This window comes from Mustela lutreola, chromosome 7, assembly GCF_030435805.1.
Source record: "Mustela lutreola isolate mMusLut2 chromosome 7, mMusLut2.pri, whole genome shotgun sequence".
NCBI lineage: Eukaryota > Metazoa > Chordata > Mammalia > Carnivora > Mustelidae > Mustela > Mustela lutreola.
Genome location: NC_081296.1, coordinates 38,097,127 through 38,385,484, shown reverse-complemented (window position 1 = coordinate 38,385,484; position 288,358 = coordinate 38,097,127). Strand labels below are relative to the sequence as shown.

Genomic DNA, 288,358 nt, shown 5'->3' with positions numbered 1-288,358 from the left:
CAGCCAACAAACACCAATGTATAGACAATTAAGTTCTTTGAATTCTTTTACTTTTTTATTGGATAATACATTCTCATGGTTAAAAGTAAAAGCAACATTAAATGTCACAGGGTGGGGCGCCTGGGTGGCTCAGTGGGTTGAATCCTCGGCCTTTGGCTCAGGTCATGATCCCGGAGGGTCCTGGGATCAAGGCCCCGGGTCAGACTCTCTGCTCAGCAGGGAGCCTGCTTCCTCCTCTCTCTCTCTGCCTGCCTCTCTGCCTACTTGTGATCTCTGTCTGTCAAATAAATAAGCAAAATCCTTTAAAAAAAAAAAAAAGTCATAGGGTGAACGTTTTCTTTCCCATCTTCCATTCACTGTTTTCCATTCCTCTGCCACAAGAGATACTTCACTGTTTTATATTTCCCTCCAGTTTTCTTTAGGTCAATGTGAATATATATTTTTATTTTCTCCCTTTCTTACACAAAAGGCAATGAACCTTGCTTCTGTGTCTTGCTTTTTTCATTCGTCAATACGCTCTGTATATTTTAACAAATCAATATGGAGACAGGTCCCTATGTGTTTTTCCTCTCGACTTACAAATGCACAATATTTCATTGTGTGTAGTTACCCGAGTTTGATCAGATTTCAAACGATGGGCTCTTGGATTGTTCCCAATCTGCCAAGACAAACATTGCTGCAATGACTTACCTTAGGCATCTTTTTTTGTGGTTGTTGTTTGTTTGTTTGTTTGTTTTTGTATGTGCGCAGGTAGAGCTGTAAGGTGAATTCCCAGGAGTGGACTTGTGGGTTAGAAAGTCAGTGCATCTGTATTTTAGTAAATACTGTCAAATTGTCCTCCACAGGGTTGTGACCTCCCACCGGTGGCATATGGGGAGAATGCCTGTTTTCCCAGAGCCTCGCCACAGACTGTGTTGTCAAATGTTTGGGGTTTTGCCTATCCGGTTTGTGATAAATGGCATCTCCGTCATTCCAAATAGCATCTCATCGCATTTCTCTTATTGGGAGTTAGGATGAGAATCTTTTCACATATTTAAGAATCATTTGTGGGACGCCTGGGTGGTTCAGTCCATTAAGCATCCAACTCTTGATTTCGGCTCAGGTCACGATCCCGCGGTTCAGAGATCAAGCCCCGCATCAGGAGGCTCCATGCTGGGTGAGACGCCTGCTTAGGATTCTCTCTCTCTTCCTCTCCCTCTGCCCCTCCCCCACCTTAAAGTATCATATGTATTTTTTTTTTTTCCTTTTAAATTCAGGTTTTGCAGTTTTATTTTTATTTTTATTTTTTTTTATAATTTTTTTATTTTTTATAAACATATATTTTTATCCCCAGGGGTACAGGTCTGTGAATCACCAGGTTTACACACTTCACAGCACTCACCAAATCACATGCCCTCCCCAATGTCCATAATCCCAACCCCTTCTCCCAAACCCCCTCCCCTCGGCAACCCTCAGTTTGTTTTGTGAGATTAAGAGTCACTTATGGTTTCTCTCCCTCCCAATGGAATACTATGCAGCCATCAAAAGAAATGAAATCTTGCCATTTGCAACAACATGGATGGAACTAGAGCGTATCATGCTTAGCGAAATAAGTCAAGCAGAGAAAGACAACTATCATATGATCTCCCTGATATGAGGAAGTGGTGAGAATAAATGTATCATATGTATTTTTTCTCTGTCAACAGTCCATGTCCTTTGCCTAACTTTTTAGTGAATCATTGGTCTTTATCTTATCAATTTTTAGGCCCATTTATATAATCAGAGATTAGTCCTTTTCTGATAGGTGTTTATTTTTTTTCCATTTTTGTATTTTGTCTTTTGGCTTTTTTAAATAATCGAACTTATAATAGTTTTCATTTATGACTTTTGAGTCACTGAGTAGGCTTTTCCTACTGCAATGTTATAAGGGAATTTGCCCGTGTTTTCATCTAGTATAAGTATGCTTTTATGTTTTTATTGAAACATATAGTTGATTCATATAATGTTTGTCCTAGTGTGCAGTGTGAGGTAGGGCTCCAACTCTACCATTCTCTGGATGGCTGCACACTTCTCCCAATACCATTTGTTTATAAACACATTTTTACCTGCCCTTTTAAAAGATATACACTTTATCATATATTAAATAGTCATATGTATTTGGATCAATTTCTGGACTTCCTATTCTGTTTCATAAAACCCTGGAGATATATCAAGGAGTGAGGAAGAGCGAGAGGTTTGGAATCCAACTGCCTAGATTAAATTCAAATACATCACACGCTATGTGTGTGACCTAGGCAATTTCCTATCTCAACCTGTAAGATAGGATTAAATGTACCTTGCACTGTGCCTGGCATATGGGCATACTCAATGTCAACAGTGAGGATAATTATGCTGGTGTGGTTCCCACCCATTACAGCGGGCGATGTGTATTATCTCTGTGTATGGGGGTGGGGAGCCAAGGGCCTTATCCTTCCCCTGCTTTGCCCCCTTTGCTGGGTCCTCTGTGAGAATGCTGCTGCCTTTAACACAAGGCTTCTCCCCTCGTGTTCCTGAAGTTGCCAAAGTAGGCCCCTACCATCAGAGTTCTTTCTGTGTCAGAGCCACCCAGTGATCTCTGGGTGTTCCAAACCATGTGGATATGAGTCCTTCTTCCAGTTCCTCTCTTCACACACCTCAGGCCTGAGTCCTCCTCAGGAAGAGTCTGTAAGCAAGTTTCCAGGCTGACACCAGGCTCTCCCTTTATAAGCTCAAACAAATGCCTTACTTTTTTCAAACTACTAAAACTGCATCTAGGGGCGCCTGGGTGGCTCAGTGGGTTAAACCGCTGCCTTCGGCTCAGGTCATGATCTCAGCGTCCTGGGATCGAGTCCCGCATCGGGCTCTCTGCTCGGCAGGGAGCCTGCTTCCCTCTCTCTCTCTCTCTGCCTGCCTCTCCATCTACTTGTGATTTCTCTCTGTCAAATAAATAAATAAAATCTTAAAAAAAAAAAAAAAACAACTGCATCTAAATCAATTCCTTCTTGAAGATCTGTCCCTTTGTTCATCAGACATTTCTGGATAGGTTGGGATCCTAGCTAAGGCCCAAGACAGGTCACTCCCTCTTCATGTGTGTGCATGTACGCACGTGTGTGCGCGCACGCACACACACACACACAAACGCATATTAACCAGAGACCTGTGGATCTAAGAATATAAACAAATGAGTCCCCAGGAATTAAAGAGAAAGTCCATTTGCAATTCCAAAAAGCTCTGAGATACCAGAATACGAATATTAGTCAGGAACTCACTCTTCAGGCTTTCAACCTGTATTCCTGTATGGACCACAAGTAGATTCTGTGGAGGGGAGTAAACAAAGGCAAAACCTCATTTTGTTTCGTTTATCTCTAAGTGTTTCCAGTTTGACGGGTGTGCAAAAACCACACAGACTTACATCAGGCAGGGGAGACAAGCGTCCCATAGCAGAGAGGCTGTGATGCGCACCAACACGGTCTGGTCCCGGTTCCTTCGGCGGGGACCACCCAACTGGAAATCCGTACTGAGAAGGGCACATTACTTTTCAGTTGATAATAACAGTCAAGAATGATCTAAAAGTCCAAAAACACCAAAGCAGTTAAAAGGCAAACAGCTAAATCAACTTTATATACAGAAGTACATGATTAAGGTCTCCTGTGAATCACTGATCCATTTGGGCCAAGTCAATAAAAACAGTGCTATTTCACAGACCAAGCACATAAAATGCAAGTAAACATTTACTTTGTTTCTTAATCCCTCGAGATCTCTCTCAGAGACTCTCCCCAGTTCTAGCCCCTCAGCAACTTCAAGGACAGCACATAGTCCTTGAAAAGTCAGAGTCCAAATGGTCCATAGAAAGCATTGGGGGCAGGATGAAAGTTAAGTGATTTTCCTCTGATGGGGGATCTCTCGTGGTATTATTATACCATAATTATTATATAATTATGTGGAGATACCAACCAGTGTAATCGCAGGGACTAGTACTAGCTGAGTCCTTGCTTTGGGCCAAGCACTGTGCTGAGGTGCTAAATGTTTGACTAGAGTTTTCATTTAACACTATCAGCAGCTCTCTGAAGCAAATATTAATATCATTAATTAATTATTAATATCAACTGTATCATATATAATAACCTATATTATATTAATATAATATGTTAATATACTTTATTAATATGATATAATCATACATTGCCAATTATATAATATCATTCTATTATATATAATTGTATAGTATATTAATATTATATTATTATATATTTACAGATACAATGGTATATGATATAGTATAATGTATATCATTAATATTGATAATAAATTAACATTATTTTATTAATACAATAATATTGCTATTATTTCCATTTCATGAATGAGGAAATTGGGGCCTAGATAGTTTAGATGACTTTCCCAAGGTCTCTGAGCTATTAAATGGCAGGGCTTGAACTCAGGTCTGTCAAAGTGCAAATGCTTAACCTCTGTATGCATTGACCAATTGCTTTTGGCCTTGAATTAGGAGGAGTGATTGAGTCCAGCCCACTAACAGCACGTGGAGGCATCAGTTATACAATAGGAGCCCGGGCAGGTGGTTTGACCCTATTCTCTTCCAGTTCATAGGGGTGAGCTCATTGCTAAACACTCTCTTTGCCTAAAAATATCAGACAGTCCACACCCTAGAGCCCCACAGCTGCTCACAGCAGATGCTTAGAGCTAGAAAGTGCTTCCTAAAGCCTTTGGAAGGGCTTCTTGAGCATGGTGCCGGAGCCAGTAGTGAAAGCAAAGGCAGGGAAGTGGAAGCAAGAAGGCCTGAGCCACAGTGAGATCATGGAAACAAGGCACGGACCCGCAACAACTGCTTCCCTAATGAGATGGGCTGCTAAGTGCCGAAGTCCCTCCTAGAGGGTCAGAAGTCCCTCCTAGAGGGTCAGTCTAGGCCAGCAAGACCAACCACCTTCCCTCCCTGCTTTCATGGATTCTTTCTGAGTCCCAAGGGAGAGCTAAGGGTGGCCCAACCATCCAACAAATATCTATTAAACTTCTACCATATGCCAGGTGTTATGGATTCTGGAACGACAGCAACAAACAGCCAACACCTCCCCTCGCCCCCCAAAAAAGAAACCAAATCCCAGGCAAATTGCATTCTGGAGGAGAATGAGGAAATCCAACAGACAATAATAATTTGTAAAAAGTACGTATCATAGGTCAGATGTGATAAGGTCTATGTAGAGAAAAAGAGCAGGTAGGGAGGATGGGAAGTGAGGCAGGGGGCAGCGAGGAGAAGGAGCAAATTGCTATTTCAGTGAGGGTGGGGCAGGCAGGGCCTCCTGTGACAGGCAGCCCTTGTGCAGAAACCCAAGGTGGTGAGGAAGTGGCGTACTGCTTCCTAAGAGTGTTTGGTGGGAGGGAGCGGAGAAGGCGGAGGCCCCAAGGCAGGGACACACCTAGCTTATATTAGGAGTAGCAGTAGGTCAGTGGGTCTAAAGCGAAGTGAGGAAGAGAAAATGAGAGGACATAAGTAAGTGAAGTAAGTGAAAGCCCAGTTAGGTAGCACCTTGCAGGCCGAGACTCTGGCTTTTGTTCTGAGCAGGTGGAAGGCTATTGAAGGCTCTGGGCAGAGAGGTGACACAGTCTTGGGCTTTAAAGCGACCACTCTGGCTCTTCTACCAAGGGCAAGAGAGACCAGCAGTAAAGGCATTATAATTGTTCAGATGGAAGATGACGGCTTGTGACCAGGGTGACAATGGCAGACGTCACACAGAGTGATGAGATTTGGGCTGTAGCTGGGAGGCAGGGCAGAATTTGCTGAAAGAAAAGCTGTGGGTGTGGAAGAATGAAAGGAGTTAAGAAAAACTCCAAGGTTTTTGGCTTGAGCAATCGGAAGAACAGAGTTGTCATTTGTAGCAGCTGGAGATTGCCAGAACTATTTGAGAATGAAAGAGGAATTTGGTTTTGAAAATCCAAGTTTAAGATGTCTAATTATTAGATATCCAGTGAAGACCTGCAGTAGGTAGCTTGGCATTCAGTGAAGCCTGGGTCCAAGAGCGTTACAACTGCACCCTGTGTGTGAGTTTGCCCAGAAAGATACCTATTTTCATTCATTCTCACTAGCACAGCTATTGATTAATTTTGTTGCTAGGTGTGTTGGTATAAAAAGATTCATTATTGTTGTATTTCACCACAGAAGAAATATTTCCCGTTTAGCCTTTATTTTTTTGCTTGAGTTCAACTTTATCTGATAATAGTATCTCAATCTCTGCTTCTTTTGTTTGTCCACATTCTGAGCACATCTTTTCCCATCTTTGCATTTCCCATTTTTCAGAGTCATTATGCTGTAAAAGTGTCTCAAATAGATAGCCTGTCTGATATTGTTTAAAAAATAAAAACTCTGGGGCACTGGCTGTCTCAGTTGGTAGAGCATGTGACTCTTGATCTCGGGATTGTGAACTTGAGCCCCACTTTTAGTGTAGAGATCACTTCAAACAAATAAATCTAAGGGGCACCTGTGTGGCTCAGTCAGTTAAGTGTCTGCCTTCAGCTCAGGTCATGATCTCAAGGTCCTGGGATGGAGCCCCACATCAGGCTCCCTGCTCAGCAGGAAGGATACTTCTCTCCATCTCTCTCTACGCCCCCACCGCCACTCATGCTCTCTCTCTCTCTCTCTCAAATAAATAAATAAGATCTTTTTAAAAAGCATAAATAATGAATCTTGGAACAATGAAAAAATAAAATTAAATTAAAAAAAAGAAAGAAACACTTTTAAAATCTTTTAAAAAATGAAAATATCAATAAAATAAAAAAAAATAAAACCCAGTCTGTGAGTCCTTTACTTTTACTAGGCTATTTTACCTCATTTACATTAATTGCAGTTAAATCAGAACAGATTCTGGCTAAGATTTCCACTAGTTCATTTGTGATAAGGAACAAGAATTTAACTTCAAACCCTACCAAATATATTTAGGCCTAAAAGAAATAAGATTATATAGTCTCATTTCAGAATACATTAATAATTATCAACCCCTTTGTTTCTTTATAATATCTGGCCTTCCAGATATTACAATACATACATCTGTGGGTAGGAGGTCACCACGCTGGCCATTGCAGTAAAGGTCCTGGGTCCCAGCACTGGCAAAACCTGGTAAGTAGTAGAATGCTTAGCTGAGCTCATTTTCATCTGGGCACAATACATTCCAGGAGTCATCAGTTAAATCTAACTGGTTGGGAGGGATTTAAGAAGGTTTTCCAAAGGAAAGGGCATTTGAACCAGGGCATGGAAGATGTTGAGACTATGCATATGGAAAAGTGAAGGGGACACCATGAATGAAGGCATACTGCTGGGATCTATTTGGAGAGTTCAGGGTGGCTGGAAAGTGGGGTAATTAGCAAAGTGTTGTGGGGCTACAGCAGGACAAAAGGTTAGATAGGGAAAGCCAGAGTGTGATGGCTCTGAACTTCATGCTAAGGTCAGACTTCTTAAGTAAGAACCAAGGAGCCATTAGATGTGTATAAGGGGGGAAAGCAAATATTCCTAACTATTTTAGGAAGACAATATTATGCAGGCAAGAGACTAAAAGTAAGGAGATAGTGGAGAGGTTGTTAAAATACCTCGGAAACGCATGGTACATGCGTGTACCATGTTGACATACTGGTCCTCCCCCCTTCTCTACAGGAGACCTCATCAAACAATCTTAACCTTCTTTCCCTGGGTACCAGCTCAATAACCTCAGAATCCTTTCCAAAGCAGTTCATTTGAACTGGCACTGGAATTAAATTTGTGTTCTATTCCTGGCTTAGACAAGAGGTATAGAGAGTCTGAGCTGGGCAGATCTAAGATATAACGTGTTGGTAAAATAAAAAAGAATTGCAAGAAGTGGATGAGGAAGGAAATGGTGCCCAGGGTGAGTGGAATGATATTTGCCTTGCAGAAATTCTACTATAAAGCGTACCGTGAAGACATTCTCTCCAGGGCTCTCATTCTGTGTTGTGAACGTATCGGGCTGCACTGGGGCAAAGAGAATTGTGTTCAAGAGGAAACCAGCAACTCATTTTGAAATTAATTGGTATGAAAATGCAATGTGAAAAAAAATTTTAAATTATTTTTATGTCTCTGCCAGTCTGTAATTGATTCTTTCATTGAGTGTTTTATGTTAAGTGCTTTATGACAGGGGGTATTAAGGATATTGCGTAAAAATAAAATGGACTACACTGGGTAGCCTCATATACATAACCCAAACCCAACTCCATTTGTCATTGATTTAAATTAGCTTCAGCTAGTACAAATTTTCTTTCTTTCTTCTGTAGCTCTTCATTGATTTTTTTTTCTTCCATCTCCTCTCAGTGACCTTTATTACACAGTCCTTTCTGATGCTAGTCCCTCCTACTCCATTTCATCTTTTCAATTTCTCCCTGATGAGATAACTTATCTTGCTGGTCCTGTTTCAGACAAGGACTGAATTATATAGATTCCCCAGAGAGCCTGCATCGAACCAAGGAAGTGACTGATATTTCTACAGTAATATACCTGCATTTGTAAAAATAGTCCTCCACTTCCACCCTATTACTGAAAATTGGCTATCAATTAATTTATTAACTTAGCAAATAATTATTTGGCACATTCTGTGTGCCAGTCACCACCCTTGGCAATGGAAATACACATGTCTGTCCACAAGCTCCACATCACAATTTTTGTGCTATTGACATTCGTAATGGACTCAAAAATCTATTTGTGTTCCAGATCAGATGTGCAAAGGGAATGTTGCTTCGTGGTGTTCTCCATAACAGATCTTCTTCCTGAGATCCAACCCGCTGGGAAGCCAGAAAAACTCCTACATTTTCTGGTCTTTGGATTAAATCTGGTGTGTCAGTACAATCTTGTAAACAGTATCTTTAAGAAAATGCTTAATTCCTTTAAAACATGTTCTGCCTCTCAGATTTCCAGCTGTCCCCCCCACTTCTCTACAAGATGGTGTCCATGCTTATGAGGAAGGAGTATGGCTCAGTCACCTGGGCAGCAGGAAAGAAGATCCTAGGTCCAGATCTATGTGTATATATGGCTCTCTGAGTCACAGCTGGCCTCTGTGGTAATAAGGTCTCTTTCTGGTTCATCTCCATGTGATCCATGAGCCTCCTCTGCTATTGTCTGTGATGGGGTCTTCAGCCAGACCAAGCCATAGTGGTCCTCCTGGATGACTGGCTCCTCACCTCTTATAGGCATTGCAGATCCTGCCTGAGGTTCTGCCTCATTTTCCACCCAAGCCCCAGACAATCTCTTTATCCCTTACCATCACAGGCCCCCCTGCAGACCCACAAGCTCGCAGCTCAGTGATGTTCCAGACATGCTCCCACTGAGTTATGTGGGATCTTCTAGGTCTTACCTGTGGCTCACCAAAAGCAGCAGTTATTCGGGAGAACCAAACTCCAGTTCTCACCCTGTTCATCACTCTGCCCAACCACGTGTCTTCTAATGGGACCCCAGAGGCTAGGGCAGAGCAACCTTGGAGGTGAGCTTCTTCCAGAACTTGCCTCCTTCCAGACAGGAAGCAAACCAAGATCTCATCTGCCTCCCCCTCTTATTCCCTGTAACCCATCTAACGCTCCTCATCGCTCTTGAGCTGAGCCCTCCGTAGAGATTTCTGGGCACACTCTCTATTCTCTCGTCGTTCTCCCCCTTCTTCTTTCTAGACTCCTATGCCAGTGGAGGAGGTGTTTCTTTTACTCCCTCTTCTTGTTTGCACAGGACTCCCATCTCGGGAACTTGGGCCACCTGGATACCCCCTTCCACTTCCTCCATATAATTCTTCCTCTTTAACCCAGCCTCATGGCTAAGCCTTAACTGTAAGTGGGGAAGGTGGGGAGAGAGGAAGACATAATAGTGAAGTAACCTAAATTGAGAAGCGTTTTGAGAATACTGTTTTGAACTGCCAAGAGATTGGGTCACAAAAATTTTGCTCTGAAATTCTGGAACAAAGACTATGCCTCTGAGATTTCCGTGTGATTCAGATCCTCCATGATATATATTTCTAAGGCAGCATGGTCTGATTACATATAAAAGCATTATCTGAATTTGAATACTAGAATGTTCCAGTTATAAAATTCCATCCTATAAAAAGGAAAGTGGAACAGAAACCATGAAGTTAGAAGGAACATTAGAGATCATGTCATTACTTGTTCCCTCCAAATAGGAATCCTGACCTTTATCTCTGGAGTCTCTGATAGCACAGAAACTCTAAGAACTAAGACTCATCGGGCATTCTCCCTCACAGCTAAACAACCCCTATGGTGAGAAAATCCTGCCTCAGGTTGAGTCAGATTTGTCCCCTTGAGACTTCCAGGCGTTATTGCCGATCCTGCCCCTGGAAGCTACAGAGGCGAATTGTAACATCTTTTCTCCATCGTGCCACTTAAAATATTCTAAATCTAAAATATTCTGCCTCTTTCTCAATCTGGCCTCCAATTCATGGTGTGGGTGTGTTTTCGTTCTTTTTAATTTCTGCCACCTGGATACTCTTCCCCCAGATGCAATTCATTCTCTCGCTGCAGCGTCTCTCTTAAAATGAGGTGCCCGGATGGGAGCTTGATGCCTCCGTTGTGGTCACACACATCTGGATCACAGATTTCTGATGTCAGAGTCTATTAATGGAGATTAATAAAGTTTCTTTCCCCCTCTCCACCCTCAAGACCCGGTGCTTCACCAAAACTCCCAGCTTGGGCCCTCAGATGCACCTGCTGTCTCCAACTCTTTTCTCCCGCCCGCCCCCCCATCCTGCCTCACTCTACAGTTTATGAAACTCAGGTGCAGGACCCATCCAGGCTGGTCTGGTTAGTAGAGGCAGAGTTATAAAAACAAATACTGAAACAACAAAGCTTAGGACTGCTGCACTTTGTGGCAAAGAAATAATAATGTGAGGTGCGGTGGGGAAAGGTTAAGAAAAGAACTACAATTTTATTTTTTCCTTTTTTTTTTTTTTTTTTTGGTCTTTTGTCTCAGTATCTTAGCATCAAAATCTCTTTTCACGTTTGTAGGCACTATGCCAAGACTCCTTAAAAAAACTAAGTTCCTGATGTCCCACTAGGAGAAGTATACCGATAGGGTACTACATTTCCTTAAAATGAGACATCATTATGGCTAGTATGAACCATTTTGAAATGGAGGTCAGCTCCCCATACCAGGGCAATATTAAGGTGGCCACCGTTAGTAGGCACATCTGTAAATACTTAATTCAAGCCTAAGGAAATATTAACCTACGACTACTGCATTAATACATGTAAAGTAGAAAGAAAGCATCTTAGATTACTACTCTGCCTTTCATGTGACATACCTTAAGTGAATGCAGAGATGGTGATGCGGTATTTCCCCAAGAGCTGCAAAGTTTGCATTTCCTGAATGGGATAGGTTTCTAGTTACATCATTTACTCTGAAAAAAAAAATATAGAGATAGTTTCTGGGTTAGCATGGCAGCAGAATGCTGTTAAAATGCCATGAGCAAAATGCAAAACTAGCAACCATTAGAAACGATAAATAAGACAATGTCGTCGGCCTGCAGTGGGGCAGACAAAAAGGAGGATTAGGAAGCATATGATTTGATTTGCTTCCTACATGCTCCATCCTCTGAAGGCAAACAGGGCAGATGGCCCTAGAGAAGGAAGGAATTATTTAGAATCTCCCTTTATTATCTATACATAATTCAGGCACAGATCAGACAATCTAGACAAACGAATTGCCATTTCCTAACTGTGCTGGAGTCAGGGACTGGTTGAGCTGGGCTCAGCCCCCTACAGCTTAGTCAGCATTGCTCCCCAGTTCCCTGGGGACCATCACCCCCCAGTACGCAATAAGACAGGAAGTGGTAGAAAGAAGCTGAGAAGCACCACATTCTAGACGGAGCCACCCCTACCTTGTGAGCGGGAGTGGCAACTAGGAAGACTGTAGGAGGAGTGTGGCCTTTAAGTCGGACACTATTTAAAGAAAAGCCACCCAGGCATTTGCCCTCTTGTTGGCATGGGTTGCAGCTTGATTGGCGTGTATCTTTGGGCCCCGCAGAAATACACCAACAGATGTCTGGTACAGGCTCTTCTATCAGCCCAGTCTTTGGGTTTTGAGCTGAACGAGCAAAATAAACTTGTAAACAAGTGAAGATATCTTGTCTGTTGGCAACCCCTGAGTTGAATCTATTTACTTCACTCACTTTACCACAAGGTTTATGTTCTTGCCATTGATAAAGAAAAAAGGATTTAAGGATTACTTTTCTCAGCCTAAAGACATTAGTAAAATAGTTAAAAATAGAATTTCTGAATTCTAAGTTACCATAGAGAATTCAAGCACATAAAACATTTCTATTATTTTAATAGGACATAGAATATAGAATAAAATGTAGAAAACAAAGGAAATACCTAGATAACACAAAAAGCAGAAAACATAAAATAAGTTGATAGAAACTATCTCTTTGACAAAAGTGTAAATAAATATTTATGTATTTAATTTCTGTGAAGAAAACAACAAACTTAGAGGTCATGGGAAAACACTTGCCTAATGAAGAGTCTTGCTATCTTGCTGATGAGAGAAATTGACTTTAGGAGATACTAAACATTTTTCAAAGTCACGGAAATTAAAATTGTCTGGTTGTGGTATAAAGACAGATAAATAGAAACAGAATTGCAACAAATGATGTTGAGATAGCTTGCTGGCCAGCAAAAAAAAAAGAGAGAAAAAAAAGACTGGATCCACACTGAACTTCTTTATATCAAAGTAAATGTGTGAGAGATTACAAATTAAGAATGTAAAAGCTTGAACTGTAAAGATACCTAAAGAGCAAATGGAAATGTTCTTTCTGATGCTTGTTACTAAAGGTAGGAACCATAAAGAAAGGTAGATATCCTAAAATTAAAAATTTGTAGGATGGGAAAAACACTCCATAATTGAAGTTAAAACACAAATATGTGTTTTATATAATATATGTAACAAGGAACTAATACCTTTAATATACAGTGTTCTTATCAATTGATAAGAAAAAATGAGCACCCAAACATAAATACAAGCAAGGGACATTAACAAACAATTCACAAAATACAAGGGACCATTAACCATACAAAATGATGTTCAGCCTTAATAGTAATCAGATATACCGATTGAATAAGCAGTGAGGAAATATTTTTCTAGCATGTTGGCAAAGACGAAAAAGACTAATATTCCTCAGTAATGTCAAGGATGTGGGAAAATCAAATATAGTTCCGTTGCCATCTCTGCCAACATGACACCATGCCCCCCCCCCCCCCGCTACCAGATGCCACTTTTGACCTTAATGTCTCTGGAAACAGAATGCTATTTCTGCTGAAGGAGCTGACCGATGAGACCCCAATATTGTCGAGTGATAGTTACAGTGGGAGTCATCAGAGGAGCAAGATGGAAGGGTGAGAGGTTGTGTCTGGATAGCAGGATATTGAAATTAGTGGCAGGTCAGTGGTGCAATTTCTTAAAAATGACAGGATCCAAACTGAGACCGTGAGAGGAGATGGTGGGGTGGTATGGGAGGGAAGGCCTTTGGTGATGAGGGAGTCAGTGACAGAGAAAGCAAGATTCTGGATGGTTGTTCATGTGGACTTTGAAGTCCCCCAGGATGCTGGCATGAGTTGGGATGCAGAGTCTGGGGTAAATGTCACCTGCGAATGACAGGGAGATACTAGGAGGACAGAATCAAGATGAGGAGAGGGGAGTAGGGCCCCAAAGTGGGGCTTTTAGTTTCACAACAGAGCAAGGAGATAATGATCTAGAAGCAGCATTTTGGAACAAGGAGAACTAGATGTCAATTTCTGACCCTGAATTACGTGAAACGTATGTAAATGAATAGCCACCACTTAAGATAGAAGCAGAAGAAGTGATGTTCCTGGGACAAAGTTTGGTTCCAGTCAAGACTGCAGATGGAGAAAATAAATGCTCAATGAAAACACTGAAGACACAGAGAAATTTGGTAATTAAGGAATGGGAGCTTCAGAGGTAATATAGAGCTTGAGTATGAGTAAGCTGTGCAGGGGTGAGGGGCAGGCAGAGAACTTATCCTGGGAAGGAACCACAAACTTACCCCCAGCCCATGTCTTTGGTCAGTGGCGATGGTGAGTGATGGCTCAGTGTGGTGGCATTCACCTGGGTTTATCTCCTAGCACGGCCCACCATGAACTCAGGTATGAAGAGAGGTGGGAGTAAACACTGAAAGAGAGGTGTCACAGTGTGGTAGGTATACTTGGCTTACAGGTGACGGGAACCCAAATTAAATTAGCTTAAGCAAGTTTGACTCACATAACCAAATCATTGGAAGGGTGTAGGTGGGTTAAAATCCAGGTCTCGGCTTCTCTCTGCCTGTTGCTTCTCTCTGCATGTTGCTGCATCTTGTCTCAAACCTGTTCTAGAAATTTCAATGCCAGCAGCTCTCAAGTTCACATTAGATTTACCACTCTAGACGCCAGAGCTCTCCAAGTTCAAGAATTTCAGGGAAGAGCTTTGATTGGTTCAGTTTGGACCAACTGCCCCGTTTCTGAAAACACGACAAAGTGGGGGAGGCCAGCAAGGAAGAGTTTTTCCCCTAGTTTGGAGTAGAACACGGGGGTAACCATGCACGAGCCAGCGGAAACAGCCTCATGCCCAGCTAAATGCCAGTGCTGGGGAGACTGGAGCACCTCAATGGAAGGATATACAGTGGACCTAACCTATTCAGAAGGCATGAGAGACACCCCAGGTAAACCCAGAAACACTTGCCAATTGAGAGGCAACTTTACACTTGGGTCCAGAGGTTACCATTGGAACCAGTTAGCAAAGCACAGGTTATGGTCAAAGCAATCTCCTATGTAACCACAAGTGGGGACGATATCAGGAAACCTATGCTACAAAGAGATGAATTAACATATGAATGGTTGTTAACACACTTTTCTTATAATGAAAAAGACAAGTTATAGGTAAATAAGGAACATTTTCACTTAAACTAAACACCTCCCTCTTGTCCTTTCCCAGAAATGTTTTTCAGATCCAAGCCTTTTTGTAGGTGTAAAAGGGTGCCTGAAAATCAGCCCATTTATTTAAGAGCAGGGTCTATCAGAGAGATGAGCTGTGTATTCTGAATCTCTCAGCTGGTTGTCCTTTTTCTTAAATGAGAAACACACCCCACATCTTACTGAATCTAAAATACCATTGTTTGTATGACACACTATTGTTTCGTGTTCTGCTAAGAAATAATGAAGGCTGCCAATTAAATTCTGATCTCATGCTGTTTTCACTTGAATTCTTTATACTTATTGAAAGAACTCTTTAAACTTATTTAGACACAGATTCTTACCCTGCATTACTCTTGTGTGTATATTTTTAAAAAGGGGGGGGAGAGGGAAAAAAAAAAAAGGAACAACCTGAGCAAAACAAACTGGTTACAGTATTTTTTTAAAAGATATTATTTGTTTATTTGACACAGAGAGAGATCACAAGCAGGCAGAGAGGCAGACAGAGGGAGGTGGGGGAAGCAGGCTCCCCGCTGAGCAGAGAGCCTGATGTGGGGCTCAATTCCAGGACCCTGAGATCATGACCTGAGCCCAAGACAGAGGCTTAACCCTCTGAGTCACCCAGGCACCCCAAGGTTACAATATTCTTAAAACTTTTTCACATTTAGGGGCTTCTGGGTGGCTCAGTCGGTTAAGCCTCTGACTCTTGGTTTCCACTCAGGTCATGATCTCAGGGTCCTGGGATCAACCCTCATGTCGGGCTCAGTAAGTCCACAGGAGATTCTCTCTTTCCCTCTCCCTCTCCCTCTGTCTCTCACCCCACCCTCACGAGCTCTCTCTCTCTCAAATAAATAAGTAAATCTTAAAAAAAAAAACAAAAACTTTTCACATTTAAAATTTCCCTCTCCTAAATCATTTTTGGAATTAGAGTTGAAGGCTGCTTCTTTCCCCTCCTTACACACACACACGCACACACACAATCATCTTTGGTGTTATAACATTTTTTGCTGTTGTTGTTGCAACTTTTTTTTTCTTAAAGAGTTCTTTAGTAGTGTCTCCTGGATTTTCTTCCAAGCCCCTGACCAAATTTTGTCGTGCATGTGCATGCAACGACATCCCCCTCACCAACTGCTACCTGGCCCACACATCCTGATTTCCGAGCTGTTAAAATGTGACCGCCAACAAGAAAGAGTGTTTCAGAAGTGCTGAGGCATACAGCATTTCTAACAGGGTATGCCGGGATGCCACAAGTTATAGTGGGAAGTGCCATGTTAATGTCAAGGGCAAAATTTCTAGTGACATTGAAGATTCCAGACAATGCTGTAGTAACATAGCTTGAGTAGGGACAATGTTCTCCAGCACATTGTTGCGGAGTCTGTGACTTCTCCACAGGCATCTTCTGCGAACACTAACCCTTCCCATGATATTGGGGCAATAATTCTTGAAAGAAGCTCTTGTGCCCTGAATCAGGAAGCATACCTTGCTTTTTCTCATTTAGTAATATACTCTGCAGACCTTCCCATTTAAGCCCTTATAAAATGAATTCATTTTTGTAATGTCTATATAGCCTCCCATTGTAAGAATGTGATTTCTTTTACTATTGCACTATCAAAGGGCACTTCACTAACTTCCAGCTTTTTGTTATTACTAATGCTCCAGTAGGCATCTCTGGAAACATTAGAAACCATTAATGGAGGTTGTCTTTCAAAAAATGGGCCCAGAGATTTGGAACAAGAAGGAGAGTTCTTTCTCAATGTGTATCCTTTTGACTATATTTATTTTTTGCAATATATTGTTTTGATTTATTTTTTAAAGATTTTTGTTTATTTATTTGACAGAGAGCGAGATCACAAGTAGACAGAGAGGCAGGCGGGGTTGGGGGGGGAGCAGGCTCCCTGCTGAGCAGAGGACCCAATGTGGGGCTCGATCCCAGGACTCCAAGACCACGACCTGAGGCGAAGGCAGAGGCCCAACCCACTGAGCCACCCAGGCGCCCCTATTGTTTTTATTTTTAAATTAAAAGTAAACACTAAAAAAAATGTGTGTTTTGGGGGTGAGTGTTTTTTCTGGTTGTTGTTCTTTTTGCTTTGGTTTTAGAACGAATGTTGGTCTTAGCCTCCCCACTGATCCTGCTCTGATCTGGGAAGCCACTGGTTCCCTGCTGCTTGGTTCTTTGCCTTGTCGGACTTTTCCAAAGAACAACTGGTTTCTGCAAATCCAGCTGAGTGCCCTCTTCCAACCTGAAGTGGCAAGAGGCACTTTTCTTTAAGAGAACCTCCAGGATGCTTATGGTATCAAATGCTGCATTTTTTTCCTATATTTCCAGACAGTAGAAGGGTTATCTCTGGCCTGCAATAGCTTCTTGATTCTGCAGTCAGTTTTGTGTAGGACTTTATACCTTTCTTTTTCTTTTCTGTTTAACCCTGAGAATTAGTGTTCATACTACATAAGAAACAGTATCGTTTTTGCCCTGAAAGTGACCCTCTGCAACCTTAATTCAGAAGTAATCCCCAGTCCTTAGCAAGGTTCGCTGCGATGGACATCTTGGGTTCAATATCCTTTCTAATAATGAGGACATATTAAAAAGCAGTTCAGGAATCTGTTCTGTTGGTACAGTGCATTTTGATGCATTTTTTAAAAAGTCTCCATTATAAATTTCAAAATGCTGTGATTTTCTAAATTTTTTCTTTAGATGAGTACTCAGCATCTTTCCCTCTCTTTTGATACTCTTATCTGAGAGTACTTGACTTTATTTCAGACCAGAATCATTGAATTTACAGACTGTGTAATCATGATTTTTTAAGTGCATGTCTCATAAATAAATAGGGGAGAAGAGACAAGTCTTTCCAAATAATATATGTAGATACTCTCGCCTCTCATCCCCCACCACCCAGGATGAGCTGGGCTTAGTGACCCATTTCCAAAGAAAGAAGTATGAGAAAGGAAACATAGTAGCCTTCCAGTGAAGAAACCTGGCAGGCATCACCTTAACCACTTGACCAAGGCTCCCATCACCGGTGATGTCATGTGGCTATGGAATGATGAGAAGGGCACATGACCTCAGCAGTATTCTCTCCAAAAAAAACCAAAACAAAAAAACACAAAACAAAACAGAAAGCCTCCATAACCCCAGTTTTTTCATAAGAAAATACAACAGACAAACCCAGATGGAGAGACATTCTACAGGATACCTAACCACTATTTTTCAAAAAATATCAAGGGTATGAAAGACAGGGAAAAGCTAAGGAATTGCAACAGATTAGAAGACCCTAAGGAGATGACAGTTAAGTGTTTTGGATCCTGGGATGGAAAAAGGATATTAGCAGAAAACCTGGCAAAATCTGAATAAAGTGAGAGTTTGGCTAATAATAAAGTACCAATTTGTTAATTTGACAAGCATACCTTAGTAACATGAGGTAACACTAGGGAACGTTGTAACCAGCCAAGGGGTTCGCAGAATTCCCTGCGCTATCTTTGCAATTTTTCTGTACATCTAAAATTATTCCAAGATTAAAAGTTTATTTAAAAATCTTTATGTTTGATTTCCCCCTCTCCCTCTGCCTGCTGCTCTCCCTGCTTGTGCTCTGTGTCAAATAAATAAATAAAATCTTTAAAATAAAAATGTTTGTATTTTTCCTTTTTTTCTTTAAAAATTTTTTAATTCTTGGGCGCCTGGGTGGCTCAGTAGGTTAAGCCGCTGCCTTTGGCTCAGGTCATGATCTCAGGGTCCTGGGATCGAGTCCCGCATGGGGCTCTCTGCTCAGCGGGGAGCCTGCTTCCTCCTTTCTCTCTGCCTGCCTCTCTGCCTACTTGTGATCTCTCTCTGTCAAATTAAAAAAAAATTTTTTTTAATTCTAGTATAGTTAACATATGGTGTTGTATTAGGGTATTATAGGTGTACGATATAGCAATTCAACAGTTCCATATGTCGCCCCGTGCTCACACCGTCCTTCACCCCCATCACCTGTGTCACCCATCCCCCATCCCTCCCCTCTGGTGACCCTCAGTTTGTTCTCTAGAGTTAGGAGTCTGTTTCTTGGTTTGCCTCACTCCCTCCCCTCCGTGTCTTTTTTCCCTTTCTCATTTGTTTTGTTTCTTAAATTCCACATATGAGTGAAATCATATGGTATTTGTCTGTCTGTGACTGACTTATTTTGCATAGCCTGATACCCTCTAGCTCCGTCCACGTCACCACAAAAGTACCATATTGTTTTGATCACCACAGCTTTATAAAATAACCTAAAGTCTAGAACTGTGACGCCTCCAGCTTTGCTCTTCTTTTTCAAGATCTCTTTGGCTATTCGGGGTCTTTCGTGGTTCCATATAAACATCAGGATTGTTTGTTCTAGCTCTGTGAAGAATCCCTTTGGCATTTTAATAGGGATTGCATGAAATCGGTATATTGCTTTTTAATTACGGACTTTTTAAAGAGATTTTACTTGCTTATTTGAGAGAGAAAAGGAGGTGCACTCGGGTGCATATGCACGAATGGGGGAGGGGGAGCAGTAGAGGGAGGGGGAGCCCAACATGAGGCCTTGATCCCAGGACACCAGGATGGTGACCTGAACTGATAGCAGATACTTAACCAACTGAGCCACCCAGGCACCCCCAGAAGTACAGACTTTTTAACAGTCTTTGTTCTCCCAATCTAAGAGTATGGATTGTCTTTCCATTTGTTTGTGTCATCTTCAATTTCTTTCATTGGTGTTTTCTAGTTTTCAGGGTACAGGTCTTTCACCTCCTCAGTTAGGTTTATTGCTGGGTATCTTGTCTCTTTTCAAGATCACAAGCCTGTGAAGCTCGGACTTTGTGTAGCTGCCTATGTTTATCCGTAGCCTTGCACTGTAGCATGGAAAGCTATTAACAGCTACAAAACCGAAACATCGTCTCTCCCCTCAGCCTGATGACAAGGACATAGCCAGAAGATGACATTAAAGCCAGGGCAAGAGTGAGGGAGTGTGTGTGTTCTGGAAGACCCCATGTCTGGGCTTCCTGGATGCTGGGGTGCTTGGGTACCAAGTCAGCAGCAGCTTCTGCCCCCTGTGGTGCTGGATTGTCTGCTAATAAAGGGGGTTCACTTCCAAGTCTCCAGCTTTTGCCTTGCTCCCCAGGAGCACAGGCTGCTGGTAACTGTGTTGCCACACAAGGCAGAAGCAACTTCCTCAAGGGCATTTTTAGGCTCATCTTTACTGTCTTTCAGAACAATCATGCTCCTTGTTTGAAGACCATTAAAATGACAAAGATGCTATAAACCACAGAGTATCAGTGACTTCTTTCAAAGGATTCCAATCCACAAATGAGAGAGGGAAACACAAACAGATTTTTATCACTGGGCCACATTTCCAGCCCCACAGCTTAAAGACTGACTTCCCTCTGCAGCTAAGGGGAACGGTGCAGGGTTTCTGAGGGAGAAGATTTTGCTTCTCTTCCCTCCATCCTGCAGGAGAATGAAGGAAGTTGTGATGGACCCAACATTCATATGTTGAATTGAACATACGAATGGTCATATGTGCATACGTTCCTATGGCCTCCCAATTCATATGTTGAAGCCCTAACCCTCTGTGGGATGGGACTGTTTGTTAAGTGAGGCCAAGAGAATGGGGCTCTGATTGGGTAGAACTCATGCCCTTGTAAGAGGAAGAGACACCAGAACTTTCTCTCCCCCATGTGAGGACACAGTCAGAAGGTGGCTGCAAGGCAGAAGAAAGCCCTCACCAGAACCTGTGCCAGCCAGACCTCGATCTGGGACTTCCTGGCCTTCAGAACTGGGAGCAATAAATTCCATTGGTTAAATTACCAAGTATGTGACATTTTCTTTTGGAAGCCTGAGCAGACTGACATAGTATACTATGAATAATTTCTCTCTTGACCAGAAGGAAAAAATGTTATAGGCAAAACTCAGAATGAAGTTGTTAGAAACAAAGAGAATTACATCAATTTTAATCCCAATAGGGGCCATTCGGGAAGGAACAAGAATGATAAGAGAGCAGGAGGGAGAAAGAGAACCCATCACCTTTTCTGGGTTCCACTCAAACTCTCAGGCACAAAGGTAGAGGTCAGCTGGCCAAAACCCTCACTCCTGACTTATTGATAGTAATAATAATAATATGAAAGACTGGTGTTTGGAATTTTCCCACTTTTAAAAAATTTTTATTTTTTTAATCATACTAAGTCAATGACTTGGAGTTTCTTCTTGGGATCTTTAAAAGCATCTCAAAAAGAACTCATAGAATTTCCCTATCTTTTTCCCACTAAAGAGGTCTCCCAAGGCTCTGCTGGGGAATAGCATGAGGTAATGGATGCAAAAGTGTTTTGTAAAATACAAAGAATTCCACCCATGCAAGCTATTATTGGAAGGAAGCAGAAGGATGAATTTAAATCCCAAGATTCCCCTGAAAAATGTGTGAAAGGTGGCCCCATTTAGATTGTCGCCCTCACTGTGAATTTACAGACCATTTAGCAATTTCTCCAAGTGCTCACACCCGTTCCCCCAGTGACATCCTTACCCTGTGCTCGCAAGAGTAGGGAGAGACTGGGCTCTCCCCAGCCCGGCCTGGTGGGCAGCAGCCCAGCAGCAGAGCCTGCGGAGGAAGGGGCTCGGTTGCTAGGAGACCAGCCAAAGTGGGCAGCCATCTCCCAAGCAGGTTAGAATCCGGCAAGGAAGGATTTCAAAAGCCTATTTCCGTCTGCTTCTGGGAGAATTGAAATTCTCTTCAGGGTCCAGCCACCAGTGATACAATCTGCTTTTATTACTGGTATTGAGAAGCTCTTGAAAGAGATCTCTCTGGCCATTTCTCGGGTCTCCTCCCTCCCACAGTGCCTAGAAAGACAGGCATTAAAAAGGGGGGGGTAGGGTAGGGGTAATAGGGTGGGAGTTGGTGGAGTCCACAGCAGAAGCTGAGAAGTGACAGGAAGAATTAACCCAAGCACATCTGATCACGACCCTTACACCCTAAAGAGGAAAAGATTGTGTTCAAGCCATGCGCCATTGCGGCGCACCTTTCCCAGCTTCCACGAGCATCAAGGTAGGCGGCCGCGGGCCACTGGAAATGGTTTTCGAGTCCACAAGAGGTGGGTCAAGCAGGTCTTTTCTTCTGGAGTTTATCTTCCCAGAAAGGGCCTGACAGTGCGCTTCTGGACTAATTAGATGAAGTGGGCCCTGCCGCTAAGTCTTACCTTTGAGGATTCTGAACAGATGATGGTTCTCAAATAAGAATTGTTTGGTGTGCACGCAGCACACCCAAGAAATGAAATGCTTTTTCAAAGCCCGGGAGCCTTCAGCAAGATATACTGATGCGCACAGCCTCCAAGAACAGAGTATTGAGCTCAGGAGAATCAGCTGGAAAAACAGTGGAATAATAGGTGCATTTAGAGTCATTTATGGGCTGAAGCTTGACAGTCTTTGTGCCTTGTTACTGCCGGAGCATTGAGAGCAAAGAGGCAGTGCTGATTCATCAGGAAGAAAGAAGCTCGCCGGCGTATGAAAATAAACCATCTCTGAAGACGTTCCAGTGCCCTCAGCAGACACGCTTTATTTGGTTAAAGCGTAATGTCTAATGACAAAATGCAACAGCGATTTCAGTATTTCCCGAGACGCTCTGGCTTCCAGCCTGCTTTTATAGGCAGGTGGGGGTGGGGTGGGGGTGGGGGACTTCCAGGGGCCACAGTAATTGGCTGAGGAAAGAGAAACTCAGGAAAATCGAAGACATGCACCAGGCAGTGCCTTTTTAATGGGGGTGAAGATGAGGGCAGCCCTGAAATCTGAGAATAGTGTGTATCTAGAAAGACCGAAGACCCTTCGTCGGCTAATTGTAGGATGTGTGAGAAGCATGATGAGGATCTACTGCAGGGAATTCCAGCAAGGTGGGGAGATGCATGTCATGATTCTATGCATATAAATGAGAAAGCGCTGAATCTCGTCTGTGCGTCTGCGTCTAACACCCTGAATGAAGTGGGCAGGCGCTGGAGCCATTTCCCCCTAATTTCTCCATTGTATAAAGTGGAGAGAAGTGCTTTGTAAATGGAGACTCTTTTGATGAGCGGAACAGTCATGGGCTTTGGGACCACACAGACCCGGGGTCAGATCCCGCCTCTGCCATTTATTAGTGTGGGACCTCAGAAAAGATGTTTAATTTTCTGAGTCTGTTTTCTCATCGGGAACACAAGGGAGCTGCTGCTCCCCTCCTATGCGACAGTATTTTGGGACAGCTCAGTTCCATCTCTCTCTTGACTCCGTGTTCTGGCTTTAAACTCAAACACCGGCGGGAAAGGGTCTGAGTGGGGACTGTGGTGCATGGGGCAGGGCCTCGTGGTTTGTAGCTTTCTACAGAATCACATAGTGTGAGAAAGGGGCATTTTCCCAAAGGAAGATGCCTGGCCGACAAAAGTGTAATTCAAACAAAACGAGCTAGAAGGAATTTTTGGACATCTTAGACTGAAGACCAGGCATGACTGTACTTCTTCAGAAGGACGTAATATGGTGGGGCAGCTTTGCGATTTCAAAGAAACCGCTCTAGGATTTGGGTCACCCCAACAGTATTGGCTACATCTCCTGGGAGGAGAGCCAGGAACCCGCCATCAGGTTCCCCGGGTTGTTTCACAACCAGCCCAAACACCAAGATGCCCTCCCTACCCCTGGGCTCCAAAGGGCAAACTTAATGCCTTCTGCTGAGCAGTGGAACCCATAGATCCAAGTTTCTCTGAGGGCTGCCTTCTCCTCCTTCTTCCATGAATGGACATGGCCCTACATGCGCCTGGCTGCTCCCCTTACAGATTCAGCTTTGGGAGCCGTGGGCACCTTGGCCAGATGGGTGAGTAGGAGCAGATACAGCTCTCAGCAAATGCTGCACTTGGGCCTAGTTAGCAGGTGGGACCTCGGCTCACTTGTTTTTTCCTTTTCAAACAGTCCAGGACCCTCAGGGAAGCAGCTGAGTCCAGGCCAGAAGGCCCCCCAGTGCTGAGCCTGGGGCAAGGCTCTAACTGAAAAAGGAGGAAGGGGGCAGCTCCCCAGCTTTCTGGAGATAGCCACAGGTCAGGTCTTTCTGGCTCCAGCTTCTTGACCTTGCCACCTGACCAGTGGCTGGGGTTGCTTCTGGAAAGAGTCTCACTTGACTATCTCTCCCTGCCCAGCATGAACCTGGTGACCTCTTGCCATGTCTAAGGGAGCAGGTTGCCAAATCAATCCTACATGTCTAGGTGCTCGTGAGGATGAGGAAACCCAGGAAGGCCACTGGGATGGTTAATATGTGACAACCTGGCTGGCCATGGGGTGCCCAGCTTAAACATTTCTGAGTGTTGTCTGAGAGAGTATTTCCGGATGAGGTTAGCATGTGTGTTTGGTGGAGTCAGACCAGGTGAGACGAGATGTAGAACTGGTTCAAGGCTGGAGAGGGCTGAGGTGAGGCTGGGTGGGGAGGACGGGGCACAGGCTTCAGCTCCCAGAGGCTGAGCCCTGGGCAGGTGTGGGGGTGGGGGAGGGGGCACCTGACAGACTGCCAGCAGTGGGGCAGCTGCAGGGCTTCTCAGGCTGGGCTACCAGAGTCAAAGAACACCTGCCACGCCTGAAGTTACCTTTTAAGGAAAGCGGCCCAAACCGGTTCTTTCCTGTGTCCATGGCTATTGCTTATGACATGTTTTGAGTGAAACAGACTCAGTGCCCTCACCATAACTGGCTTTACCAGACACCGATGCCAAGCTAAAGGCAGCCCGTCCCCCGTGAGCTGGCCACAGCAACTGCCTCAGAGGCAGCCTGGCATGAAATCCAGCCAGGGAGAGCACTTCAAGTTGCGGGCTGAACCGCGTCTTCCCCAGATTCCTGGGTGGAAGCCTTAACCCCTGCTACCTCAGAATGTGATTGTATTTGGAGAGAGAGCCTATAACGAGGGATTACACTAAAATGAGTTCGTCTGAGGGGGCCCTAAGCCGACTGACTGGTATTCTTACAAGAAGAGGTATTTGGACACGCAAAGAGAGACACACCAGGGGTGTGTGCAAAGAGAAGGGACCATGTGAGGACACAGCAGGAGGTGGCTGTCCACAAGCCAAGGAGACTGGCTTCAGGAGGAATGGAACCTGATGTCACCTTGATCTTGGACTTCCAGCCTTCAGAATTGTGAGGAAATACATCTCTCACACACTAATATTCAGTTCTCCCTTTAGTGGAAACTAAGTGCAGGGTTAGGATCCTCATGGTCCATTTGGAAGTACTGGAGTCTAGACAGGGCCCTGCTGAGAAGACATGTCCCTTATGACCTTGCATTCTTAACTCTGTGGCCCACCAGTCCTCATCACCAAAGATCAGCTGTGCTGGTCTTCTGCTTGAAACATGATGGAGATGGGTTAATACACAGGAAGCTCTTGAGGGGGAAGACCGAGAATGCAGGTAATGGGCTCCATGTGGTCGACCAGACTAGGCCAGGCTGGGGCAGGCAGAAGCTGACCAAATCCCAGGCCCTGGCCAGGAAGAGGAGGCACTCTCAGAAAGAGAAACAAGAGAAGTAAAAGACTGAAAATGTATCCTTCTATTTATAAGAACCACTAGGATGTTAATGGGGCTCTTGCTAGACTTCCAGACTTAGGAGCAAGCGAGTGTGTCCCGAATCAGCCCTGAGCCAGGGGCCAAGGTCCACAGAGTGTGGACATTTGAGCCTTGGGGTTGCTGAGGTTCTGGGCTGGTTCCTGGAGGTAGAATTTCTGCATCAGATGGGAGGTGAATAGGTCCTGGCGAGGACAGAGCTTGCCCAGGGGCAGTGTGGATTCCAACCCTTCAGGCTGAATATCACCTATTTGCTTCCCCACTCTTCTGCAGAAAGAATGAAATTAGACTGCTTTTTTCTATAATCAGTTCACACAACAGTGAAGCAGTCCTTCGAGCAGACTTGTTTTTCTCTTTCTTACAGTATTGTTTATATGTTAAAACTCTCTGTGGGGAGTATTGATATTTTGTTACTCCACAACAGGTTTTCTTCTGGACAGGGGAGGATCCAGGGAAAGGGAGCCAAACTCCAGTTACCCTTCCCAGTGAATTCTGGCTACTGCGTAAAGGAATTTAAGAGCATGCGGAGCGTGCGAGCGGACGGTCAGGCAGGGTGTGGAAGAGCGTCCTCGCGTTCTCCAGGCTCCCACATGTGGTCGGCAGTTTTGCTTTGTCTGCTTTGCTTTGGCTTTTCTCAGTTTGCTCAACGTGAGGAGGGACCAGCAGGAGGACTGGAAGAGGGCCCGGGGAGGGGCCTGCTGGGCTGACCGTGCAGGGTCAAGAGGACCGTCTCCATCACTCCCTGTGCAGTCTGTCCTTCCCCTTCTCCTCTCTCATTCCTTGAGGAATGGGCCAGTGCCCTGGGCCAGTGCTCTGGGGGCCCTATATCTGGGGTGGGAGGATGGGCGGGGAATGAATAAAGTGTAAGAGTTCATCTGGTTTGCAATAGACTATGAGTGTCTCAGTTCCAATTGGGGGCCCAGAAGAGCATAGAACTCTTGCCAACAGCTGAATTTATTTTTGTTCTGCCCTCCCAGAAAACTAAGATCTCTGGAAATGGCCAATGGTCCCATGGACAAGAGGCATCAGGTAGATAATCAGCCTTGCACCTTGCACAGCTGGGCTGTGGTCGGCAAGCACCTGAGGACCCTTGAGGGCAGGGGGAAATGGGCCTGGAGGAAATAGAGTTGGCCCCATGGACTCAAGGAGGGTTTGACAGAGTTTCTGGTCAAGTTTTCTTTTTTCTTTTTTTAAGATTTTATTTATCTGAGAGAGAGGGTGAGGAAGTGACAGAGAGCGAGAGAGCAAGCATGACCAGGGGAAGAGGGAGAAGACTCCACACTGAATAGGAGGCCTGATGCCGGTGTGGATGCTGGGCTGGATGCAAGGCTCAATCCCAGGGCCCTGGGATCATGACCTGAGCTAAATTCAGATGCTTAACAGACTGAGCCACCCAGACGCCCCATCTTGACAAGTCTGCTAAGATCATATGCCTAGTGCCTACCCTGGGAAGGAAAACAAATATGATCCTCCTTATTTGTGGGAATTCCCAAGGAGCTGTTTGTTTGGTGGTTGAAAAAACAACTTTAGATATGTAAATAAGCTTCATGGCAGAATAGAGATCTTCAATAAGGGAACATCAACTCTTAATTCTCATAAGTTTAGACATTTCCTCCGCTTTCAGATAGATAGGTACATTGACAAGATGGATCTCTTGAGAATTCTCTCAGATCTATGGTATCATATTTTCTCTGGATTGAGTAATAGTCCAGTGATCCTGCTTGAATTTATGATAAAGGAAATGAGTGACAAGTATCTTTTTTATTATGTGTTCTGTGTATATACATGTGCTATGTAGGCGTACTGTATTGTAAATCTGCTTGCCTACACATTTACTTTTCACTCCGGAGGGAACACTGTGACCATGCATTTCAAATGACCTAAATAAAGATAGTTTGGAGGACGTGTATGCATTTCTGTATCAGCATGTGGAAGAATGACCTCTTTAAAAGCACCAGTTCCTCTGGAAGCCATTTATTTCAGGGGCTCCCCGTGGGCTGCACCAGTTCCATGTGTTACAAGGGACGTGAAAGGCTGAGTGTAGGGCTGTTTAAATCAGAGTTTGTTAGAGGAATGTTGGGGAAGCAGCAACGCCAGGGGAGCGGTAATCAAAATCCAGAAGGCAGCCAGTAGCACGTCACACTTGAGCACCAGAAGCCAGGGGACTAGGAGCCCATCTGCCCGGATGTCACCACAGCTGCCCTGTCTCCTCCAGGAGAACCAGATTTCACGGTCCACGGACACAGCTGAGTTAAGGACATTTGTCCTGAACTTCCAAAGAGCATATAAAACACAGCGGAAACTAGCCAGAGGCAGTATGCGCAGAAACCAGCAGGAACACAGCCATGCAAAGGGGCAGACACAGCAAAACAGAACGCCCAGCGGGAAGAAAAAGGGAGCTGAGGAGTTTGCACTACAAAGAAATCGGTAGGTGTGTACACACCGAAAGTGCAGGGAAGGAGGAAGTTACTCTGAGCGGGATGGGAGGATGGGAGCGCACAATGAGCCCTAGAACTGCCGTTCTAGGGCTCGGCCTCAGTTCGCAACCACTGGCTCTTTGATCTTGGGAAAATTGCTTTACCTCTTGTCACCACTGCTTCGTCAGCAATAAAACAAGAGAGGGAAAGAGGAAAGGCAACCAATCCTGAGCACCTTCCGTGAGCAAACGCTTTACACACACTTTAGTTCAACCTCATGTAGGGGATATTATCATCCCCATTTTACAGATGAGGACTCGGGAGGCTTAAAAGCGGCTTGCTTAGGAAGGTCAAAGGGGTTAAGTGATCTCCCCAAGTTCACATGGCTCGTATGTCACCGAATGGAAATTTGCACGCAGATCTACCTGGCCGAGGTCCGGGCTCTTGCCACTGTAAGATGCCGCCCTTCCCTACCTTATAGAAATGAGAATTTTGGCAACTGTGAAAAGCTTAGAGATGTAAAGAATTTTTATTACTTAAAGTTAAATCTCTCCAGACAAGCCCGTGATGAGATAGTGGAAAACTGTGGTTCAGAGAAAGGTTCTCACTTGCCAAGTCAATGACACTCCTTCCCAGATCACCAACAGTAATAAAGTGAGTTAATGACTGAATAAAGCTTTTAATGGTGGGTTGGGCTAGATGACCTCTAAGGTCCTGCCAAGTCAGTATTTCTGAGAATCAGGAATTTTATCAAAGCAGTAACAATGTAGCCCTGTGCTGAATCTGACCTCAGAGAAAACTGGAAAGTCAGCAAAATGTTTCTTTTTCGTCTCTCATTTCATTGCTCTGTTTTTATCCCTTCCATTTCAACCCTCTTGCCAAGCAGGCATCACTCTCAAGGCTATCCTTACTTAGGTTTTGTGTGCCACAGAGGAAAGGAATTTGATAAATGAATTCAGACTAAGGGAGAGAAAGATCACTTTTGACTACTGGCTCCAGCGTTGAAGGCTGTGTGATCTGGGAGTTTGTCATTTAACCTCTCTGGACCCTAGATTCGTCATCAGCAACATGAGAAAGCCTACTCTTAGAGATCAGTGTAGGAAGTAACCAATGTGGCATGTAAAGTGCCTCGCCCATAGTTCAAACCCTTTCAGTGTTAGTTCCAACAATCTAACGGATGCCCTGGCTGTTAGCAGAGTGTGACAATCTTCCAAGAGATGTCTGCATATTTTAAAAGTGATACCTAAAGAAGGCAATTCAGTACGGGGTAATAACCAATCCAATGATGATTTTTTTTTTTTTTTTCCTGCAACGTGACATCCGGGTAGGAGAGAGAGACTAGGGGCAGTAGGGAGAGGAGAATATGGGTAGATGGTACTTCCCTGGCCTCTCCCAGTTACTCCATAACTCGTGCCATTCTCCAGCATTGTACTTCCAGGAACCATGCAGGTGCTACAACGTGAGAAGATCTCCTTACTTCACTTGATTAAGTTTCAGTTACTGAAACTTCCTTTTTGTATGCCAGAGATGTTTAAAGAAGTGTTGTTGCATGAGGACAATCAGACAAACCTGAAAAATTGTTATTTCTATAAAGAAATCATTCCAAGGATACGGATGTTCTTTGTCCAGGAAGGGACCATCTGTGGTTACAACAAATTACTGATGGGTTTAACAAACACCAGCCTGGGAAGAGGTGGAGTTAGGAGATGAATGCCTCTCAGTCCTTCCTCCAGGAGGTACCAAAGGAAAGAAATTTACAGTCTGGCTGGGGAAGCCTGGATTTCTTTGGATTCTGGCAATCTTTTATGTTCTGTACTTCCTTTTAATAAATGGGTACTGTTAAAGAACCGAGAGTTTCTTCTCACAGCTGTCAAGTGCAGGGATTTTTCTCTATTCTGTTTAATCCTATATGTCCAGTGTCTAAAACAGTGCCAGGCAATAAACATTTGAGGAAACAGGTGAATTGTGAAGGTGATACTTATAAGAAACATTTCTTCAGATTGATGGTCAAGAAGCTTTTTCCCAGGCACTTAGTTAACAAATTCTTAGATATATAGTTAATGTGGCATAATTTCTTTGATTTCCTTTTTTCTACTAGGCTTAGGGATACTTAAATGCTTTTGCTAAGAACTCATGTATGTGAAAGAGAGCCTTCTATCACAATCTTTGCCTTTTTTCTTGAGAAACAGTAAGTAATTCCTTGGAAACATCTGCCCTTTATGGGTAATTGGAGAGATGTTTACTTTGGTGAGAGGATGAGAAAGATGCGAACTTGTAACTTTTTTTACATTGGTAAGTGAAGAAAAAAAGGAAAAGAATCATAAACTGAAGAAGATAAATATTCTGACAAGCTTTCAAAAAATGAAAAACCAGGATATACGGTCCCCAAACTTTGTAGGTTCCAGCTCTTTTTGGCAAAAAAAATTTTTAGGTCAAAACAGAGGAAATTGCTAAAAGAATTCACGAGGCTCTCTTAGATATCAAATAGCATTTTAAAATGACCTTATTAAGTGAAAAGAGATGATAATCATGATTGAATGTCCTTTGAAGCCCAAGATTAGGAGACAAATTTTAGGAAGACCACAGTTTGCATTCTGTTGAAAACCAAACATTTGAAAATAGTTCTAAATGGTTGAATACATAGCTTTGCCATTGATATGGCTCCTTAACATACATATATTGTTTTGCAAAGCAACACAGCAGTTACTGCAGATTTTTAAATTAAAAGGGGAGGGGGGGGTGCCTGGGTGGCTCAGTTGGTTAAGCAACTGCCTTCGCCTCAGGTCCTGATTCTCAAGTCCCGGGATCGAGTCCCACATCAGGCTCCCTGCTCCTCAGGGAGTCTGCTCTTCCTCTGACCTCTCCACTCTCACACACACACTCTCTCTCTCAAATAAATAAATAAAGTTTAAAAAAATAAAATAAAATAAAAGGGGAGGAGGCTTCACATTCAACAATAATTTAGGTTTCTAGGTTTTTCCTATAAAAGTACCAAAGCTGCTTTTGGGGTGGGACTCAGGGAGTGATATAAAAATTGACTTAAGTAATTTATCTGCCTATTTCAATAAATATATATTAGATATAGTTCTTTAGCTTTATAACTACTCAGAAATATGTGCTTCCTTAAAAAAAATTTTTTTTGTTGTTTTAATGAGACAGGAAGGTAAAATGTCAGATTGTCTGGTTTAATACCAGACACCTGGTAAGCCTATTATAAGAACTTTTATACGAACTTTGCCAGTTCTTATAATTCTTTCCCTGGAAACTGTGAATTTGTTCTGTGCCACCTTAGCCGGCGGGGGGGGGAGGGGGGGCGGAGAGATGAGTTGAGGAAAAGCAAGGCCACCAAAGCCAAGAGACCCCTGAAATAGTGGCAAACTTGACAGCAAGTTGCAGAAGCTAGGCCCTAATTCTGAGGGTCAGTATTCCAAAGGCAGAACCAGGTCCAAATGGACCGCTGTCAAACCGGCAAGTGTTAAACTCGCCAAGGAGCAGACAGAGCGCAGACCAGGAAGAACTCCAGAGCTGAGCTGCGTGTGATTGGCCATCTCCCTCTTATGGTCAATCTCCAAGGCCACGATGGCGCTAAAAGCATTGGTGATGTATGGACACGTTTGAGAATTCCTTATGCATTGTGTGAGGACCCCATTTAAGGACAGTGATTTGATGACATGGGACCCACCACGCTTGGAGAGCAGTCCAGGCAGGATGGAAGCAGCGGGGTCTCCCCTAAGGAGGACGGGAGCATGGGTCCCGTCCTAGGGAGATGGGCAGGGCCTGGCTTCAAGAAGTGCATCCAAAACAGGTCACCAAATCTAGGAAGGGCTAAGGTGAGTCTGGCTCGTTTGCTGAGGGGCTGAGAAAACAGGAGGTTGATGAAACAGGAGACAAGAGTATGGAGTATCAGGCTAAATGGGCGAAGTAGGAAGAGGCCTCGGTGAATTCTGAAGATTGGGCCAGACCTGAGGAAGAAGATCGTACTGACAAGATTACCTATCAGGGACAAAATTAGATGCTGTTCGGTGACTCTTGGGGTGGGAATAAGAATCCCAGAGAGTGGGCTTCCATACTAACTGGTGGTTACTAACTTGCCTTCAAAAAGGGGTGAGGGGGGACACCTGGGTGGCTCACTGGGTTAAAACCTCTGCCATCCCAGGGTCCTGGGATCGAGCCCCGCATCGGGCTCTCTGCTCAGCGGGGAGCCTGCTTCCCCCTCCTCTCTCTCTGCCTGCCTCTCTGCCTATGTGTGATCTCTGACAAATAAATAAATAAAGTCTTAAAAAAAAAAAGAGTGCGATAGGCCCACTAACTGCCAAGCTTTTTCTGAGGGGGACGGTGCCACTTGGGGGCAGAGCTGAATTTAGGGGGGCATGGGATGAAGGGTGGAAGAAAACTGGTAAAGAGAGAAACACAATGCTCAGATAACATGAGAAATGATGACTGGTTGGGGGCACTTCTGGGGCTTATAGATTCCTTCTCTCTCCCTAATGAAATCTTCAGCAAAGTGTATATTACTCACTGGGGTTTTTGTGCCAGGGGATGAAAAGGAGGGGGCTGGGAGCACAAAGAAGTTGCTGTAGCTGCACCAAAATCATATGTGGGGGACCAGAGCACATGCATGCTGACAGCAGGCAGAGCAGACAGCCCTCTTAGCCCAAGAGCCCTTTTCCTTGGATGAGGTTGGACTAGGGTTCCACCTAGAAACACAGGTGTTTCCAAATGTTCCCCAGGACAAGGGTCTCACCACCACTATTCTGGCCCACGTTCCCCCAGCAGTCCAGATAGAGAGCTGGCGGAGGGTCCCTGGGGAGTTAGCAACTTTTCCATGACAGTCATCAGGCTCCTTATCTCAGTTCACTGGGGGACATCTTTGGTTATTGGTGAGCTGAATGCAGAAATGAATGAAAATGAGATGAACGTGCCTGGAGGGGGCAACTGGTATTTTAAAATGTGGGACTTTCCTTACCTCAAAGGGTCTATAGTAGGCTCCTTCAAGTATTAGTTTAGGCAGACCGAATATGCTGTGGCTTTTGTTTTGTTTTGTTTTGGGGTTTTGTTTGGGGGTCTTTCTGCTGTAATGAGAATATAATCTCTTCTGGATAAAGAGAACAACCTGGTGATAATAGCTTCCAGACTGGAGTGCAGTAAGTGAAGAGCCAGTCCCTGTTAAGTAGACGATCCAATGCTAGGGAAGTGGGTTGTTTGTGCCAATGAGTTGTGTTCAGCCATCAAGGACAGAACACATTTATCCCCTCCCCCACAGCCTCCTCCTCAGTCCATGCAAAACAAATTGGAGTGAAACAACACCATCTGCTCATTTCACACTCAGTGAAGAAGCACGTCAACTCCTTCTCAAGGTTAGGAAGTCCAAACTCAAAAAGACACTTCTAGTTATGCAGTAAAAATGCCTCCTGAAAGCAGGAATGCTGCAATCTTGGAAGAGTCCACTGTTTCCCCAAACACAACATGGAAAGGGCTGAGCTGATCAGGGCTAAGAAGCTTTCTTACAGGAGTGTCACATGGAGCTTTACTTAGTGGCACAAAGTTCTGTTTCGCTGGCCAATTGATTTCCATAATTTGCAGCCTCTGATTTCGATGAGAATAGCAGTAGACAAGACCATCGTAATCACCCTGGTTCTAGCATCCTGTGGCAGGAGGAAGAGGAGGAAGTAGAAAGATAAGTCTTGCTCAATCCGAGATCCTATTTTGTTCTGATATTTCCCTTTGGTGTAGCAACTCCCCCCACCTTTTTTCCCCTTTTTTTCTGCAATCACTTAAAAAAAAAAAATCTAAATCCCTAATTAAACTGTTATTCAACCCAGACATGATGCTTGCAATTAGAGAAGAAATTTACTCGTTTGATTTTACCCCTATTTCCTTTACGCAATTAAACTCTGGGTTCAGAAATAAAGATAAGGGAGGGCTCTTGGGTATACGAATGCCTTCAGAGATTAGAAGGAGGGCAGCCCTTCAGCTTTTGCAACAAATATTAAATTCCATACAGTTCTAACTGACCACCAGTAAATAATGTTTCTCCCAAGAGAACCCCTGGGACAGTAAGTGACTGGACTTGTCTTAGAGATCAGACACTCACAACACAAAGTCTGAAAGACTCAAGTCTCACGTTACATACAGCACGCCTCACTGGGATGTGTGTCGGCAATTTACAATCTCCTGGGAGAAACAGGAAATTAATATAAAAGGATCAATTGTGACATGCCAAGTACCAAATAAGTGTACATTATGTAAAATTATAGCTTTTTATTCATAAAACTTTTGTACCAGACTTTTGAAATTTGGTGAGCAAGACTGCATTAACCTGAATTCATTCATCCATTCAACCATCTGTTGGTGTGTCCATCTCTCCAACAAACATTACCCTAGTGCCTACAGTGCCAGCCCTCCAAGTTACCAAGACAAATAAGGCATGGTCCCTGCCCTTGTTGGGGCTCAGACCTGCAAATCATAATACAGCAATAAGTGCAATCACACAAGTGTGTTCAAGGTGTAAGGTAACCAAAAAGGAGGAAACAGTTGGCTATATGAGGGCATGGGGTTCCAGGCAAGAGAAACTTCTCAGAAGAGTTGAAACATAAAAGAGGAATTGGAATTTACCAGGCATATTCTAATCAGAGAGCATAGCTTGAGCAAAGGCATGGAGACACGTGAAAGCCTGGAGTATCCAAGGAGCTAGAAGCCATGTAATATGGTGGCAGGGTTTTGTGTGGCTGTGACAGATGAGCCTGGAGAAGTAGACACAGGCTAGAAATAAGACAAACCCTACAGGTCATGTTCAGACATTTCCCTGCCGACAATGGGCTTCGCGGTGGGATTTCAGAAGGACATGTCTTTAGAATAAACTTTATGATGGCTAGAGGGAAAATAGAAGAGAGTGAGAACAGGACAAGAAACCCAAGAAAGGCAAGTTGTGACTGTGTTCACACCATGCTTTTTTAAGAGCTTTGTTCCTTAAAAAAAAAAAAAAAAATAGATTTTCTTTTTTAGAGCAGTTTTTGAGCAGTTTGCAGTGAAATTGAGGGGAAGGTCCATGGGTTCCCCACATACGTCCTGCCCCAGACATGCACAGTCTACTCCCTTACTGACACCCACACCAGAGTGATACAGTTATTACACTCAACAAAGCTACACTGACTCAACAAAGCCCAGAGACCTTGTCTATCTAGACTGAGAAATGCCACTGTTAGTGAACCCAGTATTTTTTAATATCATGGATCTTGTAGAAGCTGGTCTTATTTTTACCATGTCTGGTGTTTTTGCCACAAGCGTTTTCTCTGCAAACATTTTCACTGCATAACTAATTGGCCATAAGGCAATTCTGCCATAAAAAATTTAAAAAAAAATAACTGGTTAACAGTTTGGTTTGACAGTTTGTTGGTTTCATCAACTGGTTGACAGTTGGTTTCATGTCTTCATTGACATAGGACTCCCGTTTTTATAGTACAAACATCTGAGTCCTCATAACGGTCTGAAGGACAGTGCGGAGTTTTGAACCCACATTTCCCATAGAACTCGGGAACGTCTGTCAGCAGACTTGTGACAATATGCCAAGAACAAACAACAACGTAAAAGGCTTTCACAACACAATGCAAGGCTCAGTTACAAATATGCATTCTAGAAGGATGAAATTTTAGTGAAAAAGGAAAAAGTGTAACGTTGAACGAGCAAAAAAAAAAAAAGAAAAAAGAAAGAAAGAAAAAGTGTATAGTACTAAGAATGAAAGACTTTGAAGATACGTGATTAGGTACCACCCATAAAAGAAAATCGGCTATCAGTGCACTATTGCCATGACTCTAAACTACACATTTTAAATATATTCAAATATTTGGTATTTCAACAATCAAGTCTTTAAATTTGCTCATTTTTATGATTCATTATATCCCTTTGAATGAATGTCCTTTTTTAAAAAAAGATTTTATTTATTTGACAGAAAGACATCACAAAGAGGCAGAGAGGCAGGCAAAGAGAGGAGGAAGCAGGCTCCCTGCTGAGCAGAGAGCCTGACATGGGGCTCGATCCCAGAACCCCAGGATCATGACCTGTGCCAAAGGCAGAGGTTTTAAACCACTGAGCAACCCAGGTACCCCTCTTTTATTTTTTTATGATTTTATCTCTTATGGTACAATGCCTTGTAGCTGATTATTCATGCAGCAAAAATGTGACAAAAATGCTTGTGGCAAAGATGCTTATGGCAAACTTATGTAGAACCATGTTCACTGCATACTGGGGTTGAGCATGCTAACTGAGCTGGCTTGTGGCCACTCGGCCAGTCCAAAGGCTGAGGGAATCAGCAACAGGACCCTGGTATCATGACCTGAGCCGGAGGCAGACACTTAACCAACTGAGCCACCCAGGCACCCTGATGCCTTTCTATATTGATTAGACCCACACTATTGTTCATAGTTGAAGTATCCCTGGGAACTGGCACATGTAGACAGAGGGATTTTGGATACTCTATGAGGAACTAAAATACTGAGTAGTAAAGCTAGGAACAAAAAAATGTCCAATTCTTTCAAGTTACAGCTGAAGTACCCTATTTGCCATGGTTACCCTTTCTTTCTCTTTATTTAGAATTTTTGTGTTGGCAAAAAAAAAGGATCATGCGATAATGTTATTTTTAAGTTGCTACTGGGTCTATGAATAATTCATTTAAAGTAAAATCTCAATATCTTGTGAGCTTATTTTTGGGGTCCTAAACATTGATTAACATATCAGCCTGTTTAACATAACAGCGTGGCATGGTGCATGGCAATCTTTAGGAACACGTCTTCCCTCTCAGTGCTGTTACACACTTCTGGTGGATTCCTTCTGCATTATATCCCATTGCATTTTATTACAAAAGTTTCTTCTTGCCATTATCTTTACAATCCAAATATGAAAGGAATTTTCTAACTTCTTGCCTTAATGTTTGTTTCATTGGGATTAAAAGAGTTAAATAAACTGTGGTTTTTTTAAAAGATTTTATTTATTTGACAGAGAGAGAGAGAGAGAGAGAGAGAGATCACAAGTAGGCAGAGAGGCAGACAGAGAGAGAAGGGGAAGCAGACTCGCTGTTGAGCTGAAAGTCCGATGCAGGGTGATCTCAGGACCCTGAGACCATGACCTGAGCTGAAGGCAGAGACTTAACCCACTGAGCCACCCAGGCGCCCAAATGTAATGTCTTTAAGGTAACTGTCAAGTTGACAGAAATCATAAAAGTTATTCGTCCTCACCTCATTTTTTGTCTTCAAATCAACAGATCGAGCTAGGAGAGTAAGGAAGGAGTGTACGCTATTGGTAACATTATACCTAGTTGTCCTGCTGACTGCCAATACAGTAGCCAAACAACTGTAATAATTTCTGGAAGGCATTTGTGACACTGACACTCGGCCCGTTATGAACTGCACCAAACCCCTGGAATCACTGCATGTGGGTCTGAAAGCTGCTGTCAGGCTATAAGAGCTCTCAATTGTTACTGACTTGTACTAGATTTGCGTTCTATTTACAAACTTCTTTTTGGTGTGTCTGTGTTTGAATCAGGGCAGAGTACATTTGGACCCTTAAAATTTATTCCGTATTTCTTTTAATCAATACAAATCAAAAGCAGTCTCAGAAATGCCTCGTTGTCAATTACATCAGCCACGTCAGAAGTAAATGTCATGTTTTCTGAGGGTTGCATTTTCTCAAGGAAGCAGTGTTCAGGCATATTTGTTACCTCAATTAGTCTGATTTAGTGGCTCAGTCAGTGAGCTAGTTACTCTGGCAGTCAGCAGAGTAATTCGATTTCTAAGCGGCTGGTAAGGGACTAAAAACCATCCAAAACGCTAACTCCACGTCCTGAAAGCAGATGTACAGATCCTGACGTTCTTGGTGGCACAGCTGTCAGGGAAATGTGCTGGTCCCTGATACAATCTCCATCCAGGGCTAGAGCCCCTTGATGTCACATGCCTGGAGATTCTGCCAGGAGGTAACAGGAAGGGTGTTCCTTTTGGAAACCTAGTGCCTGAAGTGATTCTTTTTCTTCTCCACTGTCTTTAGCTGGCAAAAGGTGGAGGCTGACAGCCCTGAAGATAGTACTGGAGGGTCTATTTTAGAAAGGGAGCATGTTATGCTCTAAGTCTATCAATCTCGTCTCTTTCCCCCTCACTCCAGAGGCCATGAAACTAATCTTCTATTGCTCAGATAGGTGTTTTGGAGAAGTGGTCACATTGTGACTGGGACTCCTTAGGACCTCAACCCAGTGGCAGAAACGGTGGCCTGCATTATCTAGATAAGAGATGAGGGGCGTGGCTACCAAGATAACCTTACCCAATGTATTGTATTTTCCCCTCTCTAAATTCCCTGCCGAAGTGATCCAGCCAATGTAACATCAAAAATAATTATTTATCACCGCTAGAACTTAGAATGCTATCTGGCCTGCATTCCTGCCTCAAGAGTAAATCTCAGCTGTTTACAGAAACATATATTATATTCTGGGAATCTTTTGGTTGCAAGTGACAGAAAACCAATGCAAATTCCCCTGAGCTAAAGAGGAGGGTTTATGGGATCAAGGCTGAAGCATTTCACCAAACCCAAGGTATAGCTGAACAGCTGTGGGTGCAGAGAGGCGGCTGGGTCTCAGGAACACTAGAAACTGAGGACTTGGGTGATGTTCAAATACTGTCTCATTCACTGCGGCTGGGATTCTGGGCGTGGCTTCCTCCTCCTGTTGGTTGCTAGTTTTTTCTACGGATGGGAAAGCAAGACCTTGTACACTTTCTGGTTTGAACAGTTTAGACTTTAAACCACCAGAAAGAAGAGGCTCTCTCTCTCTCTCCGCGTATTCTCCAAGTCGAAAAGTCTTCCAGGCTCAGCTTGCAGCCGGCATTCCTGACCCAAAGGAGGGTGGCCGGAGTGATTAGGGTAGCGTGATTGGCCAGTCTCAGTCCGGTGCCCACACCAAGCCCAGTCAACTGTGGCCAGGAGGTGAGATGGCCCCGCAGGAACAGGCTAGCTGCAGTGGGAACCAAGGCGTGGCTGACAGCCATTCCCACAGGTGTCCACCAACAACAGCTAAAACAAAAAGGATGAAGTTGAAAAATAAAAGCAACACGAAGGTAGATTAAACACAAACCAAATAAACATAAAGAAAGTAAAATTTAAGACCAAAGCCTTTTAGCAAAGAGCATTTTATTTTGATAAGAGGTGTATTTCAGAATAAAAACACAACAGTAATAAATCCTAAACTGTCATGTAACATGCAGTAAAACCTGTTAGAAATCGTGTATGAGGGAAAAGAAATGATACATCTCTTCAAATACATGATACGTCTCTAAAACCAAAGAGATGCCATTAAAAAGCTATTTGAATTGATAAAAAGTTCAATAAAATGGTAGAATGAGATAAATACACAAAAATCAATAGCTAGCCTGTATAATGGCAATAACATATTAAAAATGTGATGAAAAGGGAAATCTCATTCCCAACAGCATCAAAAATACAAAAACGGTGGGCAGCAGACTGGAATGAAAATTTGATGAAATTAGCATAAAATTTATTTAGAAGAATAAATCATTAAGGATAACAAAAAGAATATATGTTAAAGGTAAGCATAATGAGGGAGAATTAGCCCCAACAGGTATTAGAGTGTCTCATACTTAAGTAATTACATAGTGCGGTATTGATGCAAAGTAGACAAATGAATGAACCAGATAAATAACTTTGACACAGATTCTGATATACTTTAAAATGTTAATACATAATAAATGTAGCTGCACAAACCGTGTGTGAGGAAAAACTCATTCAGCAAAGAGTATTGGGACAACTGGTAGTTATGCAAAGAGAGGGGCATACCACCAAAGATAGGAGTCAATCAAGAATCTGGAAAAGTGATTTGTAGCAAATAGGATAAAAGTTAAATTTTTCCTCTTTTATTTTTTATTTTTTTAAAAGATTTTATTTATCTATTTATCTTCGAGGGGAGAGGGGCAGAGGGACAAGCAGACTCCCCACTGAGCATGGAACTCCGCCTGGGTTTCCTGGAGAGGCTAGATAAGAGGCTCCTGGGAGGTTGGAACTCCTTGTGGGGCTCCATTTCACAACCCCGAGATCATGACGTGAGCTGAAAAACCAAGAGTCAGAATCTCAACTCACTGAGCCACCCAGGTATCTCTAACTTTTCCTTTACTAAAAACTCATTCAAATCAATAAGAAATTCAAACCAGTCAAGATTACAAAATAATGTAAATACCCCTGAAACTAATAACAAAAACCCTGAAACTGATAATACATTATATGTCTAAATTTAAGTAAAAAAATCTTAAAAATAGTATAAATACCCAGTGATCCTATCTCAAAGGTGGGAATGCAAATTGGTCCAACTCTTTGGAATGTCATTAACAATATGTATCAGTGAATATATTCATACTCCTTGATTTCATAGTTCTTTCTCCAGTGAAGTATCTTGGCAAAACAATTTGAAAAACTTAAAAGATTATGAATCAATGTACTCATTGCAGTATTATTTGTGTTAACCACACTATATAAAATAGCAGCCCCATCATACTTTATCCCTTCCCTGCCTTTTTTTTTGGGCCGGGGGAGAGGGAGCATTTATTATCACCTGATATTTATTTACTGTTAGTCTCCCTTTCACTAGAATGTAAGTCCTGAGAGAATTTGCCTACTTTCTTCATGACTGTATTTCTAGACCTGAGAGCCCTGTCCAGCACATAGTAGAAAACTGATAAATATTTGCAGATGGGGGCACTTGGGTGGCTCAGTGGGTTAAAGCCTCTGCCTTTGGCTCAGGTTATGACCCCAGGATCCTGGGGTTGAGCCCCACATGGGGCTCTCTACTGAGTAGAGAGTCCGCTTCCCTCTCTCTGCCTGCCTCTCTGCCTACTTGTGATCTCTCTCTGTCAAATAAAAAAAAAATTAAAAAAATTGCAGTATGAATGAACAACATCAAACATCCAAAAATAAGAAAATGACTTAGGCAATTATGATTTATCTACTCAACCTAATATTGCAAGTAGTGCGTATATTTTTAAGAATAATAATTTATAACATAAGGAAGTATTTATGATAAGTTCAAGAAAGCAGGTAATAAGTTTAAGAAAGTAGAATATATATTTACACATATACTATGATTGTAAATTTTCTTACAAGCAGTTTCTTACAAAGTTACAAAGTTAAAAACTAGTATAAGAAACTATATATAGAGAAAATGACAACTTTTTTTTCTTTTATAAAACTGCAAATACAGAAAAAAGCTTGGTGGAGAGGAATAAAAATGGAAGGAGATACAGCCAAACATTAAGAATGGTGTGGGAAGAGAGAATACAGGTAATTTTACTCTTCTATTTACTTTTGGGCATTTTCCACAGGTCCCATAACATGCATTCCTTTAATATTGGGAAATTTGATAAATGCAACATCGAAAGGGATGGTTTTCAAAATCACCAATGACAAGAGGGTATGATTTCAAACACAAATAATGACAAGAAGGAAAAAGAGAGGAGGAAAAGCCAAAGTGTTAAATATAGTGAGTTACAAGGTAATGTTTTGGTTTATTTTAATGTAATTAGAGAAGTTTAGGTTTAAGAATATGAAAATCTGTAAAGCTGATTATACTTTGAGTCACTGCTTACTTCTGTTAACCAACTCCATTACCACCCTTAAGTACCTTAAGTTAGATAGAAACTCCGAAGCCATCTAGCGATTTCTCAAAAACACGTATCCCTGGGGCCACCCCTGGGAGTTTCTAGTTCAGGAGGATTGGGGTGGAGTCTAGGAATCTTTCATGTGTTCAGCATATTCACTGGGTGATTCTATATTTGGGAATCCCTGCACTAAGCATCAGGGAAGCTTTCTGTCTTGAGAGCCCTTGAACTTCTTCAGGAAACTCTCTCTTACCTGCCCTTGGGTCATTACTGTTCCCGAAGTGTTGCTCTAGCTGCTGTGGTTGTGGCGGTCCCCTGGAGGGTTGGAGGGTTTGTGCGCAGAATCTAGAACCTTCAGAATCTAGAACCCAACAGACTGGCCCTTCTCCTCCCTTAGGCTTCCACGGACTTACTAGAACACCACAAGCTGTGCCACGCTGAGCTGGGCTCCTCACAGGCCACAGTCTTCACCGTGATACATTGGCTTAGTGTCACCACTGATTCAGAGCCTCTCATCCTGTGGTCATTGTCATTCAGCCTCTTTTTATAATGTTCTGCACTTGCTCCCCGTTGATGCAAGCTCTCAGAGCTTAACCTCTGTTCTGAGCATTTCCTCCTATTCCCCTGGAAGTCCCACCAGGTGGTAAACAAATGCCTCTATGTACCCTTCTCTGCATAGGCATCTCTTCTCTCTCCTCTTTTGTTTTGTTTTTTAAATCTGACTCTCTCCTGAGGCTACTTCTGTGGACCTCATTTGTTCAGATCTCAAGTGACCAGTAGGTGGTGTTAATATTCATCTGGAATCCCACCATCATTTCCCATCAGATCACTTACATTTTGGAGCAGGAAAAAAAAAAAACAAACAACCTAAGGAGAATGAGAACTCTGATTTTGGGAATCATGGCATCTAACTCAGTGTCTTTTTTGTTGTTGTTGTCATATAATGATTGACTTATAAGATATTTCTCAGATATCTTAAGTGTCAAGTGGCTTATATTCTTTCTCTCCATTCCAACATCTCCATGCCTGCCATCCTGGGTGACTTCCTTGGCTTTGTGGATGACCCATCTCTTAGCTACACTGATCCTGCCCTCCTCCTTCTCCATCATCCTACGGTTCCTATTCCAAGCTACAACCCTCCTACCCACCTTACCACCATCACACACAGCCAGTCTGCTCTCCAACACTAGGGAGCTGAATTTGATAACATAAAAACTTCAAGAAGCTCATTTATTCCTTTAGCTTAAGTCTAATATAAGAGCTACCCATATTTTGGCCCCTTTCTATTAGCCCTGAGAAACTCCCAAGCAGGAGATACCCTCAACCTCAAATGCACCAAAAGATAATGCACCAAACATGTTCCAGTATGTCAATACTCTCATTTTACCCTAGCCATTCTAACCATTCTGGATTTATTTCCTTCCCTAGCTAGACTAGAGCACATGGTTTACCAGTTTAATAATTCACTTCTCGGCATGAGTGCCTCCATCCCTTGTCTTTTACTTCTTCACCCCCTCTTAGAAATTTCCACCTCTGGGTCAGTCCAACCATCCACATTCTCTCCTCTTAACTATGTATTGCCTTAGAAATACTAGATCAACAAAAATCACAAGTGTGTCATTAAGAATTTCAGCTGGACCCATGTCCACTTCCCTCTCTTAACCCTCTCTGGCTCTTCCACATATATGCTGCTCTCCTTACCAGAGCCCTTCCCTTCATACAGGAGAACGTCTTGCTCCTACTTCGTGGAGAAGATCAAGACCCTCAAGAATGAATTTGGTATCCTCTTGCCTATGAACATATCTGCACAGTTGTATCTTTCCTTTCTTCTTTTCTGGCTCTTCTCCCCCAAGCAAATACCTTGACCTATATGTAAACTTCCTTCTGTAATTTGAAAAATCTTCACATCAACATCAAATACATTAGATCAGATATTTATTAAATACCAGGTACCAGGTGGGGCAATTGGGATATAGTGATAAATGGAATCCAGCTGCAGTTGATGCCTCTTTTCCCGTGAATTACACATTCCTCTTTTACTTACTTAATTACAGTGGGAGCTGCCACGTTACTGCCTGAATGGGTTAGAGTGGGCTAACCCAAGACTGACTCTCGGTCCTTTCACTGGGAAGTTCATAACTAAGACTGACAGTCAGAAGCAGACTGTAACAGGGTAACTGGGAAGTTTCTGGCAGTGGCCACTTTCTGCCATGTGGACTAGGACACAGAGCCATTGTGCAACAGATGTGAAATGGAGGCAGATTCAGAAAGATGGGCACAGACACGAGACTCTCCAAAAGATGATTTTCTGGGTTCTATAAAGCATTCCAGTTTCTAGTTCCATTCCTGAGGTCTGACTGCACCCTCGTCCTGAGATTCCAGGGTCCTTTCCATAAAATTTCTTTCTGCTTCAGACAGTATTTTGTGTTGGGTTTCTGTTGCTGGCAACCAAAAAGAAAGATCCTGTCATTCTTGCTGGAAAGCTGGACTGCTTCGTTTGGTGACTGCTTCTGGTGGGACCCAGCCATGTGTCCTTTGAGAAGAGAGAACTGGATAGCCATTGTCAGGATGTGGCTTCTTATTTCCAGTCTTCATTAAGGTGTTACAAGAACGACACATGCTCAAATATAGCGGAAAGCTGCCTGAAAACCACAGGGCCAGGGTGTAACTCTATTCTGTGAAGTCCTTTTTGCATATTGCTGGTTGCTTGAGACTACTGAGGTCAGATAATCATGGGCCTTGCTGAATGACAGCTGCCAAATTATCTACTACAGTGTTTCAAAGCTATCAATTATCCCCTTGCTCTCTTGAATCTTCAACACTTCCCTCTCTATTGGCTCCTTGGATCAGCAGTTAACTTCACTCCACTCTTAACAAAATCCATTCTAGACTTCCCAACTCTTTCTTCCTATTATAAGTAAACACCTTGGGGAAGTTGTTCATACTCAGTGACAAGCCATAGCAATCAGGTGGCCTTACTCCCTGCTGCAACTGCTCTTGTTAAGGTTGTCCATGACCACCTTAGCAGGAAATGTAACAGATGTTTTTCAGGTCTTACCTTACTTGACCTCTCCATCACTACGGACCACTCCTGCATTCCTGAAGCACTTTCTTCCCTTGGGTTCTGTGACACTACATGCTTCTGCTTTCCTTTTTATACGTCTGTTTCTTTGCAAGTTCTTTTTCTTTTCTGTACCTTAAATGTTTTGGTGTTCCCGGGTTTAATCCTAGTCCTAAATCTTCCTCTCTGGTCTGAAACTTTCCCGGGGCAATCTCAACCACTTCTTGGTGTTACTGTATATATTGGGGTATAATCCCAGCCCTCTCCCCACTATAATTAGAAGAGACAGAGTCATCTTATACTCTGACCTTTAAAAAAAAGTCCTTTGTATTACTGGATGTTCTCTCAATTATTTTGAACATCAGAATGCTCTTTGGGGGAACATGCAGCAGCATGAAATAAATCCATTTTGTGTTCATATAGAAGCCACCTGACAGAATTGGTAAGAAACAAAGAAATTTTACACAGATTTAGAAATAAGTTCCAAGGAGATATCTACCTTCAAATTTTCAAGTGTTGGATGTGCTCGAAAACAAGCCGTTAAGAGTCATCATAGAAAAAAAAATATAGATGAATATGGGTATAGGATAGATGATGTAGTGTCATTAGATACTGTAACCTGGAATAAAATTCTCAGTGACAATGTCACATATCAAGTCAAAAATTGAGGTGGAAGTAAAGATAATCTGTCTTGGGAAACCGTGTCAGAGACTCAAAATGTGACTCTGGTGATGATAAAAAGCCTGTGAAGAGTTTCTAGAAAATCATTTTTTAAAATTATATTTCATTAATAGTTTAAAGTATATAAGTGTAATTAAGTTAATGCATTAAATATTATCAGTAGATCTCTGATTATTTCATCTACATCTCCTAAAGTTCATAAATTTAAGCTGGCTACAAAGTTTTATTGCAGGTGGATTTTAATTGGGAAAATGGGGCACGCTCTGTACTCAAAGGCGTCTTATATTTAGGCATAGATAGGATATGCTGATGACTCACCTCCTGTCCAGTTCTCCCTGCTAAACCCCAGACCCAAATAACAGTTTACTGACACTTCTACTTAAATGTCCCTTAGGCACTTTAAATTAAACTTGTCCAAAGTTAAACTCACATTTCCTTGCATCTGCTCTTCTTCCTAATTCCCCTCTCAGTGAATGTCACCACCTTCATTCCGATGCCTAAGCTGAAATCTGAGTCACCCTCGCCTCCGGTCTCCCACACACACCTCTGTCGCTTCTATCTATCTCCTAAATCTCTCTCTTATCTGCTCACTCCTCTTAACTCCCTCTGCTTTACTCCAGGCCCCCACCATCTCCTCCCCAGACTACTCTGAACAAAACCGGAACTGGTTTCGTAGGTCTTGTCTCCTTCCAATCTACACTTCATGAAGCAGCCTGCGTGATTCTTCTAAAATGCAAATCCGATGTCAGTTCTCACTGCAGGATAGCTAACTCATCTTTGGATCAGTTTAGAGACTGATGTTTCTTCTCTAATTCCCCAACCCCACCCTCCCTCTGCCCCCACAAACAATTTAGTCAGGTTAGATGCTCTTACTGTTTCCCACACTCCTTATCTTTCCTTACCATAACATTCTTCACGCTTCTTTGTTACAACTCTTTCCTGCTAGACTGGGAACCTTGTCTATCTGGCTCACCATTGCGTTCCTTGAACACAGGGCAGAACATGAGACACGGTGTTTTATAAATATTAAAAGAACGAATGAATAATTTTATCTCAGCACCCAGCACAATATCTGGCAAAAAAAAAAAAATCTTCAATAATATTTGGTGCATTAAGAGGTTGTTGTGGAACTACAGATATATGATTAATTAAGCAACATGTAATGAGCAAAATTAATATTGTGTAGGCTTTGTCCTTAAGGAGCACATAGCCTTCTTAATTAGGCTTAATTCAGAGACGGCTCTCTAGAACAGGTGGCTTTGGGAGGAGAAAGGGAGAAATAAAAGTTCTTACCTAGGGAAATGTAAAGGGTGAGTGTAAAAATGTCAACACTTGGGTAGGAGAAAATCTTGTGCCTACCACATGGCTAACTCCTAGTTAAAATTTTCTGTGTCTAGGAAGTGTTCTATATTCGGACCTACTAGTCAGGGGGCTAGCTTTCTTCTTCGCTACCTTGGATACTGGTATTTGGCCAGGGAATCAGCTGCAGAATCTAATTACTGCCAGCAATTAAACACTGAAATATATTGCCTCTCTAAAGTTGGAAAATAATCCTTTTACTACAGAGAATAAGATTCTTACCAAGTTTTATCTTCATTGGCTTTATTAATTTTTCATTTAATTTTTATATCAAAGTATGCTTAGAATAAATTTCACAAGAATATTTGGTCTAGTTATTTTTGGCCTGCACTTTGATAACTTACTTATACCAACATACAAAGGCCAGTCTGTTTTCTTTGCTCTAAAACTTTCTTTGTGCTCTATTCCTTGAACATGGGCCTCAGGCTCTAACTTAGATGAAAAAAGTGTTAATTTCACAAACGGCTTAATATATCTCTGTAGATTAATAGTTTAGACTACATAAAATATGTTGATTAGCAGTATAAATGTGAATTGAAGTATTAGTTGAAAATCTTGTTGGGAGGATGAAAATGATAAATAAGAGTCCTAAGGAAAACTCTCAGAGATGCCTTATTAGAGAGAAGAGAGGTTAACGAATACAAATGTTGATTTTTTAGAGGGACTATCTACAATGTCAGTTACATTGCAATAAGAGGAGGAATCTGAATTCAAGTGTGTGCCTGGGGTTACTTTTCTTGAACTGATATAGGATCTATAACTTTTCATTTGGGCTTCCATCTATTAGTGGTTTATTAAAGTGAGCTTAATTAAAATTGCGGTTTAGTCACAAGTCAGAAGTACATGATTTAGTCACCCTATTTTACAGAAAGTGCTTTAAACTTTTTGACTTAACTCCAGTGTACATGATGGGCTGAGAAGTTAGTGGCACAGTTCACAAAAATGAAACATGAAAATCAGTCTGATATTTTATTAGCCACAACTCATAGTTCTTCTTTAAACTTCATTTTAGAAGTCACATACATTTTACAATTTTACCAACGAAAAATTTTCAGACTTAAAAAAGATATCTGAAAATTAACATTTGCAAGGCAATTTATGGTTTCCAAAGGGTTTTTCTCATTAATTATCTCAGAAAACTGAATAATCACATTATTCATGATGTGATTATTAAAGGTTAATTAAGCAAATACTTGTGAAGTAATTGGGAGGTAATCTATTTCTAATTTAACAGGTCAATCAGGGGTATTTAGGAAATATTTTTTCTGGTTAACAACTCTAACCAAAACAAAAAGATATTTAAACGGTTTCTCTGGTGGAAAACAATAAGCATGTTTGTTCTTTTAGGAGTCGATTGTTTCAAAGAACTGGGATGAGGGTTCCTAATTCTACCGTTTGGATGATCTAAGAGGTTTTATGAGGAGTCTGAGCTCTTCCCTCCTAATGTTAACGCAAACCTTATATTGCTTATTTTGGCGCTTCCCAATAAAAGAAAACATTTGAAGAAAATAATTACGAGAAGGCACGCAGGGATGTGGAAATCAGAGAAATAGCCATCTTCTCGTGGGAAGCAACACATTTTGGTTATTGACTATGCAGAGCAGTGAACAAAAATCCAACTCATGTGAACAAGGCAGGCTTGACTCTTGGAGCATTAACCACACAAAGGGATTTTCTTAAGTCTTCCATGGGTGCAGTTTATAAAATTAGCAGTGTTCCCATCAGCAGTGTAACTACAAACTGCTTTCCCCTAACTCTGGGAAGCCTGGGTGCTGCCTCACGATGACCAAGGGTTCAAAATCACATTCCTCTCGCTCCCGGTTTACCGGCGAACCGCGTCGTCTTCAGATTCGACAGAGCGAAGTGCCCCGCAGAGGCATAGGTAAAAGGTCTGCTACAGCTAGAGGATCAGCACCGGGACGCCCTCGGGCTCAGGCTCGGCCCCCGTTCGGGCTGGAGGGGTGGACGCCGGGCACCTTTGTCTGCGCCCTGCTTCCCTGGACCGGGGCCGAGCGACGCCGGTGGGCGCGCGGGCCCGGCAGTCCGGGCGGGCCCCGGCCCTTCCCGGGGAAGCGCGCGGCGAGGGCGGCCCGGCCTGGAAGCCGGAGGTCAGAGGCGGCGCGGTGGGCCCCCTCCCACGGGAGCCGCGCCAGGTCCCAGCAAGAGCCGGGCGGGATCGCTATTGTTTTTGGCGAGCACATAAATCCCGGCGCCGACCCTCTGCGCACCCAGGTTTCCTCCCGGAGGCCATTCGGTTTCCTCTGAGGCCCTATATAGAGGCCCTGGGCCCAGGCTGAGGAGAGGTGCGATCCCGCTCCGGCCTCCTGGACAAGCCCGAGCTTCGAGCGCCTCTCGCCCCCAGTCTCCGCAGCCCGAGGTGTCAGGGGAGGTGAGAAAGGGGTCGATTTCTCCCTGGGGCGCGGAGCCCGCGGCTGGGGCGCGCATGGACTAGGGGCTGCGGCGAGCGGGCGGCCGCGGCGAGGAGGAGGAGGATCCGCTTCTCCGGGGTTTCCCTGACGCCAGCAGCAGCGCCCGGCGCGCGCGCCCCGCTCCCGTCCGCGGCTCCGGGGGGAGGGGGAGGGGAGCGCCGCCGCGGCCGGCTAGGCGGCAGCCGGGATTGGAGCGGGGGCGGGCCGCGCACGGAGCCGAGGGGGTGCGGGCGAGGGAGGCGCGCGCTTGCGCGTGCGCGGGTGTGCGCGCCCCGGGCCCCCGCCCCCCACCCCCGCCGCCTGCGGTCTCCGCCCCCCTCGCGCTGGTGTGTGGAGCCGGAGTCGGCGGCGGGTGGCGGCGCCTGGAACCTGGAGACCGACCGCCCCCCACCCGCCCCGACTCAACCCGGGCCCGGAATGTACTGACTCTCCCCCCTCTCTGCCCTCCTCCCCTCTCCGCCCCCCTGCAGGAGGGAGGCGCCCCCGAGTCTCCCCTCCCGCGAGAGGGGCCGCGCGGGCCGGGCCGGGCGGAACAGTGGCGGCGGCGGCCGCGGGAGCCGAGCCTGCAGCGAGGGACCGGCTGAGGCGCGCGGGAGGGAAGGAGGCGAGGGCTCCGCGGCGCTGCCGCTGCCGCCGCCGCTGCCGCCGCTCGCGGGGCAGAGATGGCGGCGGAGCGGGGAGCCCGGCGACTCCTCAGCACCTCCTCCTTCTGGCTCTGCTGCTTGCTGCTGCTCGGGCGTCCGGCGCCCACCGCGGCCGCCAGGAGCGGCTCCCCGCCGCAGTCCCCAGGTAAGCGGGGCGCGGGCCCCGGAGGCGCGGGGTGGGGGCGGGGGCGCGGCACCCGCACCGCATCGGTGGCTGCGGTGTTTTTGTTTAGGATCCTGGAGGAAACGTGCAGGAACTTCTCTGCCTCGGCTCGGGTTGCCAAAGAGAAAGGGGGTAGCGCGGGGTGGAGAGTGAAGTAGGCGGGCGAGGGTGCCGCCGGGGGAGGGGCGGCCGCGGGGGCGCGTCGGGGGCTCCCGGGTCTAGTTCTGCGCTTTGTACCCGGAGGCAGGTTCACCCCTCGCCTCCCTCCCCTCCCTCCCCTCCCCCAGGCTCATCCCACTTGTAAGAGTGGGACATTCTTGTGCTCACACAAGCACCAGTAGAGGCCACTACACACCTCATTAAATAAACAATCGCAAGCCAATTCATTAATTTTCAGGAAAGGAAGGGGGAGGGGGGGCTCGAACTCCGCATTCCCTGGCTAGGGATTTCCCTGCCGAGGTCCCAGGGAAGCGCTGGCAGATCTCGAGGGACACCTCGTGAGGGGATGGTAGCCCCGAGGCTGCGGAAGAGAGAGGGTGTCTGAGGGGCACAATTGCCCCCTCACAACCGCTAGTGTTGACTTAACGATGAGGGCGCCTTGGAGAACCGCTCCAACTGATTATATCTGTTAGTGTTTCCGTTATAAAATGCTGCTTCTTTCCTGGGGATTACAACTCTATTTACAGCCTGGTAACTGCTCTTAACCTAGGGAATTGTCTGAGCACCGGATTTTAAGTACTCTATGTTTCCGAGTGGCAATGTATGTATTCAGCCCGAAAAGCGCTTTTCAGGTGTTATTTTTAAATATCATAGATTATTGAAATTACCTGCGTCCCTGTTTAAGGAGGCCAATGAACAGACGCCGAGCCTGCCTGTTAGAAGACCTTACAGGGTAGTTGAGGAGCGGGACACACTCAGCAGTTGAAGGGCAAATTAGCATGTAATCTGACTAAATTGTTTGACCAAGGTGGTGTATTGTAAAACTTGACAAAACTCTCACCTACTAGTATGAGATCTGAAATTTTTGCACTTGAACGTTGTCTGTTCAGGCACAGTGGCAGCTTTTAACCCCCAAGCCTTTACTTGTTTTTCGGATTCATACTGAATAGTACTTAAAATCACACTGCAAATGTAACTTGACTGATTAACTTTCTTTTGATTTTCTTGCAGAGTGTTATTAGCTCAAAAGAAAAGCTTTAAACCTGAACACCAGCGGGCTTTATCTAAACAGCCATATATAAACAATAGCGTTTTAGTATCAAACCTGCCCTTGCACATTCAGCCTATACCTGGGTTAGAATACACATTTTGGGCCTGAAATGTAGGTTTACTGATCCACCCTTTCTAGTTTTGTGGATGGTCAAGAGAAATGTAACTATTTTGGAAGACGGATTCCTTCATACTCTTAATTTTATATGTCGTTCCTATTATGTTTGTTTTAAGTAATTGGTGGAGATTCTTTAGAATTTTGTCAGGAATTCTGTAAGTAAATAAAATGCTAATAATTTTATTAGGTTAATAAAAGTCATGTAAGCAGTCTCTTAGAAGTGGTTGAAACATGTATTTCAACACTGATTCAATTGATGGCTTTTATTTTGTGACGGTGAGGTGCAGACATTGCTTAAATGTGTGTCCTGCTTTCATGGAGCTTCCAGTCTGGTGAATGGGTAGAAAAGATCTGTTAAACTACCAATTATGTAATTAAGCACTAGAAAGGAAAAGAATGGGTTTTGAGAAAGGGTATACTGCCAGGACCCAATCTAGTCTGGGTGTCAGGGTGTTGGAAAAGTGAGATCTGAAGGGGGAGGAGGTCTGGAGGTGGGGAGGCTCACAGCTAAGTCTGGAGGCTTAGTGGTATAAGTAGAGACTAGAGCACATATCTTGATTCCTGGTTCAGAGTATTTTGCATATGCCATCCTGCTTTATTTCTCATTTCTGCAATAAGAAGGGGCTGGTCAGTTCTGTTATAAGCTGCAGGGAGATGGAGGAAACGGAGAACTGAGTTAAGTGGCAACTGAAACAAGGGGTCGGTAGATCCCGTGTCATTTGTCAGTGGTTTTAATTTTTTATTTTTGTGAAGGGGTAGACGCAAACCTTTCTGTGGAGGATTACAGTGAGTAGGTGGTAGGGTGATGGAGGTATTTGGTAGAAAAGGGAGAAAATTAGGGTGTGGGACAGTGGGATAAATGTAGTGGTTTTCCAGTTTAGGGTAGACTTTGAGGAGGACAAAGGAGGGAGATGAACTAGTGATGAAAAATGGTCAGCTGTAGGGGCACCTGGGTGGCTCAGTGGGTCAAGCCTCTGCCTTCAGCTCGGGTCATGATCCCAGAGTCCCGGGATCGAGCCCCACATCGGGCTCTCTGCTCGGCAGGGAGCCTGCTTCCTCTCTCTCTCTGCCTGCTTCTCTGCCTACTTGTGATCTCTGTCTGTCAAATAAATAAATAAAAAAAATCTTTAAAAAAAATGGTCAGCTGTAGAGGGTTGGAAATGATTAGGCACACTGGCTGGTTTTAGGAAGGAAGGAGGGGAAGATTTCTGAGAATGAGTAGGGACATCGGGAAAGAAGTCAGGACAGAGCAGCCTGCCTGTGCTGTGCAAGGCTTCTCTAATCAGAGTGAGGGCTAAGGAATGGTGATGCGGTAGAATTGAGATGCAAGAATGGGAAAAGTAGGGAAGTCAGTATTGAGAGGTCAGATGAAATCAGTTTGAATTTAAAGCAGACCAGATGGCACCTGGGTGGCTCAGTTGGTTAAGCTACTGCCTTCTATTCAGTCCCAGGGTCAAGTCCTGCATCAGGCTCCCTAACATTACCCCTCTCATGCTCTCTCTCCCTCATTCTCTCTCTCAAATAAATATATAAATAAAATCTTAAAAAAAAAAAATGAAGTAGACTAGATGAGCTATTTCCAGTTTCTTCAGCAACTTTCTATATGCCAAGAGCAGAATTAGTGAAGTTTTAATCTTGTGTTGGTTTTTTTATGAGTTACATGAAATATGTAGAAACCTTTTAAAAAACTTTACTAGAGTAATTGAATATTCTATTCCTTGGTCAGAATGCAAAAAAGTGTTGGGGCAATGTCGTAATGATGGTGAGGCTAACCTTATTCTAGTCTTCAGGGGTGTACTGTAGCTACATTTCTCCTTTATGGGAACAATCCTGGTCAACATCCCACATGGATGTCACTATCTGTCTGAATCATTGACTTGATGATGTGATTTGTTACCTCACAGGGTGGTCTGTTCCTGTTTTGAATAACTTTTGCCAGTAAACACCACTTTATGCTGCACTTTTAACTTTAATTTTCAACCTTCCCACTCTTCTTGATTTTTTTTTCCCCTTTTCTCACCTTTTTCGGCATCACTCTATTAATTCATCTTTTGTGATCAGTTCATTATTTGTTATTCAGGTTTTTCTTTCACTCCCTTATTAAATGTTGGCATCAAAGATGATCTCCTGTCTTGTCTTTATTGCTGCCTGTAAGCTAATGACTGTCCTGTCCACTCTTCTTTATGTGCCATTCAGTAGCTTCTCTGAATAGGCACCTTACGTTACACAAGAACAAAGGTAAACTTATTTTTGCTCCCCTCCCCTCCTCCTTCACTCATCCCCTTTCTGTAGACAATAACAAACCAATTCCTGGCCCTGGGCTCTCACATTTTTGAATGATTGCATAGACTTGTCTTCCTGCATTACCTGTTTTGGGCATCTCTGTGCGCCATTCAGCCAAGCTGAGATCTAGAAGTCATCCTGGATCCTCCCCTTTCTCTCATTCTTATAGCCCATACTTCTATTTGATTTTTACCTCCTAGATATTTCTTGAATCTGAATCTTTTCATCATCATCCCCACCTAGACTAACAATAGTAGCTTTGTAATTCATCTCTTTATCTCTGCTCTTACCCTGCAGACATCTGTCTTCCCCCCGCCGGAATGTCCTTTTCTGAGTATGCCATACTTCTACTTAAAATATCTTATTCGTGTTCCACAGCTTCAGTGTCAGAGTCCTTGGCATGAGGATCGTGAGGCCTTTTGTGTTCTTTACCACTGGCCTCTCCCATCCTGAATTTAAAGCCTCATCTCTTGGCACCTCTAATGTGTATACCTGGTGTTCCACCGCTTTGGGTTTATTGCAGAGCTTCATGTCCCCATGCCTTTGACATGCTGTCCTCCTCCTTTTCCTCCTCTTCCTCCTCCTCCTGCTGCTGCTTCTTCCCCCTCCTTCCCTCCCCCTCTCCTTTCTCTTCTTCTTTGTCCTTTCTTCCTGTTAATGCCACTTCTCACCTTGTCTACTTCTGAGATTCCTGTTCATCATTCAGTGAGTTTTTCTCTGCTATTCCCCTGCCCAAAGAGAGTTAGAGTTGTTATTAGCTGTGTTCTCATAGCTTTCCAAGTACTTGTCACTTTGAAGTCTCATGTCACTTACTTTCTTGACTCCTCAACTTGTCTGGACCTCTTGACGATTGGGACTTCTCTTATTTACCTTTTGTGTACCTGGTGTAGCAGAAGCATCTGGAGCAGAGTGGATAACTGGTAAATGCTGATTGAATGTTGAATTGGCTTTGTTTTTATCCTTTAGGGCCATATATATGCACAAGTCTGATTTCTTTGTGTGATGGCCTTTCACACATTTAATGACAACATTTGTGTATGTGCAAGTATGCCACTTTCCCTTCCTTATCTAAGTGAGTTACCCTTTGTTCCTTCAGCCACTCTTCACATTACTTACTTTTCTGACCCTTTGTGAACTTGGCCATCCTCACCTGGATATGCTGCAGTTTTAATGTTTATTAGTTTTGTCGCCTTTGGAAAGATGAGTGATTTTACTGAGTCTTCTGTAGACAGAGACTGATACCCTGCTCTGCTTGCCTAACAGGATGAGATATAAAAGAATTTGTAGATTTCCAGGCAGAATGTTCAAAGGACATAAGAAATGTGGCTATTCTTACCTAGCACGCTGTATGAAAATTAGTATGTGATGTGGGATAGTGAAAAAAGACCTAGGATATGTGGCAGAGGATTTGGGATTCACTCATGGTCCATAGCTCCTCTTGTATCTGTTGAGGGCTGTAGGTAACCTTGCTTACCTAAATGGATTGTCAGCAAAATGAAATATAAAACTGCTTATAAACTGTAAAGTGCTGTATCTTTGTGGGATGGTTTTATTATTTCTTTTTGAAACTTCAAAAAATACTATAATTCTATTAAACTTTTTGGAAGTGTAGATTTTTTTTCTGTTGGCTTAATTGATCATTGTTGGTTTATGGTTTTTCTCTACACTAATAAATGTTGGGATAACATTAATCTCATTATATATGGTGCTCTAGGCCCTATTTAATAGTCATTTCCCTGGGGTGCTTGGGTGGCTCAGCCATCAACATCTGCCTTGACCTCAGGTCAAGATCCCAGAGTCCTGGGATCGAGCCCCACGTCAGCCCCACATTGGGTTCCCTGCTCAGGGGAAGCCTGCTTCTCCTTCTCCCACTCCCTCTGCTTGTGTTCCCTCACTGTCTCTCTCTGTCAAGTAAATAAATAAAATCTTAAAATAATAGTCATTTCCCAAACACTTTACTTTATTAATGACTTCTGCGTGATTGGGAGGTATTTATCATGTCATTGGTAGGGGTTTTGGCTTCTAGGTAAAATTGTATGACTAATAGGAGAACAGAAGATATGACCATAGGTAAGATCAAGTTGACCAGATAGCTACCTGAGGTAATGAAAAGTCTAGTGTTGATGATTTTACAAAATTGAATTTGTCATGGAACATAAGCCAGTGAAAGATATTAAAATATAACCCCAATTTTGGATTCATTAAAATGAGTTTGATTAAGAAATTTTGGAAATAGAGACTAAAGTCATTTAGACCCACTAGTGTAATTTTGTCATATTTCTTTCTAATCTCTCTTAATGTAACACATCAGTGTTACATTATAATCATAATGTATATACGACTTTAAATGTAGATGTTCTGTCTTAACATTATGCCAGCTTTTGGTTGCTTTATTATCTTTAAATTATTTTTAAAATTTATTTTAAAATATGTAAATATATGTTTGAAGTAAAACGACATGGAAGTAAAGTATCACTTCTACCTTTTTACCCTTGTATGTATAATTGTATTTTTTACATATAAACAGGAACATACTATTTACTGCTTTTCAACTTGATCTTTGTTTTAAACAGTGTGTTGGAGATCTTTCCAGGATGTATAGACTTTTCTATAACCATTATTGAAAATGTCTGTATAATACTGCAGTGAATGAACATGGGGTTAACAGCGACAAATTAGAGTAGTATTTATCGAACATTCACTGAACTCAAGGTACTGTGCCAACCTTTTCTACATGCATTAATTCTTTCACCTTGTGAGGGAGATAGTAACATCCCCCCATTCTACAGATGAGGTAACTGAGTCTCACTTATTAAGTGACCAAAGGTCCCACAGCTCTCTTGTGGAGAAATTGTCATTTGAATCCAGGTCTTTTCAGCTCCAAAGCTTATGCTCTTTATTTTACTGCATGCTGCTTCTAATTATTTATTTTCCTGTTATGGGTGGATGTTGAAGTTGTTTTTGGTATTTTGCTATCATAAAAAATGCTATCATGAATATCTTTCTGCATATGGTGTTTCCCTTCTATTTTTTGGATCCCCACATAGGGAATTACTGGTGAAAGATCATTTTTGTGTGCATATGAGAGTCAAGTATCCATTTATTATACACGAGTAATGATACCATTAAGAGTAATACCATTTGCTAGTACTTCTACAACTTTTTCAAGGTATATTCACCTTTAATTGTGAACTTTGAATACTTCAGTCCATTTTTAAAATGGAGGTCCTTAGCTTCTCTGCTTCGTCTATTAACTGCAGAGGTTAATTACCTAATTAATAGGTAATCTCAAAGGTCCCTTCTCCCTCCAAGTTTCTATAACTCTGAAGTCTATAATCTTGAGCCGTGGCTATCTAAATGGCCTTGGTTCAGTTCTTGTGTTTGAACACTGCTCCTTTCTATTCTTGGATGCGAGAATTAACCTTTTGTCATTCTCTGGAGCTCCAGTTATGGCACATCTTCTTTTTCTGACATGAAGTTGAACGTGATTAGGGAAATCTTTTAAGTTGCTTGTAAACAGGATTGTGTATGATTTTATATAAAAATAACTTTGTGGCCGATTTCAAGAAATAAAGATTTAAGTGTTGCGAAATTGTGAGATATTTTAAGTTGTAGGGTTCCTGGAAATAGTAGATGCTTACTCTCAGGCTTTGTGAGTGATATATGTAAATTGCCCAGGTTATAGATGCTGGAATGAGCAGGTTGTGATTCCTTCTTTTGATACCCTCATGTAAAGAAAGGAGAGAGAGAGGTAGTAGTTATATATGTTTAACTTTATGGAAATCAGTGCTTGAATTCTCCTTGAAAGGAGTTAGCATTTGGGCAGTCCGAAAGTCAAATGTGTGTTTTTTTTTTTTGCTTTTCCTCTTAGAAATAACCATGAAAATACCTTCTTTAAAATGATTTCATAGCAAGATTTTTTTTTAATAGCGAGAATTTTTAAATTTAATTTTCCAGTCAGTTTATCTATAGCCAAAACTAAAAATTTAGGTAATTTTGGCTAGTTGCAAACATTTTATCAATGGTTAATTGTGCACAAAGCTATAAACTGTGGAGATACTAAGATGAATTGGACATGGTTACTATCCTTAGTATGCCTTGGTCTAATAGCAGAGATAAGACATCCCCACAGGTAATAGATACCTTGATTTGGAGGGAGAAACGGTCATTACTGCCGTGGGTGGAAAAACAGATTCTGGAATCACTGCGTTCCTGTTAATAGAGTAATAGTTCTGCTTTCTTTCATAATTTTGGTTCGTAGCTTTTGAGTATTCTAGTTTTACCAAGTCAGTAGACTAGAAGTCTCAGAGGAAGTTGTTTTTCATTTCTTCTAAGTGAAATGGTTACTGGAATGTTTGAATATATGAGAATTCTAATAATGGCGCCATCTGAGGGGGCAGCTACTTCTATGTCCGTGGGAAATGTGGAGATTGATTATACTGGTTTTCAGAATTTATTATTGGTCAGTAATAGCCAATAAAACTTGGTGATGAGTCCTGAGCAGAGTGAATTTTTAACATGATACTACATGGAAACTGGATACAGAATATTGTTTTTTAGCTGTAGAGGAAGTGAAAAAAAAAATCACCTGGGGGCGCCTTCGTGGCTCAGTCAGGTAAGCATCTGCCTTTGCTCAGGTTGTGATTCCAGGGTCCAAGATCAAGCCTTGCATTGGGCTTCCTGCTTATCCAGGAGCCTGCTTCTCCCTCTCCCTCTGCCCCTCTTTCTGCTCATGCACGCTTTTTCAACACTCTCTCTTTCTCTCAAATAAATAACTAACTAAATAAATAAAATATTAAAAAAAAAACCCAACTAGACTTATTTTGTTATATAAGGTCTAGTTAAGATAATAACATTATAATTTATAAATTTAGGGACAGAATCACAAATTATGTTCTATTGATAACGTTTTATTCATAGCATAACTTTTAATGCAGCAACTAAAATTTAAGGGATTTTTTGTTAATTCTTCAAAACATTTGAAATTTGAGGTGGCTTTTCATAAACTATGTGTAGTATTAATATCTAAGGGATTGTTACACTTCTTATGGCAATAACCCCCTTATTAATAGCCTCCTCACCTACATAGAATTCACCCATATGCACCCTTACCTTTAGAATACAACTGAAGACTAGGGAATGAGAGAAATTAGTTTTCAAAGTCCGTGCACCAAAGTTTCTCGGAGTCCCAAAGGTTCTGTTTAGAGCCTATTTCTCTTTAATTCATGTGGATTTCTAACAGATTGTACTATCTGATTTCTAAGCCCGTTGCTGATCAAAAGTGGGTAGAGGCTATCTTGGGAATGTCCCCTAACAACAGCAAGTTGTGACCTTTGTAAGGAAGGAGATTTAAAATAAACATAAGAATGCGCAGATCTTCCCTTAAGCAGAAATAATTGTCTCAGCCATGTTGAAGAAAGTTTCTTTCCCTCTCTGTCACTGCTAATGGATTTTGCCTGCCCTTTGCCCTTTCTTTGCCCGTTATACTATAGATACAGTTGCTGTTTGGGAGATCTGTCCAACCTTCCAAATATCTGGAGTCTCATCTCACCTCAAAACAGTATGGGCCAGGTTGACACCTGAGGTGGAGAATAGGAAATGTGAATAGGAAGAGAGGTGAGGTGGCAGGACATGAAAATGAAAACGAAAACAGTATAAAACTTCAAACAATATGTAAAATAAAAAGTGAAATCATACATTTCAACCTTCTCCCCAGGGATAATTACTTTTAATATCTATGGACTTCTTTCTTTTTTTCTTTCTTTCTTTTAAATATTTTATTTAATTATTTGAGAGTTGAGGACGGGCAGTAGGAGAGGGACAAGCAGACTCCCAGGTGAGCAGGGGCAACACAGGGCTCTATCCGAGCACTCTGGGATTATGACCTGAGGTGAAGGCAGACACTTAACCAACTGAGTCATCCAGGTGCCTTGGAATTTCTGTTTTATATGTACAGTTAAATATTTTAAACATATAATACATATATAACAACTAATGCATATATAAACTGAAAGTTGGGTTATACTGTCTTCAAGCTTGTTTTAAAGACATCTTTCCATGTAAGTACATACAAATTTATCACAGCTATTTTGATAGCCGTATGGTATTTTATAAGACATATAATACTTAATATAACCGGTTCCAATTTGCTCCTAATTTTTTTATTGCAGACATATGCAGTCAACCCATTTTTACAAATATCTTTGTGTACATGTTCAAATATACTATAGAATGAGTTTGTAGATCTAGAATTGTAGGGTAAAAGAGCATGTGTATTAAAATATTTGATAGTTATTTCCAGATTGTTCTCCAAAAGGCTGATTTACTCCTTTCAACAGCGAGTGAGAGAGTACCTGTTTCCCCACATATTTGCCAAATAGTAGTTACTTTCAGACTTCTTAGTCTTGACAGTTTGATAGACAAAAAAAGCGTATCTCTTTGAATTTTATATTTTAAAATTGTTAATGGAATTGAGCATCTTTTCAGATTTTTATTGGTGGTTTGTTTCTGAAAACTGTTCAGGTCTTTTGTTCATATTCTTATATTCATTCTTGAATCTTAGGTTCATTTATAAATATAAATTAAACAATACATAATTAAGAATAGGAACAGTTTTAAATTTTATAATTTTCAAAACACTCATTGTTTGCGATTTTTAACTTAATGAGAAGCGAACTGAGTAGTTAAGTCAGTCTGCTTATCTGACTTCTGCTAACCCCTGCTCGTGTTCACTTGATATGGATTCATAAGCTTTCAAGCTGTTCTATTTTATTCACTGATTTGAGTGAAAATGGGAATTGAAACAGGTCCAATACCTCTTTTAAGACAGGATGAGAAACTTCGGCTTAGAGTAAGTTCAGTTAATCAAATACTTGAATGCCAGTTTGGCTCAAGGTACTGAAGTGGTTTCAAGTGGAAAATGGATGAAGAATGTAGCAGAAGAAACAAGTTCAAGGGACAGGATATTACTTCCATTCTGGACACCTTGAGTCTGAGATGCTAGCAGAACATCTCTGTAAAGGCCTCGCAGAATTAGGCTCAGGTGAGAAGTCTGACTAGGTGTCTTGGCTAGAAATATAGGTTCAGGAATTATCTGGATAGATGTTCGTCATGAGGGTAGATCATATCACTAAGGAAAAAGGAAACAGAGGGCAAAGACTGGAGCATACACCCATAGTAGGGTGTCCTAAGGAAGGGAAATATTACCTTGTCTACAGAAGAAAAGTACCTAGAGTCAACATAATAAAGCTGACTCCACTTACGGATATCTTATTCACAAATCTCGATATGAATAAATGGGATAGTGCCAAAGTAATACTGATTCTTTTCCTTACCCCCATGTGCATGGTGTGGCCTTAGGTTAGAGTGCTAGAGAAGGAAAGGGGAAGCTTACAAGGACAATTCTGAACAACTTTAAGTTAAAAAAAACACAAACACGCATATTCATTTACCATCCTTTTGGACTGAGGTACGAGATGAATGAGTAGATACGTGTTCATCTTAGAGCCTGGTTTATCTGAATCACTTATTAAATGTAAACCATTGTTATTGTTTTTTGTATTTTATAAACGATGAAGAGCCTTGCTAAAAATATATGAAAGTTAACTTGTGCTTATATAATTTGTTTTATATTTTTACTTGATGGATGTGTATAAATGTTAAATTGTTAGATTGTTAAATGAGGGTGCATATGTTGAGGATGATGGAAGATTTTAGTTTTGAGCAGTTGGTTAAATTTCTTAGAGGAGGTAGGACTTGACCTGGTTTTAAAGGCACAGAGAGGCTTTTTAGATGGGTCGGGGTTTTTTTGACAAGAAGGTTGAAGTGAAGAGCAGTAAGAGTTGAGGCTCAGTAAAGGCAAATTCAGTTGAAATGTTCTTGATCAGTGACCCATTTCTTGAAAGGTTCATTTTTTTATTCTGAAATTTATCACTTGTTATGAAGTGGAGGGGTGATTATTAGATGATGAAGTCATAGGCCAGATCATCTTTTAAAGATTGCAGTGCTGAGAAAGAAGCTGGAGACGGTGCTTGTTGCAATTTTTAATGCCTGAAAATTAACCTTATCATTCCATGTCTCCTTCTTAAGATTTTGTTTATTTTCTGCAAGATGTTGTGGGCATCTTTTGTGAAACATTGATTTCTCTGGAGTTCGTTCAAAGTCATAGAAAGAAGTTTTGGAATAATGGGTCTTATGGCGTTCTGAGGAGTTAATTTTTGCCACTTTTTGAAGAAATCTTTGCTTTTTAAAAAATTTTGTGGCAGTTTTGCGGAAGAGTGAATATGTCTTACTTCAGAGTAGCTGTAGTCAAGTAGAGGTTTTGCAGCTTCAGAATCAGTCGTTAACATTTGTGGGAGGACATATCAGATGACTTGTGCTACTAACACAATTGTGCTGCTAACTTGGTAGTTCCATTTTGTTCACACTTAAGTTTTAAAATTTGCCTTTGCATATGCATATTAACTTGACCTTGACATAAATTCCTGTATCACAGTCTTTTTCTTTCAGAACTCAGCGGATAGTTCTCCCTGTATCCCCCACATTCAATATTGTACATAGTAATAATATCTACATCTTTTTAATTTTTAAATCTGTATAATTGTAGAATTTTTATTATTATTATTATTTTTAGTGTTGTGGACTTTGAGATACATAATTTTCACCAGGGTGAGACAAGGTGGGAGTTTATTAATTTATGTTTTTTTCCAACCTGGTACAGTGGAGCTGCATTTTAGTTAGGCATTAGATTTAAAGTCAGCAAATAATATGAAAACCACATATTATCATATTTCCCTTCAACATACGTTAGGAAAGTCCCACATTGGACTTTTGATAAGCACTGAATGAAGGGGAGCACTTGCATTTATATTGTTCAGAAACATTTTTTTAAAACTCTGGAATTGTGGTTTGATGAGATGGTCATACTAAGGCACACCAGAGCTGAGCTCAAGTGGGAGAACAGGTTCATGTCTCAGATTGCGCGCTCCTACTGAATGGCAGGGAGAAGAGCTTGTTCTACCTAAATTGTTTCACATTTTCTCCTCATATATGGTTGAATTCTACTAACTTAAAATGTCTGTATGATGTGACTTCTCTGTTTAGTGAGTCTTTTCTTTTGAATGTACACGTCTCTATTAGGGTAGGACAATTTTCTTTTATTTCTTTATTACCTATACTCTGTTTTCTTTTCTTGGATTTCCAGAGATACTTGCTCTCTTGTCTCTTTCCTCTGTGACACTCTGTTTCTCCTTTTTTTTTGCATACACATTGAGAATTTTATTTTTCTGGTGAATGGACTCATCATTATCTCTAGTCATGCTATTTACCTTAAATCTACTTTTTCTGATACTAATATAGCTCTATCTGCTGACCTTTGGTTTGTGTTTGTTTCCATCCTTTTATTTTCAGCCTTTTATAATCTTATATTTATGTTGCTTATGTAGCATATCGTTGGGTTCTCTTTTTTATTTATTCTGACAGTTTTTGTCCTTTAATTAGAATGTTCAGTCTATTTATATTTAATGATATATTAATGATATATTCAGTTGTTATATATGGCTTTAAATCTTCTGTTTTATTATTTACTATTTGTTTTGCCTGTTCTGTGTTCTCCTTTCTCTCCTTTCTTGCCTTCTTTTGATTATTTTCAGTTGTGCAGTTTTTTCCTGCTTTTTAGCTTACGGTGTATATTCTTTTGCTATTCATTTAATGGTTCCTAAATTCATCTTTGACTTCTTTTACTTTTTATTGGACAATGCAGAACCTTTTAGAATACCTTAATTCTATTTGTCCTTCTCCTCTGGTTTTTGTTATTCTCGTTAATGTATTTTAGTTCTCTTTATACTTAAGATTTATAAGATATTATTATTTTATAAGTCATTCATTTAGATCTACACATATATTTACTTTCTTAGTGCTTTTCATTTCCTTCTGCATCTCTGAACTTCTCTCTGGGATCACTTCTTAGGCCTGGAGTATTTAGTATTTAGTTAGGAGTTAGGTTTGTTGGAGGTGAATTCATTCATATTTTATCTGTTTGAAAACATCTTTATTTCACCTTCAATTTTTTTGGCAGGGGAGGCACTGGGTGTAGAATTCTAGTGTATAGAATTCCGCCCTTTAAATATGCTATTCCATTGTGTGCTGTGCTCCCATCATTTCTAATGAGAAGTCAGCTATAGTCTTAATTTCCTCTTTTTTAGATAATGTGCTTCTCTCCCTCCTTCCCTCTTTGATCACTTTTAAGATTTGCTCTTTCTCTGTGGTTTTCAGAAATGTGACTGTGATGTGCTTAGTTGTGTTTCTTTGTATTTATCCTGCTTGTTGAGCTTCTTGTATCTGTGGGATGATCACTGTTGTCTGTTTTGAAAAGTTCTTGGGCATTATCTTTTCAAATATTTCTTCTTTCCCATTGGAGAAGTTCACTTAGGTCTTTGAATCCTCATCACACTGAAGGGATCAGAAGGCCTATGGGTTTTTGTAGCTTCTCTGCCCTGTTTGGGTTGTTAGGTTAAGAGCAACAGTCTCTTGTGACTTTGTACATTTTAAACAGTCAGGACTCTTTTTATTGATTTTATTATATTATTAGTTATAGAATTTCCATTCCATTTTCTTATATAGTATCTAGGTTCCTGCTGAAATTCTCCATCTTGCGTCTTTATTCTTTTGATCCATTCTGTCATAAATGTTTCCATGAAGGTTTGCTTTTATGTCCTATTTCTCCTGATTGGGGAGTTGCTTTGTCTTTTTTTTTTTTTTTTTTTTTAAAGGCTTTATATATTTATTTGACAGAGAGAGATCACAAGTAGGCAGAGAGGCAGGCAGAGAGAGAGAGAGGAGGAAGCAGGTTCCCCGCTGAGCAGAGAGCCCAATGCGGGACTTGATCCCAGGACCCTGAGATCATGACCTGAGCCGAAGGCAGTGGCTTAAACCACTGAGCCACTCAGGCGCCCCTGCTTTGTCTTTTTATGTACCTGTTTGTGATTGAGGGCCAGGAATTATGTATGAAAAGTTTTAGAAGTAATCTGAATGATGCTCTTTTCTTCCAGAAAAGATTTACCATTGCTTCTCTTCTGGTAATGGGGTTATACTAGAGGCATAACAGTCTCTGTTCACTTTAACCCATTCAGGGATGGATTTGAGATTATTTAAAATTGGGCTTCAGACCCTATGAGTTGAAACATTTTAGGTTTACCTTTACTTCATGGATGTAGCCCTTTGAGGTCCTGATCCACAGCTTAAGGAGTTTACCCGCCCTCCTCCTTGGCAGGCCCTCATTTCATTTTTGTACCCTCAGGGCCTGAGTTTGTCAAGCTAAGCTCATCTTCTCAGGCTCTCCAACAGTAGTAGCTTTCAGAGTCCGCAGACAGCTATAGACAAGAAGCCTCTTCGAATACCAGATCTTCTCTTTGGATTTTCTCATGTTCCTGGTATTGGTCCCTTAATTCCTCATCACTTTGGTTGCCTTTACACAGATATTTTGTACTTGGTCTAGTTCTTTTTTTCAGTCCCAGTGGAAGATTTGGTCCGAACCACCTAATCTGTCCTGGGAACTGAACTCTTACAATGCCTCTTTCATCTTTTCTCTTATTTGTGTTTTGTGAGAAATATTCAAGATTGTTTCTTTTTTATCATGTTCACTCTCCAGTTTATTGCTCCATTGTATTTTTAAAAATGATTTAGTTGTTTTGTTAAGTATTCTCTTAAATTTGGGGGGGGGGGTGCAGATTTCTACAGTTGAGATTTCTCAGTTGGGAATTCTAATGATATCTCTCTCAGTGAGTGTTCCAGGGAAAAAATTTGCTCCAGTTAATAGAACAATCACTCCTTTAGCTTTTGGGTCTTTTCAGGTATCCATTGGAGCATTATTGTGATGATGGGATGGTGTCTATATGTGCTCAGTATTGCTGGTAGAGCTGGATTCTTTTGAACTCGTGTGGGTTTCTGTTCTAACATTTCAGATCCAGGTGAAAAAATGGAAAATTTTGGATTTGCAATAATTTTACATTGCTAGATCATGGTTTGCTGGTTTTCAGAGATTAGAGGCAAAGAATAGTCAGACAGCTATGAAACAGGGAGATTTACTGAGAAAGCATTTGTTTCAATGCCGAAATAAAAAATTTTACAATTCAGCATTGGCGGTTCGTTGTGGAGTTAGCAGTAGTGCCTCTCCTCTTTTTGCCTCATCCCTAAACTTTACCCAGCACATTATCTGCAACACGAATGCTTTGTTAGCCTTTTTTCTTGGAGGCTTTCTACTCCATTTATGGTTGGTACACTACTGTGATTTTCTGTGGGCCTCAGATTTTTTCCCCCAGATGTTTTGTTCTTTAAAAAAAAATTATTCCTTTGGTTATTTCAGTGGACATTGGAGTGGAATGTCAGGTGGAGATTGGTTACATTTAAGAGCTTAGTTTTGCCATCTTGAATTGACAATCTATGCTGTGTATTGTTTTGTCTTTTTCACTTGGATTAGTTTGGTGTCTGACCCAATTAAAAAAAAGAATAGTTTTATTATTTTCTTTTTACTTTTATGTACATATAGGTTATTATTATGCAATTCCTGAAGGACTCTAATAGACTAGCTCTTATCTGATAGGAATTTTTTTGATAGACTTTTATATTGCCCATTTTTGCAGATGCTGACTTTGTTCCCAGGACTGTGCCAGGTTTTGGGATTACAGACATGGGCAGGTGTCTTAATCTTACATACCTATTCTTGAGACAGAGATACTTTTTTCTGAGGGCGAGAGACTTTTTTGGGCAGGGGTGGAGAATGAATGCACCAATGTTTAGTTAAAATTTTGATTTTTTTTAACCCCTTAGTTACATTGTTGAATATAAATGAGTATTTATAAAGATGCTGATAATTTTTATGTATGTAGGAAGTGTTCTGGTAAAATCTTATTTACAATTCCAGCTTTGTTACCTGTTTTATATATATACAGTAAATTTCAGTTTATTCTGTGACCAGGTGATCAAAAAGCAAGGCCTTATGCTATATATGTGATTGAGTTTACTCATTTGTTACACATATATGGGAAATAGGATGGCATGGCTTTTTTTTTTTCTTTAAATAAGGAATCTAATTCAGAATTCAGTAAGGTAGAACATAAAACAGAGAAAAGTAGAAGCATTATATATTCATTATGCAACTTTTTATGGAAAAAATTAGGAATTCACTTTAGCTTAAATCTAGAGTTTGCTAGTCTGGAAACCATGCTTTGGGAGTAGTTTGATAGATTGGATATAGAAGGAATTAGGAAAAGCAGGCAGTTGGGGCCAAAAGGTGGGCTGGAAAAGGAAATAGCTAGGTTTGTTGTACTGTTCCAAGAGGAATAATGTTAGTTCCATTGTAGATATAAAATACATTGTAAGGCAAGTTGGCTGTCTTCTTTTTACTCTTTTAATTGTACTCTAAGAATAGTACAATTTGGTCTTCCTGACTAATGCTTTGTCATGATATGAGTTCATTTTCTTTATATGTTCATATTAAGTAAAATACATTTATTTACATTTTATTTATGTAATCTTAGAAACTTGATATGACAAAGTACACTTGCTGGTCAGATTTTCAGTTTTTAATGCAGTAGCTTTCATACTTGTACAAATGTTGGAACATCTGGAAGTAGGGGAATGCTTTATGAGATGTTGTAAACTATTATTACCTTTAATTACATTAAGAAAATGAAATATAATTTTATAAGTTGTAAATATGACTTATGTGAATGCAGTCCATCTCAGTAGTTCAGTTCAGGAAACACTTAGTGAACATTTGTTGTGTACCATAACAAAGGATAATTTCATGATGAAAATGAATCATGGAAGAGGTAGAAGAAAAGAGAAGTGAGGATCCCCCTCACCCCCAAACATCATTGAGTTACAGTGTCTTTTAAGATTAGTTTGAGATCTTCACAGGGGCAGCTAATGGTGGCTGACAGAGTGATTCTTAAAGTGTAGTCCTATTTTCAGAGCGTCATTATCTACTGAGATAAAATTTGTGGTTTGAGACCTGGGAAATCTGCATTTTAAGAAGCATCTGAGTGGTTTCTTATTCACAAAGCTTGAGAAATATTTTCTAAATTTGACTGAGGAAAAGCTCAGAATGTTGCTTCTGAATTTAAAAGTAATAGAACCTTAAGATGAACTTTCTCTCCAAGGAAAAACACAATGCATATGATGGGGTAGTTGCTATTTATTCATTTGTATTTAAGAAATGCCTTTTTATAGATAGGAGCATTTGGAATATTGAAAAAGAATTCAATTTCTCAGGAAGTCTTTTAGTTGTTTTTCCATGGAAATAATCACATTATCTTCAGTGACTTTCAATGGTTTTTCAACTACAAAATGTCATTAGAATTTGATTCCATTAACATAATATCTGGAAGATTCAGAATTATAGTCATTTTTTTTTTTTTTTTTTGAGAGGGGTGGGGATAAAAGAGGGTGAGAATCTTAAACACACTCCTAGCTAAGCACAGAGCCTGATGCGGGCTTGATCTGGTGACCCTGAAATCATGACATGAGTTGAAATCAAGAGTTAATTAGATGCTTAACTGACTGAGCCACCCAGGCGTCCCTGAATTGTAATACATTTTTTAAAGTTTTAGTTTTGCTTTATTGACTGCTTCAGCTTTTGGTAGCAGGAACACAAATGAAAAGTTAAACTGTAAGTCTTAGGTATATAAACTTTAAAACATTCTTTTTCCAAAACAATGAAATTCAGACTAATTAACTCAGTAAAGTTTTATCAGTACATGCTGCATGCCAAGCTCTGTACTGGGGCCATCAGGATGATTAAAACTTAAACCCTGTCCTGGTAGAGTTCACACTATAGTGGGAATACAATGGGAAAGGACCATATATGAACAGGTGATTTGTGCTTTGCTTAACTGTAAGGAATTTGAAACTCCAGTAAAAGGTAATTAAATAACCTAATCATTATAATACATGCAAGGAAAAAAAAGTATGTTTATGTGTATAGAGATGGTGATGGTCATGGTGGTGTTTCACACTTAGGCTGTTATAGTAATCTAGGTAGTGTACAAAGATAACTTGGGTTAGGATGATGGAGGTGGAGAAAAGTTTATGGAGTGGGGAGATATTTAGGTGATAAAATAGAATTTGGTGATGGGTTATATATTGTGGTAAGAGATGTACCCAGGATGGTTCCTAAGGTTCTTTAGGGTTTTTGTAGTGGTATGGATAGTGGTATTTTGGGAAAAAAAATTGGGGGGGCAAAAAGAGCATGAGTTTAATTTTGGACTTAATGAATTTAATATGTGTTTGAGTTATCCAGGGGACTCTTGGTTCCAATCTGGAACCAAGCAGGAGATGTGGACTATAGATTTGTGTCATCTGCTTAGAGTGTGGTTGAGTTGAGGGGATGGGCTGTTAGGCAGTGAAAGGAATGGAGAAATAGGAAAACCAGGGGAGCATTGTATCTTAGAAGTCAAGAAAGGAGTCTCAAATTTGCTGGAAGAGGAGAAAACCTTTGCATTTAGCTATGCGCAAGTCATTACTAAGAGCTTTAAGTAGAATTTGGAAGCAGTTTGAGGGATAAGTGGGAAGGGAAGAAATGAAGATTATGGAAAGTTCTAGAAATTTAGCTGTGAAGGACAACTACATGTAGTGGTTGAGGTCTAATGAGAATGGGGTGTGTGTTTCATGCGCAGGATTCTTGAACATATTTAAAGGGCAATGGAAGACTGTGGAGAGTAGTTTGAATATACAAGGAAAATGATGAAAAAAATTAATAGTGTAAGTTTCCTGGGGAACATGGGGTTTGTTCTGAGCACATGTAGAAAGACTTGGGATTAGATCCAGAGAGGAGTGATAAGGCCACTCTTTAACTGGAGGAAAGGAGCATGAGAATAGGTGAATATTCGTAAGAGAGCAAGGCTTTCTGCTGTGCGTGAAAAAGGATTGGTAACTAAGAAATAGTTTCCAGGAGAGTTGGAGAGTTAGTTGATCAGAGAGGTAGGCTTATCAATACTTTTAAAAGTATATAAGAATACACCAGACAGGAAGATTTAACAAGATCTTGAGTTTTGTGGGGATAGCATTGTTTTTTCTTTTCTTCTTCTTTCTTCTCTTTTTTAAAGATTTTTTGTTTATTTGACAGAGACTTCGGGAGGGAAACACAAGGAGGGGGAGTGGGAGAGAGAGAAGCAGGCTTCCCACCCAGCAGGGAGCCCCATGCTGGGCTTAATCTCAGGACCTCCTGGGGTCACAAGCTCACAAGCCAAAGGCAGATGCTTAATGACTGAGCCACTCAGGTGTCCCTAGGTAGCATTGTTTTCTATGCCCCCGCCCCCATCTGCTGGGGGTCCATGAGCATCTTGGCAATAGTAGGTTCTCAGTAAATATTTACCCTAAACTAGAATCTTAAATGAAAAATGCATAAACAGTAACTACTCTTGACTGACAATGATAGAATTAATAAGTGAAAAAAGCCTCTTCCTATAACAGTGTTTAATACACCATTTCAACAAACCTCTCCCTGTAGCCTACTAAGCTTTTCTCTTTAATTAAGTACCTGATTTACACAACAGATTTTGCTCATTTGAGGACTCAATCCTTGTCTAAACAGATAAAGGTAACAGCTCAGGCATAGTTAAGATACATTGTAAATGCAATCCGAATTTCACCTCAGGGCAATTCACTTCAGACACCCATCTCTAAAACCTGTTGTGTCTAAAAGTGGGGACTTTTATAACCAATTCCCAGTTATTCAGGGGCTAATTAGCTGTTTTATTTGTCTCAAGATTAGGCAATCCCTTTGCTTCTAGCTCTCTTTTAACCTAGCCTTCTCTTTGGCCATTTTGTTATTCTAAACTCATGAGTAAGATAGGGAGAAGTAAAACAGAAAATGCAGATAAACTAATGGCTAAAATGCTCTAAAGTGCTCTTTGGCTTGTTAGTTTTCCTTGTGCCTTATTTCTGTGGTTCTTTGGAAGCTGTCAGAAATGACTGTAATATTCAGTGTAATAAAATGGGTTTTCAATGTGTCAGGAAACCCTTATGTTATTTAGATTATAAAGACAGTTAACGGTTCCAGGCAGATATAATTATTTTCTTATGTTTGAAGCAGTACAGGCATATGGCCCTTTCTGGGAGGGGGGAGTAGCCCTTTTCTCTATGTCACTTTCATACCACTCCCATTGTGACTGTCCCCTTTCTGTCATTCTTTTCCATGGCCCCAGGCACCCTCAGCCTCCTTTTTCTTGTCCTGTTTATACTCGTTGTTTTGCAAGCATGTGAAATGCTGGCATCTGGTGACCTGGGCAAGCTACAGCCAAGCTCAGGCAAGGTGGCCAGGCTAGATGGAGGGATGCAAATTAGGATCACTAGACTATAGCCCTGTAGGTAATGGCCATAAGTTTGACCTCTGTATCCGCCGGACCTAATACAACAATACTTGGCATGTAATTTCTCCAGAAATATTTATTGTTGAAGGAAGAACTTTGGAAATTATAGAGTCACAGGAGGAATCATTTATCTTGCTGCTTTTATAGGTGAGAAAAGTGAGGCTTAGATTCAATAGCAGTTATTTACATTCCTGTGACGTGGCTAATTATACTTTAGACCATACATAGGGATAAGTGAATGTGATACACAGCCCCAGCCTTCTAGGAATCCCAAGTTAAGTAGAAAGTCAAGCAGCCATTTATCTTAGCAGAGTTTTTTGGTTTTGGCGTTTTTTTTCTTTCTTTCTTTCTTTTTTTTTTGCTCATGAGAATGGTTTGTGGTGGTTGTGGTGTTTTGTTTTTGATGCCTGTATTTGCTGGCTACTGTTATGCCCGGTGCAGAGTTGCTTAAGATACAGCTTTGCCGTAAAGGAACTTGTCTAATGTAACATGAGATAACATAAGAATCCATATTTCTCAAAGCTGTATATGATTAAATATCAAATGAGTCATCCACTTACATATGCCAACTTCATAAGAGGAAAAAAAAAAAGCTAATGATCCATCATCAGGTTAATGGGCATCTTTAGTTACTTTTCTAGAAGTGGGCACAGATTTGAGTTGGGAGAACTCTGTATCTGGAAGTACCTATTGGTGAATATTGCCCACTTGACAGAGATGAGGGGAAGGTGTTTCTTAGTGTAACTGTCAATCAGGAGAGAGAGCCAGTTGATGGCTGCTCTTGTGCCGTCTGATGCCTTGTTGGCAGCTAAGGAATTCAATTAGCCCATTCAGGTAGGTTGAATAGTGCTGACAGTTGTAAAATTCTTTCATCCCCGTGTATGTGCATTTGTGAGAACTCATAGATCCTAGAATTTTTTTTTTTTTTTTAACTGGAAGGGGACCTTTAAGATCCTCTTCCCTCTTCTCTGGTCCAGAGAGGTTGCATCACTTGATTAGGTCACACATTAACTTGAGTTGTAAATGGCCCAGTGGCATGTCCTCTTGTTAAGTGGTAGCTTATTTTTCTGTTGAATTTCCTTTCTTGCTGTATTTAGCAAGACGTTCTCCAGGTATAAAATGAGTATCTCGTATTTGCACAAATTTGGGGAAGAGTTGAGTGTGGGGAGGTGAAATGTTGCTTCCAGTAAATTTTGCAGAAGTACAGAGAACCAAGAGTACTGGTACAGTTCCTGCCTCCCTTTTGGCTGCTTTGGTCTGTGATGGTTTGTTTGCCTGCAGATAGCCTTGGTTATATTTTCCTTTTTATCAGTGGCAACATGGAGGTATGAATAGATCTTGTTACAGATCTAGATAAAAGAAGCTGTGAAGATAATGACACTTAGTTTATATTATTTACCCTGCTTTAAAGGTATTTGTAACTTAGTTGAGAGCTACTTCTTCCAGAAGGTTTGCAGTCAGATGAGGTGCTAGAACACCTGAAGAAGTTATGTAACAATTGTGTATCTTTGTGCCAAATGAATGCTCATTACACTTTTCCTAGTGCCTAAAACAGCGCCCAGACACATAACTTACTATCAGCATGTATTGGTTGGATGGGTAGACAGAGGCACTGACAGTAAACATAGGGGAGCTTCTGAGGGCTATGGCAGTTGGAGAAGGCCTGGGATATTGTGCAACTTTGCGGCAAGGGTAAGTAGTACACCATTCAGTCTGATCTTGTGTTTCTAACTTCTCCTCACCTTAGCACTTCCCTCTTACCTCTTCAGAACCTGAAGCAGTCCCTTCTTTTTGATAGCTGATTTTTTTCTTTAGAGACAAGGCTGACTTCTCTCACTTTTATTTTGCCACTGCATTGACCACCTCCTTAAGTCTTTCTTTTCTTCTCAGGTCTGCTTATCTCCTAAGGTTTAGAAGGATCATGTCTTGGTTTCTAAGTCTGATTGTGTTTTCTTTGGTTCTAGTTCCTTGTTCCCCTGAAGAAGTGCCGTACTGTCTGGGAAAGATCTGAGTTATCAGAAAAAGTTCAGGAGCATCTTCTATGATTATTAAGAGGGAAATTTTGTAGGATAGGTGATATCTTATAATAACATAGTATTTTCTTCGAGCCACGTTTTCAGGCTGTCATAACTAGATTCTAATTGGCTGCATTAAAAAAAACAAACTAGTTATGTTCTCCACCCTCCCCAGTTTTGGCAGTATAAAGGCCTGTTTCACCAGGAACACATAAACAAGTAAGTACAAGGAAGCTTGTGTGAATGAAGTTCTGCTGTATAGTGTAGCGACTTTCTCTGATTTAAGCTGTAGCTCTTGGCAACTTCAAATAATTTGTGTTCTCTGAGGGAGAAGTCCAATCTATTTAGCTGTGTTTAAGGAAAACTGATTATGATTCTCCAATGGGAAATAGACTCTCAGACCCATTTATTCTCTCAATATGCATTTATGGAATTGCTACTGTGCTAGGCAGCTTGGGAGATGGGAGAAAAGAGAGTTACCAGTCTGAGGAAGGGCTTATCATGTATAAAAATGATAATGCTATGTAGAAAGTCATGTATTCTGTGAAAGGGGTACAGAGAGCTCTGGGAGTTCTGAAGATGGAGAAGGTGCTTCCAGACGCAGTCACTCAGGGAGAACTTGATGTGGGTGGTGGAATTTGAGGTGGACCTTGAAGGCTGAGTACGTGGTCCTGCATTGGCAGTTGGGGCAGAATGCTGCCCTGGCTGGGTAGGGAATGTGGACCTGCGGAGATGGGAAGGAAGAGAGGAAATGAAATGAGCAAACATCTGTGAACAGGAAAGCATTGGTGATACAGACAACAGAAAGTAGTGTGCTTTGAGGTGTGGCATATTAATGTGAAGTGGCATAAGATAGGGATGGAAAGTTGGGTTCTTGATCTGGCAATTGAGTATATTAGAAATTGGAGGAGTGGGTTGAGTCTGGGCTGTTGACCAAAAATTAGTGTTTTGTGGACTATTCATTGCTCTATGGATTTTATGAGTTGAAATTTGTTGTAAGGATGATGGAAGAACAGCAGTGTCAGTGATTGGGCTAATCTCATTCTTCTCTTCTCACCTCACTGAGGGCTGTGGTAGATTGTGGCAGTGCTTCCTACCTTTCTGCTAAATAAGAAGTACGGTACATAGTGAAAGGGTCTTACATGGTTTTAGGGACACTATGATGTAGGGTGTGCCCTAGGCAGCTGTTGGTTACACAGGTACAATAGGTGCCTTGTTTTCCTGCTGTGTTAAGATCTAGGTGGCTCTATTTTTCTTATGTCTTTCCGCAGATCTCTACCTCATGCCCAACTCACTAGCATTGTTCGGTGTTTCCAAGGTTCTGGGGACCTGAGGCAAGTTAGTTAACTTGTCTATGTCTCAGTTTTCTCATGTGGAAAGCACAACATATTGTAAGTCATTTAAACTGGGGTTCTGTACCTACTAAGTGACAAGCAGGAATTTGAACCCAAACCAGGCTATTAACCAGTTGGCTTTACTACAGGATCCTAAACAGTGTGGTTTTCTCTCCTGGATTGCTGGCTCTTTCCCTCTCTAATGTGTACTTATTCCCCTCCCCTTTGTTTAGTCAAACCTACTTCCACTGTTAAAATGAGAAAGGAATGCAGATGTTTTTACTTTATTTTTTATTGTAGTGCCCACACAATGTTACTTCAGTTTCAGTGTATGACATAGTGTGCTTAGACTACTCTGTGTTAATATGCTGTGCTTACCACAAATGTAGCTACCATCTGTCACCAGATAACTATTACAGTACTACTGACCGCATTCTCTGTTCCGTGTCTTTTATCTCCGTGACTTAATTCATTCAGTAACTGGAAGTCTGTGTCTCCCCCTTCACCCACTTTGCCCATTCCCTCTACCTCCATGCCTCTGTTCTATTTATGGGTCTGTTTCTGCTTTTTGTTTGTTTTGCTTCTTAAATTCCACAGATGAGGGAAATCCTATGGTATTTGTCCTTCTCTGCCTGACCTATCTCACTTAGCTTTATGCTGTCTAGAACCTTCTATGTTTTTACACATGGCAAGATCTCATTTTTTTTTTTTATGGTTGAGTAATATTCCATTGTGTATATACCATGTCTTCTTCCATATCTTGGCCATTGTAAATGATGCTGCAATAAACATAGGGGTGTATATCTTTTTGAATTAGTGGGGTTTTTTTTTCCTTTGGGTAAATGCCCAGTCGTGCAATTACTGATTTGTATGATATTTCCATTTTAAGGAACCTCTGTACTGTTTTCATTCAGTGACTGCATCAGTTTACGCTCCCACCATCAGTGCATGAACATTCTTTTTACTCCACATCCTCACCAGTTCTTTTTTTTTTTTCTTTTTGAGACTAGCCTAGACATTCTGACAGGTGTAAATGGTATCACTACGTGGTTTTGATTGGCATAAGAAACTCTTTTAAAATTGTTCAGAAGCACTTATGACAAAGAGAATGACGAAATAGATTTTGTTCTGTAGTTTTGTTATGAGTTATTTAATTCCCCAAAGCCTTTGCTCCAAAGAGCGGAAGTTATACTCGAAAATTTGGCGTGTATTATATGTTGTTCAGCCATACAGTATGCCCATAATTGTGACTCTAGGAATACAAATGATGTATTAAAAAATCCTGAAGTTAAAACATACAAGGTAATTTCTATAAATACCTTCCCCAGAAGCCAGAGGTAGAAAAGAGTACCAATGATTTTTCTTGTTAGTGGGGCAAATTACCTAATCTTATTCTTGGAGTTTCTTTTTAATTTTATTTTTTTAATTCAGGTATAATTGAAATATAAATATAGTTGAAATGAAGATGTAGACCTCAGGTGTACTATTCAGTCAATTTTTGATGATTATGCCTTTTATTAATTTTTTGCATATTTTAATTGGTATGTGAAAATAGAAATAAGTTTAAATATTTAAATTATTTGTTTCAATAGTTGTTTTCCTTTGCTTTGTTTCTGTGTATTAATAAAATCCGCATGTATTTTCAACCCATATCTTTTTTACTCAGATATGTTCTCAAACAATAACCTAGTAGTGGAGGTAATCTTTTATATGAGCTTCTGGTGTCCTTGAATAATTTCCCTTCAGAAATGGACTGTTAGTGTTGGAGCTACATGGAGTGAATAAATTTCCTGGGAGGAAACGATAATAAAATATTCAGGAAGTTATTAGGAAATGAGAACTTGTGTTCTTGTTCATTCAGATAAGCTACCGAGACCTTTTGTGTATATCAAACAGTTTATATTAGAGCAAGGATTGAGGGGCTTGGCAACTTTTTTCTAATAGTGTTAGGGACTTTGGACAATAGAATGATGGAATGTATAATGCATAATTGAAAGAAAAATTTCCCCAAAGCTAAGTTGTTTGAGAATTGTTTTTTCTGTATTTAAGTGTTTCTGTCAGGAAGAAAAGTGAGAGCTTTCTGGAGCTGGGTTATGTGAGTAAGAACCCATTGGGGAACAGTGTTCCTGGGGGAGCCTGATGGCAGCATGCTTTTTAAGAGTATATATAGGAAGTGGATGAGTATACATTCCCCCCATTAACAGTTTTCTTCCCTATGTTCCCCTCTCATGTCATCATTAGACAGTTGGCTCTGTCCTTAATTTTAGCCACTTTGTGCTAAAGTAACTGGGATCACTATAACTCTCTAGACAGTATTTTTCCTTTTACTGACTGGAATTGGTGAACCATTTGTTTTGTTTTATTTAACAAACCATGTTTAGAGGTTTGTTTTTTTCCTCCGCATGTGTTCATGGCAGGAAGGATTTATCCTTAAGTTGATGAGTCTGGATCCCCTCACTTGGAGAGACCCCCTTCTAGGGCCTGGGAGATGCTCTAGCAATGTGTGCCATATTTATGTATTCTGCAAAGTCTGTAAAATTGAATTTTTTTCTTGTATTCTTTTTCCTTAAAAAGGATCCCTGAGTGATATATTCTTTAAACATCACAGAACTCACTTCAGCCCTGGTTCATGAAACAGGTTGAGTGTTAATTTCTAGTTGTGGCTGAGGTTGATTTGAAGGATACCAGGAAGGAAATATTACTGAGGAAGTGGAGCTATTGTCTGGTGTTTGTAGTAGTCAGGGGTCTTTCTGGAGGCAGAAGTAGGAATAGGAATGGTGGAGTGAGAAGTGAGAGTGAGACGATCAAGTGGTCTCCTTAGATTGAAAGGATGTGTTTGCAACTAATTTTCCAGTGACATTTCTGATAAAATAATGAAGAGTCATCCCAGGATAGTATATTTCATCTTAAATTTAATAACACATTTTTAGGATTTTAGAATAATTTTATTGAAAAATCTGAAAAGTCAATTTCTTAATTAACTTGTTGACTTGAGATTAAGGTCTTTATTGATTTGAAAACTACTTTGCTGGAAACATAAAAATGTCACTGGTTCTTTTGGGTTGCTCTTAACTCGGTTTACAGCTTCTAAGTTTGAGAAGTGCTTCTTCTTTCCTTTGTCCTTTTTTCTTTTCCCACTGTGTCTTTTTCCATACTTCCTTTTTATTTCTTTTCTTTTCTTTCTTTTTTTTTTTTTTAACTTTTGTATTCGAAACTCGCTTTTACACTTCTGAGGATTTTGAATAACTGGACTGTGGATAACCACATTTTAAAATTGCATTTTAGTGTTTTTTATTTAAAGATAATTGTGTGCTCTACGTGGCCTGGAGACAGATTAAATAAATGTGTCATGTCGTGAGAAGTAATATGTAATATGTTTACAATTATCTCCCTTTTTCTAAATTTCTTTCTAATTGGATTTCTCAGGACTGATGAGAGCATCTCTTGAAAATTGTATGGATCTGCCACCTGGTGGTGAAATTACAGCAAGTACTGGATGTGTGAGGAGTTCAGTAATAGACTCTCACCTTTGTGGGCATCATACTTAGATTAGAGTCTGCTTAGACTCTTTAGACATATAATGTTTTCCTCTCCTAAGTTTTTAAAATTAAGAACATGTTACTTAACTGTGATAGAATAGGGAAATTTTGGCTAATGTGTTTCTGTCTACTGTATTGTATAGGAGGTGTGTTTATTACTGAGTTGAAATAAACTGTGAGCATTTTGAGAATGTACTTTCTTAAATTCAAAAGCTTTTGAGAAGATTGTTGTCAATTATAAATCTTTTATAGGGATGGTCATTGATTTATAAGAAAAACAAAGAACATAGGACAAAGGCAGTTTTTTGGAGAGAGAAATAAAGCATTTGTTTATTCCCTTTAAAGACCAGCAGCAGGCATTTTAAAGCTTTATTTTTTAGTGAATAGAAAGATTAACGGTGTATTATAACCCTCAATTGGAGTATTAATACAAGTAAGTAGTATATACTGAGCATTCTGTTAGGTATAGAGGAGAAAGTAGCAACACTGAATGTATTTTATCCTTGTGGAGTTTATGATCCTAGCTAGAGGCAGATTTTAAGTAAGTACTTACAGAAGTAATTGATTATAGTGTTGATAAGTGCTATCAAGGACAGGTCCATCACAGAGAGACCTGTCTCTAGCTAGCATGTCAGGGAGAGCTTCTATAAGAAGGTGACATTTCAGCTGAGACCTGACAGATGCTGATCCAGTCAAATGTGGGTACGTATCCCCTGAAGTGGGAAGGAAGTTGGTAAGTAGGAGGAGTTGAAAGAAGATAAAGACGGCTGGAGTAGTGAGAGAGAGGGATTGTGGTGTGAAAGAAAACAGGAAATGTAGGATGGAGTAGACCAGGGCCTTGCGGGTGTGCCTGGGGCTTTGGATTTCGTCATCAGAGTAATGAGAAGCTGTTGAAGTGTGTAGGCAAGGAATGTTAGAATCAGATTAATGCTGAATGAATTGGATAGGCAAGACTGAGGGGAGGGTCATTGGTTAGAAAGACATTATGGTAGTTCTGGCTTGGACCAGAGAGTATTACTGATGTGGTGAGAGGCATTTAGGATGCAAGTGAAGTAGAAAAAATAAGACTTGGTGAATGATTGGATGTGGTGGTCAATTTTTGTGTCTTAGTTTCCTCATCTGTAAAATGAGGATGAGGATAATAATATTACTTGGATTATAGGGTTGCTGGGAGGATTAAAGGAGTGAACTTGGGTAATATGTTCTATTTTGAACTTTTCCCCTTCTATTCAACATGGTGTTTTCAGGATGTATCTGTGCTGTTACATGTGTGCCTAGTTAGTTGCTTCTGATTGCCATGTAGTTTTCATAGTATGTATCTATTACATTTTACTTACCTATTTTGCAAATTGTAATTCCTAGCTTTGCCCCAGCTTCCACTGCCACAAATACAGCCATGTTCAGGTTTTATATGTGAATCCTTGCTGACCTTTGCATATGTTTTTCTGAGAAATCCAGGAGTGGGATTGTTACATCAAATGACATATGTTATAATTTAATTTCACTAAATGCAGCCTGTTTTCTAGAATGTTTGCAGTAATTTATACCATCAACAATACATGTGAGTTCCTGTCTTCTCCATCCTAGCCAGTGTCAAATAGGACTTACCTTCTAAACTTTGCCATTTTGACTTGGGTATAAAGAGTTATTTCACTATCAGTTGAATTTGCATTTTTCTGATTATTAATGAGGCTTGCAGTGATTGTAGCCATTTAGCCGTTTGCTTCTCATGGCTTTCCTATTTATATCCTGTATTCATTTTTGTGTCATGTTTCTAGTCTTCCTTGTTGATTTCCAGGTCTTTGTATGATCCTGATACCATTCCTGTTGGTTCTAGTTATTGCAAATCATTTTCACTGTCATTTGTCTACTTTGCCTGTTGTGTTCTTTGAACAGAGAGCCTTAGTTTTAATGTGGCTAAATCCATTGATTTTTTTTTTTTAAAATTTCACCATACTTTTTTTTTTTCAAAGATTTTATTTATTTATTTGACCGAGATCACAAGTAGGCAGAGAGACAGGCAGAAAGAGGGGGAAAGCAGGCTCCCTGCTCAGCAGCGAGCCCAATGCGGGTCCCAGGACCCTGGGATCATGACCTGAGCTGAAGGCAGAGGCTTTAACCCACTGAGCCACCCAGGCGCCCCTCACCTTACTTTTTTATGCTTCTTTGTGCTAGTGACCCTTTGTTTTCTTCTTTCTTAATGTAGTTTTAGATTTCACATTTAGCTAACAAAAACAAGAGCAAAAGCTTTAAGTTTGTTGAGGCTCCATTTATCAGTTTTGTCTCTTTATGAATTATGCTTTTAGTGTCATGTCTAAGAACTCGGTCTGATCCAGATTTACAGAAACTTTTCTCCCTGATTTTTTGTAAGGAACTTTATAGTTTACATTTGTTATTAGATTTATGATCCATTTTGAATTAACTTCTCTTTCAAGTCAAGGTGCTTTTTCTCTTTCTTCATCCCTCCCACCCTGTCTCTGTCTCTCTCTTTTTAAAAATTTTTTTGGCATATGAATGTCCCAGTTATTTCAAACCTTATTTGTTGAAAAGACTCTCCTTTCTTCATTGAATTCTATTTGCACTATGTCAAAAATCAATTACCATAATTGTGTGGGTCTGTCTCTGAATTTTCGGTTTGATTACAGGGATCTTTGTGTCTGTCCTTTTGCCAATCCAACATTATCTTAACTCCTGTAACTTTGTAAGTCTTAAAATAGGGTAGTTTGAATCCTCCAACATTGGTTTTCTTTTTTGAAATTCTTTATTCTGCTTCATTTGCTTTTTCATAAAACTTTTGGTTTTTTTGTCTTTATCTACAAAACTTCTGGTCAGTATTATGATTGGAATTGTATTAAATCCATAAAACAATTTGGGAAGAATTGGCATTTCACCTATATGAGACTTTAAATCCAGGTACATAATGTCTTTTCATTTATTTACATAGCCTTTATCAGAATTTTGTAGTTCTTAGATACCTAAGTATTTCATGTTTTTGGAGCTTTTGTAAATTTTTTCCCCCTAATTTTGATTTCCAATTGTTGATTGCCAGCATAGGAAAATATGACTGATTTTTTGTGTGTTAACATTTTGCCCTATGACCTTGCCTAACTCACTTGAAAATTCTAAAAGCTTTTTTGTAGACTCGTGACTTTCAAAGTAGGCAATCATGTTGTCTGCATTTGTAATGGTTTTCTTTCTTTCTTTTTGATCTGTATGCCTTTATTGAATTTCCTTGCCTTATTATTTTGGCTAGAATTTCCAGTACAGGTCTGAATAGTGGTGGTGAGTGTGGATATCCTTGCCTTGTTCCTGATGTTAGGGGAAAAGCCATTAATTTTTTCATTATGAAGTATGATGTAAACTTAAGGTTGTGGTTATTTTTTGTTTTGTTTTGTTTTTTAGAAGGCCTTTATCAAGTTAAGAAGTTTCTTTCTGAGGTGCTTGGGTGGGTCAGTCATTAAGCATCTGCCTTTGGCTCAGGTCATGATCCCAGCGGCCTGGGATGGAGCCCCACATTGGGCTCCCTGCTCTGTAAGAAGCCTGCTTCTCCCTCTCCCATTTCCCCTGCTTGCATTCCCTCTCTCACTGTCTCTTTCTGTCAAATAAATAAATAAAATCTTTAAAGACTTAAAAAAAGAAAGGTCTCTTAGGGTTTGTCTCCCTCCCTGGTATCATTCAAGCAGACTTCTTGCTAAGCACAGAGCCCAATGCTGGGCTCCATCTCAGGACCCTGAGATCATGATCTGAGCCAAAATCAAGAGTTGGACATTTAACTCACTGAGCCACCCAGGAGCCCAAATGGGTCTTTTTTTTTTTTTTTTTAAATTAACATATAATGTATTATTAGCCCCAGGAGTACAGGTCTGGGAATCATTAGGCTTACACAATTCACAGCACTCACTATAGCACATACCCTCCCCAGTGTCCATAACCAAACCATCCTCTCCCTAGCTCCCTCTCCCTCGCAACCCTCTGTTTTGTGAGATTAAGAGTCTCTTATGGTTTGCCTCCCTCCTGATCCCATCTTGTTTCATTTTTTCCTTCCCTACCCTCCATCCCCCCCACGTTGCCTCTCAGATTCCTCATATCAGGGAGATCATATGATAATTGTCTTTCTCTGATTGACTTATTTCACTCAGCATAATACCAAATGGGTTTTTAAAATGTAAAAACATTCATTATAAGAATAGTAACATGTCTATTGTAGAAAACTTAGAAAATATTGTTAAACAGTTAGTAACTATAGAAACAAAGAGAATAAAAATCACATATCTCGCAATTCAGATGATTTTGTTAAAATTTTGGTATTTTTTTTCTAGTTTTCCTCCTCTGCATATATACTTATACATCTTTAAACTGCATGTGTGTGTGTGTGTGTGTGTGTGTGTGTTTAAAACACAATGAGGGATTATATTACAAATACTGTTTTATACCTGCATCCAGTATGGCTACCTGTGTGCCATAATTTCACATGAACATTACTCTAATATTAAAAATTTAAGTGTCTATGTTCTTTTTTTTTTTTTTTTAATTTATTTATTTGACAGAGCAATCACAAGTAGGCAGAGAGGCAGTCAGAGAGAGAGAGGAGGAAATAGGCTCCCTGCTGAGCAGAGAGCCCAATGTGGGCCTCGATCCCAGGACCCTGGGATCATGACCTGAGCTGAAGGCAGAGGCTTTAACTCACTGAGCCACCCAGGCGCCCTCTATGTTCTTTTTTATTTAAGATTTTTTCCTGAAAATTTACTTGAGACATATTTCTGGAACTAGAAAGGATTTGACATATTGAAGTCTCTTTATACATATTGTCAAATTGCTTTCTAGGAAGGATATATACATTTTTACTCACTAATGGATACTTTAAAAACTGTGCATGTATTTATATTTTGTACATTTATATATAAATGCATGTAAAATATATTAATATATATCTATCTCTGTATGTATGTACATGGTTTATTTTAAGAAATGTTAAGGAGTGGAGTATATTATTCTTAAAAATTTAGTTTTCCAAATGAGTATGACTATATGACTATACACACTTGCAGAGTCAGTTTTGATATAGAGTTGAAAGCTTTTGAATTATGAGTGTGCAAAAATACTGGTAAGAGGTTATTCTTATCAAAATAACAATGTGACCTGTGTGATTCAGTCTGTAAATTTATTCTCTGTTGATTTTTTATCATCAAATATAGTTTGCACAAAATAATTTTAATGAAATCATGCTTGAAATTATGTGCTTTAAGTTTTTCACAGGAAATATTTATATAATTTGTGTCAGAGAGACATTTTGATTTACAAGGTTAGCGAAATAGAATTTTTTGGTGAAGAAGTATGCAAGATTCCCAAAATAGAAGTAGCCAGGAATTTTTAGGTGTATTTCATTAAGGTCACATATATGTAGAGCTACCATGGGTCCTGGTTTGCTTGTTGTTCCTGGTATAATTATTTTTAGCACGCTCTCTTGCCCTCAGAAATGTCCCGATTTGGATAATAAAGTATAAGTTAACCCTGTGTTAATGATCGATTGGGCCTTTCCAGAGTATAAACTTGTCAGAATCCTTGAACGAAGTTTAACTAACCAAGGACTTTAAAATTAGTGTTTAGGAAATTATGTGTGCTCAAGAAAAATAATATTTTTGGACTTCAGGTAATACTTTATCAACTTTTAGTGGGAGTTCTGAAAAAAAATCTGGTTTTGTATTTGTATACATTTTAAAATTTGCTGTCTCAAAGTATGTTCAGTTCTATTTTTTTCCCTTTAACAAAGTATCAGGACAGCAATTACCACTTCGTCCCACTCACCGTAGACTGTGTTTTCAGGTCTTTGAGGTAGTTCAAAGAGCAGAGATTTTATTTCCATGACAATCTTGGTATATGTACAGATAGACTCCTGGACTCAGTAAATGAACTTAAACTATGCTGAATTTGTGACAGGCATTTTGCCAATATTTGGAAAATGAAAGAAGAGTCCAAATACAAAAAATGCTCTATTTCAGGACAGTAAGAAAAGAAAGATAGTCTGTATAACAAAATTATGGGACATTTAACAAATTTACTTTATGCATACTATGTTCTAGGTCTAGGCTCTGGGATAAGCACTGAATAAGACAGACAGTCTTTGCCCTAATGGGGCATGAAATCTAGTGGGTAAGTCTGAACATTTGAACACAAATTTTTTTTATTAACATACAGTATTTTATTTGTTTCAGGGGTACAGTTCTGTGATTTATCAGTCTTACACAATTCACAGCACTCACCACAACACATACCCTCCCCAATGTCCATTCCCTTCCCACCCTTCTCCACTCCACTTCTCCAGCAACCCTTAGTTTGTTTCCTGAGATTAAGAGTCTCTTATGGTTTGTCTCCCTCTCTGGTTTCATCTTGTTTCTGTCCCTTCCCCTATGATCCTCTGTCTTGTTTCTTAAATTCCTCATATCCATGAGATCAAATGATAATTATCTTTATCTGATAGACTTATTTTGCTTAGCATAATACACTCTAGTTCCATCCAGGCTGTTGCAAATGGAAGATTTCGTTTTTTGATAGCTGCATAGTATTCCATTATATATATATATTTTTTCACACACACCCACCCCACATCTTCTTTATCCATTCATCTGTTGATGGACATCTAGATTCTTTCCATAGTTTGGCTATTGTGGACATTGCTGCTATAAACATTGGTGTGCCCGTATCCCTTTGGATCACTACATTTGTATCTTTGGGGTAAATACCCAGTAGTATGATTGCTGGGTCATAGGGTAGCTCTATTTTCAACTTTTTTGGGGAACCTCCATACTGCTTTCCAAAGTGGCTGCACCAGCTTGCATTTCCAACAGTGTAGGAGGGTTCCCCTTTCTCTGCATCCTTGCCAACATCTGTCATTACCTGAATTGTTAATTTTAGCCATTCTGACTGGTGTGAGGTAGTATCTCATTGAGGTTTTGATTTGTATTTTCCTGATCCCCAGTGATGTTCAATGTTCAGCACCTTTTCATGTGTCTGTTGGCCATCTGGATGTCTTCTTTGCAGAAATATCTATTCATGTCCTCTGCCCATTTCTTGATTGGATTATTTGTTGTTTGGGCATTGAGTTTGATAAGTTCTTTATAGATCTTGGATACTAGCCCTTTATCTGATATGTCCTTTGCAATTGCCTTCTCTCATTCTGTTAGGTGTCTTTTGGTTTTGTTGACTATTTCCTTTGCTGTGCAAAAGCTTTTGATCTTGATGAAGTCCCAATAGTTCATTTTTGCCATTGCTTCCCTTGCCTTTAGTGATGTTTCTAGGAAGAAGTTTCTGTGGCTGAGGTCAAAGAGGTTGCTGCCTGTGTTCTCAGGGATTTTGATGGCCTGTCTTATGCTGAGGTCTTCCATCCATTTTGAGTCTATTTTTTTGGTGTGTGGTGTAAGGAAATGGTCCAGTTTCATTCTTCTGCATGCATCTGTCCAATTTTCCCAACATCATTTTTTGAAGAGACTGTCTTTTTTCATTGGACCTTCTTTTCTGCTTTGTCAAAGATTAGTTGACCATGGAGTTGAGGGTCCTTTTCTGGGCTCTCTGTTCTGTTCCACTGATCTATGTGTCTGTTTTTGTGCCAATACCATACAGTCTTGATGATTACAGCTTTGTTATAGAACTTAAAGTCTGGAATTATGATGCCACCAACTTTGGTTTTCTTTTTCAACATTCCTCTGGCTATTTGGGGTTGTTTATGGTTCCATACAAATTTTAGGATTATTTGTTCCATTCCTTTGAAAAAAGTTGATGATATTTTGATAGGGATTGCATTAAATGTGTAGATTGCTCTTGGTAGCATAGACATTTTCACAATATTTGTTTTCTAATCCATGAGCGTTGAATGTTTTTTCATTTCTTTGTGTATTCCTCAGTTTCTTTCATGAGTATTCTATAGTTTTCTGAGTACAGATTCTTTGCCTCTTTGGTTAGGTTTATTTTGAGGTATCTTCTGGTTTTGAATGCAATTGTAAATGGGATGAACTCCTTAATTTTGTTTTCTTCTGTCTTGGTGGTGCTGTATAGAAATACAGCTGATTTCTGTGTATTAATTTTATATCATGACACTTCACTGAATTCCTATATGGGTTTTAGCAGTTTTGGAATAGAGTCTTTTGGGTTTTCCACATAAAGTATCATATTATCTGCAGAGGGTGAGAGTTTGACTACTTCTTTGCTGATTCGAATGCCTTTTCTTTCTTTTTGTTGTCTAATTACTGAGGCTAGTACTATGTTGAATAGCAGTGGTGTTAGTAGACATCCCTGTTTTATTCTTGATCTTGGGGGAAAAAGTTCTTAATTTTTCCCCATTGAGAATGATATTTGCTGTGGGTTTTTCATAGATGGCTTTGATGTTATTGAGGTATGTACCTTCTATCCCTACAGTGTGAATAGTTTTGACCAAGAAAGGATGTTGTACTTTGTCACATGCTTTTTCTGCATCTATTGAGACTATCATACAGTTCTTGTTCTTTCTTTTATTAACGTATTGTATCACATTGATTGATCTGTGGATGTTGAACCAACCTTGAAGCGCAGGAATAAATCCCACTTGGTGGTGGTGAATAATCCTTTTAATGTACTGTTGGATCGTATTGACTAGTATTTTGGTGAGAATTTTTGCATCCAGGTTCATCAGGGATATTGTTCTGTAATTCTCCTTTTTGATGGGGTCTTTATCTGGTTTTGGGATCAAGGTAATGCTGGCCTCATAAAATGAGTTTGGAAGTTTTCCTTCCATCTGTTTTTTGGAACAGCTTAGGAGAATAGGTATTAATTCTTCTTTAAATGTTTGGTAGAATTCCCCTGGTAAGCTTTCCGGCCCTGGGCTCATGTTTGTTGGCAGATTTTTGATGACTGCTTCAATTTACTTACTGGCTATGGGTCTGTTCAGGTTTTTTGTTTCTTCCTGGTGTAGTTTTGGTAGTTTATACCTCTCTAGGAATGCATCCATTTCTTCCAGATTGTCTAATTTGCTGGAATATAGTTGGTCATAATATGTTCTTATAATTGTTTGTATTTCTTTGGTGTTGGTTGTGATCTCTCCTCTTTCCTTTTTGATAAGTCTGGCCAGGGGTTTATCAATCTTATTGATTCTTTCAGAGAATCAGTTCCTAGTTTTGTGGATCTGTTCTACTGTTCTTTTGGTTTCTATTTCATTGATTGCTGCTCTGATCTTTATTCTTTCTCTTCTCCTGCTGGGCTTAGGCTTTATTTGCTGTTCTTTCTCCAGCTCTTTTAGGTGTAGGGTTAGGTTGTGCATTTGAGACCTTTCTAGTTTCTTGAAAAAGGCTGTATTGCTATATACTTTCCTCTTAGGACTGCCTTTGCTACATCCCAAAGATTTCTTTTCATTTTTATTTGTTTCCGTGAGTTTTTAAAATTCTTCTTTAATTTCCTGGTTGACCCATTCATTCTTTAGTGGGATGCTCTTTAACCTCCATGTATTTGAGTTCTTTCCAACTTTCCTCTTGGGACTGAATTCTAGTTTCAAAGCATTGTGGTCTGAAAATATGCAGGGAATGATCCCAACTTTTTGGTACCGGTTGAGACCTGATTTGTAACCCAGGATGTGATCTATGCTGGAGAATGTTCCATGTGCACTTGAGAAAAATGTGTATTTTGTTGCTTTGTGATGGAGTGTTCTGAATATATCTGTGCTGTCCATCCGGTCCAGTGTGTCATTTAAAGCCTTTATTTCCTTGTTGATCTTTTGTTTAGACGATCTGTCCATTTCAGTAAGGGGGTGTTAAAGTCCCTTACTGTCATTGTATTATTATTGATGTGTTTCTTTCTTTGATTTTATTAATTGATTTATATAATTTGCTGCTCCCATGTTAATGGCATAGATATTTTAAATTGTTAGATCTTCTTGTTGAAGAGACCCTTTAAGTATGATATAGTGTCCTTCCTCATCTCCTATTCTAGCCTTTGGTTTAAAATCTAATTTGATAAAAGGATTGCCATCCCAGCTTTCTTTTGCTGTCTGTTAGCGTAGTAGATGGTTTTCTAACCCCTCACTTTAAATCTGGAGGTGTATTTGGGTGTAAAATGAGTTTCTGGCAGACAGCATATTGATAAATCTTGTATTTTTATCCAGTGTGATTTCCTCTGTCTTTTGATTGGGGCATTTAGCCCATTTACATTCAGGGTAACTATTGAAAGATACGAATTTAGTGCCATTGTATTTCTGGTAAGGTGCCTGTTACTGTATATTGTCTCTGTTCCTTTCTGGTCTTTGTTACATTTAGGCTCTCTCTTTGCTTAGAGGACCCCCTTCAATACTTCTTGTAGGGCTTTTGGTCTTTGCATATTATTTTAGTTTTTGTTGTCCTAGAAGCCTTTTATTTCTCCTTCTATTTTTTTTTAACATTTTATTTATTTATTTGACAGAGATTACAAGTAGGCAGAGAGACAGGCAGAGAGAGAAAGGGGGGAGCAGGCTCTCTGCTAAGCAGAGAGCCTGATGTGGGGCTTGATCCCAGGACCCTGGGATCATGACCTGAGCCGAAGGTGGAGGCTTTAACTCACTGAGCCACCCAGGCTCCCCGTCTCCTTCTACTTTCAATGACAGCCTAGTTGGCCATAGTATTCTTGGCTGCATATTTTTCTTGTTTAGTGCTCTGAATATATCCTGTCAGTCTTTTCTGGCCTGCCAGGTCTCAGTAGATAGGTTTGTGGCCAATCTAATATTTCTACCATTGTAGGTTACAGACCTCTTGTCCCAAGCTGCTTTCAGGATTTTCTCTAGTAAAATTTGTAAACTTTACTATTAGATGATGGGATATTGACCCATTTTTATTGATTTTTGAGGAAGGTTCTCTGTGCCTCCTGGAGTTTGATGGTTGTTTTCTTCCCAAATTAGGGAAGTTCTCCCACTATGATTTGCTGTGAGATGCCTTCTGCCTGTCTCTTTCTTCTGGGGTCCCAATTATTCTAATGTTGTTTACTGTTATGATATCATTTGTCTCTCGAATTCTCTTCTTCTGATCCAGTAGTTGTTTATGTCTCTTTTACTCAGTTTCTTTATTCTTCATCATTTGGTCTTCTGTATCACTAATACTCTCTTCTGCCTCATTTATCCTAGCAGTTAGAGCTTCCATTTTTTTTTTTTTTTTAGAGCTTCCATTTTTGATTCCACTAATTAGTAGCCTTTTTTATTTCAACTTGTTTATATTCCTCCAGAAAGGGATTCTCTAGTATTTTCTGTGCTTTTTTCAAGTCCAGCTAATATCTTCATAGTCATCATTCTGAACTCTAATTCTGACATCTTACCAGTATCTGTATTGATTAGGTCCCTGGCAGTTGGTACTGCCTCTTGTTCTTTTTTTTTTTTTTTTTTTTTTTTTTTGAGGTGAGTTTTTCTGTTTTATCATTTTTTCCAGAGAAGAATAGATGAATGAGAGAACAAAATGCTGAAAGGCAACAATGACCCCAGAAAAATATACACTAAACAGTTCAGAAGAGACTTGAAACTGGTGGGGGGTGGGGGCAGAAAGGAAAAAAAAGAAAAAGGAGTACGATCAGGCTGGTGAACAGAACAGAGCCACATAGTAGATTCTGGGTATATTGTGGTCTGTTAGAAGACATTGCTTCCCGTAATTTTAAAGAAAGAAAAATATTTTATACAAAAATCAGGGTAAATATGTTGAAGGGATGAAATATGACTGTAAAAATAAAAAATTTTTAGAAATGGAATTGATATGTTGATCGAAAAAAGAAAGAAAATTTTTTTTTTAAAAAAGGGAGAGAATGTGATCAGGCAGGAGACTAGAACAAAGCCACACACTGGATTTAGGGTATATTTTGGTCTCTTAGAAGAAACTGTATCCCAAAATTTTAAAGAAAGAAAAACTTATATGTATACGAAAAATAAGGTTAAATACAATGAAGAGATAGAATATGACTGTAAAAATGAAAATTAAAAAAGATCTAAAAAAGGAATTGATAAGATGTTGGTTGAAAAAGGAAAGAAAAAAATTTTTTTAAATATTAAGAAAATTTAAAAATTACCTTTAAAGCTATGAATTTTATGTGCTGCATTCCCCTAGTGCTTGGATTTTTACAGTTCTTATTGATTGGTAAATTTGGTCTTGGCTGGATGTTCTTGCTGATCTTCTGGGGGAGAGGCCTATTGCAGTGATTCTCAGATGTCTTTGCCCAAGGTGGCATTGCACCATCCTTGCCAGGGGCCAGGCTAAGTAATCTTCTCGGGTTTGCTCTTGGTAGCTTTTGTTCCCTGAATGCTTTCTGTACCGCTTTGGAGGGTGGGAATGAAAATGGTGGCCTCTCAGTTGCTGGCCCCATAGTAGCCGAGAGCTCAGGGCCCCACTCCTAAGTGCACCCTCAGAGAAAAGCAGTCAGTCCCTTCAGTCTCCCTGGTATTCACCCATGTTCCGTGCTTAGCCGGTCTGTGACCAGCATTTCTATCTCTAGCATATGGCCCCAATTGGAGTCTCCAAACCCAGCAGATTCCTGCGGTGCGCTATTGCACCATCCTCCTGGGGCAGAAAGGGTAGTCTTCCCAGATCTGCCGCTTTTTGGGGTCTCTGCTTGAAGACTGGTGGCCTGACTGTGCAGCAGATAACAGTTTTTGGCAGCCCCCAACTGAGAGCCCAGTCCTTGCCTCCGTCTTTGCAGCCAGCTTCCCCACTCTGATACTTGGGAGCGCTGCCACATTCAGGCACCACTGGTCTTCCTGTGACTCTGAGGGTCCTGAGGCAACACTGTCCCCGTGAGGGTTTTACCCCCAGCTTAGCCACTGGAGTGATGTCCCACTACAGAGCAGACTTCTAATAGTTCTGATTTTTGTGCTCTGCTGCTCTACCACCTGCCAGGAGCTGGCTGACAGAGGCTCCCTCCCTTCTGATATATCTTCCCAGAGATCTCCTCGGATTTGCTTCTCTGCAGGTCCTACCTTCCAGAAAGTGATTGCTTTTCATAGAATTGTTGTTACTCTTTATTGTGATCTCCTGTTGAGTTTGTAGGTGTTCAGAATGGTTTGATAACTATCTAGCTGAATTCCTGGAACCAGATGAAATTTAGGTCTCCTCCTCCTTCTCTGCATCTTGCCAAAAAGTCAACACGTAATCTTTTTAAAGGATTTTATTTATTTATTTATTTATTTGAGAGAAAGAGGAGAAAAATAGAGCCGAGTGTGGGGCCTGATGTTGGGCTCGATCCCATGACCCTGAGATCATGACCTGAGGTGAAATCAAGAGACCCTTAACCAACTGAGCCACTCAGGTGCTTGTCCTAAACACATAATTGTCGTGAAATTGTAGATATTTACGATGATGGTAAAGAGATACTCAAAATGCCCAAACACTAATCATATACTTTACTAAAATTAGGCATTAAGTACCCAGAACTTAAGTCCTAAAACCCTAATATCATGGTGTGAGGTGTTACACATTCACTCATTCTTATATAATTTAAGTGAAGCTATACAGAATAGAAGTGCCTAAGTCCTGGAATTTAATCATACTAGATAACATTTTTATGGTTGTTCTTGCTTACGCATTTTATGTAAATTGTTATATAGGTTTAAATGTAATCAAAATCCTGGTATTAACAACTTTTCTTATCAATGACAAATTTATAGTGTTCAGTTGTAAGTCCAGTTACAGAGAAGTTTTATTCTGGATCTACTTAAAAGCAAGTTAATCTGCATGCACAAAGCAGTGCATTTGTCATTTAAAGATTTTTTTTTTTTTTTACTGTGACATTTTAATGTGCTTATAGTTTGTTGCAGTATACATTTTATATTTAAAGATTACTGAATATTTTAAGAATTCTTGAGGCTGTGTTTAGTATAGTAGTCACTATCTGCTTATAGCTTTTGAACACTTGAAATGAGTCTAGTTCAATTTGTGATTTACTGTGAGTGTAAAGTATACACCAGATTTCAAAGACTTAATATAACAAATGTAAAATACCCCACTAATACTCTTTATTGATCACATGTTTAAGTGATTTTTAGATACAGTTGAGTAAATATTATACTAACTAATTTCATCTGTTTTTTAATGTGACAACTAGAACATTTAAAGGTATATATGTGGCTTTCATTTTATTTCTGTTGGACAGCACTATCCTGAAGTATCTCCTCAGGGTCTCACATTCTTTAGAATATAATGTTTTTGGGCCGTACCCTCTCAGTTTACATTTCGTCTCATGAACTGTCACGTAGGAAGTGCAGTTGGGTTTCACATCAGATTGGAACAGAAATATGGTACTGTGAGACTACCTCTGTAATTTTATTTAAAAGTTTTTGTCTTAAACAAAACAGAGGATCATAGGAAACGAGAGGAAAAAATGAAACAAGATGAAACCAGAGAGAGAGAGAGAGAGAGAGAGATAGAGATACAAACCGTAAGAGACACTTATTCATAGGAAACAAACTGAGGGTTGCTGGAGGGTCGGGGTGTGGGAGGGATGGGTTAACTGGGTGGTGGACATTAAGGGGGGCACATGATGTAATGAGCACTGGGTATTATGTAAGACTGATGAGTTATAGGCCTGTACCTCTGAAACCAATAATAGTTAATTGAATTTAAATATTTAAAAATTTTTTTTTTCTTAAGTGAATTTGCATGCAATTCTGTTTTTGTAATCAAAAGTGCCTTTTGCTCCATCACATAAGTGTAAGACTTACTTGTCAAACCGCGTTGTAAACTTGAGGACAAAGATGGTCTTGTATTTTTTGCAAACAGCCAATTGCCTTATAAAAGCGGTAAGTTATTGTTGAGCTGAAGAAGTGCCGACATACTACCACCGTCTGAAGCAGTGATTTTCAGAGTTAGAGGAGATAGAGAACATTTGTGGCTATATGGTGATCTGTGAAAGTGACATGGAAAAGGTAGAGTTTGAGCTTTGACCTGTAACTGTCATAAAATTACCTAGCATTGCAACAGCTGACACTTTCAGAAGGCTTGAATGGGGCCATGATACATTTGCCATCACAGTGAAGATGGACGAAGCTGCCCAAAAGTCTCTTTCAAATAAAAGCGACACAAAGAGGATCGACTGCCCCTGAACTAAAAAACTGAAAAGCCAGCACATGAAGTTCACCAGACTTGTGATTCACCAGCATCTATGAAGAGAATTTCATCTTAGAACATAGTTTTTTGTTTATGTGAGGCCAGAGTTGTCTCAATATCATTTAAAGTCTTTGCTCATGAAGTTAAAATAACAGTTCAGGAGAAGGGCAAGAAGCAATAAGGAGGGCATAAGCCCTGTATCAGTTAGGATCCAAGCAGATACAGAAGCCATACCAGTAATTTGAACAGGGAAATTTAGTAAGTATTGTTATTCACGTTAAAGGCAATTAACTACTAAAAGGAGTAAAAGAGAACTCTAAGGCGTATAGAGAGGTATGTACATCCCTTTAGCACCTTTGTCTTGGCTAAGCCTGATAACAAGTCAACTGTGAGGAAGCACAGAGTCTAAAGAATTCAGTTCTAGTAGAAAAAAGCAGGCCGAATAAGGATAGATTTGAAACTTAGAGGTAGGGGCACCTGGGTGGCTAAGTCCATTAAGCTTCTACCTTAGGCTTGGGTCATGATTCCAGGGTCCTGGGAGCCAGTGCCACATCGGACTCCTTTTTCAGCAGGGAGCCTGCTTCTCTCTCTGCCTATAGCTCCCCCTGCTTGTGCTCTTGCTTTGTCGCTCTCTGACAGATAAATAAGTAAAAATCCTTGAAAGAAAGAAATGAAACTTAGAAGTAATAAATTAATAACTGGTACAAGCCTTGAAGGAGAAGGAGTGTTTATACAAATTTGGAATAATGTTTTGGAAGTATCAGAAGGTTAGGAGAGTGCTGAGCTCACTTTCTGTTCTTTGGTTTCAGGATATAGAGAAACGGCCCTTGGGTTTCGGGACAGGTTTCAGGAGAGGAGAACTATGAACATTTCAGGGTGGATAGGATATTTGTTTACAGAGAGGTGAATTTAGTAGGATACTACAGCATCTTCTCAGAAATTATTTCGGTAGTTGAGGCCAGAAAATGTGCACAAATTACCATGGGAAAAGAGTATAGAAAAAGAAAAAGGGAAACTAAGGGATGGTCTTTGTGAAATAGTTTCGTTTAGAGAATGATAGAAGGGTCGGGAGGTAGAGATAAAGGAGAGATTTAAAGTGCACTGTGACAGGACAGGAGGGTGAGGGGAAGGTCAGCATGAAACACTCAAAGACTTCAGAAGTTAAAGGCTTTGATTTTTGGTAAAATGTTGATTGTTGGTAGCTCCAGAAAAAAGTTTCAGTAGAGTGGATGAGTGGATAAGCCAGGTTATTGTTAAGGAATGGGAAATAAGGAAGTGGAGGCCAGAGTGCAGACAATTTCAGAAAGTTTGACAGAGAAGGGAAGGCGTGAAAGAAGTGTAGCAAGGATAGGGGAAAGGTTTAAAAAGGTTTTTTTTTTTTTTTTTTTTTCTCGTTTGATAAGTGGAGATCAAAATCAAGGCAGAGAGACAGTAGGAAGAAAGAAATTGAACAGGAGCAATGGTGCAGGAGTTGTTTCAAATGATAAAGTAGGGTCTAGGTGAAAATGTAAGGGGGAAAGTGATACCAAGGAGAGAAATGGAGAGATCAAAGGAATTGGACCTCTTTTAGGGTTGAACCATGTGAAACTGCTGGTACTGACCAGTTTTTACCTAACTTTTGTATTTGAAATGGTTTAACCTGATGTTTGTGACACTAAATAGGAAGGATGGAAATAAAATTTGAAGTGTGAAGACAAGTCCAACTTATATAAAAGGGATTGCATTTTATCTTCATAGAATGGGCTCAGGGCAAAAAGAGTGAACAGTTTTGGTGTATATACTTTAGAGAATGTGAAACTAGAGAGAGACAAAGATGAGTTAAGAGGCAGTAGTCTAGGTCTAATGAAGACTAGGGTTAGTGGAGAGACTCTAGGAATAGGATGGGCTCATTCACAAGAGGTCACTTCAGTTAATTTGGTAAATTCAGTGGGTCTGAGAGTGGGTGATGTAGAAAATAATGATGTTTTGAGACTAGAGGAGTAGCAAAACAGTGATGCTTTGAAAGAAGATCTAGACAATAAGGAGAGAGAGATGTTAGGTTTTAATTGGTTGAGCTTGAGTTGATATGAAGGAAGAAATTCAGATTTATGCATCATTGTTGCAGCTAATAATTGGGAGTCTGGACGAGGAGTAAATGGTTTGAGGAAATAAGTACAGATAAAGGGTAATTGTATTTTTATTGGCTAATAAATCAACAGTGCCTGATATTTTCAGACTACTTATCTTGCTATGCTTTTCTTTTTTTATTGAGATTTAATTGACATATAACATTTCTTACATGTTCAGCATAATGGTTTGAGATATATACCCATATATTTTTTATTTTGCAGAATGATTACCAGAATAATGTCCATCAACATATAGTTAGGTTTTTTTTTTTTCTTGTGATGAGAACTTTTAAGATCTCTTTTAGCAACTTTCAAGTATACAATATAGTATATACTGTAGTCCTCATCTTGTACATTACATCCCAAGGACTTACTTGTAACTGGAAGATTGTACCTTTGACTACCTCTATCAACTTAACCTACCCGTGTTCAATCTCCTGCATCAGTCTCTTTCCTGTATCTCTGAGTTCAGTATTTAATTTTAGAGTCCATATATAAGTGAAGTTGTATAGTACTTGTTTTTCTCTGGCTTATTTCACTTAGCATAATGCCTTCAAGTTTCACCTATCTTGTCTCAAATGTCAGGATTTCCTTCTTTTTATGGCTGGGTAATATTGCATTGTATGGATTCCACATTTTCTTAATTCATTCATCCGTTGATGGACACCAAGTAGGATACTACAGCATCTTCTCAGAAATTATTTCGGTAGTTGAGGCCAGAAAATGTGCACAAATTACCATGGGAAAAGAGTATAGAAAAAGAAAAGGGGAAACTAAGGGATGGTCTTTGTGAAATAGTTCCATATAGAATAGAATGCTCCTTGCTAAATAATATAATTTTATTTATTTATTTATTTATTTATTTTAAAAAAGATTTTATTTATTTATCTGACAGACTGAGATCACAAGTAGACAGAGAGGCAGGCAGAGAGAGAGAGGCGGAAGCAGGCTCCCTGCTGAGCAGAGAGCCCAATGTGGGACTTGATCCCAAGACCCTGAGATCATGACCTGAGCCGAAGGCAGAGGCTTAACCCTCAGTGAGCCACCCAGGCACCCTGAAAATTAATTTTAATCTGTACTCCAACTCCTACAATTACGCTCAGTCTTTTAAAAATGCAAAATTCCCCACTTCTGAAAAGAGCATGAGGGGACAAAAGAAATTATTTTTAATCATATATAAAATCTAGTGTCCACTCATAACCAAGAAACAGAGACAACAAAAGCAAACAACTAAAAAGCCCCTGCACAGCAAAGGAAACAATCAGCAAAATGAAAAGGCAACCTACCAAACAGCAGAAAATATATGCAAAGCACATGCATAGTAAGGGGTTAATATCCAAAATATATAAAGAACTCACACAACTCAACAACAAAAAAAATGAGTAACAATCGACTAAAAGCAGAGGACCGAAAAGACATTTTTCCAAAGAGAACACAGACTGCCAACAGATACATGAAAAGGTGTTCAACATCACTAATTATCAGGCAAATGCAAATCAAACCACTATGAGATTATCATCTCACACCTGTCAGAATGGCTATTATCAAAAAGAAAAGAAATAAGTGTGGGAGAGAGGATGTAGAGAAAAGGGAACCCTTGTGTACTGTTGGTGGGAATGCAAACTGGTACAGCCTCTATGGAAAATGGTATAAAGTTACCTCAAAAATTTAAAAACAAACTATTTGATGCAGCAATTCTACTTCTAGACAGTTATCCTGAGGAAATAAAAGCACGATTTCAAAAAGATATCTCAATCCCCATGTTCAATGCAGCATTATTTACAATACCAAAACATTGGAAAAAAATACCTCAAAAAGTAAATGCTTTGGGGCACCTGGGTGGCTCAGTGGGTTAAAGCCTCTGCCTTCAGCTCAGGTCATGATCCCAGGGTCCTGGGATTGAGCCCTGCAAATAAAAATATACAATGCATGGAAAATGACAAACATGGTAAAAAGATAATTGACTTTACCCATGTTGAGGGAGCTGCAAAGTAAAACAATTTGATATCATTTTTTGCCCATTATCTTGGTAAACATTTAAAAGCTACCCAGTTTTGACAAAGAAAAAGGGGAAAGTCTATCTTATATTCTACTAAAGGGAATATAAATTGACACAGCCTTTTTGTAGGTGGTGGTATTTATCAAATAACATTTGTGTTAGAAAGTCTTTCATAAAAATCAGCAGTGAAATCAGCACTGTATTTGGTGCCTTCAAAAATTCTGCTTCTGTTGATAGTGAGCTATGTTCTTTCATATGACCTCTGTAAGAAAAGCAATTTAAGTGAACACTTAAGATGATTTGTGAATACTCAATCAAATTGCATGAAGTTGAACTTTATGTTCAAATGGAGAAATGTGTGTGGATAATCCCCAAGTTCCCTTGTTTGCCTTTGGCATATGCATTTATGCTTGTATTGAAATAGAGTAAAATTACAGGTTCATAGAGAGAAGTCACATTAGTAATTTAGGAAATGTTAGATTGCTTTCTTTTTGGACCAGTATTAGTTACTGCTCTTTTATCTTTGGGAGATGGAGTTTCAATTTAATAGATGAACCTAAGTACTAGACTAGAGTCAGCTATTAAACAGTTGTGTTGAGGGAGGCAATTAAGAGCTTTATTTTAGAGCTCACTTGCTGGATTTGATGTCTGTTAAAATAAGAGCAAAACATATGGTTATTTAACAACTTAGAATGCTCCTTGCTAAATAAAATCATTTATTTTTTGAGGTACTTTTGATCTTTCTACAAAATTTTGCATTACATATAGCATTTATTTGGTGAGTTTCATTGTAAATGTTCATTATTCCATTGATCTTGAACATAGTTGGTGTTTGTTTACTCAGGGTAATTCTGTATCTGTTCTTTTTTATTGTTTATATTTTGTAATTGTTTCAAGTTTTTCTTTAAATTCTAGTTAACATATATAGTACAGATGGTTTCAGGTATAGAATTTAGTGACTCATCACTTACATAGACACCCAGTGCTCATCACAAAAAGTGCTCTTCTTTACATTTTATGTCAGTCACAAAGATTTTCACACATTAAAAAATGACAAATGAAAATAATTACTGTATCACAAAATACCCAGTTAGTGTTTATATTTTCAATTGTTTTAAAGATGTCATAACTACTTTTTAACAAACTTTAATTTTTATTCATTTATTTTTAAAGATTTTATTTATTTATCCGACAGACAGAGATCACAAGTAGGCAGAAAGGCAGGCAGAGAGAGAGGAGGAAGCAGGCTCCTTGCTCAGCAGAGAGCCTGATGCGGGGTTGGATCCCAGGACCCTGGGACTATGACCTGAGCCGAAGGCAGAGGCTTTAACCCACTGAGCCACCCAGACACCCAAACTTTAATTTTTAGATCCGTTTTAGGTTTATAGAAAAATTGCAAAGATAGTACAGTCTTTTCATATACTCTACACCTGCTTCTTTTATTATTAACATCTTACATTAGAGTGATACATTTGTTGCAATTAGTACACTTATATTGATACATTATTATTAACTAAAGTCTGTACTTTATTCAGATTTCCAGTTTTTACTTAATGCCCCCCCCTTGTTCCCCCATGTTTTAGAATCCTATCCAGCATACCCTATTACATTTAGTTGTCATCTCTCCTTAGGCCCTCTGGACCTAAAGTGGTTTCTCAGACATTCCTTGTTTTTAATTTTATTTATTTATTTATTTAGTGTTCCAGAATTCATTGTTTATGCATCTCACCCAGTACTCCATACAGTACATGCCCTCCTTAATACCCACCACCAGGAGATATTGCTACTTTTTGATGACCCTGACAGTTTGGAGGAGTATTGGTTGGGTGTTTTATAGTGTCCTTCTGTTGTGATTTGTCTGATGTTTTTCTCAGATGGGGTTTATGGCTTTAGGTGAAAGACTACAGAGGAAAGATGCCAGTTCTAATTATCAAATCATTCATTTCCAGGGTGTCTAATATTAACATAACTTTTCACTATCAATGTTGATCTTGATCAACTTGGCTGAGTTAGTGTTTGCTGAGTTTCTCCACTGTAAAGTTAGCATGCTCTTTTCCCTCTTGGAAGGAAGTCACTGTGCACCGCCTACACGTTAAGACACCCACCTTGAGGGTGGGTGTCTATGCAAATTCTTCTACATGGGAGAGTTCTCTGTTTTTAAATTTATTCAATCATTTCTTTCTGTATGAACTCATGGATATTTATTTTATACCCTGGACTATAATATAATACTTTTATTTTGTTGCTCAAATTGTTCCTAGCTTTGGCCGTTGGAAGTTTTTGGCTCATTTGTCCCTTTGGCATAGCTCCATCTAATTTTTTTGTTTTGTTTTTGTTTTTAAGCTCTTCCTTACTTTCTGGCATCACAATATACTCCAGACTTACCTATTATATTTCGTGCCCCAATCCTAGAATTAGGCATTTTTCCGTGGAGTCGTGTTCTTTTCATAACTATTATTTTTAAATACCATCTTTATTGAGATATAATTTATGTATTGTATAATTCACCTATTTAAAATGTACAATTTAATTTTAGTATATTCACAGAATTGAGTAGGTATACCACAATTAACTTTAGAACATTTTCATCATCCTGAAAGAAACCCTGTGCCCATTAGCAGTCACTTCCCATTCCTGTGTTCTCTCCCCTGCCACTGCCCATCTGCCCTATAGAACACTTGTTGTCTCTGGATTTACCTGGTCCAGACATTTCATATAAATGAAATCATACAGTATGTAGTCTTTGGCACCAAGTTTCTTTTACTTAAGAATGCTTTTAAGGTGCACCTGGGTGGCTCAGTGGGTTAAACCTCTGCCTTAGGCTCAGGTCATGATCCCAGTGTCCTGGGATCGAGCCCCGGATTAGGCTCTGCTCAGGGGAGACTACTCCCCCACCCCTCTCTGCCTACTTGTGATCTCTGTCAAATAAATAAATAAATCTTTTAAAAAATGCTTTTAAGTTTCACCCATGTTATAGCTTGTATCAGTACATTATTCCTTTTTAAGGCTGAGTAATACTCTGTTACAGAAGAAGGCACGTCATATGCAATTGGATCTGTTTTGCTGTTGCTCTTAGTCATCAGTGTTCAGCAAACTATAGCCTATGGGTTGTATCTGGTCTGTGGCCTGTTTTTGTACATCCCATGAGCTACTGATAGGTTTTACATTTTTAAAGTATTGTTAAAAAAAGAGAGAGAGAAGAGTTAAAACAAAAGAGAGTATGGGATGGAAACTGTATGTAGCCTGCAAAGTCCAACATATTCACTATCTGGCCCTTTTAAGAGAAAGTTTGCTGATTCCTGGCCATTGATATTTATTACCCAGAGCTGTCAGTTCATTAGGGGCTGCAAAATGGTGATATTGTATTGCTCCCTTATTATTAGGTGGAATATTTCTATAAATAGAAACTATTATCAACCATTTAACTGCCATAGAAACAATTTGATTATGAAAAATACTTATTTTACTCTTATATGCCATTTTTCAAAATAATGATCTGGTTTTGTAATATTCTCCAGAAGTGATCAGTTTGTTTTGTTTTGTGTTTATTTGTTTTTTGGTTATTTGTTTGTTTTGTTTTGTTTTTGAGGTTATTATAAAGTAATGGAATTCAACATATTCAGATGTTTCAATTTATTACTGTCATTGTTAATGCTTAGCTTTTCTATATATGGCCAGTAAAAACCTCTTGAGTCATCTGTGATGACCCTAATAGTCATTTTGTTAGCTTTTTTGCAGTTTCATCTTCTATTCCAATTGCAGGCCTGGAATTAACCAGTTTTTTTATCCTGTTTTTTTTTTTTTTTTTTAAGATTTTATTTATTTATTTATTTATTTGACAGAGATCACAAGTAGGCAGAGAGGCAGTCAGAGAGGGGCGGGGGAAGCAGGCTCCCCGCTGAGCAGAGAGCCGGATGTGGGGCTCGATCCCAGGACCCTGGGATCATGACCGGAGCAGAAGGCAGAGGCTTTAACCCACCCAGGCGCCCCTAGCCAGTTTTTTTAAAGGTTCTTTTGTGTGGAAAGTGAAATTTAGAGCCAAAGTCTTATTGTGGAGAATACTTAATCGCACTGGTTTGGTCATTGCTACTAGGCCTTTTTAGTCAAGTGAGCTAGGAAATACATATTTTTTAGAGAAGTGAAATACAAATTCATATTGGTACTTAAGATTAAAACTGAGGGAGGGAGGAGTCAAGATGGCGGAGAAGTAGCAGGCTCGGACTACTTCAGGTAGCAGGAGATCAGCTAGATAGCTTATCTAAAGATTGCAAACACTTACAAATCCAACGGGAGATCCGGAGATCGAAGAGAAGAAGAACAGCAATTCTAGAAGCAGAAAATCAGCCACTCTCTGAAAGGTAGGACTGGCAGAGAAGTGAATCCAAAGTGATGGGAAGATAGACTGAGGTGGGAGGGGCCGGCTCCCAGCAAGCGTCAGAGCAACAGAACACAAAATCAGGACTTTTAAAAGTCTGTTCCAATAAGGGACATCGCTCCCGAGGCTAAACCGGGGTGAAGCCCATGCAGGGTCAGCGTGGCCTCAGGTCCCGAGGGTCACAGAAGTATCGGGGGTGTCTGAGTGTTGCAGAGCTTACAGGTATTAGAACGGGGAAGCCGGCTACAGAGACAGAGCCGAGGAGTGAGCTCCCTTCTTGGGTTTACCTTGAACCGGTCGCAGGCTCAGTGAGCTCGGAGCACGGCCAGAGGCCAGGGAGACTAGTAATTGGGCGCTATTCTCTGAGGGCGCACTGAGGAGTGGGGCCCCGAGCTCTCGGCTCCTCAAGGCAGGAGACTGGGAGGCCATTTTCATTCCCGTCCTCCAGAACTCTATGGAAAGCGCTCAGGGAACAAAAGCTCCTGAAAGCAAACCCGAGCGGATTACTCAGCCTGGCTCCTGGTAAGGGTGGTGCAATTCCGCCTGGGGCAAAGACACCTGAGAATCACCACAACAGGCCCTTCCCCCAGATCAACAAGAAATCCAGCCAGGACCAAGTTCACCTACCAAGGAGTGCAGGTTCAATACCAAGGAGAGCAGTGGAATTCCAGAGGAGGAGAAAGCAAAGCACGGAACTCATGGCTTTCTCCCTATGATTCTTTAGTCTTGCAGTTAATTTAATTTAATTTTTTTTTTATTTTTCAATTTTTTTCTCCTAATTTTTTAACTTTTACCCTTTTCTTTTTTAACGTTTTTAACTAGTTTATCTAATATATATATTTGTTCTTTTTTATAGTTTTTCTTTATTCATTTTCTTTTTTGTAATTGTTTTTTTTTTTTTTTTTCCTGAACCTCTTTTTATCCCCTTTCTCCCGCCCACGATTTGGGATCTCTTCTGATTTGGTTAAAGCATATTTTCCTGGGGTCTTTGCCACTCTTTTAGTATTTTACTTGCTCCTTCATACACTCTTATCTGGACAAAATGACAAGGCAGAAAAATTCACCGCAGAAAAAAGAACAAGAGGCAGTACCGAAGGCTAGGGACCTAATCAATACAGACATTGGTAATATGTCAGATCTAGAGTTCAGAATGATGATTCTCAGGGTTCTAGCTGGGCTCAAAAAAAGTATGGAAGATATTAGAGAAACCCTCTTGGGAGATATAAAAGCCCTTTCTGGAGAAATAAAAGAACTAAAATCTAACCAAGTTGAAATAAAAAAAAAGCTATTAATGAGATGCAATAAAAAATGGAGGCTCTCACTGCTAGGATAAATGAGGCAGAAGAAAGAATTAGCGATATAGAAGACCAAATGACAGAGAATAAAGAAGCTGAGCAAAAGAGGGACAAACAGCTACTGGACCACGAGGGGAGAATTCAAGAGATAAGTGACAACATAAGCCGAAACAACATTAGAATAATTGGGATTCCAGAAGAAGAAGAAAGAGAGAAGGGAGCAGAAGGTATATTGGAGAGAATTATTGGAGAAAATTTCCCTAATATGGCAAAGGGAACAAGCATCAAAATCCAGGAGATGCAAAGAACCCCCCTCAAAACGAATTAAGAATAGGTCCACACCCCGTCACCTAATAGTAAAATTTCAAGTCTTAGTGACAAAGAGAAAATGCTGAAAGCAGCCAGGAAAAGAAGTCTGTAACATACAATGGTAAAAATATTAGATTGGCAGCCGATTTATCCACAGAGACCTGGCAGGCCAGAAAGAGCTGGCATGATATATTCAGAGCACTAAATGAGAAAAACATGCAGCCAAGAATAGTATATCCAGCTAGGCTATCACCGAAAATAGAAGGAGAGATAAAAAGCTTCCAGGACAAACAAAAACTGAAAGAATTTGCAAACACCAAACCTGCTCTACAGGAAATATTGAAAGGGGTCCTCTAAGCAAAGAGAGAGCCTAAAAGTAGTAGTAGATCAGAAAGAACAGAGACAATATACAGTAACAGTCACCTTACAGGCCATACAATGGCACCAAATTCATATCTCTCAATAGTTACCCTGAATGTTAATGGGCTGAATGCCCCAATCAAAAGCCACAGGGTATCAGAATGGATAAAAAAACAAAACCCATCTATATGTTGCCTACAAGAAACTCATTTTAAACCTGAAGACACCTCCAGATTTAAAGTGAGGGGGTGGAAAACAAATTACCATGCTAATGGACATCAGAAGAAAGCAGGAGTGGCAATCCTTATATCAGATCAATTATTTTAAGCCAAAGAGTATAATAAGAGATGAGGAAGGACACTATATCATACTCAAAGGAACTGTCCAACAAGAAGATCTAACAATTTTAAATATCTATGCCCCTAACGTGGGAGCAGCCAACTATATAAACCAATTAATAACAAAATCAAAGAAACACATCAACAATAATAGTAGGGGACTGTAACACTCCCCTCACTGAAATGGACAGATCAAGCAAAAGATCAACAAGGAAATAAAGGCCTTAAATGACACACTGGACCAGATGGACATCACAGATATATTCAGAACATTTCATCCCAAAGCAACAGAATACACATTCTTCTCTAGTGCACATGGAACATTCTCCAGAATAGATCACATCCTTGGTCCTAAATAAGGTCTCAACCGGCATTAAAAGATTGGGATCATTCCCTGCATATGTTCAGACCACAATGCTCTGAAGCTAGAACTCCGTCACAAGAGGAAATTTGGAAAGAACCCCAATACATGGAGACTAAACAGCGTTCTTCTAAAGAATGAATGGGTCAACCGGGAAATTAAAGAAGAATTGAAAAAATTCATGAAAGCAAATGATAATGAAAACACAATGGTTCAGAATCTGTGGGACACAACAAAGGCAGTCCTGAGAGGAAAATATATAGCGGTACAAGCCTTTCTCAAGAAACAAGAAAGCTCTCAAGTACACAACCTAACCCTACACCTAAAGGAGCTGGAGAAAGAACAAGAAAGAAACCCTAAACCCAGCAGGAGAAGAGAAATCATAAAGATCAGAGCAGAAATCAATGAAATAGAAACCAAAAAAACAATAGAACAAATCAATGAAAGTAGGAGCTGGTTCCTTGAAAGATTTAATAAGATTGATAAACCCCTGGCCAGACTTATCAAAAAGAAAAGAGAAAGGACCCAAATAAATAAAATCATGAATGAAAGAGGAGAGATCACAACTAACACGAAAGAAATACAGACAATTATAAGAACATACTATGAGCAACTCTACGCCAACATATTTGACAATATGGAAGAAATGGATGCATTCCTAAAGACATATAAACTACCACAACTGAACCAGGAAGAAATAGAAAACCTGAACAGACCCATACCAGTAAGGAGATTGAAACAGTCATCAAAAATCTCCAAACAAACAAAAGCCCAGGGCCAGACGTCTTCCCAGGGGAATTCTACCAAACATTTAAAGAAGCACTAATTCCTATTCTCCTGAAACTGTTCCAAAAAATAGAAATGGAAGGAAAACTTCCAAACTCATTTTATGAGGCCAGCATCACCTTGATCCCAAAGCCAGACAAGGATCCCATCAAAAAAGAGAATTACAGACCAATATCCTTGATGAACACAGATGCGAAAATTCTCACCAAAATACTAGCCAATAGGATTCAACACTACATTAAAAGGATTATTCACCACGACCAATTGGGATTTATTCCAGGTCAGCAAGGTTGGTTCAGCATCTGCAAATCAATCAATGTGATACAACACATTAATAAAAGAAAGAACAAGAACCATATGATATGCTCAATAGATGCCGAAAAAGCATTTGACAAAGTACAGCATCCCTTCCTGATCAAAACTCTTCAAAGTGTAGGGTTAGAGGGCACATACCTCAATATCATCAAAGCCATCTATGAGAAACCCACCGCAAATATCATTCTCAATGGAGAAAAACTGAAAGCTTTTCTGCTAAGGTCAGGAACACAGCAGGGATGTCCATTATCACCACTGCTATTCAACATAGTACTAGAAGTTCTAGCCTCAGCAATCAGACAACAAAAGGAAATTAAAGGCATCCAAATTGGCAAAGAAGAAGTCAAACTATCACTCTTCGCAGATGATATGATACTATATGTGGAAAACCCAAAGACTCCAAAACTTCTAGAACTTGTGCAGGAATTGAGCAAAGTGTCATGATATAAAATCAGTGAACAGAAATCAGTTGCATTTCTCTACATCAACAACAAGACAGAAGAAAGAGAAATTAAGGAGTCAATCCCATTTACAATTGCACCCAAAACTATAAGATACCTAGGAATAAACCTAACCAAAGAGGCTAAGAATTTATACTCAGAAAACTATAAAGTACTCATGAAAGAAATTGAGGAAGACACAAAGAAATGGAAAAATGTTCCATGCTCCTGGATTGGAAGAATAAATACTGTGAAAATGTCTATGCTACCTAAAGCAATCTACACATTTAATGCAATTCCTATCAAAATACCATCCATTTTTTTCAAAGAAATGGAACAAATAATCCTAAAATTTATATGGAACCAGAAAAGACCTCGAATAGCCAAAGGGATATTGAAAAAGGAAGCCAAAGTTGGTGGCATCACAATTCCGGACTTCACGCTCTATTACAAAGCTGTTATTATCAAGACAGCATGGTACTGGCACAAAAACAGACACATAGATCAATGGAACAGAATAGAGAGCCCAGAAATAGACCTGCAACTCTATGGTCAACTAATCTTCGACAAAGCAGGAAAGAATGTCCAATGGAAAAAAGCCTCTTCAATAAATGGTGTTGGGAAAATTGGACAGCCACATGCAGAAAAATGAAATTGGACCATTTCCTTATACCACACACGAAAATAGACTCCAAATGGATGAAGGACCTCAATGTGAGAAAGGAATCCATCAAAATCCTTGAGGAGAACACAGGCAGCAACCTCTTTGACCTCAGCCGCAGCAATATCTTCCTAGGAACGTCGCCAAAGGCAAGGGAAGCAAGGGCAAAAATGAACTATTGGGATTTTATCAAGATCAAAAGCTTTTGCACAGCAAAGGAAACAGTTAACAAAACCAAAAGACAACTGACAGAATGGGAGACGATATTTGCAAACGACATATCAGATAAAGGGCTAGTGTCCAAAATCTATAAAGAACTTAGCAAACTCAATACCCAAAGAACAAATAATCCAATCCAGAAATGGGCAGAAGACATGAACAGATATTTCTGCAAAGAAGACATCCAGATGGCCAACAGACACATGAAACAATGCTCCATATCACTCGGCATCAGGGAAATACAAATCAAAACCACAATGAGGTATCACCACACACCAGTCAGAATGGCTGTAATTAACAAGTCATGAAATGACAGATGCTGGCGAGGATGTGGAGAAAGGGGAACCCTCCTACCCTGTTGGTGGGAATGCAGGTTGGTGCAACCACTCTGGAACACAGCATGGAGGTTTCTCAAAATGTTGAAAATAGAACTACCCTATGACCCAGCAATTGCACTACTGGGTATTTACCCTAAAGATACAAGCGTAGTGATTCGAAGGGGCACGTGCACCCGAATGTTTATAGCAGCAATGTCCACAATAGCCAAACTATGGAAAGAACCTAGATGTCCATCAACAGATGAATGAATAAAGAAGATGTGGTATATATACACAATGGAATACTATGCAGCCATCAAAAGAAATGAAATCTTGCCATTTACGACGACGTGGATGGAACTAGAGGGTATCATGCTTAGCGAAATAAGTCAATCGGAGAAGGACAACTATCATATGATCTCCCTGATATGAGGAAGTGAAGATGCAACTTGGGGGGTGAAGGGGGTAGGAGAAGAATAAATGAAACAAGATGGGATTGGGAGGGAGACAAACCATAAGTGACTCTTAATCTCACAAAACAAACTGAGGGTTGCTGGGGGGAGGGGGTTTGGAGAAGAGGGGTGGAGTTATGGACATTGGGGATGGTGTGTGCTATGGTGAGTGCTGTGAAGTGTGTAAACCTGGTGATTCACAGACCTGTACCCCTGGGGATAAAACTTATATTACATATTTATAAAAAATTTTTAAAAAGATTAAAACTGAGGGATAGATGGTTTTTACTTTAGCTCATTGATTTTTTTTTTAAAATAGTGATTCAGAACTTTCATATAACACCTGTTGCTCGTCACAAGTGCAATCCTTTATCCCCATCACCTGTGTTACCCATCCCCCACCTACCTTCCCTCTGATAACCACCAATTTGTTCTCTGTAGTTAAGAGTGATTTTTGGTATGTCTCCCTCACTTTGTTCTCCTTTGCTCATTTTTTTTTTTTTTAAATTTTGACTGACTGACTTTGCTTAGCATTATATTCTGTAGCTCCATCCATGTTGTTGCAAATGGCTAGATCTCATTGTTTTAATAGAGCTGAATATATATACGACTTATTTATTCATTCATCTATTGATGGCTGCTTCTGCTGCTTCCTTATGTTGGCTGTTGTAAATAATGCTGCTGTAAACAGAGAGGTGCACGTATCCCTTTGAATTTGTGTTTTTGTATCCTTTGGGTAAATACCCAATAGTGGAATTGCTGGACCAAAGGGTACTTCTATTTTTAACTTTTTGAGGAACCTCCATACTGTTTTTCTGAGTGACTGCACCAGTTCTCATTCTCCACAACACTGCACAAGGGTTCCTTTTTCTCCACACCTGTTGTTTCTTGTGTTGTTGATTTTAATCATTCCAACAGATCACCTCATTGATTTTACATCTATATTGCTTTTCTTCCACACTGAGAATCCTGGTTGGTTGGTTGGTTTGCTTTTTTTTTGAGAATCCTGTTCTTCATGACATTAATGAAATTACTCATTTGCTTTATCCTACAACACGCACATACACCCACCAGTCTCAGAATAACATTACCAATAGTAACTACAACAAAATGGCTATTAAAATAGTTAAAATTTTTTGCAGTCTCTTTGGTCCTTAGGGCATATTCCACTAAGTATAGTTTGGTTATTGTGTTCTTAAATTGTCTTATGATAGTTCCTGTCTGGATGGTCATAATGACAACTAGAGATTTAGGCTTGTTTCATCACCATTTTCAATATTTAGGGATCTCTAAGATTTAGTGTTGTATTATAAATTTATACAACATTCGATCCCAAACTTGTATGTACAAGTTCTGTTCAGAGACATCTAGCTTCAATTCCTGTCTCCTCTAACTGTATTTCATTCCCCTGTATGGGTTAAAAATTACATGTGTATCATCTATTACTATCCCATCTCTCTTAGATAAATATACCCACTTCTCTCCAGTGTTGCTTTTCCAATTAATTTATTCTAGGGATCACTCCCTGGTAGAAGATAAAGTTACTCTGTTACTGGGTTTGTAGCTACACAGTACCTCACTTATCCGTGAACCACCATGTGTTCAGGGCTCTCTCCCTGCTGCTGCTTTGCATAGTGCTGCAGTGGTTTCTCTTGCTTGTACCTATTTTCGTATTTTGGTTAGTGTATTTTCGGGATAGATTCATAGACATGGGGATTACTAAGTCAAAGGGAAAATGCAGTTATAATTGTGCTAGATATTGCAAACTTTCCTCTCTAGTGGATATGCCATTTTGCATTCCCCTTAGGCTGTTCCCCTGTACTTTGCCTACAGAGTATGTTGTGGAAAATTTGTATTTTGGCCAACATGTTAGGTGAATAGTTCTATCTCAGTGTAGTTTTAATTTGCATTTCTCTTATTATGAATGAGGTTGAGTATCTTTTAAAATGATTAAGGACCATTTGCATTTCATTTTAGTAATGAATTCTACATCTGTGTGAAAATGGTATGCAGTTATATCATGGAGAAGTCTTATTTTACTCTCACAGATGTATTTACAACTGCCTGGTTAATACATACATGGTTTCATTGTGAGTATTCTGGGGTTTATGTCTTATCCTTCTGATACTGTTAACAACTTTCATGGATTTTTGGTCTCCTTTTCTCCTCCCCCAAGGATTATTTCCTATCAGAAATATGTTATCAAGAGAGTAAGAACTCAGTGAATGAAATGTCAATTTGTGATTTAATATGACAGCTTACTAATGTAGGCTTGAATTAGCTTTAGGCTAATCAGGCTTTACCAAGTTTTTGAATTCAGTTTATTTCCATCATTAAATACACAGTTGAACAGAAGAATTCCAGAACCTGGTCTACAGACCTTGTGAAACAATGACATGATCTTTCTGAAACATCTGTTTACTTTGCATTGAGAGCTTATGCACACACAGCTTTCTTTGCAGAAAATAGCTCTGGTATTGAAAGATTCATTATTACAGATTCTTAGTCTTGTGTTCTTCTCTTTTGCATATATTTAAGTTGTTAGATTGTCCTGTGGGATTTCATAAATATTACTTCTGTTAGTAAAGCTGCTGATAGCAAAAGCTTTCAATAAATTATTCATGTGCCATTTGTTTTCTGTGTTCAAGAATTAGCATCTTTACTCAGAATTTTTTTTAGCTGAACTCGGTAGCAATTCATAAACATATGGTGGTATAGTCACATAAAATCTGTAATGCTTGTTTTCCATATGAGAAGAGTACTCTATTAGCAGTATTTAGAGCAATATCAGCTCTCTAAAACATAGCTGATTACTGAAAAATAATGGAAAATCGCTTTAAAAAATGTGAAATAATTACTCAAAAAATTGCTGCACTTTCAAGATATAGACCACTAAATTTTATGTTTTGCTTGTTCTTTGTGTACTTAATGTTCACTTTCATTCATCAAAAACTTTAGGTCTTGTTTTATAGTCTTCTCTATTGCAAGTCTGTCATTGTTCTGGAAATGTGAAAATCTGCTTGACTTACTTTCTAGTACCATCTTCAGTTCTTCACTTTCTTTATCTCCAGTGGCTTCTCTTTCATGCCAAATACTAGCTTCTAGAATTGCACCCCAGCCCTTGTAATTACTCGATAGTGCTGAAATATCATTAAAATAGTATCACGGTCTTGCCACAGTCTCCTGTCCTTCCACGATTCTCACATTGTGCCGGCAGCACTCATAGCAGTGTTCTGTTCACTCTTGTGTATTTCCTTCCCTGCCTGTCTTAGATTCTATTGACAACCAGGTGCTGGTGTCTTCATCTTCAGCCCTCTTCATTTTTACTTGCCACTCACTACTTAGGAAGTTTCAGTTTTAAATGTCTATGTTCTCTTCATTTTATAGTCTGCAGATCTACGTTCTCATATTTGCACTTCTTTTTAAATACAGTTAGCAACCTCACTGTGCTGTCCCTGTGGGCAGAACAGTAATCCTGTTCTCCTTTTTGGTGTTCCTGTCCATTCTCACTACAGCTCCTTCAGATGTTTACCACCACGTGCAAAACTCTGACCCTTCCTGACAGCCCAGCCTGCCCACACCAGCAATAGTTGTGCTCACCTCCTACTTTAGTGACTGTACAAGCAATTAACTATGACTCCCATAGCTAACACCAGGCTTATTCATATCCTCCTCTTTCCTTCTTGTTACAACAAAAGAAGTATCCTTTCTCTGATCCAGAATTAATTGTTTGTTTGTTTGTTTGTTTTTATTTAATTATTTTTATTAACATATAATGTATTATTTACCCCAGGGGTACAGGTCTGTGAATCATCATGATATGCTTTTTTTAATATGGACATTTAACACTTGAAATTTCCCTCAAAGCATTGCTTTAGTCACATTGCACAAATTTGACATGCTGTATTTTCATTTTCATTAAGTTGAGAATAATTTGTAATTTCTCATGTGATTTCTTCTTTGATCTGTGAGTTATTTAGTAGTACATTCCCTAATGTCCAAATATTTTAGAATTTTCCAGCTATTGGTTACTGATTTCTAGTATAGTTCCATTGTGGTTAGGAGATATACTTTGTACAACTTCAGTCTCTCATATGTACATTAGTGGTCATCCACAGATTCAAGGGGACTCTTATTGCTAAACTCCAGAGGTCGTGTGCATCTCTCTCAGCAGCGCCTCCTTTTTTCTACTCTGCAGATTGTAGTAACATTGGCCTCCTCAACTCTGATCTGTTTCTTTAACTGTGAGATTTCAGAGGTCTCTGTGCTTTCCCTTTCTCATGCTGAGGACTGGAAGGGATATCTGCAGGGTAAATGGGGTGATTTTATGGCTCATCTTATTTGTTTCCTATCAGGGGTCACAGTCCTGCATTTTATGTTGTCCAGTGTCTGAAAAAAAACAGTTTCATTGATTTTTGTCCAGTTTTCTAGTTGTCTAAGGCAGGATGGTAAGTCTAGTTTCTGTTACTCCTTAATGGCTAACGGCCTCGATCACAGTCTTAACCATCTTTTGGCCTGAATATTTGATTTCACCCTCTGTACTGGTTCTTTCCATCTTTCAACATGATCCAGTCTCTCTTCCTTTACTAAGAATATAAAAGAAGACCAAGCTCGGGTTTTCTTTATTTACCAGTCTCTCTCTCCTCTGCCTTTTCTAATGAGTCTCTTTCCCTATTTTTGGTTTTATTTTATCCAGTTTTCTAGCCTTCTGCCAGGGAAAGCAGGCCTTAAAAAAAGAGAGACAGTGAATTTCTGGGAAGAGCATATAAAAGGTAGGATTAGGAGACTAGAACCTTCACAGAGCTAGTTGTCAGGGACAGCCTCTGTACAAGTGACAGTTGGTAGAAACATGGAAGGTGAGAGGAAGCTAGCTAGCTGTGTGATGGAAGGGTGGGTACAGAGCCAGTGTTCAGGCAGAGGGGATAGCAGAGGCAAAAGCTGTAAGATGGGAAAGAACATGGCTTGTTCAAGAACTTGAAGAATGTGACCAGAGCTTGTTGAGTTGGAGGGAGCATGATGGGAGATTAGGTTGTAGAGAGGCAGGGACCAGATCTTTCAGCCCCTTTTGAATGTCATGGTAATGGATTGGATTTTACATTTACAGTAATGGGGGAGCTGTTGCAAAATTAGGCAGAGGAGAAAGATGTTTAGACTTGAGTTTTAAGATCACTTAACATTATATGTAATTGTCAAAATGTGATTAGAAGTAAAAAAAAATATGGTCCATATTTTGCATAGCAGTTTCTAAAGTGGGATTGGTGAAAACTAAGGTGCTAGGTATTAGCAGTTTGGGAGAAAACATTGTAGGCTTTTGAAGTTTTTCTTATGGACTTGTTATCTGCCAAGCAGTAGGATAGGGGCTTTATACCTGTCTTCACAGAGATTTCCTTGAAAGGAGGGCATTTTTTTTCCTGTTTCACAAGGGAGAGAATTTTAGACACAGAGAAATTAGCTAGAATAGCAGAGCTAGAATTCAAAATTATGTTTGCTTGACTTCATTTTACAAAAGAGTTTTCCACTGTGGCTGGTTTTTTTTTTTTTTGCTGGGAGAGGGGAGAGGTGGGAGGCTGAAAATTGAAGAAAAGGAAAGCATTCTCATTATAACAAATATTTCTTGAATAAACAATTTCAGATATTTTTCACTTGAGGGAAATGGTTGGGAAAGTAGATGCTATAAATTAGAATAATCAAATTGAATTTCCCTAATAGGGTATTAGTAGCCTGAAAAACAATTTCAGCTCCAGCTTTGGTTAGAAGTTGACATCTCTGTTTTATACCCGTACCATGACAGTTTTTCATGGTATATGTATATCACGCAAATAAAACCATCCATGTAATAGTAACAGCTAACCATATGCCTTACTTGCAGTTCCAGGAAAGGAGTTCTGCGTCTCTCTAGATTCAGTCTTTGGAGAAACTGGCTGTCAGGGCAGAGGGGGGCTGAGCTCTGGAGCTGGGGGCCCTAATTGTTATGCAGCAAAAGAAAGTGGAAAACATTTAACTTTAAAGTATTGCTTGTTCTTAATCAGGAATGTGAATATATTATCTTTTTGAGTACTTTGAATTGACTATTATTTTAACTTTCTAATTTTTAGACTTTTTGATTTTAAATTGAGAACTTGAAACCAGGGACAGTAAGCTATATGGCAAGAGTGGACACCAAAGGCTCAGGAAGGATAAAATGTAGAATTTACAGACTGAGTGGATAGGATAGGGTAGTCAAAAGTAAAGTTATTAAGGAGTAAAAGAGGTATGAAGTCCTCTGGCATTAGTTTCTTAGCTTATATTGAAGACACGATTGTTAAAGGATGAGTAACATTATACATAGAATGCTTACATTCATAAGTATGTAAAAAGGCTGGCTTATCTTTCTGTCCTGCATTTCTGATGCTGTCAAACTTTGAACCTCTGTGGGCAGTAAGACAGATTTCATTTTATTTCTGCCAGTATTCAAATACTGTATGTTATTTTTTAACTCTGGGCATGATAAAATTTAGAATTATTGGCCATGTTGGTGTGCAGTGAGTGATACAATTTGTTGATATTTGGGGGTGGGGGAATTACAACTGAGATAAGTTCCCTGTGGATATTTTCCTTTCATAAGATGGAATTCTATCAAGAAGTGTGAAGTATTTTATCAAAAAGTGAGGAATAAAAAAAAAAGTGAGGAATAGTCTATCAAGAAGTGAGAGCTATTCCATTAAAAAGTGAGAAATTTGCGGAGACCGGGGAATGTAGAAGAGATCAGACAGGATCGATAAGCCTGTTTCAGGATAGTGGGTATCATGACTGTGGTCATAGTAAACTGAAATTAAGCAAATTTAAGTGGATAGGGAATTAGGAACCTGGTGGGAAGTATAGGCCAGCTTTTATACAAAGTCAGCCAAGGAGTGAGTGTCTGATAACTTTTCTACTGTGACAAAGGAAAAATGGTTAAATAAGCGGAGATAGATCTGAGTACTAGGTGTTGTAAGTGATAAATCACTGAATTCTACTCCTGAAACCAATATTGCACTGTAAGTTAACCAACTAAAATTTAAATAAAAATTAACAAAGAAATGGTGATAGATCTTTTTTGAAAAAAATCTTTTGTCCCAAGAAAGGATTATTTACTACCAATAACAAAAAGTTACTTTGTTATTAAACAGACATAGATGACCAGAGGAATGCATAGCAGTTGTTCATATTTTAAGAAGTAAGCAGTGCAGAAATCCATGGAGCAAAAAGCCTCCACGCCGCCCCTGTATGCTCTCCATCAGTAGCTGAATCCCACTAGTAACCCAGAAAACATTGTTAAACTATTCAGTGTTTATTCTTTTAGCCCTTTCCCTACATTATTATTTTTTAAATATTTTATTTATTTAATTTTTTAAAATTTTAAGACTTTCATCATGATCCTTTTAATTAATTAATTTATTTTTTATGTTCAGTTAACCAGCATAATAGTACATCATTAGTTTTTGATATACGTTCAATGATTGTTTTAAGAGAGCATGGGTATGAGTGGGGAGGGGAGGGAGAGGGAGAGAATCTCAGACATACTCCTTGCTGAGCTCAGAGCCTGATATGGGGCTTGGTCCCACCATCATCCCAAGATCATAACCTAAGCTGAAATCAAAGGTCAGACTTAATGTACTGAGCCACCCAGGCACCCCTTCCCTACATTATTTACATTTAAATATATGCATACACACATATATGTACATGTGTATATGTTTTTATGTAAGTGGGGTCATACTATATGCTTTTCAAACTTGGGTATTTTTTATTTAACAGGACATCTATTTTAATAATTTTTGAATATTGGCATATGAATATGCCCCAGACTTTTCATATTGTCCCTCTCCTATGCAGACTGTATATGAAAATAGCTTTATTTCTGCTGAACAATACTGTGTTTCATGTAAAATATTCACACAATAGCAAGGTGAAAGAAAAAATTAAACGTCAGCCAAAATCTCACCACCCTGAGATAATCTACATTTTAATGACTAGTATTTAAAAAATTTACCGTTAGGTATCTGCACAAGTGTGAACACACCTACCATAAACACGTGTAATATTTATAAAGGGGATTATACACACAAATTGATTTTTGTTATGAAATTATATTCTATGTGCTTGAAGATTGTTATCTACCCACCTCCTCCATCTCCTCCCACTAAATCAGTGGTAACAACCTGGTATACTTCTGCTTTCTCAGTGCTCAATCATATGCACATGACATTTTATTATTTATACTTGTCTGCATTGTTCATTTTTCTTGGAGTTCATTCCAGATCAGCTGATATGTGGCTCGTTTATTTTTTCCTGGCTAAATATTCTAAGGCAGGAGGAGTCAGTAAACCATAGTCAATGGATCAAATTCTTCATGCTGCTTGTTTTTATAAATAGAGGTTTATTGGAATATGGCCGTATCCATTTTTTGTGATGTGACTTTTAAAATTCTTTGTTGTGTGTGATATATTTCCTCTCAGTCTTGTCATATTTTGCTTTGTTATGATATTTTTGCCTTAAAGTTTTTAAAATTTAAATAGAATGAAGTGAAAAATGCCTTTTCTAACTTTGAAGTTCCCTATTTTGATTTGAAAGGTTACCTGACTCCAGGGTTATCTTTGTATTTTCCTAAAATCTTTTTTTAAAGATTTATTTAGTTATTTATTTATTATTCATCTGAGAGACAGAGAGAGACTACAAGCTGGGGGTGGGGAGGGTGGAGGGGCAAAAGGGGAGGGAGAAGCCGACTTCTTGCCAATCAGGGAGCCTGACTTGGGGCTCCCTTCCAGGACCCTGACTTGGGGCTCCCTTCCAGGACCCTGATATCATGATCTGAGCTGAACACAAATGCTTAACCAGCTGAGCCACCTGGCGCCCCCTAAAAGTCTTTTACCTAGTTTTTTTTTCTGTAGGTCTCAAATGTATTTTTCTATATGTATATGAATGGCTTTATAGTGTAGTGTGGTTAAGATCACAGCCTGGTTCTGTTACTTACTACCTGTGTGACCTGGGACAAGGTATTTAACATTTCTGTGCTTTAGTATTCTCCTCTAAAATGAGGATCATAATAGTACCTTTCATTAGATTGTAGTGGAGATTAAATGAGTAGTTAGTATGTAGAGAATGTTTAGAGCAGTCTCTGATACATAGAAACATGTTAAGTGTTTACTGTTATTACCTGTTGTAAGTAGGCTTCTGTTTTTTCCCTCATGTGGATAATCAGTTGTCCTAGAAACATTGAGTAGTTCATCCTTTTCCCCAGTTGATGTAAAATGCATTCTCTGTTGCATATTAAGTTTCCAAATATATGTATATCTATAGATGTACATATATTTTTGAATCTTAAGCTTTCAAATATATATATTTGGATATGTATTTATAAATTATATATAATACATATAAATTTATATTTGGATTTATAGTTATACATTAAATATATATATTTGAATATATATTCTATATCTATCTATGGCTCTATTTCATGGCTCTCTAGCTTATGGAGCTCTGTTTATCCCCACTCCAGAGCCATAGTGACTTAATAAATACTGAAAACTGATGAGTGAAGTCCCTTTACTTTGTTCTTCTTAATTATTTTAGCTCTTCTTGGCTTTCTTTGGTCTTCTATATAATTTTTTAAGGACTCATCAAAAATTACACCTGTTTGTTAGTTTTATCATAGAAGAAAGTGATACCAATTGGCTAGTATTGGAATGGAACCTGTGGTCTCATTGATATACTTCAAGCAGTGGAAGTTCTTAGAGGTTGTCTGGTTGTATCATCTAAAGATTAATACCATCCTTTCCTAAACTCTATCTCAAGATACCCCAAGGCACCTCCACACAACTCCCAGGGATATGTTAAGCTTTCTAAGGAAATGAAGTGACACCTGCTGGACACTGTGCGAACTTTGAGGTGAAGGTAGTTTACAGTTTCAGCATTTAATTGTACTACCTTCATTTGAGTGCTGTGATGTTTATGAAATTGGGTTTTGGTGGTCGCTTGGATAAAAACCAAATACCATGCAAAAATCAGGAAATGAGGATGGCAGTATCCGATTTGATTTCAAGGTTTTGAGAACTGATGCAGTGTCCAGTTAGTGCACACATCCCATAATAACTAATTGTTCAAAAGTTAAAATATTTTTCAATTTGTCTGCATTATTTTTTTCAATAAGATACTAACTTGTTGGGTTCAAACAAATGAGTCAGTATTTATGTCCTAACTATAACATAAAACTGTTAGGTATTTCTTTTAGCTTAGGGAATTCGTGAAAATTTTTAAAAAATAAGGGCTCCTGGAGCCAAGAAACTTTGAGAATTTCTGTGCCCTAACAAACAAGTTAATACAAATATTTAAAGATTAAGAACATTTGAAGTGCTATGTAGGTACTGTGTGCCATGCTGGCTTGTAACAAGGTGGAACTAATCTTGTCTGGGCACAGAGACAGACAGCATTTCTGAGAAAGTAGTATTTAAGCTGAGCTTGAAGGAAGACTCGGGAGTTAACGGGGGAGGGATGGTGGGAATAGCTTGTGCAAAGAGGGCAGGAGCTGTGGAGGCGGGTGACAGATGCAGCAAGCCTTAGAGGGTGAGGGGAGAGTGATGCTCAGGGGAGGCTGAAGAGTAGGCAGAAGCCAAATCACACAGTGACCTGCAAGTTCTCTTAGGGAGTTTGTTTAGTTAGTAAATGACGGTGGCAAGCCTTTGAGGGATTTTAAGCAAAGGAACTGTACCTTAGGTCACTGTGTATTTGTTGAGGGAATAAAATACAAAGATGCTATACATAAATATTTAAGTAATGCTGTATTCTAAGTAATATAGAGTGTATATTTGTGGTCAAATTTTGAAGGGCCTTGATTTTTCAGAGGCATTTGTAAACTTCCCTGTAATTAAAAAAAATTTTTTTTGAAGGCATATACTCTTGTTCAACTTGCTTGATATGGACTTTTAAAATGCAAGAAAGTCAGGGTGGCTTGGTTGGTTGGTTAAGCATCTGCATTAGGCTTGGGTCATGATCCCAGTGTCCTGGAATGGGGCCCCACATGGGGCTCTCTGCTCCGTGGGGAGTCTGCTTCTCCCTTTCCCTCTGCTCTTCCCGTGGCTTGTTTTCTCTCTCGCTCTCAAATAAATATAAAATCTTAAAAAAAAAAATCAAAAGCAGGATAGAATAATACTAAGTTGTGAAACATTTACATTTATGTACTTAATATTTTTTAAATGACAAAAGCTGTCAAATTTTAAAATGAATTTTTTATTAATAATTATTTTAAGTTGATAATTTGCATTTTTGATTGCCAGTCTAATACATTTATTTCTTAAGTTCCTGAATTGTTTAATTTGGGTGGTATAATAAAGATATAGCATTATACAGGAATGGTATAAGAGTAATTTCTCTTAGTTTAGCTATTATTTTGTATTGCCCTGGAGTTGATATTTTTATTTATTTTACTATAGTATCAATGTAGCATTTTTTACAGTAATAAGCAAATCATGTCAGGTTACTTCTGAAAAATTCCTAAGCTCATTTGCGTTTTAAGACTCAAAGAATCCATTTCATAAGCATCAAATAGGGATGGAACCCACTTCGTGGTGTTTGGAAAAGGAAGATTAGTCTGTTTGGAATTTGATTCTCATTTTTAGAAACATTTAAAACAACTGATTATTACTCTCTTCCCTCTACCAATGTATTTCATATTTATTTAGAACCACTCTTTCATTATGTAGTAAAGAACTAGTGTCATTCTTAAATTCATAGTGTAAATAAATTATAGGTAGGGGGTGTGTAGATATATTTTAAAAACAGTCTTGGTTTCATCTATTGGATTAAACCTCCCTAATTGTTCACATGAAGAAATCGCATTAGAACTGATTACAGTGTGATTACAAGGGAGTTGGTTGGTACTCTTCTTAAAAGAGGTATAGCTTTCAGTTGGAAAGTTTTATCTGGCTGAGAATATAAGATTTATAGAAATTTTTTTACTATGTTCAGTTAGACAAAAAATAGTACATCATTAGTTTTTGATGTAGTGTTCAATGATTCATTCATTGCATATAACACCCAGTGCCCATCACAACACCTGCCCTCCTTAATACCCATCACCTGGCTACCCCATCCCACACCCCCCTCCCTTCTGTAACTCTCAGTTTGGTTCCCGGAGTCCAGAGTCTCTCATGGTTTGTCTCCCTCTCTGATTTCTTCCCATGCAGTTTTCCCACCCTTCCCCTATGGTCCTTTGTGCTATTCCTTATGCTCTGCATATGAGTGAAACCATATGATAATTGTCTTTCTCTGGTTGACTTATTTCACTTAGCATAATGCCTTCCAGTTTCATCCATGTCATTGCAAATGGCGGATATTCATCCTTTCTGATGGCTGAGTAATAGTCCATTCTGTATATGAACCACATCTTTATCCATTCTTCTGTTGAAGGGCATCTTGTCTCCTTCCACAGTTTGGCTAGTGTGGGCATTGCTACTATGAACATTGGGGTGCATATGCCCCTTCTTTTCACTACGTCTGTATTTTTGTGGTGAATACCTAGTAGTGCAATTGCTGGGTCACAGCAATTCTATTTTTAGCCATTGGAAATACCACCTTATGCCAGTTAGAATGGCAAAAATGAACAAGACAGGAAACAATAAATGTTGGTGAGGATGTGGAGAACCTATTTACACTGTTGGTGGGAAAGCAAGCTGGTACAGCCACTCTGGACAACAGTATGAAGGTTCCTATAGCAAATTCAAAAAAAAAAATATGTTCTTCTCATGTTCAAGGAACTGGCCAAGGACTTAGAAAAATTAAACTGATCCCTTTTGTGCTCTTTACAGCAAAATGAATTCTAGGGGCACCTGGGTGGCTCAGTTGGTTAAGCATCTGACTCTTGATCTCAGCTCAGGTCTTGATCTCAGGGTTGTGAGCTCCTTACTTAAAAAATGGGTTACAGATGAAGATTAAATGTAGAAAATGAAATCACGGAAGTACTAGCACAAAACAAAGCTGAAATTTTTTTATAATCTTGGGATAAAAATCTTTTTGAGTATAACATTTAATTTTATGAGTTAAAATTTGCTTTCTTATAATAAAAATGAAGTCCAAGTGGAAAAAGGAATATTTGCAAAACATGGTTGCTAGGCCCAAAGATTGCTAGGTCAATAGAATGAGTAATCCACTAGAAAAATGGACATAGTGTATTTATGGTAAATTTATGAAACAAATACATACCTTATTAATAACAAAGAATCATTTCAATTTTGTGCTTTTATGTTTCATAGAAAATTTCACTTTGAATAAAATAATTTTAAATATTTATAAATCCCATTGTAGGGTTTGAAATCTTTCATTAGATATTCATGTAATCTAACAAATTTGGGTTATCTCATCTGTCAGGGTCTTTTTTTCATCTTTTAAAGGGGTTGTATTTTGATTTCCTAGTAAAAGAAATTTTATTTATTGGATACTTACAGTGAAATGACTTTCAAGTATTATATCCAAACAGCATAATTATTTAACAATAACTTTTATACAAATTATATTTTCTTACAGAAATAGAAGAAGAAAGCTTTGCTTAACTTTTTTCTTTTTATTATTTTTGTAGGATCCAGCATTCGAACATTCACTCCATTTTATTTTCTGGTGGAACCAGTGGATACACTCTCAGTTAGAGGCTCATCTGTTATATTGAACTGTTCAGCATATTCTGAACCTTCTCCAAAAATTGAATGGAAGAAAGATGGAACTTTTTTAAACTTAGTATCAGATGACCGACGCCAGCTTCTCTCAGATGGGTCTTTATTTATCAGCAATGTGGTGCATTCCAAACACAATAAACCTGATGAAGGTTATTATCAGTGTGTGGCCACTGTTGAGAGTCTTGGAACTATTGTCAGCAGAACAGCCAAGCTCACAGTAGCAGGTACGTTTTTAAAAAATAATTTATTTGTATTTTTAAATTTTTATGAAAGGTATATCTTCATGAAAAGCAGTATTATCCTAGAGTTTTCATTTAACTGGTGACAAGAAATGTACGCATTTAACAAGTACCAGTTGAGCATCTGCTAGGTGCATGGCATTATGCTAAGACTTGCTTAGTGCCATAGGGAATGCCTATGAATGATAGGCATGATAGGCATAGTTCATAGGAATGAACTCTTTCTGTCATTTAGATGGCTTATAGTTGCAGTCAGAAGTATTAAGTCCATTCTTTTCTTCTTTTTAACTTGGAAATGACGGAGGAAGTCATATAGGAAAATTGATTCCCTTTGATTGCTAACTTTTATCCTCCCCAGCATAACCACTTAGTATGGCTTTGTAAAGCTTGCAGTGTCACCAGAATCTTGGTTCCCTTATGTCCCAGCCAAGGAAATGACGTTTAATTCGATTAATTATTTAAAAACCTGTGGGATGTGGGTATTAAGGTGAAGAGCAGGAAGTTGTAAAGAGACAAACATTCACTCCCTTTTAGAGCATTCTTATTTGAAGAATAATGGAAGTGTAAGCTGAATAAGTCATACCTGCCTTATAGTAGACACTGGTCTTCTTCAGGTCAGTGTTTCTTCACTCGAGTACTAGAGGAAGTAGTTATTGTTAAGGGTCACACTGTATAAAAATGGTCTTATGTTTAAGTCTCATATTTATATTCATCTTGGTAAAATGCTGACATGTAAAAAAAGAACATGCGGGGGGCACCTGGGTGGCTCAGTGGGTTAAGCCGCTGCCTTCGGCTCAGGTCATGATCTCAGGGTCCTGGGATCGAGCTCTGCAGGGGGCTCTTTGCTCAGCAGGGAGCCTGCTTCTCTCTCTCTCTCTCTCTCTCTCTGCTTCTCTACTTGTGATCTCTCTCTGTCAAATAAATAAATAAAGCCTTTAAAAAAAAATGAAAAATAAAGAACATGAAGAACAGAGTAGTTTCCCATCTCATTGCCACTGTAGGGTGATGGTTCCCCATTTCCCACTCACTCCAGGCTGTATCTGCTCATTCATTCAGAATATGATTCATTCAGAGAATGATCACCAGATACTTGAAGCTGGATTTGAGTGTGATATAAAGCTACTATAATTATTCCCTAATCACAGACTGAGGATGGAAAAAGAAAAGGGGAAAAAAGTCACTTCTTTTGATTATTAGTCTTTCCTCCCCCCCAACCCCTTTCATCTTTTCTTTCTTTCCTTCCTTTTTCCCTTCCTCTCCCTCCCTCCCTTTCTTCCTCTAATCTACTTGCCAGGCTTTCTCCAACATGCTGACAAATAAGTTAGCATTGTGGCTGCCCCTACAGTGTCACTTAGGTAAGCTGTTTATCATTTATGTTTTTAAGCTTGGCTTTAATCGTGGCTCCTTCCTTTCAGCAGTCTTCCACAGCCATTCACCAAATCCAGTGAATTCTGCTTCCTGGTTCCCGTGTATGTAGTCCTGAGGCTTGTCCTCACCATCCTTCACCACACAGCCTGTCACTGTCCGCTGCCTCATTCTTTCCCTCTTCCAGGCCAGTGGTCAGGCTCTCTCCTCACTCTTCAGTAGCTCCTCAGTGACAACATCAAGTAGATGACTAAACTCTTGAACAGGCCTCTAGGTCGTTTCATGAGCTGGCCTTCACTTCTACAGCTTCCTGACTAACTGACTTCCTCTCTCCCTCCCTCCCTCCTTCCCTCCTTCCCTTCCTCCCTCTTTTTCTCTTCCCCCTCCCTTTAAAAATATTTATTTATTTATTTGAGAGAGAGAGAGAGGGAGAGGAGTGGGGAAGGGCAGGGGGAGAGGGAGACAATCTAAGCACATTCCCTGCTGAGCACAGAGCTTGATGTGGGCCTATATCCCAAGACCCTGAGATCATCACCTGAGCCGAAATCAGGAGTCGCATGCTTAATGACTTAGCCACCCAGACACCCCTCTCCAGCTTCATTTCTTAGCACTCTGCCCTGTTTCTGTCCCTGCCCTCTTCTATCAACAGCAGCAGGATCACTTTCATCACATTTTAAGCTCTGCCTGTACCGAATATTTTCAAATCCCTTTATTCTCTGTCTCTGGCCTTTGCTCATGGCTTCCCCACTGCCTGTTACACCTGTTGTTTGCTTTTTCCTCTCTTTCTACTCTGCTGGGTTTGTCCATCCTTCTTTTTAACTGTCATATCATTCAGGAAGCATATTTTGGTCTAGTGTCCTAGTAAACAGCCAGTTTTAATACAATATAGTCAGTTCTTTGGCTGCAGACAAGATTCTGTAGGAGAGTTATTTAACTCACTCATGGCTTGAGTATCAGGAGGAAAGAAGATCTGAGCTAAGAGATGAATAAAATTTCTTTTAATAGTTATAAAATTTCTTTTAATAGTTGCATAATGTCCATTGTATAGATATACTGTGATTTATCCAAAGATTCCCTTTTAGATTAACAGATGAATAAAAATTGTATTATGTTAAAGGTAGTAATATAGTAAACAGTCTTTTATAAATCTCTGTAGAAAAGATGATCAGAATTAGTAATTGTATTAATTGCTGGATCATAGAATATACTTTGTGTGTGTGTATATTTCAAAAAGAGCACTGGACTGTTTGGCTGCTCCTCAGAATTTTAACCATCAAGTTACCTTATGACTGAGCAATTCCATTTCTAAGTATCAACCTCAGAGAAATGAAAAGACAGGTCTGTACAACAATTTGTACATGAATAATTATAGCAGCATTATCCATGATAGCCAAAAAGTGGGAACAGTCTGTCAAGTTTGGCTAACCAAACTGTGGACTATTCATACATGGAATGTTATTCAGCAAGAAAGAGGAATGAAATTCTGATATGTACTTCAATGTGGACCAACCTGAAAAACATGATGCTGAGAGAAGCCACATATCATATGACTTCATATACATGAAATATCCAGAAGCAGCAAATATAGGGAACCAAGAAGTAGATTGGTGGTTTTCTAGGGCTGAGGTAAGGGCCCAAGGGGTTGGGCGGGTGAATCCAGGGAATGGAGGATGACTGCAAGTGAGTACACAGTTTCTTTGGAGGATGATGAACATGTTCTCCAGTTAGATTACGGTGATAGTTGCACAACTTTGTGTGTATACTAAAAACTATTGAATTGTGGACTTTAAATGATAAATGTTATGGTATATAAATTGTATCTCAATAAAACTATTTTTTTTTCAAGGAGATACTGCCACATAGCCATTCTAAAAGAACATTGGTTAGTGTTCTTTGGTTGCAAGCAATAGAAGCTGATTCTGGCCAAGTCAACTAAGAAGGGAAATTTTTGAAAGAACACAAAATAGGTAGTAGCTCATAAAATTAAATAGAAGTGTCTTCCCTGCATTCATTTCTCCACAGTAGAAATTTTTGTTTTACTGCCTGGGCAGGAGCCTGGCTGGAGTGTTTTGTGCCTAAAGGTGGAGGAATGGGATGGTCTGAATACAGACATAGTTAATCTCTTCTTGTGAAGCTGGTATCTGGCTCCTCCTAATCCCTCTCTTTTCCATAATTCTCTGGAAGCAGCAGGACAAACTGACCTCTTACTTGTGAGCAGAGGAAGCTGCAGCATGGTATGTCCATACTGGTTCCTCCATCTGCTTTCCCTGGTCAGAAACTTGGAGAAATCTTTCGTCTGTCAATGCCATATATGTTGTTGTATCCCCTTGATATAAAAAAATGAGTAAAATTTGTAAGAAAGCTAGATAACTTGCATGTTATTTCTATACGGACTAATTCACCATCATAAAGCTACAAAACCTGGAACTGTCTCATAATTTACTATGTTTGCTAGTCTTTAAAGAAACATTTTGTTGTGTTCTCCATATCTCAGAGTCACCTTTTAGATGTTACTGCTAATAATAATAGCAGTTACTATTTGAATAATTTTTTTTCCACATTTACTTATTTATTTTAGAGAGGGGGAGAGAGAGAGAGCATGAGCGGGAGGGGCAGAGACAGAGAGAGCATCACAAGCCAGCTCTGCACTGACTATGGACCCAGACACAGGGCTTTATCCCAACACCCTGAGATCATGACCAAGAGTCAGATGCTTACCGATCATGCCACCTAGGCACCCCTACTATGTGAGTTTTTATATGCCAGGCAGTGTGTTATGTATGAAGTGTTTATGTTAAATATTAACCTTTTTAACACCATAGGAGGCCTCGTATTGTTCTCATTTTACTGATGGAGAAACTGAGGCTTCGAGGTTAAGTAACTTGCTGATGTCACACATCCATGAAGTGGTAGAGTTGGGATTCACATTCAGGTTATGTGACTCCAGGACTTAGGCTCTTAACCACTACATTCTGTAGCATCTGCATTTTTCTTAATATTTTATTTTGAAATAATTTCAAACTCATATAATTATTGCAAGAATGAAACCAAGAAATCCCATATATTCTTCACTCAGATTACCTAGTTGTTAACATTTTACTCTGTCTACCTTATAACCCCCACAAACATACCCAAATCTTTTTTTTTTTTTTTTCTGAATTATTATGGCTAAGTTGGGAGGAATTACCCCCACCTAAATACTTCCATGTATATTTCCTAAAAACAAAAATACTCTGCTAAAATAACGATCCATCAATTTTAGGAAATTAGCCTTAATACACTACTACCATAGAGACCATTCTGATTTTACTGGATGTCTCAGTAAAGTTCTTTTTTTTTTTTTTTTTTTTTAAGACTTTATTTATTTATTTGACAGAGATCACAAGTAGGCAGAGAGTCAGGCAGAGAGAGAGGAGGAAGCAGGCTCCCTGCTGAGCAGAGAGCCCGATGCGGGGCTCGGTCCCAGGACCCTGGGATCATGACCTGAGCTGAAGGCGGAGGCTTTAACCCACTGAGCCACCCGGGCACCCCATCAGTAAAGTTCTTAATATAAGCAAAAAACAAAAGCAGGAATTTGCCGCTCTGCCACTCCTTTCTGGTCCAGGATTACATGTTGTGTTGAGTAGTTTAGGCTGTTTTGGTCTCAAACCATTCTTTAGTTTATTCTTGTCTCATTTTGTGTTTTCTGAGTTCCCCCTATGAATAGACTCCGGTTTTGCATTTTGGGAAGGAATATCACAGAAGTAAGAGATGCTGTGTTCTTCTTAGTGCGTAATATCAGGAAGTGTCTGATGTTTTGTTTCCTGGTGATGTTAACTTTTATTACTTTGTTAATATGGTCTATGCTGTGTTTCTCCACTGTAAAGTTAAATATTTTGTACTTTTATTAATTAGTAATAAGTATTTTGGGAAGAGCTAATTTGAGACTCTCTCTCTATCCTATTCCTCATCCAGCTTTCACCAGTGAGTTTAGCATCCATTCATTCTTTTCTGCATTAATTATTATTATCCCAGTTTTAGCCAGAGGAAACTCCCTTCAAATGACTTCTGTGTCCTTTTGATATGTCCATATTGCAAATGGCATTGATTTTGGACTCTCTCTGGCCAGAGCCAGGAGATTTGTACATGTATATATATATGTATATAATGGCTGTGTATGAAATGTATATATATTTTACATATACATTTATATCTGTATATGTGTTTAGCTGTATTTGTGTAATTATATAAAACTAAGTTTATACTGATGCCTCAATTCTACCAGTACTGTGGGCTTTATTCTACCCTTCTGCTTTTCCACATTCGTACCTTGCTTCTCCAACTGTGAGCAATGTGACTCCAGTTATCCTAGTACATTTACTTATTTGACCTGTATCCCTGTTGTAGCCAGTTTCCTGACCCATGGACCTTCTGCTTGACCATACATATGACCACGTGGGCTGACTTGCTCCTGTTTCCTGTGACTACATTTTAAAGTAACATTTAACTACATTTTATTTCTTCTTTTCCTTTATTATCCAGGTCTTCCAAGATTTGCCAGCCAGCCAGAACCTTCTTCAGTTTATGCTGGGAACAGTGCAATTCTGAATTGTGAAGTTAATGTAGACTTGGTCCCATTTGTGAGGTGGGAACAGAACAGACAGCCTCTTCTTCTGGATGATAGAGTTATCAAACTTCCAAGTGGAACACTGGTTATCAGCAATGCTACTGAAGGAGATGGGGGACTTTATCGCTGTATAGTTGAAAGTGGTGGGCCTCCAAAGTATAGTGATGAAGCTGAATTGAAAGTTCTTCCAGGTATTTATTATCAGGACTTGTGGTTTTATGGTTATTAATGGGTAAAAATTGTACTGTTAGAATTATCTCTTTTAATAAGCACTGTTAAATATGTGGTGTGACAAATTAATGTCAGCATAAGAAGTCTCAGTTTCTCACAGGCAGAGAAAAGAAAAAGTGCCAGAAAGATTCACTCTTAGGTGAATTCATTAGTAGAAATTTATCAAGTGGTAAAGTGTGTTTAATATCTGTGGCATTCTTCTTGGCCAAAGACACACTAAGTTTGTGTTTTGTCTAGTCTCTATCTGTTCCTTCCCTGTAATGGGGTACTTCATATAGTTTGATCTCTTGTCAGAATCCGGACTCACTCGGGCTAGCTCATGGAGGGCATGGGCAGAGTAGTAAGTGATACAGCAGCTCTGGAAGACACCGGTAAGCAGGGTTCTCAGATCTTTATAGCACTCCCCATTTTAATGTAAACTCAGCCCCTTCCTCCCTCTGTTTGTGGGTTCTCACTCTTTCTGCCCCTGCTGACTCTCCTTCTCTGTTTCGTGTGTCTTTTCTCAGCTGTGTACCTTCTGCTTACTCACAACTTCCTCTCACGTGTTGCTCACATGACAGCCTATTGCTGTCTCCTGGCCTTTCAGCTTCCGTTCCCACTGTTGGGTGCCAGAGTCCATATTTCTTCCTTCAAACCTGAGTTTATGAATATAATGGGGCCATCTTTACATTGTTTGGGCAAACTTTTTTATTTTATTTTATTTTATTTATTTATTTGACAGACAGAGATCACAAGTAGGCAGAGAGGCAGGCAGAGAGAGAGGAGAAAGCAGGCTCCCCGCTGAGCAGGGAGTCTGATGCTGGATTCTATCCCAGGACCCTGGGATCATGACCTGAGCTGAAGGCAGAGGCTTTAACCTACTGAGCCACCCAGGTGCCCCAAGGGCAAACTTTTTTTATAAACATCTATTTCATAGGCTAATTTTTTTTAGTCTCTGGCTTGGCTTGCAAGGTGAGCCCAGTGTTGTGAGCAGTGATGCCTGAGGGTGTTCTTGATGGGCTTTGAACTGATTTTTTTTTTTTTTTAAATGTAGTTTCTTTCTTTGTCATCATTGTCCATGCCTTTGTCATTCCTGTCCCTGTGTGTTTTCAGCTTGGCAGCCACAATTATTTTTTTAAATGTTTATTAGATCATGTTACATCTTTGCTCAAAACCTGATGGTTTCTCATCTTAGAGTAAACATTAAAGTCCTTGGCCTGTCAGGCTTTGTATAATCATTTTTTTTTTAAGATTTTATTTATTTATTTGACAGACAGAGATCACAAGTAGGCAGAGAGGCTGGCAGAGAGAGAGGAGAAAGCAGGCTCCCTGCTGAGCAGAGAGCCTGATGTGGGGCTCAATCCCAGGACCCTGGGATCATGACCTGAGCTGAAGGCAGAGGCTTTAATGCACTGAGCCACCCAGGTGCCCAGGCTTTGTATAATCTTAATGCCATCTCCCTCCCTATCTTTCTCCTTCCATATGGTACTCTGCTCTCCCTCACTGTGTGATTGTGGCCACCTTATGTTTCTAGAACACTCCAGACATTAGTAGAAGACAGTATCTTCTACTTGTCTTTTGCTCTGCCTGGAATCCTCTTCCTCAGATACCAGCCTGACACAACCGTCTTATTTCTCTGCTCAAATGTTACTTCATTGTTAAACCTAACTTGGCCACTGTTTAAAACAATAGTCTTCCATATCTCTCCTGATACTTCTTTTCCTCTTAATTTTGTTTCAGAACATATCCATTGTCTGATACACAATGTCTTTTATTTCTTGTCTCTCTCCCCCAGTGGTATATAAGGTCAGCAAGGGTAGGGAATTTTGTCTACTGCCACGAGTGGTAACTGGCACATAGAAGCCAGTAAATATTTGTTCAAATTTATTTGTTTCTATCAAAATATGATTAAATTTAGCTAAATCCCAATGGAAAAAAAGGAAACTATTGCCATATTGTAGTGTCCCCCAACCCACTTCCCGACTTGCGTATGTATGGCAGAGGTCCTATAGAAATAGGACCTGGGGTACCATTCAAGGAAATCCTCAAAACCAGATCCAGGGAAACAAGATTTTCAGTGTCAGAGGATGAACCACCATATCTGATGAAACAACCATAAAATGGTTGTTTCCATATCTGAAACAACCAAATTACTGAATGTTTTATTTACTTCAGTGAGGGAAAACCATAGTTACTAAGTATCGCTTTCTTAATGCAAACTGCTGATTGCATAAAGAATTTGGGGGAAGACATATTTGGTGTGTTGGTTAAGGAGCAAGAGTGGGTTGATTGTCAGTCATAGAGGCATATTTTATGGTTGGTTACAGATGTGAGAGCAAGTTAATGTCCACTTTAGAAGCAAGTGATTCCACTGCTGAATGACGGACTGTTAAAGCCTGAAGCTGTCACTCATTGGCTGGCTTTCAAAGGCTTGTTCGCTGAAGCGAGTTGTCACTCATCCATTAGACAATGTTTTCTTGTTACCGTGGCTACAGAACTGTCATTCGTTAGTTACACATGTTTAAAGCCAGATCTGGTGGTTGTTACCATGGCTGTAGAACACCTTTTTCTGAGAGTATGGGGACAAGAGTCCTATCTCTTTAACTGAGAACAGACTTTTTTCCTCAAAACTGAACCCTGGAAATACCACTCCATCAAAAAGGAACCCTGTCTTCTAGCCATTGGAGTGTGGCCTTCTCAGATGTTCATTAGAGGAGTAGCTGTATAAAGTGAACACACACAGCGGCAGCCTAATAGTCGTACCATTATAAAAATCAAGGGATTGACAGACTGAGTGAGTTAAAGAGATGAAACTCAAGAAAGATTTTCAGAAGTAAGACACAGATGTAGGGATGGAAAGGAAACATCTTATGAAATCCCTGTGAATGGAGAGGGTGCTGTTAAGGATCCTGAGCTTGCATAGTCTTTTCTGTCTTTGTACCACTCATGAAACATTTACTTCATTCAATGTTTTTAATGTGAGGGGGATTCTTGTTAAATATCCCTCAGTTGACCAGTGAGCACCCTGAAGTTAGGAGCTACAACTTCTACATCCTTGAGGTCCCCAGAGAGCCTAGCACAGTGCTTTAAGTGACTAAGGAAATGTTTGCTAATTTATTTTTTAAGATTTATTTATTTAATTGGGGGGGGGTAGAGGGAGGAGGAGAGAGAGAATCTCGAGGAGACTCACTGCTGAGCTCAGAGCCTAAAGCAGGGCCCAATCTTACGACCCTGAGATCACGATCTGAGCCAAAATCAAGAGAGTCAGATGCTTACCCAACTGAGCCACCCAGACACCCTGAAATGTTTGCCAATTTAAATGGACTTTTTTTTTTTTAAAAGATTTTATTTGTTTATTTGACAGAGATCATAGTAGGCAGAGAGACAAACAGACAGAGGAAGGGAAGCAGGCTCCCTGCTGAGCAGAGAGCCTGATGCGGGGCTTGATCCCAGGACCTTGGGATCATGACCCGAGCTGAAGACAGAGGCTTAACCCACTGAGCCACCCAGGCGCCCCTTAAATGGACTTTTTTGTGTCACTTTCGCTTAAAATATTTTGTTATGCAAAACCACATAGGGTGCCTGGGTGGCTTAGCTGGTAAAGTATGCAACCCTTGATCTTGGGGTCATGAGTTCAAGCCCCACATTGGGGATAGAGTCTACTTAAAATAAAATAATAAAGCCACACAGACTGAACAGGAATTTGCCATCCCTCATCATTAAAGTAGTAAAGTGCTTTCTTAATTATTGTCTTTCATTTTTTAAATTTTTTAGATCCTGGGTTCACTTCAAACTTGGTATTTTTGAAACAACCTTCTTCCTTAGTCAGAGTCATTGGTCAGAGTGTGGTGTTGCCATGTGTTGCTTCGGGACTTCCTACTCCAACCATTAGATGGATGAAAAATGAGGAGGCACTGGACACAGAAAGGTAATGTCTGCCTAAAAGCCTTTTTAGCCTTTGCTTGAGACTTGGTCTAATCTAATTGGGGACTACTGATTAATAATGAAAAAAAAAGTATCTATTTTTATTTAAGCACATTATAATGCTCATTTATCATTCTTGAAATAGTTTATATGGTATATATGATTAGGATGTTTAAAGAAAAAATTGCTTCCAAAATTTCAAAATAAGGAGTAATTATTCTTTTTGTTCTTTCTAAGCTACAGTATACTTAGCTTAAGGCCTCATGACCTCCTTCCCTAAATTGTTGCAGGAGTTTCTGGTCCTGACTAGCCTGACTTCTCATTCCTTTTCATGTGCTTTTTTGCTCACAATAGTTTTTTCCTTTATTCTAAGAATAAAAGAGAATGCATTCCTCATCCTTCTGTTTTTGCCTTTTAAAATCATACCAGCCTTCTTCGATGATCATAAATCCTTCTTCTTCCACAAAAGCCATTTCTCTTAACGTCAGCCATCCTGTCATCCATCCCTCATTACTTCCGTGTGTAATGGATACTTGGCATATGTAATGGGTGCTTTTCTCTGTTGTATTCTTATAAAAGAACCAAGGTGGTGGTGGTGGTATTTAGGTATATTTTGTTTCCAAAGCAAAGTCATTTTGTGTGTTGCAGGATGTACGGTATCTTCCTTGGCCTTTATCCACTATATGCTAGTAGCTCTCCCAAGTTGTGATAACTGAAAATATTTCTAGATGTTGACAGATGTCCCCTTAGAGGACAGAATGGTCCCCAGTTGAGGACCATTGTTGCAAAGCAGTGCTTTGTAACACTTTGCATTGTTGCAAAGCAGATTTCAATAGAAATCTGTCGTAACCATGTATGAAACTTAAAGTTTTTGGTAGCTAGATTAAAAAAAAAAAAAACCAAGATGTAACCCCCCAGTACTAAATACAATAGTAATAATTTATATGATGCACCAGTTAAAGTGAAATGTCGTTCTACCAAAACAATAAAGTTGTGGTTAGTGTTGCTTCAGCTTTTACATTTAAATAAAACTAAATAAAATTCAGAGTTCAGTTTTTCAGTCTTTCTAGTCACATTTCAATTGTCAGAGACCACCTATGGCTAGTGGCTGTTGATTTGGACTGAGCAGGTCTAAAGATTCCCAACTGAGTAATCCAAAGTAAGCAGACTGTCTTAATTTGTGTACTGAAGTAACCAAGACCTGGGAAAGGGTTAACTCTCTAGTTAGCTTGGTGATCAACCTTCAGTGATAGGTGGGAATGATAGAATGCACTAAGGTGTTTCATTAGCAAAACTGATGGTATCATCTCTAGTATCTCCTTTTCTTTCTCAGCACCCACCCAGTCACCAACTACTTCTGCCCATATTTTACTTTCTTTCTTCCCACTCCTTTCCCCAGCTAATTATTATGCAAAGAATTTATAAGACTCCCCCTTTCCCCCCTCCTGCCCTGCCCCTTTCCCTGCTTGTACACATGTGTTCTCTCTCTCTCTCTCTCTCTCTCAAATAAATACATCTTTAAATTACTTTTTAATTAAATTTTATTTATTTGTGAGAATGCAAGTGGAGAGAGGAGCAGAAGGGAATATTTAAAACTTGTGCTAACTGAAACATAGGGAACCTTTAAAAGGGGGATAAAAAATTGAAGCTCTCTTACGGTAGAAATTTATTTTTTTATTTTTTTAAAAGATTTTATTTTTTTGACAGAGATCACAAGTAGGCTGAGAGACAGGCAGAGAGAGAAAGGGAAGAAGGCTCCCTGCTGAGTAGAGAGCCCGATGCGGGCTCCATCCCAGGACCCTGGGATCATGACCTGAGACGAAGGCAGAGGCTTAACCCACTGAGCCACTCAGGCGTCCCTAGGGTAGAAATTTAAATTGGCTACATGTTAGAACAAAATCTTTATCAGGAGTAGGAAAGCTGAGGCTCCTTGGGGGCTCAGTCCATTAAAGGTCCAACCCTTGACTTCTCCTAAGGGCATGATCTCAGGGTGATGAGATCCAGCCCTGCACTGAGCTCCACACCCAGTAGGGAGTCTGTTTGGGATTTTCTCTCTCTCCCCCTTTCCCCCCTCCTGCCCTGCCCCTTTCCCTGCTTGTACACATGTGTTCTCTCTCTCTCTCAAATAAATACATCTTTAAATTACTTTTTAATTAAATTTTATTTATTTGTGAGAATGCAAGTGGAGAGAGGAGCAGAAGGGGAGGCAGAGGAACAACTAGATTCTCCACTGAGTGCAGATGCTGACATGGGGCTTGATCTCAGGATTCTGAGATTATAACCTGAGCCTAAACCAAGAGTAGGTTACTTAGCCACTGAGCCAGAAATAAATAAATCTTAAAAAAAAAAAAAAAAAGGAGTAGGAAAGCTGAAATAGGTTCTTTTTAAAGTTTTTGTATTTTATCATCATAGAAGGAAATTGTGAAAATAAGCAGATCACAGGTGCTGCAGAGGGTAGGGAGCCCTGATCATGGACAGAGGTGAGAGAAAGAGAGAGAGAGGGAGAGGGAGGAGTACACAGGAGATTGCACAGGGAAAATTCTTACCCCAAGTGGGAAAACTAGAAGGGCTTATTTTTGTGAGTTTTTAACAAGGAATGAGGCTCAAAGATTGGAGTTTGAGTCCGTGGCATGGTTGGTATGGAGCCCTGAGGGCATTGCAGTGCTTCTGTAGAGAAGGAGGACAGTTAGCCAGGGGCAGATGGTGAAATCTGAGAGTGCACTGGGAGAGACGATTCCCTCTTCTTGGAGTGCATCTGGAAGAGTTGGCATTGACTCTCTGGGAACAAAAGAGCCACTTCCCATGCCCCTCAGCATAGGTGTGGAGCTACCTGCAGAGGGTGGCTAATTTGGATACTGACTCTTCACTGTGCTTCTCTCCAAACCCACACCCCTGTGCTTTTGTACAACTGCCCTTCTGGGACAAACCTGAATCAGTCCCAATGCAGTGAGACCCTCCTTTAGAGGACCGGTGGGGGCTTCTACCATGTCAGGTCCCAAATATTTGGAGTTTTAAAACTTAGCCTGCCTGAGATAGAACATGGGTTCACTGAGCTGCCAGGCAGGCAGATGGCCCAGACACAGATAGGGTGAAGGCAGTGAACTGAAAGACACCTGGGACACATGAGGGAAGATTGTTCATTCTTCTGGGAGGGCTTCCCAGGCAGCAAGGTGGGCACTGGTACCATTTCTCTCCCCTACTCCTCAGCATAAACTAACTTCAATAAGTAGCATAGCGCCAGCAGTGGCAGCCTAATCCAAGCGGCCTACACCAAGTCCCACCCCACTGCACTCTGCAAGTGCTGCTTTTCATAGGCAAGTGTGTCTGAGAACCAGAGCAGCAGCACTCTCCCCTAGAATACCAGCATAAAACTCCTGCATGCGCCAGGTTTACTGACTATAGAGCTCTGCAAAGCTTCAGCTCTAGTGGAAATAGCATTAGGTCTCTCTTAATAAGCAGACAAATCAGAGCGCACCTAGTTAAAAACCACCACACTCTGGCCAAGGTCCAAACACTTCCCACTGCAGGCAAGAAGAAATTCTGCAGAGGGCTGACCTGAGGGAAAAAGCAGCCAAAACATAGCAGCAGAGTGTATACAGCATACACCAGAAATACTTCCTGAAACACCAGGCCCTGGACAGTATATGACCTCTTCCTTATAAAGCCATTAATCTCAGCAGCAGGAAACAGTACATTCTGGCTTTCCTAACACACAGAAGACAGACACCTAGACATAATGCCAAGATGGAAGAATTCATGCCAAAAGAAAGAACAAAAAAGAGGTCTTGGCCAGGGATCTAATCAAAACAGATAGAAATAATACGCCTGATCCAGAATTTAAAGCATCAATCATAAGGCTACTAGTTGGGCTTGAGAAAAACATAGAAGATACCAGGGAGTCCCTTTCACAGAGATAAAAGATATTAAAACTAGTCAGGCCATAATTAAAAAAATGGTATAACCAAGTTACAAAACCATCTGGATATAATGACAACAAAGATGGAAGAAACAGAGGAATGAATGAGTGGTACAAAAGATAAAATTATGGAAAATAATGAAGCTTAAAAGAAGAGGGAAAAAAATTTGGGATCGCAAATGTAGTCTTAGGGGACATGGTGACTCCCTAAAGCATAATTTAAAAAAAAGCATAATAACATTTATATTATAGGAGTCTTAGAAGAGGAAAAAAGAGGGTTTATTTGGGGGATATTATAGCTGAAAACTTAGCCAACCTGGGAAAGAAAACAGACATCTGAATCCAGGAGGCATAGAGACCTCCCATCAAAATCAAAATCAACATCAACAAAAGCAGGCCAACACCCAGATGTATTGTAGTTAAATTTGCAAAATATAGAGATAAAGAAAAAAATCCCAAGAGCAGCAAGATAAGAGAAGTCCCTAACTTACAGTGGAAGACAAATAAGGTTAAGAGCAGATTTCTCCACAGAAACTTAGTAGGCCGGAAGAGAGTGGCGTGATATATTCAACCTGCTGAATGGGAAAAATATGCAGATAAGGATACTCTATCCAGCAAAGCTGTCACTGAGAATAGGAGAGATAAAAAGTTTCCCAGACAAACATAAACTAAGGGAATTCATGACCATTAAACCAGCACTGCAAGAAATATTAAAGGGGCCTCTAGTCTTCAAAGACTAGAAAGAAACAGAAAATCTCCAGAAATGACAGAACAAGCACTAAATTCATATCTGTCAGTAATCACTCCGAATGGGGGTATGGAGAGAGTAGTTAGATTATGGACATTGGGGAGGGTATGTGATATGGTGAGTGCTGTGAAGTGTATAAGCCTGATGATTCACAGACCTGTACCCCTGGGGTAAATAACATATTGTATGTTAATAAAAATAATTAATAAAAAATCACTCCAAATGTAAATGGACAAAATGCACCAATCAAAAGACATAGGGTGTCAGAAATGGGAAAAATTGCTATATGCTGCCTACAAGAGACTTATTTTAGACCTAAAGACAGGAGCAGATTGAAAGTGAGGGGATAGAGAACTATTTATCATGCTAAGGGACATCAAAAGAAAGCCAGAGTAGCAGTACTTATGTCATACAAACTAGATTTTAAGCTGAAGACTGTAACAGGAGATGAAGAAGGGTACTATATCATAATAAAAAAGCCCTAGCCTTCCAGCAAGAAGACCTAACAATTATAAATATTTATGCTTCCAATTTGGGAGCACCTAAATATGAGTAACAAACATAAAGGAATTAATTGATAATACAATAATAGTAGAGGACTTTAACACCCTACTTACGTCAACAGACAGATGATCTAGGCAAAATCAACAAGGAAACAGTGGCTTTGAATGACACACTGGACCAGATGGACTTAAAGTTGTTTAACTTCATTAGCCATAGGGAAATGCAAATTAAAATCACAGTAAGATACTGCTATGTACCTATCAGAATAGCCACACTTTGTAAAAATTGACAGTATCAAATACTGTTAAATGGGATCAGTCTGACATTGCTGGCTGGAATGTGGAAATGGTACAGCCACTCTGTCATTGGCCTTTTCTTTAAAAGCTTACCATGTTGGAACTACCATATGACCCAACATTAACACTTTGGGGCATTTATCCTGTAGAAATGAACTTCATGTTCCACACAAGTCTGCCTATCTGTATTCACAACAGCTTCATTTGTAATAGCTCCAAACTAGAAATAGCCCAGATGTCCTTGATTGAGTGAATGGTTAAACAAACTAAGGTATAGCTACACTGTGGAATTCCTGCCAAACAATAAAAGGAAGGAACCATTGTTATATGCAACAACCTGGATGGATCTTTGGAGAATTATGCTGAGTGAAAAAAGCCAATCCCCAAAGGCTATATACTGTATGGTTTTATTTATATAATATTCTCCTTGAAATGACGAATTTACTGAAATGGAGAACAGATTGCCAGGGGTTCAGTTGCCAGGGGTTGTGAGGAGGTGGGAGGAAAAGGAAAGGGGTGTGGCTATAAAAGAGCCACGGGAGGGGTCCTCATGGTGATGGAAATGTGAGTGTCTGGTTGTGATGTTGTACTCTACAAGATTACCATTGGGAGAAACTGGGTAAAGACATACATACAGTAGGTCCCTGTATTAGTGGTTTTTTTTTTTTTTTTTTTTTTTTTAAGATTTTTATTTGTCAGAGCACACATGGAGGGTTAGCACAACAGGCAGTGGAAGAAGCAGATCCCAGGACCCTGGGATCATGACCTGAGCCCAAGGCAGATGCTTAAATGACTGATTCACACAGGTGTTCCCCCTCTGTATTATTTCTTAAAACTGCAGTTACCTCATAATAAGTTTAATGAAAACAACAACAACAACAAAAGAGAATAAGTATTGTTCCCTTCCTTTCCTGCTGTTTTAAAAGAAGAGATGGCCTTTTGTGCTCTGGATTTTACTACTTTCCACTTTCTCCAGCACTTTTATGAATCTTCTTTTCAAAATTTTTTCTCTCCATTGGCTCCTTCTCTTTTTCCTATAAAAAGGCCTACCTTTCTCTCACTCAAATAACAACACATAAGAAACTAAATTAAGCAAATTTCCTTTTGTTTTTCCCTTTCATACATATTACCCTAACCTTAAGAATCTTCCTGGAGAGGGGCACCTGGGTGGCTTGGTGGGTTAAAGTCTCTGCCTTCAGCTTGGGTCATGATCCCAGGGTCCTGGGATGGAGCCCCGCATCGGGATCTCTGCTCAGCGGGGAGCCTGCTTCCCCTTCTCTCTCTGCCTGTTTCTCTGCCTACTTGTGTGATCTCTGTCTGTCAAATAAATAAAATTAAAAAAAAAAATCTTCCTGGACATGAATTTCTTCCTCAGCTTCTCTAATTCATCTATAAGATCTTTCATGGAACCTCCTAACCATCTCTGAAAACCACCAGTTACCACAGAACACTCCAGTTCTTCCCATACTTACTCTGGCTTCATTCCAGATACATCTGGAGTGATCTTTCCAAAGCTCAGATCTCATGACATCGTTGTCAACCCTCTCCCCACTTCTAAAAATATTTAATGAATTTTCATTATTTTTAAGTTAAGGACTCAAATTTTTAAAATGACTTTCAAAACCTTGTATAGTCTGGCTCCATCTCATCTTTCTCTTTCTTTTTTCTCTCTTAAACTTGGCCACACTGGTTATTTTCAGATCCTGAAACACTGTGGTACTTTCTGCCACCATTCTCTTGCATATGCTACTCTTTCTTTCTGAAATCTTTTTCTCCTTCTCATTCTTTAGATCTCAGTTCAAGGGTTACTTTGGTCAGAAAAATTTCATTCCTAATTTTCTGGTAGGTTCTTCTGGTATAGTATTTTTTGAAATTATTATCTTTCATGTGTGTCTTTCCCCCTGCACAGAAGCACTGGTTGTGTTTTTGCTCACTGTTGCATCCCCAGCTGCTATCTGACACACAGAGGCACAGCAGTAAATATTTGCTGAGTGGATGAATCCCTTTCCTTACCTTCATTGTCCATTGTTTTTAAGAGTTGTCAATAGTTTTTGCCATCTTTTTACCTCTGTTATTACTGCCAGAGTTCATCTTTTTCTCTTTAATTCTGGACCATTAAAATGATTTCACAATCGAAGTTTCTGCTTTGAGTCTTTTTCCCATTCCTCTTGTCCTTCACTAAATCGTGTGATTTATCTCCTTCAAGGCCTTTCCTTTGGCAAAACAAGCAAACATAAAGTCTCCTTAGCACACCAAGGTCTCCTAGACTGACCCCTGACTGCCCAGGGACACACATACTTCCTTTGTCCAGCAGCACTCAACCTAACTTGGGTCCAGTGACCATGTTTACTTTTTAACATACTGTTCCTTTTGCTATATCTTTGAATTTTTGAGTTCTTAAGACTTGGTTGCCATCTTACTGGAAGCTATCACATCATCATGTGAACAGGTTTAATGAGTTCTGTCAAACTAACAGCCATTCCTCCTCTCTGGCTTCTTTCAAGGGAGTAAAGATTGACTTCTGTACTGGCACTCAGTTATGGCAAATTTGAAACAAAGCAAGTATCAGGAGTATTTTTTAGTATAATTATTCAATAGAAATTACTGTATCTCAGTTCAAAAGTGCCCTACCAAATAGTATTTCAAATTATATTCCTCTCAGCTGGGTATCATGTGTGTATATTGCTGATTTTCCACTCGTGGGCATTGTTTTCCATTTCTGAAGACTGGTACTAATTTTTTCTCGTGAAATAGAGGATTTTAAATTTTGTAAATTTTTCTTATTTTGTGAGGCATGGAAATCGTGTCTTATCTCTCCGTTTTATCCTAGTAGTTCTTGCTCTGTTCCGTGATATGTTCATTGCTTCTCTAGCTCATCATGTTCAGTTGGGATTTGAGGTAATAGAAGGCCACTTGATATAGTTGAGTCAGGATCTCTTGCAGGGTATTTCATAGAGAAGCCACCAAACCTGATTCTGGTTTTCCTTTTTCATTGTCCAGAAACTTAATCTTGTGTATCAGTTTTGGGAAGCTTAATTACTCAGGTTCAGAGCATACTGAAATTTAAGCCAGAATAGCTCTTTAGTTAGGATGAGAATTATAAATGTGGCACAGACCAAATAGTCATTTCCTCTCTTTTTTCCCCATCAGTAATTCTATATGAAAAGCCATGTTTTTTGTTAAGCGTAGATACAGGTACGAAATGTGACAATATTAAGATTTGAGAGAAATATCTGCCTATGAAAACCAGTTTAGACATAGAACCTCCAAATAAAAATAAAATTATAACTCCACAAACTTGGATCCAAATCAACTAAAGTTGTTTACTTTATAAAAACTTGATGAGAATATTGATTTCTGATTTTTTTCCCCTTAGTGTTATAGGATCACTTTTTTTTTTTCTTTAAATAGTCTCTTTGAAAGATTTAAATCACTATACAGATTTAGGTTATTGTGGTCAGTGTCCTTGTTGATAATGGCATGATAACATATTCTTACCTGGTCACCACACCCAGGTTGCTGCTCTCTGCCAACTCTGTTCTCTCCCTTCCCTGTCCATTTTTCTCCCTTTCCTAGCCAAGCCACCATAGGAAGCTTTCAGTAGGCAGGGTGGCCTCACGACTTTGTGTTTCTGATCTGACATTTTACCTTCTCCAGTAGTCCCCTCAGTGTGGCATAGCTGTAGTGGAGTGACAGATTGATTCCAGACTTCAAAATTAAATTATTTGCAGGAAAAAATGGGGAGATCTGGGAGGCAGGGATGGATTGTGGGGAGTGGAATTGGCTACAAAACTTGTATACCTTTGAGAATAATTAGATGTGTTTAGAGATGGGGTACCAAGTGGCTCAGTAGGTTCAGCATCTGACTTTGGATTTTGGCTCAGGTCACAATCTCAGAGATGTGAGATCCAGGCCTGCTTTGGGCTCTACACTTGGTATGGAACCTGCTTAAGACTCTCTCTCTCCCTCTCCCCTACCCCTCTCCACCCCAAGTTTGCATGCTCTTCCTCTCTCTTTCAGAAAAAATACGTGTTAGATATAATTCATTATAACATTTTGATTTGTATTTGTGATTATTTATGCATGTTAAATATGAGCAGAGTAAATTGGACCAAATTAAATTCTGCTAATTTTGTTAGTCTCTCTGTAGCCATGTAAATAATAATGCATTTTAAGTGTTTTCTCTGTTTTATGTGAAGAGTTTCCCAGTTATTGTTTTCCTAGTTCTGAAATGTGCCAATATTTTTTTATGCAGCTCTGAAAAACTGGTGCTGCTGGCAGGTGGTAGTCTGGAGATCAGTGATGTTACTGAGGATGATGCGGGGACTTATTTTTGTATCGCTGATAATGGAAATGAAACAATTGAAGCTCAAGCAGAGCTTACAGTACAAGGTATGTCATTATTTCCTGTATAAATAAATTCTGTGGGTTTGCTAATTGTTTAACATTAAAGTAGAAGAGACAATGCAGCGTAATAGTTAAAACCCTGAGCTTTACACCAGATTGCTTAGGTTCAATTCTTGGTCTTCTATTTCCTAGCTATATAACTATAGGAAACTTACTTAAACTCCCTGATGCTCATTTACATCATCTGTAAAATGGAGATAATAAGAGTACTTGCCTCATTGGGGTTAAGGATTAAAAGAGTTAATACTTGTAAATTCCTAGAATATGTCACTAGAATATGATAAGAGCCCAGTTAATTATTGCTATTATCTATAAGTAGTAGTATGGCAAAGGCTGTGTTCTGGGGCATCTGGAAGGTTCAGTTCACTTTTCTTAGTTTACTCAGAGAGACTTCTTACACTCTGACCTTGAACCGTTTATCTCCTAAGCATTGGTGTTCCTTCCTTTCAGGAGAATAGATCACCCAGGATGGAATGCACTATGTCTCTCAATGTAACATGGTCATCTCTTTGATGACTTGGTTAGGTTATCTCTTCCTGTTCAACTAATGTTGGTCCTCACAGCATCTTCCCTTACAGGTTCTCTGATTTAGAAGTCCGAGAAAATGAACATGGCATTATCTCTCCTTTATCTCTGTGTCCCTTATTCTTCCTCCAAATTGAAATGTACCATGAGAGGACTATTTGCTACCTTGCCTATAATTTATCTACACCCTCATTTTATCTTTGTTTCAACTAAAAAATTTTAAGACCTTTCCTATTATTTTCAGGAAATCCAACTTTGCTTGGATATGTAGAGATGTATTTTGGCTCATAATATTCATTATTACCTTGTCTCAAATTGTATTATATTTGATATAATACTTCCTAATCTGTGGTTTAGGGTTATTCCGTATTTTTATGAAAGTTTGTTTCTCTTGGCTCACTGGTGGGTTTCAGAGTAGGAGGTATGATAGCCACACTTATACTTCCAGTAGTCACCAGAGGACTCAAATTTGTTTTGTTTTATATACAACATATATATTTGTTTATTTTTGCTTATCTCTACACCCAGCGTGCAGCTTAAACTCATGACCCCGAGATCAAGAATTGCATGCTCCACTGACTGAGCCAATTTGAAGGGTTCAAATTTGTTTCTAATAGGAATTGGGGAATAGACTGTTTGGGGTTCTCCTATGCTGGAAAAAGCACAGAATGTTTATGTTCTCTGTTGCTATTTGTGGATGGATTCATCATCTCTGAAAATCAAAAGAGCAAGCCTTAGACTGTAATGATTACAGCTAATTACATAACTATTGCCTCACTTGAGCTCAACCATCATTCTTGGCTTGGTCGAAGGTTGGCTATGACCAATTGTAGAATGACCAATTTCTATTTCTATTTTATTTATCTGTTTATCCATTTTATTTCTTTACCTCTGTGTGTGGGTGGGATCATACAAGTAAAATATTAGTGAACTCCATCCATCTTACTTGGTCCCGGTGCCTCCCTTACTAGATGTTTTCTCTTTTTGTTTTTACCATTAGTCAGATTCTTAGTCTAACACTCTCTTCTGTTTCTTACCTGTGCCTCAGTTTCCTCCACTGTAAAGTACCTTGTTACTAACCTCAGATGTGAGGTATAGTGTCTGCTGTATATGTTGGTTGCGTTTGTCCATCTGGTGATTTTCTGCTTTTTAACTTTCATTTATTGTTTGGAATTGAATTAAGACTCTTTTAGTAACTTACTATATTTTTTTTAGTTATAAGATAATGCATACATATTTACAGTTTTTACCTAGTTCCATCTTAATCTATGCCTCTAATTTTCGAGAAAGTGCCCTTTAAATGAGTACATTCTAGAAAACTAAGGAAAGATTAAGAGTAAAGAAACCTACATATTAAAAATTACTACAACCTTCTCTAATTAAACAGCATGGTATTGGCTCAAGAGTAGGTGACCAAAAGGAATAAAATCCAGCTGTTATAAGTAATTCTAGAACTTAAAACTATTATCAAAGTAGCAGTTCAGTTCAGAGGGGAAAAAACTTTTATTTACTAAAGGGTATTGGTAGAATAGATTTTCAAGCAGGAGAAAATAAAGTTGATCAAAGTATGAAAAAATGAAGAACATGTTTTAATGTTTGTATTATCTGTGCTGGAAGAGACAGTCTGAGAACAGGAAAGAACATGTCAAGCAAAAACCAACAAATGTTGACAACATACAATTTTTTTTTAAAGTTGCACAGAAGAGCCCCTGTAAATAAAGGCTAAATGCAAATGATAGACTAGGAATAGTTGTAACACATAACTGAGAAAGGGTGAGAATCATCAAAATAGAGTTTCTAGAAACTGATTATTAAAAAGAAATCTGAGGAAAATTTATAAAGAATATGAACAGGAAGTTCACAAATAAGGGTTTATTAATGTTTGCATTTCTTTATTGACAGTCAACCATACTACTAGTGAGAAAAATACAAATTTAAAAGGTGACATGCTTCTCAACCATTATATTGGCAAAAATTGAAAAGATTTTGACCTCCAGAGCATGTGGCGGGGTATTGAGAACTGAGAATTATTGTTGTTAACATATCACCAGTCGAAAACATTGCCTCGTTGGTACTAGATATTGTATTCCTCAGTGAAATTTAGTTTTTAGTTGAATTAGCTTTTTTGATATCCTCCTTATAGGGAACAACCAAATTCATTTCTTAACCAAGTCTGACCAGCTGTCCACTGATTCTCTTCCTCCCCAACCTCACTTGTTGGGTCCTTTCATTTCTTGCCTCCTGGTGAAAACACATCCTATCTGCTAACTTTTCTATTTCTGACATAGTTTCACATCGGCTTGAGGCTAATAGTTGTGCACGTGTGTTTGAGGGTGCCTGCCATGGTCTTTCATCTGCAGTAGAAGACTGGGGAGTTGTGGTGCTTGAAGATACTTAGAGGTCAAAAATGTTGAGCAGAAGAACTATAGAGGTTTTTTTATTTTTTATTTTTTAAAATTTACTCAAAAGTTTACACAGTGCTTTATAAATCCATGGTTAATGAAAAGTTAGAAAAATAAATAAAATGTATGAAGATAAGGGTTGTTAAGCGTGTCCATGAAAGAATTAAGAAGCACTTATCATTACTGTCTAAACCAGATGTCCCAGGGTAAATTTTATGGTTATACAATATTGTACTAACAAATTTTAATTTTTCATTTGCATCACATTTTTAAAAAGATTTTATTTATTAATTTGAGAGAGAGAGGGAGAGCAAGCACAAGACAGGGGAGGGTCCTGTCTCAGGAGAGGGAGAAGCAGACTCCTTACTGAGCAGGGAGCCTGTTGCGGGACTCAATCCCGTACTCCAGGATCATGACCTGAGCTGAAGGCAGACACGCAACTCACTGAGCCACATTGGTGCTCCCTGCATCACATTTCTGAACTGGATTATGAGTGGTTGAAATTGAACAGAAGTTCTGCACCACTGATAAAGAAAAGAGTTTCTAGGCCGGTTTGCATTTTCTATCAAACTAGTCCCAGCTCTTGACTCCTTCACCCAAGATCAGCTCTGAAGAAACTAGAGGAGTAAGAGGGAAGTGTGGGGAGACTAAGGCTCTCATGAATCTGTATGTGTCTCGGTGGAGTATGTGTGGGGGTGGTGGCTATAGCCTGGGACTAAGGACTGCATGAGGAAGCAGTGAGGAAATAGATTGGAGGGCTATTAAATTCTATTGTTTTTCCTCTCTGGTGTTGCCTGAAACTGTCTTTCCCTGTTCTTTCCCCACAGAAGTGAGCAGCAGTGGCTCAGGCCTCCATGATTATTCAAAAGATCTGCTAGGGCTCTGATGGCATTAATATAAATGGGGATGGCCTGACTAATTGCCCACTAGGGATAACTACCTTTTTTCTCCCCTCCCAAACTCCCATTGGTGTGTTTCAGCCTAGCAAGACTCTGTGCCCAGTGTTGTTTCTCCGAGTTTAAATGAGAGGAAACATATGTGGAATGCCCAGCAAACTGGAGTAAACAGCAGTAATTCTAAGGTCCTTGGGGCTCTTTGCTCTGGGGATCATGCTCCTCTCTTGTTAATTTCACCAGATTGGCTACAGTGAGGTCTGTAACCATATGTTACTAGACAGAGTAACTGGTTCCTCAGGAAAACATTAGTTTATAACCAGACTAGTCACCTGGACACAGGTACAGTACAGTTACTCTCAAAGACAACTAAGTGAATAACATATACCATTGATGGAGAATTTTTGAAAAAGATTGATCAGGAATTAAAAATAAACTTAACAAATGTATTTCAGGAGATTAGAAAAATGCAGCAGTACTATGCAAAAACAAGAAAACATAACAATGTAGAACCAAGTAGAAATATTATGAAAAATGTAAAAGTAAAGAATAGAGTAGACTGGATGGTGGTCGAAGGTGAACAGTTGATAAACTCATGAGTTGGAAGATGCTGCTTTTGAAAAACTCTTGAGAAGACAATATTAAACGACAAAGAGAACACATAGAATAAAAATCAAGAGGCATGAAAGTTAGATGTAGAAGAGTTTCTTTCCTGGTAAATAGGAATCCTAAAAGAGAGAACAGAAAGGGAGGAGAAAATATTTGAAGAAATGATTAAGATCAGTTTCTCAGAATTAAAGAATAATGGAAGGCCTTAGTCTAAAAGGGCTTAAAGACTTCTGTGTGTAAGTAGGAAGGAAACCCCAGCCTTGGACCCATATAGTTACAGATAATATCAAAGACAAGAACAGAATTCTTAAAGATTCCAGTGATAAAGAGCAGATCACCTATAAAGGAACAAGAATGATATTACACCTAATATTAGTTTTGAGAAATCTGATTTTAAGAGGAAAATGGAGTAATGTTTCTTAGAGTGTTAAAAGAACATTGATTCCACATGGAATTTATATCCATTCAAAATGTGAGTTATAATAAAAATCCTTATCACATAAGACCTCAGAGGGTTTGCTGTACAAAGATACACACTGAAAACACTTTTGGAATACATACTTAAATTAGAAGAGACGCTTTCAGGAAATGCTACAGGAGATAGAGGAATTTTAAGATGTAGCCCTCAAATTCTTTGGCAGTCCTCCTATGAGTAGTGAGCTTTATATCCCTTGCCCTTGAATCTCAGTGGACTTTTTATTTACATAAAAAGAGAATGGCAGAAGTGGTGTCATATGACTTCTGAGGCTTATAAAAGGCCATGGAGATTCCTCCTGATTCTTTTGGAATTACCACTCACCAGTCACTTCTTGGGATCTACCTCTCAGAACCCAGCTGCCATGCTGTGCAAAGCCCAAGCCACAAAGAAAGACTGCATTGTAGGCGCTCTGGTAGACAGCTCCACTAAGTCCACCTTGCTGGTCATCTAATCAAGGGGCCAGATATGTGAATGAAGAAGTCTCCAGTTGATTTGAGTTCCCAGCTTTCTAAGTCAAACCTACACATTCAAGTTTTTATAGACATTGGGGAGCAGAGATAAGCCATTCCTGCTGGGCTGTCTTAATTCCTCATCCAAGGATCTATGAGCATAAGAAAATGGTGATGGTTTTATGCCACTAAGTTTTGAGCTGGTTTGCTGTACAACAGTAGTACTTTGGAAAAGTACAAAAAGTTTTTTAAAAAGGCTAGAATCAAAGTAAAAATATATCAGTGATAACCCAGAACTAAAAACTTTGGCCATAACAAGTGTGGGGATTGAATAATATATTCCATTTGATGGAGAATTAATCGAAAAAATAACCAAGAATTAAAAATAAGTATGATAAATATATTTCAAGAGATTAGTAAGATATAAGCAATATAATTGATATTTATAGGATTACTGCACCAAACAAATGAATAAACTGTTTTTTTTAAAATAGGGCCTGTGAAATAGTTACTAAAATATGGCACATATACTGACCACAGAACAATTCTTAGCAGATTTTAGAGAATTGAAATTCTACAGATTTGACTACTGTGAAATTAAGTTTGGAACTAATTATGAAAAAGTAACTTTAAAAATTGATCATTTGAAGATCTCCTGGTGTTTGGGCATTAAGTGAATCACTTTGAAATAATCCATGAATCAGAAAAGAACTAATGATGAAAGTTAGGAAATAGTTTGAACTAATAGAGATATGACCTATAAAATCTTATGGGATACTTAGAAAAAATTTATAGCCTTAAGTACAGGTATTAGTAGAGAAGAAAGACTGAAAAAAATCAATGACTTAAAGCATCTATCTCAAAAAGCTAAAAAAGAGAGAGAGAGAGAGAGAGAGGAAAAAAAAAAGAATAGTGAACGTACCCCGAAGGAAATAGAAGAAAGGAAGTAAAGGCAAGAGCAAAATTAATAAAATAGGAAAAACCATTCAAAATACAGAGTTTCAGCAAAGCTAAGGGTTGGGTGTCCTTGTAAAGCACAACAGCATTGTTAAACACCTGACAAGACTTATATGTAAGTCTTGACGAAGGTCCTTATTTAGATAAAGGGTGTGCAAACTACAGCTCATAGACCAGATCTGTCTGACTGTATTTATATAGCCTGTGAGCTAAAAATAGCTTATACAGTTTTAAATGGTTGCAACAGGAGAATAATATTTAGTGATATATGAAAATTTAATGAAATTCAGTTTTATTGTCCATAAATGAAGTTTTATTGGCACACAGTCATATTCATTTATATATTGACTACTTCTGTGGAGTTGAGTAGTTGTGAGAGACCTCATGACCAACAAATTCTAAAATATTTACCCTTTCAGGGGACCTGGGTGGCTCAGATAAGGTTAAGTGTCTGTCTTCAGCTCAGGTCATGATCTCCAGGTCCTGGGATCAAGCCCCATGTTGGGCTCCCAGCTCAGTTGGGAGACTGCTTCTCCCTCTCCCACTGCCTCTGCCTCTCCCCCTGCTTGTGTTCTCTCTGTCTCTATCTTTCTCTTAAATGAATTAAAAAAAAAATCTTTAAAATACTTACTCTCTGGTCCTTTTCAGAAAAAATTTCTACTCTTGATGTATACGCTGTAAAGACTCTTACAGATCAACAAGGTAAACAAAGGCAGATAAACCAGTAAAATATCATCAAAAGACTTGAGCTGCTACCTCACAGATATCCAGATAGCTACTGAATAAGTGGTTATCATCATTAGTTTTCTGAGATATGCAAATAAAAGCCACTCCACCAGAGTGGCTAAAATTAAAGAGGCTAATCACAGAAGTTGGTTAGGAACACAGTGAAGTACTGCTGTTAGGACTATACATTGATAAAATCGCTTCAGAATAGTGTTGGGCAGAACCTACTGAAACTACATACAAGCATATTTTATGATATAATGGTTGAATTCGTAGGAGTATGTGTACCAGAAGTGTATAAATATATGCATCAAAAATTATACAGTAATGTTCTCACCAGCTTTATTCACAGTAAAACAAAACTGGAAACAGTTAAAATATCCATCAGCAGTAGAACTGATAAGTAGTGCTCTAATCCTACAGTGGCATATTATCAACAGTGAAAACTGACAGACCTTTGCTACATTCAACCACAGAGATCAAACAAACATCATTGAAGGAAGGAAGCCAGTTACAAAAGAATACATACTGTATGATTCCATTTTTATAAAGTTCAGAAATAGGCAAAATTAATCTATGGTTTGAGAAATCAGGATAGTGATTACTTTTGGACCAAGGCAGGGTAGTGACTGAATGTGGAACAACAGGACTTCTGGTGTATTCTGTTTCTTAATCTGGGTGGTAGCTAAAATAATTGAACCTGTACTGTTAATGTGTCACATGAGGTCTTTTCTTTTTTATTGTTCACAGATAAGAAGTTACTATGTACAATGAAAGTTTGGAAAATTTTACTTTGAACTTTGTCCCATAACTGAAAGTATTTTCTTTTTAAAATGGGGAAAGCAATTTATGAGAAATAGTTGGAGATTATACACACACACACACACACACACAAAGTGTTTATATAGTTATTTCTGTATATGTGGTCATACCTATCTGACTTCTGTTATTTTTTTAAGAAGTTAAAGCCACAGGAAATGCCATAGTGAGTGTTAATGCAGAAAAAGGTTATAAGTTCATTCTTCATCTGTTAAATATTTCAAATTTATTGTTTTATCATTAACTCCTGGGATTTCTACACATGCTGTGACGTGAATTAGCCCACCGTGTATTTCCTGTCATCTCAGATTGCCGATAACACCCACTGGTCATGAGGTTTGTTTTTTTTTTTTTTTTTAAGAGGAATTTTTCCTTTTCTCTTACAACATTCATAACAGTCTGTGAGACACATCTCCACTCCCTCCCCACACACAAAAAGGAAGAAAATTTTCCATTTGTATTCTTGTGGGATAAATTGGTAAATTTGAATTGGCCACCTCCTTGACTTTGTCAGTATTTGTAACTAATGTCAGATTTGTAACTGATTCTACAGTCTTCCTCTGAAGTCAGAGCCCAATGTCATTCCACATTAACCCTTCTACTCTGTCTGATCTCTACTTAAGACATTGATCTCGCCTTTTCTGACAGTCTTCTGCTTGATTTCACTTCCTTTTCATTCATGATGAATTACAATAGTCTTCTCTTATTTGTTAGAACTCTCAGTTCTCCATAGACATAGGAAGAGTTCTCTGCATGAGCTTCTGCAGGTCTCAAAGCATCTCGTCACAGGGGCATAGGGACGCTGGCTGGTGGAAACAGGAAGAAACAAGGCCTCCATAGACACCGAATAGTTGCCCTTCCTACTAGGGAAGAACTATGCCCTTCACTGCGTGCTGGGAGATCTGCTGTAAACATCTGTAACACTGGGACTTTTACCACCAGTTATAAGGTCTTTGTAAGAAGTTAACTGGAAAAAGTAGCATTCAGTTAATAAAGTTCCTGGGACCATGTAATTCTGTTTAAGTTCTTATTATGGTTATTTGTGGGTGTGTGTGGGGTAAAATATACATAAGATTTACCATCTTAAATAAAAAGAACTCTCTGTTCTCTTGGCTTAGGATAAAAGAAACTCCTATGGCTTATGTATAAAACATAACCAGACCCTTCAGATAAAGGCAACTTTTTCATTGTTTTAAAGATTTTATTTATTTATTTGACAGACACCGCAAGAGAGGGAACACAAGCAGGGGGAGTGGGAGAGGGAGAAGCAGGCTTCCTGCTGAGCAGGGAGCCCGATGCTGGACTAGATCCCAGGGCCCCAGGATCATGACCTGAGCCAAAGACAGACACTGAACAACTGAGCCACCCAGGCGCCCCACCTTCTTCATTGTTAACTGAGAACCAGAGCAGTCTTTGGACCCAGCATGCTTGCTTGGGTCTCTCTTTATATGAACATGAGCAAGTTATATAACTTACCTTTGTCTTAGTTTTTTTTTTTTTTTTTTTTAATGAGTTTAGTAAGTTGTTATAGGGATTAATAAAATAAACTGGCACTGTTCCACCTGAATCTGGGATAGAAATGAAAGGGATCTTTACCAAATTATATATACCTTTCTGAAGATACTGTGCTATTTGATGGCTCTGTTCCACTGATATCCTCACACCCTCAGTGAAAATTTTCTGATAGTCAAAGATTAGTTCTAATCTTAATCTTGCTATGAGGCTTTTTGTAACCATCCTCTCACTCTCAGATTATTATGATGTCTCTCAAAATAGGTCTTCTTTTTTTTTTTTACCAGTAGTGTTTCTCATTGATTTGTTTATATGTCTTTTCCCACTACTAAGGAACTGAGATTCTTACCAATAGGGACTGGTACCAGGGCACCTGCTTGGGTCAGTCAGTAGAACAGATAACTCTTGATCTCAGGGTCATGAGTTCAAGCCCCATGTTGGGTGTAGAGATTATTAAAAATAAATAAACTTAAACCAGGGACTGGTATTAACTATGATTTATCATAATAGATTATCAGTAAGTAGTTATTAAGTGAGTGAATGAAACTTTGTAGTGAAATTGTGAACTGTGACAATAGGAATGATTTAATGTTTATGATTACTTTATTACTCATGTTTTCCTTTGCACCTTGTTTTTCATAGATTTTTATGTAAAAGAAATTGGGATAAAAAAATTTTTCTAAAAGGTTATTTTGGAGGAAGATGAGTCATTATCCTAACATATAACTGAGGCCATAATTGCTACATTCATATATACGTATGTTTATATAAAGTGCTTTTTCATCTTCATTAATTGCCATTCTTGACCTTTTGATGCCTCCCATAACCAACATAAAGCTTTAACAAAAGTACCGAAACCATGAAAGATGAGCTTTCTTCCAAATGGCTGCTTGAAAACCCTTATGTTCCTTGTTTGCTATCGTAGTTCAAGACTTTGTGCATTGAATTCCTTCATCTTTACCTCCAACCCCACGAGATGCTCCCCTATTTTGTCTTGATGCTCCACTATATTATCCTGTTTCTCCTTTTATTTCTGTCCATTCCTCTGCTTTTCTTTTATGAGGATCTTTTCTTCAACATGCTCATTAAAATATTCTGTCTTCAACTGAAAGCTCTTCGTGCTCAAGGTTTCTGGTATAACTTACATAATGATAACTCCCAGATTCCTCAAGCAGACCCATTGCTGAGCATTAGGCATTTCCAGCTGGGTGTCCCATAGGTCCCTCAAACGTCACATGTCCAAAGTTGAACTTAACTTTCTTCCTTCAAAATCTTTTTCTGGTTTTCTGTATCTTAGTGGTGTTACTGTCTACTTCTTCCCTTGTGCTCGAAACACAGTAATCTTTTTTTATCATTTCAGTCTTTTTTAATTCTTCCCACTTCCAATTCAGGTTCTCTTTCTCCTTGTCTTTACTCCCCTGGTTCAACAGTTTAGTTAATCTCCTTCCTAGGCTACTTCATTAGTGTCCTAATTGGTGTTTCTTGTTCTAACCTGGTTTTTCTTCAAACCCATTCTTCAGAATGGCAGAAATGAACAAAATCCTTCTGTTAAAAAATTGAAAAAAAGGGGCACCTGGGTGGCTCAGTGGGTTGAGCCTCTGCCTTTGGCTCAGGTCATGATCATGGGGTCCTGGGATTGAGCCCCGCATCCTTCTCTCTGCTCAGCAGGGAGCCTGCTTCCTCCTCTCTCTCTGCCTGACTCTCTGCTGACTTGTGATCTCTGTCTGTCAAATAAATAAAATCTTAAAAAAAAAAAACTTGAAAAAATAATTGGCACAGATTAAAGTTGAGTTTATAAATTAAAAAGACTAAATGAGTGCCTAAGTTGAAAAAGGGGGAGAGAGAGAATAGACTGTTTACATAAACAAGGTAAAAATGGAAAATTGACCTGAAAAAGTTCAACTTCATGAATAGTAGAAGAAATGCAGATTAAAGTAGCCCTTTTTTTGGCTCATAGGTAGAGTTTTAAAATAATAAACTACTCTTGGCAAAATTACGGTAAAATGAGGATTATTACATCATTTGCTGGTAGTACAAATTAACATAACCTTTTTGTTAGGGCAGTTTGGTAACATAATCAGAAGTCTTAAAATTTGCACATCCTTTGGCCCACAATTCTGCTTCTAGTAATTTCTTTTAATGAATTATCCAGAATATGTGCAAAGATTTATGCATAGAAATTGCAATGATATATATTTGTTGGAATGGTACATATTTTTAATGAGAAAAATTATGAACCATCTAAATGGCCAGCAATAGGTGATTGGTAAAAATAAATTCTGTCCTATCCATATATCAGAATACTATGCATCTAACAAAAGTCACATTTTAGAAGACTATTAAATAGCAAGATTAAGTGCTTTGAGTATATTAAATAACATTATTTGTGTCACAAAGTTATGGTACAAATTGGGCCATGTCCTTTGACTTTCTTTTACAAATTACCACAAACTAATTAGCAAGAAGCCTTCTATGTCTTCCTTTTGAAGTCTTATCTAAAATTCTCAGAATACTGGATGTTTACTTGTCTTGATGGGGTCATTTTTCTTCTAAATGTCAAGCAGAGAGAGAACTAGAGTCTGAGTCTGATCAGTCCAATATAGCCATGGCATCTTTTTTTAAAATACAAATTTATTTATGTATTAGAGAGAGAGGAAGAGAGAGCCTCATGTGGGGCTCGATCTCACAATCCTGAACCGAAACCAAGAACTTAACCAACACGCCACCCAGGCGGCCCTTTCCATTGCTTATTAAGGTATTTTAATTTAATTTCAGCTGGCTTCTTAGAAACCTCATTTAGTTCTTTTGTTTGTGCTGTCCCTTCTGCCTGGAGTCTCTTTTGACCTGCTTGTCTGACTTTCCTGAGAAATCTCTGAAGCTCTTGCTCCCGTTTACTCCTGTTGCTTATACCAATCTTCTCCACACCTTCTTTGATTTTGCTGATACACTTCATATATCTTCTTGCTTGACTTGTCATCCTTAAGGTGTTTTTGTTTTTGTTTTTTCAATTTGTTTATCTTTCCCTCCTACCAGACGGAGTTCCTTTAGGACAGACCTGCATCATGTCAGCTTTTTGATCCATAGCACCTAATACAGGGCCTGACACTACATTTTTGACAACAAATGGATAAGATATTTGGACATTTTTATAGTTCACTGTCTATATCAGGGTATTTCGCAATTTGACTTCATAGATGTTTCATTTTTTAAGCCATTGCTGTAAATTGTTTTACAGTTGTTTTATAATCCTGTATGGGGACCTGAATCATTTTAAATTGGCTTGTAGTTCTTCTTATATTTTTTAATCACATCAGTGGTCATGTTAGCTTTCAGGTAAATCCCACATTTTATGAGCTTGAAATAATTTTCTAATAGTTATGTAAATTTATTCTGACATACAATAACCTCATTTCCATGGTAACTAGCCTCCTTCAGGAGATAACCTACAGGTATTCTAGAAAACATGAAGAGTATCCGCATGAAATAAAATGAAATATGATATAAGGTTAGAACCTAGATTTATGTGGACTACAGATACATAGTTTCTGACCATGAAAATGCTGCAAAATATAAGAGCCATTCATATGCCTGAAGATCCTGCCTGTTTGTTGTTTGTGCATTAGTCAAAGTAGAGCATGAGAAAAAAGTCAGATGACCCTAATCAGGAGGAAGCTCTGTGGGACAAATAAGCAGGAATCATGGAGTAGAAACGGATCCCTGGTTTCTCTAAGACCACTAAGAGATCAGCTTTGCACCTTGTAGGAATATGGTATGATGAAGAGAGCTGTTTTTGGAGGTGTGTCCCGGTTTCCTAGTCTCTGGCAAGTTAATCCATTTACTTGAGGTTCATTTTTCTTATTTCTAAAATGGAAATGAGAATGCCTTATTTGTGATGATGATACAAGATGCCTAACACAGTGCTTGTGCTCTGTGGGCATTTAGTAAATGTGCCTCAGCTTATGTCCCTGGGGTTCAAAGAATCTATTCTTTCTATTTAAACCCTCTTCACTTGATTCTCTCTTTGATTTCTTTTTTGCCTATTTAGCCCGATTCTGCTTCCTCCTTGGATCCTTCAAATGGACATCTCAGATGACATTCTGTTTGGGTTTTGTCACATGCCATAACCAGCAAATATCCTTGGCTCCATGTTTCGTTATCAGTATTTATTTGAGAAATAAGAGGATAGCAGTATGGGCAGAGTCATGCTTTTTCCAGCTCAGAAACCAGCAAGAAGGTTTGGAAGTCATCCTCGGCAGTAGTCTCCTTCCTAGTAAAGTTACCTGTCTTGACCTCAGAATATCAAGCTTTACTTACTCGGTGTCTCTTATTCATTAGTTTTAGCTGTCTTTTTTTTACTCTATTATATATTCAGTCATCGAGGAAATGTAATATCCATATAATATTTACTGTTTTACTTCTACTAACTTTATTTCTTTTACCTCAAGGGATGTTATGGAATTTTCCAGATTCGGTAAAGAGATTCATGCCAAAAAGTATTTTAGTAATTTTAGTCATATTGGCTGTAAGTCTCATAATAAATATATTGAATCATTTAAACTTCCCATTCTCTTAATTTTAGTTATCTTCCTCTTTCTTCATTAAAGAGATGATAGCCAGAATTAGGAATGGCAGGAAAAGAGGAGCAATTTTATGAATTAAAAAATGTCACCTTTTCACTAAAAATTGAACTCAGAAGCTCCAGAATGGTCAATGGAAAGATAATCTCCTAGTGGGAAGAAGATAAGTTTCTTCTTTAGTATAGATTTCTTCCCACTCCCACCCCTTCCCATGAAGTATTTATTGATGTAACACTTTCAGGTAAACTCCGTATACACACAGGAATGGGATCTTGCCCCAACAAGACTATCTTGTCAATACAGCTGTTACCCTCAATGTAGATGAAAGCTAACTGCCCTGCATTGATCTAAAGTCTGAGCATCGCTGATAAAAAGCTAAATGAAACTAAATCTCTTCTGCTTTTTTCCAGTCCCCATTATAATGATAATGAACAATTTATTGGTCTTTTTGTCCAGAGAAATTTCGAAAGGTGAGATCATGTCACCTTTAGACTTTTTTGTGTGTAGATGGTGGGGTAGGGGGAGGCAGGGAACTCAAGAGCTTACTTTGTAAGCAAGAAATGTAAAATAGATAAACGTGGAACTAGTCCGATGGAAGCTGAGTAGGATGGGACAGTCTCCATTCCCCTTCTTTTCCATTCCTTGGGTTAATATTTTTCTTACCTATGATTACAAATACAGCATTTCAATGGCTATCTTAAAAGTGATACCAGAGATAGTTTTCAGTAAATATTTATAAATATTATTCAGTACATAGTGCAAGTTAAGCAGAAGGCAGAATCTAGTATTGCTGGAGACAGAATGGCAAATAGGGTGCAGTCTTCATCCCCAAGGGTACAGGAGGTGACACAGTGAAGTAATTAGGTATTTTTAGCCCAGGATGATAAAAGCTCCACTATTATGTGTCCACTTTGTCTCCGAGACTCATTCTTTTCTAGTTGATTTCAGTGATTCTTGATCAGAAAGTAGAAGAAGAAAAATGATACTAGTAGTTTTTAACAGATAAATGTATTCCTTGAATTCTTGACATCAGAAATAGATAATCAGCAGATTTTATTTAAACATTTTTTTTTTTTTGCCATTTTCAACATAGATGAACCCTGAGGGGATTTTGCTAAGTGAAATAAGTCAAAGAAAGACAAATACCATATGATCTTACTGATACATGGAATCTAAAGAAAAAACACATCAAAAACAGAAAACCTGAATTCATAGATACAGAGAATAGATTGGTGGTTGTCAGAGGGGTTGTGTGTGTGAAATGGGTGGAGGTGGTGAAAAGTCACAAACTTCTAGTTATAAATAAATCCCTAGGGATATAATGGATGATAGCATGGTGACATAGTTAATAATGCTATATTATATATTTGAAAGTTCCTAAGAGCAGATCTTAAAAGTTGTCACCACAAGAAAAAGATTTGTAACTATATGTGGGGTTGGATGTTAACTAGAATTATTGTGGTGATCATTTCTCAATAATACATATTGAGAATACACTAATAATACACTACCTTGTATACCCGAAAATAATACAAGGTTATATGTCAGTTTTACCTCAATAAAAATATTGTTTAACAATGGCATATATATGTAAAAAATAAAATTCAGTAATGATAACAGGCCTAAATTGTTTTCTTTTATAGTTTTGAAGCAGAACTTTCTTGGACAGAATTTGTCTTATAAACTTTGAAATACTGAGAAATGACTACAGTCAGCTAGCTGTTCTGTGTCATTGTCAAAATCATTTGTCAAGATGCTGATCTTTTTTTTAAAGATGAATTTATTAGAGAGAAAGGGTAAGCACCTGAGTTGGGGGAGGGGTAGAGAGAGAGATTCTCAAGCTGACTCCTTGCTGGGTGTGGAGCCCAGAGTGGGATTCCATCCCCCTTCCATGAGATCATGATCTGAGATGAAATCACAAGTCAGACACTTAACCAGCTGAGCCACCCGGGTGCTCCAAGATGCTGATCTTTACCACCCATTTCTACTTCTGTCTTAAAATGATAGTACTTTTTTTTTCAGTACTCTTAATCATAGTAATTTCCTGGTTGTATGAGTGCTGGGGTGTTGAAGAATATATTTTTCCTAAAGAAAAAATCTTTTCCAAGTTTTGCAACATTTCTGTGTGTTGGAAAATTTTTATTAAAAAAGTTGAACAAATTTTACAGCAAACACCCACCACGTGGAGTATTCAATTGACATTTTACTGTAATTGCTACATCACATGTCTGTCACTCTATCCTTCCATCTTAATTTTGATATGTTTTAGAATAAGTGGCAGATGTACCCAGATACTTCAGTGTTCGTATCATTAACTAGAGCACAATATTTGTTTGCAGTTCTTTTTGAGGTAAGATGTATATACTGTGAAATGTACAAGTCTTAGTGTGCTATTAATGTGTTCTGACAGATACATATTCCTCTATAACCAAAATCCCTATCAAGATGGCTCAGTGGGTTAAAGCCTCTGCCTTCGGCTTGGGTCATGATCCCAGTGTCCTGGGACCAAGCCCCGCATCCTTCTCTCTGCTCAGTGGGGAGCCTGCTTCCTCTCTCTCTCTGTCTGCCTCTCTGCCTACTTGTGATCTCTCTCTCTGTGTCAAATAAATAACTAAAATCTTTAAAATATATATATATATATATATATATATATATATATATAATACAAATTTTATAAAGAAAGTTTTAAATTTTAAATTTTAATATAATTTCCAGCCTTTGCTTTTACAGGTCTTTAGGAATAGTTAAATTTTAGCTATCATTACTACTTCCATTATTTTTGGATTTGAAATTTTTCTCAATGTAAGTATATGAATTTCTCTTGAAGGAGCAAGAGAACAAATGTGCTATGAAATATCAGTAATTTACAGTTCAATCCCAAGTATATTTTCCTCTATAACTATTTCATGGTATCTGTTACCTAGTGTAAATAATTTAGCCTAGTATATTAGTCTTCATCTAATTATAAGTATTTTTAAAAAACCTAATTATAAAATCTAGTCACTATATTAGCAGAAATAAAATATCATTTCTTCAAAACCCTTGAGAATTTTTTATTTTCATATTTGGGTGGTAAATTGTTTGTGGAGCATTGGCCCTGAGCTCCAGACTAAAGAGAACTGTAGGATTTACACCAAATTACACTAGTGTGTTACAGTGAGAAGATAGTATGTAAGCAAGTTGTTACATTGGCCAGAATTGTTATTGTCAGCCCTTTTCAGGGGAGCATGACTGATATGTAGTGATTGTATAACAGAATTATACTAACATATAAATGCACTTTATATTTTGAGACTCTAAAAAGACTTTATAGATAAAGTACATGTTCTAATACCTGACTCATAGCTAATACTCCACAAAGTGTAGTTCCCTTTTCTCTTATAAAACTCTGCAGGAGATGGTTACTAATCTACTGATTGATAAAACTTCTGAAAGTCCCCAAATGATATTTTCCTCTTCTGCCTTTTCCTTGGGATACTGAAAATAGCTTGCTGGTGAGTTTTAAAATATTGGCACAGGATGGTGGAATTATGAGATATTTTATTTGCCAAGAAATTTTATTATAGTAGAAACATCATCAAGCACCTTTTATTTTATTCACAAAATATGATCTGTACTTTATTACATTTCCATTGTATGGGTATATTGGCAAATTCTTTAACTATCTTTTGTATTAACAGATTTTTCACATGCATATGTCTTATATCCTTTGAAGGAAAAGTAATTTCCCTAAAATCACAAAACATACTTGAAGGCAAAACTAAAATTAAAAACTCAGAACCTCTCTTCCTAGTTGAGTATTCTTCAAGCAGCGTATGCCACTTCATGAAGGTCATTATTCTCTCCCAGTGGTTTTTAGACATTTTCAACTACTACAGATAGTAAGAAATAGATCTTATGCCACAATTCAATATATGTATATATTGAATATAATTATATATATATATATATATATATATATATATAAAATTGGATCTTACATCTTTCTATTTATCTGTATCTATAATCTCTGTATAGAGATTATTATCTCCAAAGCAAGTGTTTTACACACTATGTGAGATGCACTATTTTCTTTTCACCCCACCCTATCTCTTCCTATTCTATATTTTTAAAAATTGATTTCACGAAACATCACTAGGTCAACTGACAAAGGAGGAATAGTCTGCTCTGTTGGGGAGGAGTCTTTGTCACTGACACTGTTGAGAATTCCTGGCATATGGGGGTAATAAAAAGCAGACCAATTTTAGCTTTAAGTCCGTTTGCTTATTGTTTTTAACCTCTAGAGGCAGTGTCCTTTTTATTGCCTGCACCAGAGTTGACTGTGCCCACTGGACCGCCTTTGGAACACCAGTGGGTCAACAGTTTGAAAAACAAATACTCTGCTTTGTACTGAACTGCTGAAGCTTGTGATTTACTGAACGTCTACTAAGAACTAAAATGCTTATTTTCAACTGCTGTGTGGAATTTTCAAATAAACATGCTTTAATTTGCATATGGACAAAGTATACAAAGATTTTTCTAAGCTAGGCCAATTTGGAGCATTTTCATGACTAGTAAGGAGTGAAAAATAAATATGCCAGTAGTAGTTTGATAGATCAAGAACAAGTTTAAGAACAAGCTTTTCATCTTTGGAGGTGAGGAATTAGTTCAGAATAAGCTTAATGATCATTTACTGGGTTTGATTGGGTTATTCTTCGGGGAACTGTTTTCATTCATTCAAGTTTTCCATAATGAGATTACAAAATTACTTCTTCAGAATGTAAATTGATACTACAAAAATAATTTTGTCACTTTTTTAGGTTATAAGGAATAATTGATATTTATATTCCCTCTGCAAAAGCAAAAGATATCTGGAAAGTATAAAGAAGAAAAATAAAAAGTTACCTATATTTTCATCCACAATTAGCATTGTGGTTAACATTTTAGTTTATGTATGTATTTCAAACTACTTCATGAAGTGATACTATTCACTCTGACTTTTGCATTTTTTTAATTGGGTATAATGATCACATATTTCTGTGTCAGGATATACCCATGTATATTATACATAGTAGCCTTTAGCCATCAGCAAACTTTTTCTTAAAGGAGTAGATAATAACTGTTTTAGTCTTGTGGGCCTTTTGGTCTCTGTCACAACTACTTATTTTTGCCATTGTAGCAGAAAACAGCTGCAGACTGTACCTAAACTAATAAGTGTAACTGTGTTCCAGTAAAACTTTATTTGTAAAAATGGAACACAATTTGCTGACCCCTGCTGTATAGTATTCCAGGGTTTGCATTTGTTTATCCAGGCCCCTACTAAAATATCTAGGTGGTGTCTAGTGCTTTACTATCCTAAATAACACTGCTGTGATCATCTTTGTACATACACATTTGTACACTTTATCTTTTTATGATAATTGCTAAAATGAAAGGTATTCATGTTTTAAATATTGATATCTCACTAGGTTGCCATGCAGAAAGGTGGCATCACTTTATCTACTCACCAGTAGTATGGGAATACTGGTTTCCCCACACCTTACCTTGTATTGGAGCCATCAAGTTTTATAGTCCGCAAATAACGATGGGGAAAAAATATTTTGCCTTTTTTAATTCATTGGAAGTTTGTCATCTTTCAGATTTTTATTGACTGTTCTTATTTTCTTTAATTGTCCCTTCTGATTGGACATTGTTTGAATTATCTTTAATTGACTTGTAGAATTTTTAAATATATTCTGAATATCAGTTCTTTGACATATGAATTACAAATAATTTATTCAAATATTTCACCTTTTTTAACAGCTTTGTTGAAGTATAACTGACATAAATGTACTGCATGTATTTAAAATGTACAGGTGATAAAGTTTATGTTTACACAAGCATGAAACTGTCACTGCCATCTAAATAATTTATTTTTCACTCCTGAAGTTTTCTGATGCCTCTTGATAATCCCTTCAACTTGGCCCTTCACACTCCCTTATCCCCAAGTAACCACTAATCTCTCTTTTGTTACAGATTCGTTTGCATTTTCTGGAATTTTATGTATATGGAATTGCATCGTATACACTCTGTTTTTGTCTTGCTTATTTCATTCAGCATACTCATTTTGAGATCAGCCATGCTATTGCATGTATCAGTAGTTCATTCCCTTTTTTGCTGAGTAGTATTCTGCTACACAAATATACCATAACTGTTCATTCATTTTGAAGGACATATAAGTTCTTTCCAAATTTTGGCAACTTAAAGCTGCCATGAACATTCCTGTCTTTTGTCTTTTAATTTTAAAGTGTGTTTTATCATACAGAAAATTTTTATTTCTAGGGAGTCAAGTATGTTGGGATTTTTCCTTTTGGAATTGTATCTTGCTCCCCCTTATTCAAAAAAATCCTTTCCCATTTTCATCTCTTACTCTGTGGTTTATTTTTACTTTTTGGACTTTGACCCACCTGCAGGGTTTTTTTTTTTAATGGTACTATTTCCCCAAATGGAGTACCCTTTGGCCCAACATTCTTCTTACCCCCCAGTTATTTGAAATACCACCAGTTTATAATGCAAATTTCCAAAATTATATAGGTCTTATTTCTAAACTGTTTTACTGATCAATTTGTCTATTACCACATCAGTAATCTACTGTTTCACTTACTGTTTTGTTACTTTGTTAGATGATCCTCTGGTTTTTTCTTTACAAAAAATAATTTTTCTCAGCATTTTGTTTCATCTCGATTTACTGTGGAATCAGCTTGTCAGATTTTCTTAAAATTCTCTTGGGATATTAGATGGCATTTGAATGAATTTATAGATTGACTTTAAAAGAGTTAGTACTGAACTTTTTGCACCATCAGGTCTGCCTAGCCAGGTGTATGTATGTCTCCACTTCTATTATTTTTAGCTAAAGATTTTTAATAGGTAATATATGTAGAAGATAAAAAATGATAAATGATGAAGTATTACCCAGTGGCCTGGTCTCCCTTTACAGAAGCAACAGTATTAATTTCCTTTATATCCTTACAGCGATATTCTGTGCCTCTTGAAGCAAATATGTGTACAAAAATCGCATTAATTGTAACAAGTGAATCTAGCTTCTGTGGGGCCTGAAGTCAAAACTGAGGCCTTGTATAAGAAAATGAATGTCTAGTTAGATACAGAATGAATAGTTACTTGAAATGAGAAAAGAAACCACAACAAATAAGTTTCTAAGAGAACTGACGAAAGTACAAACCCAGGAAAATAACACTTCTTTTTGAGTGTCTCATATATACTTACATTTGTTTTAGCTGTATTTTATTGGGTTGTCTCCTCATGTGACAATGATTTTTAAAAGTCATTCTCTGTGGCACCTGGGTGGCTCAGTCGGTTAAGCTCCTGCCTTGGGCTGGGGTCATGATCCCAGGGTCTTGGGATCAAGCCCTGCGTCCAGCTCTCTGCTCAGCAGGGAGCCTGCTTTTCCCCCTCCCTCTGCCTGCCTCTCTGCCTACTATGTGATCTCTGTCAATTAAATAAACAAAATCTTAAAAAAATATATATCATTCTCCGTAAGAATAGAAAGTTAATTTGGTCTTTTTCCTCCAGTGTTTGGAATGGGGTCCCGTGATATGACTCTTCCCCTTTGTGTCTCAGCTGTTTGTTTTTGTAGTGTGAATGAGATTTTTTTTTAATTACATTGTTTTTAGTTGTATAAGAATATGAGTGACAGCGAAAAATACATTAATAATTTTTCTGTTTATAAAAATTTATATTTCTAATAGCTTTTCAGTTTATTAGTTTAGTTTTTATTTTTCTTTTTAAAATTATATAAGTAATAACATTATTAAAGCATCAAACCATATCAATGAAGTAAATCTCCTTTCTTATTTCCCCTTTCCCATTCCTACCCCCTGTCTCAGAGGTAACCTTTATCATTAGTTTATTTACTATTTAATTTTAATTTTTTATTTAAATTCAGTTTAGTCAACATAGAATGTATTATTAGTTTCAGGGGTAGAATTTAGTGATTCATCAGTTGCTTGTAACAACCAGTGCTCATTACATCAAGTGTCCTCTTTCATGGCCATCCCTATACCCCCCTCCCCTCCAGCAATCCTTAGTTTGTTCCCTATAGTTAAGAGTCTCTTACATTTTGTCTCCCTCTCTGTTTTTATCTTATTTTACTTATATTATATATTATATTTATATCAAATATTTCATTTCCTTCCCTTTCCCTATGTTCATCTATTTTATTTCTTAAATTCCACCCATGAGGGAAATCCTACGGTATTTGTCTTTCTCAGCCTTTGTCACTAGAGTGTATACTTCTAGATGTCTTTTAAAAGCATTTACATACATATACACCTAGAAATATATTGTTTTTGTTAACAAATAGAATCATACCATCTGTGTTGCTCTGCATATGCTTTTTGACTTTTTAATCTTTAGGTTTTAGCATGTTTGTATGTATAAGGCTATATCAGTGTCTTAATGCCTGAAAGCATTGCTTATCAAATTTTTTTTAAGATTTTATTTATTTGACAGACAGAGTAGGCAGAGAGGCAGACAGAGAGATGAGGAAGCAGGCTTCCTGCTGAGCAGAGAGCATGATCCCAGGACCCTGGGATCGTGACCGGAGCCAAAGACAGAGGCTTTAACCCACTGAACCACCCAGGCACCCCGCTTATCAAACTTTTAATGTTCATGTAAATCACCCCCTGAGAGTATAGCAGTGAACACTGAAATTTCCTCATGAGAGAAATTTTCTTGAATGTTCTAAGTAGACAGTCATTGCCATTGTATACTGGGGGTGGGATGGGGAGAGTAGCAGGGGACAATTTCTCCAACCCCACCCCTGTATTTATATTTCTTTTTTTTCTTATTTCATTGCATTATTGGAACTTCTAGTAGCATGTTGAATAGTCTCATTGATAATGATTCTCTGACAGGAATGTAAAAGTGATACATCCATTGGTGGTATTTACAAAATTTTTAAATATGAAAACACCTTGAAGTAATTATTCCTTTCAGAAATCTAGTCTTCTGAAACTCTTAGACATGTGTACAAAGATTTATGTACAAAGATGTATAAAAATGCATATTAAACACTGCTTGCTTGTAATGGAAAAATTGTAAGTAACCTAAATGGCCATTAGTAGAAGAATGAATAAATTGTGGTATAGTCAGACTATGGGCCCCTGTGCTGCTGTCAAAAAAGAGATGGTCATAATATTGCTATGTCATGTTATTAAGAGAGAAACACAAGTTGTAGAAGAGTATTTATTGGCTAATTCATTCTATATTTTAAAGTTCATGTGTGTGTGTGAGAGAGAAGTGTGTTTGAAGTACACAGAAAAAAGTTCGGGAAGCTTACACACCAAACATATTAATAGTGTATATCTCTGGTGAGGGTAGTGGTATTGACAGGTATTTTGCGGCTAAGTATAGGGGAGGCTTTTCTGTTTCCTGTTTTCAGTTTCTTTTATGTATTATTTACACCTTCTGTACTAAGTACTTAGCTTTTAAAATTTGAAAATAATGAAAGTAGAGAGAAGGAGAAAAAAGCAAAATACACTCCCAGTCAACAGAAAGAATTAGCGGAAAGAATACCAGGGAGAAGCAGGGAGCAGACAAATCCAAATCATCCAGTGGTCAGTAAAATTTTCTTAAATAGGCAGTCTGTGAACCTGGAAAAAATCAAATGGTACAAAGGTGTATATGGTGCAATAAAATACCATCTCACACCATTTAGGATAGCTACTCTCAAAAATAAAACAAAAAATAACAAGTTATAGATGAGGATGTGCAGAAATTGATTGGAACCCTTCTATACTATTAGTGGGAATGTGTTGTTGCCTTGAAAAACAGAATGCTGATTTCTCAATAAGTTGAAAATAGAATTGTCATATGATTCAATAGCTCCACTGCTGGATATACACTCAGAATTAAAAGCACAGTCTCTAGGAGTTAACTGTACATTCATGTTCACTGCAGCATTATTCACAGTAGTTAAAACACTAGAAGAACCCAGGTGTTCATCTATGGATGAGTGGACAAGCAAAACATGGTACATACATACAGGGAAATGTTACTCAGCCTTGGAAGGAAGGAAGTTCTCACACACACTTCTTAACATAGATGCCCCTGACTTTATGCTTAGTGAAATAAGCCAGTCCCCAAAAGACAAAATGCTATATGATTCATTTCATATGATGTGCCTGGAGTAGTCAGAATCGTAGAGACAGAAAGCAGAAGGGTGGTTTCTGGCGGCTAGGAGGGGAAGAAGGGAAGGGGTGTTACTGTTTAATGGGTATAGAGTTTCCGTGTTACAAGATGAAAAGAGTTCTGGAGATGGATGGTGGTGATGGTTGCCCAAAAAATGAGAATTTACTTAATATCACTAAACTGTACACTTAAAAATGGTTAAGATTGTACATTTTCTATACTGTTGATTTTACCACAGTTTTAAAATTTGAGGGGAAGAGTCCAGCTCTCTTTATTTGCCAGTTTCCCAGTTATACTCTTGTGAGGTAACCACTGGAAAGTGTTTTCTGTATATCTTTATTATCTCTGTTATCGGTCTCCCTCACAGCACCCACTAAACTGTCTTTGTATTAGTACTTGCTTACTGAATATTTTTTTAGTGATTGAGCCTGTGAATGAATTGAGTGATAACAGAAGGCACAAGAATCGGGGAGCTCTCTGTGTATATGGACTGAGATGTATATAGTCCTCTCTTTTAGTCGCCCAATGCAGTCTTCTCCCACTTCAGTGTGGCTGAGAATACTCTGAGACAGCTTGTTCAAGTGCAGAGTTGTGGCCTCATCTTTTGCAGTTCAAGCATGTGGTGAGAGCCCAACTATTCAACATTTTTCTAAGGCCCAGTACTCAACTTTGTGTATCTCTTCAAATAGTCTGTGGATCTGACTCAAAGAAGCCTCATCCCAAGTCATTTGTATGCTCCTACAAGGCTTTACGAATTGAATTCACCTATTTAGGGAGCATTTCTAATGTACTTATGGTATCAAGTAAAAGTAGTTGTCCTTGAAGCCTTCGTACTTTCTCTGTTGAGGTGTGGTACAGTGTTCATCATAGTAATATTGGGACACCATGCAGACTAAGTATGTTCAACCTTGTTAAGGAAGGAGAGCCTATATTTAGTAAAGATTTTTGTGAATTCTTCAAAATAAAAAATATTACATGTAGAGCACAGTTTCTTAAATTTAAGGTCTTTAAGGATTATAAGATCCCAAGTTTGAGAAACATTGCTTTGGGATTGAGTTCTGTGATTACAGCGGCAACTGGTAAACATGAACATGAATACGAATGCTAAAATTACGTGCTATTAAAACTTCATGTTGTCATAAACATTTAAAAACAAACTTTAAAACTCATGCAGAAAATTTACATATAATAAAGAATGAATTTATGAACTGTTGGAGAAACAGTGGTACAAAACCTTGAATCTTTGAGAAACTTCAGAATCCTTGAAAAAATTCTTATCCTGAACATCTTTACTCTTATAGTGCTGTTTAATGGAAGTTTTAGAATTCAAGTAATCATCTATTTCAACAAATACACATTTAGCATCTATTATGGTTTAGGCCACTAGGGTTTCAGTGGTAAATAGGGCAGTGATGGCCAAGAATGGGAGGAGAAGTGGGTCAGGAAGTGTTTTTTGGTTAAGATCTGAAGGATGAGTTAAGTTTTAGCCAAATTGAGGGATAGAGTTAAGGAAATGCGATGAACTGGACTTCCCCACATCTCCAGCTTCATCGCAGAAGAACTACAGAACACTCATGAAAGAAATTGAAGAAGACACAAAAAGATGAAAGACCATTCCATGCTCATGGATCGGAAGAATAAACATGGTTAAAATGTCTATAGTGCCTAGAGCCATCTGTACTTTCAGTGCTGTCCTCATCAAAATTCCACTGGCATTTTTCAAAGAGCTGGAACAAATAATCCTAAAATTTGTATGGAATCAGAAGAGACCCTAAATTGCTAAGGAAATGTTGAAAAGGAAACACAAAACTGGGGCATCACGTTTCCTGATTTCAAGCTTTACTACAAAGCTGTGATCACCAAGACAGCATGGTACTGGCACAAAATCAGACACAGACCAGTGGAACAGAGTAGAGAGCCCAGATATGGACCCTCAACTCTGGTCAAATAATTTTTGGCAAAGCAGGAAAAAATATCCAGTGGAAGAAAGACCGTCTCTTCTATAAACAGTGCTGGGAAAATTGGACAGCTATGTGTAGAAGAATGAAACTTGACATTCTCTTACACCATACACAAAGATAAACTCGAAATGGATAAAAGACCTCAACATGAGGCAGGAATCTATCAAAATCCTAGAGGAGAACATAGGCAGTAACCTGTTCGACATCGGCCACAGCAACTTCTTTCGAGATATGTCTCCATTTTCAGGAGCGAGACAAACCATAAGAGACTCTTAATCTCACGAAACAAACTGAGGGTTGCTGGGGGGAAGGGGAGTAAGGAGAGGGTGGTTGGGTTTATGGACTTTGGGGAGGGTATGTACTATGGTTAGTGTTGTGAAGTATGTAAGCCTGACAATTCACAGACTCTACCCCTGGGCGAATAATACATTATATGTTAATAAAAATGATAATTAAAAAAAAGATATGTCTCCAAAGGCAAAGGAAACAAAAGTGAAAATGAACTTTTGGGACTCCATCGAATCAAAAGCTTCTGCACAGCAAAGGAAACAGTCAACAAAACAAAGGGGCAACCCACGGAATGGGAGAAGATATTTGCAAATGACACTGTAGACAATGGGCTGATATCCAAGATCTATAAAGAACTCCTCAAACAACACACACAAAACAGATAATCACATCAAAAAATGGGTAGAAGACATGAACAGACAGTTCTCCAAGGAAGACATAGAAATGGCTAACAGACACATGAAAAAGTGTTCATTGTCATTAGCCATTAGGGAGATTCAAATCAAAACCACATTGAGATACAACCTTACACCAATCAGAATGACAATAAGACAGTAAATAACAAGTATTGGAGAGGATGTGGAGAAAGGGGGGGAACCCTCTTACAGTGTTGGTGGGAATGCAAGTTGGTGCAGTCACTTTGGAAAATAGTGTGGATGTTCCTTAAGAAATTAAAAATAGAGCTACCCTATGACTCTGCAATTGCACTACTGGGCATTTACCCCCAAAGATATAGATGTAGTGAAAAGAAGGGCTATCTGTACCCCAATGTTCATTGCAGCAATGGCCACAGTTGCCACACTGTGGAAAGAACCAAGATGCCCTTCAACGGATGAATGGATAAAGAAGATGTGATCCATAAATACAATGGAGTATTATGCCTCCATCAGAAGGGATGAACATCCAACTTTTGTATCAACATGACAGGACTGGAGATTATGCTGAGTGAAATAAGTCAAGCAGAGAGAGTCAATTATCATACGGTTTCGCTTATTTGTGGAGCATAAAGAATAATACGGAGGACATTGGGAGATGGAGAGGAGAAGTAGGTTGGGGAAAATCAGAGGGAGAGACAAACCATGAGAGACTGTGGACTCTGAGAAACAAACTGAGGGTTCTGGAGGGGAGGGGAGAGGGGGATTGGGTGAGCCTGGTGGTGGGTATTATGAAGGGCACGTACTGCACGGAGCACTGGGTGTGGTGCATGAACAGTGAATTTTGGAACACTGAAAATAAAATTAAATTAAATTTTAAAAAATGAGTAAAATATTCCTGACAAGGTTAGCAAATTTTAGAAAACAGAAAGGTTATAGAATTTAAAAAAAAATTTTTTTACTTATTTATTTGATAGAGAGAGATCACAGGTAGGTAGAGAAGCAGGCAGAGAGAGAAGAGGAAGCAGGCTCCCTGCTGAGCAGAGAGCCCAATGTGGGGCTCCATCCCAGGGTCCTGAGATTATGATCTGAGCTGAAGGGTGGCCACCAGGTGCCCTGGTTATAGAAATTCTTCTATGAATGTTATTAAATATTTATCATATTTCTTATTCTATCTATAACCTTGTCTGTACATGAATATTACTTAAAATATAATGTTTATTTTCCTATTTTGAATGATTCTGTCACTGGAAATAAAGCATTTAAATCTGAAAAAATATATAATTTCAGTCATTTGGCAACTGTGTTCAGAATGTTGCTTCATAGTTATAATTTCTCCTATTTCCTTCTGGAGATTAAGGAAAATGGATTCACCTTCATTGGAATGCAAAGCTTTCTTAAGAAATGTTGGAGGATGCTAATGTATTTTTGCTTTGTTAGTTGAGCCAGTACTTAAAACAGACTTGTGATTAGATTGTCAGACAACATGGTGAAGGGATTTAAGGTTGTTAAAATGCTTGGGTTTTATTGTTGTTGTTGGTTTTTTTTTTTTTTTTAAGGACTTACATGTAATTTTGTAAATTGTTGAAAAGAAGCTTAAGAACAGCAAGTGTGCAGTTTAACATAAAATGAGTAGAACTGATTTATTTCTCTACTTAATGAGCTTTTTAAGAATTCCAGTGCTTAAACCTTTAAAATCAAACAATAGAAATTCCAACAATGCAGAGCTAATGTAAATGAAAACTGTTATAATCTTCCAAATAACAGCATAATAAAGTAACCTTGAAACATTGGTGTTGGCCCTACATTGTTTTCTGTTTGAATTGAGTGGCAATTTCCAACGTTGCAAAACAGTGATGGAATTAAGTGATGTTTCCAGTAAAAGAATTTTGCAAGTATAATATGTTTTAGTATTAAATTCTTACTTGTACATTTAGCAATTAAAATTATTCTTGTAATGATGATGGCATTAGAAGGGATAGGGAGCTGTCGAAGAGAATTTGAAGCTTAATTATCTCTTTGGTAACAAAATGCATAATCTTCCATTACAACGCTTATTTTCTTATGGTAATTGACTCATTTACTCTCTGGTTATCAATTTAACTTCCCCAACACAAACATCTGCTCTTACATTGTGTTTAATTGGTGTGAATACTAGCTACAGAGAAGCTAAAATCCCAAGAACATTTTAAAGGCAATATTCTATAATTCATGAAAGGGAAAAGTAAATGATGAATTGAACATTGTTAGCATTTATTTCTAATAGTCTTTGAAAATCTGTTTACTAAAAATGCATACTAATGTTATATTAATTGGATTTTTTTGAGAAGGGTTTTGCTGTATTTTCCAGAATCACTTACTCTGCCTAAGGGGGCATCTCAGTCCTTTATACTCAAGAATATAGCAAGCACTTCCTCAGAAACCTGGTACCTGAGGGTTAAGATTGCAGGCTTTGGAGTTGTTTTTTCAGTATGTTACAATTTAATCTAAAGAAGGGGACAGGGATGAATTATGTGTGTGTTTGTTTACAATCTTTAGAATGAAAAGCTAAACCTTAAAATTTTTATATGGCTACCTATGGGACAGAACAGGCTGGGGAAAACAGGGTTAGAAGCAAGATTTGTTTGAATATACCTTGTTGTTGTGGATTTGAAATTTTACAAAGTAATTCTAGAAAGGGGAAAGTAAAATGGGAACAAATGACTATAAATGTGTATCTAGTTTGTAGTATAGCTACACAGAAAGCTACGATTCCAAGTGGAAGTTATTATTACAAATAAATTTAAAATAGTAATTGAACCATATATACCTAATGAGATATACTCTAAAGACAAAACTGCAAAAATCTTCAACTGTTTTCTCTTATTTTTGGTGTGGAAATATTGGTGTAGTTATTCTGAGACTACTGAATAGAAGGTAAAACCTGGAGGTAATTAAGTTGGTGTCATTGAGAACGGATTTTTAGCATGAGAGAAAAGAGATATAGATGTAAGATTATTAAGATCCAGTTAAAACCTATAGCCCTGAATTTAATTGGATAACACAATGAAATCATGATGAATTCTTTTATTTAAAAAGTATATAATTCCTGGTTTTGTCCATAAGTAAGGCCTAAAAACAGTGACCAGAAGATACTAAAGACAAGTAAGGTCCTGTTATAAAGGATTCAAGCTTCCATTAGTCAGAGATGGGATAGTTTGAGAATCAAAAGAATAATAATTTGCATGGATTAAAACGACTCAAATACATTTTAATCCATAAATTCATAAGAATACTTTTTAAAAAAAACCCTTCAGTGATTTCCTTCAGTCAGAATGGTATTAGAGAACCAGACCATTGTTTTGAAAATTGGTAAGTGAAGGGGAAAAAAAAATCAGGCATTTTGCCTTCACTTTCTATGAGAGGTATATTTAAAGATAACCAAATAATTGATGAGGGGATATTTCTCTTTATAGAAGGGATGATGGAGTAAGAATATTACTATTTGGCAATATCTAAGACTGTTAACTTCACAAAAAGATAGTCACACATTATGAACTCTCCTGAAGGACCATGACACTACTTATGAAGTAGTCTTGAAAAAATAAAAAGAAAGAGCCTAACTCCAATCAGGCTTCTACATTTAACTGTTAAGTGCAGGACTAATATGTTAAATCCACCATGGCATGCAGTAAGCACAGGAAACTTTATAGGACAAATGACTTCTACAGCAAACAAATTGCAAACAAAGACAGGAGATAAAGGAAGAACCTGTAGATTAAAAGAAACATAAGAAGTAAATTAATATTAATGAATGTACTTGGTTTACCCAATTCAAATAAATCATTTCTTTAAAATGTAGATTGAGATATTGAGAAATTATTGTAGATACCAACCTGATGATGGTATTATAGTTTTGTTTAGAAATGGGGATTTTTCTTTTATAGTGGAACTTCCTTAAAAACTTATGTATAAAATAAAGTAATACTGGGAATTTGCTTTCAGAGTAATTGGGGAAAGACATGGGTTGGGTTAGGATGTGGATGGAGCAGCACCAGCCATGAGTTGGTAATTGTCGAAGCTATATGACAGGTGCATAGGGTTTATTGTTATTTTCTCTGTAGTAAAGAGTTAGAGAACATAGGGTTTAATGTCAAACTGCCTAGGTTCAAAATCCAGATCTGTTGCTAAGTTTTGTGACCCTATGGAGCTACTTAGACTCTCTCTGTGTGTTAGTGTCCTTGTCTATAAAATGGAAATAATATAATAATACCTAGATAATAGGGTTGTTGTGGGAAATAATGATAATAAGTTGAAAATATTTGTGAATGTTACCCATTATGGTACACTAAATATGTAAACTAAAATCCTGAAGTTGCTGTTGGTTAGAGATCTTGGTGTGTTTAGGAATAGTTAAGTTGAGTTTCTTGTTTAGTGTAGGAGCAGACTGAAACCCATGGCCATCAAATGTCTACTGGTAGAACCAGAACCAGAACTCAGCTAGAAGTCTCTTGACTTCAGTCATTGTAGTGGCTTCACAGTAAATCATTACTGAATAATATTCAAATAAACTTAAGTATCTGATCTTAACATTTAGGATCAAAAATATATTAGTTTATAGAGGGTATTATGCTTAGCAAAGTAAGTCAATCGGAAAAAGATAGCTATCATAAGATCTCCCTGATATGAGGAAGTGGAGCTGCAACGTGGGTGGTTTGAGGGGTAGGAAAAGAATAAATAAAACAAAATGGGCTCAGGAGGAAGACAAACCATAAGAGACCCTTAATCTCACAAAACAAACTGAGGGTGGCCGAGGGGAGGGGAGAGAAAGAGGGTGGTAGGGTTATGGACATTGGGGAGGGCATGTGCTATGGTGAGTGCTGTGAAGTGTGTAAACCTGGCAATTCACAGACCTGTACCCCTGGGGCTAATAATACATTATATATTTATTAAAAAATTTAAAAATTAAAAATATATACGTATTAGTTTTTTCCTGCTTCTAAAATGTATTGCACTTCAAATGAAAACTCAAGTTTGTTCTTGTTTGTCTGTTTTCTTTGAGAAGGAACAGATATATGTGAACAAAGATGAGTCTAAATTCTTCTCGTATTAAAGAAAACTTAATGAACAATGTTTAGGGAAATTTTGAGGAAATAAAGGAATAAAAGGAGAGTACTTGTTCTACCAAATATATAAAAATATATAGTTATAGTCGTTAAGTTTGTGGTTCTGGTGCAGGAATAGACAGATCAGTGAAACCACTTAGTATCCAGAAATAACTCACGTTCATGAGTACTAGGATTTTAATATTAAAACTACCTCAAGGGGTGCCTGGGTGGCTCAGTCAGTTGGGCGGCTGCCTTCAGCTCAGGTCTTAATTCTGGGTCTGGGGATTGAGCCCCACATCAAGCCCCGTGTCAGGCTCTCTGCTCAGTGGGAGGCCTGCTTCTCCCTCTCCCTCTGTCTACTTGTGCTCTCTGTCTCCTTCAGATAAATAAATACGATCTAAAAAAAACAAAACCTACTTCAAATCAGGTACTCTTATTGGGACTACTGAGGTTGTTGCCATTTAGAAAAATGTAAAGCTGGATATTTAGTAATGTCCAGATTATCTCATTGACATGCTACAAGAAAATGCAAGTGAATATTTTTATAGTATGGAAGCAGGGAAAACCTTTGGAGTAAGAATAATAAAATATAGGTGCTAAGAAAAATGGGAGGACTGATAAATTTTACCACATACAAATTGAAAACTTTGGTAGAGTGTGTACTTTAAGTAAAAGACAAAAGAAGAAACAGAAGAAATACTGGCAGCATAATGAGACCTACTCTATTAGTCCAGGGCTGGGCAGGAGCCAGAAATCACACCAGGAATTTGAACAAGGACAGTTTAATATCAAGAATTATTAACTAGTAAAAGTGTTTTAACTACTAAAAAGGACAAAATAGGACTCTAAAGAATACAGAAATAGTAAATATAAGGATCAGATACTACCTCAAGAGCCAAAGGAGGGAATGTGAACAGACTGGGATGAGGGCCTCCCTGTTTGAGGTTGCAGTTCACACCTTGGAGAGGACATAGTTCCTACCAGAGGACACAGCCATGGGCCAGGCTGGTCCACAGATTTCCTTCTGGATTCCACAGACCTGAGCGCATGTGTGGAAAGTTACCCACTGGGGTGCCACGGACTGACTGATGATGAGCAGCAAGTTAACTTCTTAAGATTAAACATTCTTTCACTCCTTTGGCTCCTCCCACTTCCTGGGGTTCTACACACTTGCTATACTCTAGCTCTTCATTAGCCCAAATTATAAAGCTTCTCTGGACCTCTTCCCAGGACCTGCCCCACTCTAGCCAGTGTCGTAGGCAAGAAAATGAAAAAAAGAGGAAAGCAGATTGGAAAGGAAGAAATGAAACTATCTCTATTCACAGACACCATGATTGTTTATGGAGGTAATCCCACAATTGTCTGTAAAAAGCTGCTAGAACTGATGAGTCAGTTTAGCATGAGCATAGGGTAAAAAGTTAATATATGTAAATCATTTCACCTCTACGTGTTAGCAGTGGACAACTGGAAACTTAAAAAAAAAAAATTAAGTACCACTTAACAGTGGCATCCAAAAATGTGAAATACAGAAACACAATAAAGTATGAACAAAATTTGTATATTGGAAACTATGAAACAATGATGGGAGAAACTACAGAATGAAATAAATGGAGAATTAACCCATGTTCAGGATAAGACTGACTCAGTATTGTTAAAATGTCAAGTTGTAACAAGTACAACATAATCCCAATCAAAATCCCAGCAGGCTAAGCACGTTTTAGCTCAACTATTGCTGCCTTGTGATACAGGGAGGCTTATTTGAAACTTTGAAAGGGGGATCAGTGAGACCACTTGTCAAGGAAGTCCTATAGGAAATTACAACATTTAGTGGGAGTTTAGACTAGATGATCTGCTCTTACTCTTCTAACTCAAAGTCTTACTCTGTGATTTATAAGTCAGTGTTTTACAACTTTGGAGCAAGAAGAAAGAGAAATACTGAAATATTTAGTCTTTTCAAGCATATTTAGCTTTTCCCCAAAGATCCTGTCACTCTTTCACCCTTAAACACTATTACATGCGATGAGGGATGTTACAAATGGAGGGTGTTACATGACTGAATTCTATAAGGCCTCTAATGTGACATTTGTATGCCTTTTTTTAAAAGTTGTTGTTGTTATTTATCAAGCTGATTGAAAAGAAAAATAATGTCAGCTTACTCATTTTTTAAAATTTTGCTTATGGTTCTTCCAAAATGATAGAAGTCTTAGGGAAGTAGTCTTTTAATATTCATTTTTAGACAGCTTAGAATATTCATTTTGTCAATTTCTTTAACATAGTCAATCTAGCAAATATTTACCAACAAGGAAAATCAGAAATCAGAATTATTCTTCCAGCTAATTGTACCAGAATATCAATTCTTAAAGATACTATGTTCCTATCATATATTTTAAATTTTTTAAAAAAAATTTTATTTTAAATAGGCTCCACACCCAGTGTGGGGCTTGAACTCATGACTGAGATGAAGAGTTGCATGCTCTACTAACAGAGCCAGCCAGGTACCCCCTGATATATATTTTAAATATATATTTGTTATATGCTTTGGTAAAAATATCTGAAAGACTTAAATAATAAGTAAAAAACTTTTAAATTCTAGGATTTAAAAAATGCTTGAAATCTGAATAGCTATTTTTATTTTTATTAATATCCTAATTTCCTTTCTGTTTTAAAGCCCAACCCGAATTCCTGAAACAGCCTACTAATATATATGCTCATGAATCAATGGATATTGTATTTGAATGTGAAGTGACTGGGAAACCAACTCCAACTGTGAAGTGGGTGAAGAATGGGGATATGGTTATCCCAAGTGATTACTTTAAGATTGTAGTAAGTATTTTTCAAAGGACACTTATCTCTGAAAACTTTAAATGTCTTTAAATATAATCACTAAGAGATCTGTTGTCTTATATATACCAGATTATGCACTACAGATGAAGACAAGAAAATACACATAGAATGTAATCTCTTCATTAGCTGATGAGAAAGCTGAGCCTAGACGTATTTTGGTAGATTATATAAGATCACATAGCTAGTTAGTAGTTGAACTAAGCCTGATGTCCAGAGCTCCTGACCAACAGTCTGGTATTCCAACTCAAACATGCTAGTACTCTTATTAAACACCGTTGTCACTATTTTCTTGGTAATGATTACTCTATGTGTGCACCAGTTATCTTCATAGCTCTCCATTCAAAGAACAGATATCATACACTGATGCTCAGGCCTTTCAAAAGAAGTGTGACCTAGGGTTGGACGATTGTTGTGACAGTAGATAAAAAGATTCTAAAGAAGTAAATAATATTAAATGTTTAAGAACGTTCAGCCATTATTGTTTTCTTATTTGAGATATGGTTAAATCCTTAGTAATCCTTATTATTATCATTATCTAAATGCTAGTAATAAAATTATCTAAGTTTTGGTAATAAGGATTAATGTTTTAAGGTGTATACATGGCATTCATTGAAATAATCAGAAGTAATTATGGTTGTTACTGATGTAATGTCTTATAAATTTTTCATATAAGTAATTCATTCTTAGGAATATATTTTCAATTATAAAATGCATAATCTCATGTTACAAAAAGTAATTCACAAGTATATTTAACTAATTGAAAAGCAATGTGTTACAGCTAAATGAGCATTTTTACTCTTACCAGTTTCATATTCTTAAAAGTTTTAAAACTATATTAATAACAATATTTGACATTTATATAGTAATTTATAATATAAGGGAAGCTTGTATATATGCATCCTCATTTGACTTCTTGTAGACTAGTCTGTTCGAACTAATGATATTAGAGATAATTTTAAGAAGATACCTTGAATTCACAAATTCAGACTTTTACTATGGTCATGTGTGGTATTGTATGTCAGATACTTTTCCAACTAAACGTGTAAGTCTACAAACACCGAGGGTAGTACTTTCCATAAGGATTAAGTTCTTAATTGGTTGTGTTTCCTGTTCTAGTCAGTTAAATCAGTACCTTTTCAATAAAATTGAGTTTAACAGGTACATAGATAATGCTCAGTAGCTGAATCATACAATTTTACTTACTTTTTCTCCCTAGAAAGAGCATATCCTTGAGATTTTGGACTAATGTTCATCAGTCGAATCATAAAATTTTATTTATGTTTTTCTTTCTCAGAAGGAACATAATCTTCAAGTTTTGGGGCTGGTGAAATCAGATGAAGGGTTCTATCAATGCATTGCTGAGAATGATGTTGGAAATGCACAAGCTGGAGCCCAACTGATAATCCTTGAACATGGTAAGAGGGGCTGAAATAGTAAAATGAAAGAGGCTGACTGTGTTTGAGGAACTCGTATCTATCACAGTACTCTAGGATACCTCATGAGTAATAACCTCTTTCTAAAGACCAGGATATGGCATAGCTAAGAGGAAAAGAAAGCCATCTAAGTATTTACTGTTGCTTAAAATGATATAGAAACACAATTTTGGATAATATTGAAAAGAAGAACTGAACTGTTGCAGTCTTACAGAAATAAATGTTCTTCATATTTCAGTCATTTTAATCCCACAAATATATTTTTGCTCTATTAAAATAGAAAAACTTAAAGTACTTTTTGTTTTGCATTGAATTTTTCCAAAATAAAAATAACATGCCTTTTCTAATTATCACATATTTTAAAATGCTTATTATGAATTCAGACAACATTGAAAAATAAAAAAGCAGGGGAAAGCCATAGCCTTTATCCGTCAGAGTCTGTTCTGGGGAAATCACACAATAATTTGAACAGATAATCTTGAATATAAAGAACTATTAACTGTAACAGGATTAGAGTATCAAGGGGTTGGCTGGCAAGAAGTAGAGACAACTCTGGTGAACATAAGAATGGCAGATATAGGGGCGCCTGGGTGGCTAAGTGGGTTGGGCCTCTGCCTTCAGCTTGGGTCATGATCTCAGGTCCTGGGATCAAGCCTCGCATCAGGCTCTCTGCTTAGCGGGGGTCCTGCTTCCCTCTCTCTCTCTGCCTGCCTTTCTGCCTACTTGTGATCTCTCTCTGTGTCTAATAGATAAATAAAATCTTTATTAAAAAAAAAAAAAGAATGGCAAATATAGAGAGAAGTCACAAGCTGTAAGTCTGAGAGAGAGAGCATTAAGTTCCTCAGGACTGAAATCCAGACTGTGTTGGAGAGGGTGTGGCCATGTTTTACTGGACAACAGAGAAGTTGCTATGCTGTTGGAAACCTGCTCAAAATCCAGGGTCTGGTATGAACAACCAGTCACAAGGAGGTGTCTCCTTGAAGGCATTTGGCTACAAAACCACCAGAGGGTTGGGTATTGGGAGAAGCTTCTCTCCAGCTCATAAAATTTAAAACATACATCCTCTGCAAAGATAAGATAGATAAAGGGCCCATCTTTATTTCTGCAGAGCAGACAATAAGGGATGGATTTGGAATTGAGGGGCAGTAAATTGATAATGGCACATGCTCCAAACTCTGGTTCCTAAGAGCACTACATATGAACATGCACTGATGTGTGTGTGGTTTGATGATGCATTTTCTTGCAAGTGTGCTGTGAACATCTTGTCATGTCAGTAAATACATAGATCTGTATCAGCTTTTCCATCACTGAACAGTATATTTGCACTTTGTTTTATGTGATTCCCTGTTGCTTAACATTTAAATTGTTTCCTATGTTTTACTGTTATGAACGATGTTATGCTGAACTTCTTTTTATCATTATTTTCTCATATTTAATTACTAGAAGTTGAGTTGGTGGATAGTCTGTGTCCCATTGATAAGGATACCTGTTGGATGTATTTTTTATTTATTTTAACAAGAAGAGTACTTTTCTTTTGTGCAGTTCTCAAGAACATGAAAAAATCATGCTTTAGACATGAAGTCTGGTGTCTGAGTCAAATAAAGTTCATGTTCCAGTTCGGCCCCAGCTATATATAGCCTAGCTGCAGAAGCTCATTGGTGCAGATAGTGCCTACTCTGGCTTTCCACTAAGATAACATTTTTGGTTTATAAGCTCTTTCTTGAAAATGTATCTAAACATTTTGGTTTATAAGTTCTTTCTTGAAAATGTATATAAAAAAAAAAAAAGAAAATGTATATAAAAAGGAATAAAATACTAGAACTGTTCTTTTTTCTTCTTATGTTTATGATTATACCTTTCCCTATTTATTGAAAAATATTTATAGAAACTTGTCACTTTTTCTTCTTGGCAAATGCCTGAATACGATTGCCAAATCAGGCACTACAGTAGATAGGATTCCTCCTTTTTTTTTTTTTTTTTTTTTTAGGATTTTTAGGATTAGGATTTAGGATTTTCCTTGGTAAAATTTGTAGATCTCCTGGGGTGATTTACATAGATAAATAAAGGAATTTCAGTGTATGTGTGTTTGGGATTACCATTATAGATTTAACTCTAATATTATAAATGGTTGGCTATGCAAGGAGATCTCTAAACTAATCCTAATTGGATTTTTGTCTGAGAATGTTTGGATCACATAATTATAGTTGCAGTATGTGTTTTTTTTTTCTTATCCTTTTTGAGACAACATTTCAAAAATAGACATTTTGGGGTTGGCAGAAGTTTTTGGTAACTCTGTCAGGGATGAATTAAGAATGTGTAGATTGTAACAGAGTCATTTTACTAATGTTGCTGTTTTTATTTTATTTTATTTTTATTTTTTTTTTAAAGATTTTATTTATTTATTTGTCAGAGAGAGAGAGCGAGCGAGAGCGAGCACAGGCAGACAGAGTGGAAGGCAGAGTCAGAGGGAGAAGCAGGCTCCCTGCGGAGCAAGGAGCCCGATGTGGGACTCGATCCCAGGACGCTGGGATCATGACCTGAGCCGAAGGCAGCTGCTTAACCAACTGAGCCACCCAGGCGTCCCTAATGTTGCTGTTTTAATTTGCAAAATAAATATTTATGTGGGAAAGCTAAAAGGGAATATAACAGTTTATAAGCTCTGATCTCTGTCTTTCTGGAGTTTATAATATTGTAAAGGATATAAGAGATGTGTACAATCTAATACCCAGTCCATAATAAGTTTTATTCTTATAATACAAATAAGGCAGCATACAGTTTGGGAGAGAGGAATTCTCTTTGTGTGATCAGGGCAGTTTTTTCATAGAAAGTGTAATCCCTTTTGTAACAGACCTTGTTACCTTGAAGGATAAGATTTCCAGGTGTTAAAAAAAGGGTTTGGATCCGTATGGAAATAGAACACTATTTAGGAAGTTAGCCTGTGAAGGCTGAATGGGATCAAATTGTTCATGGCCTTGATTGTAAAGAGTCAAATACAATACTGTAGTAAGGCAATCTGATGATAAAGGCAGGTTTAATTAGAAGAAGTTCATTTGACAGGCATGTGGGTGGCTCAGTTAGTTAAGTGTCCAACTCTTAGTTTCAACTCAGGTCATAATCTCAGGGTTGTGAGAGCAACCCCCACGTCAGGTTCCTCGGGAGTCTGCTTGAGATTCCCTCTCTCCCTCTGCCTGCCCACCCTGCTTGTGCTAACCCATCAGTATAACACTAACTGGAATTAAAATAAAAAGTCAAAAAAATAAAAATACAATTATTACACACACACACACACACACAAACAAACAAAAGAAGGCAGACTGGAAGAGGCAGCTAGTTGAAGGAATATTGTTACAAGAACCATTGTGAGGTAATTAATTATACTAGAAAAATAGAAAGGATTCTAATAAGATACTAGTGATTTATCTAATCCAGACTTTATGGACTGATTAAATATTAAGCACTGTTATAGAGAAGTCAGGGAAACTTGGCAGGTTTTCTCTGGTTGACTGGAAGAGTGGTAATGCCTTTCCAGAACAGAAAAGGGAGGTGAATTGAAGGGGAGGGGGCTTCTACTCATGTAAAGAGTGAGCACAGAACATCCCACTCTTACCTACAATGACAAGCTGGATGATCTGCAAAACCCTAATTTCTCTGAACCCATAAGAGAGCTCAGATTGCAAAGCAGCCAAGTAACATAAATTTGAAAGACTTGCAGACCTCATTGCCCCAGAGAATGGGTCATTAATTTGACCTTTGGCAGATCATGAGAGAAAGAAATGGCTGACATAAAAGTGGGTAAGAAAAAATCAACTAACGTTTTAACTGATTGGTAAAGACTCTGTATGAACTAGTTTGGAGTACCGGCGGGCCCCAGATGAAAGGGAAATTCATACATGCTTGCAAATGCATTTCCCAGGAATTCCACAGAATATTCACTGTGAAAACTGGTGGCAAGGCAGAAACTTGAGAAGTCATTTTGGTGGTGAAGAGGTGAAAGAGGTAATTTATGGTACCTGGGAGATAGGTGCAAAGGCCCTCTCATTTATTCAGACTCCTTTAAGCCTCAAACCAGTGAGGGAGGACAGAAAGCCTTACTTCATAAGTTTCTGGGAGCGAATTAGAAGCAGACCTTTCTGTTTCTGGAGGGAAGAATCCTCTGGTACATAGGGCCTATCTAATATTGAGGCTGGACAGGGACAACTGAAGATCCTATTTGCCTTATCACCAAGTAACAGACAAAAGCTTTTATGGCTGCGGAGAGGTCAAGAATATAGATCCCTATGTGGTAGAGGTACCCAGAAATGGTTGAAAGCTGAGAGGAAAACAGATAAATTGAGAAAAGCAAAAATAAAAATTATGGCAGATATTTTATCAGAAATGGTGTAAGCCAGAAGACAATGGAGCAGTACTTCTAAAGTCCTAAAAGGAAGAAAAAAAAAGTCAACCCAAATAATATAACCAACAAAAATATCTTTCAGAAATGAATGTGAAATAGAGAACTTTTCAGAACAAGAGCTGAGAAAATTAAATGACAGCAGACCTGTACTGCAACAAATATAAATTTCTTTAGGCAGAAGTAGTGTGATACCTGACAGAAACTTGCAGGTCTTCACAAAGAAACAAACAGGCCAGAATGGTTTAAAAACAAAAAAGTAAATGTAAAAGTTTTTCTTATTTTCATCACTTTAAGAGATAATTTATTATCTAAACAGGAGAGCACCAGCCTTTTCAGCAAAGGGCTAGACAGTATATGTTTTAGCTACTCGACTCTGCCCTTGTACTGTCAGATCAGCCATATAAATCAAAATACCTTGTTCCTGGAAAACTTTATTTGCAGAAAAGAGGGGGCATGTCCTTATTTGCTGATCTCTGATCTAAGGAAAAATAGCTTATATCATATGAAAATTAAAATATATGATAAAACAGTGAAGTTTTTAATGAAAACTTTTTAACAAAAAATTACTGTAGAATTGAAAATAGTTTATAACAAATATAAAAATATTAACTATCAGTATAATAGTTTCTCAGTATAAATATAGAAAAATATATATAAAGTAGAAAATTAGTTTATAACATACAAAATTAAAATATATGACAAAACTGAAGTTTTTAACAAAAACTTTTTTTATTATGTTCAGTTTGCCAGCATATAGTACATCATTATTTTAACAAAAACTTTTTTTAATAACAAAAAAATTATAGTTGAGTTGAAAATAAAACTTTTAAGATCCTTATATTATAGATCATAATATTATATGAAGTAGACTGTGATCATTTAAAAATGCATATCATAAAACTTAGGAGACCTACTAAAAAGCACAGAAAGATTTAGCTAATAAGTGAATAGTGGAAATACAGTGGAATCTTAAGAATTAATCTAAAAGAAGTAAGGAAAAGAGAAAAAAGGACAAAGAATAAATGGAACAAATAAAAACTAACAAGATAGTAGATTTGAATCTATATCTTTTATTGCATTAAATGTAAATCACTTAGGCCTTAAGTCTCAGACATTTAATAGCACTTAAATCATCCAAAGTATATTCTTTGACTTCAGTGGCATTAAACTAAAACTCCGTAAAAGATATTGGAAAATCCTCAAATATTTGGGAATTAAACAGCCTTCTGAATAATGCACAAGTCAAAGAAACAAGTCACAGGAAATTAACAGCTATTTTGAATTGAATAAAAAAGGAAATACAACTTACTAAAATTTGTAGAATGCAGTTAAAAGTAGTGTTTTGAAGGAAACATACATTTATTTATTTATTTATTTATTTATTTATAGATTTATTTATCTGAGGCAGGGAGAGAGAGTGCACAAGAGTGGCAAGGACAGAGTGAGAGGGAGCAAGAATCCCAAGCAGACTCTGTGCTGAGCATGGACCCTGAGATCATGACCTTAACCAAAACAGTCACGTGCTTAACCAACTGCACCCCCCCCCCAGGTTCCTTCCCTTGAAGGAAGCTTATAAAAGCTAGATAAAAAGAGCAAATTAAATCCAAAGCATTCAGAAGAAGAAAATGATGAGAAATAAATGAAATGGAAAACAGTAAATGAAACCAAGAGTTGGTCTTTTGAAAAGATCAATTTAATTGGAATATGTTTAACCACACTGATAAAGAAAAACAAAAAACTACCAAAATCAAGAATGAAAGGGAGGATATCATTACAGATCCTATAGACTTTAATACAAGTGAATATTAGAACAACTTTATGCCCATAAGTTTGGTGTTTTTTTTTTATGCCCATAAGTTTTATTTTTTTTTATTATTTTTTTAATATTTTATTTATTTGACAGAGATCACAAGTAGGCACAGAAAGAGAGAGAAGAGAGAGAGAGAGAGAGAGGAGGAAGCAGGCTCCCCGACGAGCAGAGAGCCCAATGCGGGACTCAATCCCAGAACTCTGAGATCATGACCTGAGCCGAAGGCAGAGGCTTAACCCACTGAGCCACCCAGGCGCCCCATATGCCCATAAGTTTTAAAAAGAAGATAATAGAGCTGGTTTGCTCAGGACATAAAGCATCAGTTTAAGATGTGCTCAGTTTAGGTTATAATAGAAAGCTAGATAAAAACATCTAGAATCAGAGGGAAGTTCGTGTCAGAAGGTCAGGAAAGAGGTTGAAGAAGAAAACAACAGACTTTGATTTTGATAGATTTTAAGAGTTTTAACCAAACTCTTGCTACAAATTAAGGCAGCTTAATATTTTATTTTCTTGTATGTAGAAAATATCGTGTCCCCAATTTTTATGTGGTAGTCTTTTACACAATTGTAAATTAAAACTCCTTAACCTCTCTTTTGTAAATGGAGTTAAAAGGGATCATATATTATCTAGTCTAATTTCTCTGCCTCATATGATTGTCTTAGCTAGAATTCATCCCTGCATCCTGTCTTGAAGATCTGCATGGATACCATTGCTATAATCTTTGGATAAGTTTTTTGCCATGTATTATTTTCCTTAATGGTCAAAAAATTCATTCTTGTTTCTGCCTTCAATCATCATAGTTTTCTATGGACTTCCATCTCAACCTCTTATTTTATATCTACTTAAAGATAATGTTTATTCCCTTATTTTTTCCTTCTTACCGTTTCCAGATATTTAAATTATTTCTAATAGAACCTCTTCTGTCCTGCTGATTTAAAAAAATCTTCTGTTTAATCCCATTCTTGGGCATATCGAAAAAATATGGTGGCTTGTAAGAATCTGGGAAAAGAAACTTATATAACAGAAATAGCACTTTATAATATTTGAATGTGTGAAAAAGTAGAATCACAAATCCATGTGGACTGAAAGATTCCTACATTACATGATATGTGGAAAATTGATAATTTGTAAAGAATTAAATTATGGGGGCACCTGGGTGGCTCAGTGGGTTAAAGCCTCTGCCTTCAGCTCAGGTCATGATCCCAGGGGCCTAGGATCAAGCCTCACCTTGGGCTCTCTGCTCAGCATGGAGCCTGCTTCCTCTTCTCTCTCTGCCTGCCTGTCTGCCTACTTGTGATCTCTGTCAAATAAATAAAAATAAAATCTTTAAAAAAAAGAAATTATGTATTACCAAGCTGTCAAAGAGTTAAATTTTTAATTGAATCCATAAAAATGTTGAAAGATGGTAGAAGAGTATTGCCACTTTTACATATGAAAGAAGTAAGAGAGGATACACATGGAAAATTAGTATTTTAGGGTATAAAAAATTTAATTCTTCTGTAAATGGAGTATGATAAATATCTTAACTAAATTAAAGAGGAGATAAGGTAGGGAAAAAATTTAATATTCTGAATATATAAATGTGCACACAAATGGATATGATAAAATAACATAAGAATACAGTTCACAACAAGCAAAGATAATTTCTAAATGTTCCATTTCACAATCAGAGATACAAGATTAAGGCAGTGAGATGTCATTTTTGCCTAATGAAGATTTTATCTTTTTATGAACACTACTTTGTATGGGTGGTTAGGGTGTGGGGCTGTTCCTTTCTTTCACTCAGTAAAAAAATATGAATTATTACATCATTTACTAAAAACCCTTTTGACATTTATGTGTTAAAAATTACTCAATCTATTAATCTTTTTTTTTTTTAAAGATTTTATTTATTTGCCAGAGAGAGAGAGAGAGTGTGTACATACAAGCAGGCAGAGAGGCAGGCAGAGGCAGCAAGAGAAGCAGGTTCCCTGCCGAGCAAGGAGCGCGATGCGGGACTCAATCCCATGACCCCGGGATCATGACCTGAGCCAAAGGAGTGGCTTAACCCACTGAGCCACCCAGGCGTCCCTCAATCTATTAATCTTTGGGGATTTTTTTCTAAGGAAAAAAGTCAAAATTTGGACAGACTGTTGATATCAGCATTTGTAATTTAAAAAGAAGAAGGAATAAATATAGAAATAATAGGAAGGGACTTACTTGTCCCCAAATAGAGGAAATAGTTAAATAATTATAATATAACATTGTGATGGAAAAGTTATTTGGCTGTTAAAATTTGGCCATTAAAAAGTCACTTATTTGAACACCCTTTAATGGTATCAGATTTTCAGGATATAATGTCAAGTAGAGAAGTAAAATACAAAGCTATATATACAGATAATCTGAATTTAGTTTAAAAAATTATATATGCACATTAAGACATTCCCATACCAAAATGCTAACAGTGGTTCTCTTTGCATACTAATGTTTTTTTCAATTTTCTAAAATAATCATATATTCCTTTTATAATCGGTAAAAGTTTTTTCTTAACTTAATACTAAAACTACCTTTCAGTGCCTTAATTTAGAAAATACACCAAACATAATTTTAAGGACTTCCTCCCAAAAGCATCACAGCTGGAAGAATTACAAACGCTTCCCTTTGTAAGAGTTGGGTTGTATTACAGGAAGTAAACAGAGCAGTTTCCAGAACTCACTGCTACCCCGGATTTGGTGGGACAAGTTCGTGAGGCATGAGCAGCCTGAGGGAGGAAGGATGGAAACCTGGCCTACTTTGAGCCCCTTTCCCTTTGCATTCACTACCATTGTGAATCTTCAAGAGTAAAATAGAATGTGTGTGTATAGCTTCCCCAGATCTGTTTGACCATGGAACTTGTCTTTTTTTAAGTAGATCCACTAAAATCTTAAAGAGCACAGTTTGGGAAACACTGATGTAGAGATATTCAAAGGAGGATGGATAAAATAGAGGTTGGCAAATAGTGGCCTCTCTCTCTCTATGTATATATACACACACATACACACACACACACATATTATATGTAATACACATATTAATATGTATATATTAGATGCATTAAATAATGTATATAATATATAATTTATATGTAATATAACACATGTAATATATGTAATACATATAAATAGTATATTTATATTAAATATATACTACTGTATATATTTATATATATTATATGCTATATATTTATTTATTTACCTTTATTTATGGTAAAGTTTTATTGAGACACAGCCACACTTGTTTACTGATTGTCTGTGTCTGATCTGTAGTTGTTTTCACACTACAGTGGCAGAGATGAGTATTTAGACAGAAATCATATGGCCCACCAAGCCTGAAATATTTGCTCCGGCCCTTTACAGAAGGAGCTTGCCAGACACTGGCATAAGTGATAGGAATCTGTCAGCCCTGATAATTTGTGATCCTAAGTTATTTCTGGTCATCGGAAGTCTTTTCCAAGTAAAAGTTTTTAAATGGAAAAAAAGGGGGGATTGGGTGGAAAAAGGCAGAAGAGGGGCCAGGAGAATGACAAATACAAGGATAACAGGAGAAAGTGAGACTTGGTGTGTGAATAACTAGGAAATGTGCAGTGGTGACTGACTCCAAGGAGGAGTTGTTATCAGAACTACAGACCGCAGAGAGTTTGCTAGCTCATCTTTGTGGCTGACAGTAAATTATAGAAAGTGGAAAGAGAGGCACCTGGGTGGCTCAGTTAAGCCTCCAACTCTTGGTTTCAGCTCAGATCATGATCTCAGGGTTGTGAGATTGAGGCCCGAGTTGAGTCCTTTTTTTTTTTTTTTTTTAAGATTTTATTTATTTATTTGACACAGAGAGAGCACAAATAGGCAGAGCTGTAGACAGAGGGAGAAGGAGAAGCAGGCTCCCCACTGAACCGAGCAGAGCCTGATGTGGGGCTTGATTCCAGGACCCTAAGATAAAGGCAGACACTTAACTGACTGAGCCACCCAGGTGTGCCTCCCCACGGTTGGGTTCTGTGCTCAGTGAGGAGACTAATTGTACTTCTCCCTCACCCTTTATTCCTGCCCCCGCTCATGTGTGTGTCTCTCTCTTTCTCAAATAAATAAAATCTTAAAAAGTGGAAAGCAGTCTCTTGTGATGGTGTTTACCTTCATGCATCTGGTTTAAAAATAATATCGAAAGTATTTTAGCATCTTTGAGACCAAGTCTTATTTTTAGAGGGAATTTTCTGATTTCTAGTGAATATTGGCTATAAAACTGGGCATCAGCCTGCTGACTAGTACTTGGTTGTAAAAAGGTACTTTGGAGCACCCACAGTTCGCCCGTGATATAATTTGGATGGCATAGTTTTTAAGTTAATTATTACCTTTGAATATAAAATGAAGTTTTGTAATTATAGTTAAATAAAACACTGTTTTTAGTGTTTTATATAAGCAACAACACTAGGAAGCAAAATTTCTAATTGGAAAGTAGAATTTGAGTATGTTTCAAATGTACTTTCTCTTTATTCCTCCAGCTTTATTGAGATACAACCCACATTTATCATTGTGTATGTTTAAGGTGTACATATTATAAAATGTTTAGCACAGTAAGGTTAGTTAACACATTCTTTACCTCACATAATTTGTTACTGTAATGTTAACATGGTGAGTTCAACTCTCCTACAGCTTTTAGTTACACGGTACAGTATTGTTTGCTAGAGTCACATTCTATCCTCAGACCTTAGTCCTTTGTAAGTGGAAGTTTATACCCTTTGACCAGCATCTCCCGATTTCCCTCACCCTTCAGTCCCTTGTAATTGTTATTGTACTGTTTCTAGGATTTCAGTGTCACACACAACTTCTTTAAAATATTAAAAATGCTATTTCTAATATTTACTTTTATGCATTTCTAGGAATAGCAGCTTTTGATTTTAAAGATTTTGTAGTTTTTAAAATATTTAACAATAACAGTATTTTTATTTGCTGCCAGTTTAATTAATAGTATCTGTCACTTTGTGCTAAAATACTTTTATAATTGTCTACGGAATGATTTTTTTTAAGTATTGACATTCTAAATTACTGCAGTTAAGAGTAGTAAGAATTAAGTAAAATGTGTTTTGGCCATTAACCTTTTTTTAGTCTTTCCTCCTATCACTTTGAATTCAAAAATAGATTCCAGAATTATCTTGTAAGATTTAAATTTAAAAACACTAGAGTTTTTTCCTTGTACATTCATTCATATCAAGTCTGATATTTGGCAGTTTTTTATTTCCAGTAAGGGAAGATGGGCTGGTGAAAAGGGAGTAACACGAACTTGTTTTTAGTAAAGGAAGTTCATATTTTACCAACACATTAAATGACTCCTAGGATATTATGGCAGTGGTAGATAAGGGTACATATTGAGGTTTACTTTTTTTTTTTTTGACAGAAATATGTCCCCAAAATTCCATATAATAGCTAAGGTAAATATTGAATAATAGAAGTTCTGGAATAAGTGACTAATGGCCTGGCATGATCAAAAGTTGGCTAGGTATCAGGAAATCATTAGACCTTAGTGGAATATTTTAAGTCTCAAATACTAGAATGTGTGGTAGTTGGTGTTGATTTTATTTTAGTTTTTGGTGTTGATTTTAATCAAAGGATAAATTCTAATCAGTTATTTTGCTTTTTTGTAGCAGTAATTATAACTTTAAGAAAAGTTTTAACTCAAGACAGCTGTGATGAAATTTGACTTCTTAATCATGAATTCCATGGCTAGGAACTTTCTGTGATTGAAAATGCATCTAATGTCAATGCCTACGTTCTAATTCTCGTCTGCCCTTAACTTGCTGAGAGATTGGTTCCGGTATTGAAATGCTCTGATTTTTATTTTCTGTAAAATGAAGGATTTAGATTATATGATTTCCTTATCACTCAAATATTCTATTAAATGCAGCTGTTTCAGAAATATATGCGTTAGGGGATCCTGGGGACACAGTTGGTTAAGCATCTGCCTTCAGCTTGGGTCATGATCCCATCCAGGGATCAAGCCCCACATGAAGAGTTTCCTTGCTCAGTGGGAAGCCTGCTTCTCCCTTACCCTCAACCCCCCACTCATGCTTGCTCTCTCTAGTGCTTTCTCTCTGTCAAATAAATAAAATCTTTTTAAAAAATTAAAAAAAAAGAAATATATGCATTAAATATAAGATGAATTTCAGAATGTTTTTCCTGTCTACGTATTGAAACAGATACATTGTTTGCAGAAAGATAAAGGCATTTCCTTATCTGCCACAATGTGTGTAATGAAACAAACCTTACACTAGAGATCTGAATTATTGGCTTCATGTCCCAACCCCACTATGGATGAGGTAGTTAATCTCTCTGAGTATCATTTCCCTTATCTCTAAGTATAAACAGTAATCTCTGCACAGCACACCTCTGAGAGGCAAATAGAATAATAATGTTGACCTTTGAATGACCCAAGAGCACTGACCTCCCTGCACAATCAAAAATCTGTATATAATCTGATTCCCCCAAAACTTAACTAGTAATAACCTACTGTTGGCTGGAAGCCTTTATCAGTAAGGTAAATAATCAACTAACACATATTTTATACATATATGTATTTTAGACTATATTCTCAAAATAAAGTAAGCTAGAGCACAGAAACTGTTAAGAAAATAATGAGAGAAAATACACTCGTAGTACTATACTGTATTTATCAAAAAACAATTTGTGTGGAAGTGGATCTACACAGTTCAAATCCGTGTTGTTCAAGAGCCAACTATATATGTAAAACATTTTGTAAATTGTAGGTACTCTGTAACTCTAAGGTAATAGTAATTTGAAACAATGTACGACTGCAAAAGTAATGACTGGAATTTTAGTAGTCAACATTAAATTAAAATGAAGATAAAAAGTTTACTTCACAAAGCAAAGTTTGAGAACTTTTTCAAGTAGACAGCCGTAATCCATTTAATATTCATTTAGATCATTTGGGATTGCAAAACAAAAGAATCTTATGTGACCAGATTGTAAGGCATCTGAAGTGGCTTGCTTAAAACTAAACTTGCACAAAATAGTTTTAAATAAACATAACACATGGTCATTGTCAAAAATAAGATTGTGTAATTGACTGAAATAAAAGTAAATGTACCTTTTAACCCTTCCCTTAATCTAACTTTCTAGAGATAACCCTTGTTAACAAACATTATCCACACATTCATTGAGTATTTGTTGAACAAAATTCCATATGCTATGAGATTATATATTCATTGTGCTAAGTGGTGGGGATGAAATGGGCCTGAGTCTCGGCCCTCGTAGTGCTTATGTATAGGCAGACATTGAGCAAGTAAATAAATAAATAATTGTAGATTTTATGTCTACTTAAAAGAATGGGCTGATAAAGAATTATTGAGTTAAACAGGATAGGCAGAGAAGACCTTCCCTTTTTTTTCTTTTGACTGTGCCACCCAGGCACCTGGGGTCTTGTTTTATTTTTTATAATTACATATAATGTATTATTTGCCCCAGGGGTGCAGGTCTGTGAATCATCAGGTTTACACACTTCACAGCACTCACCATAGCACACACCATCCCCAGTGTCCATAACCCAACCTCCCTTCTCCATACCCCCTCCCCTGGCAACCCTCAGTTTGTTTCGTGAGATTAAAAGTCTCTTAGGGATTGTCTCCCTCCCATCCCATCTTGTTTCATTTTAGAGAAGGCCTTTCTGATAGAATATGTCAGTTGAGACCTGAACCTTAGAAGAAGCCTGTGTGTGTGTATTTTATATACTCACACATGTGTAGACACACATGTATAACCTTTTCATTTGTGGACATGAAATCATATTTTTCTGTGACTTTACTGAACAGTGTTTTATGGACATGCTGGTACTCACTGGTTTACCTTTTTTTCTTTTTTTACCTGCTCTGTTACCATCAGACTGGAGTATGAGGAGACTTATGTTTTTGTGTTCTTGATGGTGGTGTAAATTTTTTTGAAATGTAGCTTAATAATTTAGAATTCATATACCCTTTCATCAAAGAACCCTATTTATAATAATGTACCTTGCGTGTATAGCTACCAAATATTTGAAGATACTTATGTTAGACTAGAATAAATCTGGAGACAGTGTGGTCCATGCAGTTAATAAGGGGGCTGATTAAATAACATGAATACAGTGGAACACTAGGTAGCTGTTAAAAAATAAAAGTAGGTCAATGTAAGGTAAATACAGTAGATGTGGAAAAATATCTGAGTTACATTACTAAAGCAAGTTGCGGAAAAGTATATATAGTCTGATTGCACAGATAAGACAGAAGGATAAATAGTTGATCCTTGAACAATACCTGTGAACAGGAGCTAGGGGCACCTCACACGAGGTTTTAAGTGGATACTTGCAACACCTTAGCTCACCACAGTGGCAACAGAGGTGGCTACAAAATTATTATAATAGTACTGTATGCACTATAGTTAATTTTATGCAGTTAAGATTTAATACTCTCTACATTTGCTTACATTTCTCTCAAGTGTAAATGGCACCATGAACAGTCTGTATGTGCATAAGTTTTGATAAATTTTAACTTTGTGTATTTTAAATTTGTGTGTATTTTTTGGTAGTTAATGACAAAATAGGCTAGTATTTACATATATGTTATGTATTCATGACATATACCTAGCTTTTTCTTAATTTTTTTGTTATTTCTAGGCTGGGAAGTTCATCTGTGAATTATTTCAAGTTTTTTCAAATCGTTGCAAATCTCCAAAAAATCTCTAATATATTTATTGAAAAAAAATCCACATATTAAGAGAACCATGCATTTCCAACCTGTGTTTGTTGTTCAAGGATCTACTGTTGGTGTATATATGCTTGTATGTTTAACAAAGTTTTATAAATCTACACAACAATCTGTTAATCGTGCTTATATCTGAGAAGTGAGATTGGAAATGCCTGAGGATGAAGAGGGAAGGACAATGTATTATAAATATTTGAAAAGCCAAATAAAATTAAGTTTTTATTTAAAATTAAGAAATTAAATTTGAAATATTGCAGTCAGGTCTGTACACACAGTGATATTTCCCTTGTTCAGGATAGTTTAAAACTTTTTGGGTTTTTATTTCTTGAAAACAAAATGGTTTGGGAGAAAAAATAAATAGTTGTTTAGAGTATTGGGCAACAATCTCCAAATATTTTCTTGTCTTCAAATGTACTATCTTCTATTATAGCACTTTTTTCCTGGAAGTTGAATCATGTCATATAAGTGCTAGGGCAGTTAGGTATAGTTTATTAATATATTAAAGCAAATTTGTTTTAACCAACAAGTATTTTATTGAGTGTGTGTACCGTGTAAATAAAGATTCCTAGTTGCCTAGCAGAGACCCCACAGTACATACACTAGATGGAGAGGCGATGTAAAATCTTAGCGTCTGGTTAGAATGGATCTTAGAGATCCAAGTGTCTAGCTGAACTGAACACTCAGTTAAGTGACTTGCCTTATATCACATCACTAGTTAGCATCAAAAGACTGCTGTGTTTTCAATTTCAGTATTCACTGCACCACTTTAGCAAGTTTAATATTTTCAAGACAAAGATCATTTACAGTCTCTTAATTTCAAGTGCAGTCCTTTGGGTCTACTATGGCTACCCTCATTTGACAAGTTTGGTCACGTGTACCATTTTGCAAGGGTGACCGTGCATTTCGTGTGCCTGAGACGGTCCTAGTTCATGTCTGTTTTCCCAGCATAATTACCAAGAATGCTTTCTTGTCATCCTCATAGTTATCTGGTGGTGGACAGTATATTCTATAATTGTTCCAATTATTGCCAATTTATTGGATGTGAAAAGTACCAGGGTAGAGATTTGGATTATGAATCTAAAGAGTTGCCGTGTAAGCTGTGGTAAATGGCCAAGCGCTGCTGTAATTCTGAGTAGGAAGAAGTGATTGCTGTTAGGTTTGACAGATAAGAGTGGCTTCTCGAAGAATATGGCATTTGAGCTGAGCATAGAAGGATGAGTAGGATTGTAGATTGGTCAGGTTACACAGAGATGAAAAAGGATGACATTTCTGATGAATAAATAAGAAGACTCAAAGTGCATTTGAAGAATAGCAAGGAGCTGAGTTTATCAGTGTTCAGAAAGTAGGAATACAAGAATACATGTCCTGGAAGGTGTATGTAGACCAGATTATTTAATACCAGGGCAAAAGGCTGGGTGGGATTTGCTAGCTAGACTACTCCAGCAAATTTTAGGTACATGAAGAAACAAGTAGCACTTTGTGTACAAGTAGTACACAAAGATTAGTCTATTGGAGATGTGTTGAGTGACTTGAGAGAGGAAAATATAAAATCTGTGATACTGATTAGAATAATCGTGTGCCACATCAGATAGGATGTTTAAGACCCTCAACTGAGTATTGACAGTGGAAAGAGAAACTCTTTATCCTGCAGTAGCTCATACATGGTTAGATGTTCTAAAAGGAAGAGAGGACAAGTCATAATTTTTTTGGATACTTAAGGGAGAAAAGAAGATTTAAGTCTCACACTAAATACAAGCAGAGAGATTCTCTGTATAAGCCGAAGGTTATGATCTTAGTCTACTTAGGTTAAGAAAGTTTGTCCCCATTACTGTTGAGTTATTCTGTAATGACTAATCTGTTTTTAGAGAGCTTTGGAGAGGTAGAAGTATAAAATATGTTTTGTTTGTTTAATGTTTAACATTTCTTCTTTGACAAAAGTCATAAATTTTGAGGCCAGAGCTTGTGAGGTCCAGGTAATAACTTAGTGCCCCAATTATGAATTTTGGTTTTAAGCAATCAAATAAAAGTTCAGTCAATGACCTTTCTGGACACAAAGATGGATTTAGACATTATCAGAGAGCAAGCTTGAATTTTAATTTGGTACTGTTATTTTGCTATAAAGAAAGGCTCTATTATGCAGTGCTAACACACCAGAAGGAAGATAGTATGCCTGAACATCTTTTAATTGGTTACTATATTTTAAGAGATGATTAAATTATACAATAACGTCATAGTTGGCAGAATATCATTCGGGTCTAGAACACATCACTGACAATCTGGCTGCTTATAGACTTTATTTCATATAGTTTCAATGCTGGATCAGTGTGTTTTTCATTTTGGGTTATAGTGTTATTGATGTTGAGAATATCTCCCATTTGATGCATGCTTAAGAGATCACCAGAAATTAAAAAGTATAGTATAATTTGATACGTATTTGCTTTCCTATAGTGTTCACATTTTAAATGCTGTTACTGCATCATAACTACTATAATGTTGTCCTCATATGTATGCATATTTTTTAAAAACCACCTTTGTTTACCACCAGAATCACTCTCTGAGTTTCCTCGTCCACAGTGCATACCTGAGCATTGTAGACCTCAAATGATGAAAAAAATGTGAAAGACTTTTTAGCTGGATTCTAGTATGATGACAAATTTCTTCTAATTTTTAGGATTCCTCTGCAGTTTAGATTCCTTTACAAATTCAAGTAGTTGATGTTTCTTGTCAAACTTAAAAAAGATCTGGATTAAGTACTACTTGAATTTTATCACTTTTTATATAATCTGAGGAAATAAAAACTGCTAGAATTTGGGCTTCTGAATCTGAATCTTAAAAAATGCTAATGCTCTTTATCTCTCAACTATGTCTTAGAAAACTAGTTATGATTAGAGTTAATGTAAATCATTAAATACATTGGAACAGAGTCAGTTTTCTCTTTTTATTGGTCTAACTGGGTAATGAGCAAAAATACCTTTCCATATTTGTCTTTCCTTTTTTCTGGGGTGTTATGATCTTGTATTGAGGAGACACCTTTTTGATTGATGATGAAAGGAGAGAGGGCTGTCCTTTTTCTGGGCTCACTGCTGTGGTAGGTGCGTCACTAGCATCTGGCACACCTATTTTAATGAGTGCTTTTGATGTCAGGAAAATGTCAGATGACTTCCTTAAAATTGAAACATCTCTCCTGCACATAAGAATAGGAGGAGTATTTTGTGTTCATTTTATTTTATAACTTCCTTCAATTGTTTATATAAGTCATTTATTTAAACCAGCATTTGACTGCAAGGGCTGCTTATCAGAGCACACACCCATCCAAACTCTCCACTAGAGTGTGCTCCTCTGAGAGCAGATGAGTTCTTCTCTCCCTTGGGATTCAGTTCCTCAGAGGAAGAGCTCTAATGTCTGTGGCATGACCACATGCAACTTTTATTCCATTGTTTTGAAACTATTTGGATACTCGAAATAGGTATTGGTAAATCGGTTTAAAACAACAACAAAAAAAGGCCTTGGTAAAGTATTTTTATGAGTTTATGTTCACATTGCATTGTGCCTCTAACCAGTCTCCTAGCTGTGTAGCAGCCATGCTGGCGGACTTTTCAGGTATTTACATAGTTTGGACTTACTTCATTTTGGAGTGTTCTGCTCTCTCATGACCCTGAAATTATAAATTTACTGAATTCATAAGCACCAACTTCAGTTGGGTCTCAGACACCTGCAAGATCCCGTTAGGTTTTTCTAGTCTATTTCTTGTCCCTTTCTTGCATATCAGTTATTACAAATCTCTACACTCTTCAGGTTCACTGTTTTACTGCCAGCATTTGACCACCTTTCTCAGTCCATTGGAATTTGAGATTCTTTTTGTGCTGTAATGCATGGTCCGTTTTTTGGTGTTATGTTTGCTAGATAGTACAGTTTGTAAATGTATATTACATCAAACTTGTTAGTTGTGTTTATAACTCCTTTAGAGCCATACCTAATTTTTGTCTGGTTAATCTGCCAATTTTTAAGAAAATCGATTTCTGGAGGCACCTGAGTGGCTCAGTAGGTTAAAGCCTCTGCCTTCGGCTCAGGTCATGATCCCAGGGTTCTGGGATCGAACCCTACATCAGGCTCCCTTCTTGGTGGGGAGCCTGCCTTCCCCTCTTTCTCTGCCTGCCTCTCTGCCTACTTGTGATCTTTGTCTGTCAAATAAACAAAATCTTAAAAAAAAAGAAAATCGATTTCTATGAAAGGTATGATTGCAAATTTATTCAATTCTTGTATTTCTAACTACTTTTGCACTGTATATTCAGAAGCTGTTAGTAATTATGCCTCACTTTCCTTGTGGATTACCATGTGTCATCAAATCTAAGAAGTTAAGATGCATCCTGATTTCAGAGATTTTAAAATGTGAAAAAGTGTATCATAGAATCTAGAAAACATGGTATTTATCAGCAGGAAACATTCACTTTTCCCTGATTAATTCTTGTTATCTTCAGTTATGTTTTGTTTGATATTGACATTACTATACCTACTTTCTTTTTAATGGCATTGCCTGATAAATATTTCTTTTATTTTTAAACTTGGTATCCTTTTGTTTTATTGACTGTGGACACTTGACACTTAACTGTTTTTATGTCCTAATGAGTCCTGCCAACCCATCTTAATTGGTTTCTATTTATCAAATGTTTACTTTAAAATTTTTATGTACCTATTTAGCCACATTTTTTATTAGCAGCACTTAGTGTTAACCATGATCTCTACACCCTCACCAGATAATTAAATACTTCATCATGCTTTCACTGCTTTCTTCTTCAAACACTGTGCCTTTTCCCCCAAATACATTCTTTGGTCTACAATTTCCCCTTTCTTGGGTTTATTTTAATTTACTTTGCTAGAGTATACATGGTAGTAAATTTATCAGAAAGGATGTGTAAAAAGTAAATTTAAGACCCCATATCTGAAAATATATTATTAGCTCTCATATAAAGCTTCATTATCTTTTTAGTGTACTCTTTGGAATCTTCTTAAGAATCATCTCTTTTATTCTCCTTAAGCTTTGGGATTTCTATCTTTCATCCTTTGAATTCTGCATTTTCATGATACAGATTATTTTCTTCCTCCACCTCCAGTTCATACTATCTGGCACTGAATGGTCCTTTAGAAACAGACTTCCATCTTGGGGTGCCTGGGTGGCTCAGTCGATTAAGCATCCTACTCTTGAGCTCAGCTCAGATCTTGATCTCAGGGTTGTGAGTTCAAGCCCCATGTTACACTCAGTGTGGAGCCTGTTTTAAAATAAAAATAAAAATAAATACACACAATAAAACATTTATGTGTTTAGTTCCAGAAAAAATTTATGATGTTAAATATTTGACCATTTATTGCTCTTGCTGCTTGTTCTTTTCTCTCCTCTTAAACTTGTCCGTTATGTGTCACCTATACTTGAGGGCTCTGGCAAAATCCCTGAAATTAACTTCACAGTCTACTAATTTGATCTTTATTTGGGTCCAATTTTCTCTTTTGTCTATGTTTTTAATAAACTTTTAATTTTAGAATAGCTTTTTAAAAAAATTTATTTATTTGACAGACAGAAATCACAAGTAGGCAGAGAGGCAGGCAGAGAGAGAGGAGGAAGCAGGCTCCCTGCTGAGCAGAGAGCCCAATGCGGGGCTCGATCCCAGGACCCTGAGATCACGATCCGGGCCAAAGGCAGAGGCCTCAAGCCACCCAGGCACCCCTAATTTTAGAATAGCTTTAGATTTATAGAAAAGTACGAAGACAGTACAAAGGGTTCTTACATATTCCACACCATTTCCCCTATTATTAACATCTTGTATTAGTATGATATTTTTTGCAGTTAATTAAACAATATAATGTAAGCATACTTTTTTTGTTAACTGAAGCTCATACTTTATTCATATTTCCTTAATTTTTATCTAATGTCCTTTTTGTATTCCACAGTCCTATCCAGAATACCACATTATATTTAGTCATCATATCTCGTTACCTCCTATTGGCTATGATAGTTTCTCATACTTCCCTTGTTTTTGATGACCTTAACAGTTTGAAGCAGCATTGGTCACATAATCTGTAGAATGTCCTTTTATTAAGAATTATCTGATATTTTTCTCATGATTATACTGGGAATGTTGTTTTGAGGGAGAAGGCCCAAAGAGGTAAATTTCCATTGTCATCACATGTGATGAGATCACACATTCTTGCTAACATTTCAGTATGACTGACCAGTGTGGATGTTGACTCCAATCACTTGGCTGAGAGTGGTATTTCACAGGTGTCACCACTACGAAGTGACTTCTTTTTTACTTTTCTGTATCATTTGCCTGCCCCTCTGCAGAGGGAGAGGGGGAAGCAGACTCCCTGCTGAGCAGAGAGCCCGATGCGGGGCTCGATCCCAGGACCCTGAGATCATGACCTGAGCCAAAGGCAGAGGCTTTAACTCACTGAGCCACCCAGGTGCCCCACTTTCCTGACCATTTTTAAGTGTACAGTTTTAGCATTAAGTACATTCATCTTGTGGAACTGTAACTCTCCTAGACTGTCTATTTGTGACTAGCTTATTTTACTTGGCATAAAGTCCTCAACGTTCTTCCATGTTACAGTATATGTCAGAATCCCCTACTTTTCTAAAGCTAAACGATCTTCGAATGTATGTATATATCACATTTTGCTTATCCTTTCATCCATCAGTGGATGCTTGGGTCACTTTCACATTTTAGTGATTGTGAATAATGCTGCTATGAACATGGGTGTATAATTCTTTTGGATCTAGTGGGATTGCTGGATTGTATGAATTCTATTTTTAATTATTTTGAGGAACTGTCATGCTGTTTTTCATTGTGACTGTACCATTTTACATTCCCACCAGCAATGCACAAGGGTCCCATTTCCTCTACATTCTCGCTAACACTTGTCATTTTCTGTTGTTTCTGTTGTTGTTGTTGGATAGTAACCATACTAATGGATGTAAGGTGGTTATCTCTTTACTTTTAAATGGGTTTAAAATGGGTTGGTTCTGGTCATGATGCCAGGGTACTGGGATTGTGTCCCACAGTCAGGCTCCCTGTTCAGTGTGGAGCCTGCTTCTCCCTTTATCTGCTGCTTCCCCTGCTTATCCTCTCTCTCTGACAAATAAAAATAAATATTTTTTTTGGTTACGCTAGTCACCATATAGTTCATCATTAGTTTTAAAAATAAAATAATAAAATGGGTTTCTTATAGAGAACATATAGTTCTCTCTTTTTTAAATCCATTCTGACCATCTGCCATTTATAGACGTATTTAGACTATTTACATTTAAACTGATTATTGATGTAGTCAGATTTAATAGCGACTGTGTTTGTAACTTTTCATTGAATTTGTTTTTTCTTTCTGTTCTCTTTTTCTGCTTTTTATGGTTTTGAGTATTTTACATTATTCTATTTTATTTTCTCTTTTAATGTCAGTTATACTTCTTTTCAAAAGTTTTTGGTGATTTCCCTAGGTTTTACAAATACTTTTTTAACTAAGTTCATCTTTAGATAACATTATGCTTCCTTCCTTTAGTATAAGTACTTTGTAGCAGAATATTTCCGATTCCTCCGTCCCGTTCCTTTGATTGCAGTCATCTGGTTCATTTATCCGTATTACTGCTTTAAGCAGTTACCTTGTAGATTTATTAAGAATATGAAAATCAGAAGATGTTTTCTTACAAAAAATTTATTTTTCATTTATTCCTTCTGTGACACTCTTTTTTTAAATGTAGATCCAAGTTTTTGACCTATTTAATTTTTCTTCGCTTGAAGAACTTTTAACCTTTTATTCAGGATAGATCAATTAGTGGCAAATTTAGTTTTTGTTTGAGAAAGTTTATTTCTCCTTTACTCTTTTTTTTTTTTTTTTTTTTAAGAATATTTACTTGTCAGAGAGAGCAGGGGGAGGAGCAGAGGGAAAGGGAGAAGCAGGCTCCTTGCTGAGCAAGGAGCTCGACAAGGGGGTCAACAGGGTGCTTGCTCCCAGGACACTGGGATCAAGACCTGAGCCAAAGTCAGACACTTAACAACCAACCAAGCAAAAAACTTTTGGGACACTCAAAAAGTTCTTCACTCTTGAGGGACAGTTTTAGGATAGAGAATTAGATAGATACAGAATATAGATACAGAATTCAAGGTTGGTGGTTATTTTTTTCTTTGAACACTAAAGATTTCTTTTCAGTCTCTCCTTATGTATCTTTTTGACAAGAAGTTTATTATATAATCTTAACTGTTCCTCTACAAACAAAGTGATTTTCTTTTCCCTGCTGAATTCTTTCAAGAATTTCTCTTTGTCTTTGGTTTTTAGCGGTTTGAATATGGTATGTTTAGGTATAATTTTCTTTTTCTAACATTTATCTTATTTGGTGTTCTCTGAGTCTCCCAGATAGGGGGTTTGGTATCTGTCATTAATTTGGGGAAGTTCTCAGCCATTATCACTTCAGATTTTTTTTTCTGCTCCCTTGTCTCTTTGTTCTCCCTCTGGTATTTCAGTTAGACATATGTTCTACTTTTTGAGTGTCCCAAAAGTTTTGGATGTTCTGGTTTTTGGTGGTGGTGTTTTTGTTTGTTCATTTTTTCCCCCCATTCTTCTTTTCATTTCAGTTTGGGACCTATCTTCAGACTGACTGATTCTTTCTTAGCCATATCAAGTCTACTACTGATGAGCCCATTGAAGGCATTCTTCTTTTCTGTTAACTGTGTTATTTGAAGCATTTTGATTTGATTCTTTGGAGTTCTGTCTCTTTGCTTATTCATCTGTTTGTATATGTTATCTACCTTTTTCATTAGAGCCCTAAGCCTATTAATCATAGTTAATTCACATTTCCTATCTCATAATTCCAACATCTGTGTCATAAGATATTGTTTTGATGGTTGTTCATTTCTTCAGACTGTTTGTGGTGTGTTTTTCCCTTGCCTTTTGGCATACCTTATAATTTGTTGTTGAAAGTTAGGCATCTTGTTTCAGGTAATCCAATCTTTGTGAGGATTTATGTTAATCCAGGGAGGAACTGGCTTGTGTTTAATGTTTATTATAGCTGTAGATACCAGAGGTTTCATATTTCCTTGTTGCACTTGATTTTTTGGCCTTTCCTCTTGACTTTGGAACTTTCCTATATTCTGTTCCTCAGAGAGTTTCTCTCCTAGTTCTTTCACCTGTAACCCATTGTTACTTTCCTTGAGCCTCATTGTGTGGTGTTAAGATATGGACAAGGAGGACTATTTTATGATTAAGTCTCAGATTTTAAATGGCCATATGGCTCATGACTGTGACCATCACAAGTGGTAGAGCTTACCCCCCTACTTCCTGTTCCCTTCTTTGCTGATAGTGTTTCCACTCTATTCCTTATAGCCCGTCCTGTGCTGACTGTATGTTGTTATATTCTTCCCTCTCTTTGCCCATCCACCCCACCCCCCCAGCCCACCCAACACCTCTTAGGTGAAACAGGAAACCTGTAATTTGGAGGGTAGAACTTCCCATTCTCTAGCTGGAATAAGGTTTCAAAATGGTGCTCTAGCAAATTCTTTTCTTCTGGAAAGTAGGCCTTTGTTATAGAAAACGCTCTGGGCATTTTTCACAATTGTTACTCCCCCCACTCCCTTGTACAGGAGATCTTTTTTGGATCCTCATGGTGAGAACCTGGTGGAGTTTCTAGAAAGAAAACCCACAAAAAATATAGCATCATCAGTAAGACTGTGGCCTCCAGGAATTTCTTATTCTTACAGTAGTCCATACTCAACCTCCAGCAATTCATCAAAATTACCATTTAAGTGTTCCTGTCAGTTTAGGTCTCCAGTGACTTTGACTTCACATAAACAGATCTTGGTTGCTGTATCTCTGCGGCTGCACTGTCTCCGGATTTGAGGGTGGCACGCTTACTTGTAATCTTAGTTCTCTGAAGAATCCAAGAGAAGTTGTTCATTTTAAGTTTCTTTCTTTTTTAATTTTGTCTAGCTTTTTCCTGAACAAGAATGGTGACTTTCAAGCTCTTTACATACCAGGACTGAAAACAGATATCTCTCCTGTCTATATTTTTAATTTCTAAGATCTCTAAATGTTTTGTAAATTATGGGCTCTTCTTGTTTTATGGCATTCAGGCCTCTAACATTTTCTTTTTTCCTAAGTTTTTATTTAAATTCCAGTTAACATACAGTGTAGTATTAGTTTCAGGTGTACAATATGGGGATTCAATTTTTCCATCCAACGCTCCATGCTCATCATAACAAGTACACTCCTTAATCCTCATCACGTATTTCACCCATCCCCTACCCACTTCCCCACCCCCAATAAAAAGAAAAAAAACTCTCAAAAACATATTTAACATCTTTTTTTTTTTTTTTTTTTAAGATTCTATGTATTTCCTTGAGAGAGAGAAAGTGCACAAGCTTGGGGTGGGGGGCACAGGGAGAGGGAAAAGCAGACTCCTCTCCGAGCACAGAGCCCATGCAGGGCTCGATCCCAGGACCCTGGGATCACGACCTGAGCTGAAGGCAGATGATTAATGACTGAGCCACCCACCCACCCCTATCTTTAACATCTTTTAAAGTTTTCTGACATTTTTTCTGTTCTCTTGGTTATTATTTCCTTTATTGAATTTTGTGCCTCTTTTTCATTGTGTAAATTCCAAATGCCTTAGCTTTCTAGACATATTTATCTTTATCCTTGCTTGCTTGTTATTTACCTATGTAGTCTATTCATGAAAGTTTGCCCTAAGTACTCTTTTGGGAAAAGGGTTTTAGGTGCAGGGTAACACCAGGGCATGTATGACTCAGTATAAGCAGAAGGTGATACATTTGACCCAGGTATTTCGAAGATTGTTCTTTACTTAATTGCCCACGTGTTTTCTCATGTCTTTAGTCTGTGAAACATGTCTGGGCTTGCTCTTATCTGCTCTTTTGAAAAATGTTTTCTTCTTTTGTCAGATGGAGCTGTAGATTTACTGTATTTTTTTGTTTTCACCAAGCCACTTCCTATTTTTTAAGAAGTCCTCAACATTTTAATTTTAATGATGGCATCTTTTATTATCCAAGTGTTTTTTCCTGCAATTTCAAGATTTTTTTTTTAAGATTTTATTTATTTATTTGACAGAGCAATCACAAGTAGGCAGAGAGACAGGCAGAGAGAGAGGAGGAAGCAGGCTCCCTGCTGAGCAGAGAGCCCTATGCAGGGCTCCATCCCAGGACCCTGGGATCATGACCTGAGCCGAAGGCAGAGGCTTTAACCCACTGAGCCACCCAGGCACCCCTCAAGATTTTTTGATTGGAGGAGAAGGCAACTTAACTAGATTTAACTGTTACCATTGTTAATAATAAATTAATATTAATTAAACAGTTACTCTTACAGGATTCCTGAACTGAATTCCAACATGAGGAGAGGTGTCCCTCCCCACAAACACCAAAGTCATTCTTGGACACCAGCAGGGGTGTTCAAGAGTTCAGCTCAACTCTGACACTGCTCAGAGACAGTATCAGATTCCATAGGTTAAGGGCTCAGTCCTACAGTAGTCCTCCCCCACCTCTCCTGATACCACCACCACCTTCAGACATCAGTCCCAGGCCTCAGGCTGTCTGTCACTTGTGCTTCTGACCATCTGGCTACAGATTACAGTTCCAGTGACCTCCTTCTTAGGTTCAGTTCATTTGCTAGAGTGGCTCATGGAACCTAGGGAAACACATTTACCAGTTTACTAGAGGATATGATACAGTATATGAATCAACAACCAATAAAAACATACATAGGTCAGGGTGCCAAAGGAGCTTCTATCCTCATGGAGCTTGGGGCCTGGCGTTGATGGGTGAGGGTTTTTTGGTTCCCCAAGTGTAGAAGCTCCCCAAAAAAGGTAAAAAAAGCTGTCTTTTTTTTTTTTTTTTTAAGATTTATTTATTCTGGGGGCCCCTGGGTGGCTCAGTGGTTTAAGCCTCTGGCAGGGAGCCTGCTTTCCCCGCCCCTCTCTCTGCCTGTCTCTCTGCCTACTTGTGATCTCTTTCTCTCTCTGTCAAGTAAATAAATAAAATATTTTTTTAAAAAAGATTTATTTAGGGGCGCCTGGGTTAAAGCCTCTGCCTTCGGCTCAGGTCATGATCCCAGGGTTCTGGGATCGAACCCCACATAGGGCTCTCTGCTCAGCAGGGAACCTGCTTCCTCCTCTCTGTCTGCCTGCCTCTCTGCCTACATGTGATCTCTGTCTGTTAAATAAATAAAATCTTTTAAAAAAAAAAAAAGAGATTTATTTATTCTGAGAGAGAGCATGCAAGTGGGGAGAGGGACTCAGGGAGAGGGAGAGAAAGAATCCCAGGCAGACTCCCCACTGAGTGTAGAGCCCAATGCAGGGCTTGATCCCATGACTGTAAGATCATGACGTGAGCTGAAACCAAGAGTTGCATGCTCAACTCACTGAGCCACCCAGGTGCTCCTGTTCTCTTGGGGTTTTGTGGAGGCTTCATGATATAGTCATGATTGGCTAAGTCATTGGCCATTGGCTAATTCAACCTTCACCCCTCTTCCCTCCCTAGAAGTGGTGGGAGTTGAGAGATGGACTGAAAGTTCCAGCCCTTTTATCATATGGTTGGTCCTCCTGGCAACCAGCCCCCACCTTTCGGTGGGGTCCAGGAGTCACCTTCATTACTAACAAGGTACCCATTTTACCTTTATGGCTCTGAAGCATTTTCAGAAACTTTGAAGACCAGACAGAGTTCTTAAAATATATCCCAGTATGTGCCAGGGAACTTGATAAATGCCTCTAGTATATTCTCTCTTTTCAACTTTACATCACCACAATAAAATGGATGCTGTTATTTGTATGTCTGCTAAGGAAAAATGAAGTTTATTTTTATTTATTTATTTATTTATTTATTTGACAGAGAGAAATCACAAGTAGACGGAGAGGCAGGCAGAGAGAGAGAGGGAAGCAGGCTCCCTGCTGAGCAGAGAGCCCGATGTGGGACTCGATCCCAGGACCCTGAGATCATGACCTGAGCCGAAGGCAGCAGCTCAACCCACTGAGCCACCCAGGCGCCCGGAAAAATGAAGTTTAAAAACATTAACCTGCCCAGGATCCTGCCGCTAAATATGTGTCTGAGCCAGGATATAAACCTGTCCAACTGACGGACAAACAGATCCATTTATAGTGTAATCCTGTGGATATGTCACTTCTACCCCACCAACCCATTAACTTCAGTTCCTCACCCACCTTATATTTTTATCACTTAAGTTATTACACTCTTAAAATCAGTTCCCTCCTACTAGGACCAAATCTTGTACATCTTTCAAGGCCCAGTTTTAAATGCTATCACAGCTGTAGCACTGTTGGCAGTCTTCCACCTGGAATAAATCTCTTACTTTTTACCTCATTTTACATTTATTTGATCTCCTTTCTAGGACTGCCTACTTTTTCTTTAATATAGCCATTGGATGCATACAGTTCTTCCCTGATAAACTGTAAGGTCGCTAGGAAAAGGATTTGTGCCTTTTATTATTTGTGTCCTGTATCTGTATGATTCCTAGCATTGCCTGACATGTAGCATTTCAGTAAGTGTTATTAATAAATAATGTATATTTAGTCAGTTTAATTTTTGTCTTTATAACTGCATCCTTTTAAATCAGTTTCTGCATCAAGGTTGTTGACATAAATATTTGTGTGGATTTTATTTAAATGTGAATAGGGACCTGGAGCATATCTGTTTTAATCCTGCTGATGGGATTAATATTTATGAATATCTAAGAAATGGAAAGTAGTTTTAGAGCTAATTAGATGGAGACTGGCATCAATAAAAATATCTAAATTTGCATGAAAATTTCAAGGAAATTCAAGATATTTGGGAGTTATTTGCATGCTACATAAACATTTGATTTCTTCTTTTAGAAGTTAAATAATGTGACTTGTAATATGGAAGATGATTCCCAAATCAAAAGTAGGCAACAGATCATTGTTTCTGTCACATAAACCTAGAAGGAAAATAGCATGTATCTGCCAAGGTTTTAAAATTCATGTCACAATTTCACAAACCAATTTGGTTGTAAACTATCTTTATTTTTAATAGTACATAGCAATGAGAGTTGTGCCACCTTTTTTTTTTTTTTAAGGTTTTATTTATTTGAGAGAGATAGTGAAAGAGAGTATGGGATTGGAGGGAGAGAAGCAGGCTCCCCACTGAATAGGGAGCCTAATGCAGGGCTTGATCCCAGGACCCTGAGATCATGACCTAAGCCAAAGGCAGAGGCTTCACCCACTGAGCCACCCAGGTGCCCCAGACTTGTGCCACTTCAAACAAGTGATATATTAAGCATAGAATAGCTAAGATTTATTAGCAAGGTCATTTTTTTCTGTTTCAGAAAATAATAGAATTTGAGAATTCTAAGTTTTACCTATACAACGATTATCTTAAGAATAACCCTTATCATTTTCCAGTGGTAGGGCATTCTTTCTCTTAAGACATCCCATATTACTGTTGGATAGAGTTTTATGTTTTAAAAGTTATTCCCTACTTTAAACTATAATGTTTTTAAAATCTCTGCTTTTTAGAACTTCTTTCTTACCTGTACTTTGAACCTTTAGAATCTATAAAAACCTTAAGATTTTTAACACTGTAATTCTCATGTGGAGCATCCAGCAGAATGAGATAGAGCATAGGCTGTGGGGCTATAGCTATTTCTTTATAGGAGTCTCCTGAAAGCAGATGTTTATAAAGCAGATTGTGACAGTCTAAGAGGATGCTTAAGCCTAAATCATCACCGTGTAGCATTATTCCTCTGCTTTGATTTTCTTAATTCAATATCATTATATTTGAAATTTCAAAATAGTCATGAAATTGCATTAGTTTGAGAAAGGGGAAGGAAATCTGTCTTTTTCTTATGCTTCTCACTTAAAAGCTTCCATGAAATATGCCTAATCTGTTGAGAGACACCATTGGGAACAACCAGTGCGCAGCTTTGAGCTCATTGTAACTGCCACATATTTTTCAGTGGCTCCTTTATGTGATAGATTACTCTCAGGAGCAAACAATTTGCAGCTCTTCTCACATTCTGTTAGAGTTTTTATTTTTAATAAAGTGCTATGATTAATAGCCTAATGTAATTGTTGTTTCCCCGTTGAGTGTAAATACTTCATTTGAATGTCTTTAATCTGAAGGAACAGTTGTTTTATTGGACTCTTGTTGTTTTTCTGTGCTTCTCAAGGTTTTTTGATTGCTTTCTTTGGGCTATTTATAGTGGGAGGAGAAAATGAACTTCTCTATCAGAATTGTGGAGTAGGGCCCAGTAGAGAAATGTTAAGGATGAATACTGACATGCTTGAACATTCATAAATATATTTTTATGATAATTTTGGAATGGGACAAGCATCTAGTGCAATTCTGATTGATTTTCCAGTGGCAATTATGAAAATACCTTGTCTCTTTGGACTACTGGTATTCTGTGATATTACATTATAGATGCTTTCCGAAATGTCAGCGTGCTTTCACCAAGTTCTTTGTTTTGTCATTGTTGTTTTGGGGAGGTTGATTTAAAATTTTTTTTTTTATTTCTGCAAATTAAAGTATAAGGTAAGACAAGGTAGAAAGGAACTATTGAAAAGTTGAGAAATTATGCATCTAGTTCTTACAAGGATCTGGTGCGCCACTCATCAATAGACAGTGGTTCATTGTTCTTTCTCTTGAAGTGGTGATAGCCTTCAGCCTGGTCATTCCTACATCCACTCTCAGAAGTGTTTCCTACACTTCTGTGTAACCACAGAGCAATTTTCCTTTTGTTCAGAAATCCAGTTTCAGGTCAGGCTTCTTTGGCACTAACCACTGAGTGCTTCATTAGCCCTAACCAGAAGCCGGCTGCATTTGTTAATAATGTAGTAGGGTAAGAATTCAATACTGATAAGAAAATTTGAAGGCTTATCTTGTGACATTGAGTATTGAATGCATCTGACTTTTATTAGGAAAGTAAGTTGGGTGAAACTTTTACAAAATAGAGAAAAATAGTTTAATAGCATATGTGTTAAATAGCATATGTGTACTTACATATAAACAGACATCATTCTGGCCCTTTTTTGGCCAATAAGGGTATTACTTTTACTTTGTCTTAGAATTTAGGGAGAGCTGCTTATTTTTGTATTTTTGAAAGTCTTTCTTTTCGGGGCCCCTGGGTGATTCAGTTGTTAAGTGTCTGCCTTTGGCTTAGGTCATGATCCCAGGTCCTGAGAGCGAGTTCCTCAGCTGGCTCCCTGCTCTGTGGGGGGCCCGTTTCTCCCTCCTCCACTCCGCCTGCTTGTGTTCCTTCTCTAGCTGTGTCTCTCCCTGTCAAACAGATAAATAAAATCTTTAAAAACAATATTGAAAGCTCTGTTTATATGGAGACTTTTAAAAAACTTCTTAAAATAATTTTAGAATTGCAAAAGTATCACAATGAGCAGAGAAAGCCTTGTAGTATACTCTTCACCCAACTTCATCTAGTGTTACCATCTTAAATAATTATGATATAATAAACAAAACTAATAAAACCACAGACTTCATTCTGATTTTACCAGTGTTTCCATTAATGTCTTTTTTTCGGTTCCAGGATCCAGTTTTGGATCCCACATTGCATTTAGTTGTCACGTATCCTTAGTCTCTTCAGTCTATGGCTGTTCTTTTGTCTTTAATTCCCTTGACACTTCGACACTTAGGAAGAGTATTGGTCAGGTATTTTGTATAATGTTCTCAATTTTCATTTTGTCTGGATTTTTCTCATGATTACATTAGATTAATGGATTACATTAAGGTTATGGATTTTTTTGGACAAATATTACAGAATTGATGTGCCCTTTTCAGCACTTCCATATCAGGGTTATATATATTACATATATCTTGTTATTTGATAATGTCAACTTGATCATGTGGTTAAGGTGGTGTCGGATGGATTTCTCCCTTGTGAAGTTGTTTTTCTTTTTGTAATTAATAGATACTTTCGGAGATACACTGTGAGGCTGTACAAATATCCTATTTTCCCTTAAACTTTTAGGGGTGAAGCTTTTTAGTTGCTGGGCTTTATTATGGAATAATTGGGTAGTCATTCTTTTCTGTTATTGTTGCTAGGACCATACCAGACAGCAGTATTTGTCAGTCTTCTCAGCTGCTCAGCTTATCCTGAGAGGAATGCTTCACTCTCCTGCTTGGTGATTGGAAGCTTGGTTGCCAGCCTTCTGGAACTTGCTGGGGAGAGTGATAGGGAGTTTCACATTTCAGTATGTGGTCTTAATCTCCTCTGAGATTGGTCACCTCTGAGCCCAGAGCCTCTCTGATTTAGTTTCTCCTGAGTATAAATCTCTTGTCTCCAGGGGTGAGGCAGAGGTTTAAGAGCTCCTAATTCCTGTCCCCCACATCATTCCTGTCTCCTGAAGTGCTCACAGTTCCTCACGGTCAGTTGGTTGGAGTCTCCTCAGTCTGTCCCTCTTGGTGTACCTGGAACAACTCTGCTCCATTAATTGTCCACTTTTTTTGCATGTATTTTGGGTTGGGATTACAGATACCTCTTAGTTTTGTCCAACTGGAGTTTGTGTTTGTATTTCTTGTTGTTTGGGGGTATTATAAAGTGGTGTACCTAGAAATGTATTTAGCCATCTGTCCTAAAACCAAAGCCAAGATAGGTTTTCAGAAGACTATTTGGCAACATCTCTGAAGCATTCAAATGCACAAACCTTTGGGTCAGCATTTCACTTCTAGGAACTCATCTTACAGAATTATTTACACATGTGCACGAAGATAACATGTATAGGAAAATTTACAGAAACATTGTCTATAACAGCCAAAATAAATAAATAACGGAATCAGCCTAAATGTAAGTCCTAATAAGGGGATGATTAAATAAAGTGTGATATGTTTGTATTATAGACTACTATGCATCAGTCGGGACTAGTGAGGTTTGTTTATGTATACTGATGTGGGAAACTCTTAAAGACATATTACACCATAGAGCAATTCTCAGAGCAGCATTTTTGGTATCATATTCTCATATTTTTGTGTGTGTATATATAAGTACATAATTGAAAAGGAAAATATTTGGAAGAGTATAAGCCACACCTTTTAACAGTGGTATTTTGGAAATGATGAAAAGTAGAACTTTAATCCTCTTGCTTTGTCTACTTCTTTATTGTATACATTACTTCTGAACATGATAGAAAGGTGAGGACTTTAAAAAAATTAATTACTTCTGTAACAGGCTTATTACATTTTGGTTTTTAAACAAAAATATGAAATAGACTGCCTACAAAAGTAGCTGAACAATGACTGGTTTTCAGACAGTCTCTCTCTCTCTTTTCTTTAATTAAAGATTTTATTTATTTATTCGACAGAGAGAGACACAGCGAGAGAGGGAACACAATCGGGGCAGAGCGAGAGGGAGGAGCACGCTTCCCGATGAGCAGGGAGCCCAGTGCAGGGCTCAGTCCTAGGACCCTGAGATCATGACCTGAGCCGACGAAGGTAGATGCTTAATGGCTGAGGCACCCAGGTGCCCCCAGAGTCTCTTTAAAGAACTCTGCCAGACACTATCTCAGGTATCATTGAGGATCGCCCAAACTGGGCTACTGTTCGGGAAAAGAGATTTCACGATCATATAGGAATGGGAAATTCTAGGTTAACAAACTGAACAAGTTTTTCTCCTATAGAATTGCTGGGAGTCTTTAACATGCTAAAATGTATGGCGGATCTGCACAATCTCACAAATGTAATTGTTCTCTCTCTCTTTTTTTATGGCATACTTGTTAACATCTTCCAAAAGAAATGCTCTGTGGAACTATATGTTTGTTGACATTGCTATTATGTTTGGAGTAATAAAGGTCCATGTTAGTTTAACCAGTTTTGAACAATGAATTTTGAATAATGCCGCTATGAACATTCCTAGGAAATAATCACTTTAGTATATTCTTTTATGCAAGGAAATGAAAGGATAGAAAGATAGAAATTTTTCCCAAGATACCTTCAAAATCTTCTGAACTCCTTCAAAAGGTGAGAAAGAAGTTTTAAAATTACTGTGTTTTCAAAGGAAGATTATGAAAAAGGAACAAAATTTGGATTTCAAGAGAAAACTTTAATGTGCCTACTCACAGCTCACTTGGCTGGTGTGAGTGGGTGTCAAATTAGGATAATTGGATCCACTTAACTGAGGGCAACATGCCCAGCACAGAACTTAATGATCTCTACCTAGAAACTGTTTCATATGCATAGATGGATTGGTTAAACTCATAATTATAAACTACTAAAAGTGACACTTCATCAATCACGAATCTAATGTATGATTAAAACCAGATCTATCAACCACAATGTAGCTGGAGTTGGAAAGTGATTTATTAGAAAAATGAAAATAGTTCTGATGATTTCCTCAAGGAGCACCAGGAAGAATACAGTCCTTCTGTGGGGTCTCACACAAATCCTTTCAGTTGGTTCCACTTCAAAGCCTATCAAGGCCTTTAGGTTTCTGCAAAAGTGCTGGTATGAAGCTGCTGCCAAGGATTTGGGCAGCAGGTCAGAGCTCATAGCATTTTTGATGTTTGGATTTTGAAAGTTTAATAACTTTTCTCAGACATATTTCCCAGTTATGTTTGGCTTGATTCAGATTTATGTGGTCCTGGTTGCTCCAAATACAGTAGCAGTGTGCCTGTAGGTACCAAAGCTGAACCGTCCATTCCTGTTAGTAGCCAGGCAGACCTCGAGCACAGCATGCAGGACCCTGACCTCTGCACTGGGGTGTTTGGACTTCATTCTGTAGGTAGTTTTGGGGAGTGATGTGTTCAGATCTTTTATTTTCAGGAGGCAAAAGAGAAAGGGAGCAGCATAATTCTTTTTTATTATTATTATTTCAGTTAGCCAACATATAGGACATCATTACAGTACACCATTAGTTTTTGATGCATGTTCAACAATTCATTAGTTGCGTATAACACCCAGTGCTGATCATAACACGTCATAACTCTTAATATAATCAGACTTAAGAAAAAACACCAAGGTTTCACTTATGCTTTGGGACCCTTGATGACTAATTGGTATTTGTAAAATCATTGAGTAATTTTTGGATACTTCATTCTTGTGAAGACTTCAGATAGATGAGTTGTAAATTCAGGTGTTTTGAGCCACAGGAATGTCCTAGGGTTCTGTAACTTGCTATTATAACTCTAACTGTCTTAACTATACACTGGAGAAAGTATGTTGAGTAGTTCCAACTAGCCAAGTTAAGCCATTTCATTCTTCTTAATTATTTTATTTAAGTATGATTTACATACCATGAAATTCATGCAAATGTAAGTGTACACGTCAGTAATTTTTAGTGGACATTTAGAGCTATGTAGTCATCATCACAAAATAGGTACAAAACATTTCCATCCCCCCCCAAATCATTTATATCTGCTTGCAGTCAATACCTCCTTTTGCCTCCAGCCACAGAGAATCAATGATTTGCTTTCTGTCGCTTATAAACGTGCCTTTTGTAGTTCTTTTATATAAAAATGAAATCATGGTAATATGTAGTCTTTTGCAACTGGTTCTTTCATTTAGGGTAATATTTTTGAAATCATCCACATTGTGGCATCTATCAGTATCTTCTATATTTTTATTGCTGAGTAATATCTTTTATACAGATATACCTCAATGAATCGTTGAACACTACATCAAAAACGAATGGTGTACTATATGTTGGCTAACTGAACATAATAATAATAAAAAAAGCTGTATACCTGATAGTGTTTACCTGTTTACCAGTGGGTGCACACTTGGATTGTTTCTAGTTTTTAAAATTCTGAATACTGATACTGTGAACATTTGTGTAAAAATCTTTGTATGGACATTTGTTTTCATTTCTCTTGGGTAGATTCCTAGGAGTAAAATTCCTGGGTTGTATGCAAAGTCCATGTTTAACTTTTTAAGAAACTACTAGTAAAACTTTCTGTTCACAGATGACATAACCTTATATGTATAGAAAATCTTAAGGAATTCACAAATAAACTATTAGAACTAATAAATGAGTTCAGCAAGAGTTAGCATCCATATACAAAAATCATTTGTATTTCTGTACACTTAACAGTGAGTGATCTGAGATTAAAATTAAAGTAATTTCATTTATGATACTGTCAATAAGAATAAAACACTTTGGAGTAAAATAACCAAAGAAGTGTAAAACTTAACATTTTTGAAAGAAATTAAAGATCTAAATAATAAAAGACAGTTTGTGTTCATCAGTTAGAAGACTTAATACATTCCCACCAAAAACGTATGAGGATTCCAGTTCCTCACTGCCCTCACTAACACTTATCAGTACTGTGTTGGTACAAAACTCAGAACCCTTTTTGATTATATCCATTCTAGTGAGTGTGTGGTAGTATGTCATTGTGGTCTTAATTTACATCTCCTTAATGACTAATGATGTTGCACTCATCTTCATGAGTTTATTAGCTGTTCTTATGTTTTCTTTGATAAAATGTCTGAGTTTTTTGCTCACTTTTAAATTGTAGTGGTGTTCTGATTGATTTATAAGAGTTCATTTTATCTTCTGGTCCTGAATTACATGTTCAAGTCCTTTATCAGATGTATGATTCAGAAATATTTTCTGCCAGTCTGTGGCTTGTCTTGTCATTTACTTAGTTGTGTTTTTCTTAAAGTGCAGAAGTTTTTATTTTTAATAGAATGCAGTTTATCAGTTCTTTTCTTTTATGTCTTATGCTTCTGTTGTCCTCTCTAAGAATGTTTTTCTAACCCAAGACATGAAGACTTCCTCCTATATTTTCTTCTAGAAGTCTTAATTCTTCCATTAAGTCTGTGAGGCATTTGGAGTTAATTTTTGCTTGTGGTGCTAAGCAAAGATCTAAGTTCATTACTTTGCATATGGATATATAGTTGTACTCGCACCAGTTGTTGAAAAGACTGTTCTTCCCACATTAAAATTTCTTGACGCCTTAGCCAAAAACCAGTGACCACAGACTTAGGGGTTTATTTATGGACTCTTGGTTTTCTTCCATTGATCTTTATGCCTATCTGTATGCCAGTACCAGACTGTCTTGATTCCTGGAGCTCTGTTATAAGTTTTGAAATTTGGGTAATGCAAGTCTTCCAGCCTTTTTTTTTTTTTTTCTTTTTCAGAATTGATTTGGCTATTCTAGGTCTTTGGCATTTCTATTACATTTTAGGAGCAGCTGTCATCTTAATAGCATTGTCGTCTAATCCATGAACATTTATTTATTTAGATCTTCTTTTTATTTAGGTATTTTTTATTTAGATGTTGTTTAATTTCTCTCCAGCAATGTGTTGTAGTTTTCAGGGTACGAATCTTACATTTCTGTTAAATTTATTCCTAAATATTTTGTTCTTTTTGATGCTATCATGAATGGAATTGTTTTCTTAATTCCATTTTTGGGTTGTTCACGCCTAGTGTGTAGACATTGAGTTGGTTTTTGTATATTGACTGCATTGTGTGACCTCACTAAACTTATCAATTCTATAGTAGCTTTTTTTTTTTTTTAGATTAGAGTTTTCTACACAAATATAATTGGGTCATCCACAAATAAAAACAATATTCCTTCTTCCTTTCTAATCTTTATTTACTTTGTTTCTATTTCTTGCTTTCCTGCACTGGCTAGAACTTTAAGTACAGTGATTATTAATATGAGAAATGAGAACTGACACCCTTGCCTTATATCCAACCTTAGGGGAAAAGTATTTAATTTTTAGCCATTTAGTGTAATTTTCACTGTATGTTTTTCAGGATGGGGAACTTTGCTTCTATTCTTGGTATGTTGAGAGTCTTTATCATGAATATGTAGGTGTTTGATTTTGTCAGATGCTTTTTCTGCATCTATTAAAGTGATCAGTTATTCTTTTTTTCTGTACTGTGGTATATTATATTGATTTTTGGATATCAAGCTAGTCTTGGATTCCTGTGATAAATCCTGCTTGGTCATGTTGTATAACCCTTCTAATGTGTTACCAAATATGGTTTGCTAGTATTTCATTAAGAGTTATTGTATCTGCGATCAGGAGGGATATTTATCTATAGTTTCTTTGACTTTGATATTAGAGTAGTATTGGCCTCACAGAGTGAGCTGGAAGTGTTTCTCTTCTGTTTTCTGAAAGACTTGTAAAGGATTAGTATTATTTCTTATTTTAAATATTTGATAGCATTTACCAGTGAAGCTGTCTGGACTTGGACTTGTCTGTGTGGGAATATTTTTTTTAAGATTTTATTTATTTATTTGTCAGAGAGAATGAGCACAGGCAGACAGAATGGCAGGCAGAGGCAGAGGGAGAAGTAGGCTCCCTGCTGAGCAAGGAGCCTGATGTAGGACTTGATCCAAGGACACCGGGATCATGACCCGAGCCAAAGGCAGCCGCTTAACCAACTGAGCCACCCAGGTGTCCCTGTGCAGGAATATTTTTAATTACTAGTCAAATGTCTCTATTTTTTATAGATCTACCCAGATTTTGTGTTTCTTTGTAAGTAGGTTTGGTAATTTTTTTTCTGGGAGTTTTTCTATTTCCTCTGAGTGACCTGATTTATTGGCTTAAATAATTTATAATTTTTATAATTTTATAATTATAATTATAAAATTTATAATTTTACTTTGTAACTTACCAATCTATATCGTTGGTCATATTGTTCATTCTCTGATTCTTGATTTAGGTAACTTATGTGTTCTATTAATTTCTTGTGTCTTTTTTTTTTAATTGGCTAAAATATTATTCAATTTAATTTTTCCCAGCTTTACTGAGGTATGATTGATAAATGGTAATATATTTAAAGTGTACAACATGATGATTTGATATATGTATATATGGTGAAAGGATTCCCACAGTCAGGTTAAAAGGTTAATTAAAACACCCATCACCTTATAGGGTTACTTTTTGTGTGTTTATGAGAATGCTTAAGATCGGGGCACCTGGGTGGCTCAGTGGGTTAAGCCTCTGCCTTCAGCTCTGATCATGATTGTGATATCTCTCTCTCTCTCTCTCTGTGTCAAATAAATAAATAAATCTTAAAAAAAAAAAAAAAGAATGCTTAAGATCTACACTCTTCACTAAGTAAAAGATTGGGTAATTCATGTGAAGCTTTTTTTTAAATAAAGGTATTAAATTTCCCTTTAGGCATGGCTTCAGCTGCATCCCATAATTTTGAATTTGTTGTGTTTTTATTTTCATTCAGTTAAAGTTTTTTTTAAAAAGATTTTGTTTATTTATTGGACAGAGATCACAAGTAGGTAGAGAGGCAGGCAGAGAGAGAGGGGGAAGCAGCCTCCCTGCTGAGCAGAGAGCCCAATGTGGGGCTTGATCCCAGGACCCTGGGATCATGACCTGAGCCGAAGGCAGAGGCTAAACCCACTGAGCCATCCAGGTGCCCCTAAAGATTTTTTTTTTTAATTTTTCTTGTGATTTCTTCTTTGATCCTTGGGTTAATAAAGAAGTGAATTGTTTAATTTCCAAAAACTAGGAGTCTCCCCATATTTCTTTGAACTTGTGTATTTTGGGGCTCTGTTATTAGATGTATATGTATATGTTATTAGATGTATATGTAATTTATAATTGATATGTTCAAAGAAAAGATACACAATTTAGTGATAATAATTGGAAATTTTAATATTCTCTCAAAAATGAATTCAAACAATTAGAAAAAGTTAAGAGTATAGAAGACTTAACTCTAACAACCACTTTGCCCTGACTGATACTCTAGAATCCCCACCCATCAACTACAGATACAGGTTTTTTTCAAGCACATACAAAACAATCTCCAGCATAGACCATATGCTGGGATGTAAAACAAGTCTCAGGAAATTTTAAAAGACTGCAGCCATACAATGTGTGTGCCTGATCACAACAGAACGAAATTAGATATCCACTGCAGGCCTCTTCTTTGTGGCTTGCTGTGTAAGTGGTGGATTCTTCAAGCTCAGGGGTCTTCTCCTGTAGCAACCTGCTGCATGAGTACACATCCATCCGGGGCCTTCGCTTTGCCTTTGTGCAGCTTGTGGGGCATGGGAGCTGATGAAAACAAACAAGAAACTCTAGCTATTGCTGTTGCCTTGAGTAATAAAGTTTTGTCTCTGATGCAAGACTTGTGTTTCTGCCAGTGCCCGTGACACATAATAGCCTGTCTTGTTAGCTCATCAGTAAGGTAATCGCAGACCTGTGTGTTTCCTGACAGTTTTCTTTAGTTCCTGGAACATATTTTTAACAGTTGCTTTGAAGACTTTGTTAAATCTAATATCCAGAGACCCTCTGAGACCTTTTGTATTGACTGTATTTTTTACATTAGCCTCTGAGTATAGGCCACACTTCGTTTCTTTGTATGTGTCTTCATTTTTTGTTGAATATTGGATATTTGGGATAGCGTATTGTAGCAGCTGTGGGTTCTGACTCCTCCTCCCCTCCCCAGAGCTGTTTTTATCTTGTTGTGGACTAAGCTTGCTTGGACTAAATCCTTGACATCCATCTTCCCCACACTGCAACACTGATGTTTCTCCTTATTTTTTTTTTTAATTGTTTTGTTTTTATCCTTAAGCCTGGCTTTTAGGGGTAACCCTTGTGTCTATATGGATTAGTGTTTAGCCAAAGATCAGAAGTTGTGCTCAGACCCCTCAAGCCAGTAGCCTTCTATTCTGAGCTGATGGATCTGGTGTGGTTCAGGGCATGCGTTCAAACTGGAGGTTGTTTTTTAGTCTGCCTCAGCTTTTGTTTTCTGCGGGGCTCCCTCACTGGTCCTCTCAATACACACATAGGTTCTGCTGGCCAGAGATATGTGGGTCCCCAGGACCTACTGCTGGCTCTGCTGCACGTCCTTATGACCTTTGAGCCCTCTTAGTGTTCTTCACTTTCCCAGATTCCCTCTTAAATCCTGCCAATCTGTCGCCCACTGTGCTCCAGAAGATCACAGCCTCCAGCTGGCAGAGACCCTGGCCCTTCCTATTCCCTTGCCACTGAGATTACACTCCGACTGACCATACTCATATCAGTGAGCCCTCTGACAGCCACGGCAGGACCACCAGCTTCCAGGGCCTGCTCTGCTGTGTTGACAACTGCTCCCGCAGAGCTGGGGAGCTTGGAGCAGCTGCAGGCCGGAATGGCACCCACTTGCTGTTTTTACTTGAACTGCAGTAATTTTCACAAATAAATACTTCTTGGTTTGTTGTATGCCTTTGGCCAGTTTCCAGTCTTTGACAGTTTTGTCCAGCCTTGCAGTTGTTTTGGGGAAGAACATCTGTTGACATCCTCAAATGGTCATGCTAGAAGTCTGAAGTCCCAATCTGTATCATTTGCTGTTGATCCTGGTGACTGTGTGTTTGATTCTCTGGGGTCACATGAGACTTCCCTTACCCGCCCAACTAGAACCTGGAACAGCAGAAAAAGAACCAACTTGGGGAAAGTGGGTGTAAAACACTAGGACCAGGGCGCCTGGGTGGCTCAGTTGGTTGGACGACTGCCTTCGGCTCAGGTCATGATCCTGGAGTCCCGGGATCGAGTCCCACATCAGGCTCCCAGCTCCATGGGGAGTCTGCTTCTCCCTCTGACCTTCTCCTCGCTCATGTTCTCTCTCACTGTCTCTCTCTCAAATAAATAAATAAAATCTTAAAAAAAAAAAAAAAAAACACTAGGACCAGAATGGACATGCATTTTTCCCATAGTTAATTAGGAATCATTTATGATGACCTGGCATTATTAATACTTTTATTCTAGGTATAACTGATAAAATATACTTGCAAAGCAAATGATTTATATAGTTATTTATATGTGCTTTGAATCAACTAGAAAGATTAAAATATCTTGTATGATGATATTCTAGCAACACTGGTCTCCATTGCACCAACATTCTCTCTGAATTTTCTTCCACTTATTAATTCAATAAATACACATTTGTTGATTATGTAGGGTATACATAGGCACAATAAGTGATGCCAAGATGGGGCGCCTGGGTGGCTCGGTGGGTTAAAGCCTCTGCCTTCGGCTCAGGTCATGATCCCAGGTTCCTGGGATCGAGCCCCACATCGGGTTCTCTGCTCAGCAGGGAGCCTGCTTCCTCCTCTCTCTCTGCCTCTCTGTCTACTTGTGATCTCTGTCTGTCAGATAAATAAATAAAAAATTAAAAAAAATAAGTGATGCCAAGAGGAGGCAGGTACAGATTTTGTCCTCAAGGAGCTTATAGGTTAGCGTGATTCATCATGAACATGAAAAATACACATGGGAGTGCCTCTGAGAACTTATAGATGTATGCTCTAGGTCCGTAGGCTAACTAAAGTTTCCCTGTCTGACGATTATCACCCATTACGTCTGTCCCCTGGTCCTTCCTGCTTACATTCCCCTCTGGTTGCCTTTATACTTACCTTCTTCTCTTTTTCATCCATTCAAGCGAATTGTGGTGATAATGTGTACCTAGTGCTTCCTTTTCTTACTGATGTTCATGTGGTTCCCATCAGCCTGGGATGTGGTTAGGGAGTGTTTCCAGTTCATACACAAGGTAACTGAGATCAGAGAGACTAAGTGACTTGCCCAGCTTCATGTTATTAGGAAGTGGCAGAGTCAAGTTTTGAACACAGGGTCTTTGTGCTTGAAATCCTGGGCTTTTCTCAGTATGCTATACTGCCTCTCACGTTAACGAATTTCCTCTCCACTCCAGCCAGCAGAGAGGTGGGAAACACCTAGCTTAGTAAGTCAGGTCAGACTTGGAAGTGGCTTTTCCTTAGTGTGTTTCTGGATAGGCACACAAATGAGGCAAAAACGCAGGACTGTGTTAAGGCTACTCTTTGAACCGTTTCCCTCTAAGGGTTTTTAGTGACTTAATTTTATAATCAGAGATTCATATTTCCAGTGGCTTCTCACACATTTTTTGGACCATTACTCTGGATCCAGCATGTTCAGAACCAAATTTGCCATCTCTCCGTCAGTCTCTAGTCTCTTTTAATGTTGCGGTTCTCCATGAGTGACACCGCCAACCAACCACAGGTTCTCCCAAGCCAGAAACCTGGGAGTCATTGATTCCTTTCTAACCTTCACCCCCGCCTCCAATCCTGTCGTTCCCACCCTACCTCATGCGGCTGCTGTGTGAATTACCGACATCATTGATGAAAAAGAACTCTGAAAGCTGTGAAGGAGGTATTTTCTCTGAAGCAACACATCTGTCGAAGCATCAGGAATAAGCATGAGACCTTACTGGCCATTCACATGTAACTTCCTTACAACATGGACACTTGGGTCAGTGGAGTGTGGACTTGTGTCTTCCAGGACTTCATAATTTTATATTCTGATGGCACTCTGTATTCTTTAGTGTACTTTCTCATGAGGAGAGGAAAAGAGAGAGTGAGTGAGTTGCCCACTGTGGCACCGCCTGAGTAGAACTCGTGTTGGCTAAACACAGAGGCCTCAGGAACTGAAAACCAGTGTTGATTTTAACAGTCTGTCATTTACTGTCTGTGACCTAGGATGAGCGATTTAGCTCTTTTAAATGTCAGTCTCTACATAGAGGACAGAAATAAAATGACTGCTTTTTTCATAGAATTGTTGTTAGGATTCGGGGCATCCACATGAAGAGCCAGAGTGCCATGTAGAAACTGTAGCTGTTGGATGACTCTTGCCCCTCCCCCACTGAAGTAACGACTTCAGCTTGATCCTCTCTGTACTCCCTTAGAGAACTTACTTGGTCTGGCAGAGTTAGTGGACTGCCTCACTTTAGATCCCCTCAGTTCACAGGCCTTTCCCGGAGGTTATTGACCTACAGTTTCACTGAAAATTAGGTCCATAATTTTCATGTTTTCCTCTCTGCCTCTCTTCTACTAATTTTCCCATTAAGGTTATCACACAACTTATTCGAACTCCTTTAGTTAAAAATTGTGAGATTAGGGATGCCTGGGTGGCTCAGTTGGTTAAGCGGCTGCCTTCAGCTCAGGTCATGATCCTAGCGTCCTGGGATGGAGTCCCACATCAGGCTCCTTGCTCGGTGGGGAGCCTGCTTCTCCCTCTGCCTCTGCCTACCACTCTGTCTGTGCTAGCATGCTCTCTTCCTCTCTCTCTCTCTCTCTCACAAATAAATAAATAAAATATTTTTTAAAAATTGTGAGATTATACTTCTACTCTCTGGCCCCAAGATGCAGGAGATTCTGGGTTCAGTACTGAGAAAATCCGAAGTGTCCAGCAGCAGAGTGGACTTCCTTACGGAGTAACACAGTTACCCATTACTGCAAGTGTACAAACGGAGACTTCTGATGAGCGGGGCTTTGACCTCCCGCCGCTTCATCTCCATCCGCTTCCTGAGTCTGCAGGCCATGCTAGTATATATTGCAGGGAGCACTGTATCGAACAGATCAGCTTCCTAGAAGTACTGTGGTTTTGGAATTCTTGATTCATGTTTTTATGTTTTTGTGGTTAAACTTGAAAAAGTAGCAAATGAAATATTAGTGACTTGAGGAAGGTTGTCAGACTTGCCTTGGTCTTGCCGAATTACAGAGAACAGGGTTTAATACGAGATAAAGTTAAAGATGTGGCTCCTGTGTCTCCCGCAGAGCTGAAGACACCGGCTCTGCAGGGAGGTCATGACAGCCTGGGCCCGTGTCCAAAGCAAAGTCATCCAGACTGCACATGTTATTCCGTATTTGATCAAGTAGCTGAAAGTACTGAGGTGTTCTCACAGGGGAGACTTCTATGTGCAAAGCTTAATAGATGTTGCGTGCTGCTTTCGGAATTAAAGAAAATTACTTGGTCACTGCTGTGTCCTTCTGTGAGATGTTTTATTCTCAGCCGTCACCCTCCCTGTCCCCTGCTCACAACCATGATAGTGACCAGAAAGTCCACTTGCTCTACAGTGATGTGTCTGAATAGTGCCCATTAGTTTTCAGTAGTTAACCCCGGCCTGCATGTTAGCCTTCAGTTTAATGGCCTTTTTTATGTTCATTCATTTTATTTTATTTCCCATCGTGGTTTTGTTTATTTCTTTTTTGTTTTTTGTTTTTTCTGTTCTCTTTTTTAAAACCGTCGTGGTTTGCCCTTCATATTCCCCAATGTTTGCACATGACAAGATGTTGCCATCCCAACATTACCTCCCACTTCACTGACCAGTGCCACTACTGACCATCTAGCACCAGCCACAACGGGACCACTGCCTTCAGCTCCTCGGGATGTCGTGGCCTCCCTGGTCTCTACCCGCTTCATCAAATTGACGTGGCGCACACCTGCATCAGATCCTCATGGAGACAACCTTACCTACTCTGTCTTCTACACCAAGGAGGGGATTGCTAGGTAAGTGTCCATATTCCGGAGTCGGTTGGTTGCGTTTTGGTCAATCCCAGGCCAGTCATGCTCACCCTGGCTTCTTTTGTGCAGAATCTGTACCAGTTTTTGGTCCAGAAAAAAATGATCACAAAGATGCATATTTCCCAATTTTAGGTCATTAAAATTTATCCCAATCAGACCGAAGTCCTGGTATTCATTCTTTCCTGCGTCTCTGGAACAACTTGGGGCGCGGGTGTGGTATAGATAGAGATGTTTAGATGGAAGTATTGGTATATAACTAGGCTCCTCTCTTTTCATACGGTTTGGTCAGCACAGCCACTAGGATGTGGTTTATACTTAGAACATTCAGATTCTGGAAATTGAGGTGGACTTAACTTAGAGCAGTAATCGTAAATGCCTGCGCCCATATGTGGATGTGGGCCGCTGAGCTCGCCGGGGAGTCTCCTGGATGACACAAGAGTGATAGTAGCTTATTTCTTTAACTGCATTTTCATTAAGTTCCTCTCCATCTCCACCTCTTTCAGGAGCTCACATTGCTTCTTCATCGCTTACCGGACATTGTCCAGAATCCCCAGGTCGCTTTACTCATCACCCAGCTTTGTGGCGTCTGTCCAGCCTTCCACCTCTCTCCTCCCACTTTACTTCCCTTTCCGATGAACTTGTCTGATTCCTGTCCTGTGTGCTGTCTTTCTCCCAGTGTGTTCTCTCAGTCACTTCACCCCTTCCCAGCTGAAGTCAGTTTGTGGCCCAGATTAAGCCCCAGGACGCCCGCACACATTTTTCTCTACCTTTCTCAGCAGATACAGCCTTTCTCTTTATGTGTTCATGCCACTAATATTGGCACTTAATTATGATAACACATGATCTCTTACTGCCATAAGTTGTTACTCTTCTGCTATTTTATGTGTATTTGTGTTGTTTTCCCAACCCAATTATAAAACCTTCAGGAGAAACTTGCCACACGCTATGTATTCTTAGCATTGCCAAGTAGATTTCTTCAGACCAAAATAAGAAAGCTAAAATACCTGTTTTGGTTAGGGCCCTTGAGCATGAAATAAAGCTTGTGTCTCTCCCAGGGTGCTTACATCTGATAAGCTTTGTATTTAATAACTAGACTGTCGAGTTCCACAAGGATCGGAACCTCCATCAAAACCACTTGATTTAACCCTCTTGAGAAGTCTGTGTGACCTCATTTGAGCCAGATAGATGGAGCTACTCACAGAACAATGTTTTTTCTGAACATTGTACCAGATGTCTTGGGAGTTATAAAGATAAAGAAACATAGTTCTAGACACAGAAAGGCAAGACATTACTCCCAAATGGCATCTGTGTTAAAATGTCTCCAGTAATCTTTCACATCGCACTGCTAATTCTGTAGTATTTCACAGAAGGAAAGAACACCTAGTAATTCCTCAGATTAACAAACTTCTTTCCACTCCGGTTCCTTTGCCTTTGCTGTTCCTTCTATCAGAAATGTATTTCCCTCACAAACAACTGTTTTTAGCTTTGCATCTGTCTTTTTCAGATTACACATCCATAGGCCTTCCTTGAAGACCCCTCCCCAACTTAGCCCCCTTCAGTCCTATCACACAGTGGTGTTCTGGAGCCAGTTTGTTCCCAAGCCAGTTTTTAAAGTTTCAGGAAATTTTACAGACCCGATGACAACATGGTAGCTCAAAACAGGGCATGGCATGAGTATTTACTGGGACAAGTATTACAAACCAGGGCTGGTTATTAAACATTTACCCGAAGACTACTGCTGTCACATCACCCTGTTCTGGGTGGTTTTCTGTTTTGTTTTGTTTGGCTTTTATTTTGTTTTCACAATGCTTTAACACTCTGCAGTCTTCTCTTTTAATTAACCTATTTCTTATGTCTGTCTTATTCAATAGAGTATCACCGGCACCTGGAACAGGGCCTAGCATATAGTAGGACTAAATAATTACTTGTTAAATGAATAAATTCATTTCAATCAATGGAAAAATAATAGCTTATTCAAGAAATCATGTTGAGATAATTAACTCCATTTTGTGGAAAGAATGGAAGTTATATCTCTGTCTTATATATAGCAATAAATTATAGGCAGATTAAGAGATTGTAAGGCTCATAAATGTATTAGAAGAAAATGCAGAAACTGTTTTATCACTTGAGTGTGAAAAGCCTTTTAACAGAAGACAGGAAATCCAGAAGCCACAACAGGAGAGATCGACAAAGTTTATTACATAGCAGTGTAAAATTTCACGTGATAAAATATCATAAACAAAAGCTATCAAGTGATGAGCTGGGAAAAAGTTTGTAACATTTATAAAACATTGTGCTACTATCTAGTCTATATAAAGAGCACCTACAAATCATAAGAAAAAGACAATGTCCCAAGAGGTGAGTGGTACAAATAGATTGATTAGCAGAGGTTAATGGAAAACCCATTAAAGTTAAAAAAGGTTTTTTCTGTTGCTCATGGTCTGGGAGATACAAAAAGTGAAACTTCTTTACTTTTAAGGCTGCAGAAATTTTAAGTTGATAATATCTAGTGTTAAGCAAGTTCAAATAATGGGAAGAAATCCGCTCTTAGCTTTTGGTGGCAATATAAGAGTAGCCCTTGGAGAAAGTGATTTGGCAGATTTTTTTTTTACCTTCTTAATGCACACGTCCATCAATAACAATAACCCAACAATAACACTTCTAAATGTTCTATAGAAAACAGATCTACAGGGCACCTGGGTTGCTCAGTTTGTTAAGCAACTGCCTTCGGCTCAGGTCATGATCCTGGAGTGTCCCGGGATGGAGTCCCACATCCGGCTCCCTGCTCAGCAGGGAGTCTGCTGCTCCTGCTGACCTCTCTCCTCACATGCACTCTCTTTCATTCTCTCCCTCTCTCAAATAAATAAATAAAACATTAAAAAAAAAAAAAGAAAACAGATCTACATATACATAGGGCACTCATAAAAAATGTTTATTCTAACATTATTTGTAAGAATGAAAAAGGAAAATCGGTGCCCACTGATGGAGGAATGGGCACGTAATTAATATATGTATATCCATATGAAGGAATTTTTTAATGACATATCTGTATTTTGGTGTGCATGTAAATGCCTAAAACAGTGATTCTCAGCCAGGGACGGTTTGCCCCCATCCCTCAGTGGACACTTCGCCATGTCTGCTGACATTTTGGGGTATTAAAGCTCAGATGAGAGAGGGTCCCTACTGGCATCCAGTGAGTAGAAGCCATAGATGCTGATACACGTCCTGCAGCCCCTTACAAAAAAGAACTATCCCACTGAAAGCGCAGCTGTGGTTGAGAAAACCTGACATGAAGAGATCTGGTAAGATACTGGTCAGTTAGGTGTCAGGGAAGGACAGGTTTTGAGGAGAGACAAAACTGGGACATTTGGATTTTTTAAAACTATATGTAATTTTGTTTTTAATGAGAATCTGTCACTTTGATTTAAAATTAAATTGTCAGGCAGGAAGACAAGGCATGGATGTATAAGGGAAGAGGAGGTACAAGGAAGATCCAATTTAATTTGCATGTCTGGTGTTTGATGAGTGGGAAAAGTAGGAAAACTTAACTGGCCCAGAGAGCTGGTAGGAATTAGTAAGAGATTATAATAAAGTGGAAGCTTGGAGCCAAATGTCATAATGCCAGTAAGAATTTGGACATAATCAGTTAAGAAAGGAGCATTCTAGACTACTGAGCAAGTGTGCACTGTGATTTTATTAAATGGCTTTTCTTAGTAGTTTATGAGCACTACATAAAGACAAGAAAAATGAAGTCTGGGAACAAATCTAGTTAATCTAGGCACGTGGTAGGTATGGCGAAGACGAAGACGAAGGTGAGAGCAGTGACTTGGAGTGGACAGAATAAATCTAGGGAACAGTCAAAGGAAGATTCTTGGAGACCGTCATGTTTTTGTCCTTTCACTTGTGAATGAAGTTTATGATTTCTGAATACAAGCCTTGAAGGAGTAGAAAGAACACTAAGTCAGAAGACTAGACTCTGCTTGTTTTGTAAACAGAATTTATTTAACCTTCATAAGCTTAAGTTTTCTCGTCTAAAAGAAATGAGAGTAGTAAATTTTGTCACAGATTTAAAATGAGAAATCAGTGTGGGCATGGAGCCACTACCTGGATTTACAAATCCTACTACTTCCTGCACTTGAAAAATCAGCCACAAGGTGGCACTGTGTGTCTTGGTCATGAGGTGCAATTCTTCCAGGTGCCTGAGTTCCTTGAGATTTCAAAGGGTCCTTTGCCTTTTCAACTAGGAAATGTTCACCCCTTTTTAGTATAAATTTAGTACTTTTCTGATATTAGCCACTAAATTGAAAATTTAGAGTAAGTTCTTCCAGAAGTAAATAACATTTTAGAGATGGATGAAGCCCCTTAGCTATCTTAGTTAAGCCCAGGAATTGGCAAGCTACGGACTGTGGGCCAAATCAGACTTGTTATTTTTATGACCCAAGAGCTAAGAATATTTTTTTGTGTTTTCCAATCATTACATTTTAATAGATTATGTAAGTAACTACATAATATTTTCCATTTTGTCTCTTAACCTATAAATATTTACTATCTGGCTCAGAAGGAATTAGCTTGTCAAAACTAAAACGGAGCTCTTAGCACCTGGCCCAGCACTGTCTTAATAGAAAACATAGCTTTTCCTTTCTGCTTTGACTCTTAGTTTATACATTCTAACCCAAGTTCCATCATAACCTCACACAGCTGTGAGAATTGTACTTTTATAACTCACTCTGGGTCTTGTCCTGAAGTCAAAGTTTTTTCTAGACAGGCTCTTGGTTCTGGAACCTCAATCCAATCTAGAGTTAAAGTGTTTGCAGGTACTGGCTATTTGTTCTTCCATCTTAAGGAATCATACGCATTACTGATTCTTTTTAACTGTAGGATTTCTGTAGAAATCTGTTCTAAGTTTTTCATTCCCTTCACTCATTTCTCCTGTTTTTTTTTTCTTTCACATAGGAATGAACAAAAGATGTACATGATATTATTACTATACAAGGTTTATGTAGAGAAGCCAAATTTCCATTCATGCATTCTTCACATATCTGTGACGCTGCTTTCCGTGTCTGAGCTTTCTTTCTTTCTTTTTTTTTTAAAGATTTTATTTATTTATTTGACAGAGAGAGATCACAAGTAGGCAGAGAGGCAGGCAGAGAGAGAGAGAGAGGAGGAAGCAGGCTCCCTGCTGAGCAGAGAGCCCGATGCGGGACTCGATCCCAGGACCCCGAGATCATGACCTGAGCCAAAGGCAGCGGCTTAACCCACTGAGCCACCCAGGCGCCCCCCGTGTCTGAGCTTTCTGCTAAGTTCTACTGTAATATGGGAACGTGATTGAGACACTTCAGTTTAACGTAAAATAGCACCCCCCAACTACCTTTCTCAAGATGGTCTCAACTTTTTGTTTAAACTGTTATGTACAGTGAGCAAAACAGACCTATTCTGTGCTCCTACACGGACCTTGTAGTTTGGTGAAGTGTCAAATACCATACTTCCTTTTAGGCAGCAATCAGTTGCCATCAGAGCAACTGTCAGAAATTTCAGAGTGTAAGAAATCCACTGATAACCCCTTTTAAATCTTGTGACGTAGAGGGCTAGCTGAAGAGAAAATATCTGTCAATACCTCAAGGATCTTTGAGTAAGAACTTCTGTTGCCATAGTACTCTTCTCTGGTGGAACAAGCACTCTATGAAGATGGTGTGGGTACTGTTGGTTTGGTTTGTTTTAAATAAAAATAAGGTAGTTTAAAAAACTAGGAAACTACTGAAAAACACTTAAATCTCTGAAATGTAAATATTCACATATAACCAGGCAAATTGGCATAAGTTCATGTAGAACTAAACAAATTTTATCAGTGATTTCAGGGAAAATAACCAATATCTTTAAAAATTTTAATTCGGCAGATTATGTAGTTTCAAGTAATTTTGTCCACAGAGTAGTTTTGGGCCTTTTTATTACTCTGTCAGGATAGATACAAATCTCTCCTTACATGATCGACAATTCTTAAAGGCTAGCGATTTGTCTAAAACAAATGAATTCTTCCACAATATTTGTTGAAATTCTTGTGTAATATTAACTGGTTTTTATTCTAGTATGTACAATAGACTGACTGTAATTATGGGCCCAGTTGTGGGACTCTCAGGTCCCAGGTTAGTCTGGAAGCTTTTAAAAGAAGCCAGATAACTGCATTATCTTCTCAGTTCATAACGCTAGACTGCTAGATTCTTTTGTCCTGTTGTCATAAAATTTGTTAAACATTTCAAATCAATTTAGATATCATTCTAAGAGTATTTGCCTTAACAAATAAATTATAAAAATCAGTATCAGGTTTTACTTTTTTATAGATTGGGTTATTTTAGGATCATTTAAATTTCTAATGTTCCCAACTTTTAAAGTAATAATATCTAGCTTTGTTTTTATTGAGTCTTTTGTCTAAAATGTACACAGAATTCTTTGATATTTTCCTTGAAAACTGGGTCATGCTTGCAGTTACCTCTGTCTCCCTCAAAAATCACTCCTTAAAACTCAGTGATTCCTAAAGCCTACAGAATTGATGGCCAGCTTCCCCATTTGAAATGGCAATGAGAAGACCCTTGTTTGTTCCTTCTCTGAAAGGAAGGTGTGGTTATGACCAGAGAGTCAGTGATGTTTAAGCAAGGACATCAGCAAGGTATCAGACATGTGTGATATTGCTCTTTGCTACTCTCCATATTCTGTGCACTGTTCCACCCCCAAAGGCTTGCTTTCTGAAGAGTTAATTTGACTTAAATTAAGATTTTTTAATTTAAATTCAATTAGCCAACGTACGGTACATCAGTAGTTTTTGATACAATGTTCAGTGATTCATTAGTTGCATATAACACCCAGTGCCCATCACATCACATGCCCTCCTTAATGCCCATCACCCTGTTACCTCGTCCCCCCACTCACCTCCCTCATCCCCCTACCCACCTCCTTTAACTCAACTGTGTCTGTTTCCCAGAGTCAAGAGTTAAGATTTTTATATGGTATTGTATCTATAGGAATTGCAATGAAAATGAAACTGCACATTCTAGAAGTATTCCTAATCAATGCTGTTTCTTTCCACACCCCTCTTTATCTAAAGGGAACGTGTTGAGAATACCAGTCGCCCAGGAGAAATGCAGGTAACCATTCAAAACCTAATGCCAGCGACTGTGTACATCTTTAGAGTTATGGCTCAAAATAAGCATGGCTCCGGAGAGAGTTCAGCTCCACTCCGAGTAGAAACACAGCCCGAGGGTAAGTCTTTCACCTGTCCATCAGCCCTACATGTAGGCAGATGATAAGAAGGTCTACCTTCTTGGTAGGCTTGTGTACCATGGCAGTGCAGAAGGTACAGCTCCTTGCCGTCAAGGACCTTATAAATTGGTTAAGGGAGAGCAAATTAATTCACATCAAACTGTGGCAAATCATGTAAGGCAATAGGACTTGGATGATACACACTCAAATTTTATTGATTCTTTAAGACCTGGCTCAGATGCCTTGTAGACTTTTTCCTCTGATCCTATCTACCTAATATTATACCTCTGTAATTCTAAGGAAAGTAGGCAACACAGTCATTTTTTTCCAAGGAGCTTGATGAGAAGAAAGAGACTAAATAAGAATGTAGATGGAAGGGGGACATGATTCTCTTGAGAATATTTTAGGGATGGAAAGTGGCTATAACATGTCTTGGCAAAAGATGAGGTAAAGGAAAGAGATGTGTACTCCATCTGGAGGTATTCAGCCTGGGCCGGGAGGTGTAAATGTTGGAGGCAGCCCTCCAAAAATATTTTACACACTTAGCTGAACAAACCAACTTAAAATTTTTTCCATTTATTATGCCACTGTGCAGGTGAAATGAAAGAATTTCTTAGTGCCTTTTTAGGATCATGTTTGCTTATGTGTATCCAATGAATATATTGAAAGTATTTTCAAGGGAATTGGAGGATTATTTTGTTTTCCTTCCTCTTTAATAACTTAGAGGAAAGTTTTCTGTAGCAGCAGAAGTGTGACAAATCCCACCTGTCAGGCTGCACAAAATCATGCTCTCAACATTGAGTGAATAACATGATTCATGACTAAATAAAGCAAACAACTGTCAGAATAACCACATTCAGGTTTCTCTGCGCTTCGGTAGCAAAACCGTCAAGCTGTGGTGCTGTTCTTTAAGAAAGCTGGTTTGTTCTACCTTTTGCCAGGTTTTTTTCCTGCTCATCAAATGTAATGGATTCTGTTACAGAAACACCGGCACCAGAAAAACGGTTTTCAAATATAGAATGTCTACCAAAGTGTAGACATGGGTAACCTCTGGAATTTGTGTATAAATTGGGGCTGGAACTTGTCAGTCCATCAGTCAGATGAAAAGAATACAGTAAAAAGGTCCGGGAGCTGTTGTAGGAGTTAGAGTGAGACGGACAGTCAGTGAACAAGCCATCAAGTCTTCCTGTCACAAACACCCCACGCAGGGCGTTGTGTCTCCTGCCTGGTCGGCTTGAGTCCACGTGTTAGAGTCAGAAGGTGTGCAGCTCCGAGCTCCACCACTAACTTGCCCATCACACAGAACAGTTCTTAGCCAACCTCATCTGCAGACTGGGATGATCATAGTATCGCTCTCGTGTGGGTTAGTGCAAAGACTACGTAAGACATAATTTAAATACATGTAAAGCACTTTCAGCTGGGCTGATTGTAAGCATTCAATAAATGGTAGCTATTTTAAAAATCATTATTCTATAGTCTTACTCCCTTACTGTTTTTCTTCCATGCATACGTTGACATGTCCTTTCTAAACCCGATCTGACATGCTCCTGCTCGTACCTGTTCAGTGATTACTAACACCTGCATGGGATGAGGCAGGCTCCATAGCAGCACATTGGTCTTTGTTACCCGGCTGTGTCCTGCTTCTCCACATTCTCCCTCCCTTCTTCATTCAGTATTTGCCCTGAACCACATTACACCGTCTCCTCACATATCCCACCCACTGACTGGAATAATTTTTCCCTTGGTATCTGAGGACACTGTTCCTTCTGGCTCCCCAGAAGTCTTCCCCAGTCCTTCCCTTGCCTACACACTCCCCTCTCAAAGCTGAGTCGTGTATTCTCTTTCTGTTTTCGTTACAGTCATGAAATCTGTTGGCACTTGTGACTCTCGCAACTATTTATATGTCTGACTTCCCTCTAGACTGGGAATTCTTTGTGGGCAGGGGCTCTGTCTGTCACCGTATCCACACTGTCTAGCAAAAGAAGGCTCTCTCTTTTTTTTTTTTTTTAAAGTTTTTTCCTTTAATTGCAGAATAAGTAGCATACAGTGTTATATTAGGTTCAGGGGTATAGAGCAATTCAACAGTTCTACACATTACTCAGTGCTCATCATGGTAAGTGTACTCTTGAATCCCCTGAAGACCCTTTTTTTGTGATGGCTACTTTTACGTGCTGCAGTCCTGCTCTAAAACTAGGCTTTTATAAACCACAGGAAAAATTTTGCAATGTTTATTTATTCCTTTGAATACATTTAAGATACTTCACAGATAGTTTTTGGTTATAATTTGAGTCATAGGGAAATGCATTTATATATTATCCTAAAACCACTTCAGTCAAATCAGTTGTTTTCTCAGTTTTTATTGTTTTTAAAAACATGGCCAATATGACGTTATTGCTGAGACTGGTGATTGAAGAGTTCAGTAAATTTCATTCCTATCTTGCTGTCTCAAAATTTTCTTTCTAGTTCAGCTCCCTGGCCCAGCACCTAACATCCGGGCATACGCAGCTTCACCGACTTCTATCACTGTCTCCTGGGAAACACCATTGTCTGGCAATGGGGAAATTCAGAATTACAAATTGTACTACATGGAAAAAGGGACTGATAAAGAACAGGTAAAAGATAAAGCCTTTTTTGGTAAGATTTATTTATTTATTTTAGAGAAAGAGAGAGCACAGTGGGAGGAGCAGAGGAGGAGGGAGGGAGAGAATCTTAAGCAGGCTCCACACCCAGTGTGGAGCCTGACGCAGAGCTCCATCCCAGCACCCTGAGATCATGACCTGAGCTGAAAGGAAGAGTGGGATGCTTAACCGAATGCGCCACCTAGGCACCCCAAAGCCATTTTTCAGTCCATTGATTGGAATAGTAGAATTGAAATTTATTGCCCAAAATCAATACTTGCTTGTCTAGAAATCTCAGAATAAAAAAAGTTGTATACAGGAAATGGAAAGTCAGCAGACTCTATTTCTTTGTACCAGGTTATATTCTCTAGTTTTTATCAGGAAAGGTCACTAAACATCAAGCAATATTTCTCAGTAAATTGTGAGTGTTTCTCATTAATCTGCTTTGATTGTTAAGTAGAATTTCTTAAAAGGGATAAAAATCTGCATCATATCAAATGAAGAATTTGTGTAGTTATTTCTTTATTTTGCAGCATTTCTTTTGGCTTGAGTTGCATGCAAGTAAATTGTTTTATTTTATCCAAGGATGTTGACGTTTCAAGTCACTCCCATACAATTAACGGGTTGAAAAAATACACGGAGTATAGTTTCCGAGTGGTGGCTTACAACAGACATGGTCCGGGAGTGTCCACAGAGGACGTGGCTGTTCGGACGCTATCAGACGGTGAGTCTTTCTTCTTTGGATCACATACCATGCTTGGGGGCCCTGGTCAGATCATGGGCTTTGATAGCAAGAAGATTCCATTAAATCCCAGTTCTACCCCTTTTCTGGACTTTAGTCACTTACCATGTCTGAACATGCTTTTTTATGTGTAAAATGTAGATAATACCAACTTCATTGGGTCTAAAAGATTTACTGAGAGCGGGTGGGACATGCAGTGCCTGGTACTGAATAATTTCTCATGTTTTCATTTTTAGTAGGAGCTTTTGTATAAGTAAGTCTAACTGCTTGTTCATAACACGAACCCTTATCAATCATATTTTTATACCAAATAGCTCTTCTTAATTCCTCGCTATTTTGTGACAGTTTCATTTCTTACCTGTGGCTGAATTTCTAAGCTAAGTTGTATTCATGTAACTATGACCTAGAGCAGTATTTTTCTTTCTTTTTTTTTTTTTTTTTAGAGCAGTATTTTTCAAACTATAGCTTGCCAAGGGGATTGAGTAGGTCAAGATTGGGATTTTCTGTTTTTATTTTTTACTATTTTTTAATTTAAATTCAATTAATTAACATATAGTGTATTACTCATTTTAGAAATAGAGGTCGGTGATTCATCTTTCTTCTATAACACCCAGTGCTCATTACATCATGTGCCCTCCTTAATGTCCTCATCACCCAGTTGCCTCCACCCTTCCAACCCCTCTCCCCTCCAGTAACCCTCAGTTTGTTTCCTCTGATTAAAGAGTCTCTTAAAGAGTCTCCTGTGGTTCGTCTATCTCTCTGATTTCATCTTGTTTTACTTTTCCCCCACTTCCCCTATGCTCCTCTGTTTTGTTTCTTAAATTCCACATACAAGTGAGATCATATGATAGTTGTCTTTCTCTGATTGACTTATTTCACTTAGCATGATATCCTCTAGTTCCATCCACTTGTTGCAAATGGCAAAATTCCTTTTTTTGATGTAGTATTCTATTGTATATATACCACATCTTCTTTGTCCATTCACCTGTCAATGGACTTCTTTCCACAGTTTGGCTGTTGTGGACATTGCTGCTATAAATATTAGGGTACAGGTGGCCCTTTGGATCACTACATGTGTATCTTTTTTTTTTTTTGGTCATAAAATAATGGATATTTTATTCCAGCTCTGGGGAATGAAGGAAGGGGGAGTGGAAGCACATCTTTCTACACACCATTCTAATTTAGCTGACATTAATTTGAAAAAGCTAAAGCAAATATATGTATGTATCTGTATAAATATTTATATATACACATACATATTTCACCAGTGTTTATATATTTACTCTATTTTTCATAAACACCCTTAAAAATCATTAAATGCATCCCAATACTTCGGCTTCTTCATCAATCATTTAATATTGTTTGGATTAAATTCACAGTTTGTGTTTTTTTTTTTTTTTTTTTTTTTTTTTTTTTTTTTTTTTTTTTTTAATTTTTTTTTTTTTTATTTTTTATAAACATATATTTTTTATATACATATATTTTTATCCCCAGGTCTGTGAATCACCAGGTTTACACACTTCACAGCACTCACCAAATCACATACCCTCCCCAATGTCCATAATCCCACCCCCTTCTCCCCAACCCCCTCCCCCCGGCAACCCTCAGTTTGTTTTGTGAGATTAAGAGTCACTTATGGTTTGTCTCCCTCCCAATCCCATCTTGTTTCATTTATTCTTCTACCCACTTAAGCCTCCATGTTGCATCACCACTTCCTCATATCAGGGAGATCATATGATAGTTGTCTTTCTCTGCTTGACTTATTTCGCTAAGCATGATACGCTCTAGTTGTTGTGTTTTAATCCCTTATGTGTGATTGGTCAAACTGTACATTATATTAGAAGATATGAAAGAAAAACTTTGTTTAGAAGTTATACCCCGGAAAAAAAAAAGTTATACTCTGTGTCAGTTACCCTTTACATGATTTTTCCATCATTGTTTTCAACTTCATACATGTTGTAGTTCTCTATGCAGAGCATTTCAGCTTCTAGTGCTGCAGGCATCTTCTAGATGGAACTGCCTGGATCCATGAGCTGGGGTCAGGCAGAAACTCTGTAGCCCCAGAGGTGGATTCTGATTGTGACTTTGTTTCAGAGCTGAGTTCCGTGGGCAAGGGCACTGAGTATTTCAGCTGTCTGTTGTTTTGGCAGGTAGTTCTGTTGCAGCAGAATTTCCTAACTTAGATTTTTCTTTAGGTTTAGGAAATGACTCTTTGTTGATTTTTGTCCACAGTGATTTAACTGCTTCATAAATTTGCTGGCTTGTAGGATATGCCTTTTTCCCAGTTACCTTTGCAATTATTACTGACTGAACTGGGTAGCAAACAGTTGCTCCTAAAGAGGCCAGTCCCAGTGGGTAAGCAATTTTCTTAAACCTAGAACCTTTTCTTGCTGAAACCACACCGGCCAATCCTGAAACTGTAATCTCTCCAACTTTTGGGAGAAGATCTTGAGGTGGATCCTTCAGAGAGATATATGCATCTTTTCCAAATTGAACTGTACCCATTATTCCATTTTTCACAAACACATAAACACTATTGCACCAGCCAATATAATGACCAGTTGTAGTGCAGATGGATGCTAAGCCCATTTGTAAATGACCAGGCTGCTCTTCTACATGTTTAAACTGCAGAGGTGGTGCAGTCTGTGTGGGGAGCTGCTCTGGCTGCTTTTTGTATTCTTCTGTAGCCGCAAGCGCAGTTACAGATGCACATATCAGACCTGCAGGTACTATCGTCAGCTTTCCCACCCTAACAGCCACCATGTCTGTGACCTTCTCCACCTGAGTCCTCATATGGTGGGCAGAGAGCCCTACATTGGTATCTTTAAGACCAGCATTAAAAAAAAAATTATCTGTAGTAGAACAGAAAATAACAGTGTTTATTGCAGTTAATAAATATATACAGTTTCCTGAAAGTTGTAATATTTTTCAAGAATTCAGGCCTGTTTGTGTTATTTGTAGAATTTTCCTCAGTTTGGATATGTCTAACAGGGAAATTCTATTTAAAAATATATAAATAAATAAACTGGACTGGCTTCTTAAAAAATATTAGTCTCATGAAAGAAAACCAGTTGGGGGGGCAATAAAAAAGTAAAAGAACAATTCAGAGAAAAAATGGGACATTATCATTCTAGAATCTAGGTTAAAGAAAAATAAGGACACATGAAATAAAATAAAACATGTATTATCTTTGACTGGCTTCTGGATCTGGGGGTAAAATTAGCTATCAAGGACAGTATTAATGTTGGGTAGATGTACCGATAGGCAATTTTTTTTTTTTTTTTTTTTGAACGGAGGGTTTTGTTGTTGTTGTTGTTTTTTAAGGTTTTATTTGACAGACAGAGATCACAATTAGGCAGAGAGAGAGGAAGGGAAGCAGGCTCCCTGCCGAACAGAGAGCCTGATGCGGGGCTTGATCCCAGCACCCCGGGATCCTGACCTGAGCCGAAGGCAGAGGCTTTAACCCACTGAGCCACCCAGGCACCCCTGTTAGGCAATTTTAAGTATTAGGTATGTTATTAGTTATGTTACCTAACTTTTTAAAATTTTGACATTTAAAAAAATTGTAATTCTAGTATAGTTGCCACAGTGTTATATTAGTTTCAGGTGTATGCAATATAGTGATTTAGCACTTCCATACATTGTTCACTGCTCACTGTGATAAGTGTGCTTTTAATCCCCTTCACCTGCTTCACCCATCCCCCGCCTGTCTCCCTTCTGGTAACCACCAGTTTGTTCTTCATATTTAAGACTCGGGGGGGTTTTTTGTTTGTCTCTTTCTTTGTTCATTTTTAAAGTTTAACATGAGTGAAATCATGTGGTATTTGTCCTTTTCTCTGATTTATTTCACTTATTAGCATTGTATGCTCCAGATCAATCCATGTTGTTGCAATAGCAAGATTTCATTCTTTTTTTATGGCTGAGTAGTAGTCTATTGTGTGTGTAGGGGGTGTGTGTACACATACCACATCTTTATCCATTAGTCTATCTGTGGACACTTGGGCTGCTTCCATGGTCTGACTATTATAAATAATGCTGTGTAAACATAGGGGTGCATGTATCTATTTGAATTAATGTTTTTTTATTCTTTGGGTGAATGTCCAGTAGTAGAATTACTAGATCATATGGTAATTCTATTTTTAATTTTTTGAGGAACCTCCATGCTGTTTTTCCCAGTGGCTACACCAGTTTGCATTCCCATCAAGTGTACATGGGTGTTGCTTTTCTCCACATCCTTGTCAACAGTTGTTTCTTCTGGTTTTCATTTTAGCCATTCTGACTGGTGTGAGGTGGTATCTCATTGTGGTTTTGATTTGTATTTCCCTCCTGATTAGTGATGTTGAGCATCTTTTCATGTGTTTCCTGGCCATCTGTGTGTCTTCTTTAGAGAAATGTCTGTTCGTGTTTTCTGCTGTTTTTCATTGGGTTATTTGGGGTTTTGGTGTTGAGTTGTAGAAATTCTTTATATATTTTGGATACTAAGCCTTCATCGGATATGTCATTTGCAAATATCTTTTCCCATTCAGTAGGTTACCTTTTAGTATTGTTGATTGTTTGCTTTGCTGTGCTGCAGGAGTTTTTATTTTGATGTAGTCCCAGTAGTTTATTTTCGCTTTTGTTTCCCTTGCCTCAGGAGACATATCTAGAAAAATGTTGCTATGGCCAATGTCAGAAATTACTGCCTATGCTCTCCTCTAAGATTTTTATGGCTCCAGGTCTCACATTTAGGTCTTTAATCCAGTTTGGTTTTATTTTTGTGTATGGTGTAAGAAAGTGCTCCGGTTTCATTCTTCTGCATGTAGCTGTCCAGTTCTCCCAAAATCATTTGGGGAGTTGAAGATGTTGAGTTTTTTTCCCATTGCATAGCCTCACCTCCTTTGTTGAAGATTAATTGACCATATAATTATGGGTTTAGTTTTGGGCTCTATATTCTGGTCTATTGATCTATGTGTCTGTTTCTGTGCCAGTACCATACTGTCTTGATTACTACAGCTTTCTAGTATATTTTGAAATCTAGGATTGTGATACCTGCAGTTTTGTTCTTTTCTTTCAGGATTGCTTTGGCTCTTCGGGGTCAAATTTTAGGATGATTTGTTCTTCTAGTTCTGTGGAAAATGATGTATTTTGTTAGGGATTGTAGTAAATCTTTAACTTGCTTAGGGTCGTATGGACATTTTAATAATATTTGTTCTTCCAGTCCATGAGCATGGAATGTATTTCCAGTTGTTTGTGTAATCTTCAGTTTCTCTCATCAGTGTTTTATAGTTTGTAGAGTACAGGTCTTTCACCTCCTTGGCTAAGTTTATTCCTAGGTATTTTATTGTTTTTGCAACAACTGTAAATGAGATTGTTTTCTTAATCAATCTTCCTGCTAGCGTATAGAAATGCAGCTGATTTCTAAATAATATTTTGTACTAAGATTAAATTAAATTTTCTGAATGTGATTGTTTTGTTATAGTTTTGTTGGATAGATGATTGAGAAATAGTATGTAGACACATAAATATGTGTGTCTAAATAATGTGAAGGAAATAAAGCAGATGTGCCAGGACATAAAAAATTCGTGAATCCAGGGAAAGAATACGTAGAAGTCATTGTCTTATTCTTGCCACTCTTTTCTGTGTCCTTGACATTTTGCAGGATTAAGCCTTGCGAAAAATAAATACAAACTGTAGTTTGGTTAGCTAGCTGCATAAGCCATTTGGCCAAGACTTTTGAGAAAAGTTGAGGGAAAACATGTAAGTTGTAAAATCTGTACCTGAACCAGTTCTAGCTGTACAAAGTGGGTTGGCATGCTGACTGCAGTGCCGGTCATGGGATCTGAGTCTGTGTGAGCATGGTGGTTACGGCGGTTCTGCAGAGTACGACACATCTTGGTTCCTCCATTAGCTGAAACAAATAGCTCAGTCAGCTTCACTGCCTTGAACCTCCTTTATAGTTTTCTCATCTATAAAATGGGAATAATTATAGAACCTCCTTCATGGAATTGTTGTAAGGATTAAGTACCTGCCATTTAGGAGCATGCAGCATATCTTAGCTAGGATGATGGTGATGATGATGATGATGATGGTGGTGGTGGTGGTGGTGGTGATGATGAAGACACCAGCAACAGTCTGTGTCAGCTGCCTCTGCAGCTAAGTCAGGTTCTGAACTGGAACCATTCATAGACTTTTTTCAAAACGCAGCTGCATAAGTCCTACTCCAGATCCTCTGTTCATGAATCTCTGGTTTGAGGCCTGATGCTCTTTGATAGCACAAGATACAACAATGAGCAAGACACAGTCTCTGTCCTCCAGAAGCAGATAGCGCAGTGGGCACTTAGTCAATATCTGGTCACCAGATGTCAGAGAAAAGGAGAGAGAAGTTTCCATGGATGGACTAGGAAAAAAGAGTTACAGTCAACATTTTGTGAGTGGAGGGGAAATTAATCAGGTTTACTTACATTCTTTTTGCTTGCTATAGTTACTACAAAGAGGGATGCTGGAAGGTGTGTGGATCATAAAATTTGAGATAGTCCTGTCTTGTGTTCTCATATGTGAGAAACTAAAGTAATGCAGCTGTTTGTTTAACCAGTACTCCCAAACTTCTCATACTGAAATGAGTGTTCCCTGCTATAAAAGTGGCGTTGGGAAGTCAAATCATTTCTTTACTGAAGCTGTCATTGTAAATACCTCTTTATTCTAATGGGAATTGCCTTCAAAACCAGGTTAGGAACCCCACAAGAATGCAGTGCTCACTGATTTATGTACCTCGTATTGTGGACTCGAAACAGCGTTACCCAGTGTGTTGACTTGCCGTTTTCATTAGAGCTGTTTTTAGAAAATTTGTAGTTCTTCCCCAAGATAAAGATATGCCATCAACAAGGATATTCAAAAGAATATGTTGAAGGTTCAGAATATGTCTGGGTTCTAGAAAAGTCTAGAGTTACTGTCATATCTTTGAAATAAGTATCTGACGTCCGAAAGTTTCTGACTTTGAAATAAGTACCTGACCTGGATATGGGTACTGTTATAAGAATGTCTCTCTTTTTTTAAGTGAATCAAATGTGGCCACACCTTATCCACAGACTGCAATCAACATGAGAGGCACTGGCAGCTAGCTTTCGACCTTCAGGTTGCAAATTAGTGTTTGAGATGCGCATTTGTGTAAAGTCTAGCCAGGAATATCACATGTTGGGGTGATTTGTGGGTGACTGAAAAAAAATTTTTTTCTTTTTTTTTTCCTGTCCAGTTCCCAATGCTGCTCCTCAGAATCTGTCCTTAGAAGTAAGAAATTCAAAGGTAAACTTTGTATTGCTATTCATTTTTACTGGCATATTGTTAAGTCTCAGAAAGGCTTATGGAGAGGGAAATTTGACATAAGCAGAATCATGATCAAGCAGAGAAGTAAGGTGTCATAGATATTACCCCGTCCAGTAAAGCTGGACTTAGAAACCAACTCTATGTTTTCTGTTTAACTTTACTGCCTTTCTCTGATGCCAAGATTACTTTAGTCTTTCTTCAGATACATTGTGGTTTTGCAGATTCTGACATTATAGATCTTAGCAGTTCAGAACACTGGTGATAAGATGGGAAGAACTAAGTTGTTTATGATACCATAGCCCCTTAGCACTGTGAGATGAGCCCACTGTGAAGTGAAGGTAGACATCCGTCAGAATGGTGCATAGGCTCAGGCTCCCTCCTAGTCAAGTCCATTGTACACTGAAGACCAGGCTCAGACTCCCTCCTAGCCAAGTCCCTTGTACACTGAAGACCACATGTACCTCTCACAGGCCCAGAGCCACTTCTGGACTACATTGACAACTGAGACACTCAGTCCTTTCAAAAAGTACCATGGGAATCCTTGTCCTTTAATTAAAAACCAGCTATTAATTAATGATTCCTTTCTTGAAGAGTTTTAGGCAGAAATTATCTAATTTAAGCCATTTCACAATAGAAATGGAAGAGAACCTTACACCTAATCATAGTTTACTTCTAATCTATGTGCCTCTGACCTCATACTCTCCTTCTGAAAGCTTTTCTGAGTCTTTTGCCTAGTGTCTAAATACCCAGGAGAATAAGGGCCCAGAGCATACTGCCTGCAAATATAATCTTCCCATTTGATCATTGAAGATTTTAAAATTAAAAAGAATTTTGAGTGATCCCTAATTAAAACTCTGTCTGAGTACCCTGCTACCTCTATGTCAGTGAATTCAGGATAATGATATATAGAACAGGACCAAGCTTTTGACATATTCAGTGTTTTCCCTGTAATCTTGTCTTTCCCAGAGTGTTGTGATTCACTGGCAGCCTCCTCCTCCAGCCACACAAAATGGTCAGATTACTGGCTATAAGATTCGCTACCGGAAGGCCTCCCGAAAGAGTGATGTCACTGAGACCTTGGTACCTGGGACACAGTCGTCTCAACTGATTGAAGGTAAGCTGCCTTGGTATGGCTGAAGATAGGAGACGGCATCTTTCTTAGGCAGTGAGTTATGCTAGTCTAATGACTACTCTGAACAGCTGACTTGAAGTGAAAACAGTTCAAAATAATTTGTAATGGTTCAGTCTACTTCTGACTTGATAAAAATTAATGGAACACAATCTTATAGGTTCTGTCATCTCTATTGAGATTGTGTTTGAGTTTTATTTCTTTAGTTGTGGTTTTCTGTATTTCCCATATTTTCTTTTATATATATATATATATATACACACACACACATACATATGTGTGTGTGTGTGTGTATGTGATATATACACACATGTGTTCCTCAACTTACACTGGGGTTATGTCCCAATAAACCCATCAAAATTTGAAAATACCCTAACTCAAAAATACATTTAACACACCTAACCTACCAAAATCATAGCTTAGTCTAGTATACCTTAAACATGCTCAGAATACTTACATCAGCCTGCAGTTGGGCAAAACCATCTAACACAAAGCCCATTTTATAACAACTTATTGGATATCTCATGTATTTTATTGAATACTGTACTGAGAATGAAACACAGTGTTTTAAGTGTATAAGGAGTTTACCCTCGTGATCTCAAGGCCGACTGGGAGCTGTCACTGCCCGTGCCAGGCATCACAAGAGAGGATTATGCCTCCTATCGCTAGCCTGGGTAGGAGAAAGTCACAACTCAGAATCTGAAGTACAATTTCTCCTGCATGCATATTGCTTTTGTACCATTGTAAAGTCAAGAAATAGTAAGTTGAACCACCCGAAGTCTGTATTGGTTTTTTGCCATCTCAAAACAAGGTAAAACAAAAGCCAAAAATCTCCTCAATGTAGCTGGTAGCAGAGGTCTACAAAATGATTTTTATAATACTGATACCACTCCTGTATGTGTATGTGGCCTGAAACATTTGTGAATAGCTATAGCAATGCAGTAATCTTTCTTAGACTTGCTACTACTTGCTACATGATAAAGGGTTAGAGAATTCTGTCCAAGATAGCTACTTTTGTGTCATTTTCCCTTTGTGTGCTGCAGAGCAAGTGGTGTACTTGGTAACAGTGCATTTCCATCATAGGCTTTCACTATAGATGACAGAAGAGCCGCATCATCTTCCCTCAGTAGGGGGAGTAGACTTGGCTCTGCAAGGGCCAGTTGGCTTTGCAGGAGGAGCATGGGAAGAAAAAGAAATGCTTTTTGCTCTTTGGATATTGGGACTGTGCTTGTAAAGAATAAAGATAAATGCCCCTAAGAAATTATTTTGGGGGTTTCTAACAGAACTAGTAGAAGAAAACTGCAAGAATTGGAGATATTGACATCATTATCTAAGCCCTGAGAATGAATTTCATCACCCTTGGGGAGCTCTCAGCTTCCCTTACATTGCCCCCTTCTTGGTAGAGAAGCTTGACATCAACCACTTTCTTATGCCTCCAGCGGCCAAGTTCTTGAGAAGACCAACATCTAGGGTCAAAAGTGTAATGGGATGAGTGTCTAAGACTTGAGTGAGTCTCTTGACAGTGAAAACATGTACTCCAGTAATCCCACAAGCTTTTCTCCTTACTCCTCACCTCGAAGATGGGATTGGCTTCTTTCAAAATAGGTGAATGTTTGTCTCCAGGGGTAGCTTTCAGTCCTTGAGTTTCTTCACATGAACCCCACAGCTCTAAGCTGTGACAAGCAGGCATGGTTGCGGTGGTGTTGCTGAGATATCTCACTAAAGGAGTGTTACAGTACAGTCAGGTGTTCTTAAAAATCAGCTACCGTGAGAGACTCAACTCCAGGAAACAAACTGAGGGTTACAGAAGGGAGGGGCATAGGGGGAGGGGGTAGCCAGGTGATGGGCATCAAGGAGGGCACGTGTCGTGATGAGCACTGGGTGTTGTACACCACTAATGAATCGTTGAACACTGCATCCAAAACTAATGAGGTGTACTGTGTGTTGGCTAATTGAAAATTTAAAAAAGCAGTTGCTGATTTGACTCCAAATATGGATAACATTTCCCATCCGCAAGTCTTTTATTTTGAATATTTAGTAGTAGATATTTACGGTATACCAGGCACTGTCTTTGTTGCTAATAATGTGAAAACAATATAGTTCTGGACCATAAGGAGACTGTTTCATATACATGTTATAGATATGTTACATAATGTTCATATACATGTTACATATACTATTTTCATATACATCTTATAACAGTTATAAAGTCTGGTTTGAGCTGATAACTTCACTGTAATTGTGTAGAAATATTTTACACGTTACTTTCCACCCACAGAGGACTGTTCATTTTCTCAATGAAATGTTTGATGTGTAAGCAAAATAATCACCTTTAATGTAAAAATAGCTTTTTCTTTATGGAGAAAATCTTAGCATTTTAAAATCATATTTAGGTTCATTTGCTTAACAGACTTTATTGAACTCGTATTAGCATGTGCTTGCATGAGGTATATGATGGTGAGCAAAAATGGACATCTTTGCTCTCTTGAAGCATTAACCTGAAGCTTGATCAGTATCAGAGAGCAGTGTGGATTACAAGGATCCTTTCCTGAACCACAAACTACATGACTCTGTGCTAGCCAGAAGTAATTGTTGTTTCTTCATTTTGCACCACTTACAGCACTTAACACATTCTGCCATATCTTTATAATACGAAGTGTGGGCCTTCGTTTGAGTCTATGAACTCTGTAGGTTACCTGAGGGGAAAGGAACTCTTAGCCTCTCTACAAACGCATCTCTAGCTCACAGGTGTGTGCACGCACGCTCACTCTCACTTGCTCTCTTACACTGTAGCTCCCCAGAGGGGAGGGAATGATAATTTGATTGGTTGAATTCTTTTAGGACCTCAGTGGAACCATGTTTGCCAGTGGCCTATGTTATTTGTCTGTTAACAATGACAAACACATGCATAACCCTCTCTGGCACTTTCTGGTCAGTGTATGCAGGAAGGTGACAGGTAACTGACTTGGGTCCAGCCGTTTTGCTTCCGCTTCTGCCTTGCTTGTTGCTTTCTCATGGGCAGACAGCCTCAGGATGGGCCTGCTAAGAACAGAGCCATCCATCTCTTCTCTCACCACGTGACAGGATTCAGTAACTGAGCCATCCTGCATCCTGGCCACGTCCTCTCTGCCCCTGTGGTTCTCTCTTTAGAGCTTCTGTGCATTGCTACTGGCCAAAGATCCCAATATTTCAGTATGGAGAGGTAGGATCATTTCTCATATCCTCATAAGATGTAATGCAATGTCTAGTATTTAAGTGCTCTAAGATGTATACATGTGAACTGTACACTGAAAAATAGTTAAGATGGTAGATTTTGTTATGTGTTTTAACATAAAAAAAAGAAAAACTAGATGCATGAATATCTGAGTAGCTGACTGTATTATTGGCTGTTGCCCTACTTCGTAGGATAGACTTTTACATGTGGATTATGTTGCCTTCCATACACTGGTAAATTTATTACTGATAAAACTATGAAAAACTGCATAGAAGAAAGGTTTTATTCCTCCTTTACTTTTTATATATACTTATGGGCAGGTAGGCTGTTTTGAAATATATTTGTAGACCATATTTGGTGTTTAAAATTGTTCTATTCTTGTTACGGGTTGGCTCAGAGAACAGAGGTAAGGTAACCCAGCAGGATTTACATACAGCTTTTAATTCTTTCCAGTCTTTTCCAGTCTTCTGAGACCAACTGACTTTGTTCCTTTGTTATGACTCTTTCATTATCCTCGACCTCTTTTTGACATTAGCTTCCTTAGTAACAAAATGAAGAGATTACATTAAATGATCTTTGAGTGGACTTCAAGCTCTTAAAATAAAGGCTGGGGGATGGGGTGGGGGGTGGGGTCTGTAAGCTCCTGGGAACTCTGCTCCTCGGTTTTCCTGTTGATGTGGTCTTCAGCCTCTACTGGGGACCTGAGAGCTCCTCTGTGCTGTGCTGATAGGTTGTTTGTGCTCTGTTAACTAACTGAAATTTTATTAAGATAGTGGCTGTGTGCTGACTTGACAGATGAGATACTTAATGAGGTGTTAATCTTTTGTTTTCCGAACTCTTATTTCAGCTTGTCTTTTTTTCTTTTTCTTTTTTGTTTTTTGTTTGTTTTTGTCATTTGGGTCTCAGGTCTTGATCGGGGTACTGAGTACAATTTCCGAGTGGCTGCTCTCACAGTCAACGGTACCGGCCCGGCTACTGACTGGCTGTCTGCTGAAACTTTTGAAAGTGACTTAGATGGTAAGAACAACAATCCACAAGACTGGGAGGAGCTAGATACTAACTGTAGTCAGATTAGTTAAACTGGAAGACCACAGATGTGGGGTGTGTCTGGCTTAAATCTGTGAGCTTTAACTTCAGTGCATTCCACTGCTGTCATTACTGTAGGGCAGGAGGTCTCCGGGAGTGCTTCCCCACCCCCACCCCGGCCCAGTAGTTTTTGGAGACCTGTCCCTTTCAGCAGAACCAGAACAAATAAAAATGTATAGGTGTTTGTCTAGTTTTTTTTAGCAAGGCCCTTGAACAGATGAATGATCTGAGGTTTAACATTGAGCCACATCATCCCTCCTTTTTCAGCCGCAGTTTGCCTTTGCCCTTAGTCCTGGACACTTTGCCCTTTTTCTGCCTCCTGATTCAGTGGGTACTTTGATATAGGTGTGTATATGCCTTTATGAGACACAGGTGCTGCACTTGGGAGACCAAACACCTGGGTCCTTATTCTCACTCTTGGTTTACTAAATTTTAAATTAAGACAGCAAGTAATGTCTTGAAGTAACAGAATTGAAAGATACTATAAATTGCTACCTTTTTTAAGCCTCTTGTCTCCCACTATTTAAATCAGTATGTGGTTCTTAAGTTTCCTATTTTCTGACATATTACTCTGGGGAGTGAATAATTGATACAGTTGGTACAATATGATACTCGATCATCCGTTGACAACAGGCTTCTAATTAGATGGTGTTAGGCCTTTCTCATTCCACCTAGGTGAGTCTGGGTCTCAGATGTGGGACCACGTGGGATGAATAACTACTGAAAGGCAGTTTATTTGTTTCTCTCCCTTGGGCTGAGGTTCTTCAATCTCTCTGTCTTCCCTTCCAAATTAATACTGCATTGTCTTATATTTCATTTGTTTATGTTTTGCTCTCTTCTTAGAATGTAGTAAAACCATGAGCCATACCTACTATACATACAGATTCTCTGTGACTTCTTGGGCATAATGAAAAAATCTTAGCCCCAGATAATTTGGCAGGAGGCTAAACACCATGGCCCAAGGATGGTAAATATTCTCAAGTCTTGCTTTTCTACTCTTCTTCCCAGAAACTCGTGTTCCTGAAGTGCCTAGTTCTCTTCACGTCCGGCCCCTGGTCACTAGTATTGTAGTAAGCTGGACTCCTCCAGAGAATCAGAACATTGTGGTCAGAGGTTACGCCATCGGCTATGGCATTGGCAGCCCTCATGCCCAGACCATCAAAGTGGACTATAAACAGCGCTACTACACCATCGAAAATCTGGGTACGTATGCTGAGTAGAAGAAGGAATTGCATGGGGGAATTTCTTTCTTTTGACTTTTTATTGTATGATAATTTTATTTTTACAGAAAACTTTAAAAAATAGAACAAACAGGGGTGCCTGGGTGGCTCAGTCAGTTAAGTATCTGACTTTTGATTTTGGCTCATGTCTGGCTCTGCATTGGGCATAGAGCTTGCTTAAGATTCTTTCTCTGCTTCTCTCTCTGCCCCTTCCCCACCCTGCTTAACTCTCTCCCTCTCAAGAAAAAAAAAAAAAATATATATATATATATATATAAAGAATTTCTATATATTCTTCACTAAAAGTCCTCATAAGTTAACATTTTACCACATGTGCTTTCTCATTCTGTCTTCCTGTACATACATATTTTTTTCTCTGAACCATTTGAGAGTAAGTTACAGATGTGATGCCCCTCCACCCTCTGATACTTTAATGTGCATTTCCTAAAAATGAGGGTGTTTTCTAATGTAACTACAGTACAGTGTTACAGAGTCATTAAATTAACATTCAGACAGTATCTGTAGACTTTATTTATATTTTAATAGTTTCTTAATTAACATCCTTTTTTTTTTTTTTTTTAAATTTTATTTATTTAGGGCGCCTGGGTGGCTCAGTGGGTTAAGCCGCTGCCTTCGGCTCAGGTCATGATCTCAGGGTCCTGGGATCGAGTCCCGCATCGGGCTCTCCGCTCAGCAGGGAGCCTGCTTCCTCCTCTCTCTCTCTCTGCCTACTTGTAATCTCTCTCTGTCAAATAAATAAATAAAAATCTTTAAAAAAAAAAAAAAAAGATTTTATTTATTTATCTGACAGAGAGAAACCACAAGTACACTGAGAGGCAGGCAGAGAGAGAGAGAAGGAAGCAGGCTCCCTGCTGAGCGGGGAGCCCGATGCGGGACTCGATCCCAGGACCCTGAGATCACGACCTGAGCTGAAGGCAGCGGCTTAACCCACTGAGCCACCCAGGCGCCCCCTAACATCCTTTATAACAAAAGAAAAACATTGTTTTCTGGTCCAGGACCACTTGTTGTATTTAGTTATCATGTCTCATTAGTTCTCTCTGTTACAGAACATTTCCATAGTTTTTTTTCTTGAATTTTATGACTGTGACATTTTTGATAAGAACAGACCGTTTATATTTTATAGAATGTCTCTCAGTTCAGACATGTCTAGTATTTCCTCACTACTCTCAGCTTATGCCTTTTTGGAAGGAATAGCAGATACACATTGTGTTCTTGCCGGTGCATCTTTTCAGGAGGCACATGAAAGTCTGATGCTAGCGATGTTAACTTTAATCACTTGGTTCAGAGGGAATCTGCCACATTCCCTAAAGTTATTGTTTTCTCCTTCAAAATTAATAAATACCTTGTGAGGTGGGATACCTTGAGTCTTTGTAAACATCTTGTTTCTCATCGAACTTTCGTTCACTAGTTTTAGCATCTTTAGTAACAGTTATTATTGTGGTGTTTCCCCAGTGAGTTTCTAATTCTCTAATTTCTTTTACATTTATCACCATTTTTTTTTTTATAAAGAAGAGCTTTCCTCCTCTTCCTTACTGAAAGAATGGTGAATGGGAGTCTCTTTATGATTGATTCCTCTATTTGACATCTCTATCTTTGAGCGCTTTCTTCCTTTTGATGCAGCAAGATATAGTGGTCTCATCTGATATTTTCCTACCCTTAGCCCTTGAATCAGTCATTTCTCCAAGGAATGCTGGTTTCTCTTATGGAAAATGGCATTTAGAAACCCATCCTGAGGCATCTACAAAAAAAGGTTATTTAGACTTAAAAGTGAGTTCAGCAAAGTCACGGAATACAAAGTTGATATACAAAAATAGTTATAGTCCCATGTACTAACAATAAGCAGTTGGAAGTCGAAATTAAAATAATAGTACTACTTACATAGCATCAAAAAATATGAAATACTTAGGGATAAACTTTTTAAAAATATGTACAAGGTCTGTTCACTGGAAATTAGAAAATTATTGCTGAGGGTAATAAGTTAATGACTTAAATAAGTAGAGGTACCATGTTTATAGATCGGATAATATTATTAAAATGACATTTCCCCCAGTGCAATTCCAAATAAAATCCTGGCAGGCTTTTTTTATAGAAGTTGATAAACTTAATTTTAAAAAGCAAAGGAAGTAGAATAGCCAAACAGTTTTGAAAAAGAGGACTCAGGTAGTGTGGTCTTTCAACATTTCTTCAGATATCTTCTAAAGAGCCACATTATCTGATTTCAGGACTTACATAAAACTGTAGTAATCAAGAAACTGAGGAGGTGGTATGGGTGCAAAGGTAGGTATTATAGATCAATAGAACAGAATGGAGTCCAGAAAAAGACCCGTGTGTGTGTGTGTGTGTGTGTGTGTGTGTGTGTGTGTATGATCAATTGATTTTTGACAAACACACTAAGATAATTTAGTGGGGAGAGAGTAGTCTTTTCAACAAACAGTGTGGGAAGAACTGGATATCTGTATGAGAAAGAAAAGGAACTTTCCCTGACTTTTATTTCACATCATGCACGAAAACAGACCTAAAGGCAAGAGCTAAAACCATAAAGCCTCTAGAGAACAGGAAAAAACCTTCATGGCTTTGAGGTAGACAAGATTCTCTCAGGATGCATAAAGCATAAGTTATAAAACTAAAAAATCTATAGCACTTCATTGAAATTTAAAACTTCCAACTTTGGGAAAGACACCAATAAATTGAAAAGATGAGCTACAGACTAAGACAAAATACTCATCATTCAAATATCTGACAAAGAATTTTGAGTCCAGGAAATACGAAACTCTTCTACCTTAACAGGAAGATGGTAATTCCAGTAAAAGACTAGGCAGAAGATTGGGATGGGCAGTATACCAGAGAAGATATACAAGTGGACCATCAGCACATAAGAAGATTCTCTATGTCATTAATCATCAGAGAAATGCCAGTAAAACCACAGTGAATCACCAAGTTCCACCCGTGGGCTTACACCGCATGAAAATCCTTTTACTTCTTCTTGTCCAAGCCCTCCACTATACAGTAACATCACTAAACCACTGGTTAGTTGAGGCCAAGAGAGGATTCGGGCACAGCCAGTCTCACTCCTGGGACTGACTCCGAGACATTGATCCCAGAAGTTTCTCTGTGCTGTGTCTGCTGCCATCGCTGTGTTTCCCCACAGCCTGGAGGAATCCCACATACACATTTTAAAATCCTCTTAAAATCCTCCTTGACTTCCTCTGCACTTAAGTTCATGCACTGTCACCCTTGAATTTTTTAAGTTCTGGATAATTTTTTCCTAAGTGTTTTCACTTGTTTCCTTCCTTCAGATCCCAGCTCTCACTACGTGATAACCCTGAAAGCCTTTAACAATGTGGGTGAGGGCATCCCCCTGTACGAGAGTGCTGTGACCAGACCTCACACAGGTAAGCCATCCTGTCCATCTCTGGTCTTCAAGCACTTTTTCCAGAAGCTCATGTGGAATGTTGGCCTGAGGTCTGTCCCACAGGTATTGGTGGAAGGAAGAGCATATGCCAGCATAAGCTGCAGGCTTCGTATAGGAAAGCAGGCTTTCGAAACAGAAATTTCCATTAATTTCTGTTTTGTTTTTTAGAAAATATTAACAATCCAGTCATTCAGATAAATAATTCCATGTAGATATGTAGCACATGTTTTTAATATGTTGGGATCTAGAACTATAGTTGTGAGAGAATTATTAGTGATTTGGGGGGCACCTGGGTAGTTTAGTTGGTTAAGTATCTGATTCATGATTTTGTCTCAGGTCATGATCTTAAGGTTGTGAGATTGAGCCCTGCATTGCCCTCCATGCCCAGCATGGAGCCTACTTAAGATTTTCTCTATTACTCTCCCTCTGTCCCTCCCCATCCCTAAAAAAGTGATTTTTGTCTTTTGGTCATGTGAGTTATAACTAAAATGAGTGAAAAAAAAAAAAAAAAGAAAAAACCACTTCTCCGTATCTCTAGAGGAATTATATAGGTTACTGATGGTCTCAATAAATGTGTATGATCAGTGAATCCAGCATTTTCTTCACTAGTCACCTAAGTTGATTGGGAGTTTTATTTATATAGAGAGTTTATAAAGTCAGCAATGGAATACTGTGCGGCCATCAAAAAACGAAATCTTACCATTTGCAATGACATGGATGGAATTAGAGGGTATTATGCTAAGTGAAATAAGTCAGTTAGAGAAAGACAATTATCATACTATTTCACTGATTCTAGGAATTTGAGAAACAAGACAATGGATCATGGGGGAAAATGAAACAAGATGAAACCAGAGAGGGAGACAAACCATAAGAGACTCTTAATCTCAGGAAATAAGCTGAGGGTTGCTGGGGGCTTGGGAGTGGGAGGGATGGGGTGGCTGGGTGATGGACCCTGGGGAGGGTATGTGCTATGGTGAGTGCTGTGAAATGTGTAAGTCTGATGACTCACAGACCTGTACCCCTGAAACAAATAATACATTATATGTTAATTTTTTAAAAAGTATAAAGTCAGTTGTACTATCCATTTGATCAACTGTACATTTATTATTATTATTAATTATTATTATGAGACCAAAATGTTATTTTAAGTAATAAAGGAATATCCATATAATGTAAAATTTCTGTAGATAAAACATCGAATATAGAGCTGAGTGATAAGGTGTATTGAAATAAATATGTTAGACTTGTAAATTTTTCTAAAGGGTCCCCAAAACCCAAGAAATTATCATTTTCAGAAATGCTTTTTCCATCTGTTTTCCAGAACTGTGTATCTCTATTGCCTACTATATTTTCTGGATACTTTGTATAATGATGCAAATTTCACATTATTCTTTTTAAAAAGATCACCTCTGCCCCCTTTTTTTTCTTTAATGCTTTTACTTAACAAGACCAGCATCATCACTCATGTTTGGTAGTTCTGTCTTCTCTTCTCCTGTGTGCTTACAATTTACAAGTTCTTTTGCAAAGAGCTTTGATATTCCAGAAAGGGGGGGGTGAGTAAGGTGAAAAAGAGAGTATTTAAGTAAGTGATTTGCTACTTTCTTAAATTACCTATAATAGAAAAAAATTTTTTTGAAATTATTTTCTTATGTGACTTAAAAATATAGCCTTCTGGCTAGAAATATACAAGGAACTGTTCCTAAGTCATGTCACCTTGTTATCTTTTTCAGGAGTTATTACCAATAAAAAGGATTCTCAAAGAAGTCTAATGACTTTTGCACCCAAAGTTGCATTTTCTATAACTAATTGGTTTGTTTCTTGATCTTTGAACAAAGCCCTTGACTATAATGTTGGCTGTTCCTCGGTTACTTTTAGTGCTCATTGTGCAGGAAATACACAAATGGAGACTATTATGTTATTTTGGTACTTACTCATAAACAAGGTCCATGCCATTTCAGGTTTTGAGTTACAGGAAGGGCTACTCTGCATAATCATGTGGGAAACCCATTTTTAAACCTTAACTTCAAATAAATCAGTATGTGCGTACGTAGAAAACCTAACCAAGAGCTGGTAAAGCCCAGGGGATCCTGCTGTGCTGCGCTGGGCTCATGGTCCTTGTGTGCACATTCTAGCCTCTGCTTTGACAGTGAGCTTAGAGAAGGTGTCACCTGCATATGGCACAGGACATACACGAGTGTAGACTTCCTTTCTATCAAATAAGTACTCTGATTTTTAGCATTCATAAAGGCTGTCACTTGGACCCATATTATGTCATTTCCTATAACTGATTGGGATTCATTAGGTGGGTTATTCTCTGATTCTACTGGAGAAAGCATAACAGATATTCCTTCATGGCGTCAGCCTACCTTTTCCTCAGGAAGTGCAATGCCCTTGAGTTCTTTTTGCTTTATTTGGATGTGAGCCATTTTGTTGTACTGCTTCTAGACCCAGGACATCAGCAAATCTGAACTGGACCCTGTGTGGGTATCAGATAACCCTAAAACCAAGGCCAGGCTAAGTTGCCATTGGCTGACATTCAGGACTCAGGCTTACATGTCCATTGACCTGCATTGGTAAGCCGTGTCCCCAGAATTCAGTCACATTCACTGAATTATCAAAATAGATCATGAGCTTTTTGTTGCTTGTTCTGAAATTACACGCTTGATTTTAAAAATAGTTTGTATCTTCTCACAATCCTTTTTGGAAAAGAGAGAATTTTCAAATAGTGTAAGGAATATTCAAGTATGAATATGTTAAAATAATCACTGGATTATCAAATGTTAATATACCTACAGAATACAGTAGAGAATATTGTTAATTATTTCCCTAGACATTTTTAAAAAATTTTTCCTGAAAGAACACACGTGGAAATACTCTTTTTATTGAATGGTGGTTATCTATTAACTCCAGATTCTCTTTCTCTTTCTCCATTTCTCACCTTTCATTCCATTATATTACCCTGCATTTTCCTTTTCTTTTATTTTTGTTTATGTTAAAAATGCCACTTCCCTTTTTTAATTACTTTTTACCCAGACACTTCTGAAGTTGATTTATTTGTTATTAATGCTCCATACACTCCAGTGCCAGATCCCACTCCCATGATGCCCCCTGTGGGAGTTCAGGCTTCCATTCTGAGTCATGACACCATAAGGATCACATGGGCGGACAACTCACTGCCCAAACACCAGAAGATCACAGATTCCCGGTACTACACAGTCCGATGGAAAACCAACATCCCAGCGAACACCAAGTACAAGGTACCGGCACATTTGCTCTGGGTGGGAAAAGCTAACTCTTGATATTTCCCAATTCTAAAGTTCTTGATTCCTCTACTTCCAGAATGCAAATGCAACCACTTTAAGTTACTTGGTGACTGGTTTAAAAGCAAATACACTGTATGAATTCTCTGTGATGGTGACCAAAGGTCGAAGATCAAGCACATGGAGTATGACAGCCCATGGGACCACCTTTGAGTATGGTATGTGTTATCTGAATCTTAATACATGGCATTTTTTTTCTTTGTAAGACGTGAAAGCCAGTGGAAGAAAGACTAGTGTTAGGCGACATTCCTAGTCATGAGACTTCTCATCACCTGCTTCTACTACCTGAGGAAAGAATCGAAGGTGTGAATTAAACCACTTACAGAACATAGTGAGCAGCACAGCTGGAGTTCCGGGTTTGCTTTTCCAGCTGATGAATTATGTTTTCTTCATGACTGAACAAGAACATTACCAAATAATGGGATGATCGAATGCAAAGGATGCTAGATTTTAGAAATCAGGGGACTTGAGTTCAGTCCTAGGTCAACCAAGTACTGACTGCATAAGTCATCCATCCAGCCTGTTGTTTCTTCCACCTGTAAAAGAGGGGTGACAATAACATCTGCTTTTCCTACCCTATAGGCTTCTTGTAAGGTAAAATGAGCAGATGAGAAAGCAGTTGGCAGTAAGAAAGCACTGTGCAGATGTAAAGGATTAATGTCATTAATCCTGCTTTATTGCTAAATTGAGGTAGAAGAAACGTGAAGTGACCTGCTCTTGACCAGCTGCCAACACCAGGCTGGCTAGAGGCTCAGAACCTTACCAGAGAACCCCAAAGCTGCCCTAGCAGCTTTCTTATAAGTAGTATCTGCTAAAATCCCATTGGGGGGCGCCTGGGTGGCTCAGTGGGTTAAGCCGCTGCCTTCGGCTCAGGTCATGATCTCAGGGTCCTGGGATCGAGTCCCGCATCGGGCTCTCTGCTCAGCAGGGAGCCTGCTTCTCTCTCTCTCTCTCTCTCTCTCTCTCTCTCTGCCTGCCTCTCTATCTACTTGTGATTTCTCTCTGTCAAATAAATAAATAAAATTCTTTTAAATAAATAAATAAATAAATAAATAAAAATAAAATCCCATTGGGGCAGCCTAATATTTTGTCTGTAAGTAAACATGAAAGATAAAAGACACTGAAGCAAATTAAGGGGAAAGCAGGCCATCCAAGTTTGCAGTTCTCTTTGCTTTTTGCTCATTCGTAGGCCTGCCCTTCTCCCTCTTGTACTCTTTCTAGCATGGGCTTCTGTGCAACCATCAGGAGTCTCTGTCCCTTCCAGCCTCATATGGCCTTTTTTTTTTTTTTTTTTTTCCGCCTATATATAAATAATGAAAAAGTGGAGCTGCCAAGACTTCTGGACTGGGCCTGACCCTAATGTCTTTGTGTCTCCTGCACAGTTGATGGACTTCCTACAGAGAAAAGGATTGCATCTGGAGAGCTTAGAAATAACAAAAAAAGTTTAAATAGACCTTGGGTTTTGAGTTTGCCTTCTTTGCTAGCTTTAAGAATATCTTTTTGCTTCATTCCAATCCGTTAGTTAATAAATAATGGTATGTATTCTCTCAGGGTGTCTGCATTTCACCAGGCTTCCTTCCATTTTATGCTAGGAAAATTCCAGTATTTTAGGAAGAGTAAATTTGAGGATGTACTTAATTTACTCGTTATCCTATATGGATATCCGTAACATGGAAATACAAGAAATGCAGTGTTGTTTTTATTCTATTGGTGGTGTTTCTTAAGTAGCTTTACATTTCAGAGCAATAATCTCAATAGTTGAGATTGAGAGTGAAAACTTAAAAACAGCATTTTTTCACTCCACACCTAAGGTGAGTCTTTGAGGGAATAGGGGGTTTCACACATTATATTTTGTTTGGAGAGACAACTGTAAGTGAAAGAGAAAATTATTTTACACTTGAAAATATTCTAATAAAATAATCTAAATATGGGGAGGTGGGATAGAATGTCATCTTGAGCAAATTACGTAACATTTTTCATCGTCAATGCCCTGATCTGTCAAGCAGGGATAGTGGTAAATTGCCTTTCAAGTTGCCACAAATATTAAGTGAAATACTATTTATAAAATGCCTGGTATAATGTGGATACTTGGTAGTTAACTACAAAGGTCTTTTGATATCCCTACGTAAGAATCCTATAAATTCTTGACCTCCAGCCCAAGGTGACAGTTCTATAGCCTCATAGTATGGTGTTTTTTTCTTTGGTACTTTGCATATTCTTCTTTTTATTGGATCTATTTTATAGGCAGACTATGAGTTCTTTGAGCCAGGAGGCTTTAGCTTTTTTGCATTACACCTCTTATTGCACCTTTTAAAAGGAAAGTGTTGCAGAAATGGTGAATGAAACTGGAATGGACAAGAATTATTGACAGTCTTGTTATTTTGTAGCTCCTACTTCTCCACCCAAGGATGTGACAGTTGTGAGTAAAGAGGGGAAACCCAGGACCATAATTGTAAATTGGCAACCTCCCTCAGAAGCCAATGGCAAAATTACAGGTAAGATGCCTTTGAGTGTGTATCTGTTCTCTGCTGGGCAGAAGCACTCCAGCCCAGGACTGTGTGGTTGGAAGAAGTGGGAGTCCAAACGTTGGCTTGATCATTTTATGAGACTCAGGAAGTCAGGGTGGTCCTTGAAAGTGGACCAAGGGGGTGTTTGCTCATAGTAATGTAAAAATGAATTGCCAGTTGATAGTTCCAACTCACTGTGTGAAAGTGTGATAGGTGATAGTACATTAGACAATCTTTGGCTACAGTGGAGCCTTACGGACATATTTATTTTCATTGGAAAAGCTGTTCTTCTCTGCTTCTGACTAGATGATTTTTAGAGTTAAAAATCAGAATGCCTGATTCTACAGGGTAATACCCAGTAAATACAGATCCAGCTCTTTTAACCTGAAGCCCCCAAAAGCCCATTAGACTTTTAATTCCATTTTTCCCCCAGGCCTGCTACTTCAGCTTCCTGTGCTCTAACACTAGAGTTAGAAGTTTGAATCAGCCTAGGTCTTTGAAGGGACCTGGGATTTTTTTGGTCTTCCAGAGAACTTTCCACAGTAGAGGACACTATGCTTTCCTCAGCTTCATCAGGGAGGAAAGCCTGACTGGATTTAGCTGTCAATTATTCCCCTTGGAACCTCTGCTTTATGTCACTACAGCTTCTTAGGATACATCCTAAGGAGCAGGCATTTGCTTTCTGAAGTTCCTTTGTATGAATAAGGGGGCTGAAAGCATGAATAAGGAATGAATAAGGATGAATAAGGAAACTGAAAGCATTTCTTAATATTGTTCTGCTTAGACTTTCAGTTAGAATTCCTTCCCATAAGGTATCTATCTGTACCATTTTTTAGGTTTTTGATCTTACCTCTTCCATAAAAGAATGAAGCATGACTTGACCTGGATTACATTTTATTTTGTCTTTAAAAACCAGTGCATTTTTGCACTGTGTAGGTCAGGTAGGCATGTGGTTGTCTCTTCTTGCCTCCACCATAGAGAGTGACTGCCCCCTGGTGGGAGTCTCGGGTCATGTTTCCCTGTGGCTTCACTCACTTCCAAGTGTGGGAGAGCTTTAGTAAAAGGTACCGCCCACACCTCCCAGGTCTGCCAGAGTTTTTCTCCGGGGAAATCATACTGGTGAGGGCTAAAGCAGCACGGTGGGCCAGTGTTGGTTTTCAAAAGTGCGTTATTTTAATCGTAGACCCTTGGTGGGTACATTTTTCAAACATTAAGACGTTGAAGTGATTGGGTTGTTTTCTTAGTTTCTGAGAGTTCTTAACCCTCTTTTATTATTGTAACTACTTTTATTGCTTTAACTGCTAATACAGATGTTAACTTACAGCCTGGCAGTGTTGAAATTATGGTTTTTCTCTATATGATGTTTAGAGTAGCATTTTGAATGCATTTTACTATTGGCTTTTAATCAGTAACTGGTTCTGTATTTGTATATGCTATAAGATATGTCTTTATTGACTTACTGATTCCAAAAGAAAAGGCAGGAATAAGATATCTTTTCTCATTTCCTCCTTTGGACAGGTTACATCATATATTATAGTACGGATGTGAATGCAGAGATACACGACTGGGTTATTGAGCCTGTTGTGGGAAACAGGCTGACTCACCAGATACAAGAGTTAACACTTGACACACCATATTACTTCAAAATCCAAGCTCGAAACTCAAAGGGCATGGGACCCATGTCTGAAGCTGTCCAGTTCAGAACACCTAAAGGTAAAGCTCCACTAAATAGTGTTTTATTCCGTGTCTCGTTAATGGGGCCATGCTTGCACCTATCACTGTAGCATATAGAGACTATGGAGAATATAAGAAGCCCTGATGGTGAGCTTATGAACCGAAGTGTGAACATTTACCTCAAAATGATCCCTCACCCACCCATTGACCACAAGTCAGTGCTCCCTAGGTTACTGGGCTAACCGTGTCACATACAAGGCTGTTCAAGGCAGGTGAATGGCAGCGATCTCAGAGTTTTTAACCAGTCAGATCAGATGCGATGCTCTTGGTTCTGAGGTAGCGTAATAGCATATTATTGTGATGGATATTTCCCTTTCAACACATGCAGGCTCTTAACCTGAAAGTCTTACTTGTGGAGAGAAAGACACTAACAAGAGCTTTGAAGAAAACTCTAGATGAGACAGTGAAGATAAAGTACTGAACAAAGTGAGCCTAGGAATAAAGTTAGTTGGGGACTGAGTCTGTGGAAATGTGGAAATCATGTATGGATTTCTTTTCTGTTAGCACTGAAACTAAGACTCGATTTGTTTGGAAGTTTGTGGGGTTTTATTTTTTTTTCCTTTAAAAATTCTGCTTGTCCCACCTTCAAAGCTTGTGATCCTTGCTCTTGTTTTTTCTCCCCCTGTGCTTGGCCTGTTAGCGGACTCCTCTGATAAAATGCCTAATGATCAAGGTAAATCAGTAGATGGCCTCTCTCTCCTTTCCTCTCTTTTGTGACCTACTCTTACTAGCATTTTGTTGTTTTTGTTCCTTTTTTTTTCCCCCTGAAAATCAGTACTGTGTGTTAAAATCCACATTATTCATTGGCCAAAGTGGAGTTGAGTCCATGTTTGTGGCACTTGGGGTATCTGAAAAGCTGGGAATTGACTTAGGAGCTAAATAGGGGGAAACTGAGGAGAGTAAATGAAGTTCTTCAGCTGTAGGAGATTGGCCTTAAGTGTGGGTCCCTTTGTCCTCTGTGCTATGATATTGAAATTCTGTAACCATGATAGGCATTTGGACCAGTATGACAGCAAACAGTTTGTCATACTCGTAGCATCTAGGATTGCATTAGTATCTCTAGATGAAAAGTGGTAATCAAATTCCGCAAATACCCTGTTTTCCTCCCCCACCCGGACCAAGAATCTACACATTTACCCTACTGAATTGTGTGATAATCTGTGACAGAATTAGTACTATTTATTCTGTTAAATAAGCTTAATTCAGAGCTCTTTTTCTGTTTCTTCCCTTAAATACATCTGCTCATTTTAAAAGAGATAGGAACAATTTAAAATGGAAAGTTAGAAAGTATAGGCCTGAGTGTCACCATTCTCGAAATTGTGTCAGCATAGTTTTTCCACTGTAATTGAGATGGTGAAGAGGTAACTGAACTGTGGTTTTCATCTCTGAGGAGTCAGCTAAAGTTGGTATCTGTTCTCTATACTGAGAGCAATGGAAGTAAAGTTGATCGTTGCTTTCAAGGTTTAAGAGTAGTTTTTAGAAGGTGCCTGGGTGGCTCAGTGGGTTAAGCCGCTGCCTTCAGCTCAGGTCATGATCTCAGGGTCCTGGGATCGAGTCCCACATCGGGCTCTCTGCTCAGCAGGGAGTCTGCTTCCTCCTCTCTCTCTCTCTGCCTGCCTCTCTGCCTACTTGTGATCTCTCTCTGTCAAATAAATAAATAAAATCTTTTAAAAAAAAAAAAAGAGTAGTTTTTAGAAATAAAAAGTCTTGGGGTGCCTCGCTGGCTCAGTTGGTGGACCATGTGATTCTTGATCTTGGGGTTGTAAATTTGAGTCCTACATTAAATGTAGAGATTACTTAATAAAATCTTTTATTAAAAGATTTTTTAAAAAGAAGAAGAAGAAAGAAGTTGTCTTTGGATCTTGTTAATGGCAAGGAAGAGTCAGACTTGAGGCTGCCTGTTTCAGGGCTTTGGAAATATATTTGCACTCAATGAGTCTTTTGTTGTATGTTGGATGTGTGTATGCGTAAGGCACCCTAGTGATGGTGGACATTTTGACTCAAGTGTGAGAACAGGAAAGTAACTATACTGTGTGCACATGGAGTACAAATGTGCTCATTGTTCTCCCCCCACTCTTATCCCCACTGGATAAGCCAGAGTCTTGCTTGTGCCACTCCTCTGGCCTTTAAAATTCTTTACCCGTAGTTCTTTTTGGTGTTTGGTTAATCCTTGGAATTTCTATTCATAGGTTATATTTAAAAGAAAAAATACTGGGAAATAGGGGAATTAAACCATTTTATTTTATTGGCAAAATATACTCTTTGGCAATTATTTACACAACATGATACTCTGGATAGTTGGGCTCATGTGTGGGCTCCCTGAAAAGTAAGCACACTTAAATCTGAAGAACCTCATGGGGGCTAAGCCATCTCCTCCAGCTAGACTTCATCCCAGTGAAAAGAGCAGCGGGACCCCTAACATACAGTGTGTACCATTTGGGAGCAGTCATGGCCACGGAAGTCAGGGGATGAAGGAACAAGTATGGACAACAGAAAAAGAATCAGGGACTGAGTTTAATATGCCCTTTTGGGTACGCAACAACTTCTGTTCCTTTGGGAGTTTTGAACTTCTGGAAACAGAAAACATTGTTTTCATCTCTGTATTTATTCTCTTAAGTGAACTATATACAGAAATGTTCAGATTTTAATTTTTCATTTAGTCAACTCTGATATGACATTAGCTGTAATGTTTTATAGAAACGCATCTAGTTTGTGTATTTCTAGTAAAGCTTTATTTGTAGAAATAATTATTTATAAGTGTTTTCTGAAGCTTCATGCTCTGTGCCTCTGCAAAGAGAAAGGTGATGTTCTTCCCTAAAACTTTATTATATATGTGATAATAGTAGCTAACATTTGTTGAACATTTGCTGTGTGTCAGGCAGTATTCAGAATATTTTATAGGAGTAAATTTCCATTTAATCTTCAACACAGTTTTGTGAAGTAGATACCATTATTATTGCTGTTCTGCGATGAAGAAACTGAGACTCAAGAATAATGAATAACTTGCCAGAAGTCCAGTACGTGGTAGACCAGTATTCAATGCAGGCAGTGTGCTCTGTTAACCATGAGCAGCTTTGACTTCACAGTTCTTTCACACCTTCTTCAGGAGGAATCCAAACGTTGGATTGACGAATGCCTTTGCTGTATTGGGAAAGGATTCCTTCTATTTGCTTTTCCCAAGCAACTTTTCCTATAAATGTGAAGCATAAAGTTCAGGACCAAGAATACAAATTACTAAAAAAAAAAAAACCTGATATTTGTGTTTTATGAAGTCTGTTTGTGAGGTGGTCCTAAGCCCAAGATCAGCAGCCTCACTCATTATATTTTATGACAGTGAATTAGGAGATGGTATCTTGGTGAGCAACAAGAGGGAAGACTTTGTTTTTCCATCCTTGGGTATTTGGGTAACTGAGCAGGAACCAAGAACCGATTTGAACTTCCACATACCTTCCTGCTCCTGCTTAGGGTATCCTTATATTGGAAAAGGCAGCTTTATAATTTGGGGGGAAAATCCAAACACTACTGACACCTACTAGGAGATCAACATAGCCAAGTCCTTTGGAAAAGTCCACTTCCATAATGCAGAAGTCAGCCTAACTGGTCCCTTGATTCCTTTTCTGAGAGAAGCTACTTTTGCCAAAAGTGCTCTGAGTGGTCTTGCAGGAACTGTTTCCTGGGCGAGAGAAATGTGTGTGCTCCCACCATGTGAATAGCAAGTGGCAGTCTGTTTCCACACTAGATACAGCCATGGCCCAAGGGATACAGCCTTTCAGATGCCTCATTGCATAGAAAGCTATACCTTAGTTTGCTTTGCACAGCCCATTTTGTGCCCTGTTGTTTATGTGCTACTTCATTTCCTCATGGACAGAGTAGACTGAAAATAATTTTTTTGTAGAAAACATTCACTAGCTGTGAAGTCGACTCATCTCACCAATGGCTTGGGTCATTACTGACATGATTTCTTCTCCTTCAGCCTCAGGGTCTGCAGGAAAAGGAAGCCGGCTGCCAGACCTAGGATCCGACTACAAACCTCCAATGAGCGGTAAAGCTTTTTTGCCCCCCTGTGGGCATGACATGGTTTTGCTTGAATTTCGAAATGTCTTTTGTAGTTTTCTCTGTGGTGGGTTATACCATGTTAACCTATTTTCTTTTATTCAGTAGAATTAACTTTAGGCATTTTGGGGCAAAAGTCTGCTAAACTACTGTAAACCCATTCATTATCCATAAGTAAGATCGTTTCCCCCACATACCCAACTTAAAGTAAGATTAGTTCTAAACAAATGAGTCTTCCTTTGTGCCACTGCCTGCCTCTAGAAAAGAATTAGAATCTTGTTCTCAAAAATAAGCCCTCTAATGGGATTATCTATCACCTAGAATAAGCCAAAGAAATGCTTCATGACTTACTGTCCACACTGCTTACCACAGTGTTTTAATTTGGGAATTCTAAAAAATTCTTCCCACTCTCCTAGCCAGCTTAAGAGCTGGTGCCTTCTAACTCCTTAAATGATGGCACCTACTTCTCTACAGAACTTCACTATTTATAAATTACTTTCACACCCGAAATTATATTTGATCTTCATAACACTGTAAAGCACAGAGAACAGATATTCCCATTTTACACATTAAGAGACTCAGTGGAGGGGCGCCTGGGTGGCTCAGTAGGTTAAGCCTCTGCCTTTGGCTCCAGTCATAATCCCAGGGTCCTGGGATCGAGCCCCGCATCGGGCTCTCTGCTCAATGGGGAGCCTGTTTCTCCCTCTCTCTCTGCCTGCCTCTCTGCCTACTTATGGTCTCTCTCTCTCTCTCTGCCTAATAACTAAATAAAAATAAAAATCTTTAATAAAAAAAAAAAGAGAGACTCAGTGGAGAAGTAATGTGCCTAAACCCACCCATTAATTATGGAAGTCCTAGAACCAAAATCCAGGGCTTCCGACTCCTGATTGTGACGTTTCCACTGTCACACACAGCCTAGTAGGCCTGGGGTTCTGTACCAGATATGGGAATCTGAGTCCTAGGCTGAGTTCTAGGACTCTGCACTTTTCCTCCTAGGATGCGTGTGTTGTATTTATGTGCAGTCCATGGTATAATATTCAAGGCTGTGAGGAAAGCAGCTGTTTTCTTGTTTTTTATTTATACATTCATTCATTCACCCATGTTTATGAAGGTTCAGGTTCAATGTAACAGGCTATGTATGGGAGCAAAAGCAGTGAGTAACAAAGCAACTGGAAAGGGAAAGCTTCACAGAAGAGGGGAAGTCTGACCCAGATATGAAAGGATGCATGGAAGATGGCTAAATGTCACGGGGCAAGGGGTGTTGAGCATTTCAGGAAGCACCAACAGCATGTGCAAATGCATGGCAGCCAAAACCAGCCAGCTCTCTCCAGGGATCACACTGCCTGGAGGCAGGCTGGAGATTTTTGAATTAGATGAGGTGGAGGTTAGAACCAACCTTCCAGAAGCTCAGGTACCATTGCTGCAAAATGTGGGCTTCACCCTGCTCATAGCATGTGTAAGACACCTTGTACCACGGGTGAGCTGTGATCTCCGTTCCTTGAGTACCGACTGTTACGACTCTGGTGAATGAAGAAAGAGTTGGGGCTGAGATAATGAAGTCAGAGAGAGTGGTTAAGCAGCTATTGCAGTAGCCCATATGAGGCTTGAGAAATGGCCTGTCATAATGTCCCTGGCAGGACCTGCTCCCTCGGCAGCTCGCTCTCACCCTGTCTTAATGGGAGCTTTCAGTCCTCTCAGAAGCCAGAGGGCAGATATAGTTAAGTGGGAATTCATCTCTGGCAGGGGAGAGCTGCCACCACCACCTCTGCAGGCCCCCACGCCCCAGCTCCCCAGCTCTGAATGCAGGGCCTTCCCCACCACACACCCTGCCCAATAACTCAGCACTGTTCTTAATAAAAGCTTTTCAGTTAAAGGCCCAGTATGGTCTAACTTTATTGGCCCCAGTTCTATAGTCTTTCCCAAATGTAAAAATGTTTTATTAAAGTTCAGTATGTACAATTTAAGTTGTCTATCTGCTTACTTTTTTTCTCAGAAATGAGGAATAAAAACAATTAAACCAAATGGAGAAGAAGAAGCTCTCAAGCCCTCCTAAATCAGCCCAGATTTTAGCACTGTGCTTAGATGTAGCCTATAAAAGCCATACGACCAGAAGCTGGGAGGTCAGCTAATGCAGTTATGGAAGGGGCTCCCACTCTAAGTACACCTTGAATTAGATAAAAAGTTTATAAACCAGGGTTGTATTTGGGAATCAGATTCCCAAGCCATAACTTCATGTTAGGGATTTCTTCCCCAGTCTCCCAGACTTGTAGAAAGATTCTTCCTAAACATTTCTAGAAACTAAATACTCATTACTTGGTAAGGCAGCTCTGACTGTTAAACAGGAGAGAGAATAGCTGGAAAGAAAGATATCAGCTGTCAATGGCAGTCAGAGCCGTGTGGTGGGATTTCCCATGTTTTATAAATGAGCATGTGTGACTTTTATAACGAGGTGGGAAGGGAAGAAATGTGTTTCAGAAAATAGAAGAACAAGAGTTCGAATACAGCTAGATTACAAGAGGCCTTGATACAAAACGGCCCTCATCCTGTAAGCAACGAGGAAATAAAACAGGAAGAAAAAGAAGCTAAGTTTCCTCAGGGTCTTCAGTGATCTGGCCTCTGCCTTTTCGTGCTCACTCTCTTCCCTCTAACTTTGCTTCTGTCCCCTTGCTTGAGCAACACTGCCGCCTTTCTCTTCCCTTCCCTGCCAAGCTCATTCCTGCCTTAGGATCCTTCCACTAGCTGTTCCGTCTCTCGTGAACATTCTTCCTCCAGATCTTCGCATGGTGGGATCTTTCTTGTCACTCAAATCTCAGCTCAAATGCCATTTCCTCAGAGAAGTTTTTTCCAACCACTCGGTCTAAAATGGCCACCCACTCTGTATCATATCCCATCATTTTATTTTTTTCTTAGCAGTTATTACTAATAATTTCTTGTTTATTTTCTGCCTGTACCCCAGCAATCATATCTTTGTTGTACACTCTTGCATCCTTAGTACCTAGAACAATGCCTGGCACATAGTAACTACTCAGTTAATATTTGTCAGACTAATGCATATGTACAGATCTACTCTTTCCTGAAACTGATTAAGAGAATTAACTTTGCAAAGACTATATTTATAAAAGCAGACTGTATTTTTCTTTTTCTTTTCCCAGACTGTATTTTTCAAGTAATTTTTGTGATCTCAGACATCTGAATGTGGAGAAGAACTTAGCTTTCTCTGAATGTACATTTCTTAAATGCTTTTGAAAATCATGATCTAAATGATTTACAAATGATGCTTTATAAGACAAATTTATGCATAATATGACATAAGATACCAGGCGGGGGGCAGGCCCTTCATTTGTCCAAGTATAATGTTTACTTTAATTCAGGAAGCCATCACTAAACACCAGCTTTGTGCAAGACACTGTGTTAAGAACTGTACATAGCACATAAACTTGGCTCTGTAGATTGCATGAGACACTTGTATCCAAGGCAATGAGTGTATTACAGAGACTCTCACATGAAGTTTCCATACTCTGAGTGTATGCATTTTTTGAATTCTCGAACTCTAACAGACGTACCGGTTTTCCCTCTACAGGTAGTAACAGCCCGCATGGAAGTCCCACCTCTCCCTTGGACAGTAGCATGCTGCTGGTCATCATTGTTTCTGTTGGTGTTGTCACCATTGTGGTGGTTGTGGTCATTGCTGTCTTTTGCACCAGGCGCACCACCTCTCACCAGAAAAAGTAAGGAGCCCCAAATGTGGCCCATGGTTTTTGTTATCTATTCTTTTGTTCCTCTGTGACTTCTGTAATTGGAGTTGTACAAAGAGATTAAACATTCAGTATAGTTGACCCTTGAACAATGTAGGGATTAGGGGTGCTGACACCCCCCATGCAGTCAAAAATCCACATATAAATTTTAAGTTTTGACTTCTGCAAACTATGAGTAGCCTACTATTGACTGAAAGCCTTACTGATAAACTATTAACACCTATTTTATATGTTATATATTATATGTAATACATATTATATATCACATATGTAATATATATTATAGACAAAATTTTTTTTATTTTTACAAAAAAGAAAGCTAGAAAAAAGAGAGTGATTAAGAAAATCATAAGAAGAGAAAATACATTTACAGTGCTATACTGTATTTATCAAAAAGAGTCCACACATGGATACCAAGCATTAACCCTAATCCTACATCTGGAAAGTGGGTTCCTGAACACATGATAAGAAAAGCTGAGAAGCAGCCCAGTTATTCTGGAGAAGACCCCCAAATATTTAAGAATTGGTGGTATTTCTGAAAATGGACGTAAAGGTAAAGATAAAAACAGAAAGAAAAATTGAATACCTGTTAAAGCATATTTAGAGCCCCCAAATCCCTTCTTTGCCTCAGCCCAGTAGATGGCTGCATGTCTCTTACTGCCCAAGGAGAAGTCTGGGGTTTTATTCTCTGGCAAGATCTCTGAACTATAGAGTGTCAGGTACATACACTAGCCCAAACCCTAACCCCTACCTGTAACCCTCTAGAGAGGTCTCTCAATTGCAGGATATTAGGCACATACCCTCTTGCTGGCCCCAACTCTAACCCTGGATATGAGGAGGAAAAAAGGAAGATGTAGTGAGTGTGTGTGTGTGTGTGTACACACACACTGAAATACGCAGCCATAAAAAAGAGGGAGATCTTGCCATTTGCAACTACCTGGATGGAGCTAGAGAGTATTACGCTAAGTGAAGTAAGTCATTCAGAGAAAGACAAATACCATGTGATTTTTCACTCTTGTAGAAATTAAGCAAAACAAATAGGCAAAGGGGGAAAAAAAGAGGCAAACCAAGAAAGAGACTGTTAACTACAGAGAACACACTGAGGCTACCAGAAGGGAGGTGGGCAGGGGATGGGTGAAAGAGGTGAAGGGGATTAAGGAGGGCACTTGTGAGGAGCCGGTGATGTATGGATGTGTTGAATTACTATATGGTACGCCCAAAACTAATATTACACTGTATATTAACTGGAATTTAAGTAAAAACTTTTTTAAAAGTCTGCGTGTAAACGGACTCCCCAGAGTTCAGTCCCATATAGTTGAAGGTTACCTGTGCACGAAAAGTGATGTTTGAAATATTTGTAAGTGAAATGCAGAATGGCTCTTCTTATAAATGTGTATTGGTGTTCTGGCAGGAAAAAGGTGCATACTCAAAACGGGGGAAGGAAGTTTAATGAGGGGACTATTTACAGAGTCACAGGTGGGGCTAGGAGACGAGGTAGAGATGTTCAAGGACCAGCAGCCATGATAGGCCACTGTCACCCTTAGGCCTGAGAGGGCAAGAGGTCTTTCTGAAGAACAGAGAGCCATGTTCAGACGTCTGAAGCAGTAGGAAAGGGCTTCTTGACAGGAGCTGGGTGTGGTGGGAGGAAGGTGTCCTCTGCCAGCCTCTTGTGCTGCAGGGAGGGGACAGGATAAAAACACCTGCTACTCTCCAATCTCTTGCCTGTGTCTTCACTCAGCCAGACCCATCAGAAACCAGGAGCAGGTTGCCAAGTAAGGCAGGTAGAGGTCATTTAACTCAACCTCTTGAGTCACAGAGGGGAGAGGAGAGGTCTGGAGAGGGAAGTGGACCGTGTCCAGCCTTGCCGGTAGCTGCTTTGGAGTTCTGTTTGTGTAAGCACATGGTGAGCCAGACACCCAGGAGTTTAGGGGCATTCTTACAGGCTTTTTCATGGCACAGATGCCACCTGAAATGGAAGAGGACCATAGACCTCTTATTCTACATCTAATTTAAGAATATTTTTCAAGGGGTGACTGGGTGTCTCAGATGGTTGAGCCTCCGACTCTTAATTTCAATTCAGGTCATGATCTCAGAGTTGTGACACCGAGCCCCACATCAGGCTCCACAGTCAGTGCAGAGTCTGCTTGAGTTTCTCTCTAAAATAAATTTTTAAATCCTTAAAAAATTTTTTTTCAAGAAGTGCTACCAAGTGTGAAAGCTTAGGACTGGCAGGTGGGGGGGAGAATACTGATTTTGTGAATAAGATAGTCTCATTTATAATTAGCATATCAAATTAGCAGAGGGGTCAAATGACTGTGAGCCCTGAACTCCTCTGGGATGTTGAGAGTTGTGGTAATTGTCTAGAGCAGATAGCAAGGTGACTCAGTTATAAGACTGTTTGATAACAGCCTATGCTCCTAACTTAAGAGGATCCCTGACCCTAGACAACTTTCACCTCACATACAGCATCTGGCCAGCAAGACAGAATACCAAAAATAAAAAGATTCCTGAGTTACCCCTAATAGCAAAAAACACGTGTGGGCAATAAAATGACTTTAATTGGTGGGTCCTAAAAGATGATAAGATGGAGATATTGCTCCATAAAAGAGAAAGGCAAGTTCACGTCAGTGTTTATGATTATCCCTCAGACTTGGTCTGCCCAAGGCAAGACAATGCATTGTTTAATGACAATAAATATGTTTGTTTTCAGTATAGAGGACAAGTACAGATTGCCCTGTCATTGCCACTGGATATGGCTTTATGTCACTTTGTGTATGTTTTTGTGAGGTGTTTAATTTTTCTTTTGCCCAAACAAAATAGCTTACCATAGATTGCATTGCATCTGTTTCCCAAGGGAGCAGGGGGCTCCTTTTATAAACTTTCTGGTCACTGCTTCTTAAACCTCTCCCTGTCTCCTTTTGATATGGAAAACTGTTTCCCTTAAACACATCAGCAATGATGTTATTTCTACTCTAGAACTTGTCTGCAGGCTTCTTTGTTCAGCATTTCAAATGTATCTACTTTTATGAACTTGGTTTTATATCTAGTTTCAGAAATCTTGATATCTGTGTTTAAAAGAATCTAAAAAACAAAGTGATGGAATTCCTTAGTGCTTTGGGGATTTAAAATTAAAAGTAAATTTAAAGAAGCACTTATTCTTTAGATTGAGAGGTAGAAAAGTGAGTTAGTAATAGGCTCTGTCCTTTGAATCTGCAAATCCTACAGATTTGGGTCCTTTTGCTTAAAAGAATTGTGTCGAGTCTTCATGGGGCTTCTCCTCTCCCTTTCCCAATGACCATCTTTCCAGCCATTCCATGAACCACTGAAAAATATGTATGAGCTTTTCTTCATACTTGTTTTCCCCTCTGAGGAAGTATCTCCCATTTCAATTATAGCTGCTTATGGACACTTAAAATTCAAAGCTGACTGAGTATTTATGGCCTAGCCCCTTAGTGCTTCTCAACACATTCCTCATTCGCTACCTCAACCTTAGCAGATGAGAACTACCTCCAGGTACCACCATATGATCCAAAACCTCCTTCAGTGTACTTCCTCCTACCGGAAGCCAGTTCTCCGTTAACCCTCTGGATCTCAGTGGCTCTCATCTTTCTAAGAACTTATACTTGCTGTTCTCCCCTCCACACAGCTAACCTTTCACTCTCTTAGCTTTGTCTCTTCAGCAAGTAAGTGTGCTTATACCTCTTTTATCTTAAATCATTATAATTACAACCCATATTCTACTCCCCACTAGCTGTTTACAAAGCCATCCTTCCCATCACCATAGAATCTCTTGATTACTGTATATACTCGTGCATTCTTTCATTGCCTGCTGATGCTTCATTTCTTGACGATCTGGATTCTGCTCCTACCACTTCACCGAATTGCTTTTGCTGAGGACCGATGACCCCCATATTGTTAAAGCCAGGAGACATTTTTTTTTGTCCTTATCTTAATCTCTCAGCAGTATTTTTAACTCAGCTACTCCTTCCTTCATGAAATACTCTCTTCTCCTGTATGTCATGATTGTATGTTCTTTTTCACATCTCCTCATTATCTACCCAGCCATCAGACCTTCCTTGGGACCTGATCCTAGACTTACTTCTCTATGCTCCCCACCCAGTGCTGTCTACTCCCATGGCTTCATTTACTGTCTGCATTCCAGTTACTTCTGTGTTTCTATCTCTGGCCAAAGCCACTCTCTGAGTCTCAGACTTGTACACTCTGTTGCCTCTTATACGTTTTCTCTTGAATGTCCCAGGGGCACTCACCATGTTCAAGACAGAATTTATAATCTTTTCTGTCAAGCCTGCTTCTACCTCCATTAATTACAATATGAGTAAATGACTTAGCTTCAAACTCTTGCTTCTATGCTCCCGCCCCACCCCACATCATTTATTCACCAAGTCTTGTCATTTCTGCCTCCTAAATAGATGGCACATCTGCCTCTTCTCTCCATTCCACTGTCCTAGACCACTGTCAGTCATGGCTAAGACCGGTGCAGTAGTATCCTAACTAGTCTCCTATTCTTTCCCCCACCCCGTAAATCCATTCTTCATACCACAGTTGGAATAATTGTTTAACTCAGAATTGGTCTCCTTACTCTTCTGCTTAAAACCACATAGTGGTTTCTCATCTCATAGATGGAGGTCAAACTCTTGGCAGGTCTCCAAAAGCTCTTCATGATCTAGGCTACCTTTGCAGCATCATTCTCCACATTGTTCACTGTGCTTCTGCTACTCAGGACTTCTTACGGGCCCTCTGATATACCAGGCTGTTGTGTTCTGCTTCAAGGCTTTGACATAAGCTGATTTAATCACCTGCAAAGCATCTTCTTCCCTTCCTCCTTTAAGTCTTAACTTCAGTGTCACTTCTTTCTCCAGCTTTGTCCTAGCTACCTTATGCCAACTATTAAAAAATAACTATAACACTTGGCATTTCATTAAGCTCAGAATATTTTAAAATAATGAGATCAACATCTGTCTTCCTCACTTGACCAGAAATGCTGAGGGCACAGCAGTCCAGTACAGGGATTGTCTGACATACAGTGGGTACCTAATAAATGCTTATTGAGTGGATAAGTGAGTGTGAGTGAGTGAATAGAGAAATTAAGGCACAGAGAAGTAGGCGCTGTCATCCATTTTTCATTTTTATTCATTTGGTAGTCCTAGATTTGGGTTCCCTGAAATGTTCCCTTCCTCTTTTATGAGCCATAGACTCCACCTCTACTCCAATGTTATATTTCTAATTAGTGTTCTCGCTATATTAATTGGAAGTTGAGAAACCTTCTGCTTTAGAGACAACTTAATTTTAAAATGCTGTCTAGTCTGCTGATAATAAAAAAAAAAGTCACAATGCAGTAGTCAAATATGCCCTTTTATGTATCTTGAAATATGTGTGGACAAAGCAGAGATACATTTACTGTTCACAAAAGTAAACTTCTTTCCCGTCTTCTGTTGTTTTGTATGTGTGTTTTTAGTTTCTGCCTTTACTTAAGGCATCTCTCAGAAGGGCGGTTTTAATCATTCAAGCCTTTTCACAAATAAATTCAAAAGAGCTACTTAAAAAAAAAGAAACCCTGGGTGGCTCAGTGGGTTAAAGCCTCTACCTTCGGCTTAGGTCATGATCCCAGCGTCCTGGGATCAAGCCCCGCATCGGGCTCTCTGATCAGCAGGGAGCCTGCTTCCTCCTCACTCTCTGCTTGTCAAATAAATAAATAAATAGAAACCCACGTGGGGCACCTGGATGGCTCAGTGGATTAAAGCCTCTGCCTTCGGCTCAGGTCATGATCTCAGGGTCCTGGGATTGAGCACTGCATTGGTGTCTCTGCTCAGTGGAGAGTCTCCTTCCTCCTCTCTCTCTGCCTGCCCCTCTGCCTACTTGTGATTTCTCTCTGTGTCAAATAAATAAAATCTTAAAAAAAAAAAAAACCCTCTTAAATTTTTGCCTAGGAAGCGAGCTGCTTGCAAATCAGTGAATGGCTCCCACAAGTACAAAGGGAACTCCAAAGATGTCAAACCCCCGGACCTCTGGATCCATCATGAGAGACTGGAGCTGAAACCCATCGATAAGTCTCCAGACCCAAACCCCATCATGACTGATACTCCAATTCCTCGTAACTCTCAAGATATCACACCAGTTGACAATTCCATGGACAGCAACATCCATCAAAGGCGGAATTCTTACAGAGGTGCAGATTGTCCCCAAATGTGGGAGAACTATTTCCATTTAAATCATTTTCCATTTCCTACAGTTGCCTGAATTTGGCGATTCCTACGTGAGGTTAGGTTTAAAGAAATGTGTATTGTGAGATTTGGTCAACATCTGATAAAGAATAGATAGTTTGGAAAAACATAGCTTGTTACTGGGGAGAGGTTCCGTGCCCAGATGAGACAGCCTTCTAGATCCGTTAGGTCTCTTCTCAGGTGTCAGCAACTTGATACCGAAGCATTTGAGACAACCTCGCCTATGTCTGTACGTTTCATCCTCTCCCTTCCTTTAGAGTCTGCCTCTCTTTGTGGTAGTCAGAATGTTTTTGGTCTGGACACTCAAACTCCAGACTGAAGCATGGTAGGCGACATTATGTCAACTGCACTGACTCTCAGCAGAGACTCCTCTAATGGGCTCCTGATCATTTTCCTTGTTTTTCACTTCCTGCAGAATCATCTTGTCCCCATTATATTGTTTGCGAGTTCTGACCCCTCCACTGGGAGTGTTTTACCACTGAGGCTGCTTAGTGGCCTGGGGCACACGTTTATAACTAACATCCATATTTGCTGTCTAGGGCATGAATCAGAGGACAGCATGTCTACACTGGCTGGAAGGCGGGGAATGAGACCAAAAATGATGATGCCCTTTGACTCCCAGCCACCCCAGCGTAAGTGAAACCTCTCATTTCCCCTGTGCTGCCAGTCTACCCAGTTGTCCTGGGGAGCCACTACAAATGATGTCTTTGACTTCATGTGATCCTGACACAAAAGATGACCCACTGAGGCTTTGGCATCTTGACAAGAAATACCAGACACTTTTGTATTTTGCAATTTATATCTTTCTTGAGATAAATAAGCTAAAAAGCCAACTACCCCAGTCTCCCAGGAACAGAGAAGTAACCAGTCTCCCTAACAGTAAGCACGGCATCTGTACAGGAGGGTGGAGAAGCGTCATTCTAGGCTGGAGCTAAGGATAGCTGGATGTCACAGTATTCCTTAGACTTCCTGACACACATTCAGTGTTGATGGACACCTGTCATTTTTTTAATTAACTGACTTTATATTTTAGAGGATTTTTAAGTTTACAGAACAGAGTTTTTGAAACAAAATTTTTCAACCTTAATTTACCATGCTTCACTTTGATAAACATAAAAGTTACTTGGCCTCCTTTAATAATATTTGAAATTCACAGTAAGTTTGAAAACCAAAAAACAGTGGAACAAACCAATGCTTTTGTTCAAACTACTGTGTCTTCTCCCTTGTCACTGTTTTCAAGGTAGGGAGGCCATTCTGACCGGCTAGCACAGTGGGGCTTTCAGGTGAGGGTCCCCTGTGCCATCCTACAGTGAAAAAGCCACCTACCTACTGATAACAAGTTTTTCCAGTTCTGTACCAGAAGTATTTGTTGTAAGCTGAACAGATACCCAGTAAGCCGTAGCACTGTCAGACACCTAGATTCAAATCCTGAAAGCATCTACTCGATCACTTTTCAGTTTAACCTAAATGAGCTTTTGAGTTTTTTATTAATTTCTTAAGATATCCCATTTCAGAACTCTCAGCCACCTCTCTGTCAACAAGTGACAGAGATTTGAATAGTCACAGATACCCTACACACCAAAGAAGTAAACCATGGCTCCCTATACTTGGAAACTGGTGAAACATCCAGGTGTGTAAATGCACACACACTGTCACACTCACTGTGCACAGACATGTAGATGCTAGATTCTAAAAGTCAGCTTTGGAAGAGAAAGGACTGATTGATTAGCAGGTCATTTCTGTACAAAGTAGGGACCATGATGAAAAAAGAAGGGCCTGAACTTGGAAGCATGCAGGGAAAATCATTGTCTCCCTCTTATGAGAGGTGCCCTGGCTGGGGTCCCAGGTCTAAAAACGTAAGTGTCTGAAAAGGATAAACCCATTGCAGTTGTGTTTGATGTATAGCAGGATGATAAGCAGGACTACTTGTTTGTTTTGTACAAGATTTTAGTTTTACCCAAACTGGCTTCTTTTTAAGTGCTAAGGAGAAAAGATATGTTGTACCAGTTGGTATCAGGTTTTGTTTTGTTTTTTTTTTTTTTTCATTTTCTTTTTTGGGGGATGGGCAAGGAGTACCCATATACAGTATTATTTAATTTGTGGCTCGGTAGGTGGGTGAGTGAGTGGATTCTTTAATTCAAGATTCTGAAAACAGGTATTCCAGTATGCTGTGACATCTCCTTTTCCCCACCTGGCTCCAGTCCTTTTTCTCAGGCTGCATCTCCTGGAGTCTGCCCCACTGGCCACCCACCTGGCCTTCAGCAGCTGAGCACTGCTGGGAAGCACTTGGCTACACTGGGCGGAGGTTCAGTCAGCCTTGTACAAGGCCTTGCTCAGAAGCGCCAGGACCCAAGGCAACTGACAGCTAGTGACTGCTGGCCTTGTTCTAGGGAGGTGCTTTCACATCATCTTCTTTTTTATATACCCAATTTGGAAAGACTGGAAATGCCTTTAAAAAGAGAAAGTCACTTCTGTTTTTCTGTGCTAGAGTCCTGCATACTGAGAATGCTTCTCACATTGTACTTCCTAGGTAAAAGCCCAGCAGGTTTCTTCTGTTCCCCCTGGCCTTAATTCTAGAAAATACTGATGCTGAAGCTTCCTTTCGGAAAACCACCTCTCTTCCCCTAAAGGAGGTGCTGCCTCCCAGATTACCCTGAATCTCCTCTGCTGGCTTTTCCAAGTTGTGTTTTGTTCCTAAGGACCATCTGAGCCTTCTGGCCTCTGAGTGCAGGGAACGCCCCTGTTTTTTCCCCAGACCTTAAGAGGGAAGGAGCAGTGACACTCCAGGGCCCGTGGTTGCTTGTGCCATCTGCCTGTCTGGCAAGTGGCCAGGGCAGAAAATAGCTGGAGAATAAAAGTGTCTAGAATTTTTCGTCACTAGAGTAATGTTGAGTGGCCCTACAAAGATCTACGGAGATCCTTGGTGACAGAGACATTTAATAGACTCCAGAGGTTAATTAAGTTTTATCACAGTTGGTGAAGCCCTTGCTTAGAGGGAAAAAAAGGTCCCCTGTGTTCCTAGTCAGCCCCACCTCTTTTCCTACTTGAGGGGTTTAGAGCTGTCCGTGCTGGTCTTAAACGTTCTGTTTCTAAAACTACTCTAAGGGAGTACCTAAGAGAAGCCCCAACTGGGCTTCTGATTTTGTTTGCATCTCTAGGATCGATAATGAAGCCTCATTAAAGGAGTGTTTTGTCTTCATAGTAAGTTATATATGGAATATCTGTGTGGAAATTTGGATTTGTTAGCAAAATGCAGCAAATTTAATTCCTTAGCCAATATAGAAGGAAGGATGCAATTAGGAAAGAACCATTTATATTTTAAAATGTGAATGGATGTGGCCGAGCTCCCAGACTAGAAGCAGTTAAGAGACGGTGCCATAGAGCTGTGTTTCATGTTTTTCATGCTAGACGAGTTCAGTTCTATTTACGTTCCTTTTAAGATAGGAAAAACTGATTAACTGATTAAACTGCTTAAACTCGTCTATTCAGCTTAAATACCTATTGCATGCCTCATTCAACAATAAGAAAAAAACAGAACGTACTAGGAATATACTCAGAGGAAGAGAAATTTCTATTTTTTTAGCAGGAGAAAAAAATGATAGAAACCTAAATCATCATTTGTTTGCATATGGATTTATATTTTGTAACATATTCAAATAGATATTTTTAATAACTCATGCAATCCATGTTTATTGTAGAGGAATTGGAAATACAAATAAACCAAGAGAAGTTTTTTTTTTTAACTCCTAACCATGCTATCCCCCAAGATAATCACATTAACATTTAGTGTGTATTCCTCAGAGAATGTGTGTGTGTGTGTGTAGATAGATAGATACATGCATAGGAGCATGTTGATTTAAAAAAAAAAGTGAAATCCATGGCTAATTGTTCACACCAGCCAGCTGCCCCTCAGAAGCCAATGGAATGGTTGTACTGCGTGGGAGGGGCAGGGGTGGCTTTGCTCTGGAACGGTGACTTGTCTGTGTCTGTGCAAGCATGTTAAGCACTTCTCTGTCTTGTGTTCATCCACAGCTGTGATTAGTGCCCATCCCATCCATCCCCTCGATAACCCTCACCATCATTTCCACTCCAGCAGCCTCGCTTCTCCAGCTCGCAGTCATCTCTACCACCCGGGCAGCCCGTGGCCCGTTGGCACATCCCTGTCCCTTTCAGACAGGGCCAATTCCACAGGTGAGAGATGAGGCTCGAGCCCCAGATGGAAAGCATTCCCAGAGTTGGCAAGCTGAACTGGGAAGGACTTGCCCTGCCTAGAAGGATTTGGAATTTTTCTGTGTTGTTTATGTATCATAACATTTCTGTTACTGACTCAGATTGATTTCTATAAAATTCACCACCCCCCATTTTTTTCTCCCTAAGTTGATAAGTGCTCGGTGCAAGGTGTCCTCTTAGTAAAAATGTAGTAACTCAAATCACATAACCATGTCTTGTTTCATCAAGTTGCATCTTGATTCAGTCATATTTTGTTTATTTTTTAATCTTCTAATCTGAACGGAAAACTCATTCGGGATGATTTTCAGACACGAGATGTGGCCTTCCCCTTGCAGTTACTCTGTGGTTAGGAGGGTGTATAGGGCAGCCGTAAGATAATTCTCATGTTAAATCTTATACGTACTCCTGTTGTGGCCCAAAGTAAGAAATGCATCCAGGGCCAGTGAGGCCAGCTGGGGCCATTCACAGCCCTGTGAATTTTGTGTACATTGTAAACCTCAAGTTGCCCAGAGGATTACTGACGTTAGAAGAGGGTGCACAGGCATGCATCATCTCTAAAAAACAGGAAATGAGCCTAAAACTGCTGTGCATTTAAAGAAATACATTGCCAGATAAACATGTCCCCAGTTTGGAAGTCTTAGGAAATAGCATTATTGAACAGTTTCAAGGAGGAGTGGAACAAATACTGTTAATCCTCATTAGATGAAAATTAACTTCCATCCTGTCAGTGTTAGGTGCAAATCTAGTAACTTTTCGTATGTACAGTATGTTCTTTCTCCATCATTTGAAATGTGTCTGTTAATAGTTACAACATGAGTAGAATTAAATTTTGCTCGTTCTGGAAAATAAGGGAATTTCAAGTGAATTCCACTTCAAAAGTACCTCAAAACCTCATGCTAGAAGTTTGGGTTACCAATAACATTCCCCCTCTCTAAGCTTTGATCAATTTGAAACATACCCAAAACATCAAATGAAGATCACAGCTTTATTAAGGGGATGCCTACTCACCCCCAGAGTTGCCACTCCCCAACCTTTACTTGGTTTGCACTCTCCAAACCAAATGAAGAATGCCACTTAAACTTGTGTCCAAAATGGGCCTTCCTGCTCTGTCCTTCCAGATCGAGGTTTGGGGCACTTGCTTTAGGGAAAGACAGTCCACTGGCCATTGTCTGGAGAACCAAATTCTGCCTCATAGAGCTAGTCTCAGACAGAACAGAGACTGGAAAGCAGCCTTCCAGATCTGCTCTTGGAAAGCAGTTTTTGTGTCCTGACTATCTTTCTCTATTTTTAAGGCAGAAGAATCCCACCCACTAGGATGTGGGCCTGCCTGAGGGCAGGTCAGGCTCTTCTCAATCAGATTAGCCCCCTCTTCCTTCCTCTCTGACTAGGAGGGGAAAGACAGGGGGTTGAAGGTTGGCAAGGAGCAGAGCGGCCCTCACCGCCCTGATCCAGGTGGTCTAATGCTGCTAAAATTTCCTTTCTCAGTAAACTTGGGCAGACAGTGAAGAGAGGGAAAAGTAGTGATTTGTATCACTATAGGGTTCATCACTTTAATGACCAGAGGGACATAAAGAAGGTAAACTAATGACAGGGAAAGTCACTGAAGACAGCTCAGGAATACAGGGCAAGTGTCTTGAAATGATCCACATTCTTTCACCGTTATATTTTCCTGGGTCGCTGGAGCTCGGTGCTGCCACCAGCCCTATGCATGTGGGCTAAGCTTGGCTAGGGCTTGGCCAGAGTAGGGCTGTCACTGCCCTAGAGAGCCACCACTTGACACAGGAAGAGCACTTTCCACTTGTCCAAGACCTCTGCCAGTGTAAACTTTGTGTCTTAAACCCTGAGAGGGAAGTCATTCAGGAAGCAGGCCCTTAGGCAAGGGAGAAATCTTAATGACTGGATAGTTTTCCTTGTGGGGCAGCCGCGTGACACCCTTTACTGGGAATATAACATGGCCAGTGCCCTCTCCAGTTACACAGCAAGGTGGCTCTGGTATGTGGCAGCAGGCCAGGGTTCTGACTCAGGTAGGCAACACTATTCTCCTTTTTCACATTTCCCACCACCTCTTGGACCCTGAGAAGCTTATACATCAAAGTCAGGCAGTCGAGGCAACCTGTGTGCCCAGAGCTGACCTGACCCGTCTCCCAACATAGGCTGACCTGGTCCAGGCTGGAGTCTGCTGCTTCTCTCCTACCCCCTACTCCCCTCTCTAACCGGCTTCTCCCCAGCCCAGGATTGCACAGAGTAAGACCAGCAGCTCCCTAGCTGTGGTTATCGCTGACTCTAGGAAGCAAAGAAATGAGGTCCTCAGTGCACCTCTTGAGAGGATGAGAAGTGACATAGGCCTAGTAGGGTTATCACAGCCAGGCTTTCCACACTGGGGGAAGGTGTGTGAGTCCCTTACCCCTGGGACCCAAGATCTTTAATCTGAGGGTAAGTTAACACTCATGACTGGGGCATCCTGTCTCCTGGGAGCCCAAGGGAATAGATTCAATGTTACCTCAGTAACAAGGGCAGGGAGAGGTTGGATTTCTACAGGCTCGTTTGCCCTGAGCTGGTGTCTCCAGACCCATCCTCAGGTTAGCGATGTGGGTCCACACCGGCTCACACTGTTTACAAGGGCTTCCTTTTAAAGGGGGCCAGTAGTATTGGAAATGGAAGGGCAGTGTAATGTGGGAGTTCCGAGCATGGGCTTAGGAGTTGGGGCACAGGGATTCGGACTCCTGCCCTCGCCATTCTGAGTCCATGAGCAGCACTTAACATCCCGGTGCCTTCTGAGTTACTGTGAGCATAGAATGAGCTCATGAATGTAGAGCACACAGCATAGTGGCTGGCTCAGAGTAAGTGCTCAGTAATTTACAAAGAAATGAACCTTATCAATTATTCAGGTCCTGTGTTCAGCACATTTCATACATCATCTCAATCCTCACTGAATTATGTTGTCCTCCCTGTTTTGTAGGTGACGAAAGAGACCCAGATTCAGTGACTGCCAAGTTAACCCAGATTGTATGCCAGATTTATAGCCCAGGTTTATCTGACTCCAAAGCCAGTGGTTTTTCTATCCCACCACGCTGCCTCTGGAACAACTCTGACCCCTCTTCACGTATTTGGAGACTGTCACGTTCTTCCTTAGTCGTCCCCCTCTCCAGGCTGATCTTCCCCTATTTTTTTCCCTCTGGACCCAAACACCTTTATGTGGCATGTTCTTAAAGCTACTTTCAGACCTCTGGACTCTTTGGTTGTCCAGGTCTCCCTTGAGCCATGGGGCTCTTGCTCTAGTGAGGCCGTGCACAGTCCCCCAAGGGCATGCAGGTCCTGTGGCATTGCCTCTTCTGTAGTAACTGGCAGGCCTTCTGGGCACATCTGGTGCTTGTCAGGCAGACATGTTATCTATGACAGGCCAGTTTCTAAGACCATCGGTCAGTCAATGAGTGATGTTTTTAATCTCCTTTTATATTCACATCTTAATAGACAGTAGCCCCGGGAACCTTTATGTCTACTCCCTACTAAGTACTCAGGAGAATGCTGTAAAATTTTGACCACTTAGCTGTGTGGGCGAGAACATTTCAGCAGAGCAGCTGGTTGGCAAAGTTGTTTGGGACGCTTTTGAATTAGTCCATTCTTACCTGGCCTTGGCAGTGGTGCTAATCCATGTTCCCTTGGACTAACACTGGTCCTGAGTGCTTATTGAGCTGATTTCAGAGGCCCTTAGAAGTAGCCAGAACCCTGGTATGTGCGTGTGTTTAATGGTAGAAGAAATGCTAACATTTAGACTTTCCTGCTGTAGAGTCCGTTCGAAATACCCCCAGCACTGACACCATGCCAGCCTCCTCGTCTCAAACATGCTGTACTGATCACCAGGACCCTGAAGGTGCTACCAGTTCCTCTTACTTGGCAAGCTCCCAAGAGGAAGATTCAGGCCAGAGTCTTCCTACAGCCCACGTGCGCCCTTCCCACCCATTGAAGAGCTTTGCTGTGCCGGCAATCCCACCCCCAGGCCCTCCCACCTATGATCCCGCGCTGCCAAGCACACCGTTACTATCCCAGCAAGGTGAGTGAGGACAGCAGCACCACTGGCGGGACCCTTTGGCTCTGGCTTGTGGCACAAGTCACCTCTTTGACAATAGCAAATACCTTCCAGGCTTATCCTAGTAGTTCAGAGTAGCTGGAAGTCATTGCCCCTTTCAAGAAGTATGTGGGCTCCCCTCCCTGGGCAATGCATATGAACTAGAGAATAATATTGTGGGAGTGAGGGCTGACTTTCTGAATCGTGTTTTGGGTGCAGAATTCTTGGTGGTAAAATCCAGTGGCTATAGGTGTGGACAACAGATGTAGTCCACTTAGCCTCCCCAAAATGCCTCCCTCTGTAGGGTTCCTACAAGGTAGGGAAGGATTGGGGAGGACAAAACATGGAAGTAAGGGGACCCTTCAGATGGGACGGAAGTCAATTGCTCAAGTTCATCTGGTCCCCACGAAGCACCTAACCTGAAAAGCATGCTTATCCCTACTTCTCCACATCTGTTATGATGGTCTGTTTTAGAGTAAGTCAGTGGTTTTCAAGCTTTTTGGTCTCAGGACCCCTTTATAGTCTTAAAACCTATTGAGACAATGAAGGAGCTTATCTTTACATGGGCTAGGTCTACCAATATTTAGTGTATTAGAAATTAAAACAGAAAAGTTTAAGCTTTTTTATTAACTCATTTAAAAATAGCAAATCTATCATGTAAAATAAATAGCATATTTTTATGAAAAATAACTTGCCAAAACAAAAATATAGAAAGAAAAGTGACATTGTCTTGTATTTTCACAAATCCCTGTAACGTCCAGCTTCATAGGAGGGAGCTGGATTCTCAAACCTGCTTCTGCACTCGGTCTGTTGCAAAACGTTATTTTGGTTGAAGTGTAAGAAGAAAACGTGGTCTCACAGATAGGAAGTTGGAAAGGGAAGAGTATTTTTGTAATCTTTTCAGACTGGATATTCTTTTTTTAATACTATAGCAAAACACAAGAAGTTGTATTTTCTTATAGGTTTGTTTGTAATGTAATATAGCCATACCCATGAACTGTTTGTACTCTGTTTCATGAAAATCCATCCATCTTGTACTTTGAATGCATGATATTGGACATCATTTGGAAAATATTGATTCACTAAGTTATACAGATCCTCCAAAACTTAACACAGTTCGTTATACAAAATGTAAAAATACATTTATTAGTATCACCAAAGTCTGTAAGTGTTGGGAGGCTCTCAAGCTCTTGGTGGCACATACAAGTTTTTTAAGATTCTAATTTTCACTTGAAACTTGTATTTTATCATTGGAGATAAAAACTGTCCATTGTTTTACTTGAAGTGACTGGCTTACTTTATTTACCATCTAGAAAGTGTCTGCCCAGTGCTCAAGTCTGAATAACTGGTATGTCTGTCATTCTTTCTTTGGACCGACATTGGTGTTTCATGACAGAAGCCACAGTTCCTCTGGTAACTCAAGCTGTCACAAAAGTCCTGAGCTCCAGTCAGACACCGTCGTGTAGTAGACAGAAGTACTTTATACATACTTTCCATTTTGTCACATAGGATAAAGGTTGTATAATCAAGGTGGAGATTTAGTAAAGTAATTTTTATTACTTCATTAAGGATGATCTTAAGTTAAACCAGCTTTATTTTTATTTTATTTTATTTTTTTAATGTTAGGCATGTCCGTGAATGACTTTGCAGTTTGGTGCCACTGCCCTAATTTATGCTAAGGCTACAGCAGTTTTACCCACTGTTGCTTTCATACCATCAGTGCAGAGGCAAAAATTTATTATTATGAAAGGAATTTTTACCTTACACTTCTAATTTTCTAAAGCCAGATGGAACTGTTTCTCTGGCCACTTTTGCCCTCCTTCCCTTGAGTGCAGTGCCTTTTCAGACCCACACTGGGTCTGGGTGCATCCCTCACCCTGAAGCAGCATCTGGACCTTAGTTGCCTTCATGAGATCTGGGGGAGCAGCTCAGCCACACCCCTAATAGTACCCTTTCCCCTCAGCTCTGAACCATCACATTCACTCGGTGAAGACGGCCTCCATTGGGACTTTAGGAAGGAGCCGGCCTCCGATGCCAGTGGTGGTGCCCAGTGCCCCTGACGTGCAGGAGACCACAAGGATGCTGGAAGACTCCGAGAGTGTAAGTTCCTGGGCCACCAGCCCAGCCAGGATGTCGAGTATGTGTCCGGTGGCCTGCAAGTGTGCCGGTCACACTATGTTGTGTGCAGGCCCAGAGGTGTGAAACAGATGCACTCATACTTTGAGCAGACATCTCTGAGCATCTCCTCTGCGCCAGGAGCGGAGCTGATGGCTTATGTGCCTTCTCTTTCCCCAGAGCTATGAACCAGATGAGCTGACCAAAGAGATGGCCCACCTGGAAGGACTAATGAAGGACCTAAATGCCATCACGACAGCATGAGACCTTCCCCAGGACCTGACTGCAGACCTGGGTCGAGAAGTCTTGGGACAGAGCCTGGAAAGCAAGGATTGTACAGAGCACGTTAAGACAGCACTTAAGAACACAGAGCGAGTGAGCAGACCAGCCGGCGCCCCTGCGTGGGGCCAGCTCCAGGCACGGCCACCTGCCTTCTCCTGGTCGGCCTGGAAGAAGCCCGTATCAAGGCGGCTTCCCTTTGCCTGCTGATACCCTGCAGGACTGGGCACCATGGGCCAAAATTTTGTGTCCGGGGAAGAGGCAAGAAGTGCACCGTACATTTCATTTTGTGGTCAGGCTGTGTCTTTGTACTGCGGCCGCATCACCTTCATGGAGTGTAGACATTGGCATTCACGTACAGTTTTATTTGTGTCCTATTTTATTTTACCTTCGAAAGAAAAACCAAGGGAGTTCATGGTGTTCTCCACAAGTGGTTAACATTTGACTACTTGTCTGAATTACGTATGGAAAGTCATTGACAGTGTGGGTTGTTCCAGGGGTTGGCTTGTTTTTTGTTTTTATTTTTTGAATTCCGAGTCATTGCATCCTCTACCAGCTGTTAATCCATCACTTTGAGGGGGGAGGAAATGTTGCATTGCTGTTTGTAAGCTTTTTTATTATTTTTTATTATAATTATTAAAGGCCTGACTTTTCTCCTCTCATCACTGTGAGATCACAGATCTATTTGAATGAAATGTAACATTGAAAAGACTTATTTGTTGCTTTCTGTGCAGTTTCAAAGTATTGGGGTGGGGGTGGGCCGGGGGGTTGGGAATAGGAAGTGGAGGGGCTGCTGAGGTCTGTGAATGTTTCAGTCGTCGTGCTTTCTTCCAGAAGCCTGCAGAGAACGGAAGCATCTTCTTTTTCGTCCTGTCCTGGCATGTCCATCTCTATTGTCACTAAGTTGCAACTGGACTTTCATTTGGGTCTTGTTAAAAAATTCTTCTGTGCAATAGGTGAGTTCGAGGACTTAGCTGCCCTGATGAGTGGGTCACATCCTGGTGAGAATGTCCATGCTGAGGAGCCAGTGCTGCACTTCCGATCTCTGGAGTGACACGGAGCAGGCCTAGAGCCCCAGCCGTTCCCGGAAAGTCAGGGGGCAAGACGGAGTCCTTTCCTGCTGTCTCCATGTGTTCCCTGGGGGTCGCGGGAGGTAAAGAAAGGCACTTGGTTTCCTCACAGGACTCCTTGCTTCTCTCTAGTTCCTGTCCTTGGCCGGTCCGGCTCTTGCTGCCGTGTTTCAGAGCCCCTTAGGGAAAGCACTCACAAGAATGAGGCCGGCAGGGGCTGCAGCACCCCCAAGGCTCTCCACTCCTTTCTGAACATTGTTCTGGAGGTAGCAGGGGTCAGGGACAGCAGAGGGGACCACCACCTCTTCCATCCCAGCAGCTCAGCAAAGCCCCTGATCAGCACGGGTAGCAGGAAGCTCCTGGGACATGCTGGGAGGCCCTTTGCCTTTGCAAACAGCCCTTACGTTCTTTGTCTTAAAAAGGTAAGGAGCTGAGGTGGGTTTGTTTTTTTTTTTAATATTGAGAATATAACAAAATCCAGGACTGACCATCAGGCATCTTCCCCCTACTCCCCCCAACTCCCAAGAAGGCAGTGTGGAAGGCGCATCAGGCTTTGTTTCTGTAGCCAGGAAGAGGTCAGCCGCTGAGACCACAGGCGGGTACCCAGCCCACCAGCCCCAGGGGCCCTGGGCTCTTCCCTGGCCCCACAGACACCCCACTTGCCTTTGTACAGTCGTTATTTCTCCTTTTGAGGTCTTCACACATATTGGTTTTGTAGATGAACTCTGTATTTATTATTTTGGGGGCAATGAGAAGTGCAATGCCAGGAGTCCCGCCGCGTGCCAGCCGGTCACAGAGGACTGTGCCAGGTGGGATTCTGGAAAACCAGTGCACTTAAACTGGTCCTGAGGAGAGCACTCTGGACACCAGGAGGGCTAGATTCCCCAGAAGCTGTCTTACCTTTTGCCCAAAGAAACGTGCTCGGTATTCGGGGCGTTCCCTCCCGCGAACCCTGACACTCGTGTTACCTCAGGGCCTCGGCACCTGGATACTGCCGCGGAACGGGGGCGGGGGGAGGGGCCTATTTTTAAATAAAATAACTGTTCAAAGTTGGGGGATTTTTTAAAATTAAGAAAAAGGAAAGCTATTCTGTATTGCACCTTTTCACAGTTTAATACATTTTCTTACATATTCCTGTGATTTTTGAAATTAAACCATTGTGTGTCTTGTAATGTCCTAGTTGCGCTGCTGCTCGGCAGCTTCCTTCAGGAGGATTTGGAACAAACGTGTCTGTTGCCTTGTTGCCTGCTGGAGGGGGGCCTGGAGGGCTGCTGGGGCCTGGTTTCTGTACACACTTGTTTGGCCTTTTCTGTAGTTGATGCTGTAAACTCTATGGCTTTTTAAAAAACAATTTCATGTTTTTATTTAGTATTGGAAATCCAATACACTTTTTTAATCCAATCAAACTCTGGTGTGGTCAAAGAGTTTGTTTACTTTTTCCTTAAGAAAACAAGAGCTTTGGCATCCCTGGTTCCCGGCCTTGACATGACTTCACTGTTGCACTCACAGTCTTAAAGGCAGGAGTTCTGAGGGGCCCTGAGGGAGGTGTGGCGGGTGAGCTGGGAGACCGCAGGCCGCAGTCAGGTAGCCTGCGGTCAGGTCGGCCACGGTCAGGTCGTCTGCCAGCCCTGAAGATGAATCCTGTCCCCACCCCCCATGCCACCGTCGCTGCCCTGTATGGACGGAGCCACCCCAAGGAACGGAAGGTGGAAAGAACCAAGGGACCCTCACAGAGAAGTGCAGGTGCTCCTGGAAGGTGTAGAGGCCAAGTCCCTGGTGTGGCATTATCCTGGCCGCAGCTCGATCTTTCGGCAGCCATGCAGATCCAGGCCTTCCGCTCCCAGCCCACCTCTCTGGGGTGACATGTGGAGCAGGTCTGCTCTGGGCCCCGCCTTTGCCAGGCTGCCTCACTTCCTGTCCACCTGCACTGTCTTAGCTTGGGCTGTTCTAACAAAAATACGATAGCCTGGGGACCTCAGACAGCAAACAGTGATTTCTCAAAATTCTGGAAGCTGGGAAGTCCAAGCTCAAAGTAGCAGCAGATCCGGAGTCTGATGAAGACCTGCTTCCTGGTTCTAAGATGCTGTCTTCTTGCTGTGGCCTCATGTGGCAAGAGAGCTCTCTGGGGTTTTTTTCGAAGAGCACCGATCCCATTCATGGGGGCTCCGCCCTTGTGACCTAATCACTTCCCAAATGTCCCACCTTCCAATACCATTCCATTGAGAATTAGGATTTCAGTATGTGAATTAGGAGATACAGATATTCAGTCCATAACGCTGTGAGATTTCTTACAGTATCTGAAGGTCTAGACTTGGAATAATGGTGAGCACAGCAGCCGTAGGCCCTCCCCTCCACAACTGGCAATCGAGTAGGGGACAAGGAGCCCCATGTCCTTACCAGCGGCTCCGTCAGCCCCAGCACTTCATCTGCTTTGCTGCTGAATGTACCTTCTTAAACCCAAATCTCTTCATTCCCATTAGTGACCTCAGATGGTGTCAGAGCTTTCAGTGCTAACATCTGTGCTGGTCTGCCGAGTTCTCCAGGCCTAGCCTCCCAGGGCTGGGTGCACCCAGCATTCTAGCCGCAGAAAGTGATGGTGAAACAGACATCATAGTATTGCAAATGGACCCCCCCCCTTTTTTTTTAAATTTCAGCATAACAGTATTCATTGTTTTTGCACCACACCCAGTGCTCCATGCAATACGTGCCCCCCTTAATACCCACGACCTGGCTCCCCCAACCTCCCACCCCCTGCCCCTTCAAACCCCTCAGACTGTTTTTCAGAGTCCATAGTCTCTCATGGTTCACCTCCCCTTCCAATTTCCTTCAACTCCCATCTCCTCTTCATCTCCCCATGTCCTCCATGCTATTTGTTATGCTCCACAATAAGTGAAACCATATGATAATTGACTCTCTCTGCTTGACTTATTTCACTCAGCATAATCTCTTCGAGTCCCGTCCATGTTGCTACAAAAGTTGGGTATTCATCCTTTCTGATGGAGGCAGAGGCATAATACCCCATAGTGTATATGGACCACATCTTCCTTATCCATTCGTCCGTTGAAGGGCATCTTGGTTCTTTCCACAGTTTGGCAACCGTGGCCATTGCTGCTATAAACATTGGGGTAACGCCGTGCCTGCTCTAACAGCCGGACAACCTGCCAGTGCTCATCCTCCTCTGTATCCCTAGATGGAGCTCTTGGCACGTTTTATAGTGATTTGTTGATCTGAGTCCCTTTCAACTGTGGACTGTGGACTGTGGACTGTGGGGTTGTGTTAACTCCTCCTCTCCAAACACCTGATGCTGGGGCAGTTTCTGACAACAGCAGATGTGTGTCTCCTGGATGGTTGGACAGTCATGAGGACTCAGGACCAGGAGCATGTTGGAAGGTTTCCCACACAAATACCACCCCACCCCTCATTTGGAGGGATCTTAATAAGTCTCTCTTGTTGTTGTGCCAGGACCCTCCCATTCCAGCAGCCTTGGCCATTTGGTGTCCTGGGGTGAACTTGAAAGATAACAAAGACCTGTGTGCCTGGCAGTCCTAAGAAATGATGCTGATGCCACAGTGACCGACTTGGTGCTGGGAACTAGGGCAAGGATGTCCTCCAGATTGGTTCTAAGATGAACATTATGAACGAGGCTCTTTCCCCAGTCCCTCCGTCCCTCCTGATCTCAGCCATTTTCCCATACCAGGGGTGTGGTATCACCAGGAGAGACTGGAGAACATCGCTGAACACACCATCAAGTTGATGGGGAAGGGGACATGGGCAGGGAGAGAGAAGCAGGGAGCTACGAGGGCCCCCAGAGAGCAGGTGCAACTCTTCACCTTGGGTTTCCAGCTACCAAAGGAGGAGGTTCACCAGGAGAGCTATGAAAAGAGGTGGGAGAGACTAATTGAAGGAAAAGAATACTTAACATTTTTCGTAATCTTTGAAATTACGTGATGTTGAAAAAGTGCTATTTAACACTGCAAATACTTTCTAAGCAGAATGGATGGTGTTCATCCCAAAACACTTTTTTTTAATGTTTTATTTATTTATTTGACAGACAGAGATCACAAGCAGGCAGAGAGGCAGGTGGGCAGGGTGGGGGGGGGGAGGGAAGCAGGCTCCCTGCTGAACAGAGAGCCCAGTATGGGGCTCGATCCCAGGACCCTGGGATCACAATTGGAGCCGAAGGCAGAGGCTTTAACCCACTGAGCCACCCAGGTGCCCCCCACAACTACTCTTTTACTCAACAAGGAGGAACTTGATGGGTTTTGGAAGTGAAAAGATGGGCTGGAGCTGAGCTGAGAAGGGTTAGAAGGAGCTCTTGCTGCACTATGGAGTAAGAGGAATTCAGAATTTCCTGAAATGATGTCAGGGGTGAGGGTATGCTGGCAGCAGGTATAAGCAAGATGGTGAGAGAGTGAGGGGCAAGGTGGGAAGGTAGCCCCAGCAGGAAATGGCTGCCCTTAAGGTGCCCAAAGTGTGTTTTCAAATGGGATGGTCGGAGAGTAATTTAAGGCTGTCTGCTCCTTGCACAACTAGAAACAAACCCCCTCTGACTCTCCAGATCTTGCACGAAATCTGCCATGTCCACAAGGCCTGGCATGAGTTACTGGCTTCTCCCCAATAAAAAAAAGGGGCAGGTGG

At 39.1% G+C, this 288,358-nt stretch overlaps 1 protein-coding gene across 8 annotated transcripts; it reads left to right on the top strand.

The window, feature by feature from the left end:
* The first annotated feature begins 49,377 nt into the window (after nt 1-49,377).
* Nucleotides 49,378-285,126, top strand: NEO1 (neogenin 1). 8 transcript variants are annotated; one of them, XM_059180448.1, is made up of 29 exons: nt 49,379-49,868; nt 120,745-121,062; nt 126,964-127,239; nt 131,033-131,186; nt 140,902-141,038; nt 175,546-175,700; nt 177,016-177,136; nt 222,183-222,342; nt 229,454-229,608; nt 232,072-232,220; nt 232,812-232,950; nt 240,197-240,246; nt 241,234-241,381; nt 245,517-245,627; nt 246,705-246,899; nt 250,234-250,329; nt 253,383-253,606; nt 253,689-253,827; nt 256,057-256,164; nt 257,695-257,889; nt 258,551-258,583; nt 261,884-261,952; nt 265,544-265,691; nt 271,667-271,905; nt 272,500-272,592; nt 275,993-276,151; nt 279,978-280,241; nt 282,220-282,356; nt 282,552-285,126. In XM_059180448.1, the coding sequence occupies exons 1-29, from the start codon at nt 49,742-49,744 to the stop codon at nt 282,633-282,635; spliced, it is 4,383 nt and encodes a 1,460-aa protein (XP_059036431.1). In that variant the 5' UTR covers nt 49,379-49,741; the 3' UTR covers nt 282,636-285,126. The 8 variants fall into 8 exon arrangements, with proteins under 8 accessions (XP_059036435.1, XP_059036434.1, XP_059036431.1 ...); XM_059180444.1 differs by having other exon boundaries at nt 222,123-222,342; XM_059180447.1 differs by having other exon boundaries at nt 49,380-49,868; nt 222,123-222,342; nt 253,431-253,606.
* The last annotated feature ends 3,232 nt before the right edge of the window (nt 285,127-288,358 follow it).

Coding starts and splice junctions, on each gene's coding strand:
- NEO1 (XM_059180444.1), top strand. CDS start 49,742: ATGGCGGCGGAGCGGGGAGCCCGGCGACTCCTCAGCACCTCCTCCTTC. Junction 222,343..229,453: donor ACCAAGGAGGGGATTGCTAG/GTAAGTGTCCAT, acceptor CTTTATCTAAAG/GGAACGTGTTGAGAATACCA. Junction 282,357..282,551: donor TGCTGGAAGACTCCGAGAGT/GTAAGTTCCTGG, acceptor CTCTTTCCCCAG/AGCTATGAACCAGATGAGCT.